Source organism: Melopsittacus undulatus, chromosome 7 (genome assembly GCF_012275295.1).
Source record: "Melopsittacus undulatus isolate bMelUnd1 chromosome 7, bMelUnd1.mat.Z, whole genome shotgun sequence".
NCBI lineage: Eukaryota > Metazoa > Chordata > Aves > Psittaciformes > Psittaculidae > Melopsittacus > Melopsittacus undulatus.
In genome coordinates this window covers 69,938,872-70,172,959 of record NC_047533.1, presented here as the reverse complement: position 1 = coordinate 70,172,959, position 234,088 = coordinate 69,938,872, and the positions used below count along the sequence as shown (strand labels likewise).

General features: G+C 40.5%; 1 protein-coding gene and 1 long non-coding RNA gene across 4 annotated transcripts; one reads left to right on the top strand and one right to left on the bottom strand.

Annotated features, from left to right (window-relative positions):
- Window positions 1-44,958: 44,958 nt before the first annotated feature.
- On the bottom strand, window positions 44,959-88,013 carry UGT8 (UDP glycosyltransferase 8). 3 transcript variants are annotated; one of them, XM_034064879.1, is made up of 6 exons: window positions 87,506-88,013; window positions 69,401-70,224; window positions 52,585-52,727; window positions 50,038-50,114; window positions 48,867-49,086; window positions 44,959-47,263 (listed from the first exon to the last, which is right to left on the bottom strand). In XM_034064879.1, exons 2-6 carry the CDS (start codon window positions 70,220-70,222, stop codon window positions 46,900-46,902), a joined length of 1,626 nt encoding a protein of 541 aa, XP_033920770.1. In that variant the 5' UTR covers window positions 70,223-70,224; window positions 87,506-88,013; the 3' UTR covers window positions 44,959-46,899. The 3 variants fall into 3 exon arrangements, with proteins under 3 accessions (XP_033920770.1, XP_033920769.1, XP_033920771.1); XM_034064878.1 differs by having other exon boundaries at window positions 87,515-88,013; XM_034064880.1 differs by lacking the exon at window positions 87,506-88,013 and adding an exon at window positions 87,010-87,121.
- Window positions 88,014-88,478: 465 nt separating this feature from the next.
- Window positions 88,479-207,781, top strand: LOC115946895 (uncharacterized). Its single transcript, XR_004080907.2, has 4 exons — window positions 88,479-88,582; window positions 139,222-139,427; window positions 207,380-207,480; window positions 207,665-207,781. It is a non-coding gene; the product is annotated as an uncharacterized lncRNA (long non-coding RNA).
- Window positions 207,782-234,088: the final 26,307 nt, after the last annotated feature.

Sequence of the window (234,088 nt, the reverse complement as noted above, 5' to 3'; positions counted from 1 at the left end):
TTTTCCTATCATTTTATGGGGCAATATTCAGCAGTTTACAGTTGAGATCCCTAATGGTCCTGCCATATGTAGTGTCAATGCATCATCATTGCTTTCTCTACAGCAAAAGGTGGGCTAAATTCTCACCTAACCTGCTTCCCTGGGATTCCATTAATAACTGATGACAGTCTGTGTTCTTTCTTCTGTTGCTCTGGGATTCCCCCCCCCTTCACAAGAAGATATATCCCGATTTACTGGAGTTGTATGGGTGGTTGAGATGCAAACAGCGAGGGGATGTCCTCTCAGATCTAGCGAAATCCATTGCCTGCCTCTTGAGCAGGACTGCTTTGCCACCCAGCGGTTTTTCATCACACCTATTGGCTTCCTACAGCAGCTGTGACAAAGCTCTGAGATGTGAGATCATATCAGATGTTTTGTTACAATGCCAAGGGACTACTCTAAACACTCCAAAACCTTTCAAAGTCTAAGCAGGCCATGCAAGCAGTGTACTGACAATAATCTAATACCAACAATCTTTTCCATCTGGAAAGCTGTGGGCTTGCTCTGAGGCTTTCAAAGTAAGCAAATAGGTTAGTCAGCTGGGGTCTTGGTCTGCAAGCTATTACACAAAACAAGTTTTAATGATCAATGTGTATGTTAGGGTTTTGAAAAAACCTATAGTCTGTTGAAGAATAAATGCCTTCTACAGATTTTAATGGAGTTGGAAGGACAAGCATATCCACTATGTATATATCACATATTTAACACATAATTTTTGTGTCTGCGTATCTACCTACAGTATCTCTAGATCAGACATATGCTTATACATATCTGCATTTTGTGCCGATGAAAGGGTGGTTTACCAGAAACACAGTATTAAGAACTGTGCTTTTTTCCCAGACATGTGTGGGCAAGGTTGACAAGACTGGGCACAAAGTTGCTGGGAAATTTAAGTCGAGGGAACAAATACCATTTAGATATTTTAGCATTGTAATGCTTTTTCTCAAGAACACCAAAGCTGGCAAAGTTTTGTTACATGTTCTTTATGCAGCACAAAACAGAGCAGGTTTTAGTTTTCAGACTTCACTGTCTTCCTAGGCATAAGCCATTTCAGGTGCTGCAGAGGCTTTGTGCTTTCTCCTCTGCATGAACATGACTCCTAACTCAGGAGACAGAACTGGACTTGGGGTTGCACCAAGCATACAGCCTAGTGAAACCTAGCCTCAGGGAGCACAAATCAGTGCAAATCACAGGCTGTCATATTCAAGAGCATGTAAATCAATTAATTCTTGCTTCAAACCAGTTGATACATGTAGATACCCAACTTAACTTTTCCAGCTTCCTAAATCATGGGACTGTCCACCAAGATCATGACACTTGCTTGTTCTGTATTGGCAAGTCTATTGCTTCCCACAGCTATCCTGCTGCCACCCATCACACTCCCAGCTCAACAGTGGCACCTCCTTCCTCCCACAGTGTTTCCTCTCACCTGGCCTTTCTCTTTCCTCCACCACTGCCCACCTCAACATACCTGCCTGCTTCCTCCCTTCACACCATTCCAGTTCTGTTCTCAGTCCCAGCACAGCCTTGGTCCAGGTTCCTCTCCCATGTGAGGAGCTGGCACTGCCCTCCTTGGTCCATGGAGGAGGGGCTGAGGTGCAACCAGCAGCAAGAACATACATAAACATACAGGAAAGCTTCAAAGACAGTCTTACGTTTCCTTTAAATACCGATATGGGATTTATCTCACGTAATTGAGACATCTACTTTATTTTATAGGTGATGAAGGGAAATAGCACTTCTAGGGCACCATTCATCTCATCACAAAGCAGGCTCCTTAAACGAGTGAGATTAATCTTGCTTCTTTCTCTCTATTGATTGTAAAAGGACAATAGACAACTCATTCGGAGGAAGAGCTCAGCTGTGTAAGTCTAAAACTAGGTGATCTGAAAAGAAGATGGTATTTGATCTCACAAATGAAGATGAGAGGGAGCTGTGAGGGTCTGAGGGAAGGTTTTGACTTTTATTTCCTGAAGTAATTTTTCTAGTTCCTATATTTTGAGCAGGAGAACTCTTCAAAAAGAGCTGGGGCAAACCAAGAGGCAAATAAAAGGAACCCCAGGGGGAAGGGGAGGGGGCTTGGGCTGGCTTTTCTTTTTCTATTACTATTTGTACTGGGGAGGATGGGGTGCCAGTTACATACTTCGTTGCAAATTCACACTCTTAACTTTTAGCACTGATAATGCCAGAGGTGACTACTCTGATGAGAGTTTGGGATAAGTAAAGCCTGATCAGAGAAGAATAGCTAAATCAATCATTTGATAACATTTTAGCTGCTAAAATGCCTTAGAATTGGCTCATCATTAATTAAATGATGACTTCATAACTTCTGGATTAAAATCTAAATAAACATGAAATTGGTTTCAGAAGTTTTTCAAGGAAATGAGACAAACACCATAAAATGTGGAAAATTACTTCTTGTTCTTGGCTTTTCATTTAAAAGAAAAAATAATTGTTTCTATCTCTCAGCTCTGTAATAGCATCATGTCCTTAGAACACACTGGATATTTCTATACCTCATTGTTATTTTTTCAGTTTGAATGGGCACCACATTTCTGAGAGATCTCATGCTCCATTGAAAACCAACATTTGAATTGAGTTCATTATGTGTCATATAAAGATGAAATAACAGTATTTCAAAGTTTCATTCCTTCCACTTGTAATAGAACCCATCAACACAGAATTTCTCTGGACCACTGTTTTATAGAGGAGCCTTTGTGAACTCACTGTAAATGATCTCAATTTCTTTTATGCCTTTCATATTGCTAACCACGTAATTGCTGGGATTCTTAAAGACCAGAAAAACAAACGCAATAAAAATGAAACAGTTATTCATGGCAGGGGGCCTGTAGCTAGGAAAGATAATCCTGGCCCTTCTTTGCTATTCATAAGCTACAGGCTTCATCTCCACAATACCTCCATGGGATTCAGGCTGTAAATCAATGAGTTTTACTTTGAGGAGGGCTGCAGCTGCAGTTTGCTCCCATTCCCCTGGAAATACAAGCTCCTGAAGAGGTTTGCAGGCACCTTGCCACACTGAGGACCTGACCTACTGCCTGTGCAGATTGGTGGGTGTCTATTAGTTCCAGCAAACCACAGTGTCCTGGGTTCAGCAGTGGCAGTACCTGCTTCTTAGTACCTGGTGCAGTGCTGGGTTTTGGACTTTCAGCCTGGGAACAGTGCTGATAGCACCGATGGTTTTAGTTGCTACTCAGTAATGAAATTGCCATACCCTGCAGGTCCCCCTCTGCTCTGTCTTTCCTATGAGAAAACTCTATGGGCCAGATAGAGGTGTAAGGGTCTATAGCAGCATATCTGATGATTAAAGGAGGACTGCAGCCCTTGGAAAACCAAGCTTATATAATCAAGGTTGCCTTTGAGCAAGAAGCAAAGAGAATGGAATTCAAATCCTTCTAATTATGCATCGACCTCTCAAGGTCAAAATAAAGTTGATGGATTAACTGCTCATAGATGTTTTCTAATACAACAGATTTTCTCTCTGATAGGGAATCAGACTGATGAGTGTCCCCAAAACAAATTAAGATGGCAGAATAATAAATTCCTAGGGGAGGAAAATTTTGCCTAATCAAAGTGCTGATAGGTCCAGACTCTCTGATGTGATAATAAGGCGTCAGGGACGTGTCCTGAACACAGAAACAGAAGCTGAATGTTTTCTCCTCTTCCTTCCCCCTCCTCCTCTACCTTCTTATTTGTGTTAAACTTTGATTCAGTGCAGTGCATCTGAAAGGCACACAATGGGCAGAGCCCATGAGACAGGGGAACATTATTCATCTCCAGAGCAACTGGCTGAGAATAAGTTAGATGTAGGGTGCTCTTTTTCCCTAAGCTGAGCCAACTTTAGTTAGACATCAAGTCATTTAGTTTCTATCAGTAGCAAATTATGTGTTTATAACGGGTTTCCAATTGATGTTTATAACTGTACTGTGAGCATGTGACAACTGTGTGAAAGAGGCACAACACAGGTATATAAATCAGGAGGGACCAAGTGTCTAGTTTCATTGTAGTTAAGTAAGATTAAGATCACTGCTGGTGTCTTGTTGCACATGCAATTCAGCTTTCCCATTTTAGCTCTCTCATTGCAGTGCCATCTCTCTCTGACTAGCAGGCGCTCTTTCTCTGAGAGTTGAAAAGTCCTATGATCACCTCACTATCTTTACCCTCATTGATATCAGATAATGCAATTTAGTTTTAACAGTTTGTCTACCATTATAATATTAGTTCATATATCTCTGCATAAATCTGCCAGGAATTGTTGCCTCAGAGACTGTTGTTTAAGTGCATGTTCTTGAGACAGGAATTTCCCTGTCAGACAACGTTACTTACATTCTCTTTATTCTTCCTTTCTTCCCTTCCAGTTTATCCTTTGAGTGTGACTGCAAAGGTGTGGACCTGCCTATGGATTCGGTTCCTCCACCACTATCCCATCTAAATAAGGATTTGCAAGCAACGCAGATTTTGAAGTATTCAGTGACTGGATAACTTTTCTAAGACTTCTTGTAATTTCTGTACTATTTCAGTACAAAAGACATCTTATAGAACTGAGGAAAAACTTCTCTGTTCTGCCCAAGCTCTTTTCTTTGCCTTTTTCTTTTCCTTTATCCCCCTACGTGACAACAGCAAATCCAGTTGAACAAGTATTTGGTGTTGAAGAGAAAGGAGACCAAAAGACATTTGGATCACGAAGTACCTTTTTGGGGGGGTGGGGATGGGGTGAGGGTAGGTGGGGTAGGGCCACAAGGGAGGTCAGAGTCTGTGTTTGCTGGAATTGTTTAAAATACTTGATGTGCACACACCTTATTATTGGTTCTTCTCACTGCCGCAGAATAAACACTTCCGAAGGTGTCTTACAGAGAGAGCTTTTCTTTCCTCAAATCCTCTCTCCCATTTCTGAGCCAAGATTTACTCTCCAGTAATCCCTGCCACATACTTCAAGTGGTGCATTAACTCAGCTTCTCCTGCCTCACCAACAAATAAGACTTTCACCCCATCTTGACACAGCAGCCTCAATACCATGGGATTTACAGAACCACAACTGGAGTGCCATTGCCTGTGTCCTCTGCCTCCCTCCTCCTTCCCAGGCAGGGAATATGAACACAGGCAAGTCTGACACTCAGATGTTTGTTACGCTGCATAAGACACAGTTATGGGTCTACCTTTCAAAACTATAGGCTTTTTCTCTACCACACCAGGTTTTTTTCCTCTGCACTGTTTAAGGAATCTGAAAATCACCCAGTTTCAGCTGATGCAAAGCGCCTTGAAGGTGGCTCAAACTATGCGCTCAGAATAATGATGTAGTGATTTAAGCCCCCTCACCATAATGCATCTACTTTTTACTGTAAAATATTCATTTTCTTTACAGATCTATGTCACAATCAGGTTAAATCATACCAGAGTCAAGGATTCTTAGTACAAACCTTACAGAATAGCAAATCATGCCTCACTAGAGCTTTTATCATTAAGCAAGTCAGAAATGACACTACAGTATCTTAATACCTGCTTTGGCTTTTTTCTGGATGTGCTTGATGCTTTCAGACAAGGGAGACATGATAGGTAAAACTTTCAAAATATTTTAGGACTGTTCCTAAAAATAAATAAATTAAAAAAAAATCACTTGTAGGCCCTTAGAAACTAAAAAGCAACCAGGTTTCTACCATAATTATTTGGTATCCACGGGGTCAGACAGGCAATTTTAAAAGCCCTCACAGACATTCACCTGTCTGTCTGCTGCTCTGGATCCCAAATGCCTTTATACATCTAAATTAGCAGATTACTGGAGAAAGAAAAGTGGGAAGGAAGACATGAGGAAATTGCATCTGAAAGCCGCTAACAAAACCAAATGGGTTTTGCCTAAATCAGGAATGTTTCCAGGCTCCATCGAGCTTCATGCCTGAGTTATTCAGTCAAAGAACAGTTCTTACCAAAATTCACCAGTTCCATTAAGTTCATTCAGGTTTGCATATTCCCTTCTAGCTTCTGAAATTAGACTACTCTGCACTCCCAGACCACTGGAAAACTGAAAGCACTAAATAAACTTTGCAGCTCATCTGTTTGTGGAAAGGGTTTCTTCCATGTGCAGTTTGTGAGAGGGGAGAAAGACTGATTCCAGTTAGAAACTGATTTATAGAACTACAGAAGTGAATTCTACATGTAATTTATACTCCTGTTTGCATCAATGAAGAGTTAAAGACTTCCTAGAGAAACCAGTTTGCTATTTGCATTTCAGTCAGCCGCAGCTGTTGAGTGGGGAGAAAACCATTTAAAAACCTAAATAAACCTGTATCTGCCGCTTTGGGTTTACAAAGCTGTTTGTCCTGATACAGCTAACTGCAACCAAACAGGGACTAGTTTCACAGTACTCCTGTGACACTTTGATGCACAGATCTGTTCTCATCACAGAAGGTCAACCAGCATCCTGAGCTGGAAGTTAGAATTGTCCTGTTTTCTTCAGAGGTTATTTTCAGCCAGAGGAAGGTCAGCAGTGGGTAGACTGGGATTCTTTCATGGAAGATGCAATTCCCTAAAGTCTATGGTGTTAAAAAATGCACTTTATAATTTGGGAGATAATTGCATGGCATTCAACTGACTTTGTACTTGCTACTCTTCTAACTGTGGTGTATGCTCTGCGTCTTGCAGGACTTATCTATAAGACATATTCCCTGTTGGGTAATTTAGCTTTCCTTTGTAGTATGATGAAAACATCAAGAAAGAGTTGGACATATGAGGGGACAAGTTTCTACAGAGCTTACTGTAAGGCAGATACTTATTTACAGAATTAGTTATTTATTTATGTATTCATTTTGCCACTGTTTGCCTCAGCCAGGCAGTCATCTCAGTATTAATCTACACACTCTCCAAACACAGGCAATTCCCATTAGCACCAATGATGATTAAATATTCTTATGAAGGAGAGAATAAACCCACCAAAGGAAACTGTTATTTCGTAACACTGTAGTTACACAGCACATTTTCCTGCAAAGCTTCGTGTAGTCACACCAAGTAAGCAAACAAAAATTGTTCTGCAATGTTAAACATTTAACATTTCATAGGCAATCTGTTTTTAAAGAAAGGAAGAAGCAAACCCCACCTTTTGGGTACCACATCATGGCCAAGGATTGAAGGAACCCAGTGGTTTTATTGGTATGAAACTCACCATGCACTACATAGCTGAAGAGACCTCGTATCAAGACCTAAAGCCAAATTCTCTATTGTACAGGTTCTGTGCCAGGCAGGAAACCCAAGCCATGCCTTCCAGCACACATCTAAACCAGCACACCATGAACTCATGGTTGAGCAGGGCCTACATCCAGTGCTCAGGCTATATGTGGCACCCTGTGTCTCTATTCCCCCACAGTTCCCAGATGTGAAAGTCACCAGAGCAGCTGCTGAACACTCATGTCAAAGTCTACAGACTGAAGGTGGATCCCTGCTGCAAGGTATCCTCTGCTCTGCCCTACAGGATTGTGGAGGAGACTAAATCCTATCAGCTCCCTGAGTGTCATCATATCCACAACTACATGAGATTTCTATACTCCACCTGGTAATAAAAATGAATATTAACTGAACCAAAGACTTTTTATATAGAAAAATAAAAATATGTATTGTAATAGTCTTCGCTTATATTTATTTATTATACAGATATACAAGGCTCATATTTTTTTTGTTTAAGGAGAAGGTTTTCTGTCTTAAATATTTCTTAGTTTAGTGTCCTCCTGAAGGGCCTTCTTCCTTGCTATACTGTAGCCTGCTTCCCCCTCCATTCCTTCCCCCTGCCCACCCTCCTTGGGACCACTTCTCATCTTCAAGATCTATTATTTTACCTCTACGTTTTCACCATTCAGTGAAGCTATTCGGTTGTAAAGCCGGGCAGAGCTGGATGGAACCTTGTGTATATCTGCTCCTTAAGTTGGGAGCTGCAGTGAAATTATAAACTGTCATCTTAAGTAGGAAGAACATTTCTATGGATCCTGGTTCATCCTCTGCAGACTTCAGCTATTTCCAGTAACTGCCACACAGAACACACTGAAATTTGTCAGCTGCTTGGAAGAAGAAAGAATTGAGCCTGGAGACTTAATTCCTTTCAATCTCCTTAAAAGATATGATCCAATACCTCAAGAGAAAAAACACTGCCAGCTTAGGAAGATACAGGGAAGCAACCCAAAGCAGCCAGGACCATCAGGGGAGACAAGCTCCTTTGCACAACACTAAACCTCATTTTCCCAAAGCTCAGAGCCATAGCCAGGAAGCCACCTCTCTTCTTTCCTTCCATGTTAGAAGAGCTGTCTGAAGAAGAAATGCTTCAAGGTTTGCCTGGATCACTGTAGGAATCCATAGCATAAGTGCTATACCACAGACCATGTTGTTGTGGTCCTTCTAAAGCCAATTTCATGAGAAGCAAATTTCCTCCTTCTCCCCCCCCCACCAGCTCCATGTGAGACAAGCTGAGATACAGGATTTTGACAGGCACGTTTTATATTAGTGACAATGTGCTCCAGTGTTTCTGCTTTGGTGTGGAAAACATCTGTATAATGGAGGATTTTTATGAGCACAAGAGCCTGCTCAGCAGCTCAAGGTTGTAGTAACAGATCCTAAATCACCATTTCTGTAGTGCTGCAGGGTTTTATTTCAGAATAGCTCTACATTTCCATAAACCCCAAGTACTTTTTGTGAAGTCTTTGCACATTCACACAACAGAGCCAGCCACTAACTAGGCAATGAGGTCAACTGTGCAATAAGAAAAAGAGAGTCTCACACTAACACCCACATGCTAATCACACACTGATCACTGCATCCACTCCAGCCCTGTAGCAGAGGTGTGCACAGTGGTCAAGCAGTGATGCCACTGGAAAAAGGGGCATCACTGCCACTGGAAAAGGATCTAGTCACAGCACCCAATGAGAGAAAGCTATGCACATTCTCTGAACCCCAAACCCAAATGTGTTCATGCACAGAGGAACTCCAGAGGTGCTGCAGCTGGTCCTCTGTTTCAGCATCACTGTTGGGTTTCACAGGCTGAGTTGGTAAGTGAGCTTAGGACAACAGCAGGAATCAGAAACATGGACCTACCTGTGATACCTCTGTGACAGTCAGTACACTGGGTTTTGCAAAGGAAACAGAAACTCCTGTTCTCCTGCTCAAAGACCACTTCAGAGACATAAGCTCCAAGGGGAATTAACTGAAGCATTTACCCACAGCTCTCTAGTTCCACATCTTCCAAAGTATTGGCTACTACAGTAGAAACATACTTTACAAACTTGTCTTTCCCATTGACCTATTTAAATTTAATACTGGCACATTAAACATCTTTATTTTACCCATTAAATAAGAATAATTGTGGACACTTAACTGTGACACAGTGAAGACATTATAAAATTTGGTAATGCATAAACTACTTTCATAAATGCCCGACCATTTACATCCATTTTCTGGTTTTCTTCCCATGCAAAGTTATGCACTCCTGCACCTTCAATTGCAAAGCTTAGAGCCAGTCTAAAGTGACTTGTTTGTCCACAGGCAATTCGTTTAATTTTGGTTGCCTTTTTCATTTGCCACCTGTTGATTAATTACCTTAATAATTTAATCCTTCCCAGCTCTGTTTGTATCAGGTCTGTCAGCTGGCTTTCATGTGATGTGTGTCATTTCCCAACCAAAACAGCCTATTCAAGCCCATACTCACAGCAAACGGGCTTTGTAAACTTTGTCAGAGGGTTAAGCGTGTGCCTAATGGGAGAGGCACATGCAATGTATTATTAGAGTAAGAGAGTAGGAAAACATTGGTGGCAGCATAAAGTACAACTCCTCAACAAAGGGAATTTAGCAGCAGCCAAATTGAATGTTTTTACCTTAAGAGGAACTTCCACAGGGACTAGAGCAGAGGATCAACTGCAGTGTTTAAATACTCTGTATTATTAAATGTTTCAGCAGCATTGGAGGAGGGAGATGGTTTCAGACACAGAGTTCCACCAGGAGTTTCCATTGCTGCAGGAGCTCCTGGGGTCTACCACTTGCATCACCCCTGGAGCTGGGGACAAGGAACAACCCAGAGGTCCTGACCCTTTTGACATCTTGTAAGACACTTCTTTTTTGTTGAAGACTTCCTAAGGAAGCCAAGTTTACTCCAGGAAGCTCTACTCCTTCCATTGTGACCTATACCATGCATGCCTCATTGTAATTAGCTCAGTGAATTGCACCATCACTCACCAGCTTCCAACAATAATCGAACCCCACAGGAATCCAAATCTGATTTCAAAAACACTTCTCTGAAGCTGGAACCACTTCGGGTATAAAAGCATAACCCTATTACAGTGGCAGAATTGAAACGCTTTCCCTAATCCGCCAGAGCAAAGATGACAGCAAGCACTGTGATGGAATCCCTGCAGCACAGGAGTCAGAGTGGGATGGAAAGCCAGCTGTGTGGCTGTGGGTACCGCCAGGGCAGAAGAGGACCACAGTCAGATATGCTTTTACAGCATTATGGGAAGAAGAAAATAGGGATCACGGAAAAAGCTTCATTAATCTCCAAAGTCCCAAATCGCCACTTCAGGAATAAGCAGTGTAATGATCTAAAATCTTTTGGCTGATCCCAAGAATCCAGGATGATTCAAGGGTCTTGAGTCATAGACCATGCAGGAAAATGCACTCTGCTGAGCAGAGTTGAATGGAATAAAACTGAAATAAGGTGATTAGAACTGGAAATAACTGCATGTACTTGGAAAGTTTTAAGGAGCTTTCTCAACTGCCTAGCTGACAGTTACCAGATACAAAAAGCACAGACCTCCAAGTCAGATATTGTGCTTCAAAGCACCAACTCAAAATGTCATTATATATATATATATAATGCTAAAAAAAGTTTCTTTGCTAAGTCTCCTTGCAGCATTGTGTGTTGGTGGGTAACTCAAGAACCATATTTTAATCACATAACTAACAACATGCTAAAACAGAATCTACCATATAGCTCTTTTGATAAAAACTCATCGCAAGTACTTCACTTGTTACTTATTACATTGCATTAGCTCCTTATTACACTGCATTAGCTACTTATTAGACTGAATTAGCTCTTCTTTTTCTGTAGATAGCATTCTGAACCCTTTCATTTGAGTTTGTGAAATAACTAAATCAAAATCTTCCTTAAATCTGCAGGCTGCAAATAATCGGGGTAACAGTGTATTGACAAGACACACAAATCAGCTATCAACCTCATCTGCACTTAACACAAGGGATTTCATAGCATTGTGCAGGTACTATGTAGTATGGGTCGTAATCAATTATTTTCCACAAAGCACTGAATTTAGGCCCCAGGCAAACTTTTTCCTTGCTGTAACTCTATTTGGCTGTAATAGAGCTGCATGATCCATATATTTGGCCCAGGGTTTCTGAAACTGAGATTGTCTTATCCACTGTATTATCCCATGGAAATACCTGGTTCTCCCTCCCCAGCACAAAGACCTCTCCGTAATCCAATGCTGGTTTGCACACAGCAGTTCTTTCACTCATCTAAAGATATTTCTTTCTCATCCACACACCAAATTTCATGCTTTACATTCAGGCCAGCAGATTTGCCCTTCTCCCCCCAATATCCAGCTCTCAGGAGAGAGTCAAGTGCTGCTGCTTCCGTCTCTGCTAACAAAGCTGCTTCCACAACAGGAAAAAAAAAGGCCAAAACCAAACTAATCACTACTCAAACTGCTACTATTAAAAGAAAAAAGGGAGGTGGGGAAAGCTTTGCCAAGACATTAGCTAGAATTTAGCCAAATTTAGCTAGAAATTAGCACGTATTCAACTTCTTTCTTTGCAACTCTAAATATGTTGCAAATGTTTAACAGCAGATTTCCAGATTAACTTTTCTCTTTTTCAGACTGGTGATGAGTATTTCTTTATGCAAAGGAAGAATGGAAACTGGTATAAACGTATCTAATTTTGCTCACAGAAAACCAAACAGGGAGCCAAATCCCAAGATGGCCCTTTCTGTATGTGTGTGAGAGCAGCTTCAGGCACACTAGACATGTTGTGAGTAGACAATTTTCAAGACGTCTTGACTGCATCCATATTATTGTATCCCATTATTGCCTGATGCCATTCTACCAAGCAATGGGAAATAGATGGGATTCACATTTACAGGAAGAAAACAAAGAACAAGGATTTAAGATTAGTACAATGGCAACAAGCTACGGGTTGAGTAATTACAAGTCTAAAGAGCAAACCCCAGGTAAATGCTATACAGCACTGTGGATTTTAATCACTTTGGAAGGTGGGCACCATCTGGGATGGGTCTCTAGGGAACCTTACCCCAACAGATGGGACTGTTTTGCTTTCAGATTTCACAATATTGGAACAAAAGTTCTAAGCCACCAGGAGCCCCATGAGTGCTGAGTTTGAGAGGTTAAAAATAAGACTCCTCCAGATGTAAAGTTCCCTTGTGTGTCAGCCTTCATTTCACTACCAGCCTAGCAGCAAAGGAGGCATTTTTAATCAAGAGCAAGACAAGTATGGAAAGCAGAGCTCAAGAAACAAGGAAGAACAGGATTATTATAATCCAATGAGACATAATTAAATGCAGAAATCAAAGGCTCCTGGTATCACAGAACTTGTTAGAGCCTTGAAGTGGGTATTTGCACTTTAATCTGACATGCCACAGCTTCTTCCAAAAACAAAGCTTTTTCAGAAGGAATGAGACGATGACAGAGACATTCATAAATCATTTCAGAAAAGGGCAAAATGAGAGGAAAAAATAAAATCCATAAAATAACATTACAGCAGGAGCCTGTTCCCCCCAAAAAATCTAACCCCAACAACCCTAGCAGCGCTGATGGTGACATTATTTTATAGTTACTAATAATCTCAGTGTATCAGTATTCGATATCAGAAGTAGACAAACTTTGCCTAAGTGTATCAATCTCTAGCTGCCAGTCACCCTGCACCATTTGCCTGCTGAACTCAGTCAAACACAGGCTCCTGGACCTCTTGAGTCCACAGGATCTGGCCAAGATGGGATCAGACCCACTGGTACATCACTTCTGCCCAAACCTACCCTCTCACACCCTGATCAGATGTCCCTGTGCAAAAACTTAGAGCCCCACATCATTTGAGCCTCCCACCCTGTCGTGGCCTCACCTTCTATGTGTGCTTTTAGGATTTGTGGTCTTTTCTATTAATTTATTATTAACAAATTAACAAATACATGGTCCAAAATGGATTATAACAAAAATATGCCTTAAAAAAAGCAGTTTCTAACTCCATGCTTTTCTGGGAAAAAGCTACCTGGATACTTCAGCTGCTTTTATTCCCTGATAACATGGACAAGTTTATTTTTAGTATCTGAAGCAGTCAGACTGGGCAATACAAAGGAGACGTGAAAGAACCACACTTTGCACTGTGAAAAGCAATGACACATTCTCAAGGGTACTTGCCTTTGTGGTGGGTGATGGTGTAATCTCAAGTGGGCTGCTCTGCAGACTGCAGTCCTGTTGGGATCAAACCATCTTCATGGAATTACACATTTTTATTACCCTTTCTCAAAGGGGAGTAGGAGAGGTCGAGGCTTAAGCTGCATTGTTGTTCATGTGCCACCAAAAGCACAACACAAACAAGAGTTTCTTCAGATGTGTGAGGAGGATGTTTTGTCATTTGACATAAAGCTTTAACTTTTAATAGCCATGTTGTCACTTAAAATCCAATGGCTCCAATTTCTCTCTTTCCCATAGACAAGATGCTCTGGATGTTATTGCCGCATGCACGTGTGTATGTGTGCTTTTCCATTATCTGTTTCCAATAAGGCATTAAGTGCATGGGGCCCCTCAATGACAGTGATCCTAACCTCCTCCATTTCCCCAGCCCTGGATGAAGCCCTGGGCAGGGAGGGGATGCAACCACAAACATCCTCTTCTCCTGAGAGGCAATCTGGCTCTTTAAGATATGTACTCTTTACCTTCTTTTTAAAGAGATTTTCTTTAAACCACACTTGACTATTCCAGCCAGCCCTCAGAATGGTTTCATACAGGGCTGGAGGGTGATTTAAAACAAGGCTGCTCTGTGTCCACAGGGAGAAAGGTTGAAACCAATACAAGAAGAGTAATCAACAGTAATTCTTCAGGAGTCTATCATTAAATTTGTCATTACAGAGTCTGCAGCTACCTGGCCACCCAGCCACCAGCAGCAGCGAGCCATACACGCTGTGTAATGGCATATTGATAGACTGCCTTTCCTGCAGCCTGCCCAAGGTTGGACTGCATAATTTACACCAGCAGCACAGCATTGCCTCACTGCTGTTTGAGCAGCGAGACCCTTGTTCTGGTGTGATTAGACTATGATGAATGGAATGCCTGTTCTCAGGGTGTGCCGATGTGGCTGGTTGCCACAGAGCTGGCACAAATCCCCAGCTAAACAGCCTGGGGGGCTGTGCTGATTCATCCTATTTCACCTACAGTGTGAAAAAGGAGCCACCCTTGGGTTTCTTTGTATTTATAGTAGGGAAAAAAGGTGGGGGAGAGAGATCAAGGCTTAAGCTACATGGTTGTTCATGCCCTACCAAAAGGGAACTATAATGAACAATTCTGTGACCCCAGCAGAGGATGGATGTGTCTTGGGGGTGTGAAAGCTCTCAGGAAATAGGACCCAAAAAGAGCACCATGAGTTTTCCCAAGTCCTATTCCCAACATGAACCTCACTTCAGAGACACTCAAAGTGAGATTATGGCACATGATATTTATGAGAGGAAAGAATACTGCCTATTCTAAAAGTGAATACAAGAAAAACACCTGCTTTCCAGGCAGCCTGCACAGAGCAATTGCTGGAATGGTTTTTACCAAGGTGGTGAGGTGACTTACAGACATACAGATGCCACCAGCACCAGCACCTCCATTTTGAAGATTAAAACTGATTTGGGGAAGCCTTTCTTGGTTTTGGTTGATTGCAGTTCATTGTGTCTCTGCCACATTTTGACGGAGTGCATTTCCTCTATTCCAGCTATTTCTTTTATCCCAGATTTCAACTCAGTCAAAGTGATTAATTCATCTTCAGCAGCAGCCTCTCATTCACCCAGATTTCCAGATCCCTCATAACACTTCACTATTCTGTGTGTGTGTGTACAAACCAAACTAAGGTGATTTCACCATGTATTAGAAGACCATACATATGACAGGTAGGTTTGTTGTTAGAGACTTGCAGCCCCTACCCCCAACCTATGGAAAAGTAGAAATCTCTTTGTTTTGGGGTTGGGTTGTCTTTTCAAACTAGCAGACATAATTTTGCTCTTACCAATGCCTTTCCCCTCACACCCTCCAGCCACATGCCACAAACCTGGCAGGAATACAAACACAAATACAGGAGCAATATGAAACTTGTTATTGGGGTGGCCAGAAGGTGCTCTAGCTGAAACCCTCCCTACCCAGAGCTGGGTGCAGGTGGCTTCCCTTGACCAAAAGCCCCATGGCAGGCCACGTAGTGTGGCCATTGCCCCCATTCTGGCAGAGGTGCCCAGCACAAGGCTGAGGTGCAAGGCCAGGGACACAGGGATGCTCTGACTGAGCACTGGCAACAGGTCCAGCACAAGCACAGGACTGTAAAGCAAGATTGAAGGACACAGCCACAACACCCTTGAGTGATGTTGTATGCACTGCTGCTTCCCGAGGTGATTAATGTGGCTCACTCCAGACACAAACAAGTGCTGGCTCAGAGATCTCCCTGTGCTAGCGGATGATGCAATGAAGCTCAGTAATTTGTCATAGACACAGTTATTTTTCTGAGCAGAGTTTTCTCCACAGGGGCAGATGTAACTCAGTGAATGGCCACACAGCCACACATTCCCATTGGGAACCTTTCAGTGACAGGCAATATTGCACAGAGAACTAGGAACCAGGACACAAAGCTTTGGCTCTTTCCCTCCCAAGGCCTCCTAGGAAAGTCTCACTTCTCTAGGCTTCATCTCCTCTCTAACCTGATTTACTATTTCTATTGCTGCAGAGTGACAGTCCCCTGATATGAACGCCTTTTTGATTGGCAAATCAAACTCACATCCAAGAGGGACAGCTTCTTTTCCAAGGAGCACCTGCTTTCTGAAAGGTGACTCAACAACTTGAGGATGCATGGACCAGCCTTCTTGTGCATCCCAACTTAACGAAGTTATATGCATTTCTTATCCCTTTTCAGAGGAGAGTAGAAGAGGTCAAAGCTGCATTGTTGTTCATGTACCACCAAAAGAGACATGGATAAGCAGTACAGTTAATTTAAAGGCTAAGACAGTCAAGGAATATTCCAGTTCTTCTATTTGTGTCCTTCGTTTACCACAGAGCTTCTCTGAAATACAAGGTGCTTGCTGATGGAAACAACTGTAGCTTCAGCAGCATAATGTGGGACACAGACTAGAAATGAGCATCTTCCCTGTCCACCCAATTCTGCAACACACTGAGCACACCCATGCCCAGATGATCTTTATTCTAGTTGCCATCCTCATTTTCCTCTCCTCCCAAGACAGAAAAAGAGAGAAAAATGTCAAATAAGAAATTTATTTGATTGGCCCACTCTCAAAAGAAATAAAACCCCAAACCAATCCCAAATCCTTCAGTTTTTGCCATCTTTTTTCATTTTCTCAGAAGAAACAGGAAAGAAAAATGAGGCATTTCTTTTCTTTTAACAGGCTCACAGACAGTACAACAATACACAAAAATTTATTGTCATCCCTTTCTTAGCACCTAGTAATCAATATAACAGAAGAAGCGTTTCATATTGATCTCGAAGCTCTTGTATCCTTTTACTGGCCCCAACACTCTATACAGGGATCCTGGGTGGCGTATAAACTGAAGATAAAAGGCAGTATGTCTGTTGTGGTAAATTGATTAACTAGCTATAAAACCATTTTGGGAGAGTTATCCATAACTGCCTGTCTTTTATTGATGTCAAAGGCCTGGTGCTTTGGGTGAAAGCACCTTTGATACTTACCGAGATATGATCTCTGGGAATAAATACTATGTCTCATTTTAGCTGACTAACTACTGAACAGGTTTTTCTCCAGCAGCTTTGTTTGGAACGTGAGATACAGTCTGTCTCTTCTCTCCACAAAGTAATACTGACCGATTTGCACCCAAGTGCTTGGCTGATCTGTGACTACAGATGTGCATTGGGGTTCTTGTTTTTCCTTCTAAATACATGAGATCACACTCACACCTGAACACTTGGAAGTGGTCAGCTCCTGGGCTCCAGAAGATGACAATCATAGCATCAGTGCAGCATGCACTGGTCAGTGAAAATCCATGTGGTTACCTGCATCACCAAGTATTGCTTCTACTCAGCAATACCATTACCCTAACGATAAATATCTACCCATGTGGCACAAGCAATTCAACTCTGAATGCTACACTGATCAAAAAGCTTTGCTCCTTTCCAGAACTACAGGATGACAATTCGGGTTGTTAAACCCTCATCATCTGAGAGATTGTCTGCAGAAAATCATAGAAGCCACAGCTTTATCACAACACATCAGAAAAAGCACAGAGATAACAGGGGGTGAAAGTCTCTCCTGCTGAAGCCCCATGAAAATAAACGGGGAGACAATCCAGTGGCTGCATTGACATACAGATGTGGGCAGAAAGGAAGGGACTGCTCTATGAATTCAGGTATTTAAAGCTGTTCTTCTCACAGGGCAGGGCAGAGCCCTTTCCCATGACAGGAGGGATCAGCAGGAATTTACCCATTACTGAAAGGAAAGATATAGGGGGAAAGTGCCCTCAAAAGAGGATTTTTCCTCAACTCCCCTTTCCTGGGCTTACATCCTATCAAGGCTAGTTCAGCTTACAGGGTGGCCACCTTCTTATACAGAATGGCTCCTTTTTCTCCACCTTTAAAAGCTTAAATACCTACAGTAGAAAAGAACTGTGCTTCTTTCCTAAGTTAATTTATTCAGGTTTAAACGCATTTTCTTCCCCCCCCCCTTTTTTTTTTAATGAACCGAGTATTTTAGCTATATTCCAAGTAAGATAAGAGAAGCAGCAGTAAGTAAAGCAAAGCTAAAAAGCAGCATACACCTTCCACTCTCTATCAGGCATTCAGGGTAGGAAGCTCCACAGTGCCACCTTGCCCATTTAGTTTGCAGCAGCAAGAGACACCAGAGAGCTGGACTGGTTTCCTCACCAGTCTGGTGTTGCAATCAGGGCACAGACACAAAGCCCTCCGCCCCCAAGACAGCAGGCATGTCCCTGGGACAGGAGCTTAGCACTGTTACTTCATCAAAAGAAGGGGAAAACTGTTGGCAGTGATAGCTTAACCTAAACACAAATACTCAGATAGAAATTAATCCACATGGTCTAAATTCACATATGCATTTTCCTGCTCCCATTCCTGCCTAGAGATGCTAATGATTACTCCTTCTTCCAGCAGGGAGTTAAACCACAGGAAAGCCATCAGCAGTAGCTCAGAAGCCCACTCAAACATGACAGGAGCCACATGCAGAAACCTTACTCATAGCACTAAAGCCGCTATACTTACACAAACTTGCTCTTGTTTATCAGCCTCTTAGTATTATTTTTGTTAAACCCCTGCTATGCCTTTTGCCAAGTGGACTGCCTCAGTTTCCCATGAGCACCCTTGGTATGCAGATCCAGGCTCCTAAATTCAGTAGGAGATTTGCCCTTCTTAAACTATCCATCATGCCCTTCAGAAACAGCCATCTCTTTCAATTAAGAGCTGTATATTATGTATATTACATTGCACTCCCCATACTATACACACAAATGTTTAGAAACCCAAATGGGGAAAAAAAAACAAACCTCAAAATCTGCCCCTATCCACAAAAAGAATAAAAAGGAGGCACTTTTCCACCAACCAGCCTTGGTGCAGACAACTGACTTTCCCCCTTCAGCCCAGGGAATTGATTACCTGGATGCTGTTCCCAGGATTATAAAAGCTTTCAGGTGCTACTACCAGCTAGCTTGTTTCTATTATAAGCACATGATAACCTATGGTGACTTGTGAGAAGCAGGGTCAGAAAGTACCCAGGGGACTCTCTGGGAGCTACTGAATATGGCATTTTTATACTTCCATTTTATATGTATATATATAAAAAGGAGCATGGGAGAGCAGCCATGTGCACTGTTTATGACCTAAAATCCTATTATGGGCAGGTTCCATGTATTTTCCAGGTGTGAAATATCATGGTTTATAGACTTTCACTGCAGAGTTCACCTCCCTCCATCCTCTAAAACCTCCCCTGCCATCCTCCCTGAAAGCCACTGCCATGAAGCTGTAGATCACTGGTATGCAAACCTGGGAAGCTGAAAACAGACTAGTTTAACACTCAATCCCAGCACAGTAGCACAAGGCAGAGACGCAATCACAAGTCACATTGTGTTATTCCTTCTTGTAAATAATATAGAAAGAAGAAATTGTTCCAGTGTGTCACACAAGAGGGAAACAAGCTTTAGGTCCAGCCTGTGCAGAAGCCCAAAGGCATGCCTACAAGGGGACGCACCATAGAAGGGCTCCTTGCAGCATGGCTAACCAGTAATGTACAATTCAACAGAGCTCCGAGTACATATTCAGTATGGCATTTATGGGTAGAAATAGCACAGTGGAGCTCACTGGCTTTATTGAGTGCAGCATTCATGGTATTCATTTCATTTCCTGGTCTTATACGGGACCCCCAGTAACAATTTCATTCCAGCCCTTACATACTAACATACCTGGAATTGCCTAGCATGTGTTTTCAGCACTACAGAGTTGTGGAAGACAATACCATATATGCTTACAGTGGTGCAAAGGAAAACAACAATACCAATGTTACTGACAGCTGAATTGTGGAAGCAATAGCCAGTGCAGAACAAAAGCCTCTTCAATGTCACTGAGCTGCCACATGTACAATCAAAGACTCAGAAGCTCAGTACCAAAAGTGGTGCAGCAGCAGGATTAGGAACATAGCAGCTTCCGCTAGCACATGTCAGCCCAACCTTGCTTTTGAAAGCCCTCTACAGAGGAAATTTAACAGCAGCCCCCACTGAGGACAAGCCAATGGACAACTAATGAATACCAGACTCTGGCTTCACTTGTCAAGACAGTGATCTTCACACTATAGTGCGGACATCTGTGATCCTGCCTGGATCCTGATTCCTGCCACATCCGGTGACAGCAGTGTTTTTTGTCACTATTCTTCATGCAAATCAGTGCCAACAGGCAGCCAAGACATTGAATTAAAGCTGGAAAGAATTTATCACTGGCTATCAGGTTAAGCAGAGCATGATACCCTGTACAAGTCGTTCTAGTGAACCGGTGCTATGAAGAAGAGAAAAAAATCAGCCCAGGACTAAGTTCCAAGTCATATCATATTTTGGTCCTCTTTCCTCTTGTGGCACATCCTCCTCTGCCTCTGATATGAGTTTTACAGAGTCAAAATAACAGGGTCACAGAGCCCATCACTCAAGGTAGATAACTATCAATGAGATGACCAGATTCTTAGAATCCTTCATACATACATTTTTGCAGTGTCACTGACAACAGTGTGAACAATGGCTTTACAGGGTAGCTATAATGAAACCAGAAATGCCCATTGCCTCAGTCACTGTTACTGTGAGGATACCATTCCTTACCCTACCACACCAGCTATAGTATCTGCTGTATTCTTTATTACAGCTCAGCCAGTGGCGTGACACATGGTGGAGGTCACCTAGCACTTCTGTCTAGAATATTGCTGGGAGAGGCATCCCGGGCACAAAGGAATGGCTCAGAACAGAGTCCTTCAGAGGTAAGAGGTGGCTCTGCAGCCACACGTTCATGGCTCTCACTTTCCTTCTCCATCAAACAGACAAGCATTGTCCCACTATGCTACCTATACTATACAGCATAGAAAGTTTCAGCATCCAATCAATGGGTGTTAAATGACTAATAAATAGCCTGGAGAGTCAAACAAGGTCGAAAAGGTGACAGAAGAGCTGCTGGCACTTTGTGATACCTACCATTCAAAAGCACCTATGCACCTAAAATATGCTGCAGGCTATGTAACTGCTACATACTTAAAACTTCTGTTAATCATTCATATAATCTTTATACATACGTTAACATCAAGTTTCATCAATAGGTTAATAGCAGCAATCTGTTCTTGCTTTGAAACTGTGTAGATGTGCTCAGCAAAATTAACTTGAAGGGCAGGAAAAATGTGCCCAAACATTTCCTACTGGAAAACTGCTCATTCAGTAGGAAGGTCAATTCTCTAGGTCAATGCTAGAGCAAATGGTTATCTTTTTCATGCCCTTTAAAACAATTCCACAAGTAGGAAGTCCATAAAGTCTTGAAACTTACTTAACTAAAGGCTATTCCTGCATGATATGGCATTAAATTGGTGAACTTCAAGACAATTAATCTTAATATACATCCTGAGGACTAAAAATGTATCTATGTACTAATTATCTACCCACAAATAAAGCAGCAAAATCTTGCCTTGTTTCACTGGGGGTTTGTGGTTAATAAATAAATATGTATCTCAGAGCACTTCCTAGCTCTTACCTCAAAACATTTGCACTGAAGATCACGTATCTTGAGTTCCTAAAGCGTTGCATCTAAATACTCCTGATCATTTCAAGCGTTCACATTCGGTATCATACAGGATTCCTTCACATTTAATACTGATTTGCCACAAGCTTGCACTTGTTTTATGTGGAGGACTACACCCAGTAGTAAGAAACCCCAGCTTTTTAAGCACTTTTTGCAGTGAGCTCATTTATTTAGGTGCTGCCCTTTCCTCTGCAAAGCTGTGCTCAGCTGTAAGTAATTTGTATCTCTAATTAGCCAGCCTAAAGATGCTGGCAGGTAGGCATGCCAAAGTCACCCATCTGCCAGAAGGACCTGTGGCAAAGGGCACTGAGGAGCCCACCATAACCTGTCTCTTCCCCTGTTTGACTGTACAGTGCATGTATGCTAAATGATCAGCACAAAGCCACACTACTGAAAGCTAGTGTTTGCAGCAGCAAGAGGCCAGCTGCTAGTACACAACCAAGGTCAGGGAAGAGACAGACTCTCTGCACCCACTCCAAACCCTCTGCCAAATTGCTGTCTGAGAATGAAGGAAAGGGAAAAAATAGTCATTCACTATTTGAGGCATAAATATAAGCCAGATTTAAGCCATTCTTATCTGCTGACTCACTACAGACTCCTCTGTGTGTGAGCCTTGATCCCTGGCCTGTTGCTGGTGTGCTGTAAGAGCAGGCAACTGACAGACCATTTTCCCTGGCAAAAAGAGATTGCACAAGGTCATGCTGGGGCTTCTCCTGAGAGCTTTCCAGCTCAAAGCCACTGAACTAGGAAATCTGCTGGTGTTTAGATCATTGCTGGGAGCAGAATACTGATGAGCCGCTTCCAGAGCCTGATGGCAGGCTCTTCCTGAGGCAGCATCCCATTGTGTTGCATAAAGCCCCAGAACTGGGTCCTGCTGGTCTTCTTCTGATGTGTCTCTATCCATTTTGTAGAAGCTACTTTGCAGTTACATTGACTCATTTGAAATCAGAATCAGGTCTCGGTTTGTCGTTTGGCATCTCCCCCCCCAAAAGGTAGCAAGCACTATTGAGCCAGACAGACAGAGACCTACAGTCCACAGACACCACAAAAGACATAAGGCAGCAGAAAATCTCACCCTTGTAGTTTATCATCTCTAAATGTTTAGAATTAAATTCTTGAATATAGATTTTAATTTGTTTTATTCCTTAAGAAAAAGCTGTCATAAAGTGCATGACATTGCAATGCCTGGAATACTCACAAGCTGCCAGACAGAGAGCCTGACTTTACTTTTTATGTATTATGTCCTGCAGGTCCAAGCTTTGCTCTTGTAGAACCACCTGCTAGTCTCATTATAAAATGTCTTATACTGAGTGAAAAAACTGTGATAAACTAGAGAGTGTCCATATAGACAGTAGTATTCCTGCACCACAGGCTGCTGCAGCTGGGTAAGCCCCTCAGGCTTACTGAGATCAGTGGATCGAGGTAGGAGGAAAAGAGGACCCCCACACATGGCCCACTAAAACCCTGCTAACACTTGCCCCCCAAGCATCCATGAAGACTGCATTTCTTAGTAATACTGCAATGCCTTCTGCTATCAGAAGGGATTGTATGATGCCATTACTCTTTACTGTGAGTTGGTTGCTCCTGCATCTCCTGCTGTGAGCCTCAGACAGCCCTTACACACCTGGAGCAGAGAAGTCAGCAGGACAGAACCCTTTCAGCAGCATTGGTTAAACAGACTGAGTCTTTGAGTCATCTGTATGAAACAGTCATCATTAGTACATAACCCCCAGCCTCAACTTCTGGCTTTGCAGGCATAGCATGTATACATGGTCTGCTACTAAAGCACTTATTTTGTCTTCCAGTAGAGTTAGCCAAAGCTAAAATGAGCATTTACAGCATTTACAGCACTCCTCCTCTTCTTGAAATTGCCCAGTGAGAAATTCATTGGGTTTATTAGCTCTCTGATCAAGCAGAAATTTAAGAGGGGCTCTGAAAACAAAGTCACCTTTATGGCACTTGTCAACAGAGTTTTATTACTGTTTCAGTCCTGATGGCTACCAGGATAAAAGGAGGAGTTCCTTCAAATCATACAATGGATGTAACTTAATAAATGGTCAACAAAATTGCCATGAGCAAAAAACTCTTATTGTTCCCTTTTTCCATCTCCTCTGCAGTCAAATAATTAGTCTCACATCTCTCTCAACTCCCTGTATTAATTCCTGTCTGTGGCAATGGTGCCTACAGAGCAAACATAAGGGTTCTGGGGGGATGCCATGTCTCCTTCATCCCCTTCTGCGATCACAGCTGCTGTGGGTTGATTATCTTCTAGTCACAACATCAGAGCTTCCTCTCCTCAACACTTCACGGGGAGAAAAGCTTCCAGTGAGCACATTTGCTCTTGGGAGCTGCTGGGTGTTTAACCTGAACAGTTTATGGTCGTACATTCTCACACTGCCCTTGTTTTTCTACGCAGACAGACATATAAGTGTTATCTCCATTTTCTAAAGCAAAGCACTTAGGTTTTTTAGGACATGCTCAGCTTAAAGCAAGAGAATATCTGAATTCCTGACCTTAAATTTTAGGCAGATGGTTAAACATCTACCTCAATCCTGACCTATTATGAAAAATAAAGATTATTTTCTGCAAAAGAATTGGAATTTGCTCATTTATTTTCCTTGTAATTAATTCTCTCTCTTCCTTTATATATCTTTGTGAAACAAAATTACAATGTCTGGCGTTCTCCCCTGAGAAAAATGTCATGACCTGGTTTTTTAGCATTGTCTGAAGCCTTCCATTCTCAGAAATGAAAAATGAAATGCATTTTAGACCTCTTATTAACAGGAAGAAATATGCTGACAGTTTAGCAATACACATGAGTTATAGGAGTGATAGCATGAAGACAAGCACTGAGAGATTTATAGCTGAAACAGAACCGTCCACGCAGCCCTGGGGCTCCCTTTTTCCATCCTGACTCAAACACCATCTGCCTTTGCCACTGCTTGGGCGAGTGGCTTAGCATGAGCTACGTTCATCAGTATTCTGCCACCTCATAAAACACTTCCTCAAAAAGGTGGTTTCTGAATGTGGGTTTCCTTATTTTGGGGGGTTTTATAACCCTGATTTAAATTATTCAGTCCCCTTTTCCCCAGAAGTCTCCACCAACAGATCCAACCACAAGGAAGTGGTTCAAAGGGCTTGTAAGGGGCTCAGGGGAGCATCCCACCCCCTGAGCCAGAAAGGCACTGGCAGAAATGACAGGAGCTTCCAGCTAGAAACTGATGCTAAATATCCTCTTTCCCCATTCCATGTCCCTCCCCAGACTCCCAGCGTCCTCACCTGCAGCTCTGCTGACTCGGATGTATGCTGATTGCATCCTACTGGGCCCACAGATGATCATCATTCAATGCAATTTGCAGCTAGGCCAATTTACTTTGTTCTGTAAATGTTTACCTGCTAAATATCAGATGCATCAGTTTCCCAGCATGCTGAAAGAGAAATCTGTATATGAATGAATGGGAAATAGAAATGGCCTCTGGTATACAGATGCACACAAAATGGTAAAAGCTTTTGATCCAGACACTCGGAAGACATTATGTCATTTCTCTGATTTATCTTGTGTTGTTCTAGCTGCAGGAAATAAAACCTTAAACAATGTCATCATTTTTGATGACCAGCTTTTATGAATTCCAAAGGATATTTGTGGAAACATTTCCTACTCATCTTCTAATTTGATGGAGGTTATTCAAAACACGCTGAATAATTTTCTCTTTACAGATAAAACAGCCCCTCCAGGAGGACATGGTAATAAGTAGTAAGTGAGGGACTGTCATGGTTTAAGCCCAGCCAGTAACTCAGAACCATGCAGAGCTGGCTCACTCCCCTCCTCTTCCTCCACCCTCCTCCCGAGGGATGGGGAGGAGTATTGAAAGAATGTAAGTATTGATAAGAACAGTCCAGTAACTAAGGTATAACACAAACCACTGCTGCTACCACCAATAATAATAATGACAAGGGAAATAACAAAGGAGGAGAATATAACTACTCACCACCTGCTGACCAATAGCCTGACCTGAGCAGTGATCTCACCCTTCTGGCTAACTGGGCATGATGAGCTGTGGTGTGGAATACCAATTTGGCTAATTTGGGTCAGGTGTCCTGTTTCTGCCTCCTTCTGGCTTCTCCTCCTCCCTGGCAGAGCATGAGACTCAGAAGGTCCTTGGTCAGAGTAAACATTACTGAGCAACAACTAAAACCATTGGTGTTATCAGTGCTGTTCCCAGCCTGAAAGTCAAAAACACAGCACTGCACCTGCTACTAAGAAGGAGAAAATTACTCTCCCAACAGAAAGTGATCTGCCACTAGTATGAGTGCATGCTGAGTGATTAGATGAGATGCTGGACCCTTGTTTGAGCTCCTCCATCAATTTAAGATATATCTTCAGCTTCTTTTATGAGAAGCACGCTATCCTTTGCCTACTTTGCTCCCATAGCTTGTTTTTGTTTTCTATCTTCATTATGATGATTCACAGCAAGGGATGAACTGGAACTAAACTGAGACTATCGGCAGGATAACTGAAGGCTTTACAGGGCCGTGAAATGCCAAGGGGAGCAGAATTACAGGCTGGCAGATTTAACATGCTTTGTTCCTTCACTATGCTTCTAGAGAACATCCCTGTGGGTACAAAACCCATGGCCTTGCCAGGTCCCAGGCATCCTGAGGATTGTATGAGCTTCAGTTGAATAAAGCAGGAGAACCCTCAAGCAGCCAAAGCATTGCTCTGCTTCAGTCATTAGTAAAGAGGTAATTTCAATCCTATTACCCCAAAAATGAAAACAAGACAGGACTTCTCCAGCATCCATGGGAAAAAAGTCCTGTTCTAGAGGAGACAAACTTGGGACTGTGGTGGGAGGGGAACTCAAGTCCATGTTCTGAAGAGATGTACCAGCTGTGCTATGTTGAAACAAGGGAAATAACAGCTGGATGGCAAGTGCCGTTCTGTGCCAAAGCTGGGTCATTTAGGCTTTTGGCAAATAACTTCTCTTATTTACGGTTATAGGGTTTTTCTTTTGAAAGAGGGTTTCATTCCATAATTCCCACAAATTACTTGATGAGATGGGGATTGGTTTCCCTAGGCACATCTGTGACAGACACCCACATGTGCTGCTGGCCATCTCGGCTTGCCCCACACATTCTCTCCTGAGTCACTCTGTTTTTGTATTCAAAGGTTAACAAAACAAATTAAGGTAACTTTGTATTTACAGGGAGAATTTAAATACTGTATAGCTACAGGTGTGATTTATCACAGAGGCTTCTGTCATGAGAATGTGCTTCAGACAACAAGGAAACAAGTTATTCCCTATTTCCACCAGCAAAGTTAGACAATTTTGTCAAAATGAACGCTTTCCAATACATTTTCTATGCAAACCTATTGGTGGTATTATGCTTCTTTAGGATGGCATTCAAATGTAAAAATTGATTCTGATTGAATCTTTGTGGCACACAGGCAAACAGGAAAAAAGAGTAATCTATGTTGAGATCTGATTACCACTAGATTTCAATATGTTCTTTATGTGTCTAGTGAGCAATGAAGGAATGTTTTAACAGAAGGTTTTGCATCTGCTACACTGGGAACCAACAGCAATTAATGTTGCAAATATTGATACACTTTATTTTGCAATTACTTTATGTTTTGTACTTCTCTGTAAACTAACAGTTTCTGTCAATATTTAACGGTGAAGACAGCTAGCAATTGGCTATCCATTAGGAAACAACAGCAACAAAATAGTTACTTTCCTCTATTAGTGCAGCCACTCATTAGAAAGGTGATGGTATCTCTCTTCAGAGCTGGAACAATGGAGGCAGCTGCTTCCCCTGTTTCTGTCAGAAGTCTCAGTCCTGGGGCTGGTCAGGCCAGGTCCCTATATGCTCAGTTCAAATTAGCACCCTCTGGTTGATGAATTCATAGGTTCACCACACAATTCCCACTTCTCTCAGAAACATGGGAGTTAAAAGCCTAACACTGGGTAGCTTCAAGAAGGATGTCAAGAATTTAGACGGCAAGTGGGTCCTTGCCTAGTCCAGATAGCAGGCCCCTGGTTAATGAGCATAACACATTTGTAAGTAAAGGAATCTGTTTATTCTAAGCTCTCATCAAGGATTTCATGAGACATGGTAGCTTTGTGAGTGTTTGTTCACCAAGCTGCTCTGAACACCTCTGCAAGTATAACAGAGGCTTTTGCCATGTGTTTTCTTTCCATTAGGGCAGTCTTGCTTCCACATCCCCAGTTTACTGCAGAAAAATGTGACAGGGTTTCATTATACCACCTGTAGGCTCTTGACAAGTAAACATACTATAAAGTGAAAACAGCAGGATGCATCCTGCAGACTGTATCTCCTGTTCACTTTGCATCTTTCATTTCCCTGGTGTGCTGCGTAGCGTTAGCCCTTTGCAATAACGAAGACTGTCATCTTTCTATCACTATTCTGTCAGCTGACTCTGGGGAATCAGGAATCAGACAAAAAGTACAGCTTTTCACAAGCCAGGATTGGCACTGCCCTACTTCTGCCTGACAGCAAATCCCCAGATCTTCCATATGGGTTTGTTATCCATATCAGGAGCATCTCCACTCTGCAGGGAATGGTTCAGGGAGGCAGGACACATGCAGTGACACTCCAGAAGGCAGTGGCAGGCTGGGGAATGAACCGTGAAGTTTGGGTCAATGCACTTAGCATATATGTCCTCGTTTATACATAAATTTTGACACATGTTTTTGTACATCTATTTTCCCCGTGACTAAAGCCACTGACTGAACTCACTCTCCAGATGTCAATCCCTACTGCAGTCACCTACTCCACAGTATAAACCCCAGCAGCGACCAATACTACAGGCTTCTGAGAAAGACAAAACTCACAGAACTTTCAGTCAAGAGGAAGCTTTCCCCTACCACACCGTATTGAAGTTTATTCTTCACCATAGCATTCAAGTCCCTACCCATTTCCATCCTATCTTCTTTAACCATTTGATCACTGGTACCTAACAGGCTCACTGGCACACATATCCTCTGTGCTATCCTCATGTCTTCCTTAAATCAGGGCTTGATCCTACAAGAATACGCACCTCCCCATGTTTTTATTTATCCTTACTAAAAACATCAGGCAAACTGCCCCATACAGACCCTGGAGCACACTTGTGCTGCACAGATACTCACACAGAAGCTGTGGGACTTGCTAAAGCATTGAGAACATAGAGGCAGAGTGTGAAACCCCAGTCAGCCAGATTGCTCAGGCTTGGAGCTCCAGATTCATTCATCATGAAGACCTTGCTACAAGGTAGTTTCTCTGTCAGATAAAAATCTATCTGACATCATTTTGTTTTAGAAAGCACCATCCATCCAGAGTAAATTAACCTTTTTCTTTATAATCTATTTGGTCTGTCTTCAAAATGTGGCAGAACACTTTGTAAATGGGGATGTTACTGAAAACATCTTCCATATCGAAGCTTTTGTATCCTTTCATGTGCCTCAGCCACAAATGCCGCAGGCTCCCGTTTCATGAGCATCATGAAATCTCTGCCTTACAGTTGGACTTATTTATATGTCAACTGTCTTTCTAAGCACTGCTTTTGTAGGACAAGAGTGATTGAAGTTCCTCCTGTAACTGAGGGCAGTCTATTCTACTTCTTTGTTATAATCAGGAATTTGACAAAATAGTTTTCTCAAAGCCTTTGGCCAGTAAAATTACTTAAGCCGTCAAGACTTCACTCAAGCAGTGCAAAAAAGGCTATTTTCTTAGGTTAGAGTAATGACCAGAAAAGCCTCTATGCATCGCTGTTTATTATACACCTCATTTACTTTGATATAAGGCTAATAACTAAACCAAAGTTCAAAGCCTGTGAAAGTCACATTTTCCTACACTGGGAAAGCAAATTTTGGTCATCTGAGAATGTACAATTGAACTCTGGCAGGAATAGACAGTGTTGGGGACAGCTTCTGTCCTTGCATATCTGCTCAAGTGCTCCTCTATGGCATTTCAGTAACACCTGGATCTCTTGAGGGCTTTTCTGAAGCCATACCAGATTCCTGCACTCTATAACCTCCTTCCTACAGTTTGTCTGATTGTTCGCTTGCTTTTGGCTTTATCACAGGGGATTTCTTATCTCTGGGTGTCTTCATAAATTGAGGATGTTCACAGCAATGGAACTCCAGGAAATGAAAGGCAGAACAACAAGGTTTCAAAACCATGTGCTTAATTTCACAGTCCAGTTCCCAAATATGGAAGACAGAAACGTCTCTCTCATGCATTCTCCAGCCTCATAGGCTACACTGTTCAGCAAATTACACTCAACTACTTAACACACATTCTTATGGATTAAACTGTCATACCAGAGACTATTAAAATGTTACCTGACAATTGCCTATATCCTATACCTAAGCAGTCAAATAGCATGGTCTGGTACAGGTAAATATCCTACTGTACTAATGAAGCTTGAAGCAAAAAGCACTGTTAGAACAAACCCACATATTTACAAGCAAAATCAGGAGGAAACATGTCCTGGGGGTATCATCTGCCACATGAGGCTTCTCCCAATAAACTGCACTGTTATGCCACAATGGTTTGCATACAGGTTAAATCAAAATAACAAGGTGAAATTAAAGCTCTTCACTTCTGTGATGGTCCCATTCATCTCTGCTGGTAAAAGACCTGAGGTGACACTTAAGCTACAAAACCTGGGGTTACTTTCCCCTTGCTTTATGGATTTAAATACATACGAAATCTGAGCAGAATGGTTAATTGTGGCAGATTTTCACCATTTTGTCTTCAAAAGAGGATCTCACAAAATCCTGGCTGGAAAGATGCAGGCCCGGAGAGCAGGCTGCTGTCCTCAAGTGCTGAGGAGCACCCTGACCCTGCAGCATTCGGGGTCCAGCCTTTAGAGAAAGAGCAAACTCTGCCTGTATATTACCAGCTTTAATGTCACACTAGATTAGCTAAACTATTGCAGCTCTTTTGTCCTAGTGTAAAGTAACTTCTGTGAGAAACAAAACATTCCCAGGTACTTTGTAATGAGCAAGGTCCATCCAAGTAGATTTCCTCCTGAGCCTTTAAAATACTGATTCACTTCTTTTAACTACTGCAGAACCTGTTTGGGTTGAAGATGAATGGCAAGGAAAAGCAATTCAGCAATGCCACCCATGCTTTAAACAACCTTCAACCTTCACCTTCAGAATGTCAGTGTGCTAATTTATCAGGGACAAAGTATTATTTACAATAGGCAGCAACTCCAATTCATTTGCAGCTTTCCCAAGTAAGGGCAGAGGAAAGGAACACACTAAAGTCTTGAAATGGCAACCATCCTGCATTACTTAGTACATGATTATACAGTCTGCTCAACACAATCTATGCTATTTTTGCGCACAACAAGGGAAAATACACTGAGAAAATATGCTCATTTCTCACCAAGAAAGGTGAGGATTTCCTCAACTAAGAAAGAGAGGGTGGCAATACAGGTTAGAAACATGCACACCTTCCTTGAGAGTGAAGATGCAGCATAACTAAGGGGTAAGACACAATCCTTCATACCTTAAAATCAACCTTGCCAAAGGACACAGCATCACTCCTTGCCCTGACTTCTTAAGGGTGACTTCCCTGGCAGACCAGAGAAACTGGTAGCTAGTGTTTGTGCTCACATGCATGCACCTGATGCCCCCATCCAAGATAAATCCCTGCTGCACATCCTGGCTATATGTTTGTATCACATTTCTTTGCTATCAGTAATTCCTTTCACAGCTGCATTTACAACCAGATTTTCTTTTCCTCAGAGCTAAAACTGAAAATGCTGCAGATTAGCAAAACAAGGCCCCATCCTTGGCACAATACACGGCTGCAATTTCATCCCCGAGATTCAGCTGCTCCACTTGAATTCTGCTTTTGTGTTTTATGACATCAGCACAAACATCTCTGAATCGTGCCTCGCATTCGGTTACAGACAACACTCACTATTATATGGCTTCTTGCAAAACAGCATCTCTGAACTGGGAAGAAATGCCTGGATAGGTCTGGAGGAGCAAGCAGTGCTTTCTTATTCTACAGAGCAAGAGTGAGTGCACTTAGTCGGCAGACACCCACTTCAGCAGAGGTAGCATTCATTCAAAACCACTATCAGGTACAGTGCAGGTCAATGGTGGCTGTCACAAGGTTCTGTGAGATGATGCAGGCTGATTATTTCGTATGAAGCACATGGTCCTGCTTGTTTACACTTCAGGAAGATGGTTGTGATTCATAACTCCATCCTGGAAGCTCACCCTGAGCATTGGTTACTCAGGAACAAGGGTCTGCCAAGATTTCACATAGGAAAAGGCTCATTCACTCTTTGCAGACATGGCATCGTCCCCGAAAACAGCAAGATTTCTTGTATGAGAGGGTTATAAGTTATCCTTATCTTTCACCAGCCCTCAACTCCAAAGTCAGGAACACTAACAGCTGCGCTTTTTGCTTCTGACAACAAAAGCCTAATTCTGCACAGTCCAGCTGATGTAAACACACTTTTCCATCATGTCCTGCTTTAATTGAGGATGGTTAAGAACACATTTTGGCCAAAGATCACATTAATATTTACAACTCCTTTAAGTCTATCCCACAGCTGGGAGGATTATGGACCATTAGTGTGGGGTGCGGGAGGAGGGATGTGTTTCGTAGGTACCATCGCCCCAGAGGCAGAAGCGAAGCACTTTTCCCACTTCCCAGCTCCCTTTCACGTCGCCAGGTGGCAGCGCATCCCCGGGCATGGGAAAGCAGGAAGAAGAGGAAGGAGAGCAGTAGGGAATAGAGGAAGGACGAGGGAGGGGAACGGAAGAGGGATGCGAAAGGACGGCTCATTTCTAGCTAGAAACCAGCCCTGCTGCGGCAAGAACCCCCTTGTGATGCTGGTGTTCCCAGCTCTCGGGAAGAGCAGCTCCAGCTGCCCCGTGGAGGGTCTGGCATGGAGGACAATGGAAGCACAGATACGGGCACAGATGCAGACACATGGACACAAATGCATAGATTATTTGTTCCTTCTCACCCCCGAAAAAGCTTATTGCTAATAAATCAATGCACATTTCAGAGGAAAGCTGTCTTTCAAAACAGCAGTGAGAAGTACAGGTTATACTTAGGAAATACAGGAATGGGCCATTTCACACTTTTCACAGCTTTTGGCCAATTTATTTCCTCCAAGCCCAGAAAAGCCTAGAAATCAAGTGGAAGGGGTCACTTTGTGTGTGAGAGGAGGTGCAGACTGCAAGATCATCAAACCAAGAAGCATGTGCCTCCTGTAACTCCATTTCAAAGACTGTTCTGGTCCCACACAATAACATCAGGAAATTACCAATGTATATATTCTCCTTGCCAACTTATACCCATCTGGTTTTGCCTCAATATTGGTCTCTATAAAACACTCCCAAGTGGGTTTTTGTCTGTTAAAGCTGCTGTGTAATCTTAGTGCCCCCTAGCCTGTGTCTTTTGGCTAGACTGAGCAAGCTGGGAACTGGCCTTTCCTCTCCCGAAACTGCTACTTCGATGTCAACAAATTCACCTTTTTTTCCCTTTTACATAGGGATTAGTTGCAAGTTCCCAGCAGCTCCTGCCTCAAATGCTCCCAGGGCTGGGGATAGCCAAGCTTGTCCTACAGCTAGTCCTGGCCGTGCTCAAACTGCTTAGAGGGACAGAATAGACCTGTGGTCATCACCACCCTTCAGATGAAGAGTTTTGGCAATGCCTAGAGCAGCACTCAAATGCCATGCAGGTGACATGCAGCAATGGTACAAAACAAGGCAACTTTGCCCCCAGCTGGCCCAGCAGGTTTAAAGTGAATGATCTGACCTCTGCAGAACAGTGTTCTTGAGACCTCAGCAACATCAGCTCCCATAATCACCTCAAATACTCCCCAGCCATCACCCTTGGACCACATGGCACCATCCACCTCTGTCTGCTGAGGATTTCAGGGCTTGTTTCCTGACGGCTCCTTCCTCCTGTAGTTACAGCAAATCTGAAGGTTTTATCTTGTGCATCTCTCTGTTAACAGCCCTTTATGGGGAGATGGATATTCACCAAGCCTTCCTTGGCCTTATGTTTGCCAAGCATGTGCTGTAGCAATCTAACCACAAAACCCAAGGAGCACAACAGGCGTACTCAGTATCCCACACCTCATTTCACAACCTAACAGACAAAGGCCCTTTTCCTCCTTTCCCACACGTACAACTTCTCTGCGTGCTTTCTTCCCACATTGGCATTTCATGGCATTGGTGCTGGGGAGGTGGAGATGAACTCCTGTTGAGCAGGGACCTTTGTGGGAGGTTGTTGTGGCTGCAGGTTTCTTACAGGGAGAGCCCCAGCATGAGGAAGACAACACAAATAAAGGCAATGAGGGCAGCAGTGCTTCAGTATTTGTAGGAATGTTGATATTCAGCTCAATTGAACTGAATAGAGCTGACACACCAAAAGAAACTGTGAATAAGAACTATACTGTTTCGTTCTGCATGACTGGTATCCTGAAATGGATAATAATCTCTCTCACCGAACACACCTGTTTGTGACCCTGTATTTGGCAGGGACTGGACACAGTGTTCCTGCAGATCTCCCAGCCTGAGAATTAATTGTTCTGTACATAGAGATTTCTGAACCACACAGATATGGGAGACCTATCTCTTGAAATCCAGATTACTAATGGATGCTGAAGGTGGAGCTACAGTTTTGCCTTCATTTCACAAAGATCATGGTGATTCGGGGAAGTTGGCCTAAAATATAGTTAAAACTAGAGCTAAAGTCAGAGAGCCAAAGCCTTAGGAAATTTATCTTAAAAAGAGTGTCAGAAATTATATGTTGCTTAAGTAGGTCTCTCCTGAAGCCCTTCAAACTGAACACGAGTATATTCCTTTTAACTTGACCTAACAGCTGGGCCGTTTCCAGTCATGCTCACACTCACAGCTCCTTTATTCCTTTATTCCCTACCCCTATCCTGCAATTTTGCCAATATTCCCAACCATTGGTATGAGAAAAAGGGGTGTTTTCTCCCAGCAGGAATCTGCAGCACAGCCATGCCAGCACTCCATTCTTGAGGGCTCCCACATGGCAGAGGGAATGGCAAAGAAGGCAGATGCCTTCTCCTGCATCACCCTCAGCCAGAGACCTGGCTGTTAATGACATGGGGGGAAAGATGGAAGAACACAATCGTATTGTTAGCCTATTTCTTTGTTACATAAAGAAATAAGTAAACTGGCAATCCCCAAAATTCCCACTGCACAGAAAGAAAGATCACATTTTAACAGAGGGGGCACAGCAAGATGCTCAGTTGTAGGTACTTATTAAAAATATATATAAATGTTTCACAGAATGGTCTAAAACTCAATAAATTGTTCAAACAATGGCAGCCAGAAACATCTGTGGCAATATTTTATCACAGCCAAGAGAACAAGGGAGTAATATGGATGAGCATGGGGAAGACATGAGGGGGGATGAGCATGGGGAAGGCATGAAGGGGGATGAGCATGGGGAAGGCATGAGGGCCCGCTACACAGAACATAGCATTACCCAACATCGACCAGTGTGTGGTGGAAATAGTCCCTTCTGTCCTGGAGCAAATGGGAAAATCTGTGCATTGCTGAAGATTGTGTCCTGAAATAGCCTGGCCACAGGAGGGCCACAACGTGCGTGTTTTGGGGAAGACAAAGACCTGAGAATGGGTTCAAGGACATAGGGAAGTAGGAAGCAGAGTAGAAAGACAATGCAATGGTGGGACAGCCCTAGACTTGAACTGCTGTGAGCTTTCACAAACATGCTACTCACACTGTATGATGAAAGAGCAGAGAAAGGAGCTTGCTTGTTTCCACATGCTTGCTCTTCCTCCCTCACCCCGCAAGAATTGTCTCTCTTAAAACAGCAGCAACACCTTGAACGTATCAAGGTGTGCCCTCCACATGGGAAGCCACACTGCTGGACATGTGTTGGCTTACATTACACAACTGGAAGTGTCAAACCTTCCCAAGAGCACAGTCCTTTCCCCCACACCCAGGACAGCAGGACTGCCCAGAAGCTGTCTGTAAGAACACATCTGGTGAGACTGAGTCTAGACCCAAAAGAGAGAGACAGGTTTTCCTTGAAGATCCAGAAGTCAGCCTCTGCCTTTGGTCTTACTCCTGAGAAGACATGCTTGCTCAGGAGCCACCATCACTCCTCTGTCCCAGCTCCAAAGCCCCTTCAGAGTAGCTTCCAGAAGAGCAAGTTATACAGGCTACATCCACCGAAATAAGTTTCCTGATGGGCAAAGGTGGAGAGGGTAAACTACCAGCAGGATCTTGGTGGATCATCCCTCTTTCTGGGTTACAGCCCCTGGATTCATTTCCCACATGAGGTGCTGTTGGTCTTCATGCTGATGAAAGAGCACTATTTCCGAGGAGAGGCTGCTGGCCAAGCTCAGCATGGTAGGACTAGACCATCTCCCTGGAGCTACCCTCTGGCAGCTGTCACTGATGTTACCAGCACAGAACAGACCTGGGTTGTCTGTTCCTTCCCTTTCCTTCACAACACAATGATGGAAGAAACCAGGAAGAACACTGATCAATGGTGAAAACAGAGAAAAGCAAGTGCTTGTTTGATGTACTCACTGGTAAAATGTTGATGTATGGCCATTCTGGCCTGGCTGGGTTAGGGTTAGGGTGATGATGAAAGCCAAGCATGAAAGCAGCACCAGCTATGGCTAAACAGCTGCTTCTTGCCCTGGAGTCAGAGGTCACATCAGGCTGTCAGCTCTGCCAACATATACCCACAAAAGCAGAAGGCATCGCCTGGTGTGATCTGAGAAGATGCTGGTTGGAGGGCACAGCATCCTAAGGGTTGCTGGTAGGAGCTGCCTGTGCCCCTTCCCCATCCAAAGGACTCCAACATGTGGTGGAGGAGGAAGAGATCTCTCATCTGCACAGACTCACCATGTTTTTTCAGGATGGTGTAGTCAAGAATGGGCTATTTCCTGAGGATTCGGTAATGATATAAGAAGCTAGTGGCAAGGAACTTGGTCACAGGTCTAGGAATTACCAGTCCTAAAGGAAGTTGCTTTTATACAATCTGATCAAGGATGACAATTTGTTTATGACTTAAAGAAAGTTGTCTTACCCATGTTGTTACTTTAATCTTCTTAACTGAAAGCTTTATTTCTTCATGCCGTTAAAAACTTCCTAGGGCAATTTTGTCAGTGGTCCCATGGATAGGCTGGAATGCTTAAGATTTGCTTAAGATACTTCCTCACAAATGAGCTGCAGCTGAGGGCAGAATGAGTGGCCAGCAGCAAGGAGTCTTAAAAGAGAACACAAAAAGCTCCTGCATCTAACTAGTATCCAATAAAAGAATTGTTGCCTTTGTTGTATCAGGACAGAAGGGATACACAGGAGATGCCTAAGCTTTGCATACAAACAGAACTGGGAGGAGTTATTGGTATAGCTTCTGGCATAGTGATGGTACCATCCAGGAAAGCAGTACCAGGAGGACTGGTAGACAACCAAGGACCTTCAGCAAAGTAGCAAATCAACACTTGATATGCACAAAAACTATACACGTTAAAGCTCTAGTGATAAAGGTTGCTGCAGACAGACACATAAAGGCACAACAGAGAAGATCCTCTTATGAATATACGCAAATACTTTAATTCCTTATAGAGCTTTATTTCTAATATATATGTATTTGCTGCCCTTACGAAGAATTTTTCAGCTCTGGGAGCAGTTGTCTCCTGGAGCTGAAAAATATTTTCCTTCCTCTAAATCTCACAGGAGTTAGAAGGGAATTTATTCAAAGCCTGTACCTGAGATTATCACATATATCCTGCTTGTTTACTTCTTGAAACTAAGGTGTCTACATTTAGAATGAGAACATTTTCTTCCTATGAAGCTGCCAAGGGAATTCAATGCATCTTTCCACAATGAACTTTGAAAACTACCATGTAAGTTTAGCCACCCTACAAGAAGTATGAATGCCAAGAAAAAAATACTACAGAAGCATCCAAAGTGGAGATCGAGCACCTCTTTCCTCCCTTTATGGGGGTTTAATATTTAGTCCAAACTTGCCATGGAAATTCTGATTAATGATCTTTAAAGCTCGAGACCACTGCAGATTCAGCCTGTAACTGAAACTTAAAAACCAAGCCTAGCAATCTGTCTCTAAGCAAGCAATACCAAGGAAAGAGGTAGAAGATACCAAGGAAAGGACAAAGCTTTGATGCAACAAAAGGGGAACTTGCTTCACAGCTCTGGTTAGCTATTTCTTTTCTCGTGTTTTGAGGAGACAGGAAGGTCTGCAACCTTTTAACCTGAGACAGAATATAATCTTGCAGATTCATCATGTACTTGCAACATTCAGGCATCTAAACCAAAGGGTTCCCCCTTCCAACCCAAACCATTCTCTGGTTCTTGATTCTTGCTGAAGCCTTGTATTAAATCATAGAATGGTTAAGGTTGGAAGGAACCTTTAAAGGTCACCTAGTCCAACCCCACTGCCATGGGCAGGGACACCTTCCACTGGACCACATTGCTCAGAGCCCCGATCAACCTGACCATGAATGTTTCCAGGGATGGGGGATCTACCATCTGTCTGCACAACCTGTGTCAGTGCCTCACTGCCCTTGGCATAAAAATAGTTCAATTCAATTTGTCCTGTCACTGAAGGCCTTTGTCAAAAGCCCTTCTCTAGGTTTCTTGTAGCTTTTTTATTGCTGCTTGTCGTGGTTTAAACCAAGTCCACACACAGCTCGTTCACTCACTCCCCCCTTTGCTCCCCCAACTCCTGGAGAGTTAGGAAGGAGAATCCAAAGAATGTAGCCCCCACGGGTTGAGATAAGAACGGTTTAATAACTAAGGTATAACACAAATCACTACTGCTACTACTACTACAAATAATAATGATAAAGCAAACAACAGGCGAAGAGAAACCAACACCTCACCAGCCACCGACCCATAACTCACCCCACCCTGCCCGACCGAGCACTGACCGATACCTCCTCCATCCCCCAGAGCTGCAGCCCTTCCGGGTCTCTCCCGGTTACCTCCTGGGTATGATGTGCTATGGTATGGAATACCTCTTTGCCTAGCCTGGGTCAGGTGTCCTGTCTCTCCCTCCTCGCTGGCAGAGCATGAGCTCAGAAAAGGCCTTGGACAAACCAAACACCCGAGCAGTAACTCAAAACATACTTGCTATCAGCAACCGTTCCCAGCCCAAAAGTCAAACCACAGCACTGCACCAGATACCAAGAAGGAGAAAACATGACTGCTGCTGCTGAACCCAGGACACTGCTCTAAGGTCTCTCTGGAGCCTTCTCCAGGCTGAACAAGCCCAGCTCTCAGCCTGTCTCCAGAGCAGAGGTGCTCCAGCCCTTGCAACATCTCTGTGGCATCCCCTGAACTTGCTCCAGCAGCTCCATGTTGTCCAGAGCTGGACTCATGGCAACAACTTAGATTAACAGAATATTATGCAATACAGTCTTTTTTTTATGAATCAGTTTAAAGTGTGCTGGTCTCTGATTTTCTTCTGAGTTCCTTTTTAATTGAGAAAGGGACATGGATGAGTTCTGGTTTGCTTTCATGTACTATTATTTTAGATTCTTTCATGGCTGACACACCAGAAGGCTGTGCTGCCATTCAGTGAGACCTGGACAGGCTGGAGAGTTGGGCAGGGAGAAACTTGATGGAATTCAACAAGGGCAAGTGTAGAGTCTTGCATCTGGGGAAGAACAACCCCATGTACCAGTACAGGTTGGGGGCTGACCTGCTGGAAAGGAGTGAAGGGGAAAGGGACCTGGGGGTCCTGGTGGATGGGAGGATGACCATGAGCCAGCAATGTGCCCTTGTGGCCAAGAAGGCCAATGGCATCCTCGGGTGCATTAGAAGGGATGTGGTTAGTAGGGCAAGAGAGGTTCTCCTCCCCCTCTACTCTGCCTTGGTGAGGCCGCATCTGGAATATTGCATCCAGTTCTGGGCCCCTCAGTTCAAGAAGGACAGGGAATTGCTTGAAAGAGTCCAGCGCAGAGCCACAAAGGTGATGAAGGGAGTGGAACACCTCCCTTATGAGGAGAGGCTGAGGGAGCTGGGTCTCTTTAGCTTGGAGGAGACTGAGGGGTGACCTCATCAGTGTGTACAGATATGTAAAGGGTGGGTGTCAGGATGATGGAGCTAGGCTTTTTTCAGTGATATCCAGTGGTAGGACAAGGGTCAATGGGTGTAAACTGGAGCATAGGAGGTTCCATGTGAACATCAGGAAGAACTCCTTTACTGTGAGAGTGACAGAGCACTGGAACAGGTTGCCCAGGGAGGTTGTGGAGTCTCCTGCGTTGGAGATATTCAAGGCCCAGCTGGACAAGTTCCTGTGTGATGTACTCTAGGTTACCCTGCTCTTGCAGGGGGGTTGGACTAGATGATCTTTTGAGGTCCCTTCCAGCCCTTGGGATTCTGTGATGACCTCAGGTTTATGAGGTCACAGTAACCACTCCAGTTGAGGGACTGGTTACTCCAGCCTCATACCAGTACAACATATCTTTTTTTTCCTTTTGTTTTTCCTCAGGCCAAACAGTTTCTTTTCCTCTCTTTGTCATTTTTGTGGAACTATCTTTTGTCCATTTTATCTGTTGAGAGTAGCTGAAGCCTAAGGAATAAGAGAAACTTCTCATCAATTTACTTGTGTTGGTTTATCAAGACATCCCAGATACTGAATGCTCACAGTGCATCTCAAACAGCCACTTACTCAAAGCATCCTCTATCCTACTTCACCTTTGCCCCTTCTGGTTTTGAATAACTGGTGCAATTCCATGTTCTTAGAACGCCAGCACAGATAAACATATAAAACTCTGCTTATATCTCTCCAAGTTAATTATTACACTGCACAGCCAAGTCGGTGCAACGCTGTGTCAGGCAAAGTGGGACACCCATTCCTCCATGGTTTCCTAATCTCGGCTTTACCAATTTGCTTTCCATGATGAAAGATTTCTCTATAAAGGAGGAAACTGTCTATACCCATGTGTTTACCCACATTATTCTACAGTCCTTGTAAGCAACCTCTCAGTTTTATATGATGTGGCAAGATTATTTTTTCATAACAGAGACTAGAAACATAGATAACAAATCAAACCTCTCACCATTAGTTTCTCCTAGGTGATTCTTAAGTATGCAGGAATGTAGGAAAATGTTTATTTCCATGGAACTCAGATAATGAATTATAGAAAACTCTAGTAAATCCTGTTTTTGTCCTGCAGTAATCAGTTACAAGCAAATCAAGACAAATGAGTGCACACAAAAGCAACTCCCTCTCCATCTCCTTTGTTGTCACTGTTGGTACAGTGATGTACTAACTCTGAGATGTATTCTGGTCTCTTAGTCTGGAATAAAAATGTCTATATGCAGATTTAGTTTGATTTGCAATTAATTGCAAAAGTTCTCTTTTCCCATGCAGAAAAGAGACAAGAAGAAGAACAAGAGGAATCCCATGCCTGCAACTACAACTCCAGTTGCAGGGATATTCACTCCCAAGGGTTTGCCTGTATAAATATCTTGGCATTCAGTAACTTTCATGGAGAACTGCAAGAGAATCTAGGCTTGCCAAACTAGACGATCAAGCATCTGCATATGTTGACTGCTGCGAGTACCCTCATGTAAAAGCCTTCTTATAGACCAGCATCCAAATTACTTATTCTCTATCAAGTATTGTTTTGAAAGGTCTCAAAATTTACCTAGAGAACTGCCCTGAAGAAGGCAGAACTTTTGGTAAGAGGGTGTTTTTAGGTTATTTTTCCAATATGGTGAGATGGAGTAGTACTGGAACAAGGACTAACCAGTTATTCAGCACTTTGGCCTGCTGAATGTTGAACATATCCTATATAAATGAGATATACCCAATGCTAAGTTTGAGGCTAATCGTAAAAAATTAAAGTGGGGATTCTGCAGAAGGCTCAAGAGACAACAAGGACATACCCAGTGAAATATCTGAAGGGGTCCTACAAGGATGGCAGAAAGAGGTTCTTCATCAGGGACTGTAGTGATCGGACAAAGGGTAATGGGTTTAAACTGAAACAGGAGAAATTCAGGTTAGATAGAAAGAAGTTCTTTACTGTGAGGGTGGTGAGGCACTGGAACAGATTGCACAGAGAAATGATGAATGCTCCACCCCTGGCAGTGTTCAAGGCCAGGCTGGACAGAGCCTTGGGAGACATGGTCTAGTGTGAGGCATCCCAGCCCATGGCAGGGGTTTGGAACTGGATGATCTTAGGGTCCTTTCCAACCCTAACCATTCTATGGTTCTATAAATCAGACAACTGTTAGTGAGATGAAGACACTACATGAACACTCATTTTATGATGAGTTGGCTGCATCATTATAAATGGAGTATTACAAAGAAGGCAGCCCTAAACACCTGGGTAGATTGTGACAAACATCGCCTTTGAAAATACTACCAGATGTTCATTACACTGACAACAATCTTCACGCTCAACCGCAAAAAGTTATTCTGTGTTGCTTGCTTTAGCACTCCTCACAAGCCTCAGTTCTAAACACCTAGACATGCAATTATTTCATTAACATATAATCATACTAGCATTAAAAAGCCAAGTAATGACCCATGCAATTGTGCAATTATGCTCTGTTTGTAAACTGATGCTTTTGTCTGTATTTTCATAGACTGGTACTTCCATGACAGCACTTCTAATCTCACTGAAGACTGCTGCTTGTGGTTCAAACACCAATTTAGTACGCTTTAATCAAGAGATCCTTCAATTCGTAGCTCCCCAATTCATGCTGAAGTGTACAACACTTTTCCTGTAACAGAGCAATTCCTGAACTGTCTCACAATGACTTCCCAAGGAAGTTTTGGTACTCCTTCCTAACTCCTACATAATACCTAAATAATATAAACCTAATTTATCCTCCTAGCCACAAGGAACCTGTGAAGACAAGAGTAATTTCCAGCAAATACTTTGAGATATCCCTATTTTTCAAGCCTCCATCATGTACCCAACATATGTAAAACACAGTCTTTTGTAACCAATTTTGTTTCACTAGAGTAACTGAGAAGACCAACATGCTCAGATTTTTGTTATTTTCTAATGAAATACAATTTAGCATTCCTTGTGTTTTATTTGAAATAGCAAACACACCCAATGGAAAAATTACTGAAAGGTATACGTTTTGTGAGGATAAATAAGCCTCAAATGGTCTGCAGTATTTACCAATGGCAGAAGGCTATCTTGGCAGATTAATTCTGTTTAAGACCATCTTCTTTGTTGAATGAATAAGAAATAGCATTGAACAAACAGGTGGGTTGAACCTCAGACTCAGTAGCATGATTCAATATGCAGTCTGAAGTTACACATGTATTTTTAAATATGCCTTTTTAACATTCCTTCAGCAATCTGGCTGATTTCAATGCTGGCTGAGCACCAGCACCAATCACTGCCAGATTGTCTTCAATTGCTTGCTATGGCAAAGAGGGAAGTTTCGCTATTGTTATCCACAGTGCAGGTTTGTAATATGTACTGAAACATACCCAGGGGAGGGCATTGGGGGGTGAGTTTCATTGGTTTGTGATATTTTCTGCATTTACTAAGTCAAATGCTATAATTATTCAAATGAATGGAAGGAGTTATCATCTTCCTGAATATGATTTACTCTCACTCACCAGTGCTACTGGACTGAAATAAAACCAACCAAACAAAAAGTCGTTATTTGGTTTTCTTCAGAGTTCTGTAATAAAACAATTCACAAAAGGCTTCTACACATTTCTCTGAGGGAAATTCTTCCTCCCTTTCCTTTCCCCTCAATATTATCCTAATCCTTATCCTACTTGTGAACTGTTAGAAAAAAAACAACCCTACACTGTTGTTCAAAACCAAACCACATAGAGTAGCCTTCACCTTTGTTCTATATACACCCTAAACATTTAGTAACATCTACACTTTGAAGTCATGTTGCTCCTCTTTATATTAAGAGACTCTTCTCTCATATTTACATAACTGAACCTGAACAGCTGAGCTTCAGAAGGAATCAAATGCCTTCTGCTGTTTGTTATCAGTACAGATGTGCTGAGATTTCACAGACAAGTAAACCCACTTACAGGTACCCGCACAAATCAGAGCTAAAATTTTGGTACATGTATGCATGCATACACTATTTTGGGTCTCTTCGCTATAGGTGTACAGAACTGCAGGAAATAGCACATATTTGCCATGCCAAAATCAAAACATAATCAGTTTGATGAAAAGTGGTATCTTTCAAGAATATCAAAAAGATTAACACAGAATAGTAGTAAAAATCTGATCTTGCAAGTGATCTGGGGAATAAAAAGACACATTTGCTGCTAGCACATTTGCTGACTTCCTTAAACTCTGAACTCTTGATAACCATTTTCAGAACGTATTTCTGTAGGTGATAATTAAACTGCTTTCTTCTTGAATCATTGAGCTATCCAAAGGAAATGAGAACACTAAAACCTATGGCAAGTGCCCAACTGTCTCAACTCCCTAAAAACCTTTATGCAAGTGGCAGTTGTTTTCTCCTGTGGGTGTTTTCCATCTGCTAATTTTGCCCAGAGAATGTTTGATCAAAGCTGCTCCCATTACCTTCCCTTTTATAGTTGGGAGAGTGGTGAAGCCCATTTAGAAAGCTGTGTGAGGGCTGCAGGTTCTACAGCTGGGCTGTGCTGCCCAGGGAGTTGTGCACATCTGCCCAGGAACAGCTAAGAAGTGACTAATTTTGTGCCAGTTTTGCTCTCCTCCTGTCAGACATGTTTTGTGGAAATGTTCCCCCACACACACCATTATCCACCCACTTTGTCTAATACAGATTTCTTTATTACTGCAGGGGGCTAAAATGAAAAGTAACTACATTATCAGATCACATCTGAACTTACAAGAAAGAAACTTTGAATACAACAGGCATTTCTAGATTTAGTGGATCAGACCCACCTGGAAGTTTGGTAATACAATTAAATAACAGCAACTTCTTCTTTTTGCAACTGAATTGCAGCATGTTTGTATCTATAGAGACTATTGAGAAATCAATCATCCCATCTAATATGACTGTGAAAAGTCTTTTAAGTTTTGCTTTCAGAGAAACAGGTATAAATTAACACATAAGAGATAAAACACACTTTACCAGGTCACATTCATGTAAACTTCCCAATATTTAAAGTGACGTAAGAAACAACTCAGGTTAAGCATTCCATCTTTCAATTGATTCAACTGATATGGGAAACAGATCTCCATTCACAAAATATAGTCATTTTAATTTCAAGTACGTATTGTGCACCATGGTATATACGGAGAAGAAAGAATCCGTATACCCTAGTAAGTATCCACATTTACATACACTCACACACACTAGGCACCTGAAAATAAACAGCATTCATTTGAACAAAAATATACTTCCAACAACAGAATTTCTCTATTAAATCCATGTTTATTGCTTAAATTTTATCACAGTGGAGATTAAATTATGCTTAATCATCCGGTCAGTGCTTTTTTACCTTCTTCAATGCCAAAAAAACACATTTAAACCAAGTCATTCATACACTCTAAGTCTTATTACCATCCCACCATTCATTGCCTCTGTGTGCTCCTTTAGTTGCCACAGACTTCAAGATTGTAAAAAGGTATAGCTAATAGGCTTATTTATAATACCATTTTCTTCAAGTATTCAGAAAGCAGTACAAGTAGCTGTACTGTATATAAGAAACATATCTGTACTGTTATTTATTGCTATAGGATAGAGGCTCCTGATGGAATGATAGTGAAATACTGCATCACTGTGTATGAAGATGATCTCGGCATCCTGTAATCATCACAACTCCGCCCATGTTAGTGAAAAACACTAGATAGATGGGTTTCTTTCCTTTCTCCTTCAGGCACGGGATTTCAAACTACAAATAAATAAAGCATACACTCACAACACGTGTAGTGCAAATTCCAAGTAAACAGAATGACATGGAAATAAACTCAGAGTTGCCAACTTTAGTACAGCAGGGCAGTGATGATTTTACGCCTATTGCCCTGCATCCCCACCATTGGTGCACACCACCACCAGCATCCTGTGTCGGCAACAATGGTTGAAAGAGATTGTTGCAGGGGAAGGGGGAGATGACCACTTCTGCAAACCTTGTTCTGAGGCGGCCAGGCTTCACCCCACGTGTTCCACCAGCCCTCGGAAGGAAGGCAAGGAGGCAGGCTAGTCAACCACCTAGCAAGCAGCCCCACATCAGAGAATGTGGATTGGCAACTATGTGAAACATGGATTGCGTGGCCCAGACTAATAGAAGGTAATATTTTTCCAGATACAACCATTGGAAGAGAACATCTACAACACTGTGATTTAGAAAGAACTTAATAATAATGAGAATTAACAAGAAGAGACATTCAGCCAATGTTTGTTGGTTTTTTAAACAAACCCAAAGTATCCGTTTGATTTTTCACAGCTCTGGGCCATTACAAAACCATATGCATTAAGCACAGGGCTAGTTTTCTTTTTGTTGTTGTCATTTATTTGTCTTAATTATGCTAACCTACTTCCCACACAGAGCCATATTTTAAACTGAAATAAAACTCCCTAATATTTTCATGGCATAAATTATATATGCAGAGAAAGGCAACAAAGAGATTTTTTATAGATTTAAAATTAGGACACATTGTAGACTTGCTCAAGACCCTTTTCTCCAAAGTACTAGTAGTGAGCAGAAGAGTCATGCAGTTTATCAGTAAAAAGAGTACCTATTTTTGCCCTTTTTCTTCAGTGCTCATTTTAAGTTTCTGTTTTGGTTGGTTGGTGGGTTTTTTAATGTCTGTGTTTTCAGTCCAGAACTTGCTATTTCTTGCACAAAGACTGGGAAAAAATGTTTTTTTTTCAAACAGCATTTTTACACAACACGTTGAGCCTTCAACAAAGGAAACACAGAACTAGCACTAAAGTTCTCTCAACTCAAAGATGGATATCTTAGAATAATAAAAAAAATAAACAGAAAACACCTCTGGAAATAAAAAGAAACATCTCATTTTGGACACACACATTTAGCTTTTAAAAACTGAAAATTCATAAATACGGTCACCATGTAACTGTAGAGAATTAAGGCTTCTAAAAACTTCAGTGCCAAAATAACTCCTCTGCATCAGTATTAAGAATAAAGTATTTTCCATTTTAATTTGTGCTTGCCTTTGTTGTTCTTTTTAAAGCCTTTTCTTAGTTCCATTGAATTTTGTCACATAGTACTACATACCAAAGGGAAGTGTTAGAACTGCTTACTGAGGTTTTAAGTAGTTGTTAGACTAAGTTACAGCGATAAAATTTGATTACTGATCTGATTCATTACTACTTGACAGGGACAGTTGGCTCATTTCACCTTTTTTTCATGCCTAATGTGGCCATTTCTTCTATATTTGCCATTTGGTATCCCATTTTGGTAATGTCCATTAACAACACTATGTTCACCATTTGACCAAAGAAGTTTGCTTTGTTTGTAGATAAATTTTGTTATCCTGGCCAAAATGTAATAAAGTAAGGCAGCACTCACTAGTACAACAAAGGCAATATCCAGTAAGAAATACTGATAGAAAGAGATGCTGTAAACAGCAGCACGTAGATGCTGGGCTCCATTGTGACGGAGGATGTAATTAATCCAGTATACAGTCCGGTTAACAGGATGACCAGGTTGGTCTTTGTGAATCTCAGACAGCCTCTGGGCCCGCTGTCGGTAGCTGTGGGGAAGAAAAAGACAAGGGAAGAAAGGAAAAATCATTGTCAGCGCTTCGCTTCAAGCAATGCAAGCCTGAGAACACGTGAAGATACCTAAAGCCTTTTCAGCTCAAACAGCACATTACCACAGGACTCTCGAAACCACAAGCATACAGAAGGCTAGACACAGTAGATAAACTGTCTTTAAATCAGTCCTCGCAGCTTGTTGATGAAGAAAGACTAGAAAAGCAGACCCATGTGTGATGAAAGACAGAAATCCACCCTCCAGCAAAGCGATGAAGAGCCAAGCTAACCTGCTGCCAAAGGTAACTCTTATCTAATCCAAAATGAATCCTATCAAGTGAGATACATTTGTTCTTCCCACTGTAAGCTGGCAACATACCCTGCTTAATACACCACTCATCTATGTTATTGTGCAACTGAATTACTACAGAAATGCAGCACAAAGCAAGAAACTTGGTTTTGACTGTAACAGACTACTTCCACTTGGGGCTAGAGCTCAGCCTAAAACTGCTTGTTCTTCTAAACTGGCTGACCCAGCAGCTGATCATGTCAAATTCGTTCTCTTTTCCCTCACTGCAGCTGCAGGGTCAACAGGTTACTTATGCAGCACCTGCCTTTAAACCAAGGGTAATTGCACAAGGGAAAGGTGATGCAACTGCTGTTATCGAGATCTCTTTAACGACATTCCCTCTTGCTGTGGTTTTGCTGCTTGCTCCTTACAGGTTTCTCTTTTCCCAAGGCAAACACAACTTCCAAGACTTCGCTCCCATGAAAGCAAGAGGCATTGTCAGCACCATACTCCAAATCTAGGGCTAGCTAGACACAACAAACCACCAGCTAAGAGGTCATTATTTTTAATGTGGAGATGGACTGAACATCACAGATGCTTAAAACAGAGCAGTTTGGAACAAACTTGAAATTACTCTCCTTACACTTTAATATCCCTGAGCAAATCTGTTGGCTGGAATTAGGAGTTATGAACACCAGCTCATGGGCTTTTACTTATTCCACCTGAGTAACAAAAATGATTTTACAAACAACAGACTGGACTTCTCATAGTCATAATAATTTATTAGAATACAGTCATTGCAACAAATGACCTTCTTGACCTTAAGAGAGGTATTACTGGCCAGAACAGGAAATACTTTTTAAAATGGGACTTTTAAGAGTCACTCTTTTTGAATACCTCTGTAATTTTAGTTACATTGCAAAATGCCACCCTACCATCATGTAAGTCTATTTTTGCTCCAGCCCCCATAGACAGCACAACAGACTACTAGATATGGAGAAACTTTGGTCTGCAACAAGGAATAAAGCAGGATAGGTTTGTTTCTGTAACGTTTCTGCCCTTAACAGGGCAACTGCACAAAGAGCAAATGAGACAATTGGGTTTTGGTACACTGAACAATGAACTTAGTACCTACACAGAAACCTGATCAAGTGAGTGGAACTGTGAAGTGGCATAATCATTCAGAGACTTGCCCCCACTATATAGACAGGTAGATCTCAACATGCATTTTTTCCCCCTTGCACGAAGGCTCTGTACATGCATATTTAGCCCATAGCAATAGCAAAAGCATGAAAGAAGCACTCATTCCATACCTGGGATCATTAATAACTTTTACTAGAGCTTCATACAATTCATTCTCAGTGACAGTCTTCCAGTTCAACAATATTCCCATGCCTTTGGCCTGCACACGAGTCATAGTATCATAATGGTCTCCAAAAAGTGGAATCCCCACCACCGGAACCCCATGGTACATGGTCTCAAAAATGCTGTTCAAACCTCCATGACTAAGAAAAGCTTTAATGTTAGAGTGACCTGAAAACAGAAGAGGCATAAGATTAAAGATTTACATCTCCTTAAAGTTACTGAAGGTTGCTTCAACTGTGTACAACACATTCGTCACCACGTTTCTATGGCTGCAATTGAGGAAGGAAAAAATGAATGCAACTTGTCCTAAAGTTCTCCTTAAACCCACTCCACTGACCTATCACAAGCATTAGGTGATTTCATCAATGGGGTAATTAATTTACATTGTTTACTCCTGAGTAGCTGCAGGTGGTGACTACAACCAGTGTAACAGTACAAATGAGGCAGGGTGAGAGCATTTTTCCTCATTATTCATATGAAATTCATGCCATTTAATAACAGAAGAACTGATGTTGCATTCTCTAAAGCTTCACATGCTTTACTTCAGGCTAGCAAGGTCTGACAATAATGATAAACCCTTATGTAATGGAAAAATGAAACTGCCTCAGAGCAACTCAGTAACCAAAACAAATCTACCTGCTCTAAAAGTCATACACGATGACAAATACTCCAGCTGACATGCAACCACAATGATGCATATGCATGCTTAACACATCCAACAGCACCCACTGTAACGCTAGAACTGGTTTGTGAACACACAAACATCCAGATATCCCAGAGACAACCATATATATTCTCTGGCTCCTCATATCTGCAGTGTGTTCAACTAGCTTCTAACATGGAAAGAAGGAAAATAAAATTAATTCTTAATACTGCCTTTACCAAAAGATGGAAGAATATCAAATTTTGTCTCTACACCTGAGAACCTGAAGTACCTCAGGTTAGTTAAACAGAAAGGTTATTATTAGCTTACAATACAGGCCAAAGTTCTGCTAGAGCTTTCTTTGGAGAAAAATACATAAATGTGTATATATACAGCCAGTATTAGTAGAATATAGTTGGAAAAGCAACCTGAATGGGGGCAAGAGTAAGAAACATATGATCAAAATAGATACCCACCAAGGAGATCGTTTTGTGGTAACCATTCTATAAGCTTCGTATTGTTGCCTAAATTCCTTGGTTTGTTTCCTGAAAACCTAAAACAATAAATTAAATGGAAGCTGAGTTAAAAACCTCCAAAAGCAGTAAACCAGAGAATTAAACCAAACTGTCCATGAACCCTAAGCAGACTTACATGAGGATACTCTTTACTCACTATTACAAGAAAACAAAATAAGCTCAAATAAAATGCTGTAAATAGCTAGTAACTTCCAACTTTATGTTTTCATCCTTCAGTTTCCTTGTTCTCTGGCTTGAAATGCAATGTTTTCTATTAACATAATGACACTGTAGTTCCTTCTCAAAGCATATAAAACTTTCACTACGGCAACCACGAGGAGGTTTTATAACCTCTCTATGGTTTTAAGTTCATTGCTTTACTAAAAACTGTAGCTGGTAGTAGCTGAGAACATGCCATCAGTGCACAAATAATAATCCCTTACCATCAACACAACTGGCCAGTTTCCTGTAGCTTCTGATAACTGATACAGTCTTTTTTTTTTAAAGGAGATACTAATATCAGGAAGGGAAAGGCTGATATCTCATCTTACAAGTTTGGAATGAAAAGTTTGGGATCAAGCTATGAGAAAAGTGTGGTTTTCTTCCTTTCTCAACTGCCTGAAACCCAGTAGCAACATTCTGCTCACTTGAAGTTGCTGGAAAAGTTTAGCCCATAATATATGGGCTCAAAGTACAAACATATTAATCATATGTACAATTAATATAGAAAGTTTAATATATTCTAAACAGAAAAGGAGAAAAAAACCCCACTGAGTAGTGGAAGATAATGCTGTTTTTGTGACAGCTCCATTAAACAACTTAAAAGTACTCTAGTTATTAGGAGAGCTTTAGAACTGTAGCTTCATAAAAATACACCTGCATATTCCCAATTAAGCAAGCCTAAATTTTTACAACTGCCTTATACAATCTGCATGTTGAAAAAAGCCTGTTATTTAGGCTCAGTTACATAAAATAAACTATGTTACTAGTTTTGGCTCTAACTAGTATTCCATCATCAGAAGTGTAGAAAGAACTACAAAGATCTCGATTTGACATTCTAACATAAGACTGCCAAGCAGTACTACCACCTGTCTTACTTTCAGAAAAGTCCAGCATAAAGACCACCTGTGTCCAACACAGGACACAGGTCTGAAGAACATCAACAAAACCAAAAAACAAAGTTGGACTTATAACTTCATATTTAGGATTTAATTACAGATCCCAGATTCCCACTTGACTTTAAGCCACTTGCTCAGACCTCCCAAAGACGATATCATACAGCTCATCACACTGACATCTTCCCATTCCACAAATAATGATGGGAAGAACCAGCAGGCGAGTTCCCTTATCCAACAAGCTATTCAGCATTGCAGATAAAATCAGAACAAAGAAACATCAGTAAGGAAATACTAGTGAGGAAGGGCTTCAACTGAAATTGTTGCTTTTGCATTAATTAGCTATCCCAAGTAAAACTGATTTATTGATTACAGAAAAATAGATACTTCCTACAGAAAAAAGGTTTCAGGGAGAACATTTAGAAGGGTAAAACAAAAGCCAAACAGTAAGATCAACAGGGATTAATAACTAATTACAAACCAAGCAGCACTGCAGGTTTCATTAAAAACAAACATAAAGCCTCTGCCCCAAAGAAAAACTGATGAGATCTTTACTACAACTACCAAAGGTTCTGTGCCATGAAGAATTTCCATTTCCTGTTCATTAGTGGGATTCACTTTTTCAATTACACACAGCAGTGAAAATGGTTCCTAAGAGATGGCAGGGGATAAACTGCTAAACAAACTGCTAATCCAACTCTGAGTGCAGCAAGGACAGCAGTCATAAATTGTAAGATGCTAATTATTATTTGGAAACCAATGGTACACATGAATTCCTCTGAATTATATTCCAGAGCAACACACCATGTGAAGCAGAGCTGACTAAACAGTTCTTGAATTTATACAGTAAGTTGACTGTGCTACTCAAGATGTTTTTAGAGCAGAGAAAGTTTATTACTGATTTTTATACTCATGCAGATTTTTCTTCTCCTCATTTTTCACACAAAAAAAGGACAAGTGAGAAGAGCAATTATGAAAGTCTATGTTTACAGATATAGAGAAGGATCTCAGAAAAGTGAGAAAAGAGAACAGAAAGAAGAAAGAAAAATACGGATTAAACCAGCAGGATGTCATTCTTGCTTTGTAGGGTGGCTTCTTTATCAGAAATTATGACAGTATGCCACAAATGTTATAACCTCAGACTCACTTTTCACTGTTCCAAATCCTTCTAGGATATGAATTCATCACAGAAACATAACCTAAGTCTTATTCTGCCACAAAATCATTGCTCCTCCTTATTACTAGGGGACTGCAACATTTCCACAAAGAGTAGCTTTCAAAAGCATCAGGTTCCCTGTGCCACCCAGACAATCTCCATTTCAGCTTCTACAACTCAAGATCAAGATAGCACAACAGGCAATAAACGTGCAAGTATGTCTCCCATCGCACTTACCTCCAAATAACTCTCTGAGGCAGTCTTGCCAGAGCATGTGCCAACTTATTCGCTATATCTTCAGACAGATATTTCACTCCAGCTCCAAAAGAGACAAGGACAAAGCCATTTTCACTAGCACCATTCACCCATGTCTGGAGATCCTGTTAAAGTAGAAATGTATACTGAGTAACACAGAAGCCCAGGTAAGCTACAGCAGGTTAAATAAGCATTGCTTAGGAAGAACAGTTGTTGGTCCCTATGTTACATCACAAGCCACATTTCCAAAGTCATACACTTTTTAGAAATCACTGAGCATGATGACTCAATGATTCCGAATCCACGGTCCAGACTATGAACAGCCAAATTATCCCAGGTTTGTTTTAGCTTCTGTATTAACAAGCAGTTTCCCAAGACAAGTTTTCCCTTCCTAACTGATCAGCTAACACACAGTCACAAGTTAACACATTATATTTTAACTCAGCAACATGTAACTAGATCTTGTAGTATCAGCCTGGAAGTACAACATAAGAAATACATGAATGAAGCTTGGGACAGTGGTTTAAAGAAAGTGAAAGTACTTCCAAGGGGTTTGTTCTGGGGCTTTGCTGGGGTTTTGGTTTATTTTTTCATTTATATAAAAATAATAAATGCAACCTGAAGAAGTCAGAGCTTTAACAAACACCATCAGTTCCCACTGCTCCAGTATTTTAAGGAGTAAGGAACAGTATCACATAGAATCATACAATCATAGAATAGTTAGGGTTGGAAAGGACCTTAAGATCAGTACAGGGTGGATATCCCTCTTATGTGGACCTATATCCTTTATCTTATTTGGACCTGCATGCCTCTTCCACAGCAAGTTACCGGTATTATATTAAATACACACAAGTATAACACAGGCAAAGCCCTTTATACCCTCAAGTTCATCCATCTCCTGTAATTATTCTGAAATTGAGTTTCTTGCAACCCATTTTTTGATGACTCTCTTGATTCAAGGGCTGCCTCAACTTACGCGAGGAAGGCAACAGTGCAGAAAGCAGAGGTCCACAGTACTGCACTGTTCAGAAGCACTCCAAAAGCAGAACCAACATCAATCAACATGAGGGCCACACCATGAGATTCAAGTTCAGAGGTAGCAGCTTTTACAGCAGGACACCCTGTGATGCAGGTGTTTCCTTCCCAGTTGATGCTTCAAGTCACAATGAAGTTGTGAAGATGACTACATCATCCAAAGGCTGGGGCTGACTTGGGGTAAGCAGGGTCTGTACCACTGATGACAAGCCAAGCCAGCAGATACCACTACCCGCCACCATATGATGTAATTGACTTGGAGGGGAAAGGAGGCTGGGAAAGCAATGGAAAAAGGAAAAAGCTGCAATGTACCCTCTGCTTTTGGAAATATATATGCAGGTTTTTTTTCCCTAACAACTGTTGGCAGTGTGGACTAAAAAAATGTGCCACTGAAATACAGGTGTATCAGTCTGCCAAAGAATATCTTGTTTCCCAGGATATGGCTTAATTCTGGTCTCACCAAATTTAAGTGTAAGCCTGCTTAAGACAGTAATAGAATAATGTTGTGCTATCCTGTCCGAGCACAAAACCACAAAAGTTACCATAAAACCCAGCAGGTGTAACACAGACCTGCACATTAGACTTAAGGTTGTATACTAGTCTCTGTTACACAGTGAAAAAGGGATTTCCATATTCGCTAGAATCCACACTTCCTCATTTTTCTTCATCCTTTTCCAGCACACTTTCTGATCCCTTCTTTTCCCTCCAACATCCATGGGGAGGGAAGAAAGATATAGAGGGGAACTGCCTGCAATATGCCTCAAAGCTGAATCATTTATTACGAGCTGAGCTTCTGACATTAAAGTTTCTAAGTGGTTTTGTGATTTATTTAAAGCTTGTCCTTGAATTTTACTTAAGAACCTAAGACATGCTGCAAGTGGAATCATATTATAGTCACTTTTACTTAGTGGTTCAGCTAGTTACATCTTGAACTATTTGCTATGTGTTATTTAAAGCTAACCAGAAAATAACCTTTTGTGGTTTCTAGGACAAACCATTCTGGAAAGCAATCAAGTGCCATACTGTAAAAGAAAGCTCTCTGCCCATTTGTGACATCTGATCGAGTCAGATTCTGAAAGCTGCAATCGCCCATTACAAGGTGGTTTTCTTCTGACAACTAGAAGCAGCCCAGCATTCACAGGCTCTGGTCTTCATAAAGCACTTCTCCATCCCAACTGCAGTAACCTGGATGTTTCCGGAGTGTCTTCTTGATGACAACTCCATGACAGAGGTGCTCAAGAAGCCAACAAGAGGTGAGACTCTGCTGGACCTCAAATGTACAAACAAAGAAGACCTTGTCTGGAATGCCAACCTCGAGGGCAGCATTGGCTACAGTGACCATGAGGAGTTCAAGATACTAAGAGTGTAAGGAAGACAACAGCAGCATCTCTTGAACTTGAAGAGAACCAAGTCTGGCCTCTTCAGATACCTGCTTAGAAGGTTCCGTTGGGATACAGCCCTGGAGAGAACTGGGGTTGAGGAGAGGCAGCTGATACTCACCGAATCACCTCCTCCAAGCTCAGGCACAGTACACGCTGATGAGCAGGAAGTTAACCAAAGGTGGCAGGAGAATAAACAAAAGGACTCCTGTCAAGGCTCACATGTAAAAAGGAAGCATATATGAAGTAGAAACAGGGACAGGTTGCCTGGGAGGAATATACAGAAACATTGATGAGGTACTAGCTACACAAATGGGCAGTGAGATAGCACTGATAACTAGTAAGACTGTGGGGCCCCAGCAGTTGTGATCAGTGGCACAAAGTCCAGTGGAGGCATGTTTGCTTTACAGTAAGAAAGAAAACAGGACAGCTGGCACTACTGCTCAAATTATATCATTCAGCATGAGGAAGTTCTACCTGTGACTACTTATATTTGGTCAGACATGTGGTTTCTGCTGCTAGAGATCATTCTGTTCTAGCTGTGGAACAGCTCCCAAGGCTACTGCTGTTCCTCTGTGCTTCTTTAGAGACTTGGTAAAACTCCACAGATCTGATGTATTCATTATGGGTTCTGCACCCTGTGCAATGCTCCTGTCATGGGGAAGCATGCCTGGAAAGATACCCAGGGGAGAAGCACCTGGGGGTGCTAACAACTGAACATAAGCAGCTTGTGCACAGGCAGTCAAGAAGGCTGATGGCATCCTGGCTTGTATCAGCACCAGTGTGGCAGCCACTGGCAGTGACTGTCCCCATGTACTGGGCACCATGAGGGTGACAAGAGGAAATGGACTCAAGCTGCACCAGGAGAGGTTTAGATTGGATATTAGGAACAATTTCTTCACCGAGAGGGTGATGAGGCATTGGAACATGCTGCCCAGGGCAGTGGTGGCATCACCACACCTGGAAGTGTTCACAAACCACGTAGATGAGGCCCTCAGTGATATGGTTTAGTGGTGGCCTTGGCAGTGCTGGGGTCATGGTTGGGCTTGATGATCTTAAAGGTCTTTTCCAACCTAGCTGATTCTATGATTCAATGTAGTTAAGAATTATACAGCATTAGGTAAACATAGAGGAGGCATAACATATTTCCTACCATGAATAATAACAAATAGCTATTAAGCACTTAGAAATTTATTTATTTACTTTCTTTTGGGGAGGTGGGAGTGAGGGGAAAGAAAGGAACTTTACTACATACCATAGAATTAAGAATCACCCTAGAAACAGGCTTTTGAATTTTCTTGTTGTGCAACAGCAAAGCAACCTGCTTTGTGTTTTTATAGCTGATTTCACACCCAAGCCTTCTTAACCCTAATCCTACTGCTTCACTGGAACGTAGCACATACAAAGGGGAACATAAATCCTGACAGGCCAGACAAAATCCTGCCCACAGGTTCAAAAGATGGATTTTTTTTTCTTTTTCCATATTAAGTGGTGTTAGATTGCAAAAAAAAAAAGTAAAAAAAAAAAATCAACAGAATTAAAACTATTTTATTTTGTTATCAACTGAGGCTTATTAACTGAGTGTTCCCTCCCCTGGGCCACTTCCCAAGTGTGGCAACACACAACTGAACACTCACAAACTTTAAACTGGAATCCAAATGGCAGATGTTTGCATGGAAAGATCTGAATGAACGTCAGAAATCAGGTATTCTCCCCTACAGACAGGTCCACATGAAGAAGAGGAAAGTGAAATGAAGTTCACTATGCTCTGAGCTGGTTAGGTGCAAATCAACTCTGATCCAACAGGTACATTGCCATTAACACAAACTGCAACAGGCAGGGACTTGGCTCAGATGGAACAACAGCTTACATGGCTACTAGACCAGAGCGGGGTAATGCTTGGCCAACCCAGGGCAGATGCAAACGTACTTGAAGTTGTCCTCACAGTTTCTTTTAGGTTGTTAAATTAGAAAGGATATGATTTTAATTCCTCTCACAATCATGGTGAAAACTGTCCTCTACCAACCTCAGGAAGATCCAGAAGCTTCAACTCAGCCTGCATTTCAACATCACTGGAAAGGTCCTCCTCCCTCCCCTCCCCTCAAATTTGTCCCAGTTTACTCAAGCTTTAAATCATGTTGTTATTAACAGGAATTGCTTGCCTGCCTTCTGATCTGCAGCCTTTTTCCAATCTGCTTTCCCAGAGGGAAGGTAGAGACCAGTCCCATTCATGTGCTGCAAGAAATGAACTATAGACTCGTCAGAATGAGGGTTCTCCTTGCATACAACTGTGTAATTCGTGGCATAACATAGCCTTAATTACATGGGATCACTAAGCATGGCTTACAACTCAGGAGTTGGGCAAAAATCAGGAAGTGAAGAATGGGGTGCCTCCCTGTAGAGTTCATGACCTGGAGGAGACCATTTTAAGATGTTAAAGGAACCTGAGAATAATCATTTCTTCTGACAGCTTTTTAGTACAGACTTTTTAAACTTAAGATCTAGTGAAAACAAATCCAAGTTAGGTCTTTGTTTGCAAGACAGATCTCAAGGTCCTGGTACAGTTAGCTGGGCCATGGCAAAACAGCTCAGTGTGTTCTTGTACTTTTTCTGTCCTTTACATGGCATGCAAAGTATAGACGTGATATGTAGATAAAAAAAGCAGGCCATGATCTTGCACATGAAAGAGGCTAAATACTCCATCTGTATTATTACTATGGCTATGTACATCACCCCATTCACACATATACATGCCTAATATTTACTTTAGGAAGTGGACCACAGAAACTATGACAGAGGACAAGCTATGAAAAATACAAGCTCTGAGTGATTCTGAACACACCTGAATTGTGTCAGAGAACACACTGATGCTACAGGACAATTTTGTTTTCCTACAGTTTTAGCATATCTAGCCACTGTAGCCTTTAGTCACCTTCCTACATTCATTAAGGCTGTATTAGCCCCACACCCTGAGTACCAGTCTAAATGAAACCATCACTCCAACACCATACACTAAAAAGTTTAAGACACCTTGGCCTCATCCCCTGTAAATTCACCCCTTGATTTTCCTTAATTCCACTCACACTTTTGACCTCCAGGATTTTGTCTTCCCCTTCTAATGATACACCATATGAAAATGCTCTGAGTCACTATGAGTCATTAGAGCTGCCTTCATTAGAAGCGGAGTTCCCTGTTCAGGCAGCATTTTACAGCTCCTTGCTCGCAGCAGTAAAGTGATCTCCTTTTGTCCACTTTAATGATGTTCAGGTTCACTGTAAATTCAGTGCTTTTTTTTAATGCAAGACAATGATGTTTATTAGTTGAAATTACACCTTCTAAACTCTAAACCTACAATAAAGGTCTGTTACATGACAACCCGCATTACTGAGCCTTTATCAAGTTTCAAATGAACACAGAAGTGAGATGGAAACAGCACTGACTTTTGCAGTTAATTCAACTTTAACACATATAGCCATTTAAAAAAGTGCTTTACTTTGCAATGCCTCTTTCAGTGACTGTAAGGGAGCACCTGATCACTTTCCCCCACCCCAATATAAGTATTTTCAGGTTTTGGTGCATAGGAAGAAATACTCTTGCCTCATTTACTTGAAGTCCTAGCATAGCCAGATGAAAACTGGCAGAATTGTGAACTACATTTGCTGAGTATCATCTAATACATACACTAATTAGTTACTATTTTCACTGAAATGATTTTTAAGCTATGCATGCTAAGGTATAAAATGCTTAAAAGGAGCCCCGATTATAGCATTGTGTCAAAGCCATTTTCATGCTAACTTCTGTGCAAATGAATGTTCTTGGACAAAGTAAGACTGAAATGATAAACTTTTTTTTGAAGCTCCCTACCTGCCCATTCAGATATCCAGTTTCACTTATGCTGACTGACCTCAGCACAGAGTCCCAAAGAAAGTACCGATTCTCCTTTGACAATATTCCACAATAGATGTGCTTTCCAAGCCCTTTTAATAAGTGATACTTAAACACACATACAGGTCTCAAAGAGAGGTATGTGACTTGCACAGACCAGACGAAGGTACTGAGCAGTTCCTATTCCTTCCCTAAGCAGTGAGTTTTCATATGGTAGCAGACTGGCTTTGTGACCATTTCACCCGTCTCAGAAGTTGCATGCTTGCCATTAAAACACTGCCTCAGGTCTGTCACATACACTGTCTACAGACTGCCTAAGCAAGCTTCTCCTTTTTCGATCTGGGTAATATTTATTGCAGTCAGAGCTTTGCCCTTGCACAAGAACAGACACTACAACCTTGCTTTCTCTTCTGTGAGTTTGATTGGTAGAAGTAATGATTTCTGTGCAACACTTACTGAGAAGTGAAGGTTTTTCAGTATGTACTGTCCTCTTACAGAGGCTTGTATAGGAAGAATAAGCACTTACTGATCTATGCTGTACTATAGGCATGAGGGGGGAGCAGAAGGAATAAAAAATAAAGTAAAATAACTCTTTTGACCATTCTCAGACAGCAATGCTATTGTGTTAACCCTACTATGCAAGCTTTGTTCTGTTTGATTTTCTAATTAGCTATTCTTAGCAGGCTTAGATGCTAAATGCACAGCTGTGACTATAGAGTGAGGACCCAGCTGGCAGTAACCAGTGGTGCCTAATACTGAGCTTTGTTTCAGATAAACAAAGTATACAAATACAAGCATAACTTGGTTTAATATCCGAAGCTTTCCCTGTTCAGCTGCTAGATTCAAATGTGCACAAGTGTCTGTTCTTTGAATATGGTTGAAAACCACCATTCCCCAATGGACAGCACAGGCATACTATGCAACTGTTACAAAATGCTACTTAAGAGTAGACAAAACCAGACCTATTTCAAAATAAATAAATTAGAAGCCACATGAAGTGATCTACAGAAAGAAGATACCCACTGATAAACAACTGAAAGGTGCACAGACCATTTGTATTAAGGTCCTAACTTTTCTGGCATCTTCTAAGCAGTACTTGTGAAACAGTTAAATGCTATATTAACACATTTTTAACCTCATTTCAAATTCTACTAAAAACCAATATTTAGCACAGGCAGCTGAAGGTCATATAGATGCTATTATACCTTTACAATCAATGAACAGAGTCCTATCATACAATCTGAAAGTTATAAAATATCAGTTTATAAACCCAGAGAAACTCCATTACTCAAGGCAAAGTATGTTGTCTATATTTACTTGCCATGAATTTGTAAATCAGTGTACAAGCAAAGACAGGGTTTTTTAACTTGCTCTAAGGAGCACAGGACATATGACACCACAACAAACACGTGACTGCATGGAGCAGAAGATAACTCACCTCTCCTGACTCAATACATCCAACTGCCTTCTGCTGGCTCAGCTCAGCATCTCCACATCAGCCAGTGTATATGTCACACTCTGAAGGTTATTTTTCCACTAAGTCCTGCCTTTTAAAAGCAATGGCCACAAGGCTCATGTGTTCAGCCCATTTTCTCAGGGTTTGTTCCTTTTCATAACATCAGGCTCAGTCAATGCAATAAAGAGCAATCATACTGTCCCCAGTCAGAACAAGAACCTTCCCCACCCCACCATTTCCCTCTGGAGTAACTGCAAGTTAATTTTCCTCTTTCCCCAAGTACAAGTTGCTGTCACATACCAGCCTCCTTTCTTTTGCAAGTTTATAACTAAAGATACTTCCAGTTTCTCCCCTTCTCCTCTCCATTTATTCTGCTGTTGTAAGTCAAACTGAAACTTATAAAAATGAAACGGAAAAGGTGGGATATTTGTAAAGTCCCAGTAAGCTTATATCTTGTCTATTCATCATCATGGCTTGATTTCGTGAACAAAGATGTGGGAAGGGTTTTACCCACGCTTAATACAAGCATGCTGATGACTAAAAAGGCCAATGTGGGATAGGCAAATCCAGTAGCAAAAAGCACAGTGATTGGGTGGTATAGGCAGGGTGCGATTCCTTCTATGCTGTCTTTTCTCCTTGAGACTAATTCTGCATGAGTTCTCAAAGGAGACAACGGTGCTATGGAGCAACCAATGTCCTGAACCGCCTGCAAGCAGGGTTGGGTCTGTGACTTCCAGTGCACCTTATCAGCTGCCATTTCGTCCCTCACCTGTCACTACAGGGCTTTGCAAGTGTGAGGAAATCCTTCAGGCCTGCACAGTGGATTTTTTCAGTAAGGCACAGCATGCACAGAAGTGGCCCCATGCTTTACACCTGAGGTTTATCTGCCAGGGCCTGGCGAGCTTGGACGATGACAGCAACGTCCTCAGGTCATAGGTTTGGTTAGAGTGCCCTTCTCTTAGATGGATGGGTTTTACAGAGCTAAATGAGCTCCACCTGCCCTGGTTTGAAGTTACAGTTGTCCTTCTCCTAGGATGGTTGCCCAAAGGCTAGTTAGCCCATCCTGCTCATGGGCACACTTTGTCTGACCCTTCAGTTGAGACCTGTCTGGCATGGGAGACCCTACCGGAGGCATATGCCACCACCAGCACAGCTCTCAACCTCACAAGGGCATGCAAGCTCTTTCCCCATGACAAGGGGGTGTCCGTGAAAGAGCCATATACTATTAAGATGCTGATAAATCTCACTGTTTTAGTAAGGTCAACCATATAAAAAGTCCACACAGTTAATACAGAATCATAGGATCAACTAGGTTGGAAAAGACCTTTAAGATCAAGTCCAACCATAATATTGATATTACTTCATATTTTGTTGTTCGTATTAGCGGAGTGAGATAATTCCAAAACCAATACTTTATAGACATTAAAAAAGCATACTCAGATTACAGCATTAGACTAAATTTCTCTGTTTTCTTATTGGAGAAAGTCATGCTTACAGTCTCAGTTAGGAAACAAACTAAAATCTGAGCTGTTTCCTGCCTGGATCCCAAGCCCTGCACTGTCAACACATATTCATCTCCCAGTGCTGTTGTTAAAGTCCTTCTTCAATAATATTATACACAGATTCAGCCCTGCTGAAATACAGACCTTTCCCTTTTGTGCTACTCACTGATTATTTAGTATATTGATACTGCATATTAGGCTTTATCAAAATGCAGTGGTGGGGAAGGTGTCTTTAAAGCTTTTTTCAATGTTTAAAATGCATTTTCTCATGCCTGAACTCTTCTGCTTTTTCCTATTTAAGTTCTAACACCAACAGAATTTAACTGCATTTAACTTTAAAGAAAAATGAAATTCAGACTCAAAAACACAGGTAAGAAATGGTACCACACGTCTTTGTCTTTTCTCCTGTATCTCAGGCTTCTCTAGAGTTCCAGGTATAACCAATGATGCCTCTGAGAACACGGACTACCTAAAACTAGAGGTCAACCAGAAAACTGCCATGCAAGTATTTCCCTGATGCAACACACTCCATCAAAAAATTCATTACTCACTGGGCCTTTGGCAAGCACCCTGGGAAAGCAACCTTGCCTTCCAAATGAATGGAAGGTGCTCAAAATAAAGAAGTTTGCCCTTCCAGAGAGGTTATTAAAAGCACTGCATTGAGGAGCAAGTGCAGCAGAGGTATCAGCAAAACCAGGGTTTAATAAAAACATTGTTGATGATACCCCAGAGGTAATATGCTGTTAAAAATATCTAAAACCCATTCATTTTCCTAAACATAAAGCCCTGTCATGTAATTTGCAAGCATATACAGAACAAGTTTCCAATTATTACATGTAAATGCAAATCGAGGTTTTGCCAATCCTCCCACAGTAACAATAGCTGCTTAGAAAGCTGTGCAAGTAACAGTAAGGAAAAGACAGCTTTAAGTCAGAAGGTTGCTTTTACTTACTCCTTGGGTCAAATTAAACTTCAGCAAATACAGCAGAAAGGAAACTGCAAAGAAGTTGAATTTTACATTCAAACCTCAACATTACAGATACAGACATAAAGCCCCACCCATAAATCCTCATTATAAACTAATTTAGGTGGGAAATTGTGTCTTTGATTCTTATGGTACAATGCCTGTGCTCTGTGGATTGTAGGAGAAATGGTAGGTGGCTCTTACCTGAAGCTTGGATTCAGTAATGGCAAGTTTTCTTCATTTCCTCTTCATATTAAATAACTTTTCTTTCCCCCTGGAGTTTACCTCCCCCCTTCTCTCTTAAGTATTTATTAATATGTATATACATATGCACACACACATATATATGCCAGTGCAAATACATACACACAAGTAGCTATAGACACAATATACATATATTTTATTCTAATACCTATGTATTTTAAACAGTCTGCCAGTCACCACTCCTTCTTTAACAAACTTAGTTGGTTTCTAAGCCTGTGTTTAAGCAAGATGATCTCACATACTTCAATCAGACTACCCTCATCTCTTCTGCTCCTCCATGTAGTCAAGGTGGTCAAAACTGCACTCAGACTCTAAGGGGGGGGCATAGGTATGTATGTCTCCCCTCATCTTTGTGCAAAAAGCATGAAGAAGTATCAAGCACCACACCAGCACCTGCTGAGCAATTTCCTGTTTCTACCTCTTACAGGGCCTCTGTTGCTGCTAGGTCTGGATGAAGGAAGGTAATTGAGCGAAGAGATGTCATCCAGCAGGACTCTGACATGCTTTAGAGATGGCCAGTGCCATAAAGTTCAACAATGGGGTGTGCAAGGTCCTGCCTCTGGGTCAGGACAATCAGAGGCACAGCTACAGGCTTGGCAGAAAAGAGATTCGGAGCAGCCCTGTGGTGAAGGATCTGGGGGCATTGGTTGATGAGAAACAATGCTTCAGTGTGCACTCACAGCCCCGAAGCCAGCTGTGTCCCAGGCTGCATCAAAAGGAGTGTGAGCAGCAAGTTGAAGGAGGTGATCCTGCCCTGCTGTTCTGGCCTTGTAAGACCCCACCTGGCGTAGTGTGTGCAGTTCTGGGTGTCCTCAGCATAAGAAGGACATGAAGCTGCTGGAGCAAGTCCAGAGCAGGCCACAAGGATGACCAGGGGCTGGAGCACCTCTCATATGAAGGCAAGCTGAGAAAACTGTTCAGCCTGGAGAAGTGAAGCTGTGTGGAGACCTCATAGCAGCCTTCCAACATCTGAAGTGGGCCTGCAAGGATGCTGGAAAGGCACTTTTCATCACAGACTGTAGCAACACGACAAGGGGTGACAGGTTTAAACTGAAACAGGGGAAGTTTAGGTTAGATACAAGGAAGAAGTTCTTTACTGAGAGCGAGGAGGCACTGGCATAGGCTGCCCAAAGAAGTGGTAAATGCTCCATCCCTGGCAGTGTTCAAGACCAGGCTGGACAGAACCTAGGGTGACATGGTCTACTGTAGGGTGTCCCTACCCACAGCGGGGGTGTTGGAACTAGATGACGTTAAGGTCCTTTCCAACCCTAACCATTCTATGATTCTATGAATAAAAGATCAACTTTTGAGGGGGAAGAAGCTTTATGCTGAAATAATTTGCACCAAAATATGTGATCACACAGTTCAGCACAGAATTTACACAGTACTCAATAATCTGTTTTCATCCTTAAAGGACTTTTTGCCTCCCCAGCCTATGATCACATGCATTTTAAAACAGCTCTAGAATTGCCTCACATCACCATAAGTTTCCTGTCAGAAGCAGCTCTATAATACCTATTTCCCAGACTTAAAAATTAAACAAAATTAAAAAAAAATAGTAAAATGATGGTGCTATGACACACAAAAATCATACTGCTATAGCCTGCAGAAGCTTAGAGACAGCCTTCTTGAATTGGCCTGAATGAGAAAAATCTGATCTAAGGAGTAAAACATCACTACATTTTTCCACTTAATTTTAAAGCATAAATACTGTTATCAGCTAACATACTCCTAGTAAACACAACTGTCTGCAAGACTCAGGGAAAAAAAAACTAAACAACTACTTAGTGAAGATATTTCAAAGCCACCAATTTCTTACATAGATCCAGACCCATGTAGTAACAAGGTTAGATAAGAGATCTACAGGGAGGAGAGACTAAGTTACTGTAATTACTATTTGTTGACAGCTGTGGCTGAAAGGACAGCTTCTCATTCTGCAGTCTGAACACCCTCCTTGGAGGCATACAGTTAGTTTACTCAAATATGGAAGGACTTTAAAAACTAAAGCTGTCATTGGCTTCTCTCTTCCTATGAATGACAACGGGCATTCAGTCCTAAATACCACCTCAAAATCAGCAAGGAAAAGTGCAGTGTTACACAGAGGTAGTTATAAAAAAACTTTACAAGCTGTGCAGACATGTGAAAGGAGCAGCCCAACTTAGACTACAGGGTATGGGGATTTTAGTTTGTGATTAATTGTTCGGTTTTTTTAAACTGACACAAATTAGTTCAAGTACAATCATACCCAAAATGCAGGATCCAATTTATGTCCAAATATGTCTACATCATCAACTAGTTGATGAAAAGAAGTCCTTATGAAACACTTTACAGTTGCAGTACCCTAACCCCATCTCATCAGGGGCCAGGTATTTCCCAAGGAAGCTGCTCATAGTACCCATTGGGTTTCTAACCCAGTTCAAGGACATATCAGACTGATTATTGCTCAACTACTTATCGACTAAGATGTAAGATATAAATGCCATAGCAGAGGGTTTCTCCATTGTTTAAGATGCACCTTACTTGAAAAAGCCAGCTTTGTTCAGCTTTGCAAGATACCTGTGAAGAAATAAAGTAAGGAAGGCAGAGGAGCCTTTTATTTCCTAATGGTCACTGCCAGTTACCTGGGAAATATGCCAGGTAGCATCACATACGTAAGTCAGTGATGACCTTAATGACTTGATATTCGGCCTGCTTCTAACTTTTGATCTTTTAAGGCTAATTCTGTTCACGCTGTCCTCTATGCAATTCAAAACCTACTCTTTTTGGAGTTAACTGTACAAGTCCTGGAGCCTTTCTCACAGGCATGTAAGATTTATTCACTTATGGGTGATGGGTGCAGCCACATTAACCATCTCCTTGTCTTTCACATAGCACACTATGCAAGAAACACCTTCCAAATCCACATTCTTTAACCAGTGAAAATAGCACACTAACTACCACAGAAGACTACTAACTGTGTGGTGTCCATTGACTACACTACTACCTGTGCTGAGCTTTCTGAAGCTATCGTAAGGCCTCCCCCCACGATGAAATAAAGCTCCTCTGATCCTCAGGCTCCTCTGGACCCTGATCAGAGCACTCCTTCCCTCACCCCGTCCCACCCCACAAACACATCATTTAAGCCATCCAAAGAGCCAAATGCTGCTACAGACCCTTACATGTCCTTTCAGATCAGCAAGGTTTTGATTTGCAGGTGAAATAAAGCTTTGAGCATCCTCCAAAATAAATGTAGTTTACCTGAACCAAAAATACTCTACAACAGGAAGCCACATGCAATAAGTGGGGATGAATAAAGATTTACAAAACCCTTCCGCTGCCGTGAACCAAATATTCATGTAGATGGGAACAGAGACAAAGCAAAGCAAAAGTCAGGGGTTTTTTTCCCCCTCACACGCACACTATTACATGACATGGATATTCAGCATCCTCTGCCACATGCTACCTTTTAAAGCCATGATTTTCTAACTTTTCTTCAAAGAAAGGTTAATAAAAACAGCTGTAGACCCTGAGCAATCATAAAACAGTTACCACATCCCCTAGAATTAAGGAACAGCCATCCTGGAACAGATTAAAAGGCTTTGACCTTGGTCTCCTCTTTGATTGTTTAATTTCTTGTCTCTGCCTTTTCTCTCTGATGTAGATTACTGCCAGGAAACTAAAGCTTTACAGTTGTATGTCAGAACTCTTGATTTGGTTAAACAAACTACCCCCTTTTTCACTCCTCAACTTGAAAATAACAAAGCTCCTCTGCTGATGAGGCATTAGTGGCACTCCTGAAGTGCCTGGGTACTTTGTGTTCAGCAAGTATTCTGACTTGAAAATAAAACCAAAGAAAACAAAAAACCCACATACTTTTCTCCTAATACTTCTCTAGCAGAAAAAGTAGACTAGGCTACTCAGAAGCAGTTTTAGAGAATATAAGAGACTAGGCTTGTACTAGTAGCTTAAATTCACCTGCTAAAGCTGTTATTTCCAGCCACACACCCTTCTTCTCTGATGATCATCCTGAAGAGTCACCATTTCCAGGCTAATGGCTGCAAACATAAATTAGCAAAGGATCCTGTCTTAAAGATGCAGCCCTAACTGTCTAATTTTAACCTGCCAGAGTAAAGCAACAGTTAGGAATTTTATCTAACTGTTCAGTAAAAGCAAACTGATTGTGTAACAATTTACCTACAATAAATATCATAGTGGATTATGCATAACAGTTCCAGCATGGATGAATTCCGTGATAAAAGATGAACACACGTACTTTGTCTCTCCTGCATTCAATCAAACCCCACACTTGGAACAATGCAAGAATGAATTGCCCAATAAAACTGAAGAGAAGGTAAATAATGTCTTAGTTCACAAACAATTACAGGTTGGGTCCCTCTCCCCCTTCCCCCCCACTGTAAAAAGTATCTACCAGCATGTATTCTACCTACAGGTCTATTTCAAAGTCACTGTCAGTCTGGTTATATTAAACATTTTACTAACTCTTTAACCCTCTTAAATAGTTATTTCAACAGGTTAACATCTGCAGTTCCAGAGTAAATTTAGAAAGTACACATAAGTATATTCTTAAAAGGCTCCAAATACACATAGGTGTCTACAAATACCTATCTATACACACACATCCCTATAGCACAACACTGAAAGAAAACTGCTCCTTTTGTTTTGCCCACTCCATTTTATAAGGAGAAAGTACCTACTTTGAGGACACATGATTTTTTACCCTGTCTACAGAAAGAATCATACCCAATATTAACAGAGTGACCAAAGTTATCAGGTAACAAAGACATTTTTGTTCTCACTCAACAAAATACCGTTTTGGAAAACAAAGAGCTGAAATTCAATCCAACCTACAAGGTTTTGCTGAAGAGAACAGGGTTGTATTTTGTTTAGACAGCACAAGGCTACCTTTAGTCTGCTTTCTTAGGATATCTGTGCAGCCTGACACTTTCTAAAGACAATCACATTAACGTACACGCAGGAAGAACATGTTACAAGCAATACTGTTATGGTCATTTCTCATGGCACCTTGGAGAACAGACAATAGTGTGCACTGGGATATAAGCCACTTGCATGTTCAGAGTGTGATGCAAGTGCCTGGTCCCCCTCAGCTCAGATGCATTTCAAGTTGAGGAGAAAAGATGAGGGAATTGGCTCAGTGCTCTACAACCTGCAGCCTGAATCAGAGGTTTGATGTGTGCTGGTGACAAAAGGTACTGCTAAGTCAAGACTCCCAACAGTGCAAAGAAGAAAAAAAAAAAACAACAAAAAAAACCAAACACCCCCCAAAAAACCATCCCAAACAAAATAAAATCAAACCACCAAAAAACCCAACCTTCTGTGCCCAATTTTCAAGCAAAACAGATAAAAAGTAGGCCTGGCAGTTCCCATACAAAAAGCAAAGGCTGAACAAGGTATTTTCAGAAGCAAATTGTTGAGCACTGCAGGTCTACCTATTTATTGCCCAGCCAGAAGTGTCCTTTAATAATCACCTCAAGATTCATGTGTACATAAACAGCAGTGTGACATGGTTTCTGTGCGATTTTGTTCTGCCTGTCACTCACCACTGTGTTGCTGTACAGAGACATTCCTGCATATCAGGTATCAAACATCACATGGTATATTGAAGTAATCAAACTTAATTATTAATCTGCATCCAGAATTTCTGGAATCAATCCAGTCACTATCACTATTTCAGTCTGAAGTTTGGTACCTGATGCCAGTTAGTGCACAGTAAAACTCATAATCAAGTACAGAAGTGGTGCCATTTGTGCCAACTCACATAATCTCCATTTCCTGGCCTATACAGTTTCTTCCTGCTTATGTACACCTAGTTTAAGACATTTTTACATATCAAACCAAGGGAAGCAAACTCTGTATAAAAACACTTAACAGCAACAAATTAGATAGTATAACATATCTGCAGGCTTCTTTAAGCATAAGCAGTATTCATCCATTCTCCCTTCTTCCCATTTGAACCCACACTTGGTTAGAAGCTACAGATGCAATATTTAAGACACCATGCACTTGTCTTCTTCTACTGTATCATTAAGCACCTTACTTATGAGCAAAATACTTCCTTCGACCACAAAAAGATCACATGGTAATCTTTTTGATGACATCATTCATTATGATGAGCTCATGTCTGATAGCTCTCTTCACCACCACCCCAAGATCCCTCCAATGATATGGGATATTTCACCAAGCAACAGCAAGAAAAACTAGATCCCATTTGAAATTCACTGTTTAAAAACTGCCACTCATCATATGAAGTTAATCAGATACCACAGAAATTACTCTAAAGCTCAGCAAACCTTACTTCTGGCAGAGGGCTGGCTGGTTTGGTCAGGATTCCTCCCACATAAACAACATTGGGTAGCGTAGGTCGTGGAAACTCCAGTGCTACATCTGTGCAAAGCATCCACAGGCTGGATCCATGAACCAAGTCATACATGGACCGTTCTGGCAGAACCTTGTATTTCTGCATTATCCTTTCATATTTTGGCAGAACCAAAAAACTGACTCCAAATCTTGAAATAAGATAAACGACAGTATTTTTAATCCTCTCAAATAGGTTCATGTGATCTGTAAGCAGCGAGTTAAATTCTGGGACGTACGACAGGGGAGCTGGAGCACCCACTTCTGCTGGATACCAGAGGCCAGTGGAAAAAACAGCATATTTAACTCCTAAAAGATGAGCTATAACAAATCCACACATCTCATTGGGATCTACCAGGAGCAGGTCAAATTTTTCCTGTTTCAGAGCATGCATGAGGTTTTGGTTGCCAACAATCATGTCACAGTTCTTGGAATAGTGGTCCAGGATGTCAAAGAGTTCCAGGGCTGTCAGCCTGCCAGAGAAGATACTCCTCATCTTGGACTGGAGAAAATCATCTGAGGTGCTGCTGTTAAAGATCCCTGGATAGCGCTGAAGTCTATAGTGATTAGATGGAGGAATCTCTCTGCCCTCAGAGAGGAGAAACACTGTCTGGTGACCTTGGTCATGCAAGGCTGAGGCCAGAGTCTTGAAAATATAAAGATGGCTTTCAAACATAATTGGCGGCACAACAACAATTTTGGCAGCCCTTGCTATCCCAACAGCGCTCCACAGGAGAACGAAAGCTGGAGCGTACGGCTTCATAGCTGAAATGAGAAATCAAAGCATTACATCAACAGAAAACAGGTCTGTTTGCTACCTGAGAATTTCAAACAAGTTATTATGTGGCTGTCCCATGAAAGCTAATCACATCTCCGCATTTCAAAGTGGTCATGGGGAGCAACAGAGCCATTGTACTTCAGAACGCAATTGGCAGTTCTCAGTTTCCAGCAAGATCTGTATTTTTCCCTCCTCTCCCTTTCCATCTGGCATTAAGGGTAGAGAAGAGACTTCTTCCAGCAGATACCAATATGGTACCTGCATCACAAGGCACGAAAAGCAACTGAGACAATGAAGCTGGTACTCTCCATGGTGACAGTACATGCACTGCCTCAGGATAATATATGCTATCCAACAGCTGTAAGGTTTTTAAGGCAGTTTTCAAAGTTAGATCCTGCTACATTTGGGATATATTTAAAAGTACAAGTGCATTACTGTTGGAATTTATTAAGCAATTAAGAAAGTTGCTAAGTTCACCAATGTAAAGGCTGAAACCCTTTATTCACATACAGAGCCAAAGGATGTACTGGCAATTTTCAGTGCACAGGATATGACTGTCTTAGAAAAACAATTCAGTCTTGCTCCCTTAACTGGAACTTCTAATACATCCATTCTGATTTCGTAGTTTGGAAGTAACACACTTCACACTACTGTTAACATGGTTATGATCATTTCTATCACAAGGTCTTGTTTGATAGTCACCCTCAGCTTGAGTTGTGGGTGACTCCTTCAAGCTGCAACTCTCAACTCTAAGAGCAACCTTTTCACAGAAGCCAATGGCAATAGAAAAACACAAATTCATGCAATAGTTTTCTTTAGTATCAACACATCACACACAGGGGGTAGAAAGTCAGTCTGGCTCCCAGAAGCATGAAGAAGGGGTGGCAAAAAACTCCTCTGTCACTTTAACCCTCCTAGGACAAATAAACAAGTGGAAGACAAATAAAACAATCTGCTCTTTTCTCATATCAAAACAACCCTGCTCAAGTCTGTTGCACTGTCCTTTTTCAGTAAACACAACAGAAATGGGTAACACTGCTACTCAGTGCTTGTTACCTCCTTACAGTGTAGTCTTATAATCCTCCTTCAACAGATTGCTCAGGAGTTTACTTTTTTAATGTTATGTGGGTTACCAGCTCACAGACAGAGCATGTCATATTTTTACTGTTAATAAATAATATTGAGCTTTCTGAAAGATGCCTCAGCTTCTGGAAGTGGTTTGACTTGGAAACACGCTTGCGCTTGGTGCATGCTTAAAGCTGAAACTTTACCACAAGATACACTGACTATTTAAAACAAGTTTCCCATGTGGGAAGTTTCCTTACTGAATTTGAAGCCTGCTTGACACTTGCCTTCAGAAGCATTAGCCACTGCCTAGGAGATTACCAACCATCATATAGAAAACTCTACCAATTTTACATTGATTATCACCATCAGCAGTACACAGGCTTGGCAGAACATTCAATGTAAGTCCCAACAAGCCATGCTCAGCTGCCTTCAACAGGGCCCCAGTGGAGGGTAACACTCAAAAGAGAAGCGTGGTCTTAAAGTAGTTAAGTAATGATTCATCAGTGAAATATCCAAGAAAAATGATTCATCAAACCTGGAAAAAAACCCTTACTGATTACATTCCCCATGCTATAAGCATTCCCACGGTATTAAGTTACTGCTCTTGTCAACAATAGCAATATTACAAAACCATGACTGAAGGTGTAGGATTGGGAAACTCAGAAACATTGACTGTTTCTACTAGCAGCATAAATCAAAGGTACCAGGAGCCTAAGGGCTAGTCATGATCCAGCAGGTTGCCAGATGCAGGCATGCTGTACTTTGATCTCCTGACCCAATGCAGGCCTGGAGCACAGCACAGGAAGATACAGTCCTCAGCCCTAAGGCATTATTTTGCACAGCCAGGATTATGCACATACCACCAAGAGCAATGGAACTACAGCTGTACTGCCATTTTCAAGAAGGGGAAAATGGATGACCCAGGGAATTACAGACCAGTCAGTCTCACCTCTGTGCCTGGCAAAATCTGGGAGCAGATTCTCTTGGAAGGCATGCTAGGGAACATGAAAAAAGAGAAAGGTGCTTGGTGACAGCAGCAGGGCTTTACTAGGGGGAAATCCTGCCTGACCAATTTGGTGGCCTTCTATGATGGGGCTACAGAACTGATGGACAGGGGTAGAGCAGTTGACGTCATCTACCTGGACTTGTGCAAAGCATTCGACACTGTCCCACACGACATCCTTGTATCTAAATTAGAGAGACATCAATTTGATAGGTGGAGCACTTGGTGGATAAAGAACTGGCTGGATGGTCACACTCAAAGAGTTGTGGTCAACGGTTCAATGTCCGGCTGGAGACCAGTAACAAGTGGTGTCCTTCAGGGATCGATGTTGGGACCAGTCTTGTTCAACAGCTTTGTCAGTGACATGGACAGTGGGATTGAGTGCACCCTCAGCAAGTTTGCCGATGACACCAAGCTGTGTGGTTCTGTTGATACGCTGGAGGGAAGGAATGCCATCCAGAGGGACCTTGACACACTTGTGAGGTGGGCTGATGCCAACCTCATGAAGTTTAACCATGACAAGTGCAAGGTCCTACACCTGGGTCAGAGCAATCCCAGACACAGCTACAGGTTGGGCAGAGAAGAGATTCAGAGCAGCCCAAAGAGAAGGACTTGGGGGTGTTGGTCAATGAGAAAATGAACATGAGCCAGCTTCAGTGTGTGCTTACAGCCCAGAAAGCAACCACATCCTGGGCTGCATCAAAAGAAGTGTGACCAGCAGGTCAAAGGAGGTGATCCTGCCCCTCTACTCTGCCTGGAATACATACAGGGGTCAGGAGAACTGAGGTGGTGCTCAGCTGCAAGTCAGCCAGAGCACAGGGACTCTTCCAACTAACTTCCAGTCATATTACAGCAGTGAACTCCCACAATCACTTGCCAAAATAAATAAGAAGTATTAACATGCAATGCAACTGCTTCCTGTTTCTGAATACCAGGAGCATGAAAAGTTGTCAAGCATCTTGACAAAAAAAGAGGAAAGAAGACCCAAAGCCAGAGAATGGTGCATTTCTTCGATAGCTGACAGCATGAAACAGTTTCTTACCTCTATTTTAAGTCATTCTACTTAGGATTTAATGGAGATTAAGACAGATTATTTTGGTATCTGACCTAGTATACAACATCCTTTTATAAGACAAGGTGAAAAGAAAAATCCAACTCTTCCAAAGTTTATTAAAAATCCAAAACCAAAGACAACCCACCAACACCCGACAAAAATATCACCAATTTGAAGGCTTTAAGACTTTCAGCCAAAGCTCTATAAGGAATGGTATGGAGGGACAAAAAGTGATGCAGAGTGACTTTATATGGGTGAAACCAACTGCCAAGTGTAAAGAGCTCACATACTGGAGTGCAGCAAGAAAGAGTTAAATATTAAAGAAATACCAAGAAGTTAAACATTAAACCTATTCCAACAGCTTCTCCTAAAGTTAATGGCCTATATGTGAGTTTTACTCAAATGAAAGAAATCCCAAGTTTGAAAGTGCATTACAGAAAAGCAAGCAACCCACAGCAAAAGGCTGGAGGGATTTTTTCAGTTGACCAGGACAGTGCTAAAATCCTGATTTTATTGTTTAATATTAAAGAAGCATTTTTCTGTTTGCCAAGAAAGACCGAACAGGATCTAGAACCAGAAGTGTGACTATACAGAAATTGGTGACTTCCAGAGGAAAATATACTGCAAAGGATCCTCCCCTTTTCCACAAAGAATGATATTTGAAAATTGGGCAATGTGAGAAGAAACTGAATGAAATTAATAGAAATTATAGATAAATTTCTTAATATTTAATTATTATGATACTAATAGCACAGTAATATTTCAATCTTAAAAATAGTTTTAAAATCATTCTAATTTATAATTTACGTAATAGTCAACTACAGTACTGGAATACATACCGAAGATTACATTTACTACCAATCCTTAGCAATCAGTTAATCACCCTGTAATTAAAACTTACAGGCATATTTCGGGGTTTCTTTTGTACTTTATACTACTGGCTGCCCACCTACTATTTTTGATTCTCACAGAAATAATCATTTTCAAGAGAGCTGTACCACCATCATTGTTTTCCTCTACTGTAGCAAGATCTAGAAACAAAAGCTCTTATGCACCTCCATACACAGCACATCTTGAATTCAAACTGTACAAATGTTTATCACTACTCAAAAAAAGTAAACAGTTCTTATGCACTTACACATACCATAACAATACAAAGAGTCCTTTTTATTCATCAGCAACACAACACTCCTGACTTCCAAAACAGCAAATGAAGTTCCACAGAGATCAAGTCCAGTGATGCTATTAGGTTTTTCAGATTCTTCCCTTCCTTCCAGCCTTTCTTAAGATTTGCCACTGCTGGTTGAGTTTACCTGGGCTGCTTGGTAAGAAAACCACGACCTCTGCCTAGAAAGGTGCCCTTCATACTGAACAGCAGCCTGTACTGACAGTCAAAGAGCAATCTTTCTAGCTGCTGCTCACTCTCACCTTACACAAGGAGCTCGAATTACTTATTACAGTTTAACAGATACCAGTACACGTTAAAAAGAGCAGGCTTACCAGCTAGACTTCTACCTCTGCAAAACCAAGAGTGGATGCTAGCTAGCACTGAATGTTCAAACAGAAAGACAATGATGTATATCACATGAGTACAATTATTCAAAAAGGGGGAAAAATTGAGATTTGTGCACATTTCAGCAAATCCTGCCTACCTGAGATCAGGTAACATGCAGATTTATTACTTCACCTTGCTCACAGTATTAGCTTCTCTTTATTGTCAGTTCATTACACAAAACTCAGTATTTTAGAAGGGAGAAGGCAAACCCTGCTTTCAAGAGCTTCAAACTCTCCAACATTTCATGTGATCCGAGTCAATTGAAATAAAAACAAAAAAAAAATAGAAAATTGAGGGGGTATGGGGAGAGGAAAGAGAAGGAAGGAGAGAGAGAAGGTGTATTTTACCATCAATGAAACTGTTAATACAAGTTGCAAATCTGACGCAGCTTCCGCATAGGGAGAGTGAATCTCTACCAGTTACATACACACTGCCCAAGGCAGGCTCCAGGCCAGGCTGATGCACTGTCACCTCCTTCTCCTTCTCCAAGTCCAACTCCACAACAGTAATCCCAGCCACTCCTACCTTTGTGCGAGGCCAAAATCCAGAACCATAAGTAGTGCAGAGTCACCTCAACAGCCAATCCCACCTTGCCATGCCCAAAAGGAGCATTTACCACTTGTAAACATATATAGCACATTTATTTCTTTTAAGACAGTATGCACTGTAGCCCTAAGAGACATAGAATCATAGAATAGTTAGGGTTGGAAAGGACCTTAAGATCATCCAGTTCCGGCCCCCTGCCATGGGCAGGGACACCTCCCACTAAACCATGCCACCTAAGGCTCCGTCCAACCTGGCCTTGAACACTGCCAGGGAATGGAACATTCACAACTTACCTGGGCAACCCATTCCAGTGCCTCAGCACCCTAACAGTAAAGAATTTTTTCCTTATATCCAACCTAAACTTCCCCAGTTTAAGTTTTAACCAGTTACCTCTTGTCCTGTCACTACAGTCCCTAATGAATAGTGCATCCCCAGCATCCCTATAGCCCCCCTTCAGACACTGGTTGAAAGCTTGATCAGAAAATGCTAAGTTGTGACTGAAAGACAACTGGTTACTGAGAGCACTGACAACTCCCTCTGAAGAGCACATAAGCAGCTGCTGGCTGTGGTTTACTACTGCTTTTAATAAGAAAAGGAAGCATTGATGAGGAGAAAGAAAAGAGCACAGATCTCTGATTGTTACCTGATGGGTTACCTGATTTACTGAAGCTCCAGTTCCACCCTGCATATTCAAAATCCCATTAACTTATTTTACGTGCAAATCTGTTTGCTTTAGCTGTTATCAAACCATTTTACAGATAAATCATGGTATCCAGCTTTCACAGGCTTGTAAACATTTAACAAATACAGAACCAAGCCCTACAACACTAGTTGCATGATAGTTTACCCTGGAAGCGAAGTATTTTATCAAGCCTAAGATAGCAAGGAATGACTAACAAAGAGCACTTACAGCTAAGTATAAAGCTAAAAGAGGAAGAAAATATTCCAAGACAAATAAAAGGTCCTCTAACACTAGTTACAGGGAGACTGAGTTCTTAAAACAGCTAAGATTTGGTTTGGGTGCATGCAGCAGCCACATGCAAGCAGCTGATATTAACGACAAAAATATATACATACACACAAGCATGAATGCATTGCATTGATTCAAAACTGGGGAAGAGTGAACAGAGAAAAGAAGAGGTCTTTCTTTCTATCTGTGACAACCTCCAAGACATCTCCTGAAACAGTATCAAGCCACATCAGTTTGGAGGTTTTTTGCCAAGCACCAGAGTAAGGAATGCTACCCATATGAGGAAATGAACTGACCAAATTATGTGTAACAGCAAGTCTCAGAAGATGATCAAATTACGATAGAACAGGAAGGTATTAATTAGTGGCTTAACAAACAGTAAGAGCATGTTCTTCAAGCTGGAAGTACAACTTGATTCTTAAACCCTTTAATCTGGCAACTGTAAAATATGTTCTTAACTTACAGTACTACTTACTGTACTGTGCATATCCTGTAGGTAATAGGAAATACTACTCCATAATCCTTTAGGAGCATTAAAGTAAATCAGGGCATAAACTGACTTCAGGCAGCAAACTGCATTATAAGATTAGGAAGCAATTGCTACTAAGCAGCCCTTGTGCTGTAAAGCAGAGGAGAGCATCAGAAATGTGTGAATACACAGAGCCTTGTAGCGGCAAACCATTATAGTATCTACGAAGAGTCTCTGATAGCAGGTATTGCACAACCTTGGATTTATCTAAGTTTTTCCTATCACACATCTTGTTGCTAATTCTGAGGTAGTGCATGCTGTGATTGTTGTGCTGCAATGTTTTAGATAAGTGGTAAGATTTGGCTTCTAATCACAGGCTCTCATTTCATTTGAATGAATAAATTAAGAAAATAGTAGAAATGATTAGTCATGTGCTTAAGCAAGGGCTGGTTTTGCATTTATTTTGTACAGCTTCTTGAACTACATCATTCTATTCAATGACTAAAAACTTTCAGTGAGTACAAGAACGTCCCATCTACAGATAAAAGAGAGAGCAAGATTTACAGGCATTGCCATGTCATCTGTGAGAGACTTACTGTGTCAGTTATCCAAACATCAAAAGAGTTAAGAGGGACGCAAATTTATTAAACCCCTTCTAGTAAAAACCCCTTATGTGTGCAACAGGTTTTATCACACACTGATGGATTTTACCTAAGCCTTTGTACTTGAGAGTAGCAGAAAAATGATTTTCAAAGTCCTCACTCAAAAGGTAGCAAGGTAGACAGTGAAGGTACTTCTCTTTCAAAGTACAGGTTTTAGTTAGTACATGACATATATTCAATGGACAAGCTAGCAGACAGGTCTTTAAGAGGTTACATGGGAACAGAACTCTTGTGCAAGGAATAATGTCCTATTAAGATGAATTTATAGCAAATGACCAAGTTATAACATTTTCTGTGGCACTTTGCCCCTGGCTTTCTGAAAAAACAGCTTTAAATTAGTCCTTGGAAGTTTCGGATTGTTTCTCATAAGTATGAAGAGACTGATCAAAGACTAATACAAATAACTTTTGTAGATCTTTAATCTTTCTAGATATGAATAGCTTCTAAAGTTATAAGATTAATACATTCAACCTTTTAAACAAAGATCACTTACAAGCCATGGCAAGGTCCACATACTTTGAGATTATAGTAAATGCAGTACTAACAGCATCAGTCAAGAAGAGATTTACCTGAGAATGAAGGATGAAAGTCTAATTAAATGTTTTCATAACGTGAAGTATGTTACAACAGGGCCAAGGCACATCCCCCTTCACAGGACTTGCATTTCTAGATATTTTATGCACTAGAACTCAGCAAACATTATTCAGTTGAAAATTCAGTAAATACTTCACTAACGACACTATTATACCAGTATCCATTTTCAAAACTCAGTCCAACTAACTACATGAAACTGAATTTCATGAAGATTTTATGCCCTATGAAACACTGAGGCTCACAGACCTACCAGATAGGCACGTGAACACAATTCAAAATGCCTCAAGAATACGTTTTCATAACAGAAACCAAGAGAGCAAGTAGAGCAAGTTCTCTTCTATCCTGCTGTGAACTAGGCAATTTAAACAGGGTATTTTAAAATCCTTATCATCTATAAATCTTTTACTTTACGTAGCTGAGATAAGCATTTGCAAATACTGTCCTGTGGATTTGCACATCCACCTGTCAATGTTTTGTTAAAACCGAGTGCTACTGCAAATTCTTCTGTGAGGCTTAGCCAGAAGCACTGCATGGATCAAAAAATACCCTTTCTGCTACTGGCCTAGGTCCAAAGCAGTACAGCGAGACCACAGCAGTCTCCTAGCCCTAGCACCTCTGCAGCAGCACTGCATCCCCAGAACCAGGAGGGATGAAGGCAGAGAGATACATCAGCAGGGCAGCTCAAATTGGGCTGTGCTTACTGCATTAGGCCCTGCACCATAGAAAGTTCACCATGTATACACGTGGTGCTGCGACTGAGCTCATGTGCTGTCCTGGACCTCAGGAGGCACACTGCAGCAACCTGAGAAACAAAAAACCTTCTCCAAAACCTATGTGGCCTTCAACCAAATGCAACTTGACTCAGTGTGCAAGCGACTCATGTTCCTCTGCATTGGCGCTGTTATGCAATTCCTTCCTTGCTGCCCATGGTTACTCCACCCCCAACACCTTGGAAAAATAAATGCTGACTACATATAGTGAAAAGCCATCTATTTGAAAGCATGGCACGTATATTCCTTGTGGAGAAATTTGTCTACTTCATTCAAAACAATGCAAATATTTTTCTGACTAATTATGCATCCTCTTCACAGCTACTGTGGTTTCAGAGAAGATGCAGTATTTTGGCACCAACATACAAGGCCCTTGAGAAAGTCCCCTCAACTTCTGGAGACCTTTCCTCCAAGTACCAAGAGCTAAAAGCAATGTTTCTGAACCCGCTGCAGCTATGCTGCACCAGAAAGAAAGCAACCAGAAATACTGTTGTGGCATCAAGGGGTCAGGGTATTAACACAGAGAAGTCCATAAGCCTACACCATATTGCCTAGAGACACCAGCATTATTTAACATGTCATTCACCAGCTCACAAACTGCAGTGCTGCTCTTGCTGTGTGAGACTGCACTGCCCAGAAGAGCCCAGTAACAGAGTAACTTTCTGTAAGGTGTTTCATGCTGCAGAGTCAGGAACAACAGAAGTGCAGAAAGAAAAACTTTACCTGCAGAGAGAGGGGGGCATGAGTACCACAGCAACTGATGGAGACAAACATGTCTCCACTGAGGGGGTCAAAGCTGCCCAGGAATCCTTCCTTCTCTTTCCAAGTGGCATCAAAAAACAGGTTGAAATACTGCCTGAAAGAAGAATCAAAGACTAAAAAAGAAAAGGAAAAAAAAAACCCAACCTGACTCTGCCTGATTTTAAACCAGTTTTTAAACATCCATGACAGATTCTCCTTTGATAAAATGACTCCAAAGAAGGGGCTGGAAGAGCTTTGTTGTAGTCTTAATTTGCTGGTGCAACAAACGCAGCATAATAGTTCTATGCTACCATCATACAAGCATGAACTTTGCCTTATGAACAAGCCTCAGGATCTTAAATGACAAAAGATTTAAGCTTAAACACAGTTTAGTGGGATTTTATTTGAACTTTAGTAATTGTTGGGAGGGATGCTGCATTTTCCACTACTAGTTTCAGCTTGGTACAAGCTCTCCCTGGTCACACCATCACATGACACCTACAAGCACTGAATGAATTTCTTTGTTCGGTTTCTGACTTCATCATATAGCAAATAACTACAAGCCACACAAACAGAATCACAAAGGAAACTATAAGAGGTTTGCTTCTGCAATGGGAAACACAAGTTTAATAAAGTTAAAATACTTGATTTAATAGTGTTTTGCTCTTATTCAGCTCAAAATAACTGAATTGCTCAAGACCATATGCAGCAACAACACTCACCAACAACATTCAGCTTCTTCAGGCTGGTTTTGAAATTTACAGGTAGGGTTTTTTAAAGCTAATTATTGTCTTTGGCTTTCAGATGTGTTTCATAGCATCTGCTTCAAACTACCTCCCAGAAGAATTGTTAGGTTAAGGGTAAGACTAACTTATGTAGCAACTTTACCACATTGTTAATTCCTCAGGCACTGCTTTTAAGAGCAAAACTACATAAGAGTCAGAAGGGTTACAAATCAACTCAAAAACCTAGAAGTTGCAGACTGCTCTCCAGTAAGGGGTAAGAAAGACGGGGTTTCCAGTACCCGTATAAAGATTTTTAAATACACAGAAACTTCCTGCTAGTTTCCACAATCAGTAGTTGACTACGACTGAATTACAACTTGAGAAAGGGTCTAAAGATAGGTCTGGAGATTTTCAGAGACAACCTGAGACTTAGGTACTATCTGTTAATTTACAAATATTAAAAGAGACATAAATCAGGAGTTGCAGAAGGTCAAGATAAAGGTGATTCACAGCTCAAAAGACTACGATTCATGGGGGATGATCTGAGTGTAATATCAAAACAAATCCACAATAAACCATCCACATGCACATCAAGCGCTGGTTCCACATATGCACACTGGGCCTGTTCCTACCCACTGAAACTGCACTTCCTAAGAAATGAGATCTTCCCCCACTTCTGGAAAGCAACTAAAACTTTTTGAATACTATCACTACATAATAACAAGTATCTGATGGGGTTTTATAACAGAAACATGTTCTCTCAACTACAGCCCTGCTATAGGCTAACAAGTTATTTCACTAGTGAATAGTTTAATGCAAGATTGGCTGTTTAATACTAACTGTAGTCTGAGATGAATTTGAAGTACTCTAATCTTCTTCAGTATACTTTCACAAAAATAAGCTGGTAATAAACAAAAAATTACCAAAATATCACAAAACAGATTACTTGAAGATTCATCACTATGAATGGTTAAAGAAATATTGCAGCTTTAAGTTACACTCTTAAAACAGGCATGCTGTACACAAGATTCTCAGCTCCTGAAAGAAGAATTTACATAGTCATCAACTATCCTTGGGTGGGTTTCCATGCAAGTCTTCACAAGATTTACCCCAAGAGCTCACATTTACAAACGTCCAGGCCTCACAAGCAATGGATGCCCCAATCATTAGAATGACCTATCTAGCCATGTTACAAAAACACCCCTGAAATTTTCCACTTTAGCATTCTGGGAATAAAAACATGTAAACAAAGCTTCCCACAAGCATTTCATGCTCCATTTCTTGTGAGAGACTTCTGTGCCCAGAGACCAAACACCATACATACCAAAACACACCTCTCAAAGTTCAGCTTCTTTGAACCCAGGGACAGAACATTCTTCCACAGACCAGCAAGACTTAGTCAAGGGTCTAAATTGCAAACAAATCTTTCTCAGTATTTACAGTACACTGGCATACAAGTTTTATTTAGACTATGACAATCTTCTCCAAGCTCACTGAGGTGTATGAGGCTTAGTGGAAGAGAACCCTAGAAGAAAGCAGAAGAGATTGAGATCTTTTTTGCCTGCAAGGTATGGTGCAACAGCAAGATTCCCATGGCCTGTAGCTCACTTCAAGGAATATCAGCACAGCAGGCTTCCTGCACGAAAAACTGACCCACCTCTTACACCACAAAAGCATTTGCAGCCAACACAACCTATGGCTTACAAACAATAAACACCTTTTCAGCTAGTGGCCTGAGGACCATCAGGAACAGGCACAAGCCTGACTTGGCAACCAGACCGCAACCTGATCAAAAACAAGTTTTTAAGAAAAGTATTTCTTTCCAGTTTAGCCAATCCACCTTGTCAGATCTTCACATAAAAGCCAAATTCCCTGGTTATCAGTGTGCCATAACTGGAGGCAACGGTAATAGCAGCTGTGTGGCACTATAAGAGGTTACCAGACAGGATGGGGAACCTCTGTTCAGGACCTGGATGGAAAGGAACCACAGATAACCTGCTCTTACATTGCCAAGAGTTCTGTATTGAGTAGAAATTTGTACAAGACCTTCCAGAGACCCTTCAAGCCAACATTTCTGAATCAGTTAACTCTTTCAATCTGCCAAGGGCAACCTCTGCAGAGGCAGCGCTGCCTGCAGCACATGCTCTATCCTGAGTACTGCCAATGCCAGACCTCATCTGCAAGCTCATCACTGGCAGCAACCTTCTAGTCAAGAATGCTGCAGTCTTGACTACTGCTACCAACGCCCAAGCTTAACATCCAGCCCAAGCTTAACATCCAGCACATCCATGCTATAAAAAAAAGTACTTTTCAGCACTTGTTTGCATTATGATAAATTGGCAGAACTTGCTTCCCAAGCAAACTTGCAAAATAAACATCTAACTACTCACGTACAGTGTCTACATTCTCTAACTACTCCATTTTAAAAGCACAAAAGCACTGCATCTTATCTGAAACAAGTACCTAGGAAACTACTATGACAGCTTCCTAACAGTTATTAAAGTGAGAAGGGAGAAACCAAGTTAAGTGCTCACGTGAAAAAAAAATAATTTATTACCGAATAACCAAGAGTATGAGAAGTTTTATGTATTTGGCACAATAACTCTAATGTTGCATTCTTATTCCTACAGATATTTCATATTTCATCTGAAATATTTAATCATAGAAACAAATCATAGAATATTAGAATGGTCTGGGTTGGAAAGGACCTTAAGATCACTAGTTCCAACCCCCCTGCCATGGGCAAGGACACCTCACACTAAACCATGTCACTCAAGACTCTGTCCAACCTGGCCTTGAACACTGCCAGGGATGAAGTATTCACCACTTCTCTGGGCAACCTATGCCAGTGCCTCACCACCCTTACAGTAAAGAACTTCTTTTTTATATCTAACCTGAACTTCCCTTGTTTCAGCTTAAACCCATTACCCTTTGTCCTATCACTACTGTCCCTGATGAAGAACCTCTCTCAGGCATCCTTGTAGGCCCCCTTCAGATACTGGAAGGTTGTAGAGGACTCAGCAGAGGGTGAAGTCTCCACACAGCTTCTCTTCTCCAGGCTAAAAAGCCCAAATTTTCTCAGCCTATCTTCATATGAGAGGTGGTCCAGCCCCTGATCATCCTCATGGTTTCCTCTGGACTTGCTTCAACAGCTCCATGTCCTTCTTACATTGAGGACACTAGAACTGCAGCAAGTACTCAAAGTGGGGTCTCACAAGAGCAAAGTAGTGGGGCAGGATCACCTCCTTCAATCTGCTGGGACTAGAGAGAACATTTTCCATTAAACAAAACAAATTAATGTTAACTAAATCTGCATTCTTAACCAGTTCATAGTCAAGTGTAGCCAAGAGATTTACAACTGCATTCAGATGAGTAGATTCTCCCTCCAGGCACTGCATGTCCCAGTATGCTGCCGAGTTTGTCAGCTGCAGTAGGCCCATCAGCTGTACCTCCTGCTTCATCTCAAAGCTGCACATCTACATGTCATTTACTGTTTAGAGCAATATTCTGGCTAGGAGTCTTGTTCCTAACATAGGTTTCATTCAAAGAGATGTGCTTCTTTGTTCCCATTAATAGTGTATGCTAGAAAACACACGACTTTGCTCGGAATCAGGAAGTTTCTCATTTTAAATGTGAAATTGGGAGGACAACAATGATGTCCTGAGAAGAAAATTAAGGACACATAAGTAACAATACACGAATACCTGCCATGGTTTTTTTGAGGGTAGAACTTCACGTCTGTTGAAAGTTTTTACAATTCCTTTTTTAATCCTTTATTTTATGAACTGGTGCTCTTGCCATTACATTATAAAGCCTTATTCATTTGACTTATGTCAAGTAACTTACAAAGGAGGTGGAGGGGGGGGGTCAGAGACAAATCAAATTTACCATATGTAACTGCATATGAATAAAAATCTTCAACTGAAACCCTGAATGTCATATTTTAATGTTTGAAGTTTGTAGGACAGCTACACGCTCAATTTTTATGTGTAAGAAATATATAAAATAACTTCTTAGAGACTGGTGTAAATGCATGCATGGAAAAAATCTATAATGGAATAGAGTCTTAATTTAATTAACTCAGTCCTCCACCTTTTATGTTCACATTACTGTGTTCAGTTCTGGGAAGACATTTTGGTGCCAGAGAAAGTCCAGAGAAGGGCAATGGAGCTGAGAATGGGTTTGGAGCACAAGTCTGATGGGGAATGGCTGAGAGAACTGGGAGGGTTTAGTCTGGAGAAGAAAAGGCTCAGGGGGGACCTTACCACACGCTATAACTACCTGAAAGGAGGTTGTCATGAGGTGGGAGTCAGTCTCTTCTTCCAAGTAACAAGCAACAAGACAAGAGAAAATGGCCACAAGCTGCACCAGGGGAGGTTTAGGCTGGATATGAGGAACAATTTCTTTCCCAAAAGCGTGATCAGGCATTCGAACAGGCTGCCCAGGGCAGCGGTGCAGTCACAGACTGTGTAGATGAGACCCTCAATGATGTGGTTTAGTGATGGCCCTAGCAGTGTTGGGGCAAAAGCTGGACTTGATGACCTCTTCCAACCTAGTTGATTCTATGATTCTATTACTCTACCAGCTCCTCATAAATACACAAAGGGAACTTTCATCATTTTCTGTTTCTCACCGGAGCGTAATGGCTCATTTTCAATTCAGTTCAGAATCTGACCTAAGACTGCCCATTAACTCTTCCTTCAGCAACTAAAATGATTTTCACTTACTACTCATGTCACTTACTTTCTATGAAACTAAGCCATCAATTCAGAGTAGTAAACCAGAGTAGTAGCCCAGAGCAAGAAGGAATGCTATACCTGCTCCCTTATACACAATTATGTTCATGACAATTGTGCTACTTCAGAGAAACAAATCACATTATAACTACTTTTTGCAACTCTGAACTTTAGAAAACTTATCTACATTGTCTTCCAACATCCTTAAATCATACATGTTACCTACAGTTTATAAAAACACAAAATTTGGTGGTATTTTTTCCATTTACCATCACTACTTCTCAAACACCCAAATTGTAGCTGCAATGACTGCCAACAAACTATAACAGCTAGTAGCCATTTGTCAAGCTGAAGTTGTCACACCAGAGTATAAAACCAACCCATTGCTCCATTACCACTTCCTTAGCAAGTCAGCTGCCCTCCACTCACACAGGTAAGGAGAAGACTCTCTCAAAGCCCAGGTGACACTACTCTGCACAGAACAACGATGTACAGATTGTCTGACACCCTCCTCAAGCCCTGATTAGTTGCATAGGTTTCTCCATCCAAGTCCTGCTTCCAAAAAACCCCACTGCTTAGAGCACTCTAAGAATATAAAGTAAATGTTTACAAAGTACTCTACCATGACTCACACCTATATACATAAGACATACATGACTAAAGAAGTACATCATTTTATTTTCTTGCTTCTGGCAAAGAGTTGCTGTTGATAGCAAATATAATGCAAAAGTCAAAAACAAAATGCAAGCATTTCAGGCCAAGTACACATTTCCTGGTATTTCAACAAAAATATTTCCACAATGGCATGAAAACTGCCTGAAAGAGTCTAAGACTTTGGTATGAACTGATGAGTAGTGTTGGAAGAGCAGCCACTGCAGTGGTGTTCAGCCTAGACTGGAAGTAAAGGTTAACTGTACGCTAGGTTGTGTTGGTGCTATAAAACCAGCTCAGCTAAAATATGTAAGTGACCTTGTGTGAGAACTGCTTGGAGAAGCAGGCAGCTTCAGATGGGAGACTCAACCAAGAACATTTTAGAATCAATATCTAGAAACTGGTTAAAGTAAGGGAATTATTCCCAAAACAAAAATACTACTTTCAAGGTGTTTGCTCTAGGGAGGGGGGAGACCTGCTGCTCACCCTGGCAACTCTGATAAGCATGCTAAACAGGCTATTTTTTTGATGATTTCTTATCATTCCAGAGCTTACATGCTCCTTTTAGTACTGTCAAGTCATAAAAGAGATAGATATTAAATGGTATCTTCTAAATACCAACCTTTATTGACATATTGCTAGCAAAGTTTGTGTTTAACCGTTTTACATCTTTTTAAACCCACAGGGGAGACAAGGCACCAGTTATACCCTGCCCTTCCTTCAAAGGCAAGGAAGTTTTTACCAAAACTAAGGTAACATTCACAGAAAGCACAGCACACTCCAGAGGCGTCCCACACAAAATACAGGGAGCTCCCTCACACCAACGTCTTCAAGCTGGGTGATAAAACGTTTACTAAGGACCTACAACAACGTGTGGCTGCTCGACTTAACATCATTATGGGGCGACTGTCGGCGACAGCCCCTCCTGGCGATACCGAGGCCCAAGCGACCGGCATCTGAGGTAAAGCCGCAGCCGGTGTCCCAACACACCGCCCCCCGCCGGCTCCTTCACACCGTCAGGTAACTCCCTCACTACCGTCAACTTCCTCAAGGCGCAGCGGGCACCCTGCACCTCCCCCGGCGTCCCCGCTGCGGCACCGGAGGGCGGCCGGCCAAAGAGACCGCCTGACTACCGGTCACCCCGCACAGGTGCCTTGCCGGTACGATGAGACCCTCTACAAGCGGCTGTCGCACCCCCCCCCCCGGCCCAGCAGCAGCCCAAGCTCACCTCAGGGGAAGGCGCTTTGTCTGGCGCCCCTCAGCACCCCCGCAAGGACACGGAGCTCCCCCTCCTGCACTCTCGGTTCACGCCGTCCCCTTGCTCAGGGACACCGCATCGCCACGGCCTCCCGCTCCCCTGCGGCTGCTTTTTGATCAGTTTACAGCTCTTCCCCCTTCCCTCCTCCGCCCTGCTATTGCTCTCCCTCCTTCCTACACACACACACACCCCCTTTCCTCCAGACCCTCCGCGACGGGGTGATGCAAGGCACCCAGGGCTTCCTCTTGCGTTACGGGAGGAAAGAAAGGAGGAAGAAAAGAAAGCAGAAGGAAAGGGGGAACTCAACAAAGCATCAAGGTGAAACGAGAGCCGACCACCATCCCGCCCGGACAGGGACCCTCCGTCCCCCGCCGGCGTCGCCACTTCAGAGCGTGGCCCCGGAGCCGGGACCCTCTGGCCCTCCTTCCTGACCGTCCTCCCGCTGCCCCCGAAGGATACTCCCCACCTCCCTCACCGCTCTCCCTTCAGCGCCGTTTCTCCTCTCCTCTGCCTTTGGTAACGAGCCGAAGACCGGAGCGAGCCGCTCTCCGGCGCTCGGAGCTCCGCTGGCCGCGCTTTTCCTTCAGCCGAGTGGGCTCGGGGGCTGCGTGTCTCCGTTCGGCCCGGCCAGAGGCCCTGCTTCTACCGAAGCCCCTCCGCTGCGGCGCCGGGCCCGCCTGTCGCCTCCGCCCGGGCTCTGCTTCACCTGCTGAGGGGCTGGGCCGAGGAGAGGGCACCCTCGCTCCGTCCTCCCTCAACTTCTCATCACTTTGCCCCCGCCCCTCTCCGCTGCGCTGCCGCCCCGGCCGCCCGCATACACCGGCACTGCTGCCGTTCCCCTCAGCAGCGGTGCTGCCCTAGGGTCCCTCGGCTAGATGAGGAAAGGCTCCCCTGGCCCCTTCCCCCTTGCCGGGGCGGATTGCTGCCGTCCTGCTCCCCAGGCGCCCTCCAGCCCCATGCACCGCCTCAGCTCCCAGGACGGTGAGGAGCTCCCGGCGGAGCAGGTTCCCTATGCCCGCCTCTGTCCGCGCTCCGCCAATTAGCCTGGGCCTGGCTCCGCCAGAGGGGCAGGCCCTGCCTCCGAGAGAGCGGCTGTGGCCGCTCCCTATGGCCGGGCTCACGCCTGGCTTCGGGGGTCGTTTCCGTGCTCTACCGGAGCTGAGCACGATGTCATTCACGCCTTGAAGTGCGCTCTGTAAAGCGCGGAGGGTTGACGAGCAGCAAGCCGGTACCGTGGCTAAATCGTCATCATAGCTTGTAACCACGAGGGGTATCTCCACAGAACCGTGCCCTAATGTTGGTCCTCTTGTTTCAGTTGGCTTTGGTTAAAAAAACCCACATCCCTTTCCTTAGACCTAAGTGCAGTTGTCTAATTAGTGCTGGGTACTTGAGTGATACACCACCCTTTATTTCCTCCTTCTGCAGGAAACGGTGCTTGGGGAAGGTTGACTTAAAAGGATGTAATGCTCCTGTATTTCCAGACCTCTGTGATCTTGGGAAAGACCTACAGTAGCCTTCTAAGCCATTCGCTGAGGAAACTCAGGTACTAACAGTAATTCTTCAGTTAGTTTTGTGTGTGTGGTTTGGATGTGGGGTGGGTTTGCTTTTTGTTTTGTGTGTGTCCCATTATATAATAAAAGTGTAACTTCATAGCTGGCAGGTTATTAATAAAGTTACTTGAAAGAACAAGATTTGTCCCACTACCACACACTTTTTAAAATCTAAGTACTTGTGCTGCTTGTTTTAAGTTCAAAAGTGTTTTATGGACCTACTAAGGGAAATGCTTTTTTCATTGAACTGTAAGGAAAAAAGTTTTGGATAGCCTTACCGATTCAACGGATCGTGTTACGCCTTCAATAAAAGTGAAGCGTTAGGTTTCATTAGGCAAAACAAGAAAGTTAATGAAATGCATAATAAGAAAACTGAACGTAAGCTTTAAATTAATCTGCATTCTAGTAAAGATGGCTTGAAAAAAATATGAAACTTGACTTTCATTCAAGATAATCAAATTTATTTCAAATATAGAACTTCTCATGATATTCATTATCGAGCCTTTTAAAAGCTCGTCTGTTTCTTGTATATAAAACAAATCATGTGCCCTGTATGAGATCTAGTTAACATTAAATGAGATGTTAGGGTTTAGTGAATGATACTCAAATCCCACCAAGTAATAGTGACCTCTGGCTTTGAGGTAAGTATTGAGCTTCTAAAAATGAGGTTCTGTTCTTAAATGTCCCAGAATCAAGCATACAGAACAACTGTTGTATTGAAAGTTTTAGTTACTTCCAGGCAAAAGAAATTCTAAACTGTAATGCCAATTGAAGACTATAAGTTGGATAAATTTGGCTCCTTTGCATATCTAAAGTACCTGCTGGTAACTGTTCTAGTAAATTCCAGATAAACCAGAGCCATTCTTAGGTTCACAGTGGGCTTAAGTCTAGCTTGAACCAAATGTAGATTTTGTTCCCATTTCTCTGAGATATGTTGGAATCCCCTCCATATTTATGAGGATTGGTTTTGTTTCTTGGGTAGCAGCTTTAGTAAAGCTGTTCTTACTGTGGAATAGCAGTGCTGAAAAGTAGCAACTGGTGCAATGACCTTAGGAATTTTATTAAAATTAGAAGACCTTGGTAAAAAATTGATTTGAGAGTTTTCATGGAATGTTGTACTGAAAAATGTCTCATGGTGAAACATTTTCATACAGTGGTAGTATTTTAAATCTCATTACTGTGTATTACTTAATAGCAAGATAGCAAGGCAGGAGAGATTTTTACTTCCAGGCACTTTTTTACTCATTCCCACACCTTCTACCTCTCTGGTCAGCAAGTGAAAGTTTCCTGATTTTATTAACATTCTGCTTTCCCACTTTCCTCTCTTCAGCAGGCTGGCATGGGTCAGATCATTTTGGTGAAAATTAGTGTATTCAAAGTTAGTGATTACATTGCAGTGTGATGCAGTGATCTTTCTTTGGTGCAAATATTTCAACTCAAACTACATGGTATTGTACCATCTTTACCTGTAATGGTTACATGCTATTGCAAAATTGTTTGTATTTCAAACTCCAGGTATGCATATAAATTTGTATTTAAAAATTCTGGTTTTATTTCAAATATGACCTTTTTTTCATTTGAGGGTAATACTGATATATATGGTATCTAATGTTACCATAGCACCTGTTCTCTGAGAGACTGGCTTTTGGATTGGAAGAGTATCTTCAAACATTAACACTTTGTGTTCAAATAGTTTACTATTTCCTGAGCTAATCTTGTAATGATTTTCTTTTCTTTGACCACCTCACACTAAACTGTGCCACCCAAGGCTCTGTCCAACCTTCCCTTGAATACCACCAGGGGTGGAGAATTCACAAGCTCCCTGGGCAACCCATTCCAGTGCCTCACTACCCTAACAGTAAAGAATTTCTTCCTTATATCCAATCTAAACTTCCTCTGTTTAAGTTTTAACCAGTTACCCCTTGTCCTGTCATTACAGTCCCTAATGAAGAGTCCATCCCCAGCACCACTATAGTCCCCTTTCAGATACTGGAAGGCTGCTATGAGGTCTCCATGCAGCCTTCTCTTCTCCAGGCTGAACAGCCCCAACTTTCTCAGCCTATCTTCATATGGGAGGTGCTCCAGCCCCTGATCAGGCTCATGGCCTCCTCTGGACTTGTTCTAGCAGCTCCATGTCCTTTTTATGTTGAGGACACCAGAACTGCACACAATACTCCAAGTAAGGTCTCAAGAGAGCAAAGGGACAGGATCACCTCCTTTGACCTGCTGGTCATGCTCCTTTTGATGCAACCCAGGATACGGTTGGTTTCTGGGCTGTGAGCACACACTGAAGCTGGCTCATGTTCATTTTCTCATTGACCAACACCCCCAAGTCCTTCTCTGCAGGGCTGCTCTGAATTTCCTTTTTGCCCACCTGTAGCTGTGCCTGGGATTGCTCTGACCCAGGTGTAGGATCTTGCACTTGTCATGGTTAAACTTCATGAGGTTGGCATCAACCCACCTCACAAGCGTGTCAAGGTCCCTCTGGATGGCATTCCTTCCCTCCGGTGTATCAACCGAACCACACAGCTTGGTGTCATTGGCAAACTTGCTGAGGGAGCACTCAATCCCACTGTCCATGTCACCGACAAAGCTGTTGAACAAGACCGATCCCAACACTGATCCCTGAAGGACACCACTCGTTACTGGTCTCCAGTCGGACATTGAACCGTTGACCACAACTCTTTGCATGCAGCCATCCAGCCAGTTCTTTATCCACCAAGTGCTCCACCTATCAAACTGATGTCTCTCCAATTTAGAGACAAGGATGTCATGTGGGACAGTGCCGAACGCTTTGCACAAGTCCAGGTAGATGATGTCAACTGCTCCACCCCTGTCCATCAGTTCTGTAGCCCCATCATAGAAGGCCACCAAATTGGTCAGGCAGGATTTCCCCCTAGTGAAGCCCTGCTGCTGTCACCAAGCACCTTGTTTTTTTCACGTGCCCTTGCATGACTTCCAGGAGAATCTGCTCCCAGATGTTGCCAGGCACAGAGGTGAGACTGACTGGTCTGTAATTCCCTGGGTCATCCATTTTCCCCTTCTTGGAAATGGGGGTTATATTTCCCTTTTTCCAGGAACTTCACCTGACTGCCATGATTTTTCAAATGTGATGGACAGTGGCTTAGGAACTTCATTCACCAGCTCCTTCAGGACCCACAGGTGAATTTCATCAGGTTCCATGGACTTGTGTATGTTCAGGTTCTTAAGATGGTCTTGAACCAGATCCTCTCCTGCAGTGGGCCTAGGGTCTTCATGCTCACAGTCCCTGCATCTGCCTTCCAAGACTTGGGTGGTATCGTCAGAGCCTTTGCCAGTGAAGACCAAGGCAAAGAAATCATTCAGAACCTCAGCCTTCTCCAAGCCCTGTGTAGCCAGTTCTCCCAAAAGCTTCTGGAGGGGGCCTACGTTGTCCCTAGTCTGTCTTTTAATTGCTACGTACCTATAAAATTCCTTCCTATTATCCTTAACATCCCTAGCCAAGTTTAATTCTAACTGGTCCTTGGCTTTCCTAACCCGGTTCCTAGCTTCCCATACAACATCCCTGTATTCTTCCCAGGCCACCTGTCCTTGCTTCCACCTTTTATATGCCTCTTTTTTCCTTCTAATTTTCCTCAGCAGCTCCTTATCCATCCAAGCAGGTCTCCTGGCCCTCCTGCTGCACTTCCTTCTAGTTGGAATGCAACACTCCTGAGCTTGTAGCAGGTGATCCTTGAATATCAACCAACAGTCTTGGGCCCCCTTGCCCTCTAGGGCTATATCCCTTGGAACCTTACTAAGCAGATTCCTGAAGAGGCCAAAGTCTGCTCTCTTGAAGTCCAGGGCAGTGAGCTTGCTGCACACTCTTCTCACTGACCTGAGGATCTCAAATTCGACCATCTCATGATCACTGCACTCAAGGCTGCCCTGGAGCGTCACATTTCCAATGAGCCCTTCCCTGTTGGTGAGCACGAGGTCAAGCAGGGCACCTCTCCTTGTCAGCTCCTCTATTGCTTGCAGAAGGAAGTTGTCTTCCACACAATCGAGGAACCTCCTGGATTGCTTGTGCCAGGTTGTACCATCGCTGCAACAGATGTCAGGGTGGTTGAAGTCCCCCATGAGATCAAGGTCCTGCGAGCATGAGGCTGTTCCTATTTGTCTGTAGAGTCCTTCATCCACAGATTCCTCATGGTCAGGCAGTCTGTAACATCCCCACAGTAATGTCTCCCATCTCTGTTCTTACTTTAACCCTGACCCACAAACTCTCTGTTGACTGCTCACCTGTCCCCAGACAGAGTTCCATACTCCCCAACCTATCCCTAACATAAATAACAACTCCTCCTCTCTGTCTGCCAGGCCTGTCTTTTCTAAAAAGCCTGTAACCTTCCATTCCAACACTCCAGTCACAGGAGCCATCCCACCATGTTTCTGTAATGCCTATTATATCATACAACCGTAGATGTGCACACACATCTAATTCCTCCTGTTTGTTCCCCATTCTAAGGGCATTTGTATAGAGGCATCTGAGCCGAGCTCCAAATGAAGCTGGCTCATTGGCTGGAGGGGCTGGAATATCTCTACATTGCTCCAAGCATTTATTATAGGTGCTGGCAACTGACTGGGTGTGTTGGGATGGAATGATGCCCCCCTCCCCCAACACATCTAGTTTAAATCATCCTTGACCAGTCTGGCAAGCCTCCTACCAATATGGAGATAAAGTGCAGTTGGGGGTGAAGCCTTCAAATGTTCCCTATCACAATAATTTTCCAAAAGAATTGAAACCAGAATTATTAACTTGTGTGATGTAGTTATTAGTTTGTAATACCAAGTTTCAACTTGTCACAGTTTAACATCTCTCAGAAACACTAGGCAGACCTGGAGACTCAGTGTCTTGGCAGATAAAGTAGTATTTACTCTGGAATATCAGTGTCTTGTACGTGACAGCCCCAATCTTTCATTGCCTTTTTATTTTGATAAACAATATAGTGATGTTCATATACTTCATCATTGAAGAGAAGCAAGTAACCTGTAGATTGTTTTCAGAACAAAAAGTGTGCTTAATACACACTTGATTTGCTTTTTTTTTCTGTGTTTAACTCTTTGTTCTATTTGTTACTTACATACTTACAGCTATCAGCAGTAAATACAAGGTATCAATTATTAATTGTGCTATTATTATAGATCTAAGGTATAAGGTATATAGCACAATACTGAAACACGGAATTCTTGTAAATTCCAAAACATAACACAGAAATTCTGCATTGCAAAAATTCCAGAATCTTGGAATTCAAAATTGCAATATGGAAATTAGATTAAAATTAATTAATAAAAAGTCCCAATATGCTATAAATATGATGCATTTTTAAATTTTATTAACATTTTACAGGGCTCATGAACACTTCAGAAGTGTTTTTTAATAACCTGTTACTATTGTCCAAAGGGGCACCCTCCTATTATTTTTCTAGAGAGGAATTTATCTCAGTTGCTTTGAAGTTAGATGCCAATGTCATTGAAGTTATTTTTACTAAGGAACAAGAAATGCATCTTGACATTAATTGTTTCTCTGAGGGATTTAGAACTTGATTCTGTTGGATAAAGGCAAAATCGCAGCAGCTGCAGAGCACTGTTTCCTTTTGTGCTTTCTTCCCACTAGAGTTTTTATCATACTCGTAAGAATCTAGGAATATTACATTGTTAATTACAGATATATGTTCCTTCAAATTTGGTTTATTGGACTGAACAATGGATGCAAGTTAAATAGACATTTCTGTAGTTTACTCCTGGTTTGTTTGGGTCTGTTGGCAAAAGAGAGCAAAATTTCTCCAGTACATTTCTAGATCATGATGATTCACATACAGTTCCTTAAGTGGTTATTTTTCCTACTACCTTGACTGTTTTGACTACTGTGCATATACCTCAAGACTAGAAGCATAACCTAAGATGGTGTTGGGTCATTTTGCTTGTTAATTGGTATGAGATCATAAGCAGCTAAACTAACTCATTTAAATAAGAGTTTTAGTTCTGTTGCCTTACCAACATGCCAGATGGAACTAAGAATCTGCAATGTATCCCCTAATTTAACTGCAGTGTTACCAGACAGCCATCTCTTCTAGATCTGCTTGCCATGTCTTGTAACCTTGTTCACAGATCCCCATGAACACAAGAAAGGTGTACCTCCATATATTAACAATAAGAAAACAAAAAAAAAGTCTTTAGATTTTGCAACTACAGTCTCATTTACAGGACTCTGTTTAAATTGGTACAAAACTGACAAGAAATCCCTCAATTTATGAGTTTGTATGCTCTGTAGTAGTGAGCTCTCAGCACAAGAAATACCATATGGACAAAGTTCCCCTAAGCCACTATTCTGCTTCTGACAATGGGAAAAAAATACCCTTCAGAGACAATGCAGTCACTTCTTATAATCAGTTCCCCTATACTCACCCAAGATGTATAGTTACTGTATTTGGGTAGTTACAGGATAAAGCCCTACCTTTAATGATGACTTCCTGCCCACAAAGCTGCTCACTCCCTTTTGACTCTGCTGCTGAGAAAGTCTGCCTCTGTAATTTCTGTAGTAATAAAAGAAATAAAGGTAAGCTGCTTTTCCAGAAGAGCTTGGAAAATTCAGCTCTTGAAAATTAATCTATGTTTGAGCATTTTAAAGTCTTAAGATAGTATAGATGTTAGGTTGACTCTAATAAACATGCAAGAAGTGCTAGGTGTGGTGTAGATATTTATTGATTAAGGGTTTATGTTACCTTTTCTGGTGGCTTTTTGTTAATTTGTTTGTTCTATCTTACCTATGATTCCCTGAAGTCAGTTCCAAACCTGTGCACGTCTTATATTGTTCTCAATTTCTAATACTGTTCTTCTGGCTTTGCACATTTTGTCACTTCTTGAATTGTGTAATAAGCACTTCCTTGTCATGCTGTTGACGGTAAATGTACAAATAGCAAGGTGGATATTTCTGTTCACATTTTGACAAAAATGTTTTCAATTTCAGTGGAAAAGTCAGTAAGTATGCAAAAAAATCTGCCCATGAAAACCCATGCAAAATGTTGTATTTATTATTATTGTTTTCACCCATAAACCGCTCTTTTCAGTTACGTTTTCTTTAATACTTTGGGGGTTGAAATTAGAACTGAAAAGACATTGCTATAATTAGATGGAGGTTCAACTGCCACATGATTGTTACATCTCTGACCCAACCTGTGTTGTATAAACACACAAACCACCTGTGTGGATTTAACTTCATGAAAAGATTATGGGTTTAGTTACAATTATTACTTTTTCATCTACAAATGTAGTCTAGTTTTTGACAGCTTCTAAATAGTGTACAAATAATGCCATTCATAGCTATCCTTTGTAAAAGAGAGGCTACAGTTCTATCTCCTCAAGATTGAAGAAGACAACATTTAACAGATATTGTTGATAGTCTTTTGTCATTTAATGTATCAGAAGTTGGTTATCTGATATGGCTTGCTTAATTTGGTTAGTTTGTTAGACATGAAGAAGCAATTACAAAATGCTACTACAGTAAAGTCTTATTTAAGAAGGAAAAAAGAAATATTTTTTAAATACTTAGCAAAGCTTGGGGCTAGTACTAGTTTTATACCTAACCAGTGCAAGATTCTTTATGAGAGCCAACCAGCGCTCTTCTGGCCCATTTTATCTACATGTTCTAACAAATACTGAGTTCAAAATCTAACTGCAGAGAGTAAATCCAACAAGATGCCTGAATGTAATTTGTTTTTATATTTCCTTGATAAGTGACATTAGAAACTACCGATTAGCCTTGCAGATACAGTTATAACTTAAGCCATACATGATGGGAAACTGGTTAATGCAATTTTCCTGTATAAACAGAAAGGTTAGTGGATGACTGTAAATAAGGTCATTAATAGTGCTTGGATACTCCACTAAAAAACATTGGTGTTTGACTGAAAGGGGAAGGACGGGGGGGGAGAACAAAGCAAACAAATGCATTACTCCAACAGTATCTTATTATATTTGGTTCTTGCAACATTTTTCATTAATAAGTGAGGTCTTAACCACACTAAAAGAAAAAATAAAACACGAAGCCAAGAGAGCTCTGTGCATCGTGTTTGTTCTTCTTACCTCATCCAAAAGGCAAGAGTAATGAATAGAGCTAGCACATTGAACCTCAACAGAGACTCAAGGAAGTAGTTAATTTAACTGAGATCTAGCTGTCCATTAGATAACTGGGATCATTGACAGGGGCGTGGTGAGTGTATCTGTCTGTGTGTGTTCAGTTCTCTGTTTTACAAATGGTTATTAAAAGAGTATTCATAACCTTAATTGTAGAGTGGCAAAAGTTTGACAAAACAGTTACTAATCTCTTTTAAAGGGAGTTCCTCTTTTCCTGTTTCATGTAGGTGGATAGTTTTCTTTTTTCCTTCTTTCTTTTTGGTGGGGTTTTGGCTTTTTTTATCCTCTCCTCTTGTCAGAGGTAAGATGAATAGGCCATTTAGGCTCAGTGTTGTTGTGTCTTTGTAGTCAAGAGGACACTAAACATAATCTGAAAACATTTGCTAAGCAGCATTAAGAGTCTCTAGCAAACAATTCATGTCCATCCTTCCTTCAACATCTGAAGATGTGTTTTCTGTCTCCTTGGGTGGTGCTCTAGATGCATGTTTATAAGCTTTAAATAACTAATAATGTATAATAATTTATAATTTATAAGCTTTAAATAAACTAATATTGTCTGTAATCTTTTTTGAGTTTTCCATTTATCATTAAAGTACTCTGGTTTTAAGATGAGCTTGGTAAGTCTATGAAAGACATTGTAGGACACAGAGTTCCTGTAATAGTAGGATAGCAGATTCAACCCCAAAGGAGGTCCCTTTGAATGGTAAATTGCTGATTAAAGGCTTGTGGGACCTGAGAGAAGAGGAGAGGGGAAATAAAAAGAAAAACAACCCAAACCCAAAAAAACCCCAAATCACAAAATAAACCCCACAGGGCTCTTTAGCCTTCTTTTTAGGACATTTGTAAGGGATACAGGGCAAAGATCCTGAGCTGAAGCTCCAGTGCTAGGTGACTGTTTAATGTAAACACACTGCTTTGCTTGTATACAAAGCTAGGAGAGGTAGGGGAGGTAATCTCCAGCAGCTTATAGGAAATAGCAGCGTAACAGCACGATTAATCAAAACTGGTAAACTAATAAATGTATGGCCACTGATGCAAGTCCATAGAACATGGAGAGAATATGGTGTTTGAGAGGTGTTGAGCCTATCTCAACAGCTCTGCAGTGCTTTGGTACGTGAGTAAATTCTAGTATTAAATTCCTTTTGACAGCTGTGGCCTTCACTAGCAATGCCTGTTAATCTTGTTACAAATCTTGCGTTGGGTGTGATGGGAAGCATGCCAAAATTGCTCTATGTACCTACCACATACCAAGGAGTTGTTTCTCTCTGGGTAGCCACATCCTCATGCCAGATACTCCAAACAAGTTCCTCTTTTGTGTATCTTTGTGTTTCATCATGCAAACATGAGGATACACTCTTAAAATGGGGTACTGAAATCATCACAATCCACCATTTTAAAAATGGGAGGACATGTTCGTGTTTCATTTTGGGAAGTAATCTTTCCAGCAAGTTATTTCCTTTTGTTCTTCAGCTTCTACAGTGATGAGTATCTTCACAGAATTTCCTTGTCCTTAGTTCATCTGTGTGCATGCCTTGAGAACTATTTGCCATCTTTCTTGCTTTTAAATAGCCCTGGTAATAGCAACATGCTGTTAAACTCCCTTCTGAATGCTGCAGAAGCCTTTTGTTTAATCTTTCACCAAACATCAGTTTCTCTTTCTTTGTGCTCAAGTGTGTTACTCTTCTTGCATAAGAAATGCATCCATACTTTGCAATTCCACCATCAAAAACTGTTCTAGAGACCACTGTAGGTACTAGAAATCAGTTGATGTTTTCCTTTTCTGCACCAATGACAGACTTACTATTTTTATTTCAGGCCAAAGGTCTCAAATGAGCACATATATTTGTCCATGGATTTTTAATGAATATCACATGCACTAACCTTTGAACTTTTCATGCATTTAATCTTGTTGATGTAATTCTGAACAGCATGTCTAAAGGCAGTAAAAGTCTTATTTTATTTAAGACTATTAAATAGAACAAGGTAGTAATTTTTAAACAAGTATAATATGTCACTGATGCTGATATTTTACACAAACTAATTGTACAAAATTGATTTTAAGCAATTGCAGAAAATAACTATTATTTTGTATTTTATTTCTCCTTTTAAAATAAGTGTTTTGTCTGCTTTTATTTTCCATGTATCTTATCTTCCTTTGTCCTTCTGGAAGGAAAATCTGCCTTGTATTAATCCTCTCAGTTTATTTTCTTTCAATTGTCTTTCCATTAATACATTCCCAAATGTCATTGTCTAGATATGGAACAGTATACTTTGTACCTATGACCTATGAAGAATTTCATAAATCACTTAATAAACATGACTCTACATTTCCTGCAGTGATTAATAGTTAAGGTTTTCTTCAAATGGCAGTTATTTTCCTATAACTTCACACTTAAACACTGTTGTAATCACATAATCAACAATCCTAGCCAGATGCTGTGGCTAAATTACCTTAATTTTTTCTTTTGGTAAACTGCTAGAACATTGCATTTTATATCCTTTCTTTTTTGTCATCTCAAGAAGTCACAAGCATACATTTTCTGTTCCTTCCTTAGAGAATAAGATTATCTAGATGTACTAATTTGAATGCACTGAAGGCTTACATTTTCAATGGGAAGTCTTTCAAGATCTAGAACCAGACCTGAGCACTATTTTCTTTTGCTTGGAATGAAAAGAGGAACAAGAGAAGAATTCATTTTCCACCCCATACAGGCATCTCTGCTTAGGAACAGTCTATTATTATGTAACCCCTTCTGTGCTTATGAACTATCAGGGAAATCAACATTGGACAGGAATAGTAGCATGGATAGGTACTTGCCAACAGAGACGTGTTGGCCCTAACTTGTGATGCAGCCACACCATTTCTTGGTACAGAAATCTTCCAGCTCCTCTGCCCTGTGTTGATGCTATATAATGGTATGTTTCCTGTGGTTTCCCCCTCATATGAATGCACTTATTTTGCAGGACCTTGTCCTTTGGTGAACCTTCAGTGATTTAGTTGAAGCTATTAAGTGTCTCTCACAGTGTGCATTTGTATTAAAGCCCTCTTGGGAACCTTGAATGATATATTGAATGTTTCACTAAGGGAAATTGAATCTACTTAGTTTTATTCCAATACTTTGTTACATATATGCAAGAGGATCATAATGCTTGGAGCAGTGACCTGTTACATTTTCATTTGTCCCATTACCTTATTAATCTAATATGAATGACTGAACAGTAGCCAATCAAAAGTGTATGTTTAGGGAAGAACAAACTGTCATTCAACGACTAATCTCTCCTTTTCCTCTGTAGTACTACCAGCAATTTTAAAGGTTGGTTCTTTTATTGGTAAGGTATAGCAAAGCTGAATCACTTTGCAGATAATGTATTTTTTCCTTTCTCACGAGTTGTTATGGGTTTACTTTCCTTGAGATTTTTGGGTTTCTGTGCTGTGAATGGAGAAATGTACCAAAATCCATTACAGAATTGTCACATCTGGATTGGAGTATTTGGAAGTCCTATTGCAGAGGAGGTGGTTTGAGGGATGGAATTAGAAAAAGATGAAAGGCAGAACTGGTGATTGCTAGGCACTGATTGATTAGGATTAGGCATTGCTAGTAGCAGGGCATGACCAGAAGTGAAATAGAGGTGAGGCAGAAGGAAAGAGCCAACTGGAATTATTGTGTGGTGGGCAAATGGTCACAGAAATCACTGTATACATGTTAACAGACTTGGGCTTTCATGGATCTAAGTCACAGCAAAGCAGGTAACTATTTTGGGGTTGGGTTTGGTTTTTTTTAACAGTAATTTGTTTGTGTACAAGACGAGTAAAAAAGAAATTACAAATATTGCCAGGATGGTGTCATGTAAACCATTGAGTTGCATTTCTCTAGAGTAGAGGGGGAAAATTGTTGGCAGAAAGGGGATGTGTCGTTTGCTTTTCACCCCATGCTTTGAATAATGAAATATTTATCCCATCAGAGAAGAAAAGCTGAAACAATCGAGCTGTGTTTATAGAAAAATGGTCACTTGTCCAGACTCTGATTTTTGGTTCATCAGTACCTCTTTGTGAGAGGTACATCCCTCAAATATGCCATTGTTTCAAATGGAATGCATCCGGGGCGTATAGTGCAAGGAGTCCCAGTTGAACAGGCTTAAACAAACAGTAAGACTGTGCAAAAGCTGAAATTAAAATGTGTATATTTTTTTCTGTGCCCTGTTCTATTCATTACCTGATAAAAGCACTAGATGAAGCAATACGACTTGAAGCTTCCAACCAGCTGAGTTCTATATCTGCACAGCAATGTTAGATGGTTATTAAAAACATTATTGCTGCTTCATTCCAAAAGCAGTTGCCCATCTTTTCATACTGTTGGTTTGATGAGGTTCTAAATGATGAAAATAACCAGCAAATCTCTCTTAACTGTTCACACGCACAAATGTCAGCTTTTCCCTTTGGTTTCCGAGACTGCTCAGCACGATGACCCAGTGTTAGAATATGACAGATGGTAACTAAGATGGCTTGAGGTCACTTTCAGTGGAATACATCCACTTGCTGAGTGACTGCACTAGTTTATTTTCTTCTCTTCATGCCCTGGTATTGATTGTTGGAAGCAATTAAGATCTAGGAATATTTATTAATACTTTGTGGTTCATTGGGCCCCTGTTGTGATGACAGTGTGTGTTAAGGCTTCCTTTCTCTGTCACAAAACCCCATTGTGGCCGCGCTGTTGCTTTGTCATAGCAGAAACTTAGGTTTAGTAGTTTAATGGTGTATGGGATGTGCATCTAGTTTGTACTTTCTTCTCTGCATAATGGCACGTTGACCTTGGCTGGTATTTAGACTTTTGTTGATTCTTTTTGAAAGCACCATCTAGTGGTAAAAACTCGCAAGGAGATAAAGGAGTTAGGGTTCTGTGTCTGCTTCACTACTTGCTTTTTGTGATAAATGTGTCTGTTCTGGTTTTCCTTTGCTGAAAATAACGCTCAGGAACATTTCCTCAGATTGCTCTCCAGCCTAGTTCACACTTGGAAACTAACTGGCTGCATTACAGAGGACAGCTTCTGTTTTGTCAACTGTTTGGATTTTTTGAGTGACTTAGGTGTTTTTTTTTGGTACAATGAAATAGTAAATAGGACAAAAGGATATTGTGATCTCCACTGTAAAGAGATACAACTCAGAAGGATGGCTTTCAAGGAACAATGTTTGCACAGTTGAGAAGCAGGATGTGGAACAAGGAAAGTTTGGGAGAGATGGCTTCTGCCACCTATTGTGAAAGCAACAAGTGCTATAGGATAGAAGGATAGAAATAACTAAGAACCAGGAAGTAAGGAACTATGTGAATAATAAATTATGGAATATATGAATGTGAAGTCAGGGCATTAAAAACAGCTGAATACAAGGGTGCTTATGTGTGGAGAGTTCATAGGGAAGCCAGGACAAGCCATCAAATAATTTGTCATATTGTATCCATATGACAGCCTGGTTTCAACAGTATTAACATCATTATGTCTGCACAAATAATTTATTTATTCTGGTTACTGAACAAAACTCAAATACATGCAGCCCCATGAAATGAGCAATAGTATTTTTGGCCACTTAAATACAAAAAAAAATAGGGGGTTCCTAACAAAAGAAATGTTTATGAACAGCTAAATTTCATTGTCATTAACAACCACAATGATGAACAGATGGGGTTACCCCTTGCTGTCTTGCCTGGACCAGGTACTTCCTCTGACTAATGGGTGATTGAATCTCTTTCTCCCTCCCAGGATAACACTACCTTCTCATTGTCACCATATTATGGAGTACCAGAGGTTCATTAAAAATATCAAGGAAAAAATGTTTTCTGATGATCAGCAAGTATGCCAATACATAAGTGCAACATCTTAGCAGATAAATCATGACAGGCTTGTCCTACAGTATGGTATGAGCTGCTTATTTTAGCATTTGGAGAGGAAAATGTGAGCTTGAGCTTCTTTAAATAGAAAGGGGTTTGAAATCCTGTCTATTTTAGTTTTGTACTCTGCACACAGTATGCTTAAAATGTAGGGAGCCAACAACCCTCAGTTTAATGCTTAACTATCACTGCTCTTTGTTACAACATGGTATGACATGAAGATACATATATATATGTTAACTTACACATAGGATTCATTATTAGCATAAGGACTTCACTGAGTTCTGACATAATACTTTAAAGTTATGTTGAGGTATATATATATATCCAGGCACTGATGTGAGAGAGAGCTGTAGATGCCTCCTTTGGTTTGAGTAAGGCACAGTGGTGCACTTTCTCTTACTACCTATTTTCAAGGCATGTAACATTACTAAGAGGCCAGTTTCTATCTGCTGCAGGACAAGATCTCATATATGTTTCCTTCAGTCATAAAAGAGGGTGTATCCTCACAGCATGAAACTTTGAGCTATCACCAGATCTTAATTCTTGGCTTAGCCATCAGAAAAGATCACTCCTTTCTTGCTGGAACAGATGGGACAGAGGCGAAAGGTCCTTGAATGAGTAAGGTCAAGTCAGCAAAGCAGATAATGAAACAGTGTCTTTACAATGTGTGAGAAGTAAGGACATGATACTGATAGTGACTCAAAGTCTTTTGTAACCCATGATGCTCTTGTGTTGATTAGAAATAACCCTCAAAAACTTGGTTCCAAATTATAATTAGGTGCGAATTAGCACACAAACTTTAAGGCATCTCTGTGACAGTGGGTGAGTATAATGATTAATGTTGTAATTGTGTAGTGAGCTGCAGCTGTGCATTGTGGACACTTGCTGAAATGCTGTTAATTTGGGTATTAAGCACACATGAAACTGAACTTCTGCCACCTGTGATTTCTAATGTATAATACGTGGTTATAGCTTATGGTGATCAAACCATCAGTGTGGAGTTGAGCAAGTAGTGCAAACAATAACAAAGCATTGCTGTCTGTCTCTCAAGTGTCAGTGATGAGACTGTTGCACAGCAAGCACCCTGCTTCTTCTTAGCTGGAAACATTTGCAGACAGTAGTACTCCTTTCTCTTCTGTGCCTAGCGAGTTGGAGGTGGTGCCCAGCACAATTAAATACAATCAGAGTTAGGGGCACCCAAACAAGACTCTGCATAATAGTAGTTTACTGCCCTGTAAAAATGATGTTGCAAGTTTTGCTAGGACACTAAACTTTCTAAGTGCAGGAAATGGAAATTTAACTCTTGCATTATTGATCATTAACGTGGTTTGTCTCATTTTAGTTTTTTATTAAAGACTGTGTGTCAAAACAGACAAAGACTCTTGGACTAAGATCTTTAAAGCTCCTTACCACAGAGAAAAAACCTGTAAATCTTCTGGGCCTAGGCTGTAGTTGTGTGAATGAATGTATGTGCTCAGTTTGCCCTCTGGCAGTCAGATAAATTGTTATTCATAGAATCATAGATTCTATGGTTTTATGCTGTATTGACTTCAAAGTTTTACTATGTAGTTTCATTCTAAGCAGCCTCTAAAGCAGCAGTAACAGACAAGAATATATATATATATTCATTGGAGTTTGGCATCTATCCAATCTATCAGGTCTTTCCTGGATAGCAATGGAATGGAGAGAAGAAGGCTTCATTATGAACCTGAAATGTTTGTCCTCTGTCTAGTACAGAAGGTTTGTCACTTCCAGTTATGGACTGACAGTAGCATCACACTTCTTGTGAAACAACACAAGAAGGGTATTAAAAAGCCTTTCACTCCTGGTGTAGCTCTGTAGAAAAAATAGTGGCCATAAAGTCTCTTGAAATTTGGCAAATTAATACTGTATGTTTATTGTGTGTATTGTAGACACTTCCTTCCTTGCAGTAGTTTTAGAAAGAGAACTCTGAAACGGATTTATGGATGTAAGACTATACATTACAGTGTTTTCAGCATGTCATTCTCCAGTTAAGTTGTAGGTCTGTGGTTATTATGCCTTTGGCATGATATGCTTGCATGTGTTTATGTATATACACATTTACAAGTTTTTTTATGATTTTTCACATTTTTTCCAGACTCACTTTAGTTACAGTTGTTGGTCATATCTTGGTATAAATAAGGAAAATATCTTCATCTGTTCTTCTCCTTAAGAAAGATAAGATGGGAGGGCAACACTGTGGGATACATTTACAGAAACCTATTAAGTAGAACTCTCAAATGCTAAGCATTGTCAAGGAGGGGGGTTTCCATCCCGGTGCTATTTTCTCTTTCTTTTATACTCAAGATATCTGTGCCACTTGCTTTTTATTTATTCTGCTTTTTTCTTTACTGTTCTTGCAGTTCTACCCATCTTGCTTTTACTTGATTCTATTTTAACTTTTCTACTTATGATTCCTCTGTCAGATGCAAATTATAGCTAATTCAGATATGTAAGTATGATACATGTATATATATTTAAGAAGGAATTCTTAACTGAGAGGTGATCCAAATATATAGTCTTTCTCCCCCCTTCATTCTGAAATTCTAGTGAAATTAGGGTGACAATTTAAGCATAGAACCATGAAACTGACGGGGACTTTTTCTTTCTGAGATACCCAAATGACTTCAGTAGGCCTTAAGTACAGGCTTAACTCTGGCTCTCTGCACAAGGACAAACTCACTTATCATTCATAGTTTTAAACATTAGCTCTTACACTTGACAGAGGAAGGAAAGAGTTGTTATGTGATACTGTGTAAGGAATCTTACAGTAACAAGCTCATGTGATGTGAGCCATGCTGAGCATTCAAATTTCCTGTACGGTTTTGAAGGATATCAGTCTCTGGGTACCACATAACTTTCTTTGGGTTTTAAATAACCCTCCAAGTCATTTAGTCTGCCAGTCATCTGTATAGAAAAACTAACTTCAAATCCCAAGAAGAGATCTGAACAAATACTGTAATTCTCTTTATTAATGGTATAGCAACAAATGCTTGGTAAAGGCAATTCTCTTTCATGATCTTCATGCTTGACATGCTTACTTTTAGGCAAAAATCACTGCATCATGTCATAGCATGATATTTGCTTTGGCAATCAATGCCATCTTAATCTCTTTACAGTGGCTGGGCTAGATTCTCACCCAGACAGGTCTGTAAATGTCAGTGCACTGATACGCATTTATGCTAGATGCATATCTAGCTAGAGTATCATCAGTTTAAGAGGCATTAGGTTTCGCCTACATGTGGATCACTGATTCCAAAGTACACTTTGGAAGCTATTTGTGTATATGACAAAACATTGTGAGAACTTGAAGAGCAGAAGTCAAAGATTCACTATTTATTCTTTGTGTGAGTACTTCAGCAGGGATGGGGGGAAGCTTTGTAACATATGCATAATTCCTTTCCAGGAGAGAACGGTTTCTTGGGGAGTGGCAGGGGTGTATAGGCATAGATTATGCATCAAAATGAGAATACAAATGCCACAGACATCTCAGCTCCATCACAGTCGTTTAAGTCATCTATAAGAAGTTACAGGAAGCTTTCAAAAGATATCATTTCCTAGTACGTTTTCCCTGGGTAAAAATAGCACTTTCCTAACCTTCTTTGGCACAGGAGGCTGACTGCTGTCTGTCTTTTGAGATGCGTCCTGAAAAGATAATAGTAGTGAGCTGAGGACCTCTGATAAAGCAGGGTATTCCAAAAGTAACATCTTAGAAGAGGGTACTTTCTGAATTTTGGCTCAGAACGTGAGTTCACTGTCCTTTTATATTACTACTTCACAAACACTGAGTATGATAGAATAACTCTTGGACTTTATTTTAATGTGTGTGCTACGTCCAACTTTGAAATCTCTGCTGTTCCACTGATAATCTAAGGGGCCTTCCTGCTTACTGAATGCCTGCAAATACTGAGTGAAGCTTAGATACATGCTAAGTCTAACCATGGGATGAGTATGAATCATCGTATCTTGGCTGTTAATAAATGATTGTATCTCAAAAAATGCTTTATGTTGAACATACATGTATAATGAAAGTGTTACAGAACAAAATATTGCATGAGGGGGCACTTTAAATCCCATTTGGAAACATAATATTCTTAACAGCATTTTACATCAAAGGAGCTTCAGAGGTATACTGATGTGACAAGATCAGGACAAATCAACCCATTCTCTCTATCTGTCTTTCAGTTTTGTGAAGATACACCTTCATCTTGTAGAGAAGGCAGGTAAAAGGCTGCTTTGCCTCACCACAAGAGCATAAAACAGCTGGGAGAACTTGGTTCTCTCAGTAGAAGTAAAACAGTAGGTGGACGTAACCTTCAAATTATTGGGCTACAAAGAAGTTAAGGAACAAAGGTTTTAGTTACTGGGGTTATTGTAGAATTCAGGATGCACAAATTTTTACTTTCACTGACTTAAGTAGAATCTGAAAATTCTGGTTTGTGAGAATGCTAAAGAACTTCTGTAAGGCCAAATGCTTTGATTCATAAGAAATTAACCTGATGATGTGTGAGAATCACTGGCATTACATATTCCCAGTGCATATCCATTGTGCTTTGCTACAGATGTTTTTAAAAAGCACTGGACTTGGAAGTTTAATTATGTATTGAGTTAATGCTCTCTTACTTATTAAAGTCTGCCAAACTTGAGGCTGCCTGAAGTTTCCACAATAGAAAAGTGATCCTAACAATGAGTAAGTCAAGGTAACTGGATTAAAGTGATAAATTAGGCTAGATGTGGCAGAGACTGTCTTCCTAGTGTGCCACCACTAGCTTAGTCATCCAGTGTTTTGTAAGAGAAGTATATGATCTGTATCAGGGTTTTTCAGGTGAGACTGAGGTTCTGTGTCATAAGTGCATTGTTCACAGTGCTGAATTAGCCTCACTGGTTTTATATTGACTTTTTGGTTCACCTCTCTGCAAAACTGTAGTCTATAAAATTATTTTAGAAACTGCTGCAGCAATTCATTTTTTGAGAGTATTTTCCATAAGAATGGTACTTACTCTCCTTCTCCTGCCTCCCCCAAAAAGTGATAGTGCATCAAATTGTTCTAGATAATGCAAGTACTTCATATTCTGATTAGTAAACGACATTTGTTTGTTTAAAGCATAAAGTGACCAAATGAAAAAAATCGAGGTTTAAAGGTTCTTTTATTAGGAAGATACTTTATGTGACAGTATGACTTCAGACTTTCTCTGTTGAGCTGTACAGATAAGGAACAATTTGGTTTTAACTGTATTTAAAATCTGGGCCAGGAGTATGTCCAAGAATCCTCTATTAACTTAAGTCAGAAAACAATAACCTTCTGTGGTATTAGAAAAACCTCTCTGTCCTGGAATGCTTTAAGAAAAGTTGACTTTGTTTTACACATTTCCTGTGCAGAACCACTACTGCCTTTGTAGCAGCTTTATCCAGTGTGTTAAGAACTGGTGAGGCCAAACCTGCAGTACTGTGTCTAGAGAGTCATGGGCATACTGGAGAGAGTGAGGCAAAGTACCCTCAGAAGGTGTCAGAGTATAACTTCCAGGGGTCCTTTCCAGCTTCAGCTGTTCTGTGTTTCTGTTAATGATTCGTGACCTGCGACATGGAAGGACCAAATTAGTTAGGCTTTAATGCTTTAAGGTCTGGCTGCCTGACATAGCTATAATAAATAGATGCATTAACACAGGTAAATGTGACTTAACCATTATGCATAGTTAAAATAGTACTAGAGCTAGGAACTTCCAGTTAAATTATTTCACCTTTCTGAATCTGTAAATCAATAGTTTGACCTCTTAATCTTTAAAGGGCAGAATCCTGAGTTTCTGAGATGTTGTGGCAGTGGGGAAACCTGGAACAGTATTCAGGCAGTGTGACTGTGGGGGTATCCTTTGGCCATATCTGTGTGTACCTCAAGACAGGCTCAGAGGGCACACCAGGCGTATGTAACACACCACTCTCTGCTGAAAGAACAAGGAACATGGACACAGTTCTAGAGGAGACAGCTGAACAGCAAGGAGAACAGAACTGCAGAGTTTAAAAGCAGTCATCAACCTGCTCCACAGGTCAGATGCATCTCGAGACAGACAAGATGTGTGGAAAACTTGGCCGTTGATTCTGTTGACTACATGAGCCCTTTAAAGTGCTGTTTGGAAGATATCATTCTAATCTACTTCAAAATCAAGATACAGCTTTGTTTCACTTTTTTTGTATGTTTTGTATTTTAATCATTCTAAAGTCTCTTTCAAAGTTACTTTGTATATTTACAGAGAAACACTTTTTATGTGATGCTTATCGCATGAACAAATGAAATTGCTCCTTTCAGGAAGAGGGCTTGATGTCAGGGCAGTGCCAATAACTCCTTACTTGCTTTTGTCCGTGGAGCTCTGTAAGCTTTCTTTTTCATTAATTCTACCTGTGCTTCCTGTTAATATAAATTGTATACATTGTCTAGGAGTCTAAAGAATAACCATGAGAATCTAATAATCCAACATGCAGTTGAAATTTAAAACCCTGCGCATTTTATACAATTTTTTTATATTTTTCTATTTGAATGGGATTTTTTTTTATTCTTTTTTTTTACATTAGTTTTAAACCCTTTTGTTGTATCCCTACCTTGTCTCCTAGTTCACTATGCCATTACATGCTGTTCACTCCATACTGGATACCAGGAAGTTACACTTTTCAAGGTTTTACAAACAGCAGACATTGTGTAATGTCACTCATTAACCAGTCATATGAGCTGTTAAAAGCCTGCTTTCCATTTACACAGTACTGCTCCTCCCAAGCAGGACTTTGAGAACCTTTGATTTCATACTAGCTATGGCTGTATAGAATAAATTATGTAGTGTTTATACCTGTTCAATGAAAGTTTATTAAACAAAGAACACAACTCTATATTTATGAACATAAATATACCTAGTGACATTTCACAGAATCATAGGATAGTTTGAGTTGGAAGGGACCATTAAAGGTTACTTTTTTTCTGTCATTGAGGTCTTAGAGATGTGGCTATAAAGTTGGTAAGTAAGAACGCTTTGAAATAACAAAAAATACATTATATGAAACCATAATCCCTTCGTATGGTATTAGGTATATACTTGCTACTCTGATTTGTGACAGCATCCAAAGAGCATGCATAATAGGGAACATACTGGGTTTTAATGCAAGTTACAGGTATACACTCCTAGGATGCAGTATTGCAGCAGTATTAAATATGAAAACTCTGTCAAGGAAAGGTGACCATTCGTGCCCATGGAAAATAATAGGTGTTATTGTTAGGACAAGGAAAACCCCAGAAAGCGCTATTTAGCCAGGCTGGTGGTAGATAATGAAGACTGTTGTTTAGTTTTCATTAGTGAAGCTCTTTGTATAAAGAGTATTGTGGTACCGCTGCCTCAGGTACCTGATTTCATGATTTCATGCTCACATTGCTTCTTATATAGTAGACTTCTCTGCCACATACAACAGATTTGCAAAGTTCAAAGAACCAATATTGCTCATTCGGTAAAGGACTGCACACTTGCACAGACCCCAGACTGATGGTGCTTGTCTTTTCTTGGAAAGAATAGAGGGTTCTAGAAGTTAACAGTGTGTTAACACAGTATTGTATCTTGTATATCTGTCTATACAAACATTTTAAGAGACAGACGACTGTCTCTTGAAATATTTGGACTAGGAGATTCATGGGCAAGCAAGTCCGTGTGGTCCTCTGTGCTCCAAAGGTATAAAAAGGACTCAAGGGTCTCACACTGCCCCACTCCTCCTTCCCTTCTTAAGGGCACAGAGTGAAGTTAGTTCTTCATATTTGCTGTGAGAACCTTTCCACAAGTTCATGGTAATGAAGCACCAGAGAACAGCATATCCCATCTGCAGCCACCTATTGAACCTCTCTCCCAACATTTACTTTAGCATGACTGTTATACATGTCACACAGTTTTCTAAGAGCAGATTCTAGTTCTATAGTCTCAATACTCTGGATGCATTGAAGGAATGTATGCACAATAAAAATTATTTGTGCAACAAAGTGACTGTTAAAATTATAAGATAATTTTCATGTCAGATGAGTTTAAAAAAAAAGAAAAAAAAGCTCTAAGGTCTCCTAGTTCTCCCCCCAAAAACTAGATTCTTATGTGAGTTTTTTATGATCAGGTCCCTTTGTAATTAAGGTATTACATATCTTAGGGTCAAGTTTGATAACTTGCCTGTCTATCTCTTAAAAGAGTAACAGACTTGGAAAGTAAGTTTGAAGTATATTACCAGGCTGGGAATAGATGTAGATTTGGTGAGAAATCCTGAAAGTTGTTAAAAAATCTTATTTAAAAACCACCAAAATGTCACTTAGAAAAAAAAAAGCATAATTACTTCTGTGCAATATCCTTGACAAGACTGAGCACATTCTCTCCGTGGTCAGAATTGCTGCTGGAATAATTCTGCCTCCTTCCAGAGCCTCTGCGTATCCAGCATCAGAGCCTGCTACTCTGCTGCTGTGTTGGCCAGCAGAGAGGGGACATCTGTGACTTCTGGCCACTGTGCTCCTTAACTGCTGCTGCTGAGAAGTCTGAGGGCCAGTTTGGTGTCTGTGGCTTAAGCTAACACTTAGATGAATCCTTAACACTAAAGATAGGTAGGTAAGCAGAGGAAGATAAGAGGTGGTAAAGAAAAGCGATCTCCGTTTGCCTCATCAAGGCTTCTAAACCTCTACCTGTAAAGGCTACAGTGGTTTTAGGGGACTTGTTTTTAATACAAACCTCTGAATAGCTCAGTTACCCTGCCCTATTCACTATTTTCAGCTGTTGAAACTAAGCAAGTAAAACTACAGTTTCAAAAGCGTAGACTAAATTTGGCTATTCATAAACTGTACTTTGATAGGTGTTGCCACTGTAGAGCTGAATAAGTCCCTAGGGGATGTTCTCTCACATCTCATACATAACAAACAGCATTTCAGTTCTCTGTTGTGTGGCTTTCCCTTTTCAGGTCTACTTCTGGGAGTTTTTGAGATAACACTATTTGGGAATCTGCTTTAAAGATGAAAAAATAGATATTGGTAATAAAACGTTGATGTTACTTGTATTCAGTGTTTAAAATTCTGGTATTCCTCTAAAATTAGTGACAGAGCTTTGCCATGCTCCTTCTTTTGAATGTTAGTGGTCATTTGGATGAGTAGCCTGGTGAAAATCACAGATGTCATTGGTTGTATCAGCAGGAGCCATGACTCTTAGCACAGCTACAGCTTTTCTGCCTATGTTTACTCTTAAGGATTCTAGCATGAAACTAATTCATGTAATAGTGCACTATCTTGTCATCCTTGTGACAAATCACATGGTAGATTTCAGGTCTGAATGCCAAAACTTTTGTTTTGGCAGAGAAGGTTTGATGTAAGGAGTAAACCAAAACTGTAGATCATGCTTTATTGATACATGTAGCTTGTAGGTTCGGAGTGGTTAAGGATGCCCTTTGGATTTTTGACTGCTCAAAAACAGGATCAGCAATTGAAGGACATTTGTGAGAACTTCTGGGAGGTTTGTCTGAAGGGGAAGGCTACCGCAGAGGTAAAAGAAGCACAAGCCATCCTCACAAGTTGGGCAGGAGCTCCCAAAATAGCTTTAGGCTACCTAATTGAATCATTGCTGTACTATCTGCTGGTTTCAGACCACTGGATATCCAAACATTTGGGAGAATTAGGCTTTGATTCCTGTTGTTTCCTGTTCTGATCAGAATTGTGTTCTTTCACAGTTTTGTTCCAGCTGTGGGGTGCATCTACAATATGTTACATTATGGTCCTACAAACCCAACCTGTATCAATGTCACTGTTTCACAATTAGGGTAAGTTTGGGGCCTATCTGAGGTGGTGTATTTTATTACTGATTAGTTGGAGGAAAGAGAGCCTGGGCTTAGGTGGAATATGTTAAATAATCATGGGTGAGAAATGGCTGTACAATCCCAGACAGGACAGGACTGTTAAAAGATGGTTTTATCTCCAGCATGAGCTGGTCAACTTCTGAGCTCTTCACCTTAATTTAAGGTCCCTAAAGATTCCTTAATATTGCATAGGTATTGTAAAAACAGCATTAGTCAAGTTAATAGAAAGTTGTTCCCAAATGGTCCACATTAAAAACTGTAAAAACATTCATTCTGAAAGCTCAGTCATGCATGCACCCTGGAACTGCTGTCGCAGCAGGAAGAGCCTAATTCAAACAGCTTGAGTAGCACGATTGCTCACAGCATTGCAGCAGAGTGGAGGTCAGTCCTCTCAAGGTCTCACAGCAGCATTTTGTTTAGTTCCTTTTTCTTCCAGGGAATTATGTATAGGCAAGATTTTCTAGATTGTCTATAGCAATAGTATTTGGAAAAATTAAGAAAAAGAAAAGTCTGATGTCTTAAAATCCTTTTAAAAATAAAGCAACTTCCAAGGCTCAGTAACAGTAACGTGCAAATACTTTAACAATAATGAAAGAAACCAAGAATTTATTAAAGCATTCACCATTTTTCTACCTAAATCACTTCTGACTATACAGCACTTCTCTGCAAAAGCTGTTTCTGCCTAGATCAAAACTATAGCCTCCTTTCTGCATGCAGTGGTGCTCACTAGTGTTATAAAAATTTACCGCAAACCGGGTTTTGTCCCAATCGATTTTATTTACAATTGATTAGAAATTTAAAAGAGAGGCAATAAGCAAAACAGCGCTGGGTGCGCAGGGGAGTCTCCGCTCCACCAGCAACGCACGCCGGGATCTTTGGAGTACAGTCTCTTATACTTCTCAGTCTTGGGTTTTAGCCAATCCTGTTGTCTTCTTTACCCGAATGTCGACGTGGCCCTTTTCCTTTGTTCTTTTCTTGTTTGCTGGGGTCTTTCTCCGGTGAAGACGTTGTTGAATTTTCTTAGTAATGTATTAACAGAAAAATGCTTACAAGCTTAACGTAGTCTTAACATTTTGTTCTATACCTTATATGGTTATTTGCCTAGTACCCAAGTTTGCAACATCCTGTAACAAAATGTGTCTCTTGGTTATCTAATCTCCTTAGGCCAGTCAAACCGTTAAACGGAAGTCCCCTTTGAAAAACAAAGCGATTGATTAGGAGAGATTATCCCCTTTGTTTCTCCTTATTGACAGGAGCACTTATGGTAATCACGGTCACAAAGGAGGGCTGGTTTCACACCAAGTGCAATGGCGACAAGGACGCCTAAATTCCTGACACGAATCATTCCTGTGTATCTCACAATTCCCCCCTTTTCGTTTTTGTGTAACTTATTGATTCGTGTCTAATCTAATAACCGCCTTCTGAGCCGCGGATAATAATGGAGTTGCCTTAATTTTTAATATCATCAGTGAGTGGGTTTCCCTCTTATTTGCCATTTCTGATTGCACGTTTTGTACGACCGTATGTATCAGTGTGGTGAAACATGGAATTATAAATGGAATAATTAATAATCCCCCAAATATTCCCAATACCACTATACCAAATTTAGTAAACCAATCCCCATTGAAAAGTTGTCCCCAAGACCCTAGCCCTCCGAAATCGATTCCATTCCAGGTTTGTACTGGAACATGGGCTATTTTTTTTTTTTGTTTGTTTGTTTGTTTGTTTGTTTTTCCTTACAAGTTCACTTATAGCTTTTCTTCATCATCTATTTGCAAACAGCAATCATTAAGATTAAATTTTCCACAGACCACTCCTTCTTGAGCCAACAGGTAATCTAAAACCACATGATTCTGATTTATTGCAGTTTTCATTTTAGTATTCTGCTTTGCAATTAATCCTAATGCATTTTCTGTTTTATTTACTACTATTTCTACCACAGCTTGTGACCTTATAATGGTATTCAACATACATATAGGAGTCCTGTATCCCTCAGGATGCATCTTCGGCCCAAGTTGCCGAATCATAATAAGAGATTATTCATTCAGGTGGCCACTCATTGTCTTTCCATTTTGTAGCTCTCTTTTAAATCTTTTTCTCCTTAATAAGAAGAAACTAGGTCTGATCGTTCCTAATATACATGATCCTGTCCAATTTTGGGGTAAAAATGCAAAGGTTATTTTACCACAGATTCAATAATATCCATTTGGAGTGGGCCAACTGTTTGGTATGTTAGTTCCATTAGTCCAGTTACTGAATTGTTGATTTATTTCTATGGGATTTCCCCATTTTTCCCAGTCTTTCCTTGCTCTCTTCCACATATAACCCCCTTCACAAAGTAAATTTCCTATTGGTTTTACACCATTTTCTAAATTTTGCCAACAACTTTTTCCGATTATACCCATTTGCAAGATCCATTGTTGTCTCCTTTTGTTTCCTTTTCAATTTTTCCAGATTGTAGGGTCGCTTATATTACTCTCCATTGCCTCCTAGGCCCATCTCTTTCCCTGGTTAGTTCCCCCACAAACATAGCAGTTAGTTACATTCAATGCTTTAGCTATATTTTCAGCAAGATTTACAAGGAGATTTTTAGCAACTGTGAGAATTTCATATTGGACTCCATTTCATTATAGAAGGAATTGAATAATAAATGAAGTTGTATTGATTCTCTATATTTTTCTTTGATCTTAATACAAATAATCACAGCTGGGTCTTCCCCAGTTCCATATATCTTAAGTCCAATTTTAGTTACTTGCTTCTGTTTCCAATTTTTTTTTTTTTAAATCTATGAGAGTTAAATTTATTGGATTGCAGGCACGGGTTGTACAGTTATTGTTTGTCTGCATTCTTGCTATTGAAGCTTGTAAAGTCTTACATTGATAATCACATCCCCAGCCTGCAGTATCCCAGCATACACAAGACCATCCTTTTCTTCCACAGAGGTGTGATGACTGATACCTAGCTGTTTGATTAGGTACATAATCAGGATTTATATGACATTGGTATCCACCTGGGCAAATATATTTTGGTTGGCTACTGTAGTACCGCCTCCACTCTAAACTTCCACGATTAGTATCTAAATCCTCATCTATAATATCACATGCATCAAAAATCATTGGCAGTGAGGTACTCAAATTGGTTATAACTTCACTTATTCCAATTAATCTCCCTTCTTCTGAATTTGTTCTCATTTCTACCCAATACAAGGTTGGAAGTTCCTTTGGATCATAACACCCAGTTTTGCTTGTTTTTCCTGACACAATTCATACTGGGTTTGATTATATATGCAACTGCCTATCTTTGTTCCTTTGCATTCATAAACAGTGTGATATACTAAGGTTTTAGAGGTTATTCTCCCTCATCTAGTTGTGGTAATACATTCAACTACAGTTGTTGTTAATGTTTTTTTTAAAAGCCACGGCACTTTCCCATATGGTTCCTATCAGAACCGACACCAAAAGAGGTCCGGTCAGGATCATAGTGCTCAGCGGTCACAGCCCCAGGGGTTGCAGCCCTCGGCAGACCTTTTCAGCTGCAGCACCGACTCCCTCCGGTCTTGCCCTCTCTGGTAGGTTAAAGGTATATTCCCCGTCGGCTACTATGGCAGTAGTATTTGACTCACAACAACTGTTTCAACGAAGTGGTAATTTCACACCGAATGCAAAAAGAACTGTAATTGATTTCTCAAAAATTGTTCACGGTCTCCCCTGTGAGTAATAATATGCTTCAAACAATTGGGACACTTGGCTCTAATATACAAATTGCAGTGTTTGCATATAGGAGGGCATGGACTAGTACTGGCCCTTATCCTATGGTTTCTTAAAATAATTTCAACTATATCTTCATCTCCCATATCAGATTTACAGGAGTCCATATGAATTCTCTCAGTTACTTATCCAAGTCCTCTAGAGGGTCAGCTTGGCGTCTCTGGGTTCAGTCACAACTTTCCATTCTTTTATGGGTCCTTTTACTCGAGACGCGTGTGTCCACCTTTTTTCAGCAGATCTTATCGCCGTTTCTGTAGTTAAAAGAACAAGAAATGGTCCCTCCCAACGAGGCGATAAATTCTCTTCTTTTCAGCTTTTTATTAGTATCCTGTCATTCTAGTTCTAATTCATTCACCGGAGCCGCCCCATGGCACTCCCCCCAGGGCAGTCTCACTTCCACCTCTGCTCAACATTCCTTCTCCAAGAGTTTCAAAGCAACCACCTTTAATCCACTTTCCACGTTTCTTCCTTTACTCCCGGTCCACATCTATCCAACAGCCCTTCAGTCCCATCTATCAACTTTTCACTTGTTTGCCTACCCCGGCACCCATCCCATGCTCAAACACAGGAGCTGCTCGAGCTCCCCTCCTTTCCCTTTTGGTCTTCCTTAACTTTAAACACGTTTCCCCAGTATCACGATCTGAACAACATCTCTTCAGCTTAGCTTTGATTTTTTTTTTTTTATTTTTTTTTTCTTGTCCTTTTCCAAAGCCAAAATTAAGGGATCTGGCAGAGGTATATTAATTTTGCACTCTGTCACATCTGCATACATTACTTCATTTCATTTTCCTTGCCACCTCAAAAACAACATTAATTATAACAATGTATCATAATTCAGAGTTCCATTTGAGGTCATTTTTCCTTATCTTCTAAAGTGTATGAAGGTCAGCATTGGTTACAATATTTTACCAACCTTTCCTTGTTTACAGAGGCCTCAGAAGACCCTCTCAGTTCTTTCCAATGTGCCAAAATGTAACCTAATGGGCTTTTCTTCAGAATTTCCTTGTCTTGACCGGCTCCCATTTCAGCCCATCTTTTACAGATCTCTATAGCTTCTCTTTCCCAGTGCTCTGCAAATGCACTTATGAAAATGAGAGCACCTACACACAAGTTGTATGATATTCTTAAGGGAGTCGGTACAATAATATATCTGGGTTCTGAAGATCAGCTCCCCTGTTGTTAGATCATAGTTTCTGTTACAGCAAAATTTCTTTTGCAATCATGCCTCTTCAAATTTTCTTTGATACTTTTTACAAACCCTTTCCCAGTTTTCCTTTTTTAACCTCCCAGAGGTCCTCCAGAACTCTTGTGGCCTTTTCCATAAAATAATAATTTTATTTTTGTTCTCAGATAATTACCGATTGGGTATCTATAATTTCTGACCCCCAGTGTTTCATAAGAAACCCCGAGCAATATCTGCCCCACTGGCACTCTGCATGCCTGTAAAAGTGGAATCTGCACCGAGAGCACTGCCACAGTATCCAAGCAAAATGTCACTAGTCACATATAGTTACACTCTCACAAGGCACACAGGGATTTTCTGAGGTACTTAATGGCTGTACACACACAAGAAGATACACAGGACAGAAAAACGCAGCGAGAGGGGCAGCCGGACACTCCCCCTCCGCCCTTTTCTAAGCTGCTCACAGACAGGACACACACAGGGTTACACAGAAAGGACAGCGGGAGGACAGCCAGGCCCCCGCTCACAGACAGGACACACAGGTCCAAAAAATATAGACGCTTCGTCCGTCTCCGGCCGCTCTCCTCGCGGAGACCGCGGACTGGGACTCCACTTCGTAGCTCTGCTACGTCTCAGTCACACAGAAACACAAACTCACACACGGGATCCCACACACTCACACCATGGTTCCGCCTAAACTTGGGATGTAGCGAAAACCCGAACTCGCCCAATCCGCTCCCAGGATCGCCGGCAGCCGCTCTATTGGTTGACGAGCACCTTGCTTGCAAGCCCTGCCTATCAAGGGGAATTTTGCTGTGCGCCAGACGTCTCTGTGCGCCTTACCAGCAGCCCCAGGCCATGCGTCAGGCCGAATTTACATTTTAGTCCACACTTCCATACTGTAATGGACTCTTTTTTTTTTTTTTTTTTTTTTTTTCTTTTTTTCTTTCTCCCCATTGGAACTTCGCGGAGGGCTGCTAATGTTATTATTTCCTCCGCTTTGTCTAATTTCTCGTTTTTCTGTGTCCTCATTTTACTTCTAGTATGGGCTGAAGGAGGGGAAGGAGGGGGAGCCGACGGGACGGAGTTAGGCGTTAATGGGGGAAAAGTATCCCCTTGTTCCTCTTCCGAATCCTGCCCCAGATACGGGGGTGGTAAATTATCTAGTGGCTCCCAAGATGGTCTGTTTGATTTCTCCCTTTTGGTTTTTTTTTTTTTTTTTTTTTTTTTTTTTTTTTTTTTTTCTTTTAGGGGGAATAATGAAACTTTCGCTGATGATCCCTTCCATAGAGCTGCATACTCACTTTCTTTCTGGCTAAACGGTGCTTTTCTATTCACATATAAATTTAAAGCTTGACATATCCAATCATCAAAAGACCCAAATATCGGCCAATACAAATGATCGGGTCGAATTTTTTCTTTTGTCCATACTTCCATACAGTAATGGACCAGTTTTTCCCTACTTTTTCCTTCCTGGGACGGCCGAATGTCCCAGTACTTTATCATTAACCCCAGGGGACTTTCCGGTGGTATATCTGGTAGGTTGCTCCCTGCTTTATTCTTAGGGCCTTTCCTTGGATCCTTTCCTGGGTTATAATTACGACTCTTATTCTGACCCATTGTCTTACTCCGGGGACCTCTGCCTGGGCACCCCGGGACTGGGACCTCTACCTGGGCCCCAGGGACTGGGACCTCTGCCTGGGCCCCAGGGACGGGGGCCTCTGCCTGGGCACCCCGGGACTGGGACCTCTGCCTGGGCCCCAGGGACGGGGACCTCTGCCTGGGCCCCAGGGACGGGGGCCTCTGCCTGGGCACCCTGGGACTGGGACCTCTACCTGGGCCCCAGGAACTGGGACCTCTGCCTGGGCCCCAGGGACGGGGGCCTCTGCCTGGGCACCCCGGGACTGGGACCTCTACCTGGGCCCCAGGAACTGGGACCTCTGCCTGGGCCCCAGGGACGGGGGCCTCTGCCTGGGCACCCCGGGACTGGGACCTCTACCTGGGCCCCAGGAACTGGGACCTCTGCCTGGGCCCCAGGGACGGGGGCCTCTGCCTGGGCACCCCGGGACTGGGACCTCTACCTGGGCCCCAGGGACTGGGACCTCTGCCTGGGCACCAGGGACGGGGGCCTCTGCCTGGGCACCCTGGGACTGGGACCTCTACCTGGGCCCCAGGGACTGGGACCTCTGCCTGGGCCCCAGGGACGGGGGCCTCTGCCTGGGCACCCCGGGACTGGGACCTCTACCTGGGCCCCAGGGACTGGGACCTCTGCCTGGGCCCCAGGGACGGGGGCCTCTGCCTGGGCCCCCAGGAATGGGACCTCTACCTGGGCCCCTTCCTTGGGTCAGAGTTGCAACCACTACTCTGACCCGTTTGCCGGGTGTATTCTCTTTCACTCAATTACTATCGCTTCCCTCCTTCAGCGGCCAAGTCCCTCGCGGGAGTTTGGAAACGCGCCTAGAAGAGGTCCACACTCACTTCATGAATCCTGATAACCCAACCTGTATTCTTACAGATTCAGGGTATCTGGTTCATGTCTCACCACACACTCCATCTCTACCATTGGGTTTCCGTACTGGAGCCTTGGTCCGAGAAAACCACGCAACGCAACTGTAGTTACGTTCCACACAGACACACACACACCGGCTTTTCCTCCCGACCGAACTATACTTACTGTCCGCTGTTTTCGTCCGGGTCTTCGTGCACAAGAATTACAGGAGGTTGTACTGCAGTTTTCAGGGAGCTCAGTTCTTTTGCTTATTGTCTCTCTCTGTTCGTTGATCTCGCGGAACTGCTCAGGACTAGAACCCCCCGAGCCACAAAGTGTGGGGCGCCTCCTCGTAAGAGCCATAGTCCCCAGCAGCCACACAGAGATCACGTCGGGGTCACCAATTTTGTTATAAAAATTTACCGCAAACCGGGTTTTGTCCCAATCGATTTTATTTACAATTGATTAGAAATTTAAAAGAGAGGCAATAAGCAAAACAGCGCTGGGTGCGCAGGGGAGTCTCCGCTCCACCAGCAACGCACGCCGGGATCTTTGGAGTACAGTCTCTTATACTTCTCAGTCTTGGGTTTTAGCCAATCCTGTTGTCTTCTTTACCCGAATGTCGACGTGGCCCTTTTCCTTTGTTCTTTTCTTGTTTGCTGGGGTCTTTCTCCGGTGAAGACGTTGTTGAATTTTCTTAGTAATGTATTAACAGAAAAATGCTTACAAGCTTAACGTAGTCTTAACATTTTGTTCTATACCTTATATGGTTATTTGCCTAGTACCCAAGTTTGCAACATCCTGTAACAAAATGTGTCTCTTGGTTATCTAATCTCCTTAGGCCAGTCAAACCGTTAAACGGAAGTCCCCTTTGAAAAACAAAGCGATTGATTAGGAGAGATTATCCCCTTTGTTTCTCCTTATTGACAGGAGCACTTATGGTAATCACGGTCACAAAGGAGGGCTGGTTTCACACCAAGTGCAATGGCGACAAGGACGCCTAAATTCCTGACACGAATCATTCCTGTGTATCTCACACTAGGCAGGGTGGCATGTAATATTTGTACATCAGAAATGCTAAAGATATTGCTAGGCTCAATAGAGAATGATGGGTGAATGTCAGACAAAATGAGTTTGCGTTAGCTTTCGACAGCTATAGTTACATTAGCTAATTTACAGTGAAGTGTTACAATGCAGAGTCATGTTTGCATACAAATAGAATCCTTCCTTCTTTCCTCGCTGGGGAGTGTACACCAGCCCTTCCAGTGCATATAGAGTCTGGCTGTGCCTCAGGAATCTGAAGTCTTAAGTAATACTGTGAATAATAATACATGGGTTCTAAGGCAAAATATCAGACTTAAGTAGGGACCTTATCCCTGCTTTTAAATATACAAAAGAGACTTGCAAAAACACCCTAAGACTTTTCACCAGAGCATGTAGTGACTGAACAAGGGGCAACAGTTTTTAACTGAAAGACTTAAACTGGTTATAAGGAAGAAAATTTCTTACAGTGAAGGTGGCAAGATGGGTTGCCCTGAGAAGTTGTGGATGCCCTATCGTTGGAAGTGGTCAAAGCTGGTTTGGATGGGGCTCGGAGCAAGCTGGTCTAGTGGAAGGTATCCCTGCCTGTGGTTGGGGGTTGGAACTTTAAGGTCCCTTCCAAACCTTTCAGTGATTGCAAGCATCATTAAGGTTATTTCATCCAGCCTATGGGCTGCCTTTCCAAAATAGGGTTTTCTCTGTTTTAATTACAAATCTTTCTGTGGCCTGATACCAGGTACCTGGGATAGAAATAATTAAATGCAAGTATGTCAGTGATTACTGCTGATAGAAGTAACTTAGGCATTAATCACAATTATGTAGTATTAAGGATGTGTGAAGTCACAAGGTAACAATTAAAAGGAAATGGGTTTTCCTGTAATTAAATGGTCAGTATTACTTCTTAATAAGTAAATTATACTTATTTAATAAGTAAAATAATACTTATTACTTCTTAATAAGTAAAATTTGAACTCTAAATGATCAGAAGCATTTCTTCACTACTGTGATTAGGTATCATAACTAAGCATTATTACTTTGGCTTTGGGTGTCTGAAACAGCAAATTATGCGTACCCGCATAGTCTTAGAAAAGCAAAGGTCTGATTCATGTCGTCATTTCAGTTTTTAACCATGTTATTCGAGGAATTAGCTGGCTTTGTTTGTAAGATAGAGTATTGAGGCAGTCTGAGCAAGTTTTAAGTATATGGAATACTTTGATGTAAATTTTTCTGAAATTTCTTTTTGTTTTAATAGCTTTTTGGGTGGTTTGTTTTTTTCCTGTAGAATGTTTCATATGTTTGCATCTTGTTAATGCTCTCACTGAAGTAATAGCAGATGCAGTTCTTTCTGTCTCTCAAAAAAAATCTGTCATTGCAGAGCTAACACTGCTATAGCCTCCTCTGGAAATACTCTATTTCCATAACTCTTAATCCTCATAAAGAATGTCAAGCTGAAAGTTATGTAGCCAGGGAAAGTGGAAAAATGTGTCATCCTCTCAGGTTTTCTTGCTACTGAACAGGTGAAGTCCTAACATGCAGATAACCATGGATGTCCTTGTATTATGAGTACATTATCTTTTCAAGCAGTGGAAGAAGCAAATAATGAAGACTCGAAGAACTAGCTGTGCTGCTGGCAATCCATGGAAAACATGTATTGGTGTTATTAGACAGCAGCTACATTTCTAAAGTCTAATCTGTTCCAGCCTAACTCATCTCTAATTGAGGTTAAAAATAACATCTTGTCATGTTTTACTACTTCTGCTCCTTGCATAGGGTAAATTACTGTCATTCAGAAAAGGCTATATAAGTGACATTCTGTACACAAGTATTTATGTATAATGAAAATGGCATGCAGGTTCTAAAAAAGACAACTAAGAAGGTAATTAAGATGGTTTATATTTATATCTTGGCATCACATATTTTAAAAACAAGCAACCATAGATAGAAGAATGCAATATTATTATTTTTAAGACATAGTTTATTAAACAAAAATACAGCCTTACAGTATTTAATATGCCACCCTAAATAGATGTATAGATTTTGGTTGGGGTTTGGGGTTTTTTTTGTGTGTGTGTTGTTTGTTCTTTTTATATACATAATTTGCCCTAATATTTGGTCAGGGACTTACATGATACAGTGATATCAACTTATGCAGAAGCATGGGTTGGGTCTGAGGTTATGTTGAATCTTCTTGTTGCATCAGTTTAAGATAGGGTTGGCTTTTATCCTCTTGAGTCCTTGAATTACTAGAGCTGTAATGCGAGCTCCCTTGCATTCTTCTGATTCATATTCCAAGCTAATTCATACTCATTTACTGATTACATAGGGACTATTCTCAACAATAAAAAAATATGGAAATGTTTTCTAGCAACAGTGCTATTATATCGTAAGTGTGAACTGAATCCAGCTCAGGTGTGTTCGCATCGCATGGGCCCAGAATTCCTAGCCATAATCTCTACTAATACTCAGCCTATTGCTGATATAGCTGGTGCTGTGTAGGGAGAATTGTATAGTGTTCAGCTGTGCCCATAGTTAGAGATGATTTGCCAATGCTTTTTATAAGTGTTGACTCAGTAAAAACAGCCAGTGGGCAAACCTCAAGATTTGTTCTTCATGAACCATTGTCATTAGAACCAGCAGTGGGACTTCTGTAGCTCAGAATAGCAAAAGCTAACTGTGCACAGAAAAATGCACAGAGAGGAGTAGTAATCAGTTCACTCTGTCTTTAGTTGATGGTTGTCTTCTTTCAGTAGAAGTGAACAGCTTTAACTTTCAAGATGCCTGAAAGGCACATTTGCTAAATGTGTTTCTTGGTTGTATTGTTACATCTTAAAGAAAAGAAATGCATTTGGAAAAGATTTGTGTTACCTGTGTCACCTGAAGAGCTTTAATAACTTCCTTACAAGAAGCTTTAAAGCAGTGACAGTTGCACAATCAATAGGACAACCACATTCATATTTAATGTATTTCTCTAGTTCTTAGAAAAGGGCTTGATTCCATGTTAAAGAAAAAGTGCTTGCCTTCATTATGGAGGTACGCTCAGTAACACAAGTAATGGACCTGAAAAGTTGATACTAGCAAACTTCAGGTTTTTTCTTTTTATGTAAGGAGAAAAGGGGATCCCAAGAAGGAGTGTGGATAGTAAATGGCCCTGAAAAGAGGAGGTCTGCAGATAAAAGTGATAAAAAACAAAGCTACATGTTTTTCCCCGTAAGAGTTGTTATTCTTTGGGAGTAACAGACAGCTAGGTTTTCTGTATGTGTGGCTTTGCTGATAAATACATGCTGTCTGTAATTCTAATCTGGTTTGACTGATTGATTGATTGATTTCCATTCATTTTTATTTCAGTAGATTGTCTCTGGTTTTCCCCTCATCTATACTGTAATTTTGAACTGTATAGTCAAAAAATAGCTAGTTAGGTGAAGAACTGTTACATATATAATATTGTATTTTGTCCCCCTGACTTGGAGAATCGCTTCTTATCACAGCATTTGTTATAAATACATTTCAAATTACTTTACTAACACTAAATCAGTTGGGGTTTTTTTCCTGTTGTCTGTCATGACCATGTGCCAGTAGTGCTAACTTGTTAGTAGTAAAAAGCACTGAAGAATACGAATGGAATAGGAGATCAATTCTATGAGAAGCTGGTCCATCATGATACTCACCAGTGCAGCTGGATTACTGTCTAATCCTTTGACTGACATTTGTAATTCAAGCACTAAGTATAGACTAGGATTTTGGTTTCTGGTGCTTAGATGTAGGAGGGAAAAATGTCAACATGATGTTCTGGTAGAACAGGATGGTGTATTTCTTCATTCTTTCTCCCTGTCACCCTCCAACTATTCCTCCCCCAAAAAGAAAATATCTCTTCAAAATAAATGTCAAGTGTGGAGTTAGAGGATGAGGCTACAGAGATATCTACTTGTAGGAGGCTGTCTTGGAAGATGTTCTTCTATATTCTCTTGGCCATGTATAATAGGGTGGGCCTTGTTTCCTTTAAGAATGAATGCTCACTGGAAGTACGTATTTTTCCATTAATAACTGCTGGCCTATTGCCATGTAATCTGGTATATCTAGAGCAGAGCACTCCTTTCTTTTTCATTGCTTTGTGGAAAACATGTCTTCCTCTGAACCTGTTTGTTGGTTTAGAGTAGGGGCTATCTCTCTATCACAGTTCTGCTTTGAAACTGAGAAATATTTGCAGTGAAAGTTTTGCTTGCAATAGTAAGAAAAGTTTGTTAAATAAATCTTTCTGAAGATTCTGGGTGGGGGGGAGGGAGAGAATTAATTAAGTTTGCTTATATTAGGAGATATCATAAAGCTCATTAGAGATAGAAACAGCCTCAACGCTATTGTGTTTGCTTTCTGCTTTAGTTTTCTTTTTCCTTATCCAGTGTCCTAAGCCACAAATGCTTTCTGAAGACTTTGGGAAATAACATATATCACCTGAGATGTTTGTTGTATTACGTTTGACAATTCTGTAGATATTCAAGGAGACAGTGAAGTGAAAATCTCATATTGCCTAAAAAGATACTACATGTCTAGGGAAGAAAAAAAAAGATATGATTTCTCATTTATAAGCCATTTTGGTGACTGGATTTACTGCAGTTTTCATGCCTTCGTATGTTAGAGGAAAAAAGAAGGCAGGAAGGATCTTAAGTTTTCTTTTAAAGCTCACAAGCTAGGAGAGGAAAAACAATATTTCCATTTTAACTAAATCCACCCCAGTGTCTAGAGCATCAACGAGGCAAATGAACTATGTGTAGTCATTACATTTCACTGCAGTTTTGGAGACTTGTATGTGATGAGTGTTGCATGTCCTTTGCTGGGAGGGTTAATTCCTTCCTCTAGAAGTTCAAGATTTTAAAACTGTACTAAGTGAAAGTAGCATAGACAAAGTGCTTTGATTCTGCACTGGTCTGGCTTTTTTTGTCTGACAACAAAGAAAAGCATTCATTGTATATAATGAATTTCTCTCACAGTTCTGGAAAAGCTCATTGTTTATTCATGAAGGAAGGTCAGGAAAGCCTGGTTAATCCAAGCATTCCTTCATTTTAGCTTCCTTCCTAAAAGGGATGATTCTTGCCTTATGAAATAGAAAAATTCATAGGAAAATGTGTGTGGCTTGCAGAAGGGAAAATCAATGGGTGATGCAAAGTGGGTATATGTTTAGAGGAATCTTAAATCAGGCCAGGTTGTACTTTTCAGTTGCATTTTTGTTCTTCATGATCACAGACACCAATATCACCTGCATTTTAAATGTATTGATTTATATTTCTTTATTTCTTTCATTTTCTATATTGTAACTGGCCTCTGATTCTACCAGTTAGTTCAGATTTAAAGGTTTTTTGCAGTTGGGAAGGCTGGGTCCAGAGACAAAAGTGTGTAATTTGAGTCTTCTGGGGCACAGGATCTGGTAAAATCCCCAAAAGAGGTAAAAAACAGTGAGACTTATCTGAGTTGTCAAGAGGAAAAAAATGATACACCATGGCACAATTCACATGTTTACCATTGATAATAGGAAGAGCTGGTTCTTAACAGTTCTTCTCTAGAAACATGACCCTGAGGTTACACAGGCATTATCTGCATCATTTTAATGACCAGGGAACACCAATTCCATCAAGGAGGAAGGAAGAGGTATACGTAGTAGCTGCCATGAGCTAAGAGCTGCTTGGCACACAGTGCAGTCTGCCATTTCCTGAACTGTGACTCTGACGGATGCACATATTGCCTTTTGATTTGTGTCTGATCTAATACATGTAGCAATCAGCCTGTCCCTTTCTTTTCTTTTTACCGAGTTGTCTTTTACCTTGTGTATTTCCATTGAAGCCTCTTAGTTTGAATAATTGAATTAGGAGGAATCAAAGGGGAAGAACTCCCTCTGCTCCTGATGAAATGAGACTAAAATACCAAAGTAAAGGAAATTACAGCTCCCCAACATTTCATCCTGACAAGGTTCTAGTGCACAGTGATAAAATTTTCCATTCTCAATTATTAAAGTCCACTTAAGCAGCAATTCACAAGCATTGTAGAACACTATTTTCTACTTGTAATAATTTGTTTCTAAAAAGCATGTTATAAGACTTCAATGTTAAAAAAAAATGTAGCCAATAAATGTTGATTTATTTCTTTCATTTGAATTTAAGGCAGTACTGAAGCCTTTTTCTTACTGACATTGCTAGTGCAGCTGCCTCTGTTTTGATTTATTGTTCAGTGTAGCTGAGAGAGTGAACCAAGACACTGACAGTGCAGGAGTGTGCCTCAGAGACAGAGATATCAAGTGAGCTATTTGATCCCCTTATCAATTGTTAATTGTCTACTGATCCTTAAACTAGATACCTAAACTGAAAAGACCACTATCAGCAACAGATGCAAATTATATGGATCCTGTAGGTGTGCAGGCCCTACAATATAAGTGGGATACTAAATTTTTTATTGCCTATTTGAGCTTTCATATCAATGCAGTCCCCCTCATGAGGGCCTCCAAACCCAACGCTGTTCTAAGTTTACCCATAACTAAAGATAACACTTGAATTGAAACTGCATTAACAGCTGCATATGGCATAGTTGTCCATAAATATATTTGGTTTTGCATTTCCTTTGTCAAATACATTTCCCCTAGGGTAGCCCAGTACAAAACCTTGACTTATATGTAGTTACCATGGGAAGAACCTCTATGCTACCCAGACTTCTCAATGTCTCATTTGAACCACCTGCCTATTGTTCTTTAAAAGCCTTAGATGGCAGTGTTGAAGGCTGTGGTGAGCTTAGAGCTTGTTGCTGGTGCATGTCCTTTCAGATAGTGCCAGCCATTTTTTTCTAATGTAGTATTTTGCTTTCCAGGGGAAGGCATAGCATCTTCAAGTAGCAGAAGGAAATAGCATCCATAGCAGAACTGCCCAAGTAATGGTGATAATGAGTGGTGTCCATCAGGGATTGGTGTTGAGACCGGTTTTGTTCAACATCTTTGTCAGTGACATGGTGTCCTGGGTTCAGCAGCAGCAGTCATGTTTTCTCCTTCTTGGCAGCTGGTGCAGTGCTGTGTTTTGACTTTCGGGCTGGGAACAGTTGCTGATAGCAAGTATGTTTTGAGTTACTGCTCAAATGTTTGGTTTGTCCAAGGACTTTTCTGAGCTCATGCTCTGCCAGGGAGGAGGGGAGGCCGGGAGGAAGCAGAGACAGGACACCTGACCCAGGCTAGCCAAAGGGGTATTCCATACCATAGCACGTCATACCCAGGAGGTAACCGGGAGAGACCCAGAAGGGCTAGAGCTCTGGGGGGATAGAGGAGGTATCGGTCGGTGCTCGGTGGGGCAGGGTGAGGTGAGTTATGGGTCGGTGGCTGGTGAGGTGTTGTATTCTCTTCACTTGTTATTTGCTTTATCATTATTGTTTGTAGTAGTAGTGGCAGTAGTGATTTATGTTATGCCTTAGTTATTAAACCGTTCTAATCTCAACCCGTGGGGGCTACATCCTTTGGATTCTCCTTCCTAACTCTCCGTGAGTTGGGGGAGCAAAAGGGGGGGAGTGAGTGAATGAGCTGTGTGTGGACTTGGTTTAAACCACGACACATGGACAGTGGGATTGAGTGCACCCTCAGCAAGTTTGCCGATGACACCAAGCTGTGTGGTTCGGTTGATACCCTGGAGAGAAGGAATGCCATCCAGAGGGACCTTGACATGCTTGTGAGGTGGGCTGATGCCAACCTCATGAAGTTTAACCATGCCAAGTGCAAGGTCCTACACCTGGGTCGGAGCAATCCCAGGCACAGCTATAGGTTGGGCAGAGAAGAGATTCAGAGCAGCCCTGCAGAGAAGGACTTGGGGGTGTTGGTCAATGAGAAAATGAACATGAGCCAGCTTCAGTGTGTGCTCACAGCCCAGAAACCAACCGTATCCTGGGCTGCATCAAAAGGAGCGTGACCAGCAGGTCAAAGGAGGTGATCCTGCCCCTCTGCTCTGCTCCTGTGAGACCTCACTTGGAGCATTGTGTGCAGTTCTGGTGTCCTCAACATAAAAAGGACATGGAACTGTTGGAACAAGTCCAGAGGAGGCCACGAGGATGATGAGGGACTGGAGCAGCTCCTGTATGAACATAGGCTGAGAAAGTTGGGGCTGTTCAGCCTGGAGAAGAGAAGGCTGCATGGAGACCTCATAGCAGCCTTCCAGTATCTGAAGGGGGCCTACAGGGATGCTGAGGAGGGACTATTCATTAGGGACTGTAGTGATAGGACAAGGAGTAATGGGTTAAAACTTAAACAGCAGAGGTTTAGGTTGGATATAAGGAAGAAATTCTTTACTGTAAGGGTGGTGAGGCACTGGAATGGGTTGCCCAGGGAGGTTGTGAATGCTCCATCCCTGTCAGTGTTCAAGGCCAGGCTGGACAGAGCCTTGGGTGATATGGTTTAGTGTGAGGTGTCCCTGCCCATGGCAGGGGGATTGGAACTAGATGATCTGAAGGTCCTTTCCAACCCTAACTATTCTATGATTCTATGATTCTATAATCACTGGGAAACCCCTTAACTGAAGAGTTGGAGATGTTGTAGAAGTTTTCGCTAAACTGGAAATTCTAAGTGCCATTTCATCTATGCCATTAATACTTCAAGATAATACAATGCTACTATTGTTCAGGAAGGTTACCAGTACTGTTGTGGTTGAGGTTGTTATTGTTTGGTGCAGAAGTTAGTTATATTCAACATAATACAGATACCATATTTATCAATCAAACTCCTCAATATCACCTGTTTGCTTTCAGTGGTATGGGATAATGCCCTTGTGCTGGGAGCTTGTCGTGCCAAGCTGGAGCAGTCCTTGATTTGTCTGTGTGTTATTTCCTTGACTGTGTGTGCCAGAAGAAGGAAGCACTGCTTGGAAGCATGTTATATGATGTTGTTTGGTGTCCTGGGTTCACCTGTAACGGTTATTTTTCTCCTTCCTAGTAGCTGGTGCAGTGATGTGTTTTCAGCTTCAGTCTGAAAACAATGCTGGTAACACACTGATGTTTTTAATTGTTGCTAAGTAATGTTTACCCTGATCAAGGACTTTTCAGTTTCATGCTCTGCCAGTGAGGAGGGGCAAAAGAAGCTGGGAGGAAGCAGAGACAGGACACTTGACCCAAACTATCCAAAGAGGTATTCCATACCACAGCATGTCATGCCCACTATATAAATGGGGGGAGTCACCTGGAAGGCCCAGATCGCTCCTCGGGTCAGGCTGGGTATCAGTCAGTGAATGGTGAGCAATTTATGCATTACTTGTGTTGTTTTTTTTCCCTTTCTCTTTTTAGTTTTGTATTCTCTCCCCTTGTTATTTCCCTTATCGTTATTATTATTGGTAGTAGCAGTAGTGGGTTTTTGTTATACCTTAGTTACTGGAGTGTTCTTATCTCAACACATGGGATTTACATTCTTTTGATTCTTTTTCCCATCCCTCCAGGAGTGAGGATGAGAAAGGAAGGGGGGGAGTGAGTAAGCTGATGTGTGTTTCTGAGTTATTGGCTGGACTTAAACCATGACATTTGGTGAGAAGAAAACATTCCCCTAAAATAAGCCTGTTTGGATTTTATATTAAATTAAAAATTAATATTTGTCCATCTCTACATCAGTTTTTTTGTTGTTGGGGTTTGTTGTGTTTTTTTTTATGGAACTGTGATACTTTAGGAGCAGAATAGGAACAAAGAGAAATCCCATTCAAAGGAATGGACCAGGTTATGACTTTTAAGGCCACTGTGTTAGGGCAGAGTAAACTTCAGTAGTCTGAGTCAGTCTTGAATGCTGAGTGGGGCACTTCCCACCCTTGGACATAATTCTCATGCTGCAAAGGGTGAGGACCATTCGTGAGGTGAATACATCAAATTACATGTCCTCTATTTTTCTTTATTTCCTTTTTATTTTCCATTCTCACAAATGATCCCTTAATCATTGGCCAAAACTTTTGCACTGGCAGATCACCTGTCTGCTATGTATGAGACACAGTAGTTTGGTATGACACTGCTTTTTGCATTACACAGGCATCTGAGAACAGAATGTTAAATCTGTGATCCTTCTGATACAAATAAAGGATATACCATTCCCTGAGTAACAGCTGGATGAATAAAATAACAATTTGACTGAAACCATGTGCATTTTGTTTTTGTTGTTGCTGTTGCAATGCATCTCCCATCTACCTTGTGTTCTGCTTTTTGTGAGCTTTAGGTATAGATGTATTAGTGGTCTCAAAGTTACCAGCTGACATCCATAGCTTCATGTTAATAACACTTTCAGTATTCAGTACTATAACATTTTCTCTATTCCACCTAGTATCATAAACTCTATTGCCTATTTTTCTATTTCAAAGTGTAGTTCTGTGTTCAGGAGAAAACTGAAGCAACCTTCTGTAACACATGATATTTTTCAGTGTCTGAGATTGAAAATGCTAGCCTCATCTGTCTTCCATGTTGTCTTTTTCAGTTTTGCATAATGGAACTGCAGCAGTCTCACCTATTTCCCTATTATTCTTTGATCCAGTATATCCAGTCCCCTTTTAGAGACAAACCTCAACAGAATAACTAGGGACTTAATTTCTTTGCATATCCTTTGAGATAAGTCCCCATTTAGCTAGTAAAGGATAGTTGCATTTCTGCTTCAGTTTGCATGTTTTGTCTTAGTGAATCAGCTGTATTTTAGCTTGGCTGAAGACGTTCTTGAATCCTTCGAGGATAAACCAAAACTCACCCAAGATTACCTCCTGGCTGTGGTATCATTCATGTAACAGTATTGGGAAGAGAGCTTAACAAGAACACAAGCAATAACATCTTGCTTCTGATTACATGCATTCACAGAAAGCTTCCTTTGCAGGGCACACAGTAGTGTCCTGGTTTGCTCTACAACTCAGTAAGTGTTGTCTACGATTTGGTGCTTGATGTCCCAGATAAGATTTTTTTCATTGAATATTCCTGCTTATGTATCTGTTCCTGGTTTATCATTCTGTAATACCTGTGTTTAGTCAGTGCATGTCTTTGCAACCTTCTCTCTTTAAATGATGACTGGAGGGCTTTTGCTTCGTGATAGAATTTGTATAACCAGGTAACTTCTTGTCTGACTCAGAATCATCTCTATCTTCAGTTAGAAGTGAGACCTTCAGTATGAAACTAATCTGTACTGCAAAGGAGACTCTACTGGGTGTAGGGTTTCATGTTTCCTTGGGCTTCATTGAAAAGTGGCAGTTAATATCTAGGGTTGACAACTTTCCAGACTTCTACTTTATAGTTTGTGCTGTCCTTTGTTTTAGTTTTTTCTTTACCTCTATCTGCTCTTTAGATTATTGAGTTTCCTACCTCACTGTAGTGGGCAAATATTCTTCATCAATTCAGATTTTAAAATAAGCAGAAATCTTTCACACGCCATAAAATTATGTCTCTGTGACTAAAATAGTTCTCTAAAAGCCCCTTAAAATATGGTAGTAGTGTGTTCTTATCAACAAAACCTGCAAAACTGTTTCTTTTGAAGAGGGATAAGTGCCAATCTGCTAATTGCCTTCCGTTCTCCTTTGATCTCTCTGACCAGTTATTCTGAACATTGAAGGACTCTTCTGAATTCAGGAATGAAAGGAGGCATCTTCTAATCGCTCTTAATGCCCTGCATAATTCTTTTTCCCCAAAGAAGCCAGTTCATATCTCAGCTGAGCAAACGTGTTTAAAAACACAATCTGGGTCATCTAAACAATGTCAGCTCTCAGTTTTCTTTCTAAAGGCAGTATTTCCTAAGTTAGAGCAGACTTCATGTATATTTGGGTGGGCATAAGAGATTCTGTAGCTTGTTAAATGCTGTTCTGGTGGTACCCTTGGTGGTGAGGACATGGGCCATCGATGGGTTCTGCTAAGATACGGGTGACCTCCCTGCTTTGGCATAGGAGCATGCAATAAAGATGAAGTTGTGAAGTTGCTGACAGATGCACTTCCAATCATTCGCCTGATCTGAAGAGACACTGAATCAACAGAATCACAGACTCAGGGCTACCTTGCTGCAAACAGCTACGCCCTTCAGAATGATACCTTTGTCCTTCAGTGTTCATTCATGTGCTTTTGGAAGACGATAACCTGAGCATTAAAATAGCACAAAGCATCCAAGTCCTTCAGAGAAGGGGAATAATACAGATTTAACATAAAATGATATAGCATTGTTTTCTTCTTTTATCCTTTTGTCTTTCATTTCCAACTTTTCTTTTTTTCTCCTAATTGATAAGGCTTGTCCTTTGACTGCATCATTGCGTTTAACTCCTCATGCTCTGCTTTGTGTATTGTATATAAAATAAAAATCTATGTATGCACAAGTCCCTTCCCTACTGCAATGGCAGAAATGCACAATCCAGTTCAGATGTCAGCAGTGATTGCAAATTAAAGCATGACAGCTTACATCTCGGAAGCTGATCCTGTTTCATCCCTGTCAGGTCCAAGCCTCTGTTGAATTTCATCTACAGCTGATTTCCAGCTAAGTTTGAAATAACTTACTGCAAATCCTAAATTATAAATGCCAACTTAAATAGGGGAGGCAGAAAGGCAGAACCTAAGAAAATTTTCCATGAATGCACCTTCTTATAGGTGAAAGGTAATTCTGGGATGAATGTTTTGCAATGTTGTGCAATGAGAGGTAATGCTGCTACGTGATAGTCTTCTTAGGAACAGGGAATGCAGGTTTGACAGGTAAACATTTGTTTTGCACAATTGCTGAGTGATGGGCAATGAATGTTCCACATGCAGCAAAGCAAAATTGGGTGCAACTTCCTTTGTAAATAATTATCTACCTTTTAATATGCTATAGGTAGCAAGTACAGTAACAGTTTCCATTAAGTGGGTATTGCTGAGTGATAAGTAGCAATGAGATTCTTGTATGAAATCCATATTATATGTCGTAAGGAACACTTAAGCAGTGCCAGCTAACATTTTATTGTTTAAAATCAGGTTTCTCAGTTTGACATTTCTTATAAGACCAACTTCCAAGGATGATGACTCCACCACTGCTCTGGGCAGCCCGTTGTAATGCTTGGCCACACATCTCAGGGAAGAAATTGTTCCTAATATCCACTCCAAACCTCCACTGGCACAGCTTGAGGTCTTTACCTCTTGCCCTGTTGCTTGTTACTTGGGAGAGGAGACCAACCCCCACAACAACGCCTTTCAGGTAGTTGTAGAGAATGATAAGGCCCCCCCTGAGCCTTCTCTTCTCCAGACTAACCCCACTCATTGAAGTTTATCCCTTCAATTTTGTTATGGTGCCTTGAGACATTAATTCCCTCAGCCATTCCCCACCAGACTTGTGCTCCAGGCCCATACCCAGCTCCATTGCCCTTTCTCTGGACCCTCAGTGTCTTTCTTGTAGTGAGGGGCCCACAGCTGAACACAGAATTCAAGGTGCAGCCTCACCATTGCCCAGTACAGGGGGATAATCACAGCCCTGATTCTGCTGGCTACACTATTTCTGATACAGGCCAGGATATCGTTGGCTTTCTTGGCTGCCTGGGCACAAGCTGGCTCATGTTCAGCAGCTGTCAGTCAGCACCCGCAGGTCCTTCCCATGAGCAGCTTTCCAGCCACTCTTCCTGAAAACTGGAGCAGTGCATGGGGTTGTGGTGGCCCAGGTGCAGGACCTGGACTCTTATAGCTCCTTTCTCGTCTGTCCTTTTATTCACTAAAAAAACATGGAATACATAGGATACTGTCATTAAAAAAGATGTATATATTGATAGTATTTACCTAAACAATCTGAAGTAATTTGACATTTCCCGTTCTGTGGGGTAGCCAGCATATCTCTAGTGGGACTTATACATCCCCTCCACCATGGGCAAGTTAAGAGTGTGGCACTTAGGTGACTTTACTTTCTTTTTCCTACAACAGTGTGCATCTGTATTTGCTACTCTTTTCCTAATAGGATTCAGTTTATAAATAAGGCTTAAGTCAGTGAAACTGAGGTGAGAATGAGAATAGTGTTGCTTGCTCTAGGCATCAGTCACACAAGTTATGAGTTACTTCAGTAGATATTGCTTTCATATATACTTTAGCAAGTGTGTAAGAGAGGGGCAGAGACAATTGTGAACTAAAATATTACTTTACACTGTATGTATGTACACTGTATGATGTTCCTAGTGTTTTCTAAGTTGTAAACACAGTGTGTATGGTTGGCTTGACTGAAGTTGTCTTGTCTGAAGTTTCTGTTCTACAGGGATCCAGTGGAACAAATGAAATGCTGGTATTCATTATTGCTGTTCTGCTCTGTCTGATTGTAGAATATCTTTTACATTTCCAAGCCAATAACTGCATTTTGCTTTCTTAAATAGTAGGCAGTGTTTCATCTTAGGTTGTATGTGAGTTCACATTCTAGGTAATTTAGATGATTTTTTCTTCTGGCAGAACTATGAGATTACATTGAAGTTTATCCCTTCAGTTTTGTTATGGTGCCTTGAGACATTGATACCCATACCCATACGTTTTTGTGCATCCCATAAATAACTTTTCAGAGTTCTAAGACACTGTCACAGTGACCAGTGTTTTCCCATGTGACTCTGTCATTTGTTTGGTTTCCTCTTTTGTTTTTTCCTTTGCAGTGGGACACAGTAAAAGTGTGGATCCAGTAATAAGCTTCCAGACTCCCATCATTCTTTGTCTTGCATTTTATCTATCTGAGTTATTTTCAAACAAAGATTTGGCATAGGTGAATATTCATAACCGATGCTTTTTTCCAGCTGTGAATGCAGACACAAAGCCTGCACATCTGAAGTTGCAGCAAGTAGGCATGGTGCTCCCATTCCTTAGAGCTTTTGATACCTACTAATATGAAAAAGAAGAATCAAGGTGACGATAACTTGCTAGCTCTGTTTGCAGAGTAATTTCCATGAAAGACTGGCTGTGCCTTTTGCCATTACTTTGGTGTACGTTAGGGGATGAAAAATGGAGAAACCCCACCTAAGGATCTAATTTTGGAGTGAATATTCATTTATCTGTCCTGACTGGTTCTTTTGTTCTAATGGGGTTAATTTTCATTAATCTTGTTGACATTTAGTTGAAGACGAAACTATAAATCAGTGTAGGATTCCTAATGCTCTTCTGCACTTGGTAATGCCATAGGCATCTGCATCATATAACGTCATTGATTTCTGCCATATTCATAATGCTGGTGTTGGGGGAAGGGCTTGAAGAGGCACAGAGGAGAAGAATGAACAAAATTTAGCTCGGAGAATGAAAGTGGCTAGAGATGTTAAACGTCACTGCTGGTTGGTGATTTGATAGAGCAAGCAAATAAATATTTAAGCTGTGAGTTTCTAGAACCCGTTTTAAATGCAGTGATGAGAAGAAAGAAGGTTAAGTGGTAAGGAGACAGTTGGAGTCTCCTTGATCCATACAGTCTGGTAGCACACAGACTATCGAAACAGAAGAGGGGTACAATACTTTGAACTCCTTTCTCTGTGTAATTGCACACAGAGCACACACTGCTAACTGGCACACCTCCTTGTAGCAGGATTGCAAGCTGCTCACTGACCTTACTTCATAGCAATTTGTACAACTATCAAAACACAGTGCTTGAAGCCCTCTTTGAAATCTCCTGTTTAGACACAATGGCACTAAAGGTTTCTTAATAATGCAGATTTCTGCTGTTATCTTGCCAGCTATGTGAATAACTGACCCTTGCATCTTTTTTGTGTTCCACTGATCACAACACTACAATGATGCTATGGATCCTCGTAATATCTTGACCCCTGCTATTGCTATTAGAGCTCCTTTCATTGACTTATTAGCAGGAGCTTAGTGGTGTCTTCTTTTGATCTGCTGAGTACTACATTGGAGCTGCCTGCATATGGAGAGCCCTCTCTGCCTGGAGTTCAACTGGCAGGACTCCAGCAAGAGCAGCCAAGTCCAGGAGCAGCTTGCATTACAGAATGGGAAGAACAGGAGGCAAGTAGGGGTGACTTTGGTAGGCAGACAAAATGACCACTGCCTCCCATCCAGAAGAGATAATACCTAGTTTTAATGATCCCAAAGCATCAGAGAGCGTAAATATAAAAAGGCTGATCATTTTACTTATCAAGGTCTGATTGAATAAGTAGTTACAGGCACTTTCTCATCAGTTGTAAAGCAAAGTATCTCTATGAATCCAAGACTCTTCTTGTAATGGGCATTACTTTCTTCCCTGTGTGCTGTCTTGTCATTGGCTTCAAAGAATGTTTATGTTGGGGTAGGGTCTACTTTCAGACTTGCCAACTAGTTCATAAAATGCAACATACCTGTCAAGGTAAAATATGTAGTAATAGAGTAATATATGGTATGTTTTAAAATAATGTAGAAAAAGTGCTTGGAAGCGTGTATATCCTGATGTCTTTTTTCCATATTCCAGTCCTCATTTTTGGAAAGAAACAAACAAAGCAAAACAAAAATACACCTAGTGACAGGACACATCAGGTATGTTAAAAAAAGCATGAGCAGGAGGAATGCAAGTTATTATCCTGTGAAAGAGTATCAGGCAAATCTGAGAGTATCAAGGTGGGGGCCTTTTAGGGGATGAGGAGTGTGCAGTTATTTCTTTGTGAAGGACTAATGGAAAATGAAAAGCCATTCAAGATATTTTGGAAATCTTGATTATTTTTATGAAATGATAGTGAAATCGAACCTTTTTTTTGACATGCTAGCACTGGTATTAATCACCATTGCAAGGTGATTACAAATACTGGATCTACTCAGTACCATGTCATTCTGTATAACCCCCATGAAGTGCTCTCCAGTGCTTAGTAGCTTATTTCCCAAAAGCTTGTGTAACTTGCAATTCTTCCTTACTTGTTTAATGGGCCTGTTGGATTTATATTTTACGGTATGTTCATCAAAGCATTGCCAACTTTATCTATAACTTCAGCACCCAGGAATGCACTTTGGGGTGCTGCTTTCAGTAGAACAGGAAACGTGAGTCTTGAATGAGGAGAGGCACAACCTTCCAACTTCATGTCAGGTGGTCCTTCAGTTTGGGCTTGTGCCATGAGGTTGCTTAATAAGTGAGGTGAATGCTGTAACTCAAGAAAAGCTCCTTCTCAGTTCAACATCAGTCAAACGTTAAATGTTTTCACTATTTTTATTTGCTTGGATGGTTTGCTGTTGACAATGGTCTGTTGTGTTTTCTGTCTGCTTTTGGTTTATGTTGTTCAGTACAGATTTGGTTTCAAAAACAAAAACAAAACCTATTTTATGTCAGAAAATCTGTTTTCCTCCTTTTATGTTAAGTAAACATGGTGTAATCCTTTAGCAAGGATGGTGCAGTCATTCTGTATAGCGAGAAATAATGCTGAGTGTATGAAAAATCTAGATGTCTTGTATAGTGTAATAGTAAATGTACCTAGATCATAAGTATTAATTACAGAAATAAGTGATAGTGCCATCTATTGTTATAACTACTTGGTGCTTTGTATCCTAAAATCCTGTCTTGTAGCACATGACAGTGTTTCCTCTTTTCAACAGCTTGGGCTGCAGTTTTCCATGTATTTTTGCCTGCCTGTGGCTGAAGATGTTATAATTTTGGCTATGATATGTAGGCCATTTGAAAAGAGAGATCAGGAAGGATAGACTACTTTACTAGTGTTAAAGAACAAGATTCTAAGGATCAATAAAGCTTTACTTCCTCTGTTCTGAAAAGCAGCAGTTTGGCATGTGATAGAGGAATAGCTTTATGGAATTGGAGGGAAAGAAATGTATTTCAGAAACATGCATGCTTTGTAGAGACTCATTAGCCTTTGGAAGCTAAATTCTGCTGATTTCCTGTGCTGTATATACCACAGCCTAGGGTTGAAAGTAAGAAACTCTTTCCTGCAATTTAAGCTGCTAATAGAGGTGATTGTGGCTCTGGTTGTTTCTGGAACTGAGAACCCCAGAAATCAATTTCTGCCTTGTAAGTGAATGAAGATTACTGTAGTGTGTGCATACAAGCATGCAAAATTAACTTCAGTGCTCTACAATTCAACTTTGGCTTTGTAACATTTCTTTAACTACTTTCTGGCCACAATGTGTGTCTATTCTCAGGTATGTACCTGTTCTGCTCTATCATTAGAATGCTAAGGAAAGTGATTGCAAGGAAAAGAAGGAGTTCATGGAAACCAGCAGGAAGTCAAAAAGTAGAAGAAAAAAATTGAAGGGGCTGAGAGCTTTCCTTGTTATTGTCAGTGTCATTTACAGTGAACTACATAACTAGTTATTGTATGAGATTCTGTAGCTTGTGCTATATGGGAGATTACACTGTTCCTTTCTCTCCCAGCCTGGAAGCTGAATCTGTTGCTCTGGGAAGCTTATCCTGCTGTTAAAATAACATGGAGCTGGACTCAACAAACGGTCCTGTGCTGCTTTGAACTGGGTGATCACACAGGGAAAGGAGTGTCTTCTCTAGCTCAGGCTACTTCCTTGCGGTGTCACAAGGAGCGAATGGAGAAACCTTTGGATTCCTCAATCAGCCAAATGACACAGGTAAGACTTGTGTTAGGGTAGAATCACATTGGAAGAGCCAGAGCTTTTTTGTGCATACTATATACTGGAAATCATTGTGCTTCCTTCCTCTCTTATTTAAGTATTTAATACACTTCCTATGCTGAAAGATTGCTTTCATCCCTAAGCATGTCCTCTTTCGTAATTCTGAGACAAAAAATACCACTTGCATCAACCTGAACTTCATAAGTATTTGAGAGACACAGGATTTATTCAGATTCTACATGGCTATCTAGTGTTTATTACATAGTTAAATTGTGACTCATGTTGTTAGCTTTACACAGTCATCACCTGAAACCAGACATAGATAATTCTTCCTTTTTAGCTACCAAAATAATTGTAGTTGTTCGTGTGAGTGGTACATGGCTACCTTTTGTATCCCCGAATTACTACTCTACATTGTAGTCTGTTACACTATTGTATCCAGTTGAACTTGGTGGAATACATTATGGAAATCTGTGACAGCTTCTTGTATATCAGCAAGAGAGATCTCTGAAACCTAAGTGCTACTGCAGAGCTCCTGATGAAAGTCAGATGCAGTTGAGCACTAACGCAGTCCACTCTTTGTGAGAGGAAGGGGTGTTGTCGGTAGTATGGAGCCTTAGCTGCTAACTTATCCTTAATAATGAAAAACAATTAAAATTTGCTAGTTCTAATGATCTAATCAGCAGTTTTCAGTGATTAAAATAGGTAATGTTCTCTGAGAGTGGGAATGCTTGAGGGAATACTGTAATACATACATCATAGTACGGAGGTTGGTGGGACAGTCCAAGATTTCTGGGAAATGGTATGTTAAGGAAGCAGGGAAAACCATACCACACCTTGATCCTATGTTCTGCTTTCTATCGCTGGACAAGGATAAACAGTAAGGATGGATGTTATTAGGCAGAGAATCGTAAAACTGCAAGTCCAGAGAAGAGGAGTCAGAGGGGAGATGGCAGCAAGTCCTCCATGGGACTGCAGCAGAGGAAAAGAGTTATCATGGGAAAATGAGAGAGACAAAGCTAAGGTTGTGTAATGCCTTAGAGCTGAAATCATCGTACTGGGAAGGACAGGCCTACTTGATTTCTTTTCGCTTACAGATGGGCAAATCACAATTCTGTTTGTAATTCTTCACCCAAGCTGATATGCTTATCATATGGTGCCACAGTCAGATACTGTCTGCCAGCTATTCAAGTTATGTCTGAATTCTCTGATCTGGCTAGGGAAAGTAAAACACTGTGGTTGCTGTAGCTATAACACATCAGTATTTACACTTGATTGTAATCAAACACTGTCACAGTCTTGCAGTTGCTACCCTTGCTGATGTCATAGTGAGATAGTTTGTAAAGGGGTTAGTTCTTCGTCACGCACCTACATGCCTGTTATGTGGGGTGTAAAATCACATCCCAGTACTGAGGTCTGCATATATTCCTTGACCTGGAATGGGTTATAAGACTTGAATACATCCTTTCCTTGTCCTCTGCAGTGATCTAAGCTCCATGTACTCTGTTTTACCTCGAGGACAACTGGGAGATCAGCAGTATGGCTTGTGTCACTGGCACCATATCAGCCTTGGCTGCTGAGACTACTACAGAGATTTAGTGCTCTGAAGGCATCACTTTGGTCTTACAACTGGACCATCCTATGCCCTACTGCTGTTCTTACAGTCTGAATTCTTTCTGTCCCATAAGCATCTGTCCCATATGCATCCTGTCCTTATACATACTCCACACATCTGCAGATAGGAGAGAAATGGCAGAATCACTTATGCACGACAAAAACTCAAGACAGCTCATTTCAGGCTGAGCAATAAGTCTGAGAGAAACCAGCATTCTCAAGGCCACTACAAATGGCATCATCTGTGGGCTTGATGAGGCTGAAAGAATGACTCAAAGAATTAATTCAGGATTCTAAAAAAAAATAAATGACAATTTGACATCCTTGCTGAGGTTTTTGGGGTGATTTCTTAGCTACCACATGCACTGAAAAGATGATGAAAAGCCCCCATATGCAGGAGCAAGTTGTGTTGAAAATGAGTTGGATGTATGCTCCTTAGACCTTGTGCATCATGTGCTTTTTTCTTTACTGTGGGACACTAGTTAGGCTCTAGCCAGCACTGATTAAAAAAGATTAATCTTGGGTTTGTTAGCTAACTAAGCTATTTAGCAGAAATACAAGCCATGGGTTGTATGACTGGGGTAGGGCGTATTCATAAGACATATGTAGGGAGGGTGTACTTCCTGATGACTTTAGTCATCACTCAACTTGAAGTCCCTCTTACCTTTCCAGGACAGAATGTCTCATTTTTCTGATGTTTTACAAATAGGAAAGTACAGTGCCAGAATTTATGATTATGAAACTCTAAATCGTATGTCAAAGCAAATGTGAAGGTGATGTTGAAAAGGGATAAACACTTAGAAATCTGTTGGCAAGGACATAGCTAAATCATATCCGTATGCTTGCACCAAACAACATACAACCATTTTCAGTATCCTATAATTGTGTTCTCAGTCTGAACCTTTCAGAGCTATCTTAGGTCATGAACAAGATGTTGTGTGCAGCAAACAAATTCATTGCAAGTTCTTTTCCTCCCAGCTCATTAGTTATTGTCAACAAATGCAAAAGTTTGGTGATTTACACCCACTTCAGTGGTTAGCCAGAAACAGTGAGAGCAGGGGAATTGTGCACAAACAGATATCATGCACATAATGCTCTGGGTGGATCAGGTACTGTCCTTTGCAACAGTCATCCAGTCTGCTGTGCCAAGAGATTTCCGAGGCTTATGACAAAGATTGCTGATTTCAGCAACCTTCCTTGATCTTACCTAAGGGGCATTTACCTGCTTGGTTCACTGAGCAGCTGCAGTGACAAAGAGACCCTTCACTGAAGTCAGATAGTGCTTTCTTGGTTTGTTTTTACTGAGTGTTTGTAAGTAAGGTAGCCTGTGCATTGGCACTAACTTCTCAAGAGTATGCAAATCCTATTGGGATGTAAATTAAATGCTTGTGAGGAAGAATTGATTTTCTTTCTGGGTGTTATGTATTTCCATGCATATTAGAGATGGCTCATTGTGTCTTCAGAATCTCATTTCGAAATGATCTTATGTTCCCGAGAAAAGGATAAAACTCCTTGGCATTCACATTGCACCACTGCCCTTGTTATGTAGAAGCTAATTCCCTGAGCACAAAACAGTGCTTGCACTTAATGGGAAATGACATGAATTGCCTGTGCTGGGTGCATGTTATGAACAGTTTCAAGGTCCCGTGGCTCATTCAGTTACATGGAGAGTGCTGGATTGCCACTGAATCAAAAAGTCATGTGTAGTTCTAATTATAATAGTCAGTTAGTGATCTCCATAATATCATTGTTAAGCTAAATACTTCCGGAAAAGGTGTTGAAATAATCCTTGTCCTGAGGAGTGGGTTTATATTCCCTCAGAAAATTACAGTTTAGGCTCCCATAACCTGTTTGAGGCTTTAACCAGCCCACTGTGTATGGCCATCTTTCTGCATCTGCACAGCATATGATTCTATCCCTAGGAAAATTAAATCAGGTCTGTACATTTGGGGATCTCCAGGCTGACTGCATTTGCATTTCTACACACATGTGTGCCCATATGCGTTCACACACAGAGGCTTCTCCTAAGATGCTTATCATTCTTGTGCAATTGATTGCAGTAGGCTGTGGATGCTGCTGACTCTCAGAAGCCAAAAGAATGTCATAGCAACATGCATTCCCTCTCAGACAGAGTAGGTTTGTACAGGAATGTATGCAGACCTCCCCTGCCGCTTTATCTTCCAAAGAATACACGATGTCTATGTTGGAAATAACTCAAGTAATTAGGCACATTTTGCCTTTTGTCAGGGGAGTGATTCTATCTTGGTAGTGTCTTTCAAGACCAAGAACATATATGCCGTTTGATATTTTGACAGGCTTAGGAGATCCATAATAAGTGCTTGCAACAGTATTCTTTAATGAAGTTTAAAATGGCTTTTAGTAGCTTTAGTTGCCAGAAACTGCTGCCCACTGCAGCACATGGGCTGGAGGCACTATTTGAACTCTAGAATAAAAATGGGGGAGAGAAAAAGTATTGACTGTAGTTGTAGGAGTAAAGCTTTGTGCTATTCAGTACTAACTGTTATGAAAAGTTTCTTCTGTTTACTAAAACCAATGTTACATATTGTGGAGTTTGAGCTAATTGTTTTGTTCCACTGTACAATGAATGAGTGGGTGTCCTGGAAAACAACTCTATGCCAATGGCCAGACCGGAGCAAGTGAACTCCAAAAAATGTGTGTAGGCCACATGGTCATCTGAGGATTTTGGGTTTATTTTTTTCTTAGTCCTTCTATGTTTCTCTGTTGTCTAGATCGTGATAAATTGTTCTTCTGTCAGCATGATGGAATATTCTGAATAGCTGATTTAATCATGCATTTATTAGATTCCATTTGCTTCTTGAAGACTGGAGGATTAGGACATCATGGTGATAAACACAGCAAGAGAGCTGAAATGGATAAATAGTGGGGGAAGAGATGCAAAGGAAGAACCTTACGCAGAACCTTATCAGCAGTACATACATACCTGATCCTGTAACAAGCTGAAAGGTCTGTCAGGACATCTGCCTATCCACGTGCTTTCCTGTGGTGAGGTAGAGCAGCTTGTTTCTGCAGCTGCATAGTTACTATATTGGTGGAAATAACCTTTGCTGTCACCCTAGCAGTTCTTGTCTCATGGGGCTGCCAGTGCCTGTCCTCTTCTTTCTTGTATTAACCCATTTACCAAATATATTACTATGAGACCCCTGAATAGTGACACGAGGACCCAGCAGTGCCATATACTAAATTCTGGCTTCTGTTGTATTACTAATATTCTGATACTCTACTGCATTTTTAAACATGGGACAAGGCTTAACTAGCAGTGATTTGTTTTGGGTTCAAACACAGTTCCTTTGTTAAACTGGTTTTGATGGGGGCAAACGCAATATGGAAATCAGGTATTTGCTCTCATCTTTAGTGTTTTATATTGCCTTGCTCATCAGTCAGTAATATCATCAGCTGGTTTTGCTGCTTCATGATGGAAACAATGCAACTTGTAATAGCAAACGCAATATTAAAATGCTCAGTGAGGAAATACAAATGTGCTGACACCAGATCAAACAGTGAGTTGCAGTGAAACACCACAGTGGTTCTGCTGAACAGTTTATAATTCAGCATGCTATCTCTTCACATTGGGAAGGCCATTTTAATGCAAATACTCTTGAAAAGGCCAAACAGTAACTTTAGATGTAGGTAGGGAGTGGCTGAAGCACAACCCAACTGTCATCCCTCCAAGTAAGAATTAAAGTCACTACGTATCAGTATTTGTTCTCTCAATCTTTTATATTTTCACTGCAACCCTCATACTACCAGTGGCTCTTGGAAGAGATTAAGGTGCGTCAGCCTTTACGTGCTGGGCACTTTTTGGCAAACCCCTGTGCTCTGGTTCCTACGTCATCCAGATCCAATGCTTCCCTGAGACTACTGTTTTGTCTGTCATCTTACAGAGAGGTGTGCCTTTGTTTTGCACAGAGGTCACAGCACAGAATATTTATGAGGTCAGATAACAACACAAAGTTGGGATGCTCTCAGGGTGTGCATCCAGTATCTGGAATCTTCAAGCACTCCCAAATTCCCTAATTTTGATGATATGGAAAATGAATGACATGCCTCAAACATGTCACAACTCACCTAAACAAATTACCATATGCTTAATGCAGCGTATGTTATTGGCTAAGAGATCTTCCAATGAAAATTTAACCTGGATGTTTTTCCCTTTTGGAAGAACGATGCTGGAAGTGCCAGGAACTTGTACGTGCTCTGTGGGTGTGCTCAGGTGCACAGCAGGCTGGGATGTAGAGCAACAGGTAATGGGTGGGGTGTTGGAAAGATGGTTGATGTGTGCAATGTGTCATAAAACAGCCTCAGAGAATAAGGACAAATCTCTGTCCACCAAGAATGAAGATTGTTTTATGTATATGTGGGAGAATGGTAGAAGGAGCTCATACAGTGACAGGGTCAACATCAGTGCTACATAACGTGTAAGAAGCTATCCAAAAGCACTGTTTCACAGGAGTGAAAATCTTGACCTGCAGCAATACCCCACGGAACAGGCACCACTGGTGAAGGCAGATTAGATCCTAAACTGTTCCTGAAAACTCATGGAAACTCAGGAAAGCTATTTTTGTGCACTGCTTTCTTTTTCATCTGCTTCTTTGCTTATTTTATATCTATTTTCCTGTATTTCCAGAAGGAAGTATGACTACTGTTAGTCTCTAGTAACATTGCTGAGTATATGACAGTTTGTACAGTATTTAAGATCAGGTTTGAACATAAACGTCAAACATTTAGAAATCAGCTTTTTATAATACGGGCTGCCACTCCTAGCTTATATATAAGAGAGCATGTGTGTGCTTGTCTCCACAGTAGAGGCTTCCTTGCATTGCATTGAGACATGAGCTGTTTCCTTTCCTCCCCTCCGCTACCCTTGTGTTAGGCAGGGTTGAGGCACACAGAACTGTGGCTGTATTACTTTCTCCAGCATGGCAAGCAGTAATGTAAGCTAGCATTTCAGAGCACTTCATTCTTTTTTCAAAAACAACAATTCATCCATATTAAATTATTAAAATTTATGCAAATTTTATGCAAATATCAATAAAATTGAAAACCATGTTGGACCTCTTTGTAGTTTCGTCAGGTCCTTCCTTGTCTGCTCCTTGACCAGATTATTAAAACAAGTCTAATTAAAACTTTTATTACAAGTTCAGCCTGGTCTTCATATGTAATTAATGGAAAAACACCTCAAATTATCCTACGTCAACTATTATTTCTACAGGGCTGTTGTACAATCACAATACTCAGTGTACTCATGTAGAAGATATGAATTTAGCTGCCCTGCCCTGCTTTAAATGTTAAGTTTTGCTATCCAGCTGCTTCTTTTATACCTCCTTGTGAATAGCCAAGTATGTACAGAGAATTCTCACTGAGTAAGCCAGCGTGTTACAAAGTATATGGTTTGGATTTTACCAAATCACAACTATTTCATTCCCCCACACTACATAAAAGAAAGCTTCTTTGTGAGAATAACTGATTCTATCTTATAGTCTTTTTCTTGGAATGTTTTAGATATTCTGTAATTCAGAAATAATGGAGAAAATCAAAATACCTGAGAGTAGCCAAAGCCTTCTAGCAGAGTAAACCTTTGCTCTGCCAAGTAGTAAGGCTGATTAACTTGAAAGGAATATAGAATGAGAATTAGGTAAGGCAGGTGTGTCTTTAAAATTTAAGTAACGGGTGAAGCTCTCGAAAGCACATGAGAAAATGAACTGCAAATGTTTGCTATGGTTGCTTTTACGTAGCTTGCTACATATGTTGAGTAGTTGTTAGAACAAGTTTCACAGTATTTGTTTAGGATAAGTAACTCTCAATGACGTCTTGTCATAGAATACTGTAACATAACAGCATGGGCCAGCCTCTGAAGAGAGACTTACCAAAATTCTCTGCATTTCAAAATGAACTTTAATGTCATTCCAGTCATGTGAGGGGGAAAGAGATAGAGAGTATTTTTACTTTTGGATCAGCTTAGAGATCTTGTCAGTATGTAATTTCTGTAAGAGGAAGAAAAATAAGCCAAGAATCATTATTGGTGTAGTATAGAAGTTTGTATATCCTAATGATTTGCCTTGTGCTCTCTTCTGAGGCAGGCATTTCAAACTTGCAGTGTCTTGGTTTGATAACTCAGTAAGCACACAGGAACTAACTGACAATGAAGATGTCCTTTCATTATCAATACGTTTCTGAGATAGCCAGTCTGGCACTCTGGGGCTATTTTCACATGGTGCTTTCTGCACTTCATCTTCCTGTGCACCTTTCCTCATGACAGCCACACTGCAAGTGATGGCTTGGAGCAGTTTGAACATGGCCTTCCCAGACTGCAGGAGTTCACAAGGGGGTAATGTTTCAACCTGTCAAGGCCAACATTAACACTGAATAGTCCGAACAGGTTTCAGCAGGCCTTGGGCAGCTTTTTGTATATTTGTAATCAATGTATATTTGTTGTATTTGTAGATCCATAATTTCATATAAATATATATTGGTGCTGTTATGAATACAACAGCCTCAGAAAAAGCCAGATCATCTCATTTTCCCTATTGATCTGAGAGTTAACTTGATGGAAAAAGAGGAAAGAAATCCTGAATGAATAATATGAAAATGATCCTGAACTTTGTTTGTGGAATTGTTTTGATGTTTTGTTGTTCATTTTTTTGTTTGTTTGATTTAGTGGGTATGTGTGAATAGGGAGGGAAGAACTGCCAATAAAGCTCTACCGATATAATCCTCTTTCAGAAGGGTCATAGTGAGGGTGCAATGCCGAATTGAGTCCTTATACTGAAATTCTCATTAAGATATTTGGTACAAAACTGGTAATTTACACTGTACTGAGCTCTCCTGTAGCAATCCTTCTTATGTCTAGAATCTCCCACTGTAACAGCTGAAAAAAAGGATCAAGATTTAGATATAGTTTCCATTGTCTGAATAATCTTTTAGCACTTTTTCAGTCCTGCATTAAATATTTTATGTACCACCTGAGAATGAAGTAATGAGAATCTGGTAGTTATCTACTTAAAAAATACAATAACACTCTTTGTGCTAACATCATGTGTAACCCAGTAAATGTTTCATTAACATATCTTGTAAACGGAGGTTGTGTTTGGTAATGTAATTAGAAGCCTAGGTTATCATTTGTATTGCAGTGACACCCAGAAATCAGAGCTGAGATCCTACCATGCAGGCTTCTGTGCATGGGGAGACATGGTCCCTGCCTTAAAGTACCTCCCATGTAATTAGAAGTGATATATGAGCATGACACATTCTAGGCAGGAAAGATGTGATTGAGGACAAGAGTAATTGACAGTCCAATCAAGTTAGGCTACTCTTGCACGCAGAGCACAAGGCCATAATTATCATAGGTATTAGCAAACACAGGCCCAAGGAACATCTGCTCCACTATCTAAGAAGCAGAGCTGTATGGGAAGTCTGCCAGCTGACCAAGGCAGAAGTTACTGCTCTTCCAAGGTTCCTGTTTCTCCAGATGATGGCAAGGAAGGGATCCCATATTATTACTCTAGGGTAGAAATGTTATGCTGTTGAACAGTAACTCTAATGCCTTGTCAGACCTGGTCCTCGTAGATTTGAAGTGAGACTCCTGCTATGCAGCTATGAATGAAACAGGTCTATCCATGAGGAAGGAAGAGTACTTCAGAGAATATGGATTAAAAATTCAAACTCCAGAGAATTAGAGTGGGAAATGTTACTTTACATTATCCTTGCACTTTCATAGTTCAGGAATGTCCATGTGCATCAAGTCTTGCTTTCCTGTATTTATTTTTTAATCCTATCTTGTTGTATGTAAGGACTTTAAATTAGCAGATTTAAGTTAATGTGCATCTATTTTAAAATAATTATTCAGTTCCACTTAATCAGTAATGGTGAATAAAAAATGTTTGCAACAGGCCCAAGAAAGTGAAACTAGTTGCTTAATAGGACGGATGTTGCAGCATGCCTATGAGATTTTTCTGCTTTTCTAGATACTTGTTCTTCAATGGAAAATGTCCTGTCAAAGTGGGTAGTTTACTGCCAGTTCCCATGGTATCAGAGCTGGTGATTACAGACTTTCAGTGTCTGTACTTTCAGACTTTCAGCATCGACTTTCAGTGATCTTGAAATGGGGTTTGGTCAGTACATCCCAAACATACACAAGAAATGCGTATGACTGATATCCAAAAGTAAGAAAGGAAAGGAAATGTTAACTAAGTTTACATTATACTCTGTTTAGATAACACTGCAGTGAATATGAAAGGAAAACATTCTATGAAAAACAAAAGGCAAAGAGGGGATTTTGTTTATTTTTCATCTGCTGATGACCGAATGACTGCAGTCATCCATGGAGGCTGTTGTCTTTGTAGCATTTCCCATATCCTGCTTTACAGTCTTTATTGGGAGAAATATGTCTGTACTGTACTCTTTCCTTCTCATTCTTGTATGTACCCTTGAGTGCTTCTGTTGAAATGAATTCAAAGAAACTTCCATTATTAAGTGGTATCTCCCCCTTTCCCCAACAGATGTATCATAGCATCACAATCTTTATTTGGTGTTTTCCATAGGCCCCCTCACTTCTCAGATAGAGAGTCATGCTTTCAGGCTGATAAAAGCAGGGGCTGCTTTGTGCTGTCATTGTGAAAGTTGAAGTTGTGAAGCAAGACCAGAAAGCACCCTCCCCTATTGAGATGGAGTTGAATACACTGTCTTCTGTATCAGGGATAACAGCTAGGACATACCTGTGATGACCTGTGCCAGTCATTGCCACCATATTCTTACTGTTGGTCACTGATTAAAATGCAAGTGTGAGGAGTAATTATCTGGGTGAATGTAGAAAGAGGGATGCTATGTTAGGGATATAAAAGCATGGAGTTGCAGGTCTTCTGATGCTGCTCATCAGCATAAATCCTTATAGAAACTTAAACTTAAGGTAATCACAACTCGTGGAGGACCTCTAAAGAGCAAAAGTAGTATGTCATCATTCCGCTAGAAAGAGGAAGTGAGTCATGTCTTGCTGTCCTGTATTTGTACAGTACATATTGCTGTGAGTCAGGATGCGCAGAACTATCATGATAAGAAAGCCATAAGCATTGAAGGGTTTTTTATTTACATAATAGTTAAGCCTCCTTGATTAAACCCCATTTTTACAGTTCATGTTGGTGCACACTTTTATTTTCAAATTACTTTAAATTATTAAGTTATTCAAATTATTAAAATAACCTTTTTCCTTGACTTTGTTTTGCTATTGTCCAGGAGTTTGGATGCTAGATGACCTGTGCTGGTATTTGAAATTTATCTTCATGTGTGGCTAAAATATACAGTCTCACAAGTAAAAGTCCATGGTTTTCAGTGAAATTACAGCTTTCATTAACCATTATCATCTTGGTGTAGTTGGCATTTAATAATCTGTCAGTCTTTATTGTTGTTGCAGCCATAGGGTTTAGGAAGGATGCATCTTTGCAGAATGCCCAGGAATGCTGTCTTCTGTGTTGCATGCATGACCAAGAATGTTCTAAGTTTCTTCTTGGTCTTTAACATACCTATTTCAACTCTTTCATCATTAATTCTTTGTAATATGGTAAATTAAATGATATGCCAAACCTTTTAATTTGTATGTTCTTATAAAATAAGGTTAATAATGTTAATGACTAAAAAGCAATCAAAATCCTATAGAAAATAACTTTGCAAGCAGTTGTCATTTACGCTTCACTTTGTCTTAACTACTGCAGTGTCCTGTGTAACAGAAGTAGACTTGCAATAAGTTGGCTGAACAATTAACTAACAAAGAGCATATCTGAGCTCTAAATGTGTACGACTAACTCCAGATGTGAAAGTGTGGCTTTTTTCTTTTCCTCCCCTTGCACATTTAAAACTAGAAGTAAAACCTTTGGGAAGAGATGAGGTAGAACACAAGTAGAGGCACTGGTTGTATATGATTAGTAACTAAGATGTAGTTTTCTTTTGAAAAATAAGCTGACTAATCTTCATATGTGACAATCATTCATTCAGCTTTAGTGTGTGAGATGACAGCTTTCCTGGACACCTGTAGTCTGTGATTAGAAGCTGTCAGCACTAAACTGAAGGCAGGATGGTCCAAGCCTGTGGTTCACTGACCCCACAGCTCAGTCAGAGGAATCCCATCATCTAAACAAGAAAGCCAAGAGGCTGCTTGGTTCCTCAGCAAGGAGAAAACAATGCCTGTTTGAAGAGGTTTATTCCTCTGAATGTGTTTGTTCCAGCCAGCCCACTGTGCCACTGCAGCTGTTGTGGCCCACAGATAATGCTGGTGCTCAGGAAAGGTGAGCTCCTCCAGCAGGCAGGCCTTTCCAGTCTGCTTGGTGCTTCCAGCTCACACCCTCTGCTGGGAAGAGCCAATATTCTGCATTTCCTTGCTTTTTGATATTATTCGAACCATTTTATTCCTTTCTGTCATTCTTAATAAGGAGTCAGAAGTATACTTTCAATTGAACTGATTCCAGATATGGAGAATATTTAACACAGTTCCTCACTAACACTATTCTATTTTAATAATACTTATAGTATTCTAGTTTAATCAGACATCAGCAATACCTGTGTCCATATGCTCCTACATTTGGTTTCCAGTAGTGTTACTCAGATGAGAGCTTGCTTGTTGTGGATTAATAAAAATTGTGCTAACATTTTCACTTTAGATAGAAGGATTAAATACTCAAATGTATAAACTTTAAGGCTTTTAAAGAAGGCTTTCACATTGGAGGCTAACTTGTCTTGCATTTCTCAAATAGATTATCTTTTTTTAAACCACCTATTACTGAGACATCAGAAAACTATTATGTATTTGCCTTCCAGTACAATCATGGCCTTCAAATCCAGAATAAAATTCACCAAAAATCCTCATTAGGAAAAACAAAAAAATCTATTATTTTCCCTAATAACTCCTTCCTGAAGTATCACAAAAGCACCTTGGTACTGAGAACAAATGCCAGAAGTCTATATTAACAGTTCCTTGGATATACTGCAATTAGCACTACTGGACAGATACAAATTTGGAGAAGAAAGGTACATTTTCCTCAAGTAGGCAAAGATTTCAGGCTTTATTCACATTCTGCTGTAGTCCCTCTTACAGCCTAATTAGCCCATGTGGATTTTTTTCTATAGGAGTTTGATACCTTTCAGCACTCCTTGTAAATGTTGAGTAGTCTATGAGTATCTCAGTGAAAAGTGATGATGATGGCTTGGCTTTGTGAGGGAAGATTTTGGGAAGGGCTTTAACCACGCTTACTACAAGCACGATGACCAAGGGCGAGTGGGATATGCAAATCTGGTTGGAAAAGGCAGCTTAGGCAATCAGGGAGTGTCCAACCAGGACTGACATTTCCTGGGTAATCTCAAGCTACCCATGCCCTGGTCCGCCCACATGCAAGGTTGGATCTGCAGCTTCCCATGCACCTTGTCACATACCAATTCAACCCTCACCTGTCCATACCAACAAGTGAGAGCAAGCCCTGCCAGCCTGTGCAGTGGATGTTCTAGGTGAGGTGCAGCTTGCGCAGAACTGGCCCCACTCTTTACACCTGAGGTTTAACTGCCAGGCCTAGTGAGCTAGGATGGTGACAACAAAGTCTGCAGATCGTAGGTTTTATGAGTGTCCTTCTCTTAGATGGCAGATCATACACGGCTGGACGAGCTCCATCAGCCTGGGTTTGAAGATAGGAGTTTTCCTTCTCCTATGTTCTGAGCAAGACTGTCATTTCCTGGGTCAAACTCCAGCAACCGCTATTGCGAGCTCACCGAGGAGCCGGTGGTGCTGTGGTATCACTACGTATAGGCAGGATTCTGACTTAGAGGTGTTCAGTCATAGTAGTTTAGAGGATCTATGAATAAGGGAGTAGCGATTCCTTCTGGCCTTGAACTCCACTGAAGGCTACCAAACTTAAAAGAAGAACAGAACCACAAGCCATATTTTAATTTCTTTGTCATTGTTGTAAGTCCAGAATTAGTCCTTTTACTTTACTTCAGTCATATTAATCCAAATATTGAGAGTGTATATGTTGAAAAAATAGAAACTATTTCATTGAAACTGCTAGAAACAAGTTAAACAAAAACTATACTTTGTTCAATTCAACCAGAATTATAAGTTGGTTTAAAAAGTTGGTTTCCTCATAGAAACCAAATCCTTTGAAAAGCATTTTTAGAAAGATCTGTTGATTTTATTGACACTTTGTGAGATATTTTGTGCAGAATATTCATGTCTTTTTACACCTATTTAAAATGTTACTCAAATCATGTTTTGAAAAGGCTGCAGATGTTTTCATACCTATGTTAACATTGTGAAAATGTATACATACATAATTCATTCAAAAAGAAAAGAGCTACATTGAAGAACTATTTCTGATTTGAATCTTTTATATTCAACCTACCCCCTTATTTATGTACTTCGATAGCTCTTCCACCTGAAGGTGTCAGTATTTTACAGCAGTTGAACTAAATCCCAATGAAATAGATTATATGTAAATTATTAGAGCCCTGAAAATTATTCTTGTCAAAATAAATGCCTAATACTTTCATTTAATTGTGCTCTTGAGAGAAATCTACCACAGTTTAAGTGATTTCTCTTTGACTGTGCTTCTTATAGTCTTTGTCTAATTTTCTTATTCCATTTGCTGTAGAGAACATTTTTATGTTCAAGTTCAAAAAGCAGAAATAAGGATTATTTAGCATCTGCTAAATATCTTTGCTAATCCAAAATTATTTAAAAGCTAAAGAAACTAGAGGGAGAGAAGTTAATCTGGAAGGATGCTAGCAAATATTTGGTGAAGGCTGGCAGGTTCAGGTACCAAGTAGTTTGTCTCTTTGCTAAGTCATCTCATGGTAAGACGGTGCAGACATCTTGAGGTAGAAACCAAAGGGCAAAGACAATCTACATTTCCTTCATTTAAGCTCTGTTTCAAATATTTATTTTTTTTCATTTAATAATCTAGACATGTATGTGGTGCAGGGTACAAATAATGTAGTTTCCATTCTTGGACAACGAGTCTTTTGAAAGACAGATCAGATCTGTATAATTTGGCATTGCACATAGACATCATGACTGTTGAGATTTGCAGAAAAGGCAAAAGTAGAATAATCATGGTCAAGTCCTCAGTCCTGCTAAACTGAAGGAGAAAGTGCAGTTCTGTGCTCTTGGGTGCAGGCTCCCTCTTTTGCAAACAGTGCTGTTTCTAAACAGATGGTGTCAGCTCATTGCTAGCAAGTATGTCATCTATATTTTTACATCCCCTTAGCTGCAGTTTTCTCATAAGGAGATCAAGCAATGATGATTTTCATTCCATAAATGAATGATAACCCTAACCCCCCCCCCCTTCTTTGTCCCTCCCCCCAGCTCCTGGAGGGATGGGGAGGAGAATCGAAAGAATGTAACTCCCACGGGTTGAGATAAGAACAGTCCAGTAACTAAGGTATAACACAAATCACTACTGCTACCACCACTAATAATAATGATAAGGGAAAATAACAAGGGAAGAGAATACGATACCATCGGCTGGCTGAGCCCGACCGAGCAGAGAGTGCCCTTCCAGGTAAACTCCCAGTTACATCCCAGGCATGACATGCTGTGGTATGGAATACCTCTTTGGCTAGTTTGGGTCAGGTGTCCTGTGTCTGCTTCCTCCTGGCTTCCCCTCCTCCCTGGCAGAGCATGAGACTCACAGGGTCCTTTGTCAGACTAAACATTTGAGCAGTAGCTAAACACATTGGTGTTATCAGCACTGTTCCCAGGCCAAAAGTCAAAACCAGCACTGCACCAGTTACAAAGGAGAAACAATGACTTCTACTGCTAAACCCAGAACAGTATCCACCCCTTATTCCATACCATTCGTATCATGCTCAGATCCCACATTTTCAATATACCATCGCTCTTACATATATGCATCCACATACACACACGGAGAGAAAGAGACCATTTCTTAGTGCATGGACCAATCCCTATAAAGCTGCTGAGTCCATTTGGTCCATGATGTCAGGTTACATCTCTTGTAACAATCTTTTGGAGCAGGAGAGGCTGTGTGCAGTGTTGGATCATTGCCTGCTGATGCTGATTGTTCCTTTACTGCAGAACTCATCTGGTTCTATCAAAGTTCATTCTCTGTTGGGACGATGGTCGGAGGGAAGTCAGGGCCAGTCGCTGGTGACCTGAAGATATCTAGTTGATGGGGTATAAAAGTATTACATAGCAGGCAACAGCATACAATTAAGTTCATTGGCTGTTTTCCCCTAAAATCAAATCCCCTTGAGGTACCAGCAGTGTCCAGTAGGTGACGCTCCAGCAACACAGAGTACTTAAATCATAATTGGTTTATGTTGCTGTATTATAGAATTGTAGTGCTTTTTAAATTGGAAATTAATATTTTAATAAAATATAGTTTCAGTTTACTTATTGTTCACCAAATTATAATTTAATCATGCAAAACTATTTTCTGTTAAATAAATCTGTTCTTGTCATGATAAAGATACACTAAACACTACTGGGTGTTTAAATAAAATATTGAACTTTGTGGATGACTTTAAGCATACTCATAGTAGAACATAATATTTGTTTACTAAAATAAGGTCTCATAGCAAGTCCTAAATTACAGAGGTTCATCAAATAGTTGAGTCAATCATGGAAGAAAATGCCACATATTAAATGTGAGATAAAGAGCCAATAGGGATCTTTGAGTTAATGCCATCTTATCCTTTGCACCATAGCTACATGATCCTGTATGTACCATTTGTCAAGATCCATACCTCAACTAACTGGCTGCTTTGTCCCCAAAACTCCTATGAATCTTTGTGAAAGCCTAATATAGAATTTTGTGTCTTGAATAATGTCAAATTTTCTAGTTGTAATAATGATCAGTTTATAACTATTTGTTCTTCCATCTGCATGGTTTTATACACTCTGCACAGTGAGTTGTTCACAGAAAGCAGTGTTGTCTCTTCTCAGCTTCATTCTGAAAATCATCCTCAACTGCAGTCCATTTAGTCTTCTTTTAGTTTCCCATTACAGGAAAAAGGCATGGCTAGTTCATGTCTCACTGCTGGAAGTATTTGCAAAACTATACTTAATGTACCAGTGACACCAGAAAAGCTCTATTAGATGCAAGAAATAAATTAGGGGTTGTGGCTGTTTAACAGGAATAAAAAGTACAGGACTGAAATGAGAGAAAATAAAGCATCCCATTCCTCAGTTACGTTACATATGCAGAGGTTTTGATCCCTATGATTTAATTGGAGTTTTCCAAGATAATACCATATACGTTGTGCTTGCTTCCAAAGACAGTTGAAACATGCCAGAGCTGAAAGATCCTCCTTATCAGGATTAGACCTGTTTGGTTTTCTACTTGATGTTTTCCTACTAGATCTCATAAATGCATATGATATGACTATGGGAGTAAGAAGACTTAGCTGCTGTTTTGCTAAGCAGAAGAAATGCACTTCATAAAGCTTTGCTGCTCTGCTCTCAGAGACCTGACTTTACTGGTACTTTAACATATGCATAACTCTAGATTTACACCAATAAAATAGTAAACAAGGTTGTCCAGAATATGTGTGTCTGCTGTTGGAGTTGATGGATATCTGTGTGCCTTGATTTAAAAACTGATTCAGGCACATTAAAGGAAGTGTGATTCTGTTTTTTAATCACTCAGTTCAAAGGCTATTATAGTAAGATTTTTATTCAGCATCTTTTCTTCTTCTTCAATATACATTAAGTAATGGTAGTGAGAGACAGTGAATAAGATTCACCCTTTAAGTGAGGAGAATTTGGGACAAATGCCAATGAAGTTAAGTCATGTAAAGCTCATGAGCTGAGTAAATGTTTTATCATATTATTCTCTTCTCTTGGTCAGTGTTCAGATCCCTGATTAACCTGAGTTCTTCGTGCATGTTATTTTTAGACTATGCTTTGAGAGAAAACCTTTTTAGGAAAGGAATTAAAAGACCTGAATAGCGATTAAAATACCTGACAGCTGCTTCCTGGGTTTAGATGGTGGGTTCAATTTCTTTACCTGTTCTTAATAATGAACGTGTGGCCTTCTGCATATAGAGTTGACTAGAAAACCTGAATGACTGGTATGGAACCGTTACAGTTTGAAAGAGAAGGAGATCCTAAATCAAGCCTGAAAGCCACAAGGGGTAGCTTTTTGTAACACTTAAATCCCTCACAGCATATTGATTCACTTTATTAAATCCTTGGGAATCTCAGCAGTTAATTGGGCTGCACAGATTCAGTGATTTGGGGCTAGGTAGTGTTGTGATCTAAACTATTTCCGTAACTGAGCTTGCAAAATGTGAAGGTCAGAGATTAATGTCCTATTATGTACAAGATAGCAGCAACTCTAATGAAGATCACTGGGGGTTGTTGCTTTTTTGGATTATTTTTCTTTTAAGCTTTATTATCCAGGCAGGAAAGCTTAGCTTTTATGTGCACAATGTTAAAAAAACCTACTCCTCATGATGTACTTGTAAAAGTAGAGATTTACCTTATACTAGTTGGCTGAACTTCTGTCTTTAGTGTAACCCACCTCATTCAGCACTGGGCCTATATTGCCTCTTGTGTTAGTTTTATTCGCTATGTATTGGAGAAGCCCTTTCTATTGTCCTTAACCCGACCAGCCAGATTAAGTTCCAAGGAGGCCTTAGCTGTCCTAATTGCCTCCCTACATCCTCTAACAACTGTCCTATATTCCTCCCAAGTGGCCAGCCCCTCCTTCTATAATCCATAGATTTTCCACATGAGTTTACCCAGCAGCTCCTTGTTTAACCACGCTGGTCTCCTAGATCCCTTACTTGATTTCCTACCCATTGGGATGCTCTGATCCTGAGCTTGGAAGAAGTGGTCCTTGAATGCTGACCAACTATCTTGAGCCCCTTTACCACCTTGTACCCTTTCCCATGAGACTTCCCTTAGCAGTTGATTGAACAGGCCAAAGTTGGCCCTTCGGAAATCCAGAACTGTGGCCTTGCTAGGTATTCTATTCCTCTCACACAGGATCCTAAACTCCACTATCTCATGGTCACTGCAGCCCATGCTGCCATTGACCATCAGCACTTCAACCAGACCCTCCTTGTTGGTGAGTACTAAATCTAGCAGCGCTCCTCTCCTAGTTGGTTTGTCCACCAGTTGCATTAAGAAGTTATCATCAATGCACTGGAGGAACCTCCTAGACTGTGAATGATTGGCTGTGTGAGTCTTACAGCAAATATCGGGGGAGTTAAAATCCCCCATGAGGACCAAGGCATGTAGTCACGAGGCTGCTTTCAGTTGCCTGTAGAAAGCCTCATCAACTCCTTCATCCTGATCAGGAGGTCTATAATAGACCCCACAACTGTATCACCCATACCAGCCTGTCCCTTAATTCGTACCCACAGACATTCCACTTGCTCCTCATCTGCCCCAGGACAGAACTCAATACATTCTAGTTGCTCTCTCACATAAAGAACAACTCCACCACCTTGCTTTGCTGACCTGTCTTTCCTAAAAGGGACATAGCCATCCATGAGCACATTCCAGTCATGTGAGCTGTCCCACCATGTCTCTGTAATTGACACCAGATCAGAACCTTTAGACTGCACACAGACTTCTAACTCCTCCTGTTTATTCCCCATGCTGCGTGCATTGGTGTACAGGCATTTCAGGGAGCGAGCAGAGCATGCTCATGGCACCCTTGGGAGGCAGGGGCCTTCTGGTCTTCATTAATACTAGAGCAATGCCCCACTAGTTCAAACCCAGCTACAACCCCCTCGCACTTTGAATCTAACCTGAAGCTCTGTGAGTGAGCTCTGCTAACTCTTGTCCTAGAACCCTTTTTCCCTGTTGGACAGGGTCTAAACAACTATCCTTTCCCACACATGAAACAATAGATGGAGAGTCCTCCCTAGCCTGCCATCCTTCAAGCCCTAGCATGTTTATCTTGGGCTTGTCCCTAACAGGCCCAGTTAAATCCCCTCCCCCCTTCATATCTACTTTAAAGCCCTGTCAATAAGCCCTGCTAACCCCTGCCCCAAAACCCTTTTCCCCCTCTGGGACTGGTGTATCCCACCTGCCACCAGCAAACCAGGTGTCTCATATAGCAGCCCATGATTGAAAAACCCAAACCCTGCCTATGGCACCAGTCACGTAGCCATACATTAATCTGCAGACTCTTCCTATTTATCTCTTCACTCTTGCTTGTAACAGGTATGGAGGCAAACACCACTTGCGCTCCAGACCCTTTAACCAGCCATCCCAGGCCCCTGAAGTCTCTCTTCAGTGCTCTTGCCTGTTCATATATGTGAATATCATCCCACTTCATTAATGTACAGAGCAGATATAAACTGGCAAATTTTTTATTTCCAGTTGAATTCCCATCCACAACAGCAGGAACTCAGCTCTGGTTTTGACTGTAATAACTTCTGAGGGTTAGAGAAAAACAAACTTAAACATCACCAGAATTTGAAGATTGTCAGTGAAGCTCAAAGATGAATGATGTGATCCATAAAGGCCAATTCCACCAAAAATAAAAAGAAAGAAAAAAGCTCAAAGTAGATTTAAGCTTATTAGCTGTCTTAGAAACACAGAATCTTTGAATGGTTTGGGTTGGAAAGGACCTTAAGAACACCTAGTTCCAACCCTCACACTAGACCACATCTCCCAGGGCTCTGTCCAACCTGGCCTTTAACACTGCCAGGGATGGAGCATCACAACTTCTTTGGGCAACCCATTCCAGTGCCTCACCATCCTCACAGTAAAGAACTTCTTCAGTCTTTTGAACCTCTTTAGTATAGTATAGTAATATAATATATATTTTATAATATATATTTTTAATGTACTGCCAGGAGATGTCTCACACATTTTCTTGCAGAGGAGGATTACTCAGTTAACTCACTTTGAATATACAGTTCTGAGAAAGGGAAAGTTGATGAAACAGTTTTCATTATCTTATGGACAGACAAATCTTCAATAGCTTCAGCATCAACTCTTTGGAGTCCTTTTCTGAGAGACAGGTTTACATAGTAATCAAACCAGAACAAAATTTCAGGGCTTATTTAGGGTTTTTGTGCTTAATATGAAACTTAATGTACCTAAAAATGTCTAACACCTCTCATTAAGATTATGTTTCAGGCTTTCTCATCTTCTATTTATTCTTACACCCTTCACACTGCTCACACAAAGGGACTGCAAAATGGCCTTGACGTTAAGTTTTATCACAAATGCAAAGAGTTTGGCAGAGTCCTCTTGATACAAATGAGGTTGGCTGTGTTCTCCCATAATAATTACTTGCATTAATTAGTCCTTCTACTATCAAGCTGTATTTTACACTGTTTGGCATTATACAGGAATTGCTACTAAAAGCCTCAGGGATGCTGTTGTGCTGTGCTACATCAGCCATTTTCTCAGGCTTAGTGCTTATGCTGTGTGCCTGAAGCCTGTGCAGACTGCAAGCTATTTAGTTCACTTTGCTGTGGAGCTGGAAAATGAGTAATAAATGTATATGTACTCCCCAAAACATTCTTATTAGCCTGATTAGTCTCAGAGATGTAATGCAGCAGTAACGGTAGACAAAAAAGGTGTTATTTCTGTTCACTTGAGGTACAAGAGTGATTATACAAAATTGAGAGGTACTTCCATTTTCCATAGAGACAAAAGAGACCTGTCTCCAGGAAGAGAAAAGCTGTTAAGGAGCTTTTGTGCTGTAGTAGTTGCTGGAGAGTGGCAGAGTTATTATTCTGCATTCAGAGCCAATGAGCTCCTATATACGTGGAAAAAAAACAAGCTGTGTAATGTAACCTACCTCTTCTTGTTCATGAGAATGCTGGTGCCACAATCATGATTACTTTGAATATATTGGATTTACTTATTATTCTGTATAAAGGTGGGGAAGATAAATGGGAGGATGCATGCCCAGTAGTCTGAGATGCAGCTTTTTGGATAGGCAGATAGAGAGATGCCTTTCAGGACATTCCACAAGTGAAAATCCAAGAAAACCCAGCAAATTAGGAGGAGGGAAATAGAAGCATGTGCAACAAGTAAAACATAAGAATGCAATTCCATTATATGATAAGGGCTTTAAGCACATGCACTGGGTTAAGTAGTTCATAGCAAAGAAGACTACTAGCCTTTATGAACTAGCTCTTAAAAGGTCTTTCTGGATATGCGCAAAAGAAAGAATGAAGATTACATCAGCCACTGGGAGGTGGGATTTGTCTTCCTGAAAATCCTATGAACACGTAAAAGGCTTGACTATAAAAAACTCTGTACTCACAAGTGTGCATACAGTATATGAAGGCATGCACTCAGAGCTGTAAATAAACCTTTGCTCCACTGACTTTGTCCCCACTTAAATTTTTCTAGATGTGAGCACGTTTCTCAGGCCATCATTCACCATCATTTCCCTTCTAAAGCAAAAGCAATCTGAGAAGATCCCAAAAGCCAACAGGACTAGTAAGGAAAACAGTAATGGTTCAGGCATTGGGTCCTGCATTCCTCAAGGGCAACAGAGAGCAGCATAAGCTGAATATGTAGTTTAGTTGTCCTCTCTCAAAGACCACAGCAGAAATCCTGGGTGCTTTTATCATCCTTGTCTCGTAAGGCTATTTTCACATGTGTTACCAATGTAATAAGTCAGTTGGGGATTAAGTTTTTAGGACCTGGGACTTTGACATTGAGCTTTAAACTCCTAACCTTTTATAAATACCTGTTTCTGGATGGAAGGTACTGAGCTGCCTAAAAAACCAAACATTTGTGAGTGCAACACCATTAACAGTTTGGGAAATAATTGCCCTTGGTTTTATGAGGCAGCTGGATTGAAGGTTTGAATGAAGACAGGGGAATGATTCTTCACCTTAGAGCCATTTCTTCACTCTTCATTCATTCTCCAAATATTTTATTCAATGGGAACAGTAGTTTCAAAATTCATTTAAGTCTATTTTGCAAATCCTACAGAGGTGTCTCTCATCACTTTGGTTTTTTTCCTACGTCATTGTTTAATGAGTAGGTTATCATCATTATGAGTAGGTTATATCATTTTATGGTATAAAATACGAGTAGGTAATATCATTTTTACATGTGTTTTGTACTCCCCATAATATTTCATCAATATTGATGAATTCCCATCAACCAAAGAAATTCCAAACACCACCACCCCCCAAAATCCCTCCCTAAAAGCTCTAAGTTTTCCTGTCTCCAGTTAAAACAGCTCCAATTCAAATTTAGCCTTTTCCCAACATCAGTCCTTTGTAAGAGAGCAGAATGGAGTTGTGTCTGCTTCAGACATAAGCCATATAAGACTGTAGTTGTTTCCCCAGGGCCAGGTGCTGTCACAGGCTGAGGCATGGACTCTCTGGTGTCACTTAAACCAAAGAAAAGTATGGAGTGCATAAGAAGTGACCTAAAATAGTCCCCTTCATAAAGGTGATGGACTTGCATTTTGTGCATTTTGAATGGCCTTAAGCTGTTCCCAACATGCTACAAGAGCTGCTCTCCCCATTCCTACCTTGTCCTCATAGTATGAGGACTATGAAAAGAACATTTTGTGTCCTGTGTGATTTCTTTTAAATTACTCCAGGAAAAAGTAATTTGTCATAAGCATAGCCTCAGGTTTACATGCATGAAGTCAAATATGAGTCTCTTATTTCTCTTACTGCTTTGCTGTACTAGCTGAGCTGCTTTCACCCTCAAAAGGTGAAGCCAGGCTTATGCAATCATTTGCAGTTGCATGTTTTATGTGGGCTTGAGTGAGGCCTGAATGTTTGATCTCAAGCAACTTGAATCACTGGCAAAGGAAATAACCCTGAACCACTGAAATGCACTGGAATGCTTACTAACTTTCGAGAAATATGCTGAAATCTCGAATTTGAGAGAGTGATTATTATGGCAGCAAACAGGATATAGTGGCAGAAATATCCACAGGCATGAATGCTTCAGTTGTGTCTCCAGGACCTCTATGTCCCTGAGGAAATGTTTGACACTTCTTACCTGACTGTAATATTTTAGAAGTAATCAGGAAGACAGATCTATGGGCAAGTATTTGATCACATTGATATTGATGCAGCCTGTATGGCTTAGCACACTGATTTTCCTGAGTGTGTGGTTCCCTGTGAAGGGAGCGTAGCACCACCATGCTTCTCCCTGTTTTCAGATTGAGTCTTAACTGAACTCAGGCTGCTTCATCAGAGTTAAGCTTTTGTTGAGCTCAGCCTTTTCACCAGTTGTAAAACCAAACTGTTTAAGGTTAGAACTGGCTTTGTGAAACACCATTTCAAAATAGCACCCTGTAAACCAAAGCTGTGAATGACATATAAGCTATCTTCCAGGTATTCCTCAAAAGGCAGTGCACCAGTGCAGCAGTTTGCTGGTGAATGTAAACCAATTCTGCCTGCACCCTGAGCCCTGCTCAGGAGGCTCAGCCTGGCTTAGGTGGCTGCCAGCAGATAGTACACAGCTGTGGGCTGAGTCTGGAGCCAGGCACAACGAAACCAGGCAGGCTCACAAGAGACCCACCATAAACACATACAACCTATGTTGTAAGTCAAAGAAATTCAACAGTTGTGTCAAGCAGGATTACGCTTCTGCTAATGATACTTTATTATGGTCTGAGAAAGAGATGAGTCTCTGATAGGGCCTAATGAGAAGAAAGGGAAATACAATTTCTGTGTGCCTTCTTCACTGTGTTTCTGCACAGATTTTTTCTAGGGTGGTTTCCAAGTAACTACTGAAACCATAATAGAAGTGTTGGATATGATTATGTGTACTCTTTATTGTTTCTGTAGCACCAAGGGCTTACACTATGTTTTACAAATATGATTATAAAACATATGATGGGAAGAGATGAAGTCATATCCCTTACAAAAGATAAGCAAGCTCAAAATTTGGCTTTAAAATGAATATAGATTTTTTCTTAACTTTCACGTTTTTCTGGAGGCAGAATTTGTTGTGAAAGTGGAGTTCTTTTTGAAGTAAAGCCAATTCAATAATGTCATCTTCCTCAGAATTACAAATTCTTGTACTTTCAACTCCATTTCTACATACCGCAACTCCCTTGAGATCCATCATGAACATTATTTTACTAAGGGAAATTGAAAGGGAAGAATCTGAACAAAATAAGATTCATGATAAAAATACAGTAAGTTTTTATGACAAGATCTTTAAAGGCACAAATAGTGTTAGGTTGATAACACCATTAGTTTAGCATAGAATCATAAGCATTCTGTTTCTTTTCAAGGCTTTCCATTAACTAAGGACATTTTAAACAATTATTTTTAATAGAGACTTCCTCTAGGGGATTTCCTCCAGTATAAAAGGAGAAAATCATATCTTTGTTCTCTTCAGGAGCAACAGTTTCAAGTAAGATTTTAAGAAGATGAAGTTTGCTATCTTACTGATTGATGAGACTTGTTCTTCAAAGCAAATGAAACAGTCCATTTCCAACTCAGAAGAAAAAAGGGAGAAAGAAAATGTTAGTGCAAGATAGTAGTTGAAATATGCTTTCCTAGTTCTTAAATACTTATAAGCTTCTTAAATTACTAAATATTAAATGTATATTGAAGCTCAGAAATTTAAGGTGGCATTTTAAGCTGGCAAAATCTGCAAAACCAACAAAGCAGGGAACTGTTTTGGAGCAGAGCGTTTTAGACAGCTTTACTTCCCAGTAGTTGTATGTGTATATAATAGTAAGAGCATTTAAAAGTCCATTAATACATAGGGTTCTCTTTATTTAAGCCCAAAGTTTTAAAGACAGGAGGAATGACAGTTTGAGATTCCCATCTTAGACCCACTGAAATCCAGGGCAATTGTGTCGTCAGTTTCAGTACAAACAGTAACTGTGTTCAGAAATGCTCATGACTCACATTGCCCACACAGACTACTCATACATGATATCTCAAAGGGTCAAATCTGCTTCTTGGGAGTGTGTTATTCTGCTTTACTATCATTCAACACCGAGTGACCATGTCATATCTGAACGGAGTAACTGTCACAGAGAACTTACTGCTTAACAGATAGGATAACTCACTGGGTATATGATTTCACAAAGGGTTAGATGATTGTTCAGCCAAGAATTTAGTGTCTTTTCCAGCTGCTGGTTAGCAAAAATATCCTACTCTTTATGTTCCTCTAGATCCAAAGGTGGGAATTCATACAACCCCAAAATGGGAAGATATTCTGGAAATTTGAGGTTGAATGTACTAAAACTGCTTCTTAGAAAAGGAGAATGACATTACGAGCTGTATTATGGAACAGATTATGAAAAAAAACAGGAAAATGCAAAAAGGTAATAACAATAATATGTTTAGGATAGGGTAGTGCTACCATAACATACTTCAGAAGTCATTCATTTGGATATAAGGAAGAAATTCTTTCCTGTTAGGGTGGTGAAGCACTGGAATGGGTTACCCAGGGAGGCTGTGAATGCTCCATCCCTGGCAGTGTTCAAGGCCAGGCTGGATGAAGCCTTGCATGGCATGCTTTAGTGTGAGGTGTCCCTGCCCATGGCAGGGGGGTTGGAACTGGATGATCTGAAGGTCCTTTCCAACCCTAAGTATTCTATGATTCTATGATTCCTGACAATTGAGACATTTCAATAGTGCCCATGTCACTGGCACAGCTGTTGTAGCCAATGGAATATTTTCTACATGCTCATATAGACAGCTATAGTTGTCTATATATGTATAGACTGGAAAAAGTCCACTCTGTTCTTGAAGACACTGCAGGGTTTCAAAACCTCTGTGCCAGCAATGGTCGCATTCCTGCCACACACCAGACAAAGTCATGTTTTAATGTCTTCCTCTTCATGACTGTCTATGTTCCTAGCAATCTTTATCTGTCATAATCTTGAAATATGACTTTTCCAGGGTATCATCCATTGAAGTATAGCCACAAAGGTAAAAAAGCTGTGCTTTTCAAGTGTAAAGCCATAAAAGAGAATTTAATATCCATGTCCTATTGTCAGTTGCTTTACGCCGGGTTTTTTAACTACTTTCTCATATGGTCATCATTATACAATGCACAAACTTTCTTTCAACCACAAAAATTAGCTTGTTTGTATCCTGAAATTGGATACAATGCAAGAAAAATGGGGGCAGCAGGAAGGAAGGAAAGAACATCCTAGTAAGAAAGTTAGATACAAAAATGCCTGCTGATCCTACCAGGACAGATGGTATTCTCAGAGAAATCTGTTATTTGAGATTATTTGCAGGTTTTCTAGAAGACTAAATTCACATAAAATCTTCTTCTTTCTTTGAAAACTAATTTGAAAGTATTGTTTGTTCTCTTTATTTTTTTCTATGTCTTTTTTATTTGGTGCCAGCATTCTTGCTCTCTTTTCTTCAGTGAATAGTTTTGCCAGCGTATGACTTTTTATACCACTGTTTCACAGTGGAATATTTGTCAGCATTACCTTTTAAGTTCTTCATATTTTTATTAGTCATGGAATAAAGTAGACAATTCAACTGGACTGGACTTGCAAGCAAATAGGCATCTTCAAGTTAATTGTTCAATCTTCAGTTCCTTGGGTCAGTTCTTTTGCCTAATCTCTTTCTGAGGCTTCTAATGCTGACATTCCCAGGAGAATGACAGGAATTTATATGGGATTTATTGGTATCAGCCATGTATCATCATGTTAATGCTGTGATCTGCCAGTCACAGGTAAAGTAATTTAACGAATTATGCCATGTTTTGGATGGATTAGAGGCTCTCCGTAAATGTAAAAATCAAATTTTATGATTTCTCAATTGTTTGATTATAGGTTCTTTTAGTAAGAGTATGTGATGCCTTTCTGAGGAGAGACATGGTTCTCTAAAAAGGCCTGGTTTATGTTCTTCAGCTAAAGAGGCATTAGTTCATACTAAGTACAACCAGATGTACAGGTCACTGCCAAGAGTCTCCTGACATTACATTCAAAAGCTTTCACAAATATCTTGCTAAAAATGTCATCTATAATCTTGGAAGTATTTTTTTGCATATCAAACAGTAAAACATCTGTGTGATATAAATCTGGGCTGTTATTGACAGAGCTAAATTTGTGCTGTGCGAACTGGAAAGTGGTTTCTGATCATCTGTGGAATGCTGCAGAATTAAAGATGTGATATTTCACATGATGTATAGGAAGTTTCAGCTAAAAAATGGAAGTTGTCACGAGAACTATATGCATATATATAAACACACACAGACTGTTAATGTTTTTCAATACAGATGTGGTAAAATACTTAATCTGATGGTTTAAAGTAACTATTCTGAGTACTCAGGTCTTTTCACAAATGAGTTTTATAGTGTTTCTACTTTTCTGAGCCACATGGGGAGTAGAACTGATCATTGTTTATTATGGTGGTAATGTAGATTCTCAAACAGTAATTTTTAATTCTGATTCATTTGTCTGCTTCATGGAAATCTCATAGGAACTCTACAGAAGCATCTGACTGGCTCAGCTGGTTCTGAAAGAAGAAAGAGCCTGTGTTTCTTAGTGTGTTTATTCACACCGACGCTGGTTGTATAATCATGTCTACACAAAAACATCACAGCAGCTTTTGACTTTCAAATTATAAGCAGCAGTTTTTAATAAAGGGAAAGTTTTAATTAAAAGCTAGTGATACAGAGGCAAATAAAAATGGTCAGCCGTTTACTGGGTCATGGAAAAGGAACCTTGGTTGTTCACTGTTGCCACACTGACAATAAAGTTGGATGAATCCAAAGACAGAAGCACACACATAGGTCTCTCAAAGAGGATTTCAAGTACTTTAAACAGTAGGAAGGAACACCTTCTGCTAGATAAGTTATGCCATTGCCAGATCAAACTATGAGGTTTTCTAGAAAGGTTTTGGAAGATCTAACTAGTAGAAAACAGTTACCTTGAATGGCTGGAATGCAAAAGTGATTTGTGATCAGCAGAAATAGAAATTACCCTTTCTTATCTTGAGGGAAATGTCAGGCATTTCTAGCCTACAACAATGTGAGTGTGCCTGCCAGTAGTTTATCTTTGCAAATATTTATCCTATTGTGTCTTATTAGCAATAAATGATATGCAGATACTTCCGCTGTGGTCACTTCCCTGAGCTGTATTCTTGGCACTGGTGAATGTCTAAACACTGTCATTGGGCCTTTGATTTAGATTCCCCACCCACCCCACTGTCATGATTTGTCAAAGTTCAACTAGTTTCAGGATACAGAATAAGATATATCTGCTCATTTTGGCTTTTTCTAAGGAACAGGGGGATTTATTGTCAATGAGGAGGACATTTACCTAGTAGGAAATTGCTGATAATTAAGGATGTGAAGTACAGAAGGACCTATTTTAATAGAGAGATTATAATACTGTTTGTTTTAAGGGTGTTTATCCCTCTACCTGTGTGCTATGTCTAGAATAAAGAAGAAACACCTCAGATGAAACCTGTATGACACAGCTTTTATTTGTATGCATATATTTAAGGTTGAAATAACAATGCCTGTCCTGAAATCTTTTCTCACTTGGTTGGGACTTTCTCCATCTCTAGGACAATGCAAGCAGGATTAGACCAGCCACACAGAGCATTTTTAGCTAACTGATGAATTTAGAAGCTGCAGGGTTACCCAGGAGGTATGCAAGTAAATGTCTTTTATAAGTGAACACACATAAAACATAACATGTGCTTGTTCTTTGTCTCTGTAAAGCATTGACTTTTATTGTCACAATCCAGCAATAGGTTTCAGTATCAATATGAGGATTTTCCTTTCTGTAGAAATGACTATGGAGAAATTTACAAAGGAGGAAAAATAAGTACGTCTAATGCATAGCAGTAAGATAATCAAAGGGATCCACGTTTACTAAAAATTAATATTAAGATGTTTATCCCAATTTGTAATCACTCCTTTTTAGAATCTTTCTGGCAATGCTTTACAAAAAAATATGATAATCCATTTTTACATGGCACTGCAGTGCAGTTTGCCCATTGAATTCAGGTACTAATATGAATTATATGGTGTCTGATAAGGAACAGCTCTGGGACGTGAAAGGTTTTTGTGGCGCAGTGGAGGAGAGAGCTAGAAAGAGATCGAGAAAAAAGAATGATGAAAGGGTAGATGCTCAAAGCTTGCCAAAGGAAATTGGAATTGCATCTGTTTCTTCTTGCAGTATTAAAGAAATAAAGACCATTTAGTAAAATGGTACATTAGGAGCTCTTCAGCTTATTTCTCAGTAGAGATCTCATTAAGCCAAACATATTGTTCTTAAAAACTCTGTGCATGAGATTAGATGTCTCAATATACAATTCCAATAGTTTATATTTGTATTAAATGTATTAAAAAGATGATTGTTTGAAAGAGTCCAGCGCAGAGCCACAAAGGTGATGGAGTGGAACAGCTCCCTTATGAGGAGAGGCTGAGGGAGCTGGGGCTCTTTAGCTTGGAGGAGACTGAGGGGTGACCTCATCAGTGTTTACAGATATGTAAAGGGTGGGTGTCAGGATGATGGAGCTAGGCTTTTTTCAGTGATATCCAGTGGTAGGACAAGGGGCAATGGGTGTAAACTGGAGCATAGGAGGTTCCACGTTAACATCAGGAAGAACTCCTTTACTGTGAGAGTGACAGAGCACTGGAACAGGTTGCCCAGGGGGGTTGTGGAGTCTCCTACACTGGAGATATTCAAGGCCCCCCTGGACAAGTTCCTGTGTGATGTACTCAAGGTTACCCTGCTCTTGCAGGGGGTTGGACGAGATGATCTTTCGAGGTCCCTTCCAACCCTTGGGATTTTGTGATTCTGTGATGTTGTGTTGTTTAAAAGCCATCAATTAAAAATAAATAGTATTTAAAAAAAGAAAGAAATCAGCATCAAAGTGTTCCTGCTGGATCACACCTTTTAATAGCATGGGTTAATGCCAATTTCCTAAGTGACACTAAACAAAAGTTCCACGTTCCAGTAGGAACCACTCTTATATAGCCCAAATCAAGTGAGATTAAGATCTTTTAACCAATTATAAAATTATTGGTAAGTAAGGCTGTTCTGAGAATTGTACTGTGAGTCTGAGAACTGGGAGCCCTGCATCACTTATTTGCTCTAACTTGCCATAGACCTGGGCTGTATTTTTGTGGTCTTCTGCAGAGACCCAAGCTTACTCACTTCATGCTTAGCCCAAAAGCGTGAGTTTTTGGTCATGATCACTATATGGAATTGTATTAAACCAGTATTCTGCTCCAGGTATTGGGTGCTCTCCAGTGATGTAATTGTGGGGAAACATGTAATTCACAGTCTGGAAGTGGTTTATGTCTGTACCTCAGAACAACTGAACTCAGATTCAACTGCAGTAGAATTTGTAAGCAGACACTTAGCTTCTCCGTGTAGGTTTTTTTTCTGTATATTGCTATAAGGGATAATTATACTTTCCCACTGCTGCATTTTACAGATAGCACATTAATTGTGAGTTATAGGGGAAAGGAAACCATATATGTTCATTTATTAATTTGCCAAGGAGATTATGCAAAATTTTTATACATTTGTAAAAGCCATTGGGGTTTTTAATTAATTTATTTAATCTGTTAAAAGGATTGAAATCATTTATTATTTATGAAAACATCTCTATTTAGTGATTTTATAAACATAAGGGATACCAAATACTTTTTTCATTCAAGGATACCAATTTAAAAATAAGAGGTTTTCAAAATACTGTTGCGTCTTTCAAGAGCAGTAATATTTAAGCTAGGAACCTCGAAGATGGGGAAAGAGCAGGTACATGTATTGCAGAGAACATTTTAAGTGCCAGACCTAATCTTGCTGACTTCAGTGGGAGCAAGTATTCATTGTAAAAGCATCTATACAATGCAACTTTATGCAAATGAATAGTCCTATTTGTGATCAAAATAGAGCTCAAAACCAGTTTTATATTTAGCCTATAAAAATACTTTAATTCTCCTTAGAAGAGCTGGCCTTTAGCTTAAACATCCCTTATTGTCAGGGGCCATGACTTTGTTTTATTCAGCAGCAAGCACTGATGCTGAAGTTTCCACTTCACAGAGACAAGTGGAAACACTTCAAAATGTATTCAGAGTAGAAATAGTATTTACATTTTCTGCTAAACTCGGACTTCAGTCTTTTCTGTTGATTGATTTGTATTGCTACAGACTATTTAGATTTATCAATGCTGTTTTAAAATAAGCAAACTAGTACGCTAGATTATTGTTTTACTAGGCTATGCAGTAACTTCTTTAAAGGAAATGCTGCTAATTCTCTCTTCCTACTTTGCTGTCACTCACCAGAAGTTATTAGCAGTTAGTATCAAAACTCATTCTGAGAAATTCAGTTCCTGTTTCTGGACAATTTTTTCTCATATCCTCTCTCTTCCAGCAGAAAGTCCGATCTCCAAGCACATAAAATTAAAGGATTTGTCAGAGGTCCCCATGTTTATGAGGTTATAGACAAAATCTTACGTAAATCCATAGTTCTGAACAGAAAAGATACAGTATGGAAGAAGTAATACATTTGTCATACTCTAGTTTGCTGATGCGTGTTTTGGTGTGTTTGTCTTGTCTTTCAGCTTTATCTTTGCTTTCTCAAATGTCAATTCTATTAATCTCGCTTTGACAAGTGAACTAAGAGAAGGCTTTTTCAGACATGGCCTACCTGTTTAAAAATGAGGTCAATAGGAACTCCTCTACATTTTGCATTAGTCAGCCAGCTAGACTGAGAGCTGAAAATACTGTTTGTTGAGACATACAATCCAAAGTATATAACGGGGTATCACTTTCAGTGGTACTGATCTCATCTTAATGTCAAGTATTGCAGAAAATACTTGACACATTCACTCGTCAGTTTTAACAAGCCATCAAAATCAGTTTGCAATAAGCCCTGTGTGCCTTCTGTAATGCATGGTGAATTATATACTGTAATTCATTATAAGTCACCGAGATATGAAAGCTCAGTCTGGCTCAGTATTTGTTGCAGAGAGAATACCATTTAATGCTGGGTTTATGTTTTAAATGAGATAAAGTTTGCAAGATCTTCCTGGTTTATGTGTAGGATTATTATTTTCTTAAGAAAAAAACAAAACAACAAAACCAAAAACCGAAACAAAAAGCAACAACAACAACAACAACCACAAAAAACAGCAAAAAGGTCAAGACCTGGAGTCCTCATTCACCTGAGCATTTGCTTTCACTGCTGTTTATGTGTAGATGTAGATGCTTCACAGGTGCCCAATCTGTTACACATGAAAGCAGAAATTTGTCTGAAAATAGTTTAATCAAAGTAAATGAAATCTGCCTTTGAAAGCATCACCCTCAATAGTTCTATCATAGAATCATAGAATAGTTAGGGTTGGAAAGGACCTTAAGATCATCCAGTTCCAACCCCCTGCCATGGGCAGAGACACCTCACACTAAAGCATGCCATGCAAGGCTTCATCCAACCTGGCCTTGAACACTGCCAGGGATGGAGCATTCACAACCTCCCTGAGCAACCCATTCCAGTACCTCAGCACCCTAACAGTAAAGAATTTCTTCCTTATATCCAATCTAAACTTCCCCTGTTTAAGTTTGAACCCATTACCCCTTGTCCTATCACTACAGTCCCTAATGAAGAGTCCATCCCCAGCAGCCCTATAAGCCCTCTTTCAGATACTGGAAGGCTGCTATGAGGTCTCCATGCAGCCTTCTCTTCTCCAGGCTGAACAGCCCCAACTTTCTCAGCCTCTCTTCATACAGGAGGTGCTCCAGTCCCTGATCATCCTCGTGGCCTCCTCTGGACTTGTTCCAACAGTTCCATGTCCTTTCTATGTTGAGGACACCAGAACTGCACACAATGCTCCAGGTGAGGTCTCACGAGAGCAGAGTAGAGGGGCAGGATCACCTCCTTTGACCTGCTGGTCACGCTCCTTTTGATGCAGCCCAGGACACGGTTGCTTTCTGGGCTGTAAGCACACACTGAAGCTGGCTCATGTTCATTTTCTCATTGACCAACACCCCCAAGTCCTTCTCCACAGGGCTGCTCTGAATCTCTTCTCTGCCCAACCTGTAGCTGTGCCTGTGATTGCTCTGACCCAGGTGTAGGATCTTGCACTTGTCATGGTTAAACTTCATGAGGTTGGCATCAGCCCACCTCACAAGTGTGTCAAGGTCCCTCTGGATGACATTCCTTCCCTCCAGTGTATCAACCAAACCACACAGCTTGGTGTCATTGGCAAACTTGCTGAGGGAGCACTCAATCCCACTGTCCATGTCACTGACAAAGATATTAAACAAGACAGGTCCCAACACCGATCCCTGAGGGACACCACTTGTTACTGGTCTCCAGCCAGACATTGAACCATTGACCACAACTCTTTGCATGCAGCCATCCAGCCAGTTCTTTATCCACCAAGTGCTCCACCTATCAAACTGATGTCTCTCCAATTTAGAGACAAGGATGTCATGTGGGACAGTGTCGAACGCTTTGCACAAGTCCAGGTAGATGACATCAACTGCTCCACCCCTGTCCATCAGTTCTGTAGCCCCATCATAGAAGGCCACCCTATTGGTCAGGCAGGATTTCCCCCTTGTAAAGCCCTGCTGCTGTCACCAAGCACCTTGTTGTTTTTCATGTTCCCTAGCATGCCTGCCAGGAGAATCTGCTCCCAGATGTTGCCAGGCACAGAGGTGACACTGACTGCTCTGTAATTCCCTGGGTCATCCATTTTCCCCTTCTTGAACATGGGGGTTATATTTCCCTTTTTCCAGTCATCAGGAACTTCACCTGACTGACATGATTTTTCAATATGATGGCCAGTGGCTTTGCAACTTCATTCGCCAGCTCCTTCAGGACCCACGGATGGATTTCTTCAGGTTCCATGGACTTGTGTATGTTCAGGTTCTTAAGATGGTCTCGAACCAGATCCTCTCCTACAGTGGGCCCAAAGTCATCATTCCCACAGTCCCTGCGTCTGCCTTCCAAGACTTGGGTGGTGTGGTCAGAGCCTTTGCCAGTGGAGACTGATCCAAAGAACTAATTCAGAACCTCAGCCTTCTCCAAGCCCTGTGTAGCCAGTTCTCCCGACAGCTTCCGGAGGGGGCCTGCATTGTCCCTAGTCTGTTTTTTAGCCACTACATACCTATAAAATCCCTTCTTATTATCTTTAACATCCTTTGCCAAGTTTAGCTCTAACTGGGCCTTAGCTTTCCTAACTTGGTCCCTAACTACCCGGACAACATCCCTGTATTCATCCCAGGCCACCTGTCCTTGCTCCCACATTTTATAAGCCTCTTTTTTCCTGTGAATCTTTCTCATCAGCTCCTTATCCATCCAAGGAGGTCTCCTGACCCTCCTGCTGCACTTCCTTGTAGTCGGGATACAACACTCCTGAGCTTGTAGCAGGTGATCCTTGAATATTAACCAAGAGTCTTGGCCCCCCTGCCCTCTAGGGCTATATCCCATGGAACCTTACTAAGCAGGTTCCTGAAGAGCCCAAAGTCTGCTCTCTTGCAGTCCAGGGCAGTGAGCTGCTGCACACTCTTCTCACTGTCCTGAGGATCTCAGACTCGACCATCTCATGATCACTGCACTCAAGGCTGCCCTGGAGAGTCACATTTCCAACGAGCCCTTCCCTGTTGGTGAGCACGAGGTCAAGCAGGACACCTCTCCTTGTCGGCTCCTCTATTGCTTGCAGAAGGAAGTTGTCTTCCACACAATCGAGGAACCTCCTGGATTGCTTGTGCCCGGCTATACCATTGCTGCAACAGATGTCAGGGTGGTTGAAGTCCCCCATGAGAACAAGGGCCTGTGAGTGTGAGGCTTTTCCTATTTGTCTGTAGAGTTCTTCATCCACAGGTTCCTCTTGATCAGGCAGTAGTTTTCCAGCTTAGCTGTGTATATAATTGATGCAATCTAAAAAAGTGATTATTTGTCAACTATAGTGTACAACAGTATTTGGGAGAAGAACAGTTTTCAGGCACATTCTTTGGCAAGAGAAGCATGTGTCTCTGAAGCAGTGACTTGATTTGATCTTACTAGTTTTAACCCACCTATTTTTTCATTTGCCCGATATCCTTATTTGTATCTCTTGTGCTGTTTTGAAGATCCTTTTCTCCTTCATCTTTATTTAAGTACAGCAGCACTATTCAACATGCTTATCTCTAGATTAAATAATCACACTGGTAGTATCTTTCAGTAGTATCCTTCTGGGGCAAAAAATTGCATTGGAGTGAAGTAGCTCTGTGTCAGGCTGCATTGCCGACATAATTCCAATTGGCAATTTGTAGGGGAAACATGACCAGCCCTTAGCTTTGACAAGAAATATGACATCAGCTACATACAGTATCCCTTTTCTTTTTAACTGAAGCTGAATCATACATAATTGACTGTCTGTAGAGTACAGAAAGTGTTTTCATATCTGTATAAAATTTGTATACTGATTTACATGTGCATTCTAATGGATTCTGAGTGAGTACATTCTGAAGAAGTTTTGAAATGGAAAACATCAGAAAACTTGATAATCAGAACAATAAAAGAAAAGCAGAACTGAAAAGGACATGTGTTTTTTCTAGAAAGTGAATGTCTGTAAAATGCTGTCAGTCTAAATGCAGAAGCTTTTTATTCTAGTCAGTAAGAAAGAAGAAGTTTTATTCCAGCCAGTAAGAACGTGGTGGAGTGGATCCTTTGATACCGTTACAGACATGAGCATTAACGCTGTTAATTTTGGCATGCTGAAGTTAGGTCTTTGGGAAATACTCATTGTCAACTGTAATGCAAGATTTTACAGCTGTGATGTATTTCTCAGTAAAGTCGGTCTTCAGCCTGTCTGCTGAAATGCTACTGCATGCAGTTGCTGCTTGCATGGTTTTGTATCCAAGAGACCAAGACACAGTGCAAGCTTCCAAAATTGTATGATAAACAGTGTAATTATTCTAACACTTGCTTTCAAATAGAAGCAATTTTGAAACTTATGAGGGCTGAAGTGCCAATGGCATAAATCATTTGTTGATGTAAATTGATAATGTTCCATTCACACTGATTCATGTTTATTCAACCCAAAAATAATTCTATCCAATGTAAATTCTACATGTTCTAAATACCTAGATTTTACCTTTCAAATTATAATGACCTGTGAGAGAATTACATCCTTCTTATTCCCATCTGGGGCTTATTGTATATCAGATAAATTACTTTTCTCGAACATACATGACTGGTGATGTGTTTTGCTTAGAGTAAGATTTCACAAACTGTCAAAGTGACCATGGACTCTATAGAAGAATAAGTGAACCAAGCTGTTAGTTCTGATATTGTCCCAAACTTTCTTACACTTTATTACACTTTACAGGGCTTAGCTCCAGGAAGCTTGACATTGGTTTTCTGATGTGAAATAATGAATTAGTCATTAACCCAGTATTTGCCTGTGGCAGTTGTTATTATACACAAAACACACTAAAATAGCGTGAAGGATCTGTTAAATTGTCAGAGACAGAAGATCAACAGGAGGGCTTCATGCCCATGCATAAAAAAGTACCTGCAGGATGATCAGCAGTGTCACAGAATCCCTATGAAGTGACTGACATAGGGGCACAGCTGTTGGATTTGAGGATGGCATTGCCCAGTTGTCTTATATATATGTGCTTAATTTTATTAGGGCTGCAACATCACTGACTCTTCAATTTGTGCTTTGAGTAAAATGAGTGCAGCGTTGGCTCCTTCACGGCACCTTTTAACTAGTAAACTGGGTTGTCTGAAAGAACCCTTCAAGTAATGCAATAAGCTGTTTGATTAATGTGGTTGCTATTGACATTTTGCTCCACCTTGATTGAGGTTGTGGAATATATTTTAATTGATTGCTTCATTTCAGGGCTTCATCAGCAACTTTTTGGGTATGTTACAACTGCCTCACTGTTAATTAAAAATATTATTAACCTTTTCTTTTTCCTGGTTTTATTGGAAGAATGGTTTCCACTAGTAAGAAAGCATCTGAAGACTCTTTAAAATAGGATACAGGGTCTTATCTGACAATCATAGAATCATAGAACAGTTTGGATTGGAAGGAACCGTAAGAGGTCATCTAGTCCAACCCCCCTGCAGTGAGCAGGGGCATCTTCAATACGATCCAGTTGCTGAGAACCACATCCAGCCTGGCCTTGAATGTCTCCAGGGATGATGCATCGACCACCTCTCTGGGCAACCTGTGCTGGTATTTTACCACCTTCACTGTAAGGAATTTTTTCCTCACATCCAGCCTGAATCTTCCCTCTTTTAGTATAAAACCATCACCCACCATCCTATTGCAGTGAGCCCTGCTAAAAAGTCTCTCCCCATCTTTCTTATCTACTGTATTAAACAACACCTGATGGAGAGATCAGACCCCACAGAGATGATTCCTCACATTTAGATACTGCATTAAGGTAGGAAGAAAAATAACGATGTTATTGTCACTGAACATTTTTGAGGTATACTGTTCTTTCCACTTTCAAAAGAAGCTCAAAATCTGTTGCAAGCCAAACTCTCATACACTTTTGAGTAACCTGAAATCTCACCAGAGATGGTGAGGCTATTTCCACACATGTTATCATCTATGCAGAGTTCTCTGTACAGCAGAGGTGAAGATCTGGAGGCAGGCATTTAGCCATATTGAAAGACCATGCATAAACTGGTTAGTATTTCCTAGTTCAGAACCATTTCTGAATATTCAGTGGTCAGAAGTACACCCTTTGCTTTGTTCAGCTTCTGTGTATTTTCTCTTAACATAAAGTTACACTTAGCCCTACCTGTAGTAGTGATTTCTGTTTGTTTCTTACATGAAACATGTATTTCAGCCTGGAGAAGAGAATACTCCAGGAAGACTTTATTATGGCCTTTCATTTTCTAAAAGAGGCTTATAAGAAATATGGGGAGAGACTTTTTCATAGGACCTGTTGTGTTAGAACAAGGGATGATGACTTTAAACTAAAAGAGGGAGGATTCAGGCTGGATGTGAAAAATACATTCTTTAAAGTACTCAACTGCATTGAGCTCTTTAACCTTTCAAAAATGAAACAACATATTTTTTTAATCAGTTGACCTGTGTTTGTACCCATTACTACTAGATAGTGGACAAGTAAATATGGACACTGGAAATGAAAGGAGGCAAACAACAGAAGTGTAAGACATGAAATCGTCTGATATTCAGTCCACAAATAGTACATTATCTAAGGAGTAACTGAAAGTTTGGTATGCAAACAGATAACAAGGGAGAAATAGTATTATGCTGCTTTAGAATATAGGAAAATTAGTCTGGAGGCTTGAATTGTATTTGTGGCTGAACTGTTGAATTACATTGAGGTTGATGATTTCTTTGTATTTCAATTTTGTTTCTGTTTCTTCTCTCACCATTAGCTGTGTATATTTAGACTTTCAATGTAGAATAATTATTTCTTAATACATGTTTTCCTGCAGAGTGACTAGTACAAGTGAATCTGGAGCTCAGTGTAGGATTTTTAGGGATCCTGTCATACAATAGTAAGTAAACCCCTGGTTTTACATATCAGCTACTTTACATTGATGTTTGTGAGTGTGACCCAGTAGCCGTTCTCAACTGCAGAGCAATCTGCTCCTGCAAGCAGGGAAAATAACAGTTCCAGTTCCATCTGCACATCCATTACCTGGGGCTCTCACTGGCAAATGATTATGAGTGCACACTTTCAAGTGTATTCATTCATTTTTCAGTTGATCAAATGGCTGGTTTGAGTCTAGAAGACAAAGCTGTATTACTCTCAGTATGTATACGTAGATGACTGTTACATTAAGAATTAGGAAACTATCAGGATTAAATTGTGATACTGTGGGTGGACATTTATTAATGGCATTATTGGTTTATTCCAAGAGAAGAGTGAGGTAAAATTAATATATGGGGTTCTCTCCACAACATGCTGTTGTAGCAATCAGAAGACAAAGCCCCATATTTGCCAAGAAGAAACATGGGCTGCACACAACTGGATAGCTAGGATTTCATAGATTTGCTGTATTTCACTTTGGTACTTTTGGATACGGAGCAGGCCAGAGGCTTAGATCTGTGAGGATTCTTAGGAGCGCAAAGAAAGGTTCAATTCTTAACTTCATTCCTTTCCTTATTCTCTGTCCATCAAAATGTCTCTGTAAACCCTAAGAGGAAGATGGGGTGGGACGTAACAGGCTTTGTTACAGACCTGCATATCACTAAGACACTGCAGTTCTGTCACTTCCTCCTCACTTTCTGCGCATTAGCAGGGAGAGGTATGTATAATACCACACTGTCCTGTTCCTCTGTAAGTGCTGAATGATGTAGGAATTGTAATTAATAAGCCATTCAGTGGTGAGCATTATAGATAACAAACTTCACATATGCACTCAGCTTGCAAAAATTAAGTAAAAAAAGAGGTCTTAACAAGGGGAGCTTATATTTGAGGAAGACAATGGCTTTGCAAGGACATTTGTTGCTACTTTCCTGTTGAAGGAGATTTAACTCTTGAAGTTCTGAGATTTTTCCAACTCTTTCTACATTTCTCATCTCTTCCTTATCATATTGTTCCCTTTTCCTTCTTACTCTTGTACCTCTTACTGTTGTATTCTTTCCATTATCCTCTTCCCTAGGCTTATTTAAATCATTCCTCATCTGCTGAAGTGTCTTTAGTTCTACCTTGCAGTTACTCGGCAGCACTGTTACTTTAGTTCATACATAAGCTTGAAGGTGAGTTTGGGCAAAAATCTAGACAGAAGTAGCCCACTTTATAGCATGTTTCAGTTGTGTAGATTACACATGTAGATTATACATGCCATATTGTATATTTGAGATCACAGATTAACTAATATTCACACCCTAGGCTGCACATGCATATAGCATAATGCCAGTATGACATGCTGTTTATCAGATGTTGATGCAAGAGTGATTTTGGCCTATATGAATTTGGATGAACTTCTAAACACTGATATTTTTACATAGTATCTGATCAGAAGTGTTGGAAGGAGAGAGCTTTCTGGTACACCACAGAAAAAGCAGGCCAGACAGCTGCAATGGAGATTTCCATTTCTGCATCTCAGGTTTAATTGCTTTCTGAAATACTTTTATTGTACCTGTAAAGTGTTGAGTGAAAGCAATTCAGCTGTTCCTGAATCTGATCAAACTAAGGGGTAAAAAAATCTCTATACCAAAGTAAAATATGTATGTATATAATTTATATGCATTTCTATTGATAGAGTGACTTTTTAAGCACTTTTACAGCCAGTCCACTGTGATTTGAAACTTGAAATGTGGTTTGGAAATCACTCTTACCAAGAAGAAAGGCTCTTGAGTTCTCTAGAGAAAATTGGTTTTGCTTGGACTGAATTATGAGCATTTCAAATCAAACATGGAGAATGCACAGGGTTTTGCAGGGGCTTTTCAAACGGGCTCATAAATTGAGGAGATAAGGATGGGTTGTGCTAACAGTTGCTGCAAACAGCTCCTTAAAGGAACTCTGTACTCAGTAGAAGTTTCGTTGCTCCATCAGGCTCTGGCACTAAGGTACATGTAGATGAACAGAGAGCATTTAATCTAGTCAAGCTCAAGGTTGACAGCAACAAGCTAACTCATTCTTAAATATTAATTTTCCTCTTTATCATCGTTATTTTGGGTATATTTAGTTGAAAATATTAGCTAGCAAGTTTTTCAACTCAAATTACTACTTCAATTCAGCTATATCCTTAAAATAACCATGGTACATGGGCAGTGCCCTTGATCTCTCTGGGTTACATCTGTATAGGAACATTTTAGGTTTTATGGCCTCTGGTCTTTTTCACTGGAGGTCAGAACTCTGTTGCAGGAGCTAAAAGAGAAGCTTGTGCCTGTTCTGTAGGGGCACTTGCTTTCTGACTGAAGGAGACTAGCTTATGACTACGCAACCATCACTAGGGAAAAGGCAAAACCATCCTCTCTGAGACCTGTTACAGGCCTGAGTACTCGTTTCAAGTGCTCTGTCCCTAAAAGCTTTCCTTTACAGGCACAGGGGTTGTCTTTCAAAGAGAAAAACATCTAACTCTTCAGAATTTGAATGAGGAAAGAATGATAGAATTGAAGATAGATAAGTACATACACAAGGACAGACCAGAAACTGCTAATCCTGAGGGCATAGGGGTTAAAAAAGAACCTTCCCCTCTGCTTCTCTCCCCAGATAGATATGAATCAGACCTTCTTCTAGACTGAAACCTTTCTTTTGCTTTCCACCAGAGAAACCAATCTTTAATTGTTTTATAAATGACAAGAAAAATCCATACTGACAGCTGTCAGCTCTTTCCAGAGCTACAGACATAACAAATTACTTTCTTTCCCCCACCGCGTCAGCATAGCTATTTGCACACTATATAGTCAATTCTTCAGCTTTAAATCCAGTGTAAACATGCACCAGAATACAGAGAATATGACCTGGCTAGGATCAATTTTTCTCTGCACAATTTTGTTTTCCTTGTTTAGACTGATTTAAAAACATTAAGTAAAACCCTGATCCAAATACAGTCATGGGTTAAATTCTCTACTGACATAAAGGGAATAAGATATTAGATATCGTATTAGCATTGTAAGACAAAAGTTTTTGGGAGCTCATAATGAAATAAGGTAGGTTAAACTTTATCCTTAAATTACAGTAATGGGTTGCTATTTCATATAAATAACTAAGTTTTTATTATTACCTATTATGGTTTCTTGACTTAGAGAGGAAAAATACTTACGTGTTAGAAGTATGAAAGAAAATTTCTGACCACAAGAGTGATAAATATGTTGATTAGTTTTTCCCCTGAATCTGAAAGGCAAAGTACATAGAAAGATATGATGTGTTGGTTATTTTGACAACTAGGTATTCTATTATTCTAGAAGGTTCACAGGAACAACAAACTTCAACTAGTACTACTTTGAATTTGACAAATGTTTCATGAAAGTCATTATTATCTGCCAATGTCTATAGCAGTCAAATACACCCACATTCAAGCACTTTCTGTTCTACAGAAACTTATTCTCTCTGATGAAGGCAGAATCCCTTCAATCAAAGTAGATCTTCAGGTATTTTTCAAAGACAGAATGCAACTCAAAGAATATAAAACCAAATATATTCAGATTTTTAAATTAATAAATAGAGAAGTTAGGATGAACAATATAAAGCATCCATTTAAGGCATGCTTAGAATAATAGCACTGGAGAAGGAAAGAGCCAGTAAAGTCTCTGCTAGAGCATATAGAGGATGTTTGCTAGATAAAAGTGACTGGGGTACTAAAACCATTATGAAATAGCAAAATTCATTACATATGTCAACCAAAAGTTCAGTTCCTCTAAAACAATAAAACTCCATCAAAAAAAGGACGTTGTTTAAGTAGGAGACCTCAACTTTGTCACAGCGTCACAATGCTCCTCCAGTTAAGACATGTAAAATTGTCCTTTCCACGTCAACTGTATCTGTGGAATATTTTATCTTTTTCAGGTGTTTAAAGCTTAGGCATCTGTGATAAGCTGGGTGGGTCTGAACTGTTGGCCAGGACTATTCCAGTATTTTTACCCAAGGTTGTGCTTGCTTTATCCTCTTGTGCTAAGGATGTAGCTAAGGCATATCATGTCTAGCTTTAGCCCTGGAGGGTCACTTTCTTTCCCACAGGAACTAAATTGTGTTTAGACTGGCAAGGGAGGGAAACTGCACAGCTCTGGGATGCAGACCATGTGTGAATTAGGGCCAAGGGGTTCAAGAGTACACCTAAGTCCCATTATTTTAGGTTGATGCTTTACTTTCCTGTTTCATTAAACAAACTCTTTCAGTTGCTTGCTTAAAAAGTGGCCTTCGATTTAAATACCTTCAATTTGAATACTTCCAAAATAAATTTGAAGCAAAATAGTTTAGATTACTTTGGTTAATAAAAGATAAACTTATCAGTCTTTTGCTGAACTGAAGAGTAGAGCCCTGTCTTGTGTTTTTCCTTCCTGCAGCCAGACACTGACCCTCACTGGACTTATGGGCTTTTGGCACAATAGTACAATGTCTTCAAATCCCAAAGTTCAAATACAGAACCCAGATCCTATATATATTCATAGAAAATATATTCACTCTCTAGTGGAGGCTAGAATTGCAAATCTCAGCCACTGTTCCATGCTTATCTTTGCATTACTGTTTTATTTACTGTGATTTGGTCATTTGGTAGTAGGCTGTGTAAATACAACTCCTGGTGTAGCTCACTTCAGCAGCAGCAGCCAGGAATAGTGTGACAATTAGTACCAAGCTTGCAATCAGACTTGCCTTTGACATTTTAACATCAACTGTATTACTCCCCTGTTGTTTCAAATGCTGTAAAAATAGACTTTAGAGACTGATGAAATATGCAGATGCTTTTTAGCAAGCTGAAGGGTTCAGCTGATCTCACAGATCTGAGTAAACTCAAAGCACTTTATTTTGGTTTTATCCTCAGCTCCTTTCTGCTGTTCTGAACAGAGATGGAGCATACTGAGTTGCACAAGATGTCTGGGGGTTGAAAGATCATTCTTCAAGATGCCACCTTAATCCATAGGAAAACACAAACCAAGTTTCATCTTATTAGAGTACTCTGAAAGCCAGTTGCTAGGCAGACCTGTACTGTTTTGTTGTGAGTTTTTTTTTCCTGTATACTGTGAAACTTCAAAACTACCACAGTTGTTGTCGTCATCATTTTAGCCCCTGGGTCTCGCATGACGTGCTGCCTCAGATACCATTATTAGAAGTGTAGAGTGTGAGTATAAAATGGGGGGTTTAGATAAAGTTACAGGAGTAACTTTTGAAGCCATCGTGAATTGTCCCATGCCTATATCTAAACGACCGGACTGACCACATATTGGTGCATTCCTAGCCTGGAGTATTTCTTAATGTCTTTTCTACAGAACATGACATAGATTGTAAAACTTAAGCATGTGTTAATACCCTGAAATCAGTGTGACATTCCTATGAGTGCCTTGTGCTTTCAGTTCTGTGAAGTTTTTTTGTAGGTAAAACTAGTCTGTACTCCATTGAAACTAATATGCAGACAGGACTTTGAAATGTAGACACTTAGAAGCTGTTTATGTAGGTAGAAATTGCTGTGGGACCAATTGAGTAAAAAAATAAATTAAAAGAAATTGAAAGAACAACATATTAGATGAGAAAACATGACTCTTTTCTAAACCATGGTGAATCTAATAAGTACTCCAGTAACATCTTAATTAGAAGTTGTCTACAAAAGAGCAGATAAATCTAGACAGAATGCTAAACTGTCAAAGTGGGCACACAGTTATGACAAGTATGCACTGCAGTTTGTGCAGGACATTAACTGACTCATAGCCAGGTATGTGGCTTCTGAAGCAAAACATTCTAGAGTTCTGACCTGACTGTCAGGGTTTAGCCCAACTGGTAACTCGCAGCACCAAGCAGCCACTCGCTCACACAGCCCATTCCTCCCAGGCAGGATGAGGAGGAGAATAAAAGGAATGTAAACCCCACAGGTTGAGATAAGAACAGCCTAATAACTGAAGTATAATACAAAACTACTACTACTATTAATAATAATGATAAGGGAAATAACAAGGGGAGAGAATATAAAACTGAAAGGGGAAAGGAAAAGAAAAAAACAGTAAACACAGGTGAGGCACAATACAGTTTCTCACCACCTGCCAGCCAATACCCAGCCTGACCCAAGCAGTGATCTGGGCCTTCTGAGTGACTCCCCCCAGTTTCTATACTGGGCATGATGTGCTGTGGTATGGAACAACTCTTTGGCTAGTTTAGGTCAGGTGTTCTGTCTCCGCTTCCTCCCAGCTGGCTTCATGTGCCCCTCCTCACTGGAAAAGCATGAGAGACTGAAAAGTCATTGATCAGGATAAGCATTACTTAACGATAACTAAAAAATCAGTGTGTTATCAGCATTCTTCTCAGACTAAAGCCAAAACACAGCACTGCACCAGCTACTAAGAAGAAAATTAACTCTATCCCAACCAAAACCAGGACACCTGATGCATATTCAGATCAATAGGCAACTTTTTGTATGAAGCATAAAAAAAAATCACACCTGATTTATATTAAATGCTTATGCGATATGTTTTTGTATTTTAGCAATGAGAAAACATATGGTCTCCTACCATCTCCTATATCCTAGGAGATGACAAGACAGGAAAGCAGGTTCCCTAGAACATTCATTAAAGATGAAGACATCATTCAACATTAGGCAAATGCATTCGGACAGTGTTCTAAATAAATCAGTATGGTGAGCAAAGGGGAAAGAAAAATCTAATGTGAAGAGCCTCTCTATTGAGATATCAGCTGTCAGAAATCCTTAATCTCTAGACAAACCCTTATTCATAGTTAAGACAAAGTAATTTTTCAGGTTTAATATACCATTACTGTTAACACGTCATTAAAACATATTCATATTCTGGTTGCGTCAAATAAATGTTTTTCCCTGTGCTGATTCTGTTCTCTGTCTCTGTACATCCTCAATACTGCAGGGATTATGTGTAAAGGAAGCTGAGGGATGGAACTGATACTGAATTCTGTCACATGGTAGCACTATTATTAGAAATGAAAGCCACTGAGTGATGCAAGACTGAACCAAGAAATAAGGCAAGAGGCATTCTTATAATCTATCTTGTTTCTCCTCCATTTAAGTTGTAGGACATAGACTATTAAACACTTAAGGAACTGGCAACCTAGATTTTGGAATTGTGGAGATAGATACGGAGTTTCTTATAGAATATGACTTAGAAGTTTTGAAGTCTGTTTTCATTTGAGGCTGGAAAAAATGCTAGCATCTCAGAGATCTTCAGTAAGAAAAAGATGTTTAACCTTATAAACATTCTTTTTTCTTAGTGACAGACTTTTGAACTGATTTGATGCTTTCTTCTGAAACAAAAAGTAGAAATCCATTTGTTTTCACAAAGTTTTGACGTCACTAGATATACATATTCAAATGAAATATGCTTCCAATGATGTTTTTTCCAACAAGCTGCAAGAATTGAACTTTCCTTTTCAGATGGTTTAATCCAGTCTTGTGATGTTACATACTTTTCCTTTATGCATATCTAAATATAAATAATCTTTTGTATAATATAGCATTTTCATATTACAGACTCAGGGTCCAGATTACCTATGAGGAAGTCAAAGTCAGTTTTCACTTGTGGAGGCACGGCAAGTTTGCATCGCTGGGTTTTCCACAGAAAATCCCTCTGATGAAGGGCCTCATTCACAGAAGTAGGTTGGTCATCCACCGGTGTGTAAGACCTAAGAACTGTGAAGAAGTTGCAGTGGTCTTGATCACATGCATAGAAGTTTGCTTCCTTGTCTATGTTTCTATATAAAATTCCAGGCCCATTCTGTCATTCTTTGTGCGAATTCCACCCTAAAGCACCTAGAAGCAGAGGCGATGATTTGGCTCTCAGCCTTTCCTTTTTCTGATTCTTGCACAAAGCAATGTGTATCTTTGGCTCTTGTCTCCATTCCCCTTAGACCAGGCATCAGCCAGCTGGAAGCACAAGTAGAAATTGTACCAGAACTCAACTAGCAGGATTTTTATGTTGTTATTAAGCAGCTGTCCAAATACCATTTAACAGTTATTTAGAAGAATTCTTTCTCTCAGGTTATAATGCAGATTTTCAAGCAGGTTCATAATCTCACATCTTCATTTAAAAGTGGATTTATTTTGAAATGATATTTAATTCTTTATACACAAGAAGGAACTGGGTTGGCTGTTCAGTGGCTGTAAATAGAAAGTGGATTTGGGTCATTATGTGGCATGTGGTGCTTGTCTGTGTCCACTGTCACTAAATCCCCTTGCCCTTTTCAGCACAGGAAACATAGCAGTAGAATCTCTGCTGTATTTGATGTCCCTCGCAAATCCAAACTGCAGATGAGCTTTGACTTTCCTAAAAACAATCCTACATGCTCCAGGCAGCCTTGCTAGAGTTTAAGTTTGTCCTCAGTAGTGAAGAGTACATCACTTCTTGGTAGATCATATTGTAGCTGTATCAAGAAGTTATTCCTCACACCTTCCAGGAGCCTCAACTGCTTGTGACCTTCCAGGAGCTCTAAGGGAAGTTAGGTTTCCCCATAAGAGCTATGGCCTGCAGTACTGAGACTTCCTTAAGTCCAGGTCCTCACCCTGGTTAGATGTCTGTAACAAACTTCCTCTGCAATATCAGCATTACTGATCTGTCCTCTGATCGTGACCCTGAGGTTCCTCTTCTACCTGTCTTTTATCTTCCTTTCTTATACCATTTATATGCAATACATTTCAGTTCTGAAAGTCACTGCTAATTGACATAAAACTTAGTACTTTCAGGCCTCTTTAGGGCAAGGTATGAAATGGCACAGACCAATCTGGGGAATGAGTGTTTGTATGAGTCCAGTTTTGTATTTGTCTGATATACGCAAGAAAAAGTGAGTGGTTTTGTGTTTGATCAAATTATTGACAAAGTTTCCCTAGCTGATGTTCCTCTGAGAAGACATAAAAAAGAACAAGAGGTCAGACTCCAGTCACAGGTTGTGTGTCAAGCATAACATGTCTATTTTACCTTTTAAGAAAACTCATACCAGAACAGATTAGTTAACTGTATTTAAAGCAAATTGTCAGCTGGGGTTGTTGCTAAATAAGTCAGTGAAAGTCCTAGACAAATGAACTGTATTTAGAGTTTCACATATATCTTTAAACAGGAAAGTTAAAAGTAGGAATGTGAATGTCCAAAAGGCAAAGAATATGCCAAAACATTAGCCACCAGTTATGCCTCTCAGTGTTCTGTTTCCCAGAAAATGAAGAAAAACATTCAAAGTTGAATCCTTTTAACAAAATATGACACTGCCTTTTAATTCTAATTGAAGTTGTCTGGTATGTGTGCCACAAAGCGAGCCCACAGGAGATCACAGAATTATTAGAGCTGGGGCTGGATTCAGTCTGTACACCCCAGCAGTGCCAACAGTCACAGCAGTTGTGGCCTCAGGTATTTCAGGCTTTCTCTCCAGAATGCCCCATCCTGTGATGCAAAGGGAATTGCTACCCTTTCTCCTGTGTACCAGAATACTAGCCTCCTTTGTTTTGTCTTCCTTTCAGTTGCTAAGAAAGTCATCTGTTCTAAGCTAAAGTTACAGCATCTGGTTTATAAAATGTCTAGAAGCTTCTTGGCATGCCGGAGTGTTTTAAAAGAACATCTTACCCTTTCTACAGGGCCTCAGCACAGCTCTGCATTAATGATTGTCAGCTTGAACTTCAACCCTTCCCCAGAATTATTTGACGTGCCCATTGGTAGAGATAATGAAAGAGATGATCGCTATCCATGGCAGGGTTTTATATTCATTTTTTGCATTTAATGCAACCTAGAGTTAGGTCTTTTTTCACATGATGATAATTCATAATAGTGCAGTTAGAGAAGGGGGAGGTAACACAACAGAGAAAACGCCAAAACCACTGCAGAAGGAAGGACAACCTGACATATAAGTTTAGTAGCCGGGGTTGCTGTGAGGGTGTCTCCACTCTACAGTGGAAAATATACTTTAACTACTCACAGAGACATTCTTAATAGGAGCTGGCTAAGTTGGTTACTCTCCAAAAGTCAAACGCTGCACATATATATACCCAGCATCAGAGCTAGTTTTCATTTCTCTATACTGCTAAACATTGCTGGGTAAGTTTCATGTTGGAAACTGCTTTGAAAACAAGCAAAAAGATACGCCCTATTAAGAATGGGCAGACTAGCACAAGTGTTAAGTGTTGGAACACGTGGGAGCCACTAAAACTGGTTACACAGCTTGGGGAAAGCAGACCTCTAGAGCAAAATCTTTTGAAACTAAAAAGAAAACTTACTATGTATTTTTAGCAGTAAGAGAAGCCCTTTTTTCAAGGGATTTTTTGAATATATGGGCATATTAAACTGACTAATCTTTAAAAGCATTCTGTTCAAGCACTGCCCACCCTTCCGCTTCTCAGCTGCGCATTTGCGCTTCTGAGCCCTGTTTGCGGTTTCTGTTGGAGTAACAAATACACTGTGCAAATCCATTCTCTCTTTCTGACCTATTCTAGCTGCAATGGTTTCCCTTTTTGTTTACCCCTTTTTGAGCCACGATGGGGTGTTTTAAAAGTTCATATCCCTTTTGCTTTCCAATTCCCAGCTGCAAATTCCCAACGTTGTATTCAGGTTTTTCGCCATATGTTTAAAATAAAGAGTCGTCCTCTCCCAGCCCTTTGGAGAACAGATCACTCCAACTTGGCCAATCACAACGTGGGAAAGGACTTGCTAAATATCAAAAGGCACAGGGGGAAAAGGCAGCATTCACAAAGATCATCCTGTTTCTTCTCTCAAGCAGTGCTTCCTCATTGCAGCTGAGCATGTTAGGAAGTTATTCCCATAGGGCTCTGCTTTCAACAGAGTCAAAATTTACATTATGCTAGGCCTTTTCCTTCCAACATGTGCACACATAAAGATTATCTCTTCAATCTTGCCATATAGACATTAGCAACTTGTCTGAACAATTGCAAAGAGGACGTTTCTTGCCATGCAATGCTTTTCCATGTTAAAGAAATGAATAATCGCTGCATTTACTTACACCCTTCTCTCTCCCTCTCAGCATATGGACACTACTCAAAGAACTGGAAACCAAAAATCCCATTTTTGGAGGTACTGAGGAACACCTGGGGTGGAGGGAAGGAGCTGATGTCTTTGGGAGATGTAGTTAATGGCTGCCTTTCAAATGAAGACTCCCTTATCTAGGATGGCTAAACTACTCACTCTGCTAACATCTTCAGGTATCAGAACACCATCAGCTGTGTGTTTCATACTCCTGAGAGCCATCTGAATGAAGGAGTCCAGGACAGCATGCCCTAGAATCCAAACCTTTCTCTTGCAGAATGATACAGTCTTGTCCAAGACGGTCAGTCAGATCACAAGCTGTCCATGGGCCATGTAACTTCAGCAGTCCCTTTGGTTTTTCCCAGTGCTTTTAGGCACCATATGGTAGAGGTAGCTATAAGCGAACTGAGACTGAGAGAAGATCAGCCTCTTTACCTTCAAGTGTGTGCTTTGCCATTGTCAGAAGCACTGACCTATTGCTTTTGCTGCCATCCTTAGTTTCACATCTCTATGTATGAGCTCCAGTTAGTTATTCTGAAGGATGTAGACCATATTTCAGAGCTAAATCTGCAGCAGCGATGATTACAGAGGGATTTTGGAACTTGGAAGTTTCAGTGTCAACAGGTAGCACCCTCCTTCAGTTTTCCACCTGGCCTTTTCAATGCATGAGTTCGGATTTTGTAATGTAAAATATACCAGTTAATGAATGATGATATTTAAGACTCACAGACAGCTGTCCTTGAAGACTGGCACCCCCTACATCTACTTAGTAGAAACAGTAAGCTTAATGCTTTTGCTGCACTTGATTAAGTGAAATCAAATGATTCCTTATTGCATCTTTACAAGCTGCAAAGAACAGAGATTATCTGAAATGCTGGGAATACCTTTTCAAAGTAGACATGTTACACATATAGTTAGTGCAATATTGTAAGTGACTCAGTGGCAGTGTCTGCGTGAAGCATATTTTCAAGAGCTTGTCACAGGTATCTATAGAGGGGGGAACGTGCTTTATTTGCAGAATAAAGAAATAATACATTTATCAGCAGGGCACCAAGATATTTACTTCATAGCAAGTAATCTCTGGCAAAAGGTGATACTTGAGACCTGTAAGATAGAAAAGAGCCATAGCTTATTTCTAACATCTATTTATAAAGTCTTATTCTTCTACAGAGCTAAAAGAAATGTTACTGAAATAGGAATAGAATTTCCTTGGTTTTGTGAAATAAGGACTGGAAAATTACTTCAAGGATTAAAAATATTTAAATCAGTCCTCTTATAGCAGGGACAGTTCTTCCCAGTCTTTGCAGTTATATCAACATGTAATTTGGACCAAGAAAAACAAATTAGTATCTCATAAAATAGTAATTAACAAGAAAAAGAGATCAGAATATCTGGATGGTTGTGAGCAGAAATACCTTTTATGTCTTTCTGGCCTTCTTCTGCAGTCTCAAATTATGAAAGAGCAAATTCAGCCTTAGTGTAGAATCAGTGATTTTCATAAGGCTGAATTAGGAATTGAACTCAGGAGAATAAAAATGATCTGTTAGTCTTTGTCCACTAAAATAAACTGGTAAATGATGTTTGTATCAGAAGTACAGAAATAAGTGTCAGTGTTCAAAATGTATTTAGTTAGCACTGTAATTACTAGAACTCTTCCAAAATACTGACATGAGCTCCTTTGCGTGACTGTATGTAGGTGAACATCTATCAATTGAATGATGTACTCTTGCCCTGTCTGACAATTACCGAGCTAGTTGGGTAACAGAAAACAGTCAGGTAAGGCTCATACAGATATTACAGATTGTAAATTCCATTGGATTATCAGGGCAACTACCAGCTGTGTGTGGAATTTGACACTAAGTGTACATGGTGAAGCTCCATAAACCCCATCAGAGCTTGGTGGCATCAGAGCACCATAACCAGGAGTAGAATTTGATGTGGTCTGATGTTTATCTAGGGAACAGTATGTTATTATTCATCTCCTCATAAATGGGAGACATGAATTTTGGTCTACAACTTTGTAAAACAGTGAAAAATCAGTATCAGCTGAGAATCTAGCCCAAATTCTGCTGAAGATATCTAAGGGTAGCACAGACAGCTGGGATACTGTAGTTGTAATGTGTAGTTAGGCAGAAAGGTATAATTGCATCCTTATAGTCACATAGAAAGTGGTCTAAGTCAGTCATTTAGATACAGTTCTGGTAAGAACAGAGATATTATTACCTATATTATCTATAAACTATTTGTGGCGTGGTTTAAGTAATACAGCAGCAAAATGTTGGTAAAGAACATAACATTGCTTTCAGCTTTTCCATGAGTCTACAACAAAATAAGGAAGTAAATCATTGCCAGTTGAAGGCTTTCTGAAATACAGTGCCTTGCCTTTGATCTTCACGTCTTTCACAAAGCAATGCAGCAACTTAAGAGTTCCATTACTAGCATACCAAAACCCTGGGCAGCAATTATGTCCCTCCTTATTAGGCATAGAGTTGCCAAAAATAACACTAAATAAAGGGCTGATTGGCAGGAGTAAGATTTGCTTTCTCTTAATACAGCTTTTTTCTTCTTCTTCCTTGAAGCTCTAGAAAGGGGAACCTGTTTCAGTTTTATTGACACAAGTGACAGCTTCCCCTTCATTTCATCATGCCTAAGATTATGCTGTGTCTTGATAATATCTGATGAGGTTTGGTTCTTTTCACCTCCGTGCTATGGGTGTGTTGTCTCCGCGAGTATAGTCTTGTAAAGGGTAGGGCCTTGCTTCATAAGTAACCGGGTGAAGTAACTGAGGGTGTTGCAGAGGAAAGCACAATTCAACGTGCAAAAGAATGCTAAAAGACATCATTAATCCTCCTTGAGGTAATGGCTATGTGTTATTAAAGGTCAGTGGGACGGTGACTCCTGAGTACACTGAAGTATTCAGTGTTCTTTATAGGCCTATTTCCTTAGCATATAGAATAAAAGTATTCTTCGCATTTCAGTGAAAGCAGAATTGAATTTGTATCATGCAAAAGAGAGTACACAGTAAGTTCTGAGTCACCAGGGAGGAGTTTGGTGACTATGAGGGTACATGTTAACCTCATGCAATACTTGGCTTGCAAACGTACAATTTTACTAAGCATACTCAAGCTTTCTGGCAGTGTAATTTACTTTTTTTTTAAATAAAAAAAATCAGAGAATAATTCACTTTTCTCATTTGTCAAAAACCACCTAAAGCAATACACAGTTAGTAAAAAGATTTTGGTTATTTGAAGGCAGGGAACATTAACTGTGTCATGGTTTAAAGCAGTTCTGGCCACTGGAGGGCTCTTGTTGGTTGGAGGTTGCTTGGAGGCTGAATGTGCTTTTTTCCCGTGCTACTAGTTCAGGGGATAGCTTTCAAACAGAGCTGTCAGTAAAAGTGACAGCTTATTGGGTAGAACAAAGAGTATTCCAGCTCAGTCGTGTTAACACTTCCTCTACCTGCAATGGAAATGTAGCTTTTAAAACAGAATTCCTGTTCTCCTCTTTTCTTCAACTCTAATGTCATTAAAAAGTGAAATAAAATAATAAAGTAGATTAAAGATCTAATGACCCATTCTAGCTCCAGTCCTTCCCCATCCTGAGAACTTAAGCATCACCAGCAGCTTTGCTACCACACTGCTCTGAAGATTGCATACAGGCAGCATTCAGAAAGGCATCTGGTTTGTGCAACCTGTGCTGTCATACAACCAGTCAGCCCTGAATACATCTTTCCATTTGTTACCAGTAAAGACTAGAATGGATTCCTTGCCTCTAATTAATAACAATATACACAGGTATTAGCAAAGTGACGTTAAATTCAACATTTTGGAAATGGAATATGAAGTAAAATGCTCGGAGCAGAGGATTTTCAAGAAGTTTTGGCTGAGCTCCTCTTTCCAAGTCAGGGCACTTAACATAATGAGTCCTTGTATTTTGTACTGGCAGGAGGATCTGCACAGACACAGCACAAGAACAGAGCTGCGTGGCAGGAATCCTTGGGGCTGCTTCTTCAGTGTCTCACACATTGCCTGGGAAACTGCAGTTAAAAGTGCTTTCCTGCCACATCTTGTAAGCAAAAGGGTCAAGAACTGAATTGCAGTCTCTGAGCAAAGACATGGCAAGTATGGGGCTAATGAGGTACTAGGTAAGTGACTGGATATAATTAAAAAGAAAAGCACCCACAGGATTATTATGAGAGCCATTATGAGCTCTAGTGATGGAAACCACTGAATATTGGAATAATAGGCATTTCCTATATCTGATTGAGACAGTTTTCTGGTAATAGAAATTTGTATTGCTACCTCCTAAGAGCTCTAGTTACAGATCAGGATCAGTTATGTTACACAGTGTGGAAACTTCAGAGAGAAAGACCTTTACAAAGTTTTACTGCCCAGTTAGGAAATACTTAAATATGAAGTTAAGTATGAAGAGCTGGTAAGACAATACTGACTGACTGCCCTGGAAAACGATTTGTCACAAATACATTAGAAACTCTATTACCACAGGCTGTCTAAATAAACCTACCCAGGTTTTCCACTTCCTGCTCTTTACTTGCTTTCTCCTTAGTTCTTTGGAAACATGATCATTCTGAGATTTCAGCACTGAATACATGTTTGTGCTTAATTGGGATTTTCATTTGAACTCTTCCTCTTATTGTGGATTCTTTTGCTAACATTTTGCTAAGGACTTGTCATGAAATTTATCAGCAGTTTCCCAAAAGGCTGAGTGAAGGACGTGATGTGTTCTGTGATAAATGTCCTTTCTTGAATGTAATCATGAAGATTATTTTAACAGCATCTTCCTCTGCTGGAGCTGTGCTGGTTAGAGGATGACTGTACATGCTCTCCATAGCCTCTCATCCCTCAGGATGTTATTATTCTTAATGTTATAAATATCAGAACAATGACTCAATGGACTATTAGGTTTTCTTACATGCCCCAAAGCACAGTGTGGTCGGAAGCTTCTTTGAACTTACCACTTCACTGACTATTAAAAATATACCAAAGCTGACATTCTCTCTTAAATGCATCAGAGAAGCACCATGGATTCAGCTGATGAAAATCACAAGACCTAAGCTTACCCAGAGATCTTGATCTTTCTCCCTGTGGATGGCAAAATGACAGGCTCACAGACCTCCCCTTATAGAGGAAACAGACAAACCTCCTCAGTGCTTGTCTGAGTTCATTCTCCAGAATAGGCACTTATTTCTCACTTTTCATATGCTTATTTCATCTGGTTTTGAGAACATCCAATTTTGGAATTGAGAGGATCTTTGTTTGAAAATGCAGAAGGAGAATATTTAGGTAAAAAAGATCTAAAAAGGATCTGTGCACCTGAAATGTGTCCAATCCCCACACAGGGCATCTAGTCCTAAAATACACTAAAATACTTCTGCTTTTCTGCTACAGTGCTCTAAAAGCACCTGAATCCTTAACTGATATTTTGTACATTAACATTGCATTTCAAAACAGGTCTGTAAATGGCTCCATCTTGACAGTAAATTACCTGAACCTCTATGTGATCTGCATGTTTAAATCACAGAATCACAGAATCACCAATGACTGGTTCAATCCAGTAGATTTAGGCTGCATAAGGCTGCCTCCATACTTCATGTTAGGTTGCCTTCTGGACATTACATATGCACTGGAAAAACTGATATCTGAGTCTCTCCACTCCAAAGTGAAACCCTATGGTCTCAAAATGGGACTTCAACAGGAACCTACTGATGAGTTCTTAGTCTAGGTATGTGATAAAGGTTTTATCATAAAATGCAAGTTATCTTTCGTCATATGACAAAACACTCTGACAACTGTTGTAAGAGATAAAACCAATCACTTCTCCTCCTGCCTTTAAAAGAATGGGCCAGATCCTTTATTGTGTTTGAGAGAAAAAGCCAAAACTTGCCTCAGCAAGTGCTTTGAGGTCTGTAAAAGTCCACTGGAAGGAGAAGTCAACCTATCATTAGACTATGAATTCTTTTTCCATGATAAAAGCCCTTTAGTTACTACCTTTGGTATTTTGTTAGCTGATGTGGTGGTAGCCCGCACCTCTATGTATTGTGAACAGAATTTAAGGACTCTGAACTGAATTCTGAGCTTTCCTAAAATTCAGGTGTTGTAGTAATGGGACTTGAATTACCTAAACCCCTAACATCCCTTATTATATTTTAAAATATATTATCAGAACAGACCAAATAGTAGATGCTTACAGGTGGATCTCCTACCTGAGACCTTCCAAAACCCCATTCTTCCCTCTAAGCCCTCTTACAACAGAAAAATATAAAATTACAAGTTTGCAACTGTTGGCATCACTGGAATAAAAGTAATATCTTTTTTCTGTGTGATTTTTTAAAGAAGCAAGAAGCTAAATTGGATTTGGAAGTAAAAACCTTGTTTAGAAAGATGATGGAAAACCAGTACTTCTGCTCCTTAGGAAGAGGTACTTTGCCAGGGGGACTGTTAAAGGTTAAAGGTATGTAAAGTGACCCAGCATATGTGGTATTACAGTGAAAAGGAATTACCCCTGCATAAAAAGTGGTAAATATAAAAGGATTTATATGCAAAAGATACTTTGAGAATCCCAGGGATATGTTTAGTGAGGGCTGCAGCAGCAATAACAGACTCTGGGCAAACGGCAGTTAAAACTGAGTATTCCCACAAGTTCATTCTGTAACTCTGAGAAATCACTTCCCTCTTCTTGGGTTTTATTTTTCCCTTGTCAGTGATCTGTGCATGGGGAAAATGCAAAGCCATTACAAGTCTTCATTCAGAAACGTTAGTAAAGCACTTTCCATTCCCTGAAGTAAAGATGTTATAATTAAAAAGATGAAGATTAGAAGACTTTCTCTTTTTTAGTGTGCAGAGTTCCACTGGTAAAAGAATGATTTAAGTATTTAACATAATTCAACGTATTTAAGATGTGGCAAAAATTATGCCATGTACAAATGTTTCAAAAGTCAGTCCTTAAGTGATGTAAGCTTTGAGAGAATGCTAACCAACAGTTTCTGGGTTGGGCCATGGAGCTGCATGGGGAAAAGAGGGAACAGGAAGCACCTCAGAACTGAGATGCAGAGCTAAATGCCAAGAACATTAGGAAGAGATGGATGTTGTGTTATGAATCATATACAGGCTAGAAAGAAGTAGTAATAGCTGCGTCTGTGGATGAATCAGCAGTGGGTGGTGCCTCAGAGTTAGAAAAGTGGTGTCACCTCTTAGGCTTGCAGCCACTATGTTTCTGTAAGGTTTTTTCTGGTTTCCAGAAATACCCCACAATGCTGAAACTCCACTTTCGGTTGCTGTTGGATATACTGGGATTTAATCTTAACTCTGTGACTTTATCCATTTGGCAGAGCAATCACTGTAACTATAGAGGAAGTGTCATTGGGAAATGGTGAAGTATTTATTTGAGTCTGTACTATAAAGAATGTTTCCTGAGCCACAGCTGTAGGGACAGGCCCAGGGTTTGCACTAGTGAGAGGGAAATTGATTTCTCCTTTTGGAAAGAAATCAATTGAATGTCTATGAAATAGGAGAATTCCTCCTGTTACATGGCTCCCATTCCCGTTTGCCTCTTGCTGTGGGTCATTTATTATTGCTGCCATGCTGTATTGAAAAGGGTATTTTGCACAGGGAAAAGTTAAATAAAAACAAAAAGCTCAAGTAGGAGAGTGGAATATTACAATATTTATACCAAATATGAAGTGAATGGACTATAATAAGAATAAATAATAAAAGAAACTTATATAATTCATGAGATAACTGCTCTAAACCATAGAAAGTTAAACATGTAGGTAGCATTATGGTGTAAAGGAATGTGCCATGAAATCAGAGAATGAAAAGGCTGGAAGCAACTTCAAGAGATGATTTAGTCCATTCCCTTTCCCCACCAAGGACGTACCAAATGTATCTGTCATTCCTGGTGTGTCTATCTAACTCTTTCTTAGTTTTCTGATAGAGATATTCCAAAACCTGCTGAACCAATCTTATCATTGCAGGGCTTTTTATAATATGATTTTAATAAATCTTCCTTGGTCCAATTCAATCTTTTTTCTTTGTTTTGTCCAACATACATGTGAAGAAAGAGAATCACTCTCTTCCATATTACAGCACTTTTTTGTATGAGGAGTACAGGAATCCAGTAGCACTTGCATAAACTAATACAGAACTTATTCTTTCCTTGTGGGGCGCATCTTCAAGAGCTTTTACAGTTTCCACTGGTTTCTTCTGAACTTTTTCCAGTTGTTACAAGTTTTTACCAAAAGTGCGGAATCTAAGCTGACTACAGTGAGCTAGTGGGGGTCTAATCAGTGTTAGTTCACAGAGATTTTTGATATATCTCATAAATAACACTGTATTGAAATACTTGGAGCATTGTGTGCAGTTCTGATGTCCTCAACATAAAAAGGACATGGAACTGTTGGAACAAGTCCAGAGGAGGCCACGAGGATGATCAGGGGACTGGAGCACCTCCTGTATGAAGACAGGCTGAGAAAGTTGGGGCTGTTCAGCCTGGAGAAGAGAAGGCTGCGTGGAGACCTCATAGCAGCCTTCCAGTATCTGAAGGGGGCCTACAGGGATGCTGGGGAGGGACTCTTCCTTAGGGACTGTAGTGATAGGAAAAGGGGTAATGGGTTCAAACTGAAAAAAGGCTGTCAGACTGAACTCTCTTTCCACCACACTCAGCCCCTGCCCTGGAGTGAGGCCCCCACTCTTGATTCTGTCTCTGTTTTAGCTGACTGGGTCCAGGTCAGTTCCTGTGCTTTTTCCTATGTAAGCACATGCAAACAGGCTTTAAAGCTCAGGCCATGCTGTAACCTGGCTGACTGAATAAATGTATGGCTATATTAGTGCGGTGTGGTGCTCAAGCTAATGCTGTCTCCCTGTCACTCACTGTTATGTTGATGTCCTCAGTTTAAGAAGGACATGGAGCTGTTGGAGCAAGTCCAGATGATCAGGGGCTGGAGCAACTCGCATAAGAAGACAGGCTGAGTAAATTCAGGCTGTTCAGCCTGGTGAAGAGAAGCTGTGTGGAGACCTCAGAGCAGCCTTCCAATGTCTGAAAGGGAGTTTACAGGGGTGCAGAGAGGGGCTACTCATCGGCGACTGTAGTGACAGGACAAAGGGTGACAGATTTCAACTGAAACAGGGGAAGTTCATGTTAGATATAAGGAATAAGTTCTTTACCGTGAGGCTAGTTACACACTGGCACAGGTTGCCCAGAGAAGTGGTAAATGCTCCATCCCTGGCAGTGTTCAAGGCCAGGTGGGACAAAGCCTTGGATGATATGGTCTTGCATAAGGCATCCCTGCAAGCAAGATACACAATCTAGACACTACAATTATCATTATTACATGTTGACCTTTAAGAATGACAAAATATACTAAACAGTGAGGACTAATTCTCTACTTGATAAAGGGAATTAGGGAGAGGGAGATCCAACAGACCTGAGCTTCAAGATGAGAAGCCTTATCTGGCCAAGGCCTGTTTTCAGTAGTTCAGGGTTCACCATATTTCAGTGTGAAAATATATGCACTCAGAACATAATAGTTTTCCACAAGGATCAGTAATATTTTTGCACAAACTTTCCTTACCTCTTTGCACTTACCCAAGCAGTGATAACATATGTGTAGAGAGGAGTAGAAGATATGTGCCCCTTTATTCTGTAGCTACTTTCCATGTCTGATCTCTTGCTAAGTCTTTCATTTTTAATATGTGATCTGCAGAGGTCTACTGAAATAATAGAGCTCAAAATGAATCTTGTGCAGAAGAGCAGAGTAGCTAAACAGTGATTTTTCCCCCTGAGTGAATCTTTCTTTCCTTCCTAACTGACTCCATAGTATGAAGGGCTGCCTCTATTCAGTCCAGAGACTGTATTTCAAGGATGAGTGAAGTAATCTCATTATATAATCTGTAAATCACTTGGTCATGTTCTGCCAAACCTGATCTGGCAGGAGGTAGGAATTTCTGATCATCTTTTAGGAAGCTCTGCCTAAGCTGCTGAGGATACTTTGGTGTAACATCAATATTTGCAATACTATTAATACTCCCTTTCTTTTCCCTTCTGTGTCAATACCTTGCAAACACACTGTATTGCATAGAGTGGCTGGCCACAGTTATGCATATTGTTTACTCCCTGCATTCATGCTTTGCTTTCAGTATTAGCTTTTAAAGAGAAAGGTTCTCTTAGTAAGTATCTTGTCTAACTGCTAAGCACAAATACTAGGTAAAATCCCTAAATTTGAAAAATAACTTAATATTATTATTAATTGAGTCTGTTGTTCTTCCTAGTTCTTTTCAGTTGGATAACATAAGAAGTAGAAGCAATTTGACCTGACAGTTCTCAAATGAAACAATCTAACATATCTGGTGGCCCCAGTCTCTCCCTCTCCTTGTAAAACATTCCAGTTATATCCTAGATTGTGAAGTCTCACCCATTAGCTCCAGTATTACACTATATGTGGCTTTATAGAACAGAATTCTATGAAAGAAATCCAGGTAGGTAACAGAACTTGGTACCTTTATAGGCACTGAATCGCTTTTTCCCTTAGGGTTACTTTCTTCACCAGACTTTATATTTTTAGCAGCCTTTAAATATGCTGATGCAGTTTGCTAACAGAAATTCTAATGAAACCACTAAACAAATACAATGACAAGAAAGAGATCCCAGCTCAACTACTCAAGAAAAGCAATTCTTTGTGTAAGTGCAAGATGCAAAGTGTGAATTATGGAAAAGTGATGTTCTCAGCAATGATTTGAAGAAAATATTGTGTCATTGCTGATATAAGAGGCCAGTGAAAGGAAGACTTGTGGAATGGAAAAGAACGCTAGGGACAGGACAGTCATAAGGTGTAACCCAGAACTTTGGGAAGCTGGATCTGTGTATGTAAAAGATGATTAAATGTAGACAGATACAAAGCTACTCATTTAACAACAACAAAAAAAAAATAGTCATTTTAATTTTGACAGAATAAGAGATTATCCTGTTTTTTTTCCTAAAAGTAGTAGATATAAGTTTGGATGTAACTTTACCTCGTAGCTGTTGCCACAGTTCTCATTTACTTTTCATTTCAATGTATTGAACATGTTGTACCATGTACTCCATGATTGTACATATACTCTGTGAGGAGATACATGTGTCCTGGTCTGTATTTTTGAGTTCCTGATATGCCTCAGCCACAGTATACTTAAAATGGTCATGTCCAGTTTTTTAGCTGGAATGCCTGAGTCTGTAAGCTTGGGTCTTTACAGTAGTATGGTGTTGAAATAAAACCTACTTTTTACAGGTTTCACACATAGGGACACAATATGCAAATTATTTATGCATGCTGCTTATGCAGGTACACATGGAGCATGCTAAATAAATAGCAAGTTGTCTAAGATCTTTTGTCATAGTTTAAGCCCAGCTGATAACTCAGAACCACACAGCAGCTCACTCACTCCCTTTCTTCTTCTCCCCACCACTCCCGGAGGGATGGGGAGGAGAATAGAAAGAATGTAAATCCCATGGGTTGAGATAAGAACAGTACAGTAATTAAGGTATAACACAAAACCACTACTGCTACCACCATAATAGTGATAAGGGAAATAGCAAGGGAACAGAATATAAAGCTAAAAGAGGAAAAAGAAAGAAACAGTAAACACAAGTGATGCACAATACAATTGCTCACCACCCACTAACCGATACCCAGCCTGACCTGAGCAGCAACTGGGGCCTTCCAGATAACTCCCCCCAGTTTCTATTCTGGGCATGACATGCTGTGGTATGGAATACCCCTTTGGCTAGTTTGGGTCAGGTGTCTGTCCTGTCTCAGCTTCCTCCTGGCTTCTTGTACCGCTCCTCATTGGCAGAGCATGAAACTGAAAAGTCCTTGATCAGGGTAAGCACTACTGAGCAATAACTAAAACATTGGTGTATTATCAGCATCCTTGTCAGACTAAAGCCAAACACACATCACTGCACCAGCTACTAAGAAGAAGAAAAATAACTGTTAGAGCTGAACCCAGGACAGACCTACTGTTGAGTCATTTACAGGACTTGAGTTAAAAAGATTTAATTACTATCAGTGGATGGTATAAGACACAATCCTAATTAATTAGCAGATAACAGTAAGCCACGCATATATACTTAGAGTTAACTAAGTAAAAATGATGTATTCTTTGTCTGCTATTCAGTGGTTTAGCATTTAGTAGTGAGATTGTAAATTTGAAATCCATTTTCTGTATGCTTTTATCTTAATCAGATGAAGTCACAAAGTACAAAAGCACTTCCAGTAGCTTTCAGAAATCAGCTAAATAGCCCATAGTATAAAATGTCTGATTATATGTGGCATCCCTACTATCAAAAGGCCAAATACAGCAGTTTGCTGTGCTACCTGGACCCAACCTGTGCTTTAGGTTCTTGAACTCTAAAAATGGGAAAACACTGTCTGTATTTTGAAGATTTCTCATAAAAGATAAGAAATTTAAGAAACAAATGCATACAATCTGAATGATGTGCAGGTTTATTTTCTTCCTCACTGTCAGGTAATCCTTCTATCCTAATGATATTTGATGGTGAATATGTGACATGATCCTGAAAGCTTGCATTGTCAGAACTTTGTCTTCCCTGTGTGTAGAGGATTGGAAGTTAGAGAGTGGAGAGTGCTAATCAGTACTAGGTGAATTCACTTTACATTGACTTTTGTGCTCTGTCTCTGGAATTAGGAATACATGAATGCACTAACTCTCCTCAGTGGTCACAGACCTGGCACAGTTTAGCAGGGACATGAAAAGGCTAGGGAAGTGAACCCAAAAGCTCCACAGCATTTCAGCCAAGTGTGGGCAGCCACAACGATTAGCTTCCTGTCAGTGGTTTGCCAATTTCCTTAATTCTGATGTGAGGAGACCAACTTCCCCAGCAGTCTTAACCAAGGTCTGTTGTGCTTGCCAATCCACTGTGTGCACTGTCCAGCATCGTAATCAGGATCATTTTCATCTAGCTAAAAAGTATATACGTAAGTCTCCCAACTGAGGAGATGAGGTGAAACACGTATCTGTGCTAAATTCTGTAAGCTGATTCTGAGAGGACCTATTGAATACTGCTGGTCAGAGCTGAAGTTTTAGTTTATAATTCTTTTTCTCTGTACAATTTGTTATAGAATACTTCCAATGACTTACTGTTCCCCAGGGTTTGGCATCTTGCCCCACAGTAAACCCATATTTGCATCTGTGAGGAGCTAGCATTGCTCTCCACAGTTCCCTTCCATCCTTAATGTCCATTTCTTCCCTGTGAGAGTGGTGATGCCCTGGTACAGGTTGCCTAGAGCATTGGCAGCTGCCCCATCTCTGGCAGCGTTCAAGGCCAGGTTGGATGGGCCTTGGAGCAACCTGGTCTAGTGGAAGGTGTCCCTGCTCATGGCAGGGGGTTGGAACAAGATGATTTTCAAGGTCCCTTCCAACCCAAACTAGTGTGTGATTCACTATTCTAATTCTGACTCAGTTTCCACAAGCTGCATATTTTCACTAAAAAAATAAATAAAAAGGTAGATATTCATTTGGTTCTAGCAGACATGTAGACATGTTAGTTTTCTTCATAGTGTTCTTACCTGCATTTCTGATGTAGAAATCCCCAGAACTTGCTCATTCCCTGCTTGTTTTTCTCTGTACTGTTTCCCCTGCAGGATGACATATTTGAGGCTATATTGGAGTCAGATGCAAGAGGTTTTGAGACCATTTTCTGGCACTGAATATTTATCCTGTTATCACATATTCAGTCATCTAATGGTAAATGATTATAATCTAAGGCTATTCTCTTTTAAAGTCACTGGGCTTATAAGGTCTCACTAAACTTTCTAATCTCCCTTATGATTTTTTTCCCCTGCTATGTGTTTGTCCCATTCTTCATTTTCCTTTCCCTGCAACTGTTCAAAACTCAAATGGAGTTCTTCCTGCTTCCTCATAGTGTATTCAGATGGATGTAAGATGCCCCTGGTTCTCGCTACTGATAATAAACCAAAGGTTGGTTAATATCAGCACTACAGAAATACCCAAGCTGGATGTCTCAAATGTCTGTCTTTTAAAAGCAATTCAGCTGCTTGATTCATGAGCTGGAAAACAGCTAGGGCTGTAAGAAATGTGATTTCATCCAAGTTCCATGATATTAACAACAAAAACATCTCAGCAAGAGCCATCATATTTAAAAAAATGAGCAAGGATATACTGTAAAGAAAGATGCAAATCCTTTGAGAAATATTTCATCAATATTCACTACAGTAAACCCAGACATTTGTCTTGCATTGTTCATTGCTTCTAGCAATGCCCTTCTCAAGATTCTGAACTTTTAGGTGGGATAAATGTCAGTTAGACATTCATGGGCAACAGGTAGGCATAAACAGCTTGTGTTTGATTAAATACTTAAGAATGAGCACATAACAGGGATGATTTGAAAGGAAAAGAGGTGATACTTTTATTGAAAAATGTATTTTCAGTCTGTTAATACGTTTGAGATTCAAAATCTTTCAAAAAGTTGCAGAAGAGTTTCTTGGTCTGTGTAACAGTAACAGTAACAGTACTATTTGACAGAGGTGGTTCAAGCAAATGGCATCTTTTTGCTCATCTTCTGACGTATTTCTGCCTAGGACTATACTGTGTTCATGAATATGTAGTTGGTAAAATAAATCTGGATATATGGATCCGACATTTTTGTACTTGAACTTACTTATGAGAGCAGGAGAAACGTGAAGCTTGTCATATCTTCTAATACAAACAGTGCCCTTACAAGGTTGCAACAAAGTGTTTCTGCCTTATGAATTGAGTATTTGAGACAAAATCACTTTCCCCTGCTCCTGCTGTTGATTTTGAATCAAACATATTGTTTATGCCCAGTGGTTAGGCCCAGTTTCTCCAAATCCAAGCAAACCCAGTTTGCTATAGCAAAGTCAGAAACTTAATCACTTGTGAACAGTGTGGTTTGTATGTACTTTACTGTCTTGCCACTGTGAACATACAAGAAATATTCCTGCCTTTAAGTTCTGGTGCTTGCTCTCTATTTTTCAAACCTTTATTCAAAGCACATCCCATTCTTGCCACTGCAAGCAGTTAAATGCCTGTGGTTTTTCTGTGTGGTGCAAATGCAACATGTTAATGAAATTTTAAGTGTTTCTTTTTGAATATAAAAACAATTAAAGTCTTTGCATTTCACATAGCAAACCATTCTGTTAAAATGGAAATTGGACATTTTAGCCTCAGTTTTACCCTCATTTTGCCCTACAGACCTGACAATGTGTCTTGTGCTCAAATTACTCAATAAAAATGTGGGACAAGTTCTTTTTTGGTGCGCCAGAACCAGGATATTATTGCAAAGTGAAGAAATTGCTGTAGAAATCTGTCTGCAAAAGTCGGATGCCTTGTGGTTTATCATTAAATATTTCAGAAGCTGACTTCTTCCAAACATGCCACATGAAGGCTTTACTCACAAGCCATGTAGGTACTTCATTCTGGCTAGGACCACTATATGCTGAGTAACAATCCTTGGGCCCCCAGAAAATGAGGATAGCCTAGATTCTTGAGGGAAGGAGAGTTTCAAAACAGTTGTTCAAATATGAGCTAAACCAACGTGTGACATCTCTGCTGAAGAAACAGCCTTTGGGGGGGTTTTAGTCCTGGTATTGCAATTTATTTACTGAAGTCAATAGTTATTTTGACTAGTGAAGTGTCTGGTCTGTATCTGGTCTATTAGACTTTCCACAGATTTCAGAGTAATCTAATTACCATTGGAAGTATTAAAGACTTTGCACTTGGCAAAAATACAACACCAACCATAACTCACCATTTTGTGTAAGTCAGGCAAAAGGCAAAGTTAAAAGGTAGATTAAACATCACTGTTCATTCTTACCACAAATTCCTCTCACTGAATTGATGTTTCCTGGCCAAAAGTGAATGCCTAACATTAGTTTCCTACCCAGAATAACTGTGCATCATCCTACTAAAATAAAACAGAATTCCTTTGAATAGGTACAGATGTTCTGAACCTCCTATAGTACAGAAAAACACCGGTAAAGAGGTGTAGGGCTGGGTAGTTCTCTCTCACAAAGCAGGCAGCTATTGTAGATGAGTTGACACTGGAGCCAGAGATGTTCTATTAAACTGGGTTGCAAGTCAATTCGCTTTTCTTGTGGGTGGTTTCCATGGCTGAATGTGGATCAGAGTCTAATGTGTTTCTGAAGGTGATTTTCTTCTGATTTCAGCTGTGCTTAGTGCATTCTTGAAATGGCTCTTCAGGAAATAGGAAAGGTCCTAAGCCTGGATTCTCAGGGGCTTGCAGGCATTTCTCTGCTTTTTTTATCCAGAGAGCAAAATCAGTGTAATAACCAGCATGGTTCTTCAGGTTTACTTGCTTTTCTATAGTTGTGATTCACAGGTAGAGCCTACTGTTGTTTCCAGTTTCATTCCTTATATAACCTCTGTGCTTGGAGTGACAAGAATAATCTCATATTTTGTCATGTACCTTCCAGGAATTGCATTTACATCTATCTAATGATTTTACATACACTGGAGGTAGTACTTGAAATAGTGCTACGTGATAGTCAACAGCTATACCTGGGTGCCACCCAAAAAGGCCAGCAAAAACATTTCAGATTCATTTGAATGCACTTTATTATTACTTACTTTCAGAAATGAAAAATAATCTATTGTGTGCAGAAATTGTACTTCATAAGAAAACTGACATTTAGTATATGCACTATCTAGGACACGTTGCGAATTAAACATGAGGAAGTCATGTGAAAACACAAAATATATGTCTTTTTTATATCATAGTATTAGTACAAGTGGAACAATGTTTTCTGCCACTGTAAGCATGAACATACTTGTTGCTTATGAAGTCTTAAATATACTAATGTGTTTCCCTTAAAGTTTTATATGTGCATCCTACATATGTGGATGGACTTTACACAAAACATACCTATAGTTCTAATAATAAAAAGACTGTGATATTCCTGGGGATGGGTGAGGCCCTATTTAATAACTGAGTAGACCATATATAATTTTCTTGCACTTCACCTCTTCTCTTAATAATATATTCTGAGTGAAGCAGTCAGTGAAGCACTAAACCTGTAACCACAACTTATAGCTAAAAACCAGCTTCTTAGCAACTGAAAACAAGAACAACATTGAGTCATTTGTTTTTCAGCATAAGATCATTTCAGCAAATTTATTACTTCGATGAGTATTTTAAAAGGTTACTAAAGCACATTTTGAAGTAGGAAAGATATACTGAAACTTGAAAGAACATATCTTTCATGTACATTTTTTTCAGGAAGAGTATATATATATATATATATATATGTATATATATACATATATATATATATATCTTTACACCATATTTCTGAAGACTGGAAATAAAAAAGCCCCAAACCCTAAAGTAAATAATGACCTGGAGAATCCCCTTCATAAATGATTTAAAGTGAAGTTAAATCTGTAGGCTTGGTGTTTTTCCCAGAAAATGATGTATTTTGTATACTGGTTTATTTTCTGCAGTCAGCTTGGCATTTTTTCATGTATGCAGGTGCTGATCCTGCTTGTAGCAACAACACAGAGCAGAAAACCAAGTGTAGTGTGCTGTTCCTAACAACTGAGGAAATAGTACATCTATCCAAAAGCAGGAGGAGCTGTATAGTCTTTAGAAAAATAAGCATTACTATGATTAATGAACACCAGGGTATGTAAGACTGATTTTTTCAGGAACCTCAAATAAAAAGCAAGATCAGATCATTTGGATTATTAGCATTATTAATGTAGGTTCCTGTATTTGCCTGCTTTTTTATGCTGCTTTATGCTATTTTTAAATTACAGAAAGGGAAGTAAGGAAATATAAATGACAAGAACTGAACCTATACTGAAAATCCATCTGGATCCTACTTAACTCGAAGGTGACCATGACTCTTCCATAAAAGGTAGGAAATTGCTTCAGGCTCATATTCTGACTTGAACTGGAGGAATCTCTAAATGCTTAGAGTTTTCACTTTAGCTGGATAAACAGACATTGACATGCACTGAAATGTCTTTTGCACCTGCCAAAATGTGCTAGAAATCCTGTGACAACAGGTTTTTCTGTAAAAGTCAGTATTTTCCTTCCAGACATGACCAGACCAGAACAAATGCAGAAGTGCAGAGGAAGAAAAAGGGGGTGAGGGGGAAGGAAGGCAATACAAGGTTTGAATGAGATAAAAAAGATGCTGTTGCTTTTCATGATTGTTGGGATTGGTTCATATTTTCCCTTGTACCAGTATGAGTAATTTTTTATCAGTAATAAATGATGACACTCCCACAAATGGTGTGTTTGCTCATGTTGTCATTCCCATGCACCCTGCTCCTTCACACTTAACTACAGACTAGCAGAAAAGGTGTAATATGAAATGGACATCTAGCCTGATGTCCAAAAAGAAAAGAGAGACTTTCAACACTGATAATTTAAACCTAGTTCCTTGGAAAAGTTCAGAAGTAGAGATGTGCAGAATGTCAAACAGTCAAACCAAAAGGTCCCTCACTAGGATGGTTTGTAAGAGAGTTGTATGATGGCAAACCCAAGTGCACGTTCGGTGACTTCAGTGCAGGTACATAGACTTATAGCAGCATGAGCTTTCATTTTCGAGTTTGTCCAACCCATTGTATTCCAGTTCAGACCAGTTCACCTCTTGCCCTGGCCCTTCCCCTCAGTGACCTGTTCCTTTTCTGGGCAGCTTGCACAGAAGCCTCCTTTAATGTACTATATTTGAGAACTTAAAAATTTGAGTGCATTGATAAGAATTGTCCTATTTAATCTTAGAAACACATGTTTTAAACTGTTTGGTTTTGTTCTTAAGTTACTCTGTAGTTACCAAAGAGATTAAACAATGGAACAAGCAGAGTTTCAGTCTTTGAAGCAAAAGTGTGCCTAGGTACATTTTTAGACAACTTCCATTTAGCTGTGTGACTGATTCACTTAGAGAATATGCTGTCAGTGTGTCATATTATCCCATCAACAGAACACAGACATGGTTTATATTCTTAGTAAGAATAAACTCCAAGATAAGTTATGCAATATTTGTGGTATCTTTCTGTTGCTGTTGTTTTAAGAGTAAAAACATTTGTGAACACTCTTGTATATACAATTCCAGAGCCTGAATGACTACAGAATTTGTCTGGGTTTATTCTGGCACCAGTTTAAATGTTCTAGTCTCCAGTATTTGCTTATTTAACTCATACCCTACATTTTCACAAGAAACCCTCAATTTCCACTAAGTCAGTCAGTTGCTTTTCTGAAAATCATTGTGGATTCAGGGAATATGGTATCAATGAAAATGTCTGCATTTGCATGGATTTCTTTTTATTCTTATTGCCACCTTCAGTCACTGTGACAAGTAAATCTCAGAGACTATCTATGAGTATCCAAAGTCACCCAGAATTTTGCAGTGGAACAGCCTAGACTCTGCTGTAGTGAAGTCCCTAAAAAGAGAGAGAAAAGATGAATTTGCAGCCTAAAACCAAAAAGATTTATTAAAAATAAAAATAGAAGTGATTTTACATAGATAATATAAGCTCAACAGAAACGAATATTTTATACTCAAGTCTCTCTCTGCCCACCATGCCTTACTAGAGAGGCTTGTAGCCTTGAGTTCAGTGGACTCAGAAACTTTCTGACTGAAAACACACTATCAAGTCCTTCAGAAGCTTTTCTATAGCTTCTTTGCTTCCAGTTTGCTTCCTCATTTACCTTGTGGCTTCTCAAACCTTTTCCTCCCAGGCATGCTCAGGTAGCCCACTTGAATAAGCAGGTTTCTCACTCACATTATAATGACCTGTCTCAGTCATTTCTTCAAGGAACATAAGACAATTGTGAACAGAAAGGGACAGTTTAGAAAATAAAACAAAACAAAGCACAAAACAATAAAAAACCCACCAAAACCATAACATTTATGGGTTGTTTTGTTGGCATTCCTATTTTTGCAAGGATCTGCAGGGGCATCTGGAGATGTTTGCTGAAATCCTGGGAGCAATGGCCCAGTTACAGTATTTCCAGGGAACTGATTTCTGATTGATAATCATAGAGCATCTTGCTCAAAAGATGATTGAAAGAGGTCATTTCCTCTTTCTCTGGCATGATCATCACCTATTACTAATGTTCTTCAGGGTGTCTTTACCAGTTTTGAGTTAAATTTCCTTCACTGATGCTGGCAAACATCTATTTTATGTGCTATTCTGCATCCTGTTTTATAATCTGATCGTATTTGCCCCTCAAAGGCATCTTCCTTCAAGATGCCTCTAAAGAGCTACTGATAATTTTTATCTTTGCCACAGTTTTACACGAAACCATTCCTGATTTCTCCAGCAAGAGGGGAAAATGTGATGGCACAGTTCTCATCACTGAAGTCAAGGCTGTGTCAGTCTTTCCATGATATAAACCCTTATTTTGAAGAGTATCAAATTCAGCTATAAAAACTTAGTCTAAGTTGGAAACTGGCCAAGTCAGTCTTTGCATGGAATGTGTTTCTTTTAATGAAAATATACAAAAAATGCATTTCATTGCCTTTGTGTTTCTTAAGTCCTTGAAAGACCTGTCAAGCTGCACTTAGAAAGCTCTTTATATGCTTGCAAGATAGATTTTCAGACAAGCTGAGTGGTTTTTAGATCTCCATTTGCTGCAATTGCTCAAATTTAGATTTTAATATTTTTTGTAAGATATTTTCTTTTTCTGGGTATTATTTTTTACAGCATTGATCCTCCTACAGCAACTTAAAAAAATGTTTTCTTTCCTTTAGGTAGCATAAATGTACATTAATTTCTTAGTCACTTCTATTCTTATGCTGTGTCTAAATAAATAGTTCAAGATTCTATTGATTCATAACTCATGCAGTTCTAGCTATGACAGGTAATTGTGTCAAGTGAGACAGAAATAATTTAACTGACTGCTTTGTTTTTACAGTCAAGGTCTACCTCTGATGTTACCCAGTAATTCCTTCACCAGTCAGTAAGATGGGAAGGACAGGAGGAATGTTCCTCAAGGTGCTGACCTTGTTCTGAGGTCAGAAATCAGTTTAGGTCAGATGGTGAGGAAGATCTTCCCTGTTCTCAGATAGAAAAATAACTGGTGATTAACACAGAAGGAAACAGAAGAAAGGTGAAGGTGTACTTCACAGCAGAATGGGGTCACTGATACTCAGTTTACAGGGGAAAGCAATATATTCTTCTGTATTGGACTTCTGCCTTCGTTAGGTGATGCCAACTTGAACAAACAATTCTTAAAGCATGCACTTCATTATTTTACTCTTTTTTTTGTATATCTGATGTTGGTATATCCATGTACACTGAATCACTTGTAGAAGAAAACAGACTGTGACATTAAGCCTGCAGAATGGGCAAGCGCCAGAGGAGTGTAGGTTGCAATTCCATAAGTATTTAACCATATGTGTAGGTTTATCCCTTTCCACCAAAGGACTTACATGGGCTTAACTCTAAGTATGTGCTTATGTACCATTGAAATCACACGATTAAGTGCTTTGGTGAATGTGAATTACTCAAAGCTATAGTGGGGCACTAACAGAGAGAGTTTTGCAAGACCATAAAATGTATACTAATGGTAAATTACAGGTATGTATTTACTGTCCTATAGAATTCCTCTTTTGTATCTACACACGTATATTGTAACTGGTTTTCAATGACAAAATCTTATATTCTTCCTGCACCCATCCCTTTCAGTTCCTTCCTCATCTGCTTTGCTGTTTCAAAGCTGGATGTACTGTTTGTTAATTGTTTTTTAAAGAAAACTGTTCATGAAATCACAGAATTATTGCATAATTTTGAGAAGATACACATTTTGTCCGAGAACTCAGCTGTGGACTTTGGCTCTGAGCTTTGGATACTGAATTCCAGAACCTTGGCTTGTCAAAAGAGCCAAAATAATTGGATTCTTCACAGGGACCAACTACCATTAAACTCTCTGTGTGTCAGTACAAACATAGAGTTTTACTGTTATTATAAACATCAGCTGTTAAGTGATAAAAGTGTTATAGTTTAAGCTCACCCAGTAACTTAGAACCACGCAGCCACTTACTCACTCTGCTTTTTCTTCCCTTGTCCCCCAGCTCCCGGAGGGATGGGAAGGAGAATCAAAAGAATGCAAATCCTATGGGTTGAGATAAGAACAGCCCAATAACTAAGGTGTAATACAAAACCACTACTACTACCACTAATAATAATAATGATAAGGGAAATAACAAGGGGAGAGGATATAAACTAAAATGGGAAAAGAAAAGGAAAACAATAAACACAAGTGATGCACAATACAATTGCTCACCACCTGCCAGCTAATACCCAGCCTGACCCAAGCAGTGATCTGGGCCTTCTGGGTGACTGCCCCCAGTTTATATACTGTGAATGACATGCTGTGGTATGGAATACCTCTTTGGCTAGTTTGGGTCAGGTGTCCTGTCTCTGCTTCCTCCTGGCTTGTTCTGCCCCTCCTCATCGGCTGAGCATGAGACTGGAAAGTCCTTGATCAGGGTAAGCATTACTTAACATCAACTAAAAACATTTGTGTGTTATCAGCATTGTTCTCAGACTAAAGTCAAAAACAGAGTAGTGGACCAGCTACTGAGAAAAATAACTGTTACAGCTGAACCCATAACATCATCCACCCCTTACTCCATGCCATTCATATCATGCTCAGATCCCGTATTTTTCAGTATACCATCACTTTTTGTCTCATATATATTTATATATATGCACATACACACATAAAGAGATATCATTCGTTGGTGCATGGACCAATCCCTATGAAGCTGCTGAGTTCATCTGGTCCATGATGTCAGGCTCCATCTCCTGTAGCAGTCTTTCAGGGCAGGAGAGATGGTGTGCATTGTTGCATTGCTGGATTGTTGTCTGCTGATGACACCACTGAACTTGTCACTGCTGAGCTCGTCTGGTTTCATCAGAGTTCATTCTTTGTTGGGATGATGATCAGAGGGAAGTCAGGGCCAGTCAGTGGTGACCTAAGGACAGTTCTGCTGCTGCTGGCTATTCTCATGTCTTTATTCTCCACTGATGATCATGATCTCTGCATCTTCTCCCTGGCAATACCTCTGTACTTCAAACAAACTGACCATTGAGCATTTGAAGTTGATTTAATTACATTAGCATGAAATACCAATTAGAAATTTGAAGAAAGATTTTGCTGAATGTTATTTCTTGAATAGCTGAACAAGGCACACTGGCCTTGTTCCCAGCTATTTAATTCCACCCAGACTTACAATAATGTAAACTGAATCTCTTTCTGCATGTAGTGACTCTGCACAAAGAATAAACAGTGGATGAGCTTGAATTCGAACGGCCTCTTGTTTTAATCCTTAAAAAAGATAAACTCTCATGAAATGTCCTCATTTAGCAGTATTCTGCCTTTGTTTTTACATGAAGCTTTGGCAGATTGACCAATTTTCACGATTAAAATTGGATGACTTAGAGCAAAGGACTGGAGGCCAGCTCCCTTAAACTATCTTCTAGCTAGGCTCTTCACTCAGACATAATACATCAAAACCTACATTTGTGCAAGTCAGAGATAATGAGCAAGCACATCTTCCATGAAGGCCAAGAAGATTTCCTAGTTTGTTTCCAGATTTTATGCCAAGAGTTTCAATAATGGGATTGAAAGATAGCCCTAACTTCCATTCAGGCTGTCAAATGATAATGCTCAGATTCCAGTAATGGCTTTTCTCCCAGCAAATCCCACTAAACCCCACTCTACAGCCCTAAGGGCTACAGGGTGTTCAGTTCTAAAACATTCAACTTTTATTTTGGAGGGTGGTTATGAATTTCTGTGGGTGCATATTTATGAAATCTTTTACCCCAAGCAATTATAATGATACTGTTATTGAAGTCAGGGCAGCCTCTCTGTAGCTTAAGATATTGATATAGTTCAAGTTTAGATATTGATATGGCTCTAAAGATGCTTGGAGTCATATTAAAATGAATGAATTCACATTTTGGTAACTAGTCTGAAACTACAGAAGACTTTTATATACCGTAGCAGGTACTGTTGCTACTGTTATTCTTTGGTCATGGAAAGTTTGCAGTTTTGCACTGAAAGAATAAGGACGTTTGCACAACGGTACAAAACATAGGAAGATACAGTTATATAAATAGCAATGTCTTTTGTGGTTCTGTTGCTCCATTGCAGCTGTAGCAGTTGAGGTACGAGTATTCTCATCTCTGATCTTTTGGCAATATCCTGCAAAGAGCCATACTATTGTATTTCACAATCTGTTGCTATGGAAACAAACATATTTTTAGTAGTGCCTTTCAGCTGAAAATGGCAGTTTTTCTACCAAAAACCGGGGGAGCCTCACAGCACCTGTGGGCCTGGCCAGTGCTCCATAAGTGGGACTGGTGAGACAGTGAGAGCTAAAGGACTTACCTAAATTCACACCCACCACTCCCCTTTAGAGCTCAGTCACTTGTTCTAGGCTTCAATTCTGCCCTTGAGGAGAACTTTTTCCACGTGCATGTGAGCTACCATGCAATTCAGTAGAAAATGTCTAAAAAGCTAAGCTGGATTTGAGTAATAATGTATCTTATTGCTGATTGAATTGATTTACTGACTGATTTAGTAAGAGTAATAATAACTAAGTTAAATATTTGAGATTCTTTGCATTGACTGTTCACTTCTGTTTACAGCAATGTATAGACAATGTCTTTAATGAAAGAAATCTTTTAAGGGATGTTGTTAGTGGTTTGGTCTACTCTTCTTTAATCCTTTTCTTAATCAGAATAACTTCACCATTGTTGATAATCTCGTTTTGCTTTCCCATTCAGGTTCTAATCCAGTCTATATAATTAGTGCTTTCCCAAAACCTGCTTCTTACAATTCTTTGTTCCGTGTCTGCCATGCCTGGTATTATATGCATTAAGCATATGCCAGTACTGTTAATATGGAATTTAATCTCCAGTTGCTGTAGATCATATAGACCAACCTATCTTCTTACTTGAGACCAACCTGAGCAAGGCTGAGAAACCTGTGTTGATGCTATCTTTTATTATTGTTGTACCTTTATTTTTTAAATGGAATTCCTGAAATGCTTCCTTAATCCTTCTTTCCAGAAAGAGCTGCCTGGATTTTCTCAAAACCAGGAATAATTGTACTATAGAAGTAATGTTATACTCTTATAAAAATGATTCCTGAAAACACCCCGAAAACTCCAACTATGTTGGCAGTTGAAGGGGTAAAACAAATCCAAACCACAGCAAAAAACCTTACAGAACAGCATTTTGGTTAGAATCCAAGAAATCTGTTAGGTCTTCTGCAGTGATGTGGCTTTCATCCCAGCACTGACTTAAACATTAAAATGGAGAAGATGCTAAGGACTGGGAAAAGGATAATTGTATTTAGAATGTCATGGCCAGATTCTGAGGACAGCATGTATATGGCTGTAGAGGGAGAAAAAAGACCTCACTTCAGAATGATCTTATGCAGAAGAAATCTGACTTCCATGTTCGTTTGGTCTGTGTTTGACATCATAAAGATTCTAAGATACATTCAAGGAGAAGAGGGGTTGGCTTCTCTTTTTTAGAGGAAGAAGCATATAATGAAGTAGCTATAAAGCTGCACCTTGATGTGTACACGTGATGTTTTAATCTGCTCCAGAGGCTTGCTGAGATATAAGATACACCGATTTTAACCAGGAAAAAAGAAGAAGACAAAGCAAATAGCAACAGTTTACTCTTCTCCTGCCAACCAGACACCATCTTATACATAGCAAGCAAAGACTGAGGCACATTTGCCCTTCTATAAACATAGACAGCAGACAGAAAAAGAATTAGTGATCCCACAATACTGGGAGATTTGGTAATAGTTTGTGCATTCATTTTGTGATCAACCTTAATGAGTTATAGGAATATCATTTGTGATGTCATTTTTTTTCTTTAAGTCCAACTACTATGAAAACAATGATAAGTGGAATGCAAATCCAGTTCCAAAATACATCTTTAGTATGGGAGAGGCCTCTGTTTCCATACCCTTTATAAATGAATTGGCTTATTCAGAAGCAGTGCTGCTGAGGGGCTTCCACCCAAAACACATCAACACTTAATTAAATTACGGTGCTTTGTGAGAGAAGAGGTGCAGCAATTTCAGTGGCTGACAGCTGAATTTACACACATTGATTCCTATTAGCTGAGGCCCTGGTTTCACAATGCCCAGAGTTTGGCAGCAGTCCTGACTTCATGGCACTGCGCCCTCAGCACTGTAGCTCACTACTTGGAACTTTGGCCAACAAATCTAATTTGTCTGCAGGCTTTTCTGTGTGATATAGATGGGCTGATGTGACTTAAAACCTGTACTTTTGTTCCCCAAAAACTGATCTAAAACACTTCACAGCACAACCTTTCGAGCAGTCACAGGAAAGGTGCCCTGGAGCCTAAAGTCAAAAGCAAGTGCCAGGAGGAAAGCTGGGATTTGTCACTAAACCCTTTGTAACATGAAAATGCAGCCCAGGGCTACACATGCTGGTTTGCTCTGTAAATGGGATTGTGCTCTAAGCTGTCTGCTTCAAGTTCATCAGGGGACTTTTTACACTATGTTCTGTCATTGAACTCAGCTGTTATTGTACCTTTAAAAATATCAGAACCAGCCCGCAATAAAAACACCATTCTCTATCGTAGATGTGTCAAGGCTTGTCCTGTAGTAACTGAATTACTGATTCAGTGTAGTAACTGAATATTCTTCTTCATTCTTTCTTTTATCAGTCCCTAGTAAAAAAACACCACCATGTTTCCTCTGCAATTCCCATTAGTTGCAGATCATGTTAAAGCAGCATAGTAATACAGTATCTGCATATATATTTTCACCCCTGCATTGTCTTGCTCATGTTTAACCAGGCTGTCTGGAATGAAAGAAACCCAGGGAGGAGCTCCTGCTTGGCAAAGTGAGACCCTTCACGTATTCAGCTTTACAAGGTTCTGCATAACAGCATACACGTGGCATTCATTGCTGTACTTTGTGAGTGTCATCTGTTTAGTTTCTTTTCCTTTCATATTTTCATCTGTTCATGTATCAACAGATATAAGCCCAAATTTCGTTATTGCTCATGTGGAAATCGAATGTGCTGATATTAAAGTGGCTGCTGTAAAAAGAACAAGTATAAAAGACAAAGTTCTTGTGATTTTCTGCTCACAAAGTTCAGCACCAGAAAAACAGAAAACCCTTTTTTACTCAGGAAATGTGAAACTGAGAATAGTTATCTCAGCAAGCAAGGAGCTCTCAGGAGCAAAGGGAGATTAGTGATATCTCCTAAGGAGAAATATGGGTTGCTAATGTTACAGAGAGGCAGAGAGGTTTTTGAGAGCTTGGTGATGGAGGTGTTATGTATGAGGGCCTGTGCGCAGTGAAGTAAGGAAGAAGGAAATTTGAAGTCTATGGAAAGAAATTATGTCAAGAGGACTAAGCCCACGAATTACATGGGAGTTATTTCATGGGACGGCACTAAAGGAACCTTCCAGTTTCTTTCTCTGCTTGTTTCTGGAGAGCTCTTCTTTCCTGTTCTAACTTTTCAGTAGTTACCTCGGTCTCCTTTACACGTGTTATGTGACTTTAATTTGAGCCCAGTTGTAGTTTCAAAAGTACAAAGTGAAGTAGCAGAACCACCTATTTTATTTGTTCTTTTTACTTTTTATTCCCCTACCTCTCCCCTCAAAGAAAGATGTGATCACCAATAACTTTGTTAACAGGAAAGACAGTTGGGTCCCAATTGCTTGAGACCCCTTTTCCCAAATGGAATAGGGTTCAGAAAGCACCACTCAGGAAGCATCTTGTGGATTCAGAATGATGCCATGACTCTAGGCTTGTTCCAGAGGCAACTCAAATGACAAGAAAAGAAGATCTTGCTCCAAAAAACCTCTTCCATGTCAGTGATCCCCATGCTGTAGCCTATCAGTGATCCTATATTCATTTACTAATTCATTTGGCAAACTAAAAAGCCCTCACTGTTTCCAGAAACTGAATTGCAACAACTAAAATCTTACTTGCCATTATTTCATCTGCTTTTTCTCCTTATGTAGTCATTAAGCCTGTTTAAGTAGTTGCAATAATACTTTCTTAGAATCTGAACATTGTCATCACTCTTTTCTCTCATTAGCCACATATTTTCCATTAATTTTGTCTGGTTCTCTAGCAAGAAGTTATATTCGTAGACTAAAAGAATTACTTGAGAAACTGCCATTTTCTTCCTTGCTTTTTGGTTTGCACACCTGTTTGCCTTGTATCACGTTTGAGCATCAGAATGTGCCAGATTTACTCTTTCTTCTTACATGATGCTATTAATTCCTTCCGATCATGATTTCATTCTTAAAGTATTTTGCAAGTAGGAAATGCCAAAGATTTTTTCCACGTGTTTGGAGGTTTTTTAATGGTATCTGTGTGAACACAATTATTCCTATGGTGTTTTTTTACTAGCTTGTCCTGTTGTAATGACTTGCCATCATACAGGAAATCTGTTCCAGAGCTCAAAAGTGAACCCCTAAAAGCCACCCCAGTTTTTCAGCCACATAATCTTCTGTCAATAACATGGTCTGGAGAGACTGTAAAAGGAGAAAAGGAAGGGGACAAACATGACTGCTTTATAAGGTAATTCACTCCTTTTGCACTTCTTTACATTCCTTTCTTTCTCACCTTTGCCAAATATGGTCTCCAAGCCCAAGGCTGTGTTGGAAAAGGCAGAAAGAAATAATGATGAAATGATTTGGGGCTGCCAGAGAAGAGAATTGAAAATAAGGCCCATAATTATCCAGCATTTACTTCTGTCTGTCTTATGCAGCTTTGCATCTATAAAGAAGCAGAGGAAAGTGTGACCTGATCTGTTCTAGTTGGATTTTTTTCTCTCCTATTAATTGCTTTCCTTTTAATAAAACCTTTGTCTGATAAATCCTTATTGCTTAGTGAGGACATTGTGTCTGGTCTCAATTTTGTGATTCAAATATAGATTCTGCAATTTGTTCTCACCTCATATTCTTCTGTATTGTAAAATGCCAAAGGACCTGACCCATTTAACCCATCAGCAATTAGGTGGTAACCCTAAAGAGGCATGATTTCCACTTCTGCCAAAGCTTGTGTGACGTTTTACTTGCCTCACACAAGCAGTGGGACTGTTTATGATAGGAATTTTGGGCAGGTATGTAAGCATTTGCAGGATCAGGGTCACTGTCAGTGTATGGCAAAGGAGATCATGCAGAACACAGCTTCCATTTCGTTGCATTCCCAGGTACTGTTAGGAGCCAGGAGGGAGAAGGTGTTTCCAAATGCCTTGAGGCAGCACTCATCTGTTGTGAAAATCCTTATTATCCTGACAGACTTACCCTAGGGTTACATATGTACTGAATTACATGAACTTGCTGCATTTCTGCAGATCTGAAATGGGTTTTCTGATTCTATCAATGCTTCTGCTTCCCTCTTTGCAGACAGTACAATAAAGAGGTTGCATTTGTGTATTATATTCCATATAAGCTGTAATAGGTTTCTTCCATACCTGTAAGAACTTCTACAGGGTTATATATATAGCATTTACAACCTATGCTAATGATCACTATGAAGTTGTTTGTGTTCATGGAATTATACATATCCATAATAGGTTTGCCAGCTCAGGTATGCTGAGACAATAAAGCAAATTCTGCTCATGTTACTCGCTGCAGTAATTCCCAAATAATTAATTTCTCATATTAGGCAATAGATCCATGCTCTGCCTCAATCATAAACCACATAATGTGTGGCATAGACTTGAAACACTCCTGCTGCTCGAGAAACACAAAACCAGAAACTGAATTGTGTGAGTCCAGTGGGGAATCAGCTTCAAATTCATTTGTTTTCTTATCTTCTTGTGGAATCTGTTTTCCATTTCTAGTGCAAGGAAAACCTAGTTCTTCCCTTAAAACTTCCATTGGGTGTGCTAAAAGAAGCCCCTCCAGTGCATCCCCACTGTTTGACATTGCACAGTTCCGTCTAAACATGTATTAGCAAAATCACACCTCTTCTCTATGTAATTGTACTTACTGTGCAGGTTTTTGCCACTCTAGAGAAAGCATCAGGAAGTACATGACTGTTGTTAGCTATGTTGCTTTGCAAGCAGATTTCTCTTAGACCTTGCTGAAGTGGATTTCCTGGTTTTGGTTTTTTTCACTTCAAAATGCTTATTTATTACTAACAAGCATTTATTTCTATGCATGACAGTTTTATTCTTCCCCTTCCCTTTCCCCCACCCCCCTTACCAAGAGGAATATCAATGCTTAAAAGCAGGAATGTGAGTGGGGTTTTCCCCCCAGTTTTCCCTTCTGGCTGGCATTTCAGCCTGTAAAGTGTTGCAGATAGTGTTTACAGTGGTTAGTGAATGTTATGTGTGTAAGACATTTACTGTTGGAAAATAAGTCATGCTGGATTGATTCCAAAACCATTCAGCAAGTGTGTGTATGTGTTTGTGCTTGGGTTTTGCTCATGTGAACTTAGTTTTCGTATCCAGAAACTGGTGCTCAAATTACTGTAGAAACACCAGTATTCATACCCAGACTAAAATCAGTTCAGTACATGATATTACAGCAATTTGCATCAGTGTTGAGTTACATTTTCCTCCTGCAGAGTTTCTAAAACAAATAAATAGGTCTTTAAGCAAATCTGACAGCCCAACAGCAAAAGAAGGAGACAGATTGCTTGAAACACAGTGTGTCATGCAGTCATTTCTAAAAGGCTAATCATATTAACAGAGAAAATACTGGTGCCAGTTTTATTTTAACCAGTTAAGTTTTATGGAGTGCCACTGTCCCTAGCTGCTGCCCTTAACTTGCTATGATTACAAAAGCATCTACTGTTTGAAACTGGTTTTATAGTTTACCCTGCTTGTAAGTGAACAGCTGCACAAAAAGTTCATCAAATAGCAATACTTAAAGTGCAAAATATGGGAGAAAGATCATAAATACAAAACAGACTTGGTTTTTTTACATCTATGGTAATGATCTTACTGGGTTGTCCAAAATGCAAAATAATCTGGATCTTTGTAGCTACCCTGTTATGAAAGTCAGTGGAATAACCTCTGTTTCGGTGAAATCCCACTGGGAAGGTCATCTTTCTAGCTGGTACTATTGTAGAGCCAATAATAAATTGGGTTGGGTGGTGTCCCAGTAAATAGGCATTCTTACTGTTGTTCCTGTGCATTGGTCCAGAACTATTCAGAAGGTGTAAAAGGCTGTGACCCAGAAAAATAATGTGTAAGAAAACATTTTGGGAACTCAGTTTTATGGTATTGCCAGAGAAAACCTTTAAGGGTCCTTCCAACCCAAGCCCGTTGTCAAAGCAAGAACTCCATGTGTGCAGCTTTCTGGATCACAGCTTTCTTGGATTTGCATTTCTTAATTGTGTTGGGCAAATTGGTGACTAATGGCTCTTTATGACATAGAGAAAGGACTCAAGAATCTGTGGCAGAAAATGTTTGGCATCCTGTCACTTCTAATTAAAACTACTTACCTCTAAACTAGTAAAACTTGCCAAGTCAGCGTAATCTGCTTGAATGATGTTGATTGCCTACAGCAGAGAAAAAGCAGAGACAAGCTCCCTAGTGCAAACAATTACAAATGAGTTACACTGGGCTATCTTGGCAGTTTTCAGATGTCAGTATGCATCTAAACAATCTAAATCAAATTAAGGTGATTTTAACTTCGACTGCAAGTGACCTCATGGGAAGTTTAATCCATTTTAACATTCCTAGCTGCAGCTGACTCAGATTGAGTTTTCTTCTGGATCCTTATGCAGGCAGCTCTCTGTGTGTGATATATTGGAATTCTGTGGTTCAACACCCTGTGGCAGCCAACAGGTGAAGAGGAAATGTGTAAATCATAGCAGTTACACAGGCAAACCTTCAGCAACTGCATGTTAAGTGATATAAGAGTCTCCACTGACAGCATATTACTTGTTACTATGAGTTAGTTCCAATCTTGCACACTTAAACCTTTTTACCCCCAAGATTTTCTCCAGTTGACTCTTTCTTTCTGAGTATTATGCTGTACATTGGAAACAGCAAACTTGGATCAAGGCTCTAGATCAAAGCTCGATCAGCATGACACCTTCTATTTGAGACTCCATACGTTCACAGGATTAGTCAGAAAATATGGAAAGTAACCAAGTTTCCTATTTCATGCTTCCAAGCATATTGAAGTTACTAGATCCTTGGATTCAGGGCCTGCAACCATGGCATATTGGCATGGTGCATGTGAAATTAGCCATCTAAGAGCAGAACTGAGGATTTTATATTTATCGTTAATATTATGAGAGATCTGCTCTAACCAAGAGGTTAGTCTTGTTTACTGGAAACTAAGAAACTGAAATTAAGGTCTTCATCAGTATGATTAAAAACAGACAAGAGAGGAACAAGAGTTGGTTACAAGCAAGGCCATTTTGGAAGAGACCTCTAAGCACACCAGCTACACCAACCCTAACAACAGACACTGCCGCTGCTCCAACCCCAGCAACAGACACTGCAGCCACTCCAACCATAATGAAAAACACTGCAGCTGTTCCAACCCTAGTGGCAACCACTGCAGCCACTTCAACCACAGTGATAGCCACTTCAGCTAAACCAAAGAAACAGTATGTGCCAATATTGGTTGCCCTACAAACAAAGGGAAGAGCAAATGAGAGCCACAAACTGCAAGCCACACAGTGAAGAAAGATGAAGACCCAATGCACGGACCTTGACACACTTGTGAGGTGGGCTGATGCCAACCTCATGAAGTTTAACCTTGACAAGTGCAAGGTCCTACACCTGGGTTGGAGCAATCCCAGGCACAGCTACAGGTTGGGCAGAGAAGAGATTCAGAACAGCCCAAAGAGAAGGACTTGGCGGTGTTGGTCAATGAGAAAATGAACATGAACCAGCTTCAGTGTGTGCTCACAGCCCAGAAAGCAACCGTATCCTGGGCTGCATCAAAAGGAGCGTGACCAGCAGGTCAAAGGAGGTGATCCTGCCCCTCTACTCTGCTCTCGTGAGACCTCACTTGGAGTATTGTGTGCAGTTCTGGTGTCCTCAACATCAAAAGGACATGGAACTGTTGGAACAAGTCCAGAGGAGGCCACGAGGATGATCAGGGACTGGAGCACCTCCTGTATGAAGACAGGCTGAGAAAGTTGGGGCTGTTCAGCCTGGAGAAGAGAAGGCTGCGTGGAGACCTCATAGCAGCCTTCCAGTATCTGAAGGGGGCCTACAGGGATGCTGGGGAGGGACTGTTCATTAGGGACTGTAGTGACAGGACAAGAGGTAATGGGTTCAAACTTAAACAGGGGAAGTTTAGGTTGGATGTAAAGAAGAAATTCTTTACTGTTAGGGTGGTGAGGTACTGGAATGGGTTGCCCAGGATGGTTGTGAATGCTCCATCCCTGACAGTGTTCAAAGCCAGGTTGGATGAAGCCTTGGGTGATATGGTTTAGTGTGAGGTGTCCCTGCCCATAGCAGGGGGGTTGGAACTGGATGATCTGAAGGTCCTTTCCAACCCTAACTATTCTATGATTCTAACATCCCTCTATTCATCCCAGGCCACCTGTCCTTGCTTCCACCTTTTATAAGCCTCTTTTTTCCTTCTGATTTTCCTCAGCAGCTCCTTATCCATCCAAGCAGGTCTCCTGTCCCTCCTGCTGCACTTCCTTCTAGTTGGGATACAACACTCCTGAGCTTGCAGCAGGTGATCCTTGAATATCAACCAACAGTCTTGGGCCCCCCTGCCCTCTAGGGCTATATCCCATGGAACCTTACTAAGCAGGTTCCTGAAGAGCCCAAAGTCTGCTCTCTTGCAGTCCAGGGCAGTGAGCTGCTGCACACTCTTCTCACTGTCCTGAGGATCTCAAATTCGACCATCTCATGATCACTGCACTCAAGGCTGCCCTGGAGAGTCACATTTCCAATGAGCCCTTCCCTGTTGGTGAGCACGAGGTCAAGCAGGGCACCTCTCCTCGTCGGCTCCTCTATTACTTGCAGAAGGAAGTTGTCTTCCACACAATCGAGGAACCTCCTGGATTGCTTGTGCCCGGTTGTACCATCGCTGCAACAGATGTCAGGGTGGTTGAAGTCCCCCATAAGAACAAGGGCCTGCGAGCATGAGGCTGTTCCTATTTGTCTGTAGAGTCCTTCATCCACAGGTTCCTCTTGATCAGGAGGTCTGTAACAGATCCTCATAGTTATGTCCCCCATAGCTGTTAATCCTGACCCACAAACTCTCTGTTGACTGCTCACCTGTCCCCAGACAGAGTTCCATACTCTCCAGCCTATCCCTAACATAAGTAGTGACTCCCCCTCCCCACCTCCTGGGCCTGTCTATTCTAAGGAGCCTGTAACCTTCAATTCCAACACTCCAGTCATAGGAGCCATCCCACCATGTTTCTGTTATGCCTATTATATCATACAACCGTAGATGTGCACACACATCTAATTCCTCCTGTTTGTTCCCCATGCTACGGGCATTTGTATAGAGGCATCCGAGCCAAGCTCCAAATGAAGCTGGCTCATTGGCTGGAGCAGCTGGAATATTTCTACATTGCTCCAAGCATCTATTACAGCTGCTGGCAACAATATTATATGGTGTCTTCCCGAGTGGTAGAAAGAGACTCTATATCTCGATATGTCTCTTCCCAAAATCAAAAGAGGAATGCAGTTTTAATGGACATACACATTTCTCTATATCAAAAAAAAGGCTTAGACATTTCTTCTTGATTCTTATATTTCATGCAGTTTTATTGCACCAAATACAATTTATGTTTTTAATTTATGATAGCTGTGCTAGTGTAAGTGTAGACAATACATGCTGTTACTGTGCTGTCCTGGGTTCAGCAGTAGCAGTCATTTTTCTCCTTCTTAGTACCTGGTGCAGTGCTGTGGTTTTGACTGTCAGCCTGGGAACAGTGCTGATAACACCAATGTTATTTCCCTTATCATTATTATTATTTATGGTAGCAGTAGTGGTTCGTGTTATACCTTAGTTACTGGAGTGTTCTTATCTCAACCAGTGGGAGCAGGGGGGAGTGAGCAAGTGGCTGCATGGTTCTGGGCTTAAACCACAACATGTGCCCAAAATTCTGAGGTTCTATGGTAGCAGGAGTTACTGGTCATACAGTGTGGATGAAAGAGCTTGTGGAATAAAGAGCATTCAAAGTCAACAGAAACAATTATATTTCTATCCATATGTTATAGATACAGAAGTGTGTATATATACACACATGCATATGCATACTCACAATCATTGACCTACCAGCAGCTGCAAACTGTTTAAGATTTAAGAACATAGAATCGTAGAATCATAGAACAGTTAGGGTTGGAAAGGACCTTAAGATCATCTAGTTCCAACCCCCCTTTTGTTCATACAGTTGAAGTCCATTCCCAGGAAAGAAATGGAACTTGCAGATCAAGTAACTCCAGGCTTTTGTAGGTTGATACCAACACTGCTGACAGTCAGTTTAGTATTACAGTTTCTCAGGGCTTCTCCCTCTTCTTTTTCCTCTGTTGTATGTGGTATAGTTTCTGTTTCAGAGCATTTGTAAGGCCTATCACTGGGAAAAGGAGAAAAAAGCAGTAAATTCACTCTAAGCCGTGGCAACTGACTTAACAACTTCAGCATCAGGATGTTACATGGGCTTGTGTCATTCTGTGGGCTTCATCCATAGCTCATCAGGGAGAGGACCGCTGGCATGGGCTTTGATGGATTTTACTTCAGGCTTTTTCTGGACTAGACTAAGCAGCCATTCCTTAGTCAAAACATGTTCCTTCCATCTATAGGCACTGTGCAATGGCATGTCTTCAGTTGCACACTGCAATGTAAATGGTTTTGTCTGGGACTGTATTGGGAAGCTACCTGAAGTTGTAGGTATGCCTCTGTTTGCTCACATGAGAATATTTGCACAGCATTTCAACTCATATGCAGTCTGTGGCACACACCCAGGTACTTACTGTGAGCTCTAAGTAAGCCGCAGAGGAATAGGAGGTGCCTGTTGCATCTTGTGAGACCTAAAAGAAAAGGAAATGGTTGCTCTATAGAAACACATACTGGCTTTTAACAGTGTATGCTTTGAACGCTCTGCCCATTACTTTTCTGCATAGGAATAGGTATTTACTTCCCTATGTAACATGCAATACCACAAAACTCATTAGGTAGCATAAAAGTATTACTGTTCAGTGTATTAAAACAATTTGTCCCTGGTGGAGCTAAGCTTAATGATACTGTCAGTACTGCAGAGCTGGCAGAGAAATATCTGCATGGGTAATTCATCCCAAATGAGAGAGCTAGGAGCCATGAGATTTTCATTTCAATTACTCCCTTTCTGTGGTGAAGGAAACGCTAACCCATCTGGGAGAGCAATCTGATTTTATTGCAGGGCTTTGTCTGTCTAAAGTCCTCTCACAGGAGCTGGCCAGTGTATAAATGAGTCCTGTATCATGCTGCTTGCTTGGAAAGAGGATGGAGGAATGAGCGATTGATGAGAACAAGTAAAAACTGATCTGTGCTGAGGTTAGAGGGCAAGATAACAGACTATGTTGATGAATCTCAAGTTTTATAGTGAAGGAAAGCTTACTTTCTGTGATCATCCTGAAACAGGACTTCAGTTTCCTCTTTCCCCTCAGTATTTGGTTATTTGTGAAGACGTTTCAGAAGGCTTGTGTATAACTGAAAAGACAGCCTGATGCGAGTCATTAAACATGCCTGGCAGGAACTTGGAGAGCGAGGTAGTGGCACTGTTAGGAAGAGAGAGTCAGTGGGGCTTCATCCATAAGCCTGGGACGACACTGGCATTGTCATTAATTAATCCAAGCTCCAATATGTGTGATATTACCAAAGCAGAACATTCTAAAGGAGTCTCAGAACATGCTTGATTTATTACACTTTCAGGTGGGGAAAGCAGGGGGTGGTATATCTGCAGGCATCCTGGCACTCCTCCAGGCCCAGATGAAATCCTGTCTAACCTATTGCTTTCTGAATGCTCACACATTCCAAGAAGTGATAGAAACCCCCAACCTGCAAAATTTCATCTCATTGTTATTACTTACACTGTAATAGTGCCTTGGGACTTTCATTTGCATGACATGCTCTTACACAGCATTTTGGCTGGAACTTATTGCCCTCTGTAGAACCCAAGAGGTCACATTTTATGCATTTTAATTACTAATTAAACTTAATCAACACTTTTTTTCTTGTTCTGGTCTTGCAACACAGATTTTAGTTTCTGTGTGATGTAGTGTTACACTGAACTTCATTTTGGCTAACTTTTGTAGGATGACTTTGATAAATGCATTCTTTTTCTTCATTATCTTTCGGTTACTAAGCAACACTTATTTTCTGCCAAATTAGTTATCCCTTTACCTGATGCTCTATGACACAAAAATAGGGCAGTTCTCCTGAATACCATAAGTGTTGCAAGAGATTTTTTAAGAAGGTTTCCAGACTTGGCTCTGAATAAATGCAAAAATGGTTAAATGTCACTTAGAGTGACAGTTCAAATGCTACAAGTGGCAACCAAGTCAGGCAAGTGTGACAGGAAGAAGATGAAAAGAGACAGTTCTAGGTTTGGTGCAGACTGGATCTTGAAGGCATTCCCTCCAGTTTCAGTCTGGAACACAGTGTTTCAACAGTTTTACAGGAAAGGCTTCTGGTGGCCTTGCTACTATCCCAGCTACAGCCTTGTTGTGCATCAATGAAGGATTGTTTATACTAAAGAGCTTTCTAGAAAATGATAGAGCTCAATTCATAAAAATGGGAATATGGAGGAAATTCCACAGAGCAACACACATTTTCATATTAATAATTGTATTGTGTGCAGTTCTGGTGCCCTCAACATAGAAAGGACATGGAACTGTTGGAACAAGTCCAGAGGAGGCCACGAGGATGATCAGGGACTGGAGCACCTCCTGTATGGAGCCAGGCTGAGAAAGTTGGGGCTGTTCAGCCTGGAGAAGAGAAGGCTGCGTGGAGACCTCATAGCAGCCTTCCAGTATCTGAGGGGGGCCTACAGGGATGCTGGGGAGGGACTATTCATTAGGGACTGTAGTGACAGGACAAGGGGTAATGGGTTGAAACTTAAACAGCAGAAGTTTAGGTTGGATATAAGGAAGAAATTCTTTACTGTGAGGGTGCTGAGGCACTGGAATGGGTTGCCCAGGGAGGTTGTGAATGCTCCATCCCTGGCAGTGTTCAAGGCCAGGTTGGACAGAGCCTTGGGTGATATGGTTTAGTGTGAGGTGTCCCTGCCCATGGCAGGGGGGTTGGAACTAGATGATCTTAAAGTCCTTTCCAATCCTAACTATTCTATGATACTATGATTCTATAAATAACACTTATTTTGAAATATTCTGTGTTCACATGTGCTAAGATAATTTACTTTCATGAAATGCTATTTTATTTAAATATCAAATATATTTATTTCTTCTAAAAAGCCTTGTGGATTTTTTTTCTCTTCTGTCATGTCCTGTCTCTTAATACGTGTTGTGGTTGTGTGTGTAAGCAGAAAGTTGATGGATGAGTGAGAAATAATACAAGTAGTTGCCTCATGAACTGGACAATACCAAACTCAGACTAGACGTAAAATACAGAAGTTTGAGTGATACTGATTAACATCTGGAATAGGACATCAAGCCTGTGATGGACACTAATTATAACTTTTAAATGAAGTCTGGATTTATTTGCTCAGTTGTTCATAAGAGCATAAATCCAGGGAAGCTCTGTAGCCTGTATTGCATGAGCTGCATAGGTGATTACAGTGGGCTCTTCCAGCTTTAGAATCTATAGATAAATGTAATTCTTACTGTCTTCACTAAGGACAGCTTTGATGACCTCACTATTACACTCAGAGTAAAAAAACCCGAAACAAACAAACAAATGGAAGTTCTTACAGGTAAGTGGTTGCACAAAGCAGAATGGTGTTGCTACAGTGTACTAGCTCTCCTGTGCTGTCAAATAAACAAGAATAAGATGTATACATATTAGCAATGTAACAAGGGGATATGTGTTGTTGTTTTTTTTAATACATTTTTTATCACTTAATTAGAATATGGAACAATTTCGGGGTGAGGAGAGATTAGACTTGATCTTTTCAGTTGTCTTCTCTCAAGAACTGTAAGAATATCCTGGTTATTCATGAAGTCCTGAATCTTATGGGGAAGATGTATATGGGACTGTCATTCATTCTGTCAAGCAGTACAAAAAAAAGGGACACAGAGCAATCCATCAGGTAGTGGGTTTAAAATACATAGAAGGCACTATTTCTCACAGTGTATTGGCCAAACTGCAACACTTACACCAGTGGTGGCTGTAAGATCAAAAATCTGAACAGGTTTAGTATAAAACTATATCATTTCCATTTCAATTAATGATTGTGACACAACTTCTAACCCAGGAAATCCACAAAGTGCTGGTTGCTGGAAGGAACCCATTTCTTAGACAAAAGGCATTTTTTCCCAACTCTAGGTAGGTATGGAATATGATGGAGCTTTATTGCTTTTCCCAAAACATATAGAGGGAACACACTTAGCATTGATCTGGTGTGATTAGTCAGTTCTGCTTTTGAGTTTAGTCTTGTTGTTTGGTTGGTGAATAGCTCCATTACTGAAATACATAGGTGACACCTATAATTTACCATCTATTACCAATGGTCTTCTACATTAATGACATTCTAGCACTTAATAATTCAGAACTAGAAACCAAGTAGCCTGGTCAGCATTAAAGGAGTAAGCTGTTGGGGTGGGTCTGGGATTTTTGGGGGGCAAGGAGGGAAAGACTGTGTGCTTGAAGGGTCTGTTGTTGGATTTCTTCTCTTCTTCCTGACTGAAGCAAAGACCATTTTCCTGCCAAACCTACAATCTCTTTAAGGTCTCAGTGAGTAACCTCCTATGGCTTTTAACCTCCTACCTTTTTGTGCTTAACTGATGGTCAAAATGCAGGATAGACGTTCTTGTTGCACAAATCACTGTAGCCCACCTTTAATTTGTGTATTCAAAGGATAATAGCGTGGAGGATTGCAGAATTTTAATGAGCTTGAATAATACTGTCATGCTAATCCATGTGAATCCCACTCTGAAACACTGCTGCCAAGGGCAAAAAAGGTTGGAAAACACCTGTAAGATCATCAAGTCCAACCATTACCCCAGCACTGCCAAGGCCACCACTAAACAAACTGGTACTGAGGGCCTCATGTACTGAGGGCCTCATCTACACTGGTTGTGAACACTTCCATCGTTATTATGGAATAGGTGATTTCAGACTGGTGTGAAGAATGATGGTTGTAAGAGTACAAGTCTAAGAAAAAAAGAGTTATTGCTTTAAGCTGTTGAAAATGGCATACTTTAAAGTCAGTGCAGGTATTACTTGTTGGCTGTATATTCTCTTAGCACAAAGTAAATGTAAACATAGGGAAGTGCTTATGCTTTAGTCTGCTGTTTACTATTTTCTGTTAGTCCATGTGTTTTCCAGTACCATCTTAGAATCGAGGAACAAAATGCAAATAAACTCAACTCTTATGTTTTAAACAGTCTGTATACTACAAAGTGAGGCACTTGAGTGTTTGTGTGATGCAGCATGAGTATAATCAATGAAATCTTGATTAGAAATGCTCTTTGGGGGGGGCAGTAGGGCACCAAGAAGATAATGATGTAGGTATAGCAGGAGTTGTAAAGGCGTAAGAGAAATAGATCTTAAACATGTTCATATTTATCTCTAAGTCTACTTGTCCAATAGGCAGTCTGTTACAGATGTCCAAGAGTTTTCTATTTATAAATTTATCAGCTTGTATATCAGAATTCAGCTGAGCAATCCTGCCATATTGCATCATGTGTGAAACTTTAAAAGCTGTATCTGTGAAATACTGTTCAACAACTGCTCTAGTTGTGCTAAAACATTGCAGCCCGTGATTTGTCACGTTCTGGCCATCATTTGCCTTCCCAGGCTGCAGTAACACCAGCCACACTATCATTTGCCTTGCCAGGCTGCAGCAACACCAGCTACACTCTGCTTCTTCTCTTAAGCAAAGGTACTAAGAACCATTATCGTTCCATTTGTGCACGCCTCTCCTGGAACCTTTCTGACCAGTGGGTCATGTTGAATTCAATGACTGACTTGTCAAAGAGGGAAGGAATGTTGTCAATTCTGTCAATGACAGCCATGTAGAGGAGATCCAGCCTGTGCACAATCAAAGAATCTACATAGATTCCAAAGAATCTACAAAGTTTAGCAACTGCTAAAACATTCTGGGGCAGGACAAAGCTGTAAATATCAAGGTGGTTGTAGGTTGTGCCAGAATATTTGTTGCCATTTTTAAACATATCTGGAAGGATGAAAAAATTATTTGCTGTATTTCTAAAAGAACTAAGGAGGACAACTGGGAGAAGTGCAACGTTAGACTATGGGAACAGAGAATGAAGACAATGATCTTTCCCATTGCCCCCCAGGTGAATACAAGACAGCAACTATAGGGAGCACTTTGAGTGTATACAAACATATATGTGTGTGCTTGTTATAATTATGTTGTAGTTTCCCTTTTGGTCAGGCCCAGCTGGTTGAACTATGGGACCTTCTGAAAATTCCTTTTGATTTAACTGCCAATCTTTGTAAGGTATAATTTAAAGTTATTACCAAAGTAATCCCTTACATTACACCCCTTAAAGTCTTTATGCAGGACCTGGCACTTGTATTTGGTATAGCAGTGAGTCATCCAAATGCAATTTCTAGTATTTAACAACTATTTAAAACGTCCTCAGCCTTACAAGCACTTCACTAGTATTCTTCCTTCTGAAGATCATGCACCATTCCAAGTTAAAATCATCCTCCCCCTTAAATCTCACATTAGAAAGGGACAGCTTTCTTGCAACTGTGCACTCATAACCTTGAATTCAAATACTGTAGAAGGCCAAAAGCAATACTTAGAATTATATTTTGCTACAGTTGTAGTTTTTGAGCAATCTGCATTTTCAGCTTTATTGCTGTCTGAAAAAAAAGCCCAGAAAGTAGTTTTGTGTTGGACAGGCAGTTGGGAAAACCCCCTCAGCAGGCTGTGGTATTATCCCTCATGAACCAGAAAAGGTTTCTTCTTTACAACAAGAAAGATTTCTTTTCCACTGTAAAACTTAAGTTGTTCTGAAAAGGTCCATCCTCTTTAAACTTCCTAGATTTACATTGCAATCTAAGATCATGCCTGCTCCAGTTCTCTTGCTCTGGCCTGTTTTAACTGCACTAATATTAAAATTGTAAAACCCTGTGATCTAGGAAGAAATGAGACTGTTTCCTCTGTAGTGTTTGTGGCAAGTCCCATGAAAAAGAAATTGTTCCATCCTCATCCATGGGGCAGTAAATTCTATTCTGCCATTACAACTGATAAGCCCTAAGTAAATCTAGCTACCATGTAGTACCATAGCCAGTTCATGTTCAGAGGAGTTATATCATCTCTAATGCCACTGAGAACTGTTTGAACCTTTGTTCAGTAAGGACTTTCCTTGGCATCTGCTAATAAAATGTGTCATTTTCCTAAGGAAGCACATTCTCAAAGAATCATAGAATACTTAAGGTTGGAAAGGACCTTAAGATCATCCAGTTCCAAACCCCTGCCATGGGCAGGGACACCTCACACTAAACCATGTCACCCAAGGCTCTGTCCAGCCTGGTCTTGAACACTGCCAGGGATGGAGCATTCACAACCTCCCTGGGCAACCCATTCCAGTACCTCAGCACCCTAACAGTAAAGAATTTCTTCCTTAGATCCAATCTAAACCTCTGCTGTTTAAGTTTCAACCCATTACCCCTTGTCCTATCACTACAGTCCCTAATGAAGAGTCCCTCATCAGCCTCTTTATAGGCCCCCTTCAGATACTGGAAGGCTGCTATGAGGTCTCCACGCAGCCTTCTCTTCTCCAGGCTGAACAGCCCCAACTTTCTCAGCCTGTCTTCATAATCATTAGAAAACATACATCTGATGAAATCTCTTCAGCTAAAACTGTTGGAGGCTGTGGAATATCTGGAAAAGTGTCATGTAATTCTTATTTTTTCTGGGCATATATTCGTAATCACTGCCCAGAGACAGGATGCTGGCCAGACAATTCTTATTCTACTCCAATAGGGCCATTTTAATTTTGCTGCTTTTCCCCTACTCAAATGTTTTATGTAGGTGCCTGAAGTGGGCATAGGTGCCTTTGAGGCACCTAATTGTGTTGGTGTGTGTTATGTGGTATATATTTGGTTCTCAGTTTGGGATTACTCTTGGAGGGTAGAAGGGAAGGGTAATCTTAAACGCAAGTTCTGCACTGCAGTACTTACAAACACAGGCCTCCTTTATTGGGTAAGGTCTGGAATGCCAGACATTCTTTGTGTTTGTAGGACAGTTAAGCATTTTTCTTTGCATTAGGCAGCATATTACCCAGTTGCTCTTTCCAGAACCAGTATATACACATTTAAAGACTCTTTCTGTTTCATTTGGGATCATGAACCTTACCTAATGGGGAGGAAAGGGGAGGGTCCTCCTGGAAGGTAAACACCAGCTCTAAAGCTGTGTCCTTTCAGTCACTGCAGGGACTGACATGGGAGGTATTTCTAATGTCAAGTCCAAAAATTTCAGAGTGACTTTATTGCCATCACTTGAATGACTGCACATTTATGTCACTGCAGGCAGCTGAGATCAGAATCTGGACCTTTGCCTGTGAAATACTGCAGGGAATTGAGAAAAATCTGTGTTAAATATAGAATAAGTTAACAGCCATTAGTTCTGGTTATGTCATCATAAATCAGGGAGTAAGCCATGGGTAGAATCTGATAATTCACAAGCAGCACATCTGTAAATTAGCAAGGTCCCCCAGTGAAGGCAAAGGGAATGATCTAAGTCCCATGACTCACAGGGATTTTATTCTTGTTTCTAATATACTGTTTCCAGTGATGAGTGCCTGGCAAGAGCACAGCATCCACCTGGGAAGCAGACTGCAGTGAAGTCCTGCTTCTTCCCATCCCCAGTAGGAATGTATGCTGAGGACAGGGGCATGCAAAGATTCACTGAGGTCAAAGGCAATGTCCAGTTACATTTCTAGCTCCTGGACTGTGTGTGCAGGCCAGCGACTGGTTTGCTCTTACTAGTAGCTGTGAAGCTAAAAATAACAGTTCAAAAAGTTGTTCCTTAAAGCAGACTAAGTTTTCTGGCCTCAGGCATAACCAGGAAAAGCACTGGAATGCACATCCTGAATTGCAGCCTTTCTTGTACAGACAGCTTTGACTCCAGAGTAAGAAGAGACATGTAGTCCCCACTACTAAGAAATACCTCTCTAGGACTGATCTAAGTGTTAGAAAAACAGTTAGAATGTTATCTTGTAAGTCTTAGCACTTCAATCTATTCTTTTGCTACAAGCTCCCTCTCCAATACCTTATTTACCATTATTATTCCTGCTACTCTTCAACTCTTTGGTTGGGTTTTTTTCCCCTAAGGGAAAACCACTTCCTCCAGCTTTCACAACTCTTTTGTGCCTTTGACTGAGCATCCTCAATGGGCTGTATAAATCTCAC

Excerpts from the sequence above, each read along its gene's own strand:
- UGT8 (XM_034064879.1), bottom strand. The coding sequence starts at position 70,222 with ATGAAGCCGTACGCTCCAGCTTTCGTTCTCCTGTGGAGCGCTGTTGGG. Across the intron at positions 52,728-69,400 it reads CAGCCAGCCCTCTGCCAGAA|GATCTCCAGACATGGGTGAA; the intron begins GTAAGGTTTGCT and ends CTACTTTAACAG. Across the intron at positions 47,264-48,866 it reads AAAGTTATTAATGATCCCAG|CTACCGACAGCGGGCCCAGA; the intron begins GTATGGAATGAG and ends TCTTCCCCACAG.